The sequence below is a fragment of the Hylobates moloch genome, unplaced genomic scaffold (genome assembly GCF_009828535.3).
Source record: "Hylobates moloch isolate HMO894 unplaced genomic scaffold, HMol_V3 SCAFFOLD_1, whole genome shotgun sequence".
Taxonomy (NCBI): domain Eukaryota; kingdom Metazoa; phylum Chordata; class Mammalia; order Primates; family Hylobatidae; genus Hylobates; species Hylobates moloch.
Genome location: NW_026652276.1, coordinates 224,386,108 through 224,671,579, shown reverse-complemented (window position 1 = coordinate 224,671,579; position 285,472 = coordinate 224,386,108). Strand labels below are relative to the sequence as shown.

The 285,472-nt window shown below is 44.8% G+C and overlaps 13 protein-coding genes, 1 long non-coding RNA gene and 1 pseudogene across 31 annotated transcripts; 7 read left to right on the top strand and 8 right to left on the bottom strand.

Annotated features, from left to right (window-relative positions):
• Positions 1–1,376: 1,376 nt before the first annotated feature.
• On the top strand, positions 1,377–2,521 carry LOC116809708 (olfactory receptor 10AC1). The gene has a single exon (XM_032753574.2). The coding sequence runs from the start codon at positions 1,477–1,479 to the stop codon at positions 2,452–2,454; it is 978 nt and encodes a 325-aa protein (XP_032609465.1). The 5' UTR covers positions 1,377–1,476; the 3' UTR covers positions 2,455–2,521.
• A 26,337-nt stretch (positions 2,522–28,858) lies between these two features.
• On the top strand, positions 28,859–29,740 carry LOC116809707 (olfactory receptor-like protein OLF3). Its single transcript, XM_032753573.1, has one exon. It carries the CDS (start codon positions 28,859–28,861, stop codon positions 29,738–29,740), a length of 882 nt encoding a protein of 293 aa, XP_032609464.1.
• Positions 29,741–45,780: 16,040 nt separating this feature from the next.
• Positions 45,781–46,392, top strand: LOC116812800 (olfactory receptor 2F1-like; annotated as a pseudogene).
• A 9,661-nt stretch (positions 46,393–56,053) lies between these two features.
• On the bottom strand, positions 56,054–56,977 carry TAS2R41 (taste 2 receptor member 41). The gene has a single exon (XM_032753572.1). The coding sequence runs from the start codon at positions 56,975–56,977 to the stop codon at positions 56,054–56,056; it is 924 nt and encodes a 307-aa protein (XP_032609463.1).
• A 39,420-nt stretch (positions 56,978–96,397) lies between these two features.
• On the bottom strand, positions 96,398–97,354 carry TAS2R60 (taste 2 receptor member 60). The gene has a single exon (XM_032753571.1). It carries the CDS (start codon positions 97,352–97,354, stop codon positions 96,398–96,400), a length of 957 nt encoding a protein of 318 aa, XP_032609462.1.
• A 5,785-nt stretch (positions 97,355–103,139) lies between these two features.
• On the bottom strand, positions 103,140–104,078 carry LOC116809703 (taste receptor type 2 member 62). Its single transcript, XM_032753570.1, has one exon. The coding sequence runs from the start codon at positions 104,076–104,078 to the stop codon at positions 103,140–103,142; it is 939 nt and encodes a 312-aa protein (XP_032609461.1).
• Positions 104,079–130,016: 25,938 nt separating this feature from the next.
• EPHA1 (EPH receptor A1) lies at positions 130,017–147,879 on the top strand. 5 transcript variants are annotated; one of them, XR_009209659.1, is made up of 19 exons: positions 130,036–130,149; positions 131,209–131,276; positions 137,372–137,653; positions 138,928–139,330; positions 139,567–139,722; positions 140,035–140,379; positions 140,532–140,659; positions 140,910–141,060; positions 141,322–141,418; positions 141,634–141,692; positions 142,490–142,615; positions 143,499–143,684; positions 143,821–143,882; positions 143,989–144,195; positions 144,661–144,810; positions 145,144–145,337; positions 147,241–147,396; positions 147,481–147,614; positions 147,834–147,875. XR_009209659.1 is itself a non-coding variant. In XM_032762028.2 (18 exons), exons 1-18 carry the CDS (start codon positions 130,068–130,070, stop codon positions 147,557–147,559), a joined length of 2,931 nt encoding a protein of 976 aa, XP_032617919.2. In that variant the 5' UTR covers positions 130,017–130,067; the 3' UTR covers positions 147,560–147,879. The 5 variants fall into 5 exon arrangements, 4 of the variants coding, with proteins under 4 accessions (XP_032617919.2, XP_058283534.1, XP_058283535.1 ...); XM_032762028.2 differs by having other exon boundaries at positions 130,017–130,149; positions 147,481–147,879; XM_058427551.1 differs by lacking the exon at positions 130,036–130,149 and adding an exon at positions 130,308–130,366 and having other exon boundaries at positions 147,481–147,879.
• Positions 147,880–147,902: 23 nt separating this feature from the next.
• Positions 147,903–158,507, bottom strand: ZYX (zyxin). 2 transcript variants are annotated; one of them, XM_032762019.2, is made up of 10 exons: positions 157,593–158,507; positions 157,223–157,445; positions 156,564–156,763; positions 156,326–156,418; positions 155,679–156,212; positions 150,665–150,785; positions 150,338–150,507; positions 150,071–150,249; positions 149,039–149,159; positions 147,903–148,442 (listed from the first exon to the last, which is right to left on the bottom strand). In XM_032762019.2, the coding sequence occupies exons 1-10, from the start codon at positions 157,755–157,757 to the stop codon at positions 148,338–148,340; spliced, it is 1,911 nt and encodes a 636-aa protein (XP_032617910.1). In that variant the 5' UTR covers positions 157,758–158,507; the 3' UTR covers positions 147,903–148,337. The 2 variants fall into 2 exon arrangements, with proteins under 2 accessions (XP_032617910.1, XP_032617911.1); XM_032762020.2 differs by having other exon boundaries at positions 157,223–157,442.
• FAM131B (family with sequence similarity 131 member B) lies at positions 157,062–186,423 on the top strand. 5 transcript variants are annotated; one of them, XM_058427567.1, is made up of 7 exons: positions 157,062–157,083; positions 179,386–179,495; positions 179,768–179,803; positions 180,116–180,209; positions 180,511–180,708; positions 182,399–182,542; positions 182,800–186,265. In XM_058427567.1, exons 2-7 carry the CDS (start codon positions 179,442–179,444, stop codon positions 183,270–183,272), a joined length of 999 nt encoding a protein of 332 aa, XP_058283550.1. In that variant the 5' UTR covers positions 157,062–157,083; positions 179,386–179,441; the 3' UTR covers positions 183,273–186,265. The 5 variants fall into 5 exon arrangements, with proteins under 5 accessions (XP_058283550.1, XP_032617918.1, XP_032617914.1 ...); XM_032762027.2 differs by lacking the exon at positions 157,062–157,083 and adding an exon at positions 176,350–176,496; XM_032762023.2 differs by lacking the exon at positions 157,062–157,083 and adding an exon at positions 176,771–176,959 and having other exon boundaries at positions 182,800–186,423.
• Positions 186,424–187,761: 1,338 nt separating this feature from the next.
• CLCN1 (chloride voltage-gated channel 1) lies at positions 187,762–223,900 on the bottom strand. The gene is made up of 23 exons (XM_032753568.2): positions 223,620–223,900; positions 220,115–220,235; positions 219,266–219,397; positions 218,591–218,719; positions 218,236–218,369; positions 216,525–216,602; positions 215,419–215,497; positions 208,919–209,044; positions 208,500–208,584; positions 208,164–208,265; positions 207,317–207,401; positions 206,946–207,095; positions 200,514–200,583; positions 200,216–200,326; positions 197,737–197,950; positions 197,374–197,507; positions 194,149–194,390; positions 193,655–193,766; positions 193,248–193,327; positions 192,957–192,995; positions 189,397–189,501; positions 189,219–189,305; positions 187,762–188,248 (listed from the first exon to the last, which is right to left on the bottom strand). The coding sequence occupies exons 1-23, from the start codon at positions 223,797–223,799 to the stop codon at positions 187,880–187,882; spliced, it is 2,964 nt and encodes a 987-aa protein (XP_032609459.1). The 5' UTR covers positions 223,800–223,900; the 3' UTR covers positions 187,762–187,879.
• A 3,027-nt stretch (positions 223,901–226,927) lies between these two features.
• Positions 226,928–227,262, top strand: LOC116814470 (adenosine 5'-monophosphoramidase HINT1-like). Its single transcript, XM_032762018.2, has one exon. It carries the CDS (start codon positions 226,933–226,935, stop codon positions 227,260–227,262), a length of 330 nt encoding a protein of 109 aa, XP_032617909.1. The 5' UTR covers positions 226,928–226,932.
• Positions 227,263–232,564: 5,302 nt separating this feature from the next.
• On the bottom strand, positions 232,565–253,393 carry CASP2 (caspase 2). Of its 6 annotated transcripts, none has more exons than XM_058427482.1 (12): positions 251,705–251,859; positions 250,578–251,427; positions 248,546–248,696; positions 247,756–247,923; positions 247,525–247,606; positions 245,919–246,013; positions 245,470–245,646; positions 240,182–240,310; positions 239,939–240,029; positions 236,316–236,465; positions 235,461–235,570; positions 232,565–235,305 (listed from the first exon to the last, which is right to left on the bottom strand). In XM_058427482.1, the coding sequence occupies exons 3-12, from the start codon at positions 248,693–248,695 to the stop codon at positions 235,174–235,176; spliced, it is 1,284 nt and encodes a 427-aa protein (XP_058283465.1). In that variant the 5' UTR covers position 248,696; positions 250,578–251,427; positions 251,705–251,859; the 3' UTR covers positions 232,565–235,173. The 6 variants fall into 6 exon arrangements, with proteins under 6 accessions (XP_058283465.1, XP_058283464.1, XP_032617905.1 ...); XM_058427487.1 differs by lacking the exons at positions 232,565–235,305; positions 250,578–251,427 and adding exons at positions 237,376–237,472; positions 239,793–239,853 and having other exon boundaries at positions 235,476–235,570; positions 251,705–251,869; XM_058427481.1 differs by lacking the exons at positions 250,578–251,427; positions 251,705–251,859 and adding an exon at positions 253,257–253,393.
• TMEM139 (transmembrane protein 139) lies at positions 252,186–254,885 on the bottom strand. Of its 2 annotated transcripts, XR_009209650.1 has the most exons (4): positions 254,785–254,885; positions 254,028–254,289; positions 253,257–253,807; positions 252,936–253,078 (listed from the first exon to the last, which is right to left on the bottom strand). XR_009209650.1 is itself a non-coding variant. In XM_032762005.2 (3 exons), exons 2-3 carry the CDS (start codon positions 254,270–254,272, stop codon positions 253,402–253,404), a joined length of 651 nt encoding a protein of 216 aa, XP_032617896.1. In that variant the 5' UTR covers positions 254,273–254,289; positions 254,785–254,885; the 3' UTR covers positions 252,186–253,401. The 2 variants fall into 2 exon arrangements, 1 of the variants encoding a protein (XP_032617896.1); XM_032762005.2 differs by having other exon boundaries at positions 252,186–253,807.
• Positions 253,536–277,590, top strand: LOC116814468 (uncharacterized). The gene is made up of 4 exons (XR_009209654.1): positions 253,536–253,685; positions 254,099–254,253; positions 254,392–254,513; positions 277,428–277,590. It is a non-coding gene; the product is annotated as an uncharacterized LOC116814468 (long non-coding RNA).
• Positions 271,191–277,129, bottom strand: GSTK1 (glutathione S-transferase kappa 1). 3 transcript variants are annotated; one of them, XM_058427514.1, is made up of 8 exons: positions 277,095–277,129; positions 276,136–276,217; positions 275,634–275,762; positions 275,218–275,318; positions 275,013–275,048; positions 272,592–272,708; positions 272,141–272,234; positions 271,191–271,520 (listed from the first exon to the last, which is right to left on the bottom strand). In XM_058427514.1, exons 1-8 carry the CDS (start codon positions 277,101–277,103, stop codon positions 271,471–271,473), a joined length of 618 nt encoding a protein of 205 aa, XP_058283497.1. In that variant the 5' UTR covers positions 277,104–277,129; the 3' UTR covers positions 271,191–271,470. The 3 variants fall into 3 exon arrangements, with proteins under 3 accessions (XP_058283497.1, XP_032617895.1, XP_058283506.1); XM_032762004.2 differs by lacking the exon at positions 277,095–277,129 and adding an exon at positions 276,717–276,886; XM_058427523.1 differs by lacking the exons at positions 275,013–275,048; positions 277,095–277,129 and adding an exon at positions 276,717–276,886.
• Positions 277,591–285,472: the final 7,882 nt, after the last annotated feature.

Genomic DNA, 285,472 nt, shown 5'->3' with positions numbered 1-285,472 from the left:
CATGTTAGCTGGGCATAGTGGTGTGTGCCTGTAGTCCCAGCTGCTCAGGAGACTGGAGTGGGAAGATTTCTTTAGCCGGGGGATTGGAGGCTGCAGTGAGCCATCATGGTGCCATTGCACTCCAGCCTGGGCAGCAGTCTGAGACCTTGCCTCAAAAAAAAAAAAAAAAGTATTAGCAAAAGCCCAACTCTTTTCATTTCTTCCAGTTCTTTCATCTGATTTTCCTGTTGCCCTTTGACCCAGCTTTATTGCTCTTTTACTCTAGGATATAACAACTATGAAGAAATTCCACTTCCGACACTGATTAACAGTGATTTTAAGAGCAAATAGTTGAGCTTACACTTAAAATTAAAAATTAATAAAAGAGAGATCTCATTAATATCGATTGGAAAAATTAAACCTCCTCCTCCTCCAGCTTGCATGGCCTCAAATCTCTTTCCACCTCCTGGTTCTTCCATCCCAAAGGATTATGAGAAATGCAGCTGACCTGCACACTGTCACTGTTTTCCAAATGTTACTTGCAAATGAGTCACCGTATAATGCTCAGAATGAAACTGTGTTCTGATGGCAAATTTGGAATGTACTGCTAACTAAAAGTCAAGTTAGAACAAATACACGTCACCTTTTCTCATGTTGACAAAGCATTAATAAAAATGTTAGGCACATGCTGTTCCTGATGCACCCAGGGAAGCCCTCCCACAAGGCGTGTTCTGCTGCCTTAGTGCCTGCCCCAGAGCCTGGCACAGATCTGGGTCTCTACTTAAAACTAAATAAATGTGGATTGTCTTGACCTCAGTGACCTTTTTTCAGGACCTGGGTCATAGAAAGTTCTGGATTCAGCCTCAGAATGCAGATTCTGTTCCTAACTTCCTGTGAGCAATATGTCCTTCAACAATCCCCTTTCCCTCCAACCTGAACTTTATTTTCCTCCTTAAAATTGTGAAGTTACATGAGATGATCCCTAAGGCCCTCACCTGTATTATGTTTTTGTGATTCTGTGATACACCACAGAAGGCAACTTAGAAATGACAGGACAGGGCAGGCGGGAGAAGACAGAAGCGGGAACTAAAGACATTTCCTGCCATGGGGGTCTCAAGACTACAGCAGACACAATAATCACAGCCCTATAGGACCCACAAAATAATAACTGGACTACAGAGGCACATGAGCTAAAATCCAGGCTTCTTTTGAAAGAGCACGTTGAGAAGGCAGCTATAGGAATTCTTGTCCAGGAGGCAGCAAAAACTGCACTCTTTTTCTGAACAAGTCAGTAAGACTTCCTTGTGAGGAGGACTGGGGGTGGTGGGCTGGGAATGGACCCATGAACTGTTGCGACCTCTCTGCGGCCACCATTCCTGGTCCAGCCTCTACCTTCCACCCGCCTCCTCCTCCACGCGCAGGACCAGAGCATGCGTACCCAACAAGCTCTCCCCTCCTGTGCCTCTCTCCTACAGGTGCCTGTGGGCGGGCTCGTGCATGGACAGCCCCAGCAATGCCACCGTGCCCTGCGGCTTTCTCCTTCAAGGCTTCTCCGAGTTCCCACACCTGAGACCCGTGCTCTTCCTTTTGCTGCTGGGGGTGCACCTGGCCACCCTGGGCGGGAACCTGCTCATCCTGGTGGCCGTGGCCTCGATGCCCAGCCGGCAGCCCATGCTGCTCTTCCTGTGCCAGCTGTCAGCCATCGAGCTGTGCTACACGCTGGTGGTGGTTCCCCGCTCCCTGGTCGACCTGAGCACGCCGGGCCACCGCAGGGGCAGCCCTATCTCCTTCCTGAGCTGCGCCTTTCAGATGCAGATGTTTGTGGCTCTGGGCGGGGCCGAGTGCTTCCTGCTGGCCGCCATGGCCTATGACCGCTACGTGGCCATCTGCCACCCGCTGCGCTACGCGGCCGTGGTGACCCCCGGGCTGTGCGCGCGACTGGCTCTGGCCTGCTGCCTCGGGGGACTGGCGGTGTCCGTGGGGCTCACGGTGGCCATCTTCCACCTGCCTTTCTGCGGCTCCTGCCTGCTGCTGCACTTCTTCTGCGACATCACGGCGCTGCTGCACCTGGCCTGCACGCGGAGCTACGCCGACGAGTTGCCTCTGCTGGGCGCCTGCCTGGTGCTGCTGCTGCTGCCCTCGGTGCTCATCCTGGCCTCCTACGGCGCCATCGCCGCCGCCCTGCGCCGCCTGCGCTGCCCCAAAGGCCGGGGCAAGGCCGCCTCCACCTGCGCCTTGCACCTGGCAGTCACCTTCCTGCACTACGGCTGCGCCACCTTCATGTACGTGCGGCCCAGGGCCAGCTACTCCCCGCGCCTGGACCGCACCCTGGCGCTGGTCTACACCAACGTCACGCCGCTGCTGTACCCGCTCATCTACAGCCTGCGCAACAGCGAGATCACTGCCGCCCTGAGCAGGATGCTGAGGCGCCGGCGGCCAGGCCAAGCTCCAGGCGGGGATACGCGCGAGCTCTGATGGGCAGGCCCGGACCAGGCAGAGGGGGCCGCTCGGCTCCGTAGAGTTTTCCCCATCATGAGGGGTCTGCATGGGGAAAGCCAACCAGGGGACTCAAGGACTGCATCTAGGAAAGAGAAAGCCTCCCAGCGGTTGCCCCATCCTCCACTCTTCCCTTGAATTGCCAAGACGCTGTGGAATAGAGCCCTAGACCTGCGTTTAGTGGCTCCGTAAATACTTGTTGCGTTTCTTCCCGGGTGTGTTGGAGCCCGTGCAAGGTGCAGGGCTAGGGTTGATAAAGAAGGCACAGCTCATGGCCTCATGAGGCTCCTAGACCCATAGGTGAGAAAGCCAGATGTGAGGAGTAAACCACAGATGGTGGAGTGGCTCATAAGACTCGTTACCCATGCTAGACTTTTTGAGGGCTGAGGGGAGTCAGGGAAAGTATTTTGGGGAGAAAGACAGCTACACGGAGAACTGTAAGATAAGTAGGGGTTAACCAGGTGAAGAGAAGGACGCAGAATGCTCCAAGCAAAAGTGTTTTACAGGGGCTGGGGCACTTTGGCAAGGACCTTGGAAACAGCTGAGGAATCTGAGTTCAGGGAGGGCTGTGATGGCCTGCCTCCACTGCATGGTCACTGAGGCTGCAGGGTGGCACATGGACCGGAGAGGTGGAGACCTGTTTAGGAAACTGTTGGCATAGTCCGAGAGAGGTGGTGGAACCCGGACCAGGGTGTCAGCACAGGGAATCAAGCCACATGGAAAGAGTCCAGAGATGTGCTGGAAGTGGACGCTACAGGCCCTTGATTGGAATGGGGGTGGGGAAGAAAGAGGAGTTAAGGATCACTTCTAATATAGGTTATTTGGTGGATGATGGTGCCATTGCTGAGAATACAGGAGCAGGAGCAAGTGAGGAGAAAGGGGGTGGTGGTGGGGTTCTGTTTTGAACATGTCCAGTTGAAATGCTGCTAAGACAAAGCAGTAAAGACGCTGCCTGAGGAGGCAGATACACCCATCCAGAGCTCAGGAGAGAGACTAAAGAGGGGGGACAGATTTGGAATTATAGTTGGCTGCTGAGACCATAAAGGTGGGCAATATCACCTGGGAAATTGTATACAGGGACAAGAAAAGAGGTCCCAGCCAGAGCCCAGAGGAAGGCTAGCAGGAAAGGGAGTAGAGGAAAGGAGACTCCACGAGGCTTGAGAGCTGCTGAGGTCCATGGCCTTTGGCCATTCCTTCCTTCGCCTTTCCAGCCTCAGTGACCTCAATTGTAAAATGAGGGCAAGACTCCGTGTTCTGTAAGGTTCCTTCCTGCTCTCTGATCTCTTAAGATGGAGCATGCAAGGATACATAGGATCACCGAAAAGGGTACAAGAGGAAATAAGTGTGAATAATCTAGTGCCAACTGAATGCATGAGGAATGACAAATGGGGAATTGACACAGGTGGCATTAATCGGGAAGGTTTGCTGGAGGGGGCTAGGTTATCTGAAATGACTTGGAGACAGTGGTTGATTTGCCTTGACTTAAATCATCTGGAAGTCAACTGAAAGGCCTATTCACTAATTTGACTCTGGGTAATTAATGTCTGTGAATGCAGAAAGTCAGATGATAGAGGGTCTGGGCCACAGGCTTTTCTAGACCCTCTCTCCCATAAGGAGCCACTTTTCTCGGACGTGATGTGAAAGATGCTTTGTAGAGGTATTAAGCATATAAACTTGCTATTAGAATGACTGATGCTTTTTCTCAGGTAACTGCGATGGCAACACTAATGGACAGTGACTTTGGGAAAATAAGCAGGGGACCTTGAATTGCATTTTGGCTTTCTTTCTCTTGGTTTGGGGGAAAGAAGCATAATACTAACAGAGTGATACACTAGGAAAGTGAACTGACAATAACACTGGAAGACAGAGTAAAGATAATGGGGCTGGTAAGGGATTGTGGCAAAAGTCCACAGATGAGAATGCAAGGTTCTCAGCCACAGGTGTGTCTGGGATGCAGAAGGGAAAGGTGGAATGAGGCAGGATGTGATGAAGACATTAGCACAAACCAAGTGGGAAGGAAAAAAATCGTGATTTAGAATAAACTTGAGCATTCACCTCAAGATATGCACCAAAGTAAATGTCATATGCATCATTTAAATGTAAAATATAAAACCGTTTTTAAAATCTTGAAAAATATATATTAAAAATAAAAATATAACTTGTCTCCGAATGAGAAGAGATGATCTAAGCACAAAGGCAAAAGGAGTTACAGAAAAAAAATAGTCTCATGGGTTTTATGGCAGAAAAATTTAATTCTTGTGTTTATTAAAAATTGTACGTTGGCCAGACACGTTGGCTCATGCCTGTAATCCCAACACTTTGGGAGTCCAAGGCAGGCAGATCACGAGATCAGGAGTTCAAGACCAGCCTAGCCAACATTATGAAACCAGTCTCTACTAAAAATACAAAAATTAGCTGGGCGTGGTGGTGGGCACCTGTAATCCCAGCTACCTGGGAGGCTGAGGCAGGAGAATTGCTTGAACCCAGGAGACGGAGGTTGCAGTGAGCCAAGATCATGCCACTGCACTCCAGCCTAGGTGACAGAGCAAGACTCCATCTCAGAAAAAAAAAAAAAAAGGATATGTTTCCAGGTGTGATGGCACATGCCTGTAGTTCCAGCTACTCAGGAGGCTGTGTAAGATAATTGCACGAGGCCAGGAGTAACACCCTGTCTCAAAAAAAAAAGGATATATGATGTGTGTGTGTGTGTGTGTGTATGTGTGTGTGTGTGTGTGTATATATATACACACATATATATACATACACATACACATATATATATATACATACACACACACACATATATATATAATCAAGGTCCTGTAGTGTCTATATATATATATATATATATATATATAGTAAAGGCAAGTGACAAGCTAGAGATATGTAATTCCAACAAATATAACAACAAAATGGCTAATGTAATTATTCTTACCAAACAAAAGAAAAGAAAAACATGAACATCGCAATTTTAAAAACCGGTAACAGAGATGAACAAACAATTTACAGGATGACTTTATAAAATATTTTTTATTTCAACTTCATTAGTAACAAAAAATTCAGACAATAAAATATAATTTGGTTCCTATCCTATCAAACTTACAAAGAATTCCTCAAACAATTTCCAGTGTCAGCAAAGTTAGGATGTGAAGAGCACTCTTAGATGGCCAGTATAAGACAGTCTTTGAGGAGCTCCATTGCTTCTTTTAAATCATGGTCCTTACTAAGTATTGTCCTCTCAGACCCACTAATTCCATTCCTTGAAGCTTATACTGAGAAAATAATCAGAGATATGGATAAATATTTTTGTAAGGGACATGTATTAGTCTGTTCTCATGCTGCTAATAAAGTCATACCCAAGACTGGGTAATTTATAAAGGAAAGAGGTTTAATTAATTCACAGTTCCACATGGCTGGGGAGGCCTCACAGTCATGGCGGAAGGCAAATGAGGAGCAAAGTCACGTCTTACATAGCGACAGGCAAGAAGAATGAGAGCCAAGTGAAAGGGAAAACCCCTTATAAAACCATCGGAACTCATGAGACTTATTCACTACTATGAGAACAGTATGGGAGAAACTGCCCCCCTGATTCAATTATCTCCCACTTGGTCCCTCTCACAACACGTGGGAATTATGGGAGCTACAATGCAAGATCAGATCTGGGTGGGGACACAGCCTAACCATATCAGGACATTAATTACAGTATCCTAATATTAGTTGAAAATGCAAAGCAATGTACAGGTTCAATATTGGGGTAATAATTAAATAAATATAATGGAACACTTAAAATCTACGCAGAAAAGGTTTCTCATGATGTATTTTTCACCTGATAAAATACCCACGATGTAGTGCTGAATAAAATTTTCAAGAGGTAGAACTAATGACCCCCAAAAAACGAGTACATGTATGTACACATATACACAAATATATAAAAGACTGGATTTTTAAAAACACCAAAATGTTAATAATTTCCATCTCTCTGTGATAGGATTATGGGTAATTTTTATTTTCTTTAGTGTAAATTTTCCAAATTTCGCGTAATTATTTTCAAAGTATATTACTTTTATATATTTTAAAAAATTATTATTTTTCATTGGAGCCCTGTCAATGAATCAGAGACTTCTTATCACCAGGATACAGGTCTGAATCCCACTTTCCTGAAAACTGTCTTCTCACCAAAAGCTCTGGACTTATGTGAAGGGGAACTAGAGCGAGCTTTAGAGGAGTAGCTCAAGGGCTATATGTGGTATAAGAATAGCATTACACTGGCCGGGATCGGTGGCTCACGCCTGTAATCCCAGCACTTTGGGAGGCCAAGGTGGGTGGATCGCCTGAGGTCAGGAGTTCGAGACCAGCCTGACCAACATAATGAAACTCCATCTCTACTAAAAATACAAAAATTAGCTGGGCGTGGTGGCAGGTGCCTGTAATCCCAGCTACTCGGGAGACTGAGGCACAGGAATCGCTTGAATCCAGGAGACGGAGGTTGCAGTGAGCTGAGATTGCACCACTGCACACTTCAGCCCGGGCAACAAGAGAGAAACTCCCTCTCAAAAAAAGAAAACAAAGAATAGCATTACACAAAGTATTTTAATGCCCCACTAGCTTGAAGGAAACCTTACTGTCATTGATAAAGTAAATAGACACTAAGAGGAAGAATAACAATCCACAGTCTTGTAAAAAATTAATGAGCAAATAAATTCACTTGACAAAACTGTTTCTAAACAATGTTACACTAACATATGCTAGTATGTCAAAGAGCACAAATTGGCACAAAACTGAAGTACAAATGTAAGTTACACTAGGAAAATTCCAGAATTTATTTATTCATCCATATTTGCAATAAATACATGCTGATTGAATTCCATGCCAAGAGCTAGACAGTTAAGAATTCAACAGTGATGAAGATCCCACTGTGTTCCTAGCACCTGTGCAAATTATCAAAGAAATGAAAGTGAGGTTTGTATGGAGTTTGAAAATCTAGGAGATTCAGGCAAATAAATAGGCAATTGCATTGCTGTGAAATAAGTACTATGAAGGCAGGAAATATAAGATTATGCAGGAAAAACTAGGCAAAACTTGGGTAGTGGAAGCATCAGGAAAAGCTTATGGAATAAGTAAGGTGTAAGATCTAAAGTCAAGTGGGAATAACTAGAGCCAAAGAAAGCTGAAAGAGGAGCATCCAGGCAGGGGAACAGCATGTGCAAATGCCCCAAGGCAAAAGAGAACATGGAAACTTGTCAGTATGATTGGTTCTTATTATTAGTGATGAGGTGGTTGGGAGAGATGCTGTGTGTGTTGCAAATATGAAGTGGTTGTGCTAGAGGAACAAATGGAAACCAGATCTTGCAAGCCTTGTAAGGGATGACAGATAGGTTTCTGTCCTGGAAAAGATGACAGATTGGGCTCACTGAGATGGAGAGCACAAGGAAAGCAACCAGTGTGAGGGAAGGACAAGGTGGAGGTGATGAGTTCACCGTTGATCATGATGACAAGAGGTAGCACAGTCAGCAGTCTACGTGATGTGCGTCAGGAGAATCTGGGTAGAGAAATGCCCATGTTAGATACAGCATGGCTGATAGAATTCACCAGCATGTTAGAGATTGGCATGGCTGGTAGAAGTCACCAGCATGTTAAAAACTGGCATAGCTGGTAGAAGTCACCAGCATATCTGAGATTTGCATGGCTGAGATCTCCCAGAATGAGTAAGTGCAGTTAGAAGAGCAGTTTCAAGATAAGACCCTGAGGAGCATTAACACTAAAAAAATGAACTGGCTTTCCAAGCATAACACAAAACATGAAATTTATTATGTAAAAAATAACCCAAAGCTTTCTCCATGGGACGCCGCTTTAAGCAAACCAAAAAGAGAAAAGAGAAACTTGGAAATTCACATGTAATGAATGAAAGAGGCTCATTTCATTAATACATAAAGAGCTCTTACAAATTAATGAGAAAAAGGTAACTCCAAAAAATGGGCAAAGTTATGAATAGACTGTTTATAGAAAAGGAAATGTAAATAGCCCTTACACAGCAGAAAGGTTTCAATCTCATTCATAAGAGAAACGCAAAATAAAATTATGAAGTTGTCAAATTAACAACACTGAAAGATGACTAACACAGAGCAGGAAGGTGAAACAGACTCTCTTGCATGTCATTAATGAGAGTATAAATTTATACAATTTCTATACAGGGAAAGTGGACGATATTAATTAAAATACATGGCATGTATTATTTGCTTCAATTTATTTCCAGGGTTTGACTCTACAAATTTATTTGTTTTGTGGGAAAATATGAATGTTCAAAAATATTCATGTCAGCATTACTTGGATTATCAAAAATCTAGTAATTTCTTAAATATCAATCAATATGTGACCAATTAAATGCATTTTGGTTTATCCCTGTGATGAAATTCTATGCACCTGCTGAGAAGAATGAAACAGTTTTATCTATGGCGGGTGTGGAACCAGGTCTCATATAAGTTGTTAGATGAAAAAAGCAAAGCATGTGATTACATGTATTAAGGAGTCATCCCTCATTCTACTCTTTTCTTCTGGCACATCTCACCTTTTCCCTTGTTATTTCCACCCCTAGAATGCTCTTCCCCTAGATCTTCCCAATCTGGCTTTTTGTCATTCAGATGCTGTCTCAACTCAAATATTGACTCCTCAAAGAGGCCTTCGTTGAACACCCTATGTAATGTTGCCTCTCCACCCTCTCTCACATTATCGTGCTTTAATGTCTAATCATCTGTCATTATTGGAAATTATCTTACTTGCATTTATACTGCTTAATTGCCCATTCCTTCCAAAATAAACTCTGTGAAAGGCCATCTGCTTCACTCACCATGGCATTCTCAGTTCCTGTCAGTGTCTGGCATGGAATAGAGTCTTAAAAAATTGTTGAATGAATGAGTAAACAAATCAAGGTTTATGGTATGCTAGCATTTATGAGCAAAAATATTTAATTGTAGCTGGGTGCAGTGGCTCATGCCTGCAATCCCAGCACTTTGGGAGGCCATGGCAGGCCAATCACCTGAGGTCGGGAGTTCAAGACCAGCCTCACCAACATGGAGAAACCCCGTCTCTACTAAAAATACAAAATTAGCCAGGTGTGGTGGCACATGCCTGTAATCCCAGCTACTTGGGAGGCTGAGGCATGATAATCGCTTGAACCCGGGAGGTGGAGGTTGCAGTGAGCAGAGATTGCATCATTGCACTCCAGCCTGGGCAACAAGAGCAAAACTCCATCTCAAACAAATATATATCTATATACATATATATACACATGTATATATATAATTGTGCATGTATGTGTCTGTATATTTCCTGTGTTTTCTACGTGTGCATATACACACACAGATAAAGACACACATATTTCTGCCAAAGTAAAGTCTGGAGACTAGGGAATAGAGGTGGGATAAACCTATGTTTTTCATTGAATACCTTCCTTCCATACATGTATGTGTCAGTTATTCAATAAATGCTTTTCAAATAAAAATACAGGATAGGCAGAGAAGAGGAATACCCAACGGAGTTTTTTTAAAAGAGCAATCAGAGAAGTAGAAGAAAATCGAACATATTGTGGTGTCATGGAAACCAAGAAAGGGAATTTCAAGGATGGAGTAGTCAACAGTGCCAAAATGATACTATGATTTCTAGAATACCATGACTGGAGCCAAAGATGGCTTTTAAGATGCCTACTCCAACCCAGAAAGTACTGAATTCACCTGTACAAACCTCAATGGTGCATGTGCAAAGGTCTACTGACCAAACAACAAAACACACATACAGAAAAGCTGTCTAGCCAGAGATCATATAATGACTGCCATGCTCCATCCAGTGTTAAAAGAACACAGAGAACCCATTCTAATCTGTGTAATCAACTGCTGGAATGGCAAATAACATTGTCTTTCATTCTATTTTTTTTTTTTTTTTTTGAGACGGAGTCTCGCTCTGTCACCCAGGCTGGAGTGCAGTGGCACAGTCTTGGCTCACTGCAAGCTCTGCCTCCCGGGTTCATGCCATTCTTCTGCCTCAGCCTCTCGGAGTAGCTGGGACTACAGGCACCTGCCACCATGCCCGGCCAAGTTTTTGTATTTGTAGTAGAGACGGGGTTTCACCATGGTCTCGATCTCCTGACCTTGTGATCCACCCGCCTCAGCCTCCCAAAGTGCTGGGATTACAAGCGTGAGCCACCGCGCCTGGCCTGTCTTTCATTTTAAATGCTGAAATATTTAATACTGTTTCAAGATTTGTACCCAGATTTGTTTTAATTGGGTAAGGTAAAGTGACAGACACCGAAACAGCTGCCTTTGAAAGAAGAGTTTATTACTCACAGTTCCTTAGAGGGGGAGGCAAGCTGTGTCGTGCAGGGTCATGTGGAGAGGCACACTGTCTCTTTCTGTCAGGAGACAGAAAGACAAAGGGGAGACCTTGCCCGAGAGACTTGATTGTGGTTTCTATGGGAAGAAATGAGTAAGCAGAGTAGAAAGCTTAAGGAAGTCTAAGATAGGATAGTTTGAATAATTTCAGCAGGCTCTGGATGACATGGGTGGTATCTAGTAGTCCAAGACCTTACTCTGGGGTGATTAGGGTGGGGAAAATGTTGACTTGGCATGTGAGAGTTAGATAAAGGAGGTGACTGAGGATATGAGCTCTGCATTGGTTGGTTTGCATCTTAATGACATTCTCACAGGGGACACATTTGCCCCTTCTTCTAAATTTCCACTTGTCCAGTTACCCCAAAGCCTGGGAAAGTATTCATTTACCAAGAACTGCAAACTCTTGGTGATCTAGCCACTTCCCTTCAGGTGAAAGTTGCCACTTCATAGGGACAGAATCTATGCAATTAAAACAATGGGAACTTTCCCATCTTAAAGATGTTTGCATACCTAGGAACTAGTTAGCACTGAGAGGAGCAGTCTCTCCCAGGCCAACAAGGCCTCCAAGATGTTGAAGCATCATAAAACATAGAAAATAAAAAACATAATTAATACAAATACTCCCAAAATGATACCTAAGACAGTGTGCATGGAATAAAATTTTTCTGTAACCCTTCACTGGACCATCATTGATTCCAGCTGTCTTTCTATAACAAATCCCATCATGGGTCTGAAACCAATGCCTCACCAAATCCTCTCTCCACCACAGCCTCTTACTTCCCAGCTCTCATTTATTTGCTCTGAGACCATCCCTTGTCACCATCATCAACCATCAACAGCTTCAATCCTTTGGCCCAGATGTTCTCTCCACCAGTCTGCCACCAAAAGGAAGCTCCTTCACTTTCCTTCAAAATCAAGATCTCTTGGAATAACGTTTAATTATTTGAGTCAACACTCTCCATTGTCTGTGTTCTACACACCCCATTTACAAACCTCAATCCTATTTTCTGACATCTCTAATAAAAATCTGTGAGTGCTTAATACTACTGAAGACAAATCTCATTACTCTTTATAACAGGGCCACTATAATTCTGTAGGATTCAAACTCAGATGGGCCTTATCTTCTGCTGTCCTGCTATACTGCTATATCAGTGGGCTCCTTCCTTGGCTGCACACTGGAATCACCCAAAGACCTTTAAAAACACTAATGTCTGGGCCTGATACCAGAGATTCTGATTTGCTTGGTGTATTATTCCATTATCATACTGCTATAAAGAGCTGCCCAAGACTGGGTAATTTGCAAAAAAAAAAAAAAAAAAAAGAGGTTTAATTGACTCATAGTTCAGCATGGGTAAAGGGGCCTCAGGAAACTTGCAATCATGGTGGAAGGTGAAGGGGAAGCAGGCACCTTCTTCATAAGGTGGCAGGAAGAAGTGCCAAGAGAAGAGGAAAGAGCCCCTTATAAAATCATCAGATCTTGTGAGAACACACTCACTGTCATGAGAACAGCATGGGGGAATCCGCCCCCATGGTTCAATTATCTCCATCTGGTCTCTCCCTTGGAGAGATTATGCGGATTTGGGGGATTACAATTCAAGATGAGATTTGGGTGGGAACACAAAGCCTAATTATATCACTTGGTCTTGGTGTAAGTCAGGCATTGGGGTTTTCAACAACTCCCTTTAGGTGATTCTAAGGTGTAGTCAAGTTTGAGAGCCACTGCCCTCTAATCATTACTCCAGTCCTTCACAGTGGAAGAGGTTACCCTCCTTCTGCTTAAATTTAACCCTCCTTGAGTTCCAGATCTCATCTTCACCTACCTCCTCAGAGAGCTCATACATTACTTACTGCTACTATCTCCCATGCTTAGAACCCAGGTATATGAACATCTTTAAGGTAGGAAAGTTCCAATTATTCTAATTGCACAGGTTCTTTTTCTTGACATAGCAACTTTCAACTGAGGGGAAGTGGCTAGATCACCAAGTTTGCAGTTCCCAGTCAATGAATACTTCCTACAGAAGGTGGGTAAATGGACAAGTGGACAGTTAAAAGGGGGCTGTAGGGAGGGAACTAGAACACCACTATCCAGGAGGAAAAAAGAAAAGGTGAAGTAAATGTGGAAAAATACTTATTAAAACTTTAATGAAATTTCTCTGCATATAAGACCATTTCCCACATCTAAGCTAAGGCTCACTTAGAGAAGTAATATTTGTGTAGCCCTTTGGGGGGCAACATTTCTCCAAGATATTTGAGTTGTAGGTAACGGCTAAGCCTTTATATTAAGCATATTAATGACTTAAGTCTTTGCCTAGAGCTTCTGAAGTACCAGTCCCACAGAGTGGAGATTAAGATTTTCTATGATCCTCCTGACAATGGACAAATGTACCTCCTTCATCTTACAATGGGAGGGGAGGCCTCCTAACCACACAATCTCCCTTAATCCAGCAGTTGGCTCCCTCAGCTGCTCCTGGTGGCCATCTTCCCTGCAGTGTCTGCCTCCTCCCCTGGCTGTGCCTGATTGATGGGTCTTACTGACTCACCATGGAGGTCCACGTTATCTCCAGCCTTCAGCTGCTCCCTAAAGCAGTTGCTGCCTTCTGGGAAACAATCATGAAAGTGAATTTAATCCATCTTGCCTCATTACCATTAAAGCACACATCACAAAGGGAAAAGTACAGTGCTTCACCTGAATGTCGCTGGAGCACAGCACCTGTAGAGGCAGGGCTGGGCCTCGGAGAGAAAAGTGGCAGTGCCATAGCACAGGGGCATTGAGCCAGGCTACCTGGATCTGGATTCTGACCCCTCAAGTTCCTGACTGTGACCTTGGACAAGTTCCTCTAACCTCTCTGGGCCTCTGAGTCTTCAGTGGATAAGCTGGAGTTGACATTAGCACCTGCCTCACAGGGTTGTGATAATCACAGCTAATATGGGAAATATGCTTAGAACAGTGCCTGGCACTGTTAGCTGTTATTAATAGGGCATTATTAATGGCAGATGTTTTCTGGTAGGCAGGATCAGTGCAGAAGTCCCGGAGCTGTTCTAAGCAAAGAAAATCACTAGCTTTATACTGCAGGCCCCATACCTTGAAAGGACACACCTTGGAAGAATAATGGGTATATATTTGGTAGGGCCTGGGCAAGGGGCTTGCTGGTTGGAACAGCAGGAAAAGAAGAAACCAGGTTTCCAGTCTACCTTTTCCACCTCTGCTTGAGTGGGTGCTGGGCAGGTTTCTCTCCAAGATCTCGTATCTTTGCTACTGTTGTTGTCCCTGGACAAATTGGGGATCCCGAGGTGGTTGTGATTTTGTTTTGCTGAAGTGCCCTCTGGCTCTCTTTCCTGTACATAGGGAAATTCTGAGATGGGAAGACTAGTAAAGTACTTGGAAAGGCTAAGAACTGGCTTTGAAGTAAAGTTGAAGTTAACAGGGTAGACCAGTGTGAATTTTGGTGGCATTTTTAACACTTACTTCCCCTCAGAGTTCTTTAAACAGAAAAAATCATTTATTAGGGAAAGACCCTCAGAATCTGTAGGAGGGCAATAGAGTTGGGCAAGGAAGAAGCCGGGAACCAACGCACAGCCCATAGCGGGACTGCTCTAGTGAAGACGCCACAGTTCCGCTGCTAGTGACCAACCATCTATCATGTGGGGGAGTCGGATACCAGACCCTCAGCCCTGAGAAGCTGAGTGCTCCGTCACATCCTTCTCTCCATAAGATGCCTGCCTCAACACATGACCCTGTCCAGGAGCAGAATCATGCACGGGCATCTAAATGAGGAAGCCTGAGTTACCGGGAAGGAGTCAGCTGTAATGGGGAAAGGGATTTCAGGACATCAAAGACTTTTGGGTGATTTTTAGGAAGGCTTGCAATGTGGTGTGGGAAGAGCCCTCCCTCTCTCACCCCTCAACCTCCACATCACATCCAAATCAATTACCCCTCATTGCACTGGGACTTACAGCCCATGAAGGATGCAATTATATCCGGCCACAAGGCTAGAGAAGGAAGTCTAAGGAGGTTCAGTCATAATGTGATTACGTTTGCAAAATATAGGCCTATTTTCAGCTTTACCTAATGTCACTATTAAACTTGAAAGTCATTTGTCTTTGGCAAAATATTTTGCTGCATGAGTAGTTGAAATTGAATGCTTCAGCAAAAGAAATTTACTCCCAAATTATTTAAACCATTTTACCCAGAATATTCCTAGAAAACTATGTTATCAAAGAGTACAACAATGATATAGTTCATTGTATTTTCCTATAAGGACAATATGATAGAGGGTTAGTTTTCTGACTAAAACTTACCATTAAATTAATCCTCTATATTGCCAAAAATACACCAAAATAAAAGTATTATCAATCTTTGAAATAAAGAAGTGAAATAAGTCTAATTCTTTAATAAAATCTGTATAAGCGGTACTATTCTTAATGCAAGTGTCCCAATCATAAAAAGCACATATAGATCCTAAAAAATTTAACTTGATATTATAAACTTAACTATTTTTATAATAGGTTAGATTTAGTAATCTTTTATAAAGTCTAGATTGTTTTTCGTAGAGAGAACTTTAGAATAAATGTTTAGACAGCCTAGATATCTTAAAGTTGTTTGTTAAAGATGTTTGAAATAGGTATCTTCTTTTTCTTTTTTTTTTTTTTTTTTTTTTTTTTGAGATGGAGTCTCACTCTGTCAACCAGGCTGGGGTACAGTGGTGTGATCTCAGCTCACTGCAACCTCTGCCTCTTGTGTTCAAGTGATCCTCTTGCCTCAGGCTCCCAATCAGCTAGGACTACAGGTGTGTGCCACCACGCCTGGCTAATTTTTGTATTTTTAGTAGAGAGGGGATTTCACCACTTTGGCCAGGCTGGTCTCAAACGCCTGACCACAGGTGATCCACCTGCCTCAGCCTCCCAAAGTGCTGGGATTACAGGTGTGAGCCACCACACCCAGCCTTCTTCTTCTTTAAACATTTATTTGATAAGCAGAAACCTTCAAAATCATTCTACTGATCTTCATGCTACCTCAAACTAGCAGAGCGGAATTTTAAATCTATGTTTCATGGTGGCTATATTAATAATGATTATAGTGCTTCTCTCACCACAACTCAAAAAACTAGAAAACTCTAAAATCTAACCAGTATCATATACAAAGCTTAGAGTCAGACCTCTGGCTCCCTTTAGGAAATACTTGACATTGGGCCAGGCTTGTGTGGCCTAACCCAGCTCCAATTTTCTCCTTCCTCAAATGAAATAATATCTATGAAATTTCTTGAAATTAAGCACTGTACAAACATAAATTTTTCTTTTCGTGGAAAAAGAAGTGGAACACTCTCCCAGCAAGATGAGAGCTGGAGAGTCATCTTTATTAATGGAGCTGGGAGAATTTCACTGGATTCCTTTTCATTTGACTTAGAGGTAGATGGAGAGAGGAAGGAGGTCTGTAAGGCAGTTTCTCAGTCAGCACCCCTCACTTTCCTGCTCCATCTTCAAGACAGTTGCTGTATATTCACTATCAACAGGAACAAAGGCAAGATGAAAAAGGGCTCCTGTGCCTCTGAATAGCTTCTGGACCTCAATTTACTCTTGGATAATCATTTCCAGCCCCTATACTCACTACCCTCTTTTGGCCTCCCTCTGGCTCCAGTGTGCCCATGTCCACCCTACCTGGCCAGAAGACAGCTTCCTGAAATGGACTCTATGGTCACCTTTGTAGAGGGCTTAACCCAGTAGCCCTCTACAGGCTACCGTCGGCTTCCAGGATGCGAGGGAGCACTGAAACTTTCTGCATTTATTGCAAAGCTTGAGGAATAGTTTCAACTAATGGAGCTTCTAAAACGGTGCTTCCAAAATATCTCTCACAACCTACCAAGGATGGCAAGAAACACTTCAGGTTTGAGGCAGAGAATTGTTGGAACAGTTTATATTTTGCAAAGGAGAAAAATATGAAAATGTTCAGTTTACAAGGCACAGCAGGATAGAAGTAAATGTGTGAGGAAATAAAAATTAATCTCTGTTTCTAGCATTGGCTTGACTAGCACCTTTCTTCCAAACTCTTCAAAGCATTTCAACATAAAAATATCTACTATGCACTGAGGGCTTATCATGGAATGGACACTGTGCTAAGTGCTCTGCATGGGTCGTCTCATTTAATCTTCACAAAAGCCCATGAGTCAGGTATTACCATCCTCCCCATTTTACATCAGAAGAAACCGAGGCAGTAGAGACTTTAACTTGCCCATTGCTGCAAATGCACAAGGTAGAAACCAAGATTCAGACTTGCACATTCAGGGTCTAGAATCTACACCTTTAGCCACCAGGCTATGCAGCCTCCAGAGGGGTCTTGGTGGGCTAAGTAGATGAAACAACCTCCACTACACCGAGTGCATCTGATACTGAAAAAGATTTGAAAATCTTGCGAAAATGTCACAGCCAGGATGGAATTCCCAGGTCTCAGACCACAAGATCTCAAATCTATTGTAGAAACTAAGGGGAACTGGTTTATTGAACAAGCTGAATTCACAAACTGTAATCAGAAAAGAACTGTGTTCTTTCTCATCTCCATACACTTAAACCTGCACTATGGGCTAGTCCTTCTCCATGCCTTGGACTAAATCCATAACAAGTAGCATAAATGTTCTGGTTCCTCCCAAAATATCAAAACGTTTTCATTCACTTTAAGTCCCCAAAACATTCTCACTGCAGCCTTAAAAATATCCAGCCCAAGGTAAAATCAAAACTCTAAACCTTGTTTTAAGATAAAGCTTCTTCTGACTCCCAACCCCAAAAGCTTAAAGTGGGGAATGTTGCCTTCTTCTCTCTTCTCTAACCTTCCTAGCTGCCTCACCTCCCTCCCCTGCCTGGCCCCCATTAGACTGCTTGACTCCTCATGGGTTAGAGCAGGGGACAGAGATTAGGTAAGAAGCAGAAATGTTCTTGTTGATGTGCAGTAGGGGAAGCACTTGGAGAGCAAGAAGGAGATCAGACTCAAGAAGACAAGAGAAAGTATAGAGAACAAAGCTGGAGGATCTTTAATCATGAATTAACCCCAGAGCAACCTGGGATGGGAGTAAGAAAAGAGATTAGAATCTGTGTTAGTTTCCCATTGCTGCTATAACAAATTGCCATATATTTGTGGCTTAAAACAACGTAAATTTATTCTCTCACAGTTCTGGGAGTCAGAAGTTCAAAATCAATTTTACTGGGCTAGGGTCAAGGCATTGGCTGGGCTTTTTCCTTCTGGCAGCTTCAGAGGAAAACTCGTTTCCTTGCCTTTTTTCAGCTTTTAGTGGCTGCCAGCATTCCTGGGCTTGTGACCTCTTCCTCAGGTCATTCTAACTTCTTGCTTCTATCTTCACATCTCTTGGCCTTTGGCGTGGGCTGCCAGTCATCCTGTTCCATTCAGCTCTTTCATGGATACAGCCGACTGGGGCTGTGGATGTATGTGGGCAGGGGAGGGAATGAAGCAGGATAGGGCACACTGCAGCACCAAGCAGCTACAGCATAATTAGATTGTGAGCATTAAACAGAAGGCATGTGGAGTAGTTTTCTAAAGCAGCCTGTTTGATTCTTTGTAAAAGGCCCTTCACAGTTTCCCCAGCTTGATATGGGCTTGGCCCTAAAGAGGAGACGGATGCAGAAGGATCTGATGCTGATGTTTCTGCCTCTCTCTAAAGACCCTTGTGATTATATTGGGCAAACCTGACTAACCCAGGATAATCTCCCCATCTCAAAATACCTAATCACCCCTGCAAAAATCCCTTTTGCCATAGAAGATAACAGTCATAGACTTGGGAGATTAGGACAGAAGGTGGACACATGTGCAGGGCCATTATTCAGCCTATCACCAGGTCCAAAATGTTGGGGAAAAACTGAGGCAGATGCTTAGGCCTGGAGGGGAGCCAGAAGGCTCTAGAAATAAAAACGAATCAGCTTCCTTAACTCAAGGCCAGGAAGCAAACTCTATCTAAAGAGCAGGAAACACCCAGCCAGAACTCTTTTCTCTGTTCCTTTTGAGTATTAAGATATGTCATTTTGCTTAATTCAGTCATGGAAAAGATCTTGACAGCAGAAAGACACTGCTTCTGCTTTTGCAAACCTCTGTGTGGAATTCCACAATGCCAGAGCATGAAGAGACCTTTGCCTTCTTCCATTGCAACCATTTTTTTTTTTTTTTTTTTTTTTTTTGAGATGCAGTCTCACTCTGTCTCCCAGGCTGGAGTGCCGTGGCATGATCTCAGGTCACTGCAACCTCCACCTCCCAGGTTCAAGTGATTCTCCTGCTCAGCCTACCAAGTAGCTGAGACTACAGCAGGTTCGTGCCTCCACACCCAGCTAAATTTTTGTATTTTTAGTAGAGACGGGGTTTCACCATGTTAGCCAGGATGGTCTCCATCTCCTGACTTCGTGATCTGCCCACCTTGGCCTCCCAAAGTGCTGGGATTACAGGCATGAGCCACTGCACCTGGCCATTTGCAACCACTTTCTTTTAGAAAGCAATGTGAGAGGCAGTGTGGTCTAGTGAAAAATGCCCAATATTTGAAATTTGACATTGGGCATATTCCAATTTTCATCTTGGCTGGCTCTTTATCAGTTGTCTACCTCTGGCCCAGTCTGTGTCCACCTTGTAGAACTGTTCTGAATGTGACAGAATAACATTTCTTTTCCTCACTCCTGCGACATGACACAGATTCTGTCCCATCTTTACAGCCGAGCCCATATCAGGCTGGGGAAACTGAGAAGGGCCTTTCAAAAAGAATCAAATAGGCTGCTTTAGAAAAAGATTCCACATCAGCCAGGCGCTGTGGCTCAAGCCTGTAATCCTAGCACTTTGGGAGGCCAAGGGGGGCCCATCACCTGAGGTCAGGAGTTCAAGACCAGCATGGCCAACATGATGAAACCCCATCTCTACCAAATGTACAAAAATTATCCAGGCATGGTGGCGGGTGCCTGTAGTCCCAACTACTTGGGAGGCTGAGGCAGGAAAATCACTTGAACCCAGGAGGTGGAGGCTGCAGTGAGCCAAGATTGCATCACTGCATTCCAGCCTGGTTGACAGAGTGAGACTCTGTCTCAAAAAAAAAAAAAAAGAAAAGAAAAGGAAAATATTCCATGTGCCTTGTGTTTAGTGCTCAGAATCTGATTACCTCGTAGCTGCTTGGTGCTGCGGTGTGCCCTGTCCTGGCTGCGTTTCAGCAGGACGAGCTGAATAACGAAGAGAAGAGATGCCCAATTCTCTGTCCAAGATGGACACCATATGGAGAATTGCAGGCACAAGGATAACACTTAGAGAAAAACAGATCAATCTATATTTTCTTTATTAATTCCAAATTTCTGAAGCCCTGAGGCACCTACATCAAAACCCACAACGTTTGGATTTGAACACCGAGATTTTGATAAACTAGGGAACTCAGGATATGACATAAGGGAAATCTTCCATTTCATTAGGGGGCAAAACCTTCTCTTTCTGACACAGACTTGGGAATAAATAAAGGAAGAGAAAAGTAGAAGAAGCAGACAATCAAATATATGTGTTCTAACCAGCCCTCCAAGGGACTGAGGCCCTGAGGATGAAGAGATAGGATAAGAAGAGGCCAAAGGTGGAAATACTTTCCTGATCCCCATTCAGAGCCCTACCAAGAGACTGTTGTTCAGGGTGACCCAGAAACTCCGAAGATGTTGAGGGACGACAGAAAAGCAGCAGTGAAGGAGGGTAGCAGGAAGCCAATCTGAGCATGCTCCTGGCTCCCTAATATGGAATTCATGCCTCAAGTTCCTGTTTGTCTCGAATGTGAGGTGCAGATACAGGAAGCAGCTGGGAGCACAACCAAAGAACATGCCAGAGGGGATCAGCTTGGTGCAGAAAATGCGGCCATATCACTGAGGGCTACAGAATGGACTTCCCAACTCAGGGCTCCAGAAGAAATTAGTCACGGCTGGGAGGTGATGTGTGTGTGTTTGGGGGAATCACAGCAACGGAAAACCAGAAGTGGGACCATTTCAACAAGAAGATGGCCACCAAGCCTTGACAAAGCCAAAACAAACAGCCCGTCGGTTCCTTGGCTACAGCCTCCAACAGTAGATGACACAAGTTGGATCCACATAAACTATGTCTCAACAGAAACCTGCCACGTGAATATGCAAAGATAAGAGTGGTTGTCCAGCTGCAGAAGCCAGCACCAGGACCAGCACAAAACAAGAGTGATTCTACACATCCATTCAAAGCCCCATGAGTCAGTACTGTCAGGTTTTGTCTTATACCCAGAAGCCCTGTTGATACAGAAGAAAAAGAAATATACCACTCTGATATAAGGTAGAACTTCAAATTAATTAAATATTTACCTGGAAAGATCATTTTAAGTTAACAGAGACCATTTATACTGTAAAAAAAAACTAAGATACGTTTAATTGGTATATTATATTGTTTGCTTTTTGTCTTTCTACAGTACTCAACAGAATGGAGACTCAAGAAGATAAGATCACTATAGAAAACAAAATAGCTACGTCTTCAGGGAACATCAGTAAAAAGTATTCAAATTCATTATCCTAGCATATAGACAAGTTGATCTTGAAGTAAAAATTGTCCTGGACTTCATGTTTGCACTTGTAATTTATTAAGGAAAGACTTCTTTTCTAGAAATGGAATGTATAGTGCCCATTCAATGTTAATACATAATAAGGAAATTATGTAAAGTTTCAATGAGATGATTCTTATAAAGCTTTTAGTATTCATTGAATTTTAGTTACTCATCCCCATTAAGTGTTTTCCCCTAAGTCATTTATGAGAAAAGACCAAAGCATAGAAATGCCACTTTAAATTTTTCCTACATGTAGAGATAGGAAACAGAACAGTATTCTAACCCAGTCATGGCAGAGCTAATTCATGATGAGTTGTATCCAAGGCTGTTGGAGCTGCTGTCAAGCATAGCAGTCATCAGTTCCGGTAAAATGCTTCCCAGAAGGTACCTTTCACATTCACTGGGAAAGATGAAGAAACGTTAATTCTGGTAAAAATGGAATGGAAAGAACTGAATGGAAAGGTTAGTAACTAAGAACCAGATATAGTAGTTCCCTGGGAGTGAACTAAACTATTACTAGTAACAGGAAAGTCTTGTGGCAAGGAGATACTGGGATGGGGAAGGAGAGAGTAGGAAAGTGGGTAGTGGTGGGGCAGTTCCAAAGGAGTGAAAGAAGGGAAAGACCCAGGTGAGCAGCAGGCCTGGGCCCACACAGATATCACAGGAAATCAATTGTGTCCAAGGCTGTGGGTCTTTCATTGCCTCCTTCAATGAAACTCCTGGTATTGGTCAATCTCAAAAGAAATGATTCTTCCCATCTCTTTAAGCCCAGTTTGCAACTCATGATGGAACGACTTTAGTCTCAGACCTCAGAATCTAGTACCTAGAATGAAAGGAAAATGTTGTAATGCACACACTGAAAAACACAGACTTCCAAAACTGCAGGACCTTTAGGTCCAATCCAGCCATTTTGTTTTACAAACAAAGAAACTAAGACCCAGGGAGATTAGGGGACTTGTCAAAAGTCATAGAGCAATTTGTACCAAAGCCAGAGTAAAACCCATTGTCCTGCCTCTAGTCCAGGGTGTTTGCCACCATAGAATATTTCCAGATTTATCTTTTATGGTATAAATGGTCCAAAACCTATAGTTATATCTACTTTGCTGAGATACAATTTTAATTGTATCTTTCCTTGAACGCTCACTTATATTGCCCAAAGGCTATTCAGTAGTGCCAGGCATTAAGACAGCAAGTTGATTTCCTAATATCACTATCTCAATACAATGTGTCTATATCAGATATGTGAATTTTTAAAATTTCATTTGGATTCGTATGAGAGAAAAAATATGTGTTTATTATAAACATTTAAAAATATTTGTAATAGTTTGTTCTCTCATTGTTATAAAGAACTACCTGAGACTGGGTAATTTATTAAGGAAAGAGGTTTAATTGACTCACAGTTCCACAGACTGTTCAGGAAGCATGGAGAGGTGGCCTCAGGAAACTTACAATCATGGTGGAAGGCGAAGTGGAAGCAGGCACATCTTACATGGCCGGCGCAGGAGGAAAAGAGAGAGCGGGGAGGTGCCACACACTTTCAAATAACCAGATCTTGTGAGAACTTAACTCACTATTGGAAAACAACAAGAGGGAAATCTGCCCCCATGATCCAATCGCCTCCCACCAGGCCCCTCCTCCAACACTGGGGATTACAGATTGACATGAGATTTGGGCGGGGACACAAATTCAAGCCATATCAACATTGATAAGCTAAAAATAAGAAAACAAAAATATCTACAATCCTATCACCCAGAGATTAACCCACTGACATTTTATGGTCATCCTGCCTGTTCTTTTTCTACTTTTCAATCTTTATATACATCCAACTGTATATATATTATTTTTCCTACTATTTTCTAACCTACTTTGGAAAAAAAAATCTAGTTACATATTTTCTGTAACCTTAGTGCTTGGAAAAGTAAGAAGGATGCATTTTTCTTTTTTACCAGCAGGGAAACATTTTTATTAGATGAGAGTAGGAGGTAGTGCGGAGGATGGTTCCCAACAGTTCTTTTCCTTTACACTGGAGTCACCTGTGTCAGCTCATACCGAGTCTGCCTTTGAAGTGCATCAGGGGTCCCATCTTTCAGGTGTCATTCTCTTCTTCTTCTCCCTCATGGTGCCCTTGGTTTTCTTTTTACTGCTGCTCTCCTTCTTAACCTTTGGCTACAACTCTCAGTCAGAAGTTCTAGCAGTTTTCTCCATCCACAGACCCTGAGGTGGGGAAAGCTTCAGGCCCTGTGAGGTCCTGAGCTTACCTGGGCAGTGGAAGCAGCAGAGATAAACCTAAGATTCTTCAGGTCTTGCCCAAAAGGGAAGAGCATGAAGTTAAACGACAGTTCCCTAGTCCATTGTCATTACAATGACAAATCTTCCAGGTAAGTAAACCTTTATCTTGCAATATTGGCCAATTGTTATTAAAAAAATTTAGTGGGTTACACACTGATGTCTCTCTTTTTTCTCCCCATTTTACCAAAGACCCATGTTCTATTACTATAGAAATAAATAGTTAAATATTGGGAATAAAACATCATCCTGACCCATTGTTTCCTCTGCTCCTTCTAGTAATTCCAGTGAAGAGATTAAAACTTTGTGGAAGATGGCCAAGAACTGGGAGATCAGTATTAGGAAAGCTGATAAAGAAAAAACTAGTAATATGAAAATATGCAAGGGAAACACAACAGGAATGTGATGTGGGAGACCATCAAGGAACCTGCAGAACTATTTTAGTGACTGTGAACTTGAGACTTCTCAATGGCTCCCAGGCCATGGATGTGATGATTCTAATGTGTGATGTGTCCTCACCACTCTAAAACTAGATGTCACTGTCACTAAAACTAGGTGTGTGGGAGGAGGGGTGAAGGTGCTTTCATTTTCTTCCTTTGGGAAGGAGACCAGGTTCTAAAATTTTAGTTTCTCTCTCCTATCTCAATTACTTTCAGTCCCTTCCCACCAGGTCAGAAAAGTAAATGTTTCTGACTCCCAACTTCTACCAAAAGTCCTCAGTGACACCACAGCATTGAAGGGCAGTAAAAGATATAAAAGAGTCACAGAAGGGCTCGTTATGCTAGGAACTAGAAGGACAATTAAACGTTGAAATAAAATGTTTTTAGAATATGTATTCCACAGGGAACTTAGCAGAGGAGGGAGCTGTGGTTGCAGAGAAGTAGCTGTGGGAAAGAATGAGTAAGAAACACACCAAGAGCAAGTAATTGCCCTCTGGGGATGCCTAAATTCTCAAAAGTTATCAGCTAATACTGACAAAGTAAAACCTGCATCCCCAAGAAGAGGATGAACAACTGTATCAAGGACTTTCTAAGAGACGTACATCTCCACATTCAATATGTCCTGTGCATGAAGTGAGCACTCAGCCTTGGTGAGTCACCCACAAGGAAGGCTAAGAGGAGGCGGTAGGAGGATAAAGCCCAAATTCCTGGGAGCACCCGGGACTGTTTTGTGATACTCCACTGTGTTTTTCTCACTGGTTGTAGTTGGAGGCTCTTTGAATTCCTCCCATGACCTAGATGATGCAAATCAGTGTTTTCAAGCCACTTGATAGAATCCTAGTTCTTGTCAGTCACCAAATCAACAGCATAAACTGAAGTGCTCAGTATATGTAGATATACATTTTAAAAACTAAAGAATGGAAGTCAAAAGGGAGATGACTCTTTTCTTGGCCTTGAGGCATTTCTATTCTGTTGGAGATAAGAAGGAATGGAGAAGGGCTGGGATTGGTATAAGAACCAAAGATAGACACAGACCTTCATCTTTTCTTGATAAAGAAGATGGTGAGAAGTGTCTGTTCATATCCTTCGCCCACTTTTTGATGGGGTTGTTTGTTTTTTTCTTGTCAATTTGTTTGAGTTCATTATAGATTCTGGATATTAGCCCTTTGTCAGATGAGTAGATTGCAAAAACTTTCTCCCATTCTGTAGGTTGCCTGTTCACCCTGATGGTAGTTTCTTTTGCTGTGCTTTGGAAGGAGGATTACGTATCAGAAGGCTACTAGCCTTTCAGCCTTGGCCCAAGTAGTTTTGCCATTTCTACTGGTGTAGTCCTCTTCCCCGTTTCCTTAGTCTCTGGTTTTGAGTAAATTAGTCCCATTCATTGGCACCTCCCCAATCAGCTATGTGTGCAATCTGAATCCTTTGAACCCAAAACCCACTAACTCATATCTCATTGCCTACAGTCCCACTAGCTGTGCATGCTTAGAGCAATCAAAGACCAAAGGATCTATTTTTCCCTTCTATACTACTTTAAACCACAGATTATGTATATTTACTTATCACAAATATTTAGAGCTGGAAGAAATCTTAATGTACCTAATCTAACTTACTCATTCTGTAGATGAAGAAACTGTGGCTTTAAAATGTAGCAATGTACCCAATGGATATGTAGATGGTTTACTGATACAGCTTGAAGCCCAGGCCTCCTTATGTGAATCTTAACATACCTTAAACCTCATCTACTTTTTCAAGAGGCAAGAGCACTATTTCTTGTTTTTGTTTTTGTTTTGTTTTGTTTTTTGTTTCTACTTTATTATTTCTACAGATCTGCTGAGCTGATTACATAGCCAGACTCTATGTCTCCTCTTACCAGATGTCTTCATCAAGCTTCCTCTGAAAACTCCTCTGATAAGGTCATGATGACTCACTCTTTCTATTCTCCCTACAGGCTGAGTTCCTAAGCAGAAGACCAGACCAATTGATTTGTTATCCCAATACCTTCCACTCGACCAGGCGCTGATCAGTGCTCAGTACATGTTTACCAAGGTGAGAAAAGTGGAATAAAATTCTCTGTCCCAAAAAGCTAAGAACAAGGCCATCTATCAATAAAAATAGTTTTTCATCATCTAAAAACATCACCAAAATGTATTGGAATAAAATAGTACTAAGCTCACACTGTGTGCAGAGCATGTACTACCTACTCACCGAGTACAGGTGAACCCTCTACTTTGATTCTTCACTATATTAACAGGGTCTCTGTAATTAGGTGGTTTAAGCCATATAATTTATTTCAAGGGGCTTTATGACACACATTCTGTTAACTTTCTGATGTTTATAGCACATATTCTATTGTTTCTTGTCCCCATGGCACTGGGTAGACTTTACCTCCGTAATTTGGACTTGTTGAGCACAGTAACAGCCACTTATGTTTACTTATACTTTACAAAGCACATTCATATTCATTTGTTCATCTGATCTTACTTAAAATGTTGTGAGATAAGCATTATTACTATTCATGCATTTCAAGTGAAGAAACTGAGGCTCAGAGAGGTCTAGTAAGTTGCACATAGCAGACTAATGGAAGAGGCAAACTCAAACTCAGACCCCTTGACTTCTCATTTAAAGCTTTACCCCTACACCACATGTCTTTCTCTTCAAGGATAGATGGCTGTCCTGAGCTTCCCGTCTGAGGTTCCTCAGGTGCCTCCCTTCCTAGACTACAGCTTTTCAGAACTCCTTCCCACCCTTCACTCATGGGCTTGGGGAGAGCTAGATGTGCAGGGCAGCCCTGACCCTTGTTCCAACTTAGTCTCCAGGTAGATCTGAGACCTGGGCAAATCACCTTAGCCCTATTCCTTGGTTTCCTTGTTTATAAAATGAAAGGAATGAAACACTTAGCCTCTACATTTCTTTTCATTTTAAACAGTTGTGGTTACCTTCTGGAGGGTATCTCAATCCTTGAGGCCAACTCTGAAGGTGAAGATTCTGTCTATAGTAACAAGCAGCATACCGATCATAGTAGATCAGCATTGAGTTACTTCTGCTGATACAAGGGAACCATCTCCCTAGGGCAGTAGTCAAAATTCCAGCCCCTGGCTCTGACCCTAGAACCTGATCTCCAACCTTGAGAACCCAAGGCCAGCTTCTATTCTTAGCAGTTTCTACCGCGACACCTTCTGGCCACTGCAGGGCCAGGGCTGAATGGAGACAAGATGCCAGCTCCATCCAGGTCCTCTCTGCTCTCTCCCTCCACCAATGTTTCCAGCCAGAAGAAACATAAATTTAATTATGCATTTCAGCTTTCTTGCACTTTATTCTGTGTTTCTGCTCTCGTTTTCTTAATGCAGATGTATGGCATTTGTCCTCTGGCTGTAGTGGCTTGCACAAACATGCTCTCATTAGATTCTCAGATTTGACCAAAATCCATTTTTTTAATTTATTATTTGATCCTCTGGCACTGCTGATTTTCTAAACACAAATCCCTAACATTGAAAGGTGGAATTTCCTAGAGGTTGGTTGAAAGCATAGTGCCTGATATACTCAATAATGTTTTAATAAATGAATCAGTTTTTTAATTAAATTTTTAAGAGCAGGAAATACATCTGGAGGTTATATTTCTATTAAGAAAAAGTGATGGCACTTAATTTTATTTTTCAAGAGGACCAGTCAGAATGGTAGAAGGGAGATGACCTGGTACAACCTTGGCTGACAAGGGAGAATTCACTCTGTTTGAAAAGATTCAGTGGGTTTCCATCACCTCATACTCAGTAGTAATACATGAGTATCATTGGTTTTCAAACGCTTGCATCACAATATTACTTTGTTAATCATTTGTTTAAACATCTAAATAAATGCCTGAAACTCACTGTATAAATTGCATGTTATTAAGGAGTAAGGCATAACTACCGTCATAATTTAATTACAAAGCTCCAAATTTAATTAGCCAAATACTAACCTTGTTCTTCTCCTTCATAGCACTTAGCACAATTATACTTAATTAATTATTTGTAATTATTGATGTAATCTCTGTGTCCCTAGATAAATTATAAGAACCAAGAAAGCAAGGGCCCACGTTTCTATCTTTCTTACTTACAGGCAGGTAACCAATGCCTGGCACAGACCCTGGCACACCAGCAGGGGATTAGTAGATATTGGTTTCAAGGACTTCAGCTTTATCTGGACTCATGGGAGAAACGAAAAGGATGTGAGAGGATCCCTGTCTGGACTTGGTGGACCCTAGAAGAAGCATGAAGAGCAGTTCAATCCAGAGTTAAGAAATGAGCTGAGAAACCCCAAGACATCCCTATGGTTCTCAAGTGTCTGATTACAGTACTTTACCCCCTGCTACCCCACAGTGAAGATTCCTTCCTTTCTTTCCTATCTTCCACATTCCTTCCCTCTTTTTCCATTTTTCTATTGTCTTTCCTTAGTTTTTCTTTTCTTCTCTCATCCTTTCTTCTCTATCATTCCTTCTACCTTGATAGATTACCTCCTACACAACTATAACTGTGCTCGGTCCTAGACTTGAAAGGATGGCCAAAACAGGGACTTTGTCCTTCAGAACCTCTCAGAATTTGGTTTAGTGTCAGAAACCAAATGTCCTTTTCTCCAAGACCTTTGCATTCCCTCCTAACCACCTAGATTGAAGAAGTGAGGTTCAATGTCCCAGTTGGGAAGGGACAACGTAACCCGGGTGAGTGAGTTCATCCTAATGGGTCTCTCCAGTGACAGGCAGACCCAGGCTGGACACTTTGTCTTATTTGGGGCTGCCTACCTGCTGATCCTGCTGGTCAATGGGCTCATCCTGCTCCTGATCTGGCTGGACGTGAGACTCCACCTGCCCATGTATTTCTTCCTCTACAACCTCTCACTCGTGGACATCTGCTATACCTCCAGCGGGGTCCCTCAGATGCTGGTGCACTTCCTCATGGAGAAGAAGACCATCTCCTTTGCCCGATGTGGGACCCAGCTTTTTTTCTCCCTGGCCCTCAGAGGGACCGAGTTTTTGCTGCTGGCCGCAATGGCCTATGACCGCTACGTGGCTGTTTGCGACCCCCTGTGTTACATAGCGGTGATGAGCCCAAGGCTCTGCATGGCACTGGCAGCTGTCTCTTGGCTAGTGGGCCTGGCTAATTCTGCTATGGTGACAGCACTGACCATGTACCTGCCCACCTGTGGGCACAACGTGCTGAACCACGTGGCCTGTGAGACATTGGCACTCGTCAGGTTGGCCTGCGTGGACATCACCTTCAATCAGGTGGTCATAGTGGCCTCCAGTGTGGTGGTGCTGCTGGTGCCCTGCTGCCTGGTCTTACTGTGCTACACCTACATTGTAGTTGCCGTCCTGCGGATCCGCTCCACCCAGGGGCTCCGCAAGGCCTTCGGGACCTGTGCCTCCCACCTCACTGTGGTCTCCATATCCTATGGGATGGCCCTCTTTACCTACATGCAGCCTCGCTCCATGGCCTCAGCTGAGCAGGAAAAGATGGTGGTACTCTTTTATGCTGTGGTGACCCCCATGTTGAATCATCTACAGTCTGCGGAACAAGGATGTGAAGGCAGCTCTGAGTCGAGTTCTGATGAGGAGCTCTGAATTAAAACATTAGAGAGTGGTTTGAGTAATGAAAACGCCTCACTCTGAAAACAGTGGGCATTGGACTGTGCTCTCCAGTATAACGTGTGTAAGTATGTGTGTGTATGTGTGTGCATCTGTGTGTGTGTGCATGTGTATGTGTGTGTGTAAGAGAACAGGTGGGAGGACCACAATCTGTACTACTCTCTTTTGAAGTAATAGAAAAATGGATTTTATCCGGACTTTATCTTTGGCCCATGCCTTATTCCCAATGTGAATTATAACAACTTAAAAATTCATGCACCCTACAGAAGGTTAAATGAAATATATTCATTTTCTTAAATGAAAGAAAGGGAGAGGGAGGAGAAAAGATATACCAGTGTATATGAATTAGGAAGAAAGATTAAATTAGAAGTCAGGGCAGTGCACAAAATGTATTCCAAGAAAGTCTATTTCTTGGTAAAAATATTTAAATGTATGTTTTTGTAGTAAGTGAGAAAAGGAGGGAAAAAAGCTTTAAGTTACAAAATTCGCTGTGCCCATGGGATCAAACAGGCCTTAGGTCAGAGGTGCGAAGGTCACCCTAGTAACTCACACATGGTCCAGCCCGCTCACTAGGGTGGGGGATTCATCCATGGGTTTGGAGCCAAAGTCACAGTAATGATCTCTCAGCTCTGATGAGCGTGACTGGGCTGTGTGCCAGTCACATGAGCGTCCCTCTGCTTGTTTCCCTTTCAAATTTGCAGTGGTGGCAAATTGCTGGCCAGAAAGTCAGATATGTGGGACCTCAAACAAACATCTTATACACAATCAGGTCTAAGAATATCCTCTTGTGAACACTGAGGGCCGTGCTCAGAGCTCATCCTGACTGGGAGGCCATGCTATGCACAATTAGAGTGGGCCATGGGATTCAGCAAAGAAAGAATCCTGCTTCCTCATTGGGAGTAGTTTTGTTCCACTCTTTTAATACACAAATATTTTTGAGCTCTAAAATCCTAGGTCATAAAGCAAAGCAGGGATGATTTTATTCTGAAAAATGTTTAAAATAATCTTTTAAAAATCAAACTAAAACATCTCCTTAACTAAATATTATGAATCTCTGGTTTGTCTTGACCACAAAAGAAAACAAACAAACCAAAACAAGCAAAGAAACAACAACAACAAAAAAACATAAATTCAAAACAGTTCAAACTTTCACTCAATCTGTTGCAACAAAGCTAAAGGGTTGAAAAACAAGAAATGAAGAGCACCTTTTAAAACTGCTGTTAAAACTTTTTAATTGCGGTAAAGCTCACATATCACAATTCACTGTTTTTGCCATTTTAAAGCAGATAATTCATTGACATCTAGTCAATGACAACTAGAGATTCATCTAGTCAATGAATCCACAGTGTTGTGCAACCTCATCTCTATCTGCCCCAAAACACGTTCAACACCCCAAAAGGATACCCCACACTCAGTAAGCAGTCCTGACCACCACTAACCTGGTTTCTGTCTCTATGGATTTGCCAGTTTTGGACATTTCATGTAAAGGGAATCATGCAATATGTGGCTTTTTGTGTCTAACTTCTCACTTAGCATAATGTTTTTGAGGTCTTTCCATATTGTAGTATGTAGTAGTGCTTCGCTTCTTTTTATGGTTGAATAATATTCCATTGTACGGATATAACACATTTGTTTATTCAATCATCAGATAGTGGACATTTGAATTGTTTCTACCTTTTGCTATTGTGAATAGTGCTACTATGAACATTCATGTACAAATTTTTGTTTGAATACCTGTTTTCAATTCTTTTGAACATCTACCCAGGAGTGGAAGCACTGGGTCATATAATAATTGTATGTTCAGCTTTTTTAAGAAACTGCCAAACTGTTCTCTACCACAGCTGAACCATTCTACATTCCCACCAGCAAAGAACAAGCAACAAACAAGCATTCCAATTTCTTCACAGCCTCACCAATGCTTACTATTTCAGTTCTGTTGATTGTAGCTGGTCTTTCTCATGCTATTCTCATGGTAGTTAATAAGTCTCACAAGATCTGATGGGTTTATCAGGGGTTTCTGCTTTTACTTCTTCCTCATTTTTTGCTACTGCAATGTAAGAAGTGCCTTTCGCCTCTTGCCGTGATTCTGAGGCTTCCCCAGCCATGTGGAACTGTAGGTCCAATTAAACCTCTTTTTCTTCCCAGTCTCGGGTATGTCTTTATCAGCAGCGTGAAAATGAACTAATACACCCCAAAAAGTCAATTTCACTATATGTTAATTTAAGGGGCACTTACCAATCAATAGGAAAATGGTGAACATGCAAACAGAAAAATGGAGAAATAAAATAAATACAAAGGTAGAACTTGTTCTATAACATTTAGCATATGAAAAAATATTTAGTCTCAACAACACAGAAATACAAACTAAAATAATAAACTATATTAAGCTATTTAATTCACGAAGAAAATATTGACAGTGGATACTTTAATTATACTTATCAAAAGCCTTAGACTAGCTTGGACACTGTAGCACCATAGCAAGACCCTGTCTCTAAAAATAAAAATTTTAAAAATTAGCCAGTTGGGAGGCTGAGGTGGATGGATTATGAGGTCAAGAGATCGAGACCATCCTGGCCAACATGGTGAAGCTCTGTCTTTACTAAAAATACAAAAATTAGCTGGGCGTGGTGGCACGTGCCTGTGGTCCCAGCTCCTCAAGAGGCTGAAGCAGGAGAATGACTTGAACCCAGGAGGCAGAGATTGCAGTGACCTGAGATTGCTCATTGCACTCCAGCCTGGCGATAGAACGAGACCTGGTCAAAAAATAAAAAATTAGCCAGGTGTGGTAGTGCACTTGCAGTCTCAGCTACTCAGGAGACTGAGAAGAAGGACTGCCTGACTCGGGAGTTCAAACTACAGTCAGCTGCGGTCATGCCACTGAGCTCGAGCCAGGGCTGCATAGCTAGACCCTGACTCAAAAATATCTTAAAAAAAATTCATGCTCTGACTTTTAGTTAAAATGGCATCTGATCCCCCAGAAAGATCTTAACTCTAATACCAGCTATGTGATAATGCCAAGAAAGATAAACACTTGTAAAAATGTTTAAAATATAATCATCCAGTGAATTACTATATCCTGAGAAGACCTTTTCCTAATATCTAAATAATTCACGAGGGGTGATACTATAACATGGTGCATTTAATTATTCTGAGAAAGACCATACTACCAGAAGGTAGAAGAGGCAAGAGTTGGTCTTGGGTATTTCCTTTTTTTCTTTTTTTTTTTTTTGAGATACAGTCTCGCTCCATTGCCCAGGCTGGAGTGCAGTGGCGCCATCTCGGCTCACTGCAAGCTCCACCTCCCCGGTTCACGCCATTCTCCTGCCTCTCCCGAGTAGCTGGGACTACAGGCGCCTGCCACCACGCCCTGCTAATTTTTTGTATTTTTAGTAGAGACGGGGTTTCACCGTGTTGGCCAGGATGGTCTCAATCTCCTGACCTCATGATCCACCCACCTCAGCCTCCCAAAGTGTTGGGATTACAGGCGTGAGCCACCACGCCCGGTTAAACAGGACATTCTCATTGTTGAAATCTTTTTTAAAAAATCAGTAAGATGGTTGAAAGATAAAGTGAAAAAACTCTCTAAGAATACAGAATAATCGATTTTGAAAAATAATACAGGCCTTCTAAGACTCCCAGACATGAAGAAGTAACAGGACAGAATTACCCAGCTATCACAAGCAACTAGAAAACTGGAAAACAGTTTAAAAACATTGTTTTCAGATATTAAAAAAAACAGCACAAAACTGTGATTCCTGTGAGAAGGAAAAATAATGAGGTGATTCTTACAATCACCCAGACTTTCTGCCAAGAGGTAATATCCAGATTGTAGCACAAAGAGAGGGAATTTAAACGGACCTGGAAATCTTGCTCAGTGAAGGATGCGGAGATTAGAGGGGAAAATAAGCTACACAGGAAAATGGTTCCAGAAATCAGTCTTTGAGTCCTTGGCTAAACACCAATCCGTATGTCAGTAGTGTGAAACCCTGTAAGACTGAGAAAAAAACAACCTCCAAAGAAAGAAAAATTGCTGGAGTGCTATAAAACAAACAATTCCCAGAACTCCTACAGGGCCAGGTTTCATTTTAGCACTCTTTGGCCAGAGTGAAGAAATGTTACTGAATATACAAAGCACTCCATATGAGTTGCAAAGATGCTATGTCTTAGAAGTTGAGCAAAATTAGCCCTAGAAGAGACTACCATAGACCTACCCTAAGTTCGCTTTTAAAAAAATCAAAAGCATCAAACTAATTTACAAGTAACTGTCAGAAAGAGTCTAAAATGCTTCAATAGAATACAACAAAACCAAGTATTAAACAACTTGATTTCTAATTTACAACATTCAATAAAAAAATTACTAGACCTTAAAAAACAGGAAAATAAGATTCATAACCTGGAACAGATTGGTCAACAAACACAGGCCTAGAAACAGAAGAAACTAAATAAGACTTGTAAAGATGAAAAATAAAATATGTAAAATTTAAATTTCACTAGATGGAATTAACAATAGTTTGGGCACTGTGAAATAAAATAGTAGTAAGCTTGACCTCCTGAATGTATAAGCATCCAACAGCAGAGCTTCAAAATATATGCAGCAAAAAAAGGACAAAAATTTAAAAAGGTATCAGGCCAGGCGCAATGGCTCACACCTGTGATCCTAGCACTTTGGGAGGCCAAAGCAGGTGGACCTCTTGAGCTTAGGAGTTCGAAACCAGCCTGGGCAACATAATGAGACACTGCCTCTACAAAACATTTAAAAATTAGCCCGGCATGGTGGTGCGTGCCTGTGGTCCCAGCTACTCCAAAGGCTGAGGTGGGAGGATTGCTTGAGCCTGGGAGGCAGAGGTTGCAGTGAGCTGTGATTGCACCACTGCACTGTAGCCTGCATGTCAGAGCCAGAATCTGTCTAAAATTAAAAATAAAAAAATACACAATTCGAGTAGAATAATTCAACACTTGCCTCTCAGTAAATGAACAAGTAGACAGAAAATCCGTAAGGATACAGAGGATATAGAAGACTTGAACAATGCTATCAACCAACTGGACCTAGCTGACATTTATAAAACTCTCCATCCAACGTCAGCAGAATACACATCCATTTCAAGTGCACATGGAGCATTCATCAGGACTGATAATCCACTGGGCCATGAAGCAAATCTCAAGAAATTTTAAAAGACTGAAATCATGCAGACTATGCTCTCTAATCACAATAGAATTAAATTTGAAATTAATGCCAGAAAGATAACTGGAAGATCTCACAAATATTTAGATATTAAACACTACTTGTTTGGTTAACCCATTGGCCAAAGCAAAAATGAAAAGGGAAATTGGAAAATCGTTTGAACTAAATAAAAATGAAAACACAATACTGTCTATCAAAATTTGTCATATGTCTTTTCAACAAACAGTGCTAAAACATTTGTATATACATAAAGGAAAATGAACCTCAACCCTTACCTCACTTCATATACAAAATTAACATGAAATGGATAAGAAACCTAAATGTAAGAGGTAAAACCATAAAGCTGCTAGAAAAACAACAAGAAAATCTTTGTGATCTTAGGATGGCAAAGATTTCTTGAGGTAGACATAAAATCATGAACCATAAAAGAAAAAAATTGTATACAATCCCATAGACTATATTTCAATGTATGGATGATTGTACTATATATTACCAACCTAATATTAACATTGATTACTTCTGGTAAAATATATAATGGAGAGAAGAATGAAGAAGGATGGAGGCATTTTATTTTTGTTAAATTTTTGTGTACTGTTTATAATTTTTTTAAATAAGATTCTACTACTTTCATAAAAATAAGAATAAACTTTTAAAATATATGTTCTGTAGAATGTGCTAGCTGACACTTCTTTCAGAATGAGATCTCAGCACAAAGGAATACAAACCCTGGGAACAGATAAGGTGGAGGCCAATAAGGGAAAGGATTTTCTGAGGATTCCCACCCCTGTTTCCCTCACAAATTATAGTTCTTTGGCTTCCTCCACCACCTAGATGAGAGGATGAATTTTAAGAAGCCACTACTCAGTGTGATGTTCAGTCAGTCAGTTAGTCCCCCAACTCTAGATATCAGGCTCACTTTAGAAACTAGAAATGCATACAATAAAAAGAGAAAACGCCCTCTCTACCTTTCAGTTAGTTTGTTAGAAGTGAGAAAAGAGAAGCAAAGGAGTCTGGCTTGGTAGAGATTTTTTTCCAGCTCTATCTCCTGGCTGCAGAAAAAGTGGAAAGTCCAGGTGTGTGAGATTCATACCCTTACTAAAACTATGGGGTGGGTGTTTCCCTTTTGCAGATAAAACTAAAAGAGGAAAGCTGATTTGGTGAACTGGACTTCCAGGCCACTGGCCATTGCCAAGCACTCTTCAACCTGGTTTCCCATAAAGTCTGGTGTCAGTCCAAGGCCTCCCACTGGACCTCCTGGAATGACATCCCTAACACTAAGCCTTTGTTGACATCCTCCTCCCCACCCATAAGTTAAACCTGTCCTGTGCTGCCCTCACTAGCCACTGTGACACATTCCCCATGCCCAAGAGTGATCACCCAGTGGGATGTCGCAGGAAGAAAATGGGTCTTGTGATCCTCAGATTCCAGATCAGTTCCAGTCCTGCTCCTAACTAGCCAATAACCCTGAGTCAATCACCCTTGCTCTCTGAGCCTCAGTTTCCTCATTTCTTGAGGAAGATGACAAGGTTGAAATGATAATCCTAAAAGTTCCATCCAGGTTTTATTCTTTCCTATGATTCTCTTTTGCATTTTACTCCTTTCAGTTGTGAAAATATCAGGAGCACTCAGGAGTCACCAAAGCTTGGTTCTTGACAGTGCTGACAAAAGAAACAGGCTCTGTGGAAAGCCATGGGCTCCCAGGTGCAGAGCTCAGGAACTCAGCAGCTAGGCAGGTACCAGAGCCAGCTTCTGTTCTCGGCGATTTCTACAGTGACTTCTTCTGGCCACAGAAGAAATGAAAGAAAGAGTAGAGTAGGGTTCTAACCAGAGAGCCAGAGGATGGCATCCAACTGCTCTGCCCTGCAGTCACAATCTCCCAAACCTACTAGAAAGACTTGGGTTAAATTGTTGTCATGTGTGTTTCATTAGATTCTGTGTTCCATCTCTCGTATCCTTCATACAAAGCTTTTTCATGTAGATAATGTGTTTACGAAGGGTTTTTTTACACATTACCTCATTTGATACTCACTAATGTTTACAATGTTCTTACCTTTGGTCTAAGATATATTAAAACATCATTTTTGGACCAGACTGAAAATAACTGCCCACCACCAGCCAAGGGAATCAGTGAGTGATTGTGTGATTCCAGGAAACCACACTTCTCCCATGGATCTTTGCAACACATGGATCAGGAGGCCCCCTCATGGGCCCATGCCATCTGGGCCTTGGGTCCAAACACAGAGCTGTGTGAAGTCTCTGCAGAGCAGCTGCTCAGACACACACAGAGACCCAAGAGCTTTACATACTCTGGCCCTGGGATCCCAGACAAGGGTGTCTACAGCTCAGGCAAGGCCAGAGGCCGGTGCATACCCCTAGGAAGGGGGCTGAATCCAGGGAGATGAGCAGCATCAGTCTGTAGCCCTCACTTCCACAGCACCTCATAAGATAAGACCCATTGGCTTGGAATTCCAGCCAACCACCAGCAACAGGGTAGTGCCTTCCTGAGATGGGATGGAGGATCCAGAAGAGGGGTAAGCCATCATCTCTGCTGTTTGATCAACTCAGCCATTCCAGCCTGTGGGCTTTGGAGAGCCAAAATGATCTGGGAGGAAGGGTCCCCCCAGCACACACAGCTGCTTTGCCAGAAGGTGGCCAGGCTGCTTCTTTAGATGGGACCCTGATCCATTCCTCCATGCTGGGGAGGACTTCCCTGCTGGGGCCTCCAGCCACTCCCGCCTAGGACTCCTGCCAACCCTCCTACCCATATTCTATGGACAGAGCTCTGCTGTCTCCCTAAGACAGAGCCCCCGGGGGGAAGGGAGAGCCACCATCTTTGCTGTTTGGAAGACTCAGACTCCAGCCTGCAGGCTTTAGAGAGTCCAAGCTGACAGGGGTAGAGGTGGTTCTTCACACCACACACTGTTTTGTTGAGGTGTGGCCAGATTGTTTCTTTATGCAGAACCCCGATCCATTTCTCTCCACGGGGGGAGACCTTCTAGCTGAAGCCTCTAGCCACCCTCACCCATATTCTATAGCTGACAGAGTTCTAATTTCTCCCTGGGATGGAGTGCCCAGGAGTTGGGGCAGGCCTCCACCTTGGCTTTTGGGTGTCTCAACGAGTCCAGCCTGTGGGCCTTGGAGAGCCCAAACCAACTGGGGGTTGAAGGGATCCCCAACACAACACAGCTCCTGTACCAAAAAGCAGCCAGACTGCTTCTTTAAGTGGGTCCTTGGTCCTGTTCATCGTGACTGAGTGACACCTCCCAACTGCAATTTCCAGCCACCTTCTACAGGTGCGTTCAGGGCCTGCAACTGGTCAGTACTCCACTGGGATGGAGCTTCCGGAGAGGAGAGGGCAGGCTACCATATTTGATGTTTCACAGCTTTCACTGGTGATACCTCCAGGTACGGGAAAAGCTGAGGTGACTAGCAGCTGGAACAGACCCCCAGCAAACCACAGCACCCTTGCAGAAGAGTGGCCAAATTGTTAAAACAAGCAAACAGAAAGCAATAACAACAAAGAAAACCCACAAAAACCCATTCAAATGTCAGCAACCTCAAAGATTGAATGTAGATATGCCCAGCAAGATGAGAAATAATCAACACAAAAATGCTGAAAACTCAAAAAGCCACAGCAGCCCTTTTCCTCCAAATGACTGCAACACCTCTCCAGCAAGGGTTCAAAACTAGGCTGAGGCTGAGATGGCTGAAATGACAGAAGTAGGCTTCAGGATGTGGATAAAAATGAACTTCGCTGAGCTAAAGGAGCATGTTGTAACCCAATGCAAAGAAGCTGAGAACCATGATAAAACAATGCAGGAGCTGACAGTCAAAATAGCCAGTTTAGAGAGAATATAACTCACCTGTTAGAGCTGAAAAACACCCTACAATAACTTCACAATTCAATCACAAGTATTAATAGCAGAATAGACCAAGCAGAGGAAAGAATCTCAGAACTTGAAGACTGGCTTTCTGAATTAAGACAGGCAGACAAGAATAGAGAAAAAAGAATGAAAAGAAATGAATAAAACCTCCGAAAATATGAGATTATGTAAAGATACTGAATCTGTGACAGATTAGAGTACTTGAAAGAGATGGGAAGAACAGAAACATACTTCAGGATATCATCCAAGAGAACTTTTTCAACCTAGCAAGACAGGCCAACATTCAAATTCAGGAAATTCTGAGAACCCCAGTGAGACACTCCACAAAAAGATCATCCCCAAGACACATAATCATCATCAGATTCTCCAAGATCAAAATGAAAGAAAAAAATATATATATTAAGAGCAGACAGAGAGAAAAGCCAGGTCACCTACAAAGGAAAGCCCATCAGACTAACCATGGACCTCTCAGTGGAAGCCCTACTAGCAAGAAAATATTGGGGGCCAATATTCAATGTTATTAAAGAAAAGAATTTCCAATGCAGAATTTCGTATCTAATCAAACTAAGCCTCATAAGTGAAAGAGAAATAAGATCCTTTACAGACAAGCAAATGCTGAGGGAATTCATGACCACCAGACCTGCCTTACAAGAGCTCCTGAAAGAACCACTAAATATGGAGAGGAAACACCATTACCAGCCACTACAAAAAGACACTGAAGTATACAAACAAGTGGCACTATAAAGCAACCACATAAACAAGTCTACAAAATAACCATCTAGCATCATGATGACAGGATCAAATCCACACATAACAATACTAACTTTAAATGTAAATGGACCAAATGCTCCAAGTAAAAGACACAGAATAGCAAGCTGGATAAAGAATCAAGACCCATCAGTATGCTGTCCTCAAGAGATCCATTTCATATGCAAAGACACACATACGCTCAAAATAATGGGATGGAGGAAAATTTAACAAGCAAATGGGAAACAGAAAAAAGCTGAGGTTGCAATCGTAGTTTCTGATAAAACAGACTTTAAGTCAACAAAGATCAAAAAAGGCAAAGAAGGGCATTACATAATGGTAGAGAGTTCGATTCAACAAGAAGAGCTAACTATCCTAAATATATATGCCCCCAAAACATAAAGATTCATAAAGCAAGTTCCTAGAGACCTAAAAAGAGACTTATAAACTCCCACACAGTAATAGCAGGAGACCTTAACACCCCACAGACAATATTAGATAGATCATCAAGACAGAAAATTAGCAAAGATACTCAAGATCTGAACTCAGCTCTGGATCAAGTGGACCTGACAGATATCTACAAAGCTCTCTGCTGAAAAACTACAGAATATACATTCTCCTCATTGCCACATGCCACTTACTCTAAAATTGATCACATAGTTGGAAGTAAAACACTCCTCAAGCAAATGCAAAAGAACTGAGGTCATAACAAATATTCTCTCACACCACAATGCAATCAAATTAGAACTCAAGATTAAGAAATTCACTCAAAACCATACAACTACATGGAAATTGAACAACCTGCTCCTGAATGACTTTTGGGTAAATGATAAAATTAGGACAGAAATCAAGAAGTTTTTTGAAACAAATGGAAACAAAGATATAACATATCAGAATCTCTTGGATGCAGCTAAAGCAGTATTAAGAGGTGAATTTTAGCACTAAATGCCCACATCACAAAGCTAGAAAGATCTAAAGTTAACAACCTAACATCACAACTGAAATAACTAGAAAACCAAGAGCAAACAAACCCTAAAACTAACAGAAAACAAGAAATAACCAAGATCAGAGGTAAACTGAACGAGAGACACAAAAAGCCCTTCAAAAAATCAACTAATTCAGGAGTGGGTTTTCTTAAAAAAATAATAAAATAGACCACCAGGTAAACTAATAAAGAAGAAAAGAGAAAAGAATAAAATAGACCCAATCAGAAATGATAAGGAGGATATCACCTCTGACCCCACAGAAATACAAACAATCATCAGAGAATACTATAAACACCTCTATGCACATAAACTAGATAATCCAGAAGAAACTGATAAATTCCTGGACACATTCACCCTCTGAAGACTGAACCAGGAAGAAATTGAATTCCTAAATAGATCAATGAGTTCTGAAATTGAGGTTGTAATAAATAGCCTACCAACCAAAAAAAAGCCTAGAACCAGACAGAGTCACAGCTGAATTCTACCAGAGATACCAAGAAGACGTGGTGCCATTCCTACTGAAAGTATTCCAAAAAATTGAAAAGGAGGGACTCCTCCCTAACTCATCCTATGAGGCCAATATCATCCTCATACCAAAACCTGGCAGAGATTCAACAAAAAAAAGAAAACTTTAGGCCAATATACTTAATGAACATTGATGCAAAAATTCTCAACAAAATATTGGAAAACCAAATCCAGCAGCACATCAAAAAGCTTATCCACCATGATCAAGTAGGCTTCATCACCAGGATGCAAAGCTGGTTCAACATACCCAAATCAAGGAATGTGATTTATCACATAAACAGAACTAAAGACAAAAACCACATGATTATCTCAATAAATGCAAAAAAAAAGGCTTTGGTAAAATTCAGCATCCCTTCATGTTAAAAATTCTCAATAAACTAGGTATTGAAGGAACATACCTCAAAATAATAAGAGCCATAGATGACACACTCACAACCAATATCATACTGAATGAACAAAAACTGGAAGCATTCCCCTTGAAAACCAGTACAGGACGAGGCTGTCCTCTCTCACCATTCCTGTTCCATGTAGTATTGGAAGTTCTTGCCAGAGCAGTCAGGCAAGAGAAAGAAATAAAAGATATTTGTATTGGCCCCTCTTTACGCTGCTAATAAAGACATACCCAAGACTGGGTAATGTATACAGGAAAGAGGTTTAATGGACTCACAGTTCCATATGACTGGGGAGGTCTCACAATCATGGTGGAAGGCAAGGAGAAGCAAGTCATGTCTTACATGGATGGTAGCAGGCAAAAGAGAGCTTGTGCAGGGAAACTTCTGCTTATAAAACCATCAGATCTTGTAAGACTCGTTCCCTATCATAAGAGCAGCATGGGAAAGACCCACTCCCATGACTCAATTACCTCCCACCGGGTCCCTCCCACAACACATGAGAATTGTGGGAGCTATAATTCAAGATGAGATTTGGGTGGAGACACAGCCAAACCATATCAGTATTCAAATAGGAAGAGACCAAGTCAAACTATCCTTTTTTGCAGATGACATGGTCCTATATCTAGAAAATCCCCTTGTCTCAGCCCAAAAGCTTCTGAAAGGTAAATAACTTCAGCAAAGTCTCAAGATACAAAATCAACATGAAAAAATCACTAGCATTCCTACACACCAACAACAGGCAAGCTGAGAGCCAAATCATGAATGAACTCCCATTCACAATTGCCACAAAAAGAATAAAATACCTAGGAATGCAGCTAATAAGAGAAGCAAAGGACCTCTTAAAGAAGAACTACAAACCACTGCTCAAATAAATCATGAATGACCCAAACAAATAGAAAAACATTCCATTCTTATGGATAGGAAGAAGCAATATGGTGAAAATGGCCATACTTCCCAAAGCAATTTATAGATTCAATGCTACTCCCATTAAACTACCATTGACACTCTTCACAGAATTAGAAAAAAAATTTTAAATTCACATGGAACTAAAAAAATAGCCTGAATAGCCAAGGCAACTCTAAGCAAAAAGAACAAAGGTGAAGGCATCACGCTACCTGACCTCAAACTATACTACAGGGCTACAGTAACCAAAACAGCATGGTACTAGTACAAGAACAGACACATAGACCAATTAAGCAGAATAGAGAAACCAGAAATAAGGCCACATACCTACAACCATCTGATCTTTGACAAACCTAACAAAAATAAGCAATGGGGAAAGAATTCCCTATTTAATAAATGGCATGGGGAGAACTGGCTAGCCATATGTAGAAAATTGAAACTGGACTCCTTCCTTACACCATATACAAAAATCAACTCAAGATAGATTTAATACTTAAATGTAAAACCCAAAACTATACAAACCCTAGAAGAAAACCTAGGCAATGTCATTCAGGACATAGGCATGGGCAAAGATTTCATGACAAAGACACCAAAAGCAATCACAACAAAAGCAAAAATTGACAAATGGGATCTAACAAAACTAAAAAGCTTCTACACAGCAAAAGAAGCTATCAACAGAGTAAACAGACAACCTACAGAATGGGAGAAAATTTTTGCAATCTATCCATCTGACAAAGGTCTAATATCCAGCATCTATAAGGAACTTAAATTTACAAGAAAAAGAAACCAATTTAACTAAAAAGTGGGCAAAGGACACAAACACACACTTCTCAAAAGAAGACATACATCCAGCTAAAAAAAAAAAATATATATATATATACATATATATATATAAAAGCTCAACATCACTGATGATTACAGAAATGCAAATCAAAACCACAATGAGATATCATCTCATACCATTAAGAATGGCTATTACTAAAAAGCCAAAAAACAACAGATGCTGGTGAGGTTGTAGAGAAAAATGTATGATTTTACAATATTGATGGGAGTGTAAATTAGTTCAACCCTTGTGGAAGATAGTGTGGCAACTCCTCAAAGACCTAGAGGCAGAAATACCATTTGACCCAGCAATCCCATTACTGGGTATATACCCAAAGTATATAAATCATTTTATTATAAATATACATGCATGCACATGTTCATTGCAGCACTATTCACAATAGCGAAAACATGGAACCAATCTAAATGCCCATCAATGATAAACTGGATAAAGAAAATGTGGTACATATACACCATGGAATACCATGCAGCCGTAAAAAGGAATGCGATCATATCCTTTGCAGGGCACTATTCACAATAACAAAGACATGGAATCAATCTAAATGCCCATAAATGATAAACTGAATAAAGAAAATGTGGTATATATACACCATGGAATACTATACAGCCATAAAAAGGAACGCGATCATGTCCTTTGCAGGGACATGGATGGAGCTGGAGGCCATTATCCTTGGCAAACTAATGCAGGAGCAGAAAACCAAATACCACATGTTCTCACTTATAATTGGGAGTTGAATGATGAAAACACATGGACACATGGTAGGGAACACCACACGCTGGGGCCTGCTGGAGGGTGGAAGGTAGGAAGAGAGACAGCATTAGGAAGAATACCTAATGGATGCTGGGCTTAATACCTGGGTGATGGTATGACCTGTGTGGCAAGCCACCATGGCACACGTTTACCTGTGTAAGAAACCTGCACGTCCTGCACATGTCCCAATGAACTTAAAATAAAAGTTGGAAAAAAAAAACTTTTTTAAGTAACTAAGGCTAAGAGGTTCCCAGCACACAAAGGCAAGATAACCAGAATAATTTTTTCACCGATTCACAGCGTAATTTGAGGCAGATTATTTAAATTCTCTTGCCCTCAACTTTTTCAAATGAAGAATAAGGAGTTCAGTCAAAAAGATCATTCCTTCTCAAAGACTCTTCTAGCTTTATCTCAACACATATTCCTCTCTCAAAAAACCATGTCTTAAGTCTTCAAAAATAAGTTTAAGTGTTCCCTCAAAAGCAGTGATTCTCTCCACACCAGAAAGTGTGAGGCTGCTTAAAAAAATTGAAAGATTAAAATAAAGCAGTGATCCTCTAACTTGGCTTCACATTGTAATTGCCTGAGAAACATTAAAAGTTACGAATATACTAATATCTGGGTTTTACCCACCTGAGGATGGTGGCTTAATGTCTCTGGACTGTAATCTGGGCATCTAAAATTTTCAAAGCTTCCCAGGTGATTTTAACATGCAGCCAATGTTGAAAGCTCTGATCTGGTATCCATATTGGGTCCTGTGGGATTTTCAGAGGCAACCCTAATTCCTGGAGTTTTCTGTTTTTTTTTTTTCCTTCTCTCTCAATCCTCCTGTAATGGGCATCCAAATGGGCTGTTCCACCTGTCAGACTCTTCTCTGCATCACTGTGGTCTCTCTTTATTCTCATAATAATCATCAGCACTACCTTCTCACACCATGTTGCAAAGAAACAAGGTGAATACTGAAATGGGGCTAGAGGAATTTGCTATTCATAAAGAAATAAAAACTATAAAATTTCTTAGCACATGAAAAAAAATGACATCTTTATCTTTTGAGAGGAGCTACAGACAAGCAAAGTAAACAGGGAGGTGCTCCTAAGGCAAACATGTCTTTGCTGTGACAGAAGGGTTTACCCAGAACAAAGCTCAAAGGATTGTGCAGGCACTTTCTTACTGACTTCATCTGTGGGCACCATCAGTTTCCAAGTGTTGTCACTGCAAATAAGTGATGTGCGCATTCATCTTTTATTAATTACTTTAACATTCAAACAAATGCCAACATTTCCAACATTTCACCAAGGAAACAACATTATCTTAAGAAGTCAGGACATAATTATAGAAAATATAATGTTCTACAGTGAGGTCCTGATCTTATCAAACTAAAACTAAACCTGATTAATCAGTATACTGAGAACCAAGTGAGCAGTTCTCTCTATCACTGGCCCAACCTGGATTATGGGAGAAGCAGGAAGAGCCACTGGCCCCAGCCTGAGTAATAAGAACGAGGGTGAATCCCCAGACACACATTTATATATTGGGATCAGAGAATAATCCTCAAAAACACTTTAAACGTTTATATTTATGGACCCAACAAACATTATTTGTGAAACACTTGTTAGGCATCTTCATATTTTAAAAATCAGAAAAGATCTCTGACTTCAAGAAGCTCACAATCTAATGGAGAGAGTATACAAGTACTTGCAGTCCTCTTTACAAGTCCTTTGTTCAGTGCCAGACTGTGAATTCTGATTCTGATTAGGCCTCTCTAACCCACCTTTTTCCCTAGCAGCCTGATCCACCTGCTCCATGGGAAGAAATAAGGTGACGTGGGTAAATGAGTTCACACTAATGGGTCTCTCCAATGACAGGCAGACCCAAGCTGGACTCTGTCTTATCTGGAGCCACCTACCTGCTGACCCTACTGGGAAATGGGCTAATCTTGCTGCTGATCTGGCTGGATGTGCATCTCCACCTACACATGTACGTCTTCCCCTGCAACCTCTCACTCATGGACATCTGCTACACCTCCAGCAGGGTCCCTCAGAGTTGGTGTACTTCCTCCTAAAGAAGAAGACCATCTTTGCCCAATATGGGACCCAGCTCTTCTTCTCCTTGGCCTTTGGGGGCGCCGAGTTCCTGCTGCTTACATCAGTGGCCTATGACCACTACGTGGCCGTCTGTCACCGCCAGCGTTACTTGGCAGTGATGAGCCCAAGGTTACGCATGGCTCTGGCAGCTGTCTCTTGGCTAGTGAGCCTGGCTAATTCTGCTATAGAGACAGCAGTCACCATGCACCTGCCCACTTGCAGCCACAACCTGCAGAACTATATAGCCTGTGAGCATGTCATGCTCACAGGTTGTCATGGTGGGTTCCAGTGTAGTAGTGGCTGCTTGTGCCCTGAGCTGGATGCTGGGTAATAATTCAGTTTTAGAAGGAGAAAAATATATAAGAACTCAGAAGTGAAAAGAAAAGGTTTTCCCCTTATAGTACATAGCAGTACATTGAAAAACTTACTAAGAGATAAAGTGTTTGTGCAAGCGTATGTCTGTGTGTGTGTGTGTGTGTGTGTGTGTGTGTGTGTGTGTGTGTGTGTCTGTTTCTGTGTGCATGTTGGAAAGATGTACTCTTTGCTTTTGAAGGCATTAATAAATAATGTCTTAGACTTTGTTTTATGATTCTGGAATCTCCTTGGTAGCACCAGCCTTGTTCCAACAAGATTCAATAGCAATCTATACCTATCAGAAATTTTAAGTATTTGTTGACCGAGTGAACATAAGCATGTTTATCATAATCATTGTCATCATTGTCCTAAGTATTGATTTCATCATCTGAAATCAATCAAATACCACATTTAATGAACATTTTTTTCTATACTCAACCCCGTTTCCCATTATCTCCAGTGTCAACTTCCTTCTTCCTAAGTATTGAAAGCATCATAGAGGCTGGGACATCATGCGGATCTTGGAAAGAAGTAACAATCAGGAAACAAATTGTGTTGAGTCCCATGAAGCAACACACTGTGACAGGTGCTGCAAGAGACACAAGACATCTAATAGGAGATCCTTCCCCACAACCAAGAGATTATTTGGAAAGATAAGAGATAGATATCAAAAACTGAAAAAAAAATAAATTATGACATACTCCAACAATGCAAAACAGTAAAGTGTTTGCAAAATTTGATTAATCTCCAAATATGAAACAGATTAGAAGCCCTATTGAATTCATAGAATTATCCTACCAAGGGGAGAAATCAATATGGTTTGCAAAGGAATTAAAGAGGAAGAAAAAAGTTAAATCAGGTCTTTTAAAATGGTAAAATTTGGATAGGTGAGAGAGTAGAGAGAAATAATTCATTCTTGGTAAATGGGGGAATGACATAATCCAGGAGGAGGTAGAAAAAAAAGGAAAGTATGTTTGGGGAAGAGTAAGCAAACCAGCTTGGTCAGAGCAAAGATTTTATTTTGAGGCATTATGAAAATGAGCTGTCTGGAAAGAGGGCTTTGAACACAAAGCCAAGGAAGCTGCAATGGCAAGAGAGCAGGGTTTTTTATATGGGGAATAGCACACTGAATACAGTGTTCTAGAAGCTATCCTCTTTCTCTCTACCAGGCCTATTAGACTAATTGAGACGAAAATTAACTATTTCATGCTTAAGTGGAAGGAGTAAAGGAATCAACTATTTATAATGCAGCTTTCTGTAATTAAGGCAGACTTTGTAGACCTGGCAGAGTTTAAGGCAGGGTTCAAAGCCTAAAGAGCTGGAAGCCAGAGTATCTACAAGGGAAGTTATTTAGAACACGGAGAAATGTTAGAAGTAAAAATGAATGAACAAATATCGAGGTTGAGAATTGGACAAAGGGTGTAACTGTAGACAAAGTGCCTTTTACTTTCTCGTTTCATTTTTTGTTGCTGTCATTTTAAGGCAAGAGGATGCCGTGCCATCTGAGTAACACTCTGAAAACTCCTCAAAAATAAACTGAGTTTACTTGGTGTGTTCTGTAAGTGTCATCTATGATATCAACCCATGTCTGATCTCTTGCCACATCTGAAAAGGCAAACCCCTGGTTAGACAGGTCCCATCCTGGTTAGGGAGGGACTCTGAGTTGGCTTCTCTGATATTGAATCATAAAGTAAAGTCTAAACCTCACCAAAGGCACTAGCCTGGGAAAGACTTCAAACCTTTTTTATTTTTAAATGAAGACTAAATCAATGCATGATACCCCTGAGAGCAAAACTCAGGGTCCAAGTTCACACAGTGAGTAATAATGGCTCTGTCCTCTGAAGAATAAAGGAAGGGAAGGGAGGGAGTAGGAAGTAGAATTAGGAGAGTGGCTCTAGAATCTTAGAGATGAGGCAGAAAGCAAATCGGTATGACAAAACCGTGTCCCATGGCCATTCTGAACATGCCTGGGAACTCACATGTAGGGGCTCCCCGACAGCAGGACCCCGCTGCTCCTCCAGAAGAGCAGGACAGCATCAATCCAACCTCTTCTATCCAAAGCAAAATCTCCCCACACAGCACACGTTGTTCCACATAAATCACAGGACCAAAAAATGCCACTACAGAGAGCAGGGATTCTTGGCCTAGAGCTATTCATAGGTTTCAGCATATGGATTATGGGAATTATGTTTTAAAATATTACCTCATCTATAGTTTCACCACTTCCTAAGGGAATATGACTCTGACGTTGTCCTCACTCCAAGTTTCTGCCAAATAACGCCATTGCTCCCTGTTATATACACTGATAGACCCCGGTGTTTACCCTTCATAGACTTTTCCCAGTTTGCAACAATAGGCTTACTGGTATGACTAGATGCATTATCCCTGACTCCCCCACAAGACTGCAAACTCCAGGAGGGTCGAGGCTGTGCCTGTGATGCTCACCACTTTATTTCCAGTATAGAGAATTGCCCTCGCATAATCACTCAAAAACCCATCAGCAACCTGGATGGAGCTGGAGAGCATTATTCTAAATGAAGTAACTCAGGAATGGAAAATCAAATATTGTATGTTCTCACTCACAAGTGGGAGCTGAACTATAAGGATGCAAAGACATAAGAATGAGACAATGGACTTTGGGGACTTAAGGGGAAGGGTAGGAGGGAAGGCAGGGATAAAAGACTACACATTAGGTACAGCGTACACTGCTTTGCTGATGGGTGCACCAAAATCTCAGAAATCACCACTGAAGAACTTATCCATGTAACCAAACACTGCCTGTTCCCCAAAACCCTATTGAAATTCTTTTTTAAATGTATTATTAACTTAATCAATTTTCAATCTGTGGTGAACACCTTCTGATTTACAATTTGGTCTGTATGAATATGTTTTTTACATTGTATAACATGTCTTTTTGAAAATCTTTAGTAGTCAACTGTGATCTTTGGTGCTGATTGATTAGACAGGTGTTTTAGGTAAGCTTTCCAGACACCCAGGAACTGGACTTGCCATTAGGCAACTCTACCAGAAGAGGGCAGTGGAGCTTCTAGCCCATGATCAGGGGTCCATCAGTAAGCCTGATTTACCATTGATCTAATATGATTTCCAATGCATTCTTAGTCTTTTCATTTCTTTCCTAAATATAACCATTCAATATAGCAACCTCACACAACATGATAGAGAATAAAGTTTAAAGATAATAGCTAGGTGAAATTTAATAACTCTCATAATATTCTTATAATTTCCTCCTTTACCCTTCCTTCAAAGAAAAAAAAAACAAAAAAAACAAAAAACACCACCTTGGCTCTTTTCTCTCACAACCATCAGCCGATATAAAAATGTGACTTAAGTGAATTACTCTCTTAGAACCACACCCTTGAGTAAACCTCTAGTGAGCTTCGGGTTGATTTCAGTGTCAGAATTCCTGCCCAATGATTACTCATCCATCATGAGTGGTTTTTGTTTATTTATCTCAGTCACATATAGTATATTTGCCCTGTTTGACAACTGAAAAAAACTGGAAAATGCTGAAAAAATTGGGGAAAAAACATATCAGAGAAAGAAAAAGTAAAAGAATAACTAGTCTTTGCTAGCCTAGTCTAGAATAACTAGAAAAGTTATTGCCTAACTGTGGTTTCTTTGCTCCCTTCATACTGATGCAGATATGGAAAATAATAATAATAATTTTGAGTTATAATTACTATTAAAAGCTATAATGAATACTGCTTATGTGTCATGTACATATATTATTTATTTCATCCTCACAGCTGCTACTCCACTTAACATATCAGGAAACTAAGGCGTGATGTATACGTATAAGGATACATATTACATGATCTACATTTTTGAAGAATTAAAACCTACTGAAAGTAATAAAAAAAGAAATCTGAAAAAATGGAAAGGCAGACCAATTCTTACATAGGAAGAGTCAACATAATGGAGCTATACATCTCCTTATGTTAAATTGCACATTTAACAGGATCCCAATTAATTTTTTAAAAGAAATTTATGTTTGAGACCACACAAAATTATTCTAAAAATAATAACAAAGAAATTTCTGAAAAACATTAATAAAGAAGGACTAGTTTACCAGCTATCTCAAACATATTTTAAACCTGAAACAATTAAAATGCTGTAGTCAAAGCACATGCTTACACCAAGGCAGTGAAACAGAATAGACAGTCTAGAAATAAGCCAAAATACACAATAATTTAATAAATCATAAAAAGTAGCACTTTAAATCCGTGGAGAAAAAATATTCAATAAATAGTATTAAGACAACAAGCTAATAATCTGAAAAAAATAAAATTTATAAAAAATATGTACCTTATATCAGGATTTAAAATATTTAAGTGTAAGAATGAAAATGTAAAAGTACAAGAAGAAAATAAAAGAGAATATTTATGATAACAACATGAGGATTGCCTGCTAATTATGAGGCAAAATCCCAGAAGTCATTAAACTTTTTTGGATGAAATCAGCAAAAATTTCTGTATATCACAAGCCATTATTGTAAAAGTAAAAAACCAACAAAAATATAGATGGTGTATTAGTCTGTTTTCACACTACTATAAAGAACTACCTGACACTGGGTAATTTATAAAGGAAAGGGGTTTAATTCACTCACAGTTCTACATGGCTGGGAGGCCTCAGGAAACTTATACAATCATGGCAGAAGGTGAAGGGAAAGCAAGTACCTTCTTCACATGGTGGCAGGAAAGAGAGAGTGAGTGAATAAGGAAGTGCAACACTTTTAAACCATCAGATCTTATGAGAACTCACTCACTATTATGAGAACAGCATGGGGAAACCACCCCCATGATTCAATCACCTCCCACCAGGTCCCTTCCTTCGACATATGGGGATTACAATTTGAGATGAGATTTGGGTGGGAACACAGAGCCAAACCGTATCATTCCACTTCTGGCCCTTCCCAAATCTCATGTCCCTTTCACATTTCAAAACCAATCATGCCTTTGCAACAGTCCCCCAAAGTCTTAACTCATTACGGCATTAACTCAAAAGTCCAAGTCCAAAGTCTCATCTGAAATAAGGCAAGTCCCTTCTGCCTATGAGCCTGTAAATTCAAAAACAAGTGAGTTACTTCCAAGATACAGAGTGGGTACAGGCATTGGGTAAATGTTCCCATTCCAGGTGAAATTTTCCAAAACAAAGGAGCCACAGGCCCCATGCAAGTCCAAAGCACAGCAGGCAGTCACTAAATCTTAAAACTCCAAAATGATTTCCTTTGACTCCATGTCTCACATCCAGGCATGCTGATGCAAGGGGTGGGCTCCCATAGCCTTGGGCGGATCCATCCCTGTGGGCTCTGCAGGGTACAGGCCCTGTGGCTGATTTCACTGGCTGGCATCAAGTGCCTATAGCTTTTCCAGGCCCATAGCACAAGCTGTTGGTGGATCTACCATTCTGGAGTCTGGAGGACAGTGGCCCTCTTGTCACAGCTCCACTAGGCAGTGGCCCAGTGGGGACTCTCTGTGGGGGCTCCAACCCCACATTTCCCCTTTGCACTGCCCTAGTAGAGGTTCTCCACAAGGGCTCCATCCATGCAGCAGACCTATGCCTGGACATCCAGTTGTTTTCATACATCTTCTGAAATCTAGGCAAAGGTTCTCAATCCTCAATTCTTGCTTTCTGTGCACCTACAGACCCAACACCATGTGGAAGCTGCCAAGGTTTGGGGCTTGCACCCTGCGAAGTAACAGCCCAAGCTGTCCCTTGGCTCCTTTTAGCCATGGCTGGAACTGGGGCAGCTGGGAAGCAGGGCACCAAGTCCTGAGGCTACACAGAACAGCAGCAGGGCCCTAGGGCTGGCCCAAGAAACCATATCATCCTCCTAGGCCTCCAGGCCTACGATGGGAAGGGCTGCTGCAAAGATCTCTGACATGTCCTGGAGACATTTTCCCTATTGTTTTGGCTATTAACGTTCAGTTCCTCATTACTTATGCAAATTTCTGCAGCCAGCTTGAATTTCTTCCAGAAAATGGATTTTTCTTTTCTACCTCATGATCAGGCTGCAAATTTTCCAAATTTTTATGCTCTGTTTCCCTTTTAAATAAAAGTTTCAGTTTAAGATAATCTCCATGAATGCATATGACTAAACACTTTCAGAATCAGCCAGGTCACCTCTTGAATGCTTTGATGCTTAGAAGTTTCTTCCAGCATATACCCTAAATTATCTCCCTCAAGTTCAAAGTTCCACAGATCTCTAGGGCAGGGCCAAAATACAACCAGACTCTTTGCTAAAGCATAGCATGAGTGACCTTTACTCTACTTCCCAATAATTTCTTCATCTCCATCTGAGACCATCTCAGCCTGGACTTCATTGTCTATATCACTATTAGCATTTTAGTTAAGACCATTCAACAAGTCTCTAGGAAGTTCCAAACTCTCCCACATCTTCCTGTCTTCTTCCAAGCCCTCCAAACTGTTCCAGCCTCTGCCTGTTACCCAGCTCCAAAGTCATTTCCAAATTTTCAGGTTATCTTTAGAGCAATACCCCACTCCTGGTACCAATTATCTATATTAGTCCATCTTCACACTGCTATAAAGAACCACCTGAGACTGGGTAATTTATAAAGGAAAGAGGTTTAATTGATTCACAGTTCCATATGGCTGGGAAGCCTCAGGAAACTTACAGTCATGGCAGAAGGTGAAGGGGAGGAAAGTACCTTCTTCACATGGCAGCAGGAAGGGGTGAGCAAAGAAAGAAGTACCACAGTTTTAAACCATCAGATCTTGTGAGAATTCACTCAGTATCATGAGAACAGCATGGGGGAAACAACCCTCATGATTCAATCACCTTCCATCAGGTCCCTCTCTCAATGCATGGAGATGCAATTTGAGATGAAATTTGGGTGAGGACACAGAGCCAAACCATATCATATGGTAAAGGTAGTAGATACAAATGCAAAGAGGTAGCATGAAAGAGTTCTTTTATGTTGATGGAATAGTTCTGTATCTCGATTATAATTACACAAATCTCTAAGTAGGATAAAATTGAATAGAACTACACACACAAAGACACAAATGTAAGTTTTTAAAATAGTAAAAATTGAATAAGTTCTGTAGCCTAACAGTAATGTAGCAATGTCAATTTTCTAGTTTTGTTATCATACTACAGCTATATAAAATGTCACCACTGGGGAAAGCCGGATGAAGATTTATGCTATTTTTGCAACTTTATGTGAGTCTATCATTATTTCAAAATAAAAGAGCTTTTAAAACTAACATTAGAATTAAGAAAAAATAAAATTAAAAACACTGGGAGTAGGGAATTGCTTTGCTGCTCATATCACAAATAAAGAGCTAATTCCTCTAAGATATAAAGGGTTCCTCAAAACCAATAAGAAAAAGGCCAAAAGCCAAATCAAAAAAAGATATAGACTGCCCACAGTAAATAAACATAAATGGCTCTAAACATATAAAATAATTATAAACACTCACTCATAGTAAGAGTCATGCAAATGACAGCTAATTTTTTTTAACCTAACAGGTTGGCAAAAACAGAAAGTGTGAAAAAAGTTCTCTAATAAATTGCTGGTGGGAAAGTAAATTGATGCAAACCAATAAAGGGTGATATCTGTCAAAATTAGAAATGCACATTCCATTCAACTCAGTAATTCCATTTCTTGAGACTTATCCTATCGCTAGTTTGCACATGTGGAAAATTACATATGCAGAAGATTATTCATTATAGCATTACTATAACAACAAAAAACAGGAAGTAAACTAAATGACCACAAACACATGGCTAGTTAAAGAAATTGTGGTACATCAGTGCAAAAAAATTTACAAGTGAGGAAATACTATGCATATCCACATACATAGCTCACCAAGATATGTTATAAAGAGCAAGGGGCAGGACAATGTGTGTATTCTGCAACCATTGTATGGAAAGACGGAGACATTATAAGTCATTTGATTGGTAGCTAGTTAGGTACTAGTATAGAATATACCAGTGCATAAGTTAGTTGACTGGTTCATTAGGTGTTAGTGGCTTTCTGGTAGAATAAAATATCTCTACAAGGATAGACATAAAACTGGTAAGAATGCCTCAGGACGGAACAGATAAGAGGGAGATTTTCTATACATACTCTTCAATAGGTTTTGAATTTTCATCCATGAAAATATATTAGGTATTTTTAAAAATAAATGCTTAAATTAAAAATGTAGAGCCATGTGCCCAAAGATTATTGTTCATGAGTGTTCATCCACTCATTGGTACATCCCCTAATCAAAGTCTTCACTCTTAGAGGAAATTACAATTTCTCCCTATCAGGGATTCAGCTGCAAGCTAGTCTCTGAAATTTGCACATTGATGCCCTTTAGCAAAAAAGTTTAAGCTATCTTAGAGGCACTCATATCTCTAAATAAAATTTTTTCCAAAAGTATTTCTAAAATCATTTGCATAGTAATTGGAGCAAGTTATTTTAAAACAGTATTTAAATGTAAAATTTTGAACAGGATGGTTCTTTTTAACACAATATTTAAGTAGTTTTTAGATACAAATTAATGAGTTTTTTTTAAGACAGGGTCTCACTCTGTTACCCAGGCTGGAGTACAGTGGTGCGATCATAGCTCACTGCAGCCTCTATCTCCTGAGCTCAAGTGATCCTCCCACCTCAGACTCACAAGTAGCTGGGATCACAGGTGCACACCACCACACCTGGCTGATTTTTTTGAATTTTTAGCAGAGAGGAGGTCTCACTCTCTTGCCCAGGCTGCTCTTGAACTCCTGAGCTCGAGCAGTCTGCCTGCCTCAGCTTCCCAAAGTGTTGGGATTACGGACGTCACCACTCCCAGTCTAATGAAATTCCTGAGTCTGTTTTTCAGATTGGAAAGTACGTGTTTATTCAATGCAGATGTGACTCTGTGACATATGCTTGAGGAAGAAAAGAAAGTCACAATGTGTCTTTTTCTAAAGGAATGATAAACAAGAAAAAAGTCTGGCTACTACTCAGACTTCAGAGAACAGAAAATTGAAGTCAGAAATGTTAATGAGAAAACAGACTGGGTGGTGTAAAGAAACCTTCCAGTAAACTTAATAAAATTAAAACCAGATTATCTAAGTTTGTGTGGAGACAAAGTATCTTCATGCAGTAAAGGGCAATCAGAACTCACAGCCCAGGCCACTGCCTGCCACAACTGCCTGTCCCTTGGGGCTCTCGTAGTAACCATGACATTTGTCCTCAAGAAGGCTGTCGCTTCACTATCTACATCTCAGTTCAGCCATAGAGACAAGTATTTGCTCTTAACTTTCTGAAAGGCAGTGGAGATGCAATGGCACAGTTAATCAACACTTTTAACCGAAGCCTTCCAGATAACAAAGGGGTACAAACGTAAAGAGTAGCACGACATCGTATTACCATATTCTGAACTTCTGGGCCATACCGGCTCTCTGGGGTCCATGGGACTGCATCTCAATAATATTCCAAAGAAGGGAAGCATGCTCAGAGAGTTCCCAGATTTCCTTGTCTCCTCCACTTCCCAGACAAGGAACCCCATAGCAGGACCCAGTATTCATCTACCTACGAAAACACCTCCTCCATGTCGGTAGGCCACAGCTCTGCCATCCTCACCTTTCTTTTCCGGGGGTCTAGATAAGGAGACCATGCCATCTAGGCCACCCAGAAGCCCCTTGCCAACAGCAGGAGCTGCCAGAACACGCTTCGAAGCTTGAGGTTGCTGAAGATGAGGATGAAGGGATGGACAGATATGCACAGGTAGACTGCAGTTTGCCATGGCCAGTAAAAGTCGTTCTGCATGGAGATAAATTTTGCGGCATCAATGATCAGGGACAGAAAGGACAGAGCATAAAGAATGAGGAAGGAGATGAGGGACTTCAGAGCTCTGGTATGAGCCTGGGTGCTGGGGTCCTGCAGGCTGTGGCCATTGTGCTGCATTCTCCGAGTATGCCTCCTCAGAGAATTAATTAACAGCATAATTGAGACCAGAAAAACAGAACAAGGAATTGACCAGATGGCCAGTTTCAGGGACGGGAAATAGTACATTTCTATCCTTGTATTCCACTCGTAGGTCATGTTCCCAGAAAATTTTCTAATGAAAATTTCTTGATATACAGGGTAGTTCACCCAAAAAAACAGCAGGGTTATGATGAAGGAGATCAGGACAGAGCCCAACAGGAGCCAGGGCACCCACCCTGGGAACCTCCACTTCAGCCACAGGAAGGTAGGGTGTGTGATGTTAGCAATCTTCACACAGAACAGGACACTGAGCCAGCTGCAAAACCAGAAGGTGGTTGAGTTCAGGAAGTGCCACTGTAGATGGAAGAACTGGCGGCTGAGACCCCCAGAGTACTCGACCTTGTGGGCAGAGTAGTAGAAGTTGTGCACTGTCCCAACCAACTGCAGGCAGAAGCGGGAGGCACCCAAGCTAACGAGGATCATGTCCAAGGGCAGCAACCTGCCATATCGCAGCCACTCCCTGCCCAGCACCAGCACAATGAAGCCATTCGCTGCAATCCCCAGAAGACTCATCAGGCTAAAGAGTAACATGAAGAAGGCCGTCAGTGCTGCTTGCATTCTGACTCCTCCTGCAGTCCCCACTTGAGTGTCTTGGTCCCTGGCCTCCTCCCTGCCCCTAGCCACAGTCCTGCTTTTAATCTTTCCTAGGAGTGCTGAAGAGTGGTCAGGCTCTGCATCTGAACCAGAGCTCACTTAGAGAGGAGGATGCTCAGGCTAAAGAGGAGAGGTGTGCTCTTGGCTCAGACAGGATGCAAATTTATCCTAGTGTCAGTTACCACCAGGCCTGCAAACTACTCTAATTTGCCTTGTCCGGTTTTGCCTGCATGCTGCCATGGTTAGTATCAATGTCTATGATTTTTCCGGGTCTCTGTGACTGAGTTCCATCCTCAGGCCATACGAACACTCCTCTTCCCATCAGAACATTCTTAAGACTTTAAATATAGAGACAAGTATAGGAGATACGTAGGAAAAATAGTGACATCAAAGATTCTGTCTCAGTACTTCCCTGTTACACATCCACGCTTACCTTGCTGCCTGTGCACACAAATCCCTTCAAAATCAAATACCTCGTCTACCTCTCCATCCAAATCTCTACTTAGATCCTCCATGAATCCTGAGATGTAAATGGTAATGGTTTAAACGGGTTTTGTATTTCCAGTGAGAGAATTCATTATCATGTGGTTGAAGGGTCTTCCGAAGCAGGACTGAGAGCCCCTGTTTCTTGCTGGGTGTTGGTGGGAGGCTGCTCTCTGGTCCTAGAGGCCTCTCACAGTCTCTGCCAGGTAGGCTGTTTCAGCACGGCCACTCACTTCAAGTCAGCAGTCTCTAAAGGGAGTCTGCTAACAAGATGGGGTCTTAAATAACGTAACACAATCATTGGAGTGACAGCCTATCACCTTTGCCATATTCTATTGGCTAGAAGCAAGTCACAGTCACCAACAACACTCAAAAGAAGGAGGTTACACAAAGGCCCAATACCAGGGTTGAGGGACAGGCAGGGCCACTTTATAGTCTGTCTGCCACCCTGAGATACCCAAGGCATGTGTGAGTCCTGTCTAACACCAACATCGAAAAGAGGTCCCTATGAGACCATGTTGAAAGTAAAAATATTTTCTTTTAAAATATATCTATCACCTCACATAATTCCTGTTTTCAATTTCTTCATGTGTAGTGAGAACACTTAAGATCTACCCTCTGATGAAAGTTCAAGTATACAATGCCGTATTGTTTACTATACTCATACCACCATACCTTAGGTTTCCAAAGCATGTTCACTTAGCGTAACTGAAACTTCATACCCCTTGACCAATATCTCCCCATTTCCCCTTCCTGAACCCTGGCAACCACCAATCTACTCTCTACTTCTGTGGGTTTGTTTTTTCAGATTCCACATGTAAGTGAGATCATACAATATATGTATTTCTGTGTCTGGAGCATTTCACATAATGTCCTCCAGTTCCGTCTGTGTTGTTGCAAATGGCAGAATCGCCTTTTCTAAGACTGAATCGTATTCCATTGTGTATGCACACCACATTTTCTTTGTTCATTCATCTGTTAATGGGCTTTTAGATTGTTTTCATATCTTGGCTATTGTGAATAATTTTCAATAAACGTGGGAGTGCAGATATCTCTTCAAGATACTAATTTCATTTCCTTTGAATATACACCTAAAAGTGGAATTACTGGATCATACGGTAGGTCTGTTTTTAATTTTCTGAGAAATCTTCATAGTGTTTTCCATAATTTATATTCCTGTCAACAGAGTAAAAGAGTTGCTTTTCTCTGTATTTTTGCCAACACTTGTTATCCTTCATCTTTTTGGTAACAGCCATTCTAACACATGTAAGGTGATACCTCATTGTGGTGTTGATTTGCATTTCTCAGGTGATTTGTGATATTAAACATATTTTCATACGATTTTTGTCTTCTTTTGAGAGATGTTATTCAGGTCCTTTGCCCATTTTAAATCAGGTTATTTAGGTTTTTTGTTAATTTTTGCACTGCAGTTGAATAAGTTCCTTGTATTTTTATTATTTGTATTTGTTTATTTATCTATTTATTTCAGACAGGGTCTCACTCTGTCACCCAGGCTGGAGTGCAGTGGCACCATTACAGCTCACTGGAGCCTCAAGATAGGAAGGATGATCCAATCTTCCCCACCTCAGCCTTCCAGGTAGCTGGGACTAAAGGCATGCACTGCCACACCCAGTTAATTTTTTTTGTTTTTTGTACAGACAGAGTTTCACTATGTTGCCCAGGCTAGCCTCAAACTACTTGGCTCACGCAATCTTTCTGCCTTGGCCTCCCAAAATATCTAGATTACAGGCGTGAGCCAGGGCACCCAGCCAAAGTTCCTTATATATTTTGGAAATTAACACTTATTAGATATGTTGTTTACAAATATTTTCTCCCAATTCCCATTCTGCTGGTTGTTTTCTTTGCTTTGCAGCTTTTTATTTTGATGCAATCCCATTTGTCTATTTTTATTTAGCTGAATTTTTGCCTGTGCTTTAGGTGTAATTTTCTATAAGTCATTACCCAAACCAGTGTCAAGAAGCTCTTTTCCTATGTGTCCTTCTAAGAGTTTTATGATTTCAGGTCTTGCATTTAAATATTTAATCTATTTTGATTTAACTTTGCATGTGGTGTAAGAAGAGGATCAAATTTCATTCTTCTGCATGTGGATACCCAGTTTTCCCAACCTCATTTATTGAGGAGACTATTTTTTCCCCATTGTGTATTCTTGGCACTTTGTCAAAAATCAGTTGACCACAGATGTACAGTTTTATATACGGGCTTTCAATCCTACTCCATTGGTCAATGTGTCTGCTTTTTTGCAAGAACCATGCTGTTTTCATTGCTATCATTTTGTAATATATTTTGAAATACAGTAGTGTGATACATACAGCTGAGTTCTTTTTGGTCAAGATGGCTTTAGTTATTCAGGGTCCTTTGTGATTCCACATGAATTTTAGGACTTTCTTTCTATTTCTGTGAAGAGCGACATTGGAATTTTTATAGGAGTTACATGAAATCTGTAGATTACTTTGGATAGTTTGGATAATTTGACAATATTTATTTTTCTATTCCATGAACATAAGATATCTTTCCATTTATTTGTGTCCTCTTCAATTTCTTTCATCAGTGTTTTATGTTTCAGTACACAGATCTCTCACTTCCCTGGTTAACTTTACTCCTAAGTATTTTATTTTTTATGCTATTATAGATAGGATTTTTTCTTAATTTCTTTTTCAAACAGTTTATTGCTGGTGCATAGAAATGCTTCTGATTTTTGTAAGCTAATTTCATATCCTGCAACTTTACTAAATTCATTCCATTTTAATAGTTTTTGGTGGTGTCTGCAGGATTTTTAATATGTAAGATTATACCATCAGCAAACAGAGAAAATTTCACCTCATCCATTCCTATTTCAGTGCCTTTTATTTTTCTCTAGTCTAATTGATCTGGTTAGAGTATCCAGTATCATGTGGAATAAAAATGGTAAGAGAAGACATTCATGTCTTGTTCCTGATATGAGAAGAAAAGACTTCAACTTTTCACAGTTGAGTATGATGTTAGTAGTGGGCTTATCATATATGGCCTTTATTGTGTTGAGGAGCATTCCTTCTTTTTTTTTTTTTTTTTTGAGACGGAGTCTCACTCTGTTGCCCAGGCTGGAGGGCAGTGGTGCAATCTCTGCTCACTGCAAGCTCCACCCCCCAGGTTCATGCCATTCTCCTGCCTCAGCCTCCGGAGTAGCTGGGACTACTGGCACCCACCACCACACCCAGCTAACCAGCCGGGCATGGGAGCATTCCTTCTAAACCTAATTTGTTGACAGTTTTTACCATGAAAGAATGTTAAATTTTATCAAATGCTTCGTCTGACTCACTATTGAAATAATCATCAGGTTTTTATCCTTCATTGTATTAATATGGTGAATTACATGTATTGATTTCTGTATGTTGAACCAACCATACATCCCAAGGATAAATCCCACTTGATCATGGTGAATAATCCTTGGAATATGCTGTTGAATATGATTGGCTAGTATTTTTTGAGAATTTTTGCATCTATGTTCATTAGTGATATTGGACTGTAGTTTTTTTGTATTGTCTTGTCTAGTTTTGGTACTAGGGTAATGCTGGCCTTGCAAAGGGAATTTGGAAGTATTTCCTCCACTTCAATTGTTTAAATAAGCTTGAGAAGGATTGTTATTAGCTCTCCTTAAATGTCTGGTAGAATTCTGCTGTGAAGCCATATGGTCCTGGGCTTTTCTTTGACAGGACACTTTTAATAATGACTCAATCTTCTTACTCGTTATTGGCCTGTTCTAATTTCCAATTTATTTATGACTCAGTCTTGTTATGTTATATGTTTCTAGGAATTTATCCATTTCTTCTAGGTTGTTCAATTCATTGGCATACATTGTTCATAGTAGTCTTTTATGATCATTTGTATTTCTATGTTATTAATGGTGACGACTCTTATTCCTGCTTTTATTTATTTGACTCTTTTCTCCTTTTTTCTCAGTCTAGAGAAGGGTTTGTAATTTTTTTTTTTTTTTTTTTTTTTGAGATGAAGTCTCACTCTGTCGCCCAGGCTGCAGTGCCATGGTACAGTCTCGGTTCACTGCAACCTCTGTCTCCTGGGTTCAAGTGACTCTCCTGCCTCAGCCTCCCAAGTAGCTGAGACTACAGGCACATGCTGCCATGCCTAGCTAATTCTTGTACTTTTAGTAGAGACAGGGTTTCACCATGTTGGCCAGGCTGGTCTCAAACTCCTGACCTCAAGTAATCCGCCCACCTTGGCCTCCCAAAGTTCTGGGATTACAGGCATGAGCCACCACACCCAGCTGTTTACCTTTTTAAAAAAAAACAATTCTTAGTTCCATTGATCTTTCTATTCTCTGTTTATTTATTTCTGCTCTGGTCTTTGTTATTTTCTTTCCTTCATTCTGCTAACTTTAGGCTTTGTTTGTTATTCTTTTTTTAGTTCCTTGAGGTGTAACATTAGGTTGTGGATATGCTATGGCTCTGTGCCCCCACCCAAATCTCATCTCAAATTGTAATCCCCACATGTCAGGGGAGGGGCCTGATGGGAGGCGATTGAATCATCAACCCTGGACTCCCCACCTTGCTGTTCTCATGATAGTGAGTGAGTTCTTTTGATATCTAGTTGTTTGAAAGTGTGTGGCACTTCCTTCACTCTCTCTCTCCTACTCTATCATGGTAAGATGTGCTTGCTTCCCCTTCACCTTCTGCCATGATTGTAAGTTCCCTGAGGCTTCTCAGTCACATTTCCTGTTAAGCCTGTGGAAGTGTGAGTCAATTAAACCTCTTTTCTCCATAAATTACCCAGTCTCAGACAGTTCTTTATAGCAGTGTGAAAATGACTTAAAGTTGTTTATTTGACATCTTCTTTTTTTTTTTTTTTGAGATGGAGTCTGGCTATGTTGTTTATGCTAGTCTCAAACTCCTGGACTCAAGCAATGCTCCCACCCATGCCTCTACAGTGACTAGGATGATAAGCACACATCATCACCACCTGGCTCTTTTTTATTTTTTGATGTAGGCATTTATTGCTATAAACTTCCCTCTTAGAATTGCTTTTTCTGCATTCCATAAATTTTGGTATGTTGTGTTTCCATTTTTATTTCTCTCAAGTTATTTTTTAATTTCCCCTTTAATTTATTCTTTGACCCAATAATTATTCAGGAGCACAACGTTTTATTTCCACATATTTGTTAATTTTCCATGATTTTTCCTGTTATTGATTTCTAGCTTCATATCATTGTGGTAAGAAAAGATACCTGATATTTCAATCTTCTTAAGCGCTATTCTGCTGTTGAACTCCTCTATGGGAAATTTTCACTTTAGTTACACTGTTCTTCAGCTCTATGATTTCTGTTTGATTCTTTTTAATAATTTTTATCTCTTTGTTAAAATTCTCAGTTTGTTCTTATATTGCTTTCTTGATCTTGGTAAGTATTTTTGTGACAATTATTTTGAACTTCGTGTTGAGTAAATCACTTATTTCCCTTCACTCATTGTCAGTTTCTGGAGATTTATTTTTTTCTTTTATTTGGAATATATTTCCTTGTTTCTTCATTTTCTGCATTTTGATGCAATCCCATTTGTCTATTTTTATTTAGCTGAATTTTCAATGACTCTCTGTGTTGGTTTCTATGCATTAGATAAGACAACTACCTCTCCAAGTCTTGTCAGAAGTATCTTGTGTAGAAGTATCACAAAGGCCTTGTGTAGAAGTACCACACCAATCCAACTGGAGAAATATTTTAAGCTATTTCTTAAATCTTAGTGTTTGGTAGGCTCCTGGGGCTTAGAGTGAACCACATCCTGTTATACCCCGAGACCAGTAGAGTAGGAGCCAAACTCTCTAGATGTAGCTGGAAAAGTTGGGCTATTGGGTGTGTGTTTCAGTTCTTTCTATCTTCATGGTGAAGCTAAGCACAGGCATTTATCTCCCACTCTTTCTGCAGTAAGTCAAGGATAGAATCTGTGGCAAATGCCGGTACTCACATTCAAGCTGCACCCTCTGATCCTGGGAAGATAGCTGCTGAAAACAGGTCCATCATATGTATGTCCACTTCCTTGTTTTCTGTGGTCTGATGTCACTCAGAAATGCAAAGCTCCATCAAATTCCAAAGTGAGGTTGTTAAAAAGATAGTCCCTTAGGTGAGAACTATATAAGTTGTGGCACTCAGTGCAAGACCAAACTTCTTCCACGAAGAATGTGTAAGCCTGGATTTATTACTGGGGTGGGTGAGCCAGAGAGAAGCCTGTGAAGCTCTGGCTCCAGCTGCAGGAGGGCTATTTTTAGTGTTGCTTGTTACTTCCTCAATACAAATTTTTTAGAAGCTAGGCTATCATATAGCCACTGGAAATGTGTTTCATAAGCCCCTTCCGGGGAGAAAATGAAAGCTGTAAATTCCTGTTCCTTTTCTGCATTGTTCCAAGGGGGCATGCTTCTGGAAGTATTTGTATGTCTGTGTAAAGCCACCTCTGTTTTGTAATCTAGGGATACTCATATATGCCTCATCCCTTCTTCTCCCAGAGCTAAGAGGTTTAGGATGCAATCCCTTGGTTAGAAGCTGTAAAAGTTGGGGTGTTCAATGTATGGACAAACTCCTTCCAGAAGACATCAATAGACCTGGAGTTATCACTCAGATGACCTGTGGGAAGTACCAACCTGCTTCTCAGACTGCCAGAGGAATAAAATTTGGCTCCTCTTTAACTCCCCAGTGCAGGTTAGTTAGAAGCCAGGCCAGCAAGTAGCCACTGTAAGACTGTCATAAGCCCCTTCCAGGGAGAAATGGGGCTGCATTTTTCAAGCCTCTTCTCTGCACTGCTCCTGAGGAAAGAAGCGCCTGTAAGTCCTTGTGCACCCACATAAAATTACCACTTTTTTCCTGTGGTCTAGACAAACATGCATATGACCATCTCCTCTGCTCCCAGAGCTAGGAATGTAGTCCCTTGGATGGAATCTGTAAAACCTGGGACACTCAATGTGTGGACAGACTCCTTCCAGGAGGGACTAATAGACCTGGAGTTATCACTGATGTGAGCCAGGAGAGAAGACTCTGGAAGGAAGTACATATCTACTTCTCAGGTTGGCAGCAGTGGGTTAATATTTGTCTCCCTTTTTAACTCCCCAGGGCAAGTTAGTTAAGAGCCAGGCCAATAAGTAGCCACTGGAAGAATGTGTTGTAAACCACTTCCAACAAGAAACGGAGAACTGCATTTTTTAAAGCCCAGTCTGCGCACTGTTCCCAAGAAGTAAAGCCCCCGGAAAAGCTTGAGTACCCATATCAAATCAATGCGTGATTAGAGAGACTCACATGTGTCTAATCCCCTCTGCTCACAGAGTTGGTTAATTAAGAGTCAAACCACGGAGAACTTTAGAGTTAAGGTGTCATATATGAAGTCTAAACCCTTCTCTGCACAGAGAGTAGCTGGGTGTTGGGGATTCCTTTCTCGATTGTATGGCACAATGCCTGGTTGGGGTCCATGTTCAAATGTACCACAGCTTTTCTACCTGTTCAATATGAATGCTTTCTCAGTTGTCCAGTGGATAGAAGTCACTCAACTGGTGTCTGACTTTCTCTCAGAGGAAACTGATCTATGGATAGAGTGTATTTGGTGCATCCAGGGTGGAGGGAGAGTCAGGAGCTTTCTGTCCCACCACGATGGTAATGCAACTCCACCATCCTCTTCATTTCTGATGAATTGTAATGTCTCCTCCTTCATTTCTGATTTTATTCATTTGAATCCTCTCTCTTTTTTGAGGTAGTCCAGGTAAGGGCTTATCAGTTGTGTTTTTCTTTTTAAAACACCTGACACTCAGTTTTATTTAGTTTTTTTATTGTTTTTTATTGCTACATCATTTATTTATATTATAGTCTTTATTATTTCCTTCCTTCTGCTAAATTTGGGCTTAGTTTGTTCTTTTCCTAGTTCCTTGAGGGGTAAAATTAGGTTGTTTATTTGAGTTCTTTCTTTTTTTTTATGAAGTCCGCCTCCGGTTCCCATCCCCTGCCTCTACCTTCGATAGGGGGCTACAGGACCGCCACCATGCCGGTAAGACGGGGTTTCACCATGGTCTCGATCTCCTGACCTCGTGATCCGCCCGCCTCGGCCTCCCAAAGTGCTGGGATTACAAGCGTGAGCCACCGCGCCCGGCCTAGTTCTTTCTTCTTTTAATGTATTTATCACTATAAATTTCCCTCTAGTACTGCATTCCTATAAGTGTTGGTGTGTTGTGTTTTTGCTTTCATTTGTCTTGAAATACTTCTCAAATTACCTTTTGATTCTCTCTTTGACTCAGTGATTATTCAAAATGTATTTAGTTTTCATGTATTTCTGAATTTTTTTGTTGTCTTACTGTTAATGACTTCTAGTTTAATTTTTGTGGTCAGAACAGATAGTTGGAATAATTTCAATCTTCTTAAATGTGTTCAGGCTTATTTTGTGACTTAGGACAGGATCTATCCTGGAGAATGTTGCATGTGCCCTTGAGAAGAATGTGTGTTCTGCTGTTATTGGGTGAAACGGTCCACTTAGTCTGTAGTGTTGTTCAAGTAAACTGCTTGTTCATTTTTGTCTGAATGTTCTATTCATTATGTTAAGTCACTTATTGAAGTCTCCTACTATTATTGTATTGCTGTTAATATTGTCTTAACTGTCAATATTTGCTTTATATATTTATATATTCTGAAGCTGGGCACATATATTTTTATCATTGTCTTATCTTCCTGTTGAGTTGGCCCTTTTATTATTATATAATGACTTATTTGTCTCTAGAGACAGTTTTTTAGTTAAATTCTATTTGGTTGGATATAAGTATAACCACTCCTGATTTCTTTTGTACTATTTGCATGAAATATCTTTTATATCCCTTCAGTTTCATCTTATGTGTGTCTTAAAGTGATCTCTTATAGACAGCATATCTCTGGATCTTGTTGTTTTTAATTCATTTGCCACTCTTTGCCTTTTGATTGGGTAGTTTAATCCATTTTTATTTAAAGTAATTATTGACAGCTGAGGACCCTTTTGCAATAATATCAAATATAGCAATAATTGTTATCTGTTTTGCAGTTGTTTTGTTCCTCTCTTCCTCTTTTGCTGTCTTGCTTTGTCATTTGATGATTTTTGTAGTGATTTGCTTTAACTCTTCATTTTTTATGTTCCCTTTATATTTGTGTATCTTTTATAGGATTTTTTTTCTTTGTGGGTAACTTGAGGTTTACATAAAATACCTTGTAGTTATAATTATCGATTTTATGTTAACTTAACTTCAATTGCATATTAAAATTCTACATTTTTACTTTCCCCCACCCACACTTTGTGCTTTTGTAGTCAGTTTGCTTCTTTTTATATTGTGTCTCCATTAACAAATTTTTATCTTTTAACTATTATATTAGAATTAAAAGTAATTTCTATACCATTATTACAGTGTTACATTATTCTGTATTTGTCTACATATTTGCCCTTACTGGTGCTATCTATGCTTTCATATATTTTTTCATTGCTGTTTAGCACATTTTTATTTCAATTTGAAGAACTCCTTTAAGCATTTATTGAAAGGCAGATCTGGTGGTGATGAACCTTCGCAGTTTGTATTTGTCTGAGAAAGACTTTACCTCTTCTTCATTTAAAAAAAAAAACAAGATAGTCTTGTGGGATGTAGTACTCTTAATTGGAATTTCTCTCCAATATATGGAACATATCATCCAACTCTCTTCTGGCTTGCAAGACCTTTGCTAAGAAAATTGTTGATAGCCTTATGGGTGTACTGTTAAGTATGATAGCTTTTCTCTCGCTACTTTCAAAATTCTCTTTGTCCTTGACTTTTAACAATTTGATCATAATTTGTCTTCATGTAGTCTTCTTTGGGTGGAAATTTTTTGGTGTTCTTTGAGTTTTGTGAATCCAGATGTCTAGTTCCCTCCCAAGATTTGGGGTGTTTTCAGCCATTATTTACTTAAATATGTTTTCTATCACCTCGCTCTTTCTCTCTATTTTCCTACCGAGACTACCATTGTGTATATATTTGTTTACCTGATGGTGTTCCATAAATCTCATAGGTTTTCTTTACCCTTTTTCATTCCTTTTTTCTATTTTCTTCTATGATTGGATAATTTCAAATGATCTGTCTTCCAGTTTGCAGATTTCTGCTTGATTAAATGTTGGGGAAACCAGCCCCACACTACCCAGCGGGTACCCCGAGTCCAGCAGGGACAAAGGAGTTAGAAAGAGACAGAATAAGCATTTAAAAGGCGGGTCCAGGGGACTGGAGCGTTGGAGGCTTGCTCTTGGCCCAGAGCTCTTGGGCTCCACCCAATGTATTGGTTTACAAGCTCTTTGTTCTTAGGGCAGATGGGAGGGGGAGGAAGGGATGAGGAAAAGGATTAATCAGTGAAGGAGAACTTGTGAGTCATTCGATAAGATGTATAGCAGTGGCGGTTTCTGTGAATTTCCTTGAGCAAAGGCGTGTGTCTAAACTACTTAAGATCTTTAACTTATCAGGACTGAAACGGGTGGGAGCAGGTTTCAGGAGGAGCCAAGATGTTTGATTATACTCCACTGCTTCAAGGGAGTGTTATCTCCCTAAGCAACCTGTGGAATGCCGCTGAGCGGTTATGCTCTCGGGGCATAAAGACATGAAGGCAATAAGGAGACTTTTCTTGGGCAGCCCATGGGTGTCTCACACAGGGGAGACCAATTCAACTGGCACCCCAGAAACTCTCTTTCCCACAATTAAGTCTGCTGTTGAGGCTGTCCATTGCATTTTTCATTTCATTAATTATATTCTTCAGCTCTAGAATTCCTGTATGGTTCTTTTTTATGATTCCTGGATCTTTTTTTAACTTGTTTATGTGTCATTTTCCTGATATTGTTGCATTGTCTGTGTTATCTTGTGGCTCACCGAGCTTCTTTCAAATAATTATTTTGAATTCTCTGTCAGGTAAGTTGTATATATTCAATTATTTGAGGTTGGTTACTGGAAATTTATTGTGTTTCTTTTGTGATGTCATGTTTCCTTGGTTTTTTATGTTCCTTTTAGCCTCATGTTGATGACTGCACACTTGAAGGAGCAATAACCTTTTCTAAACTCTAAAAACTGGCTTTGGTGGAGAAAGAACTTTATACATGGGTGGGTTTGAGGGTGCTGGCAGGGTGGCATGCAGTGGCTCCCACATTGGGGTAGGAGAAATGGTAGCTCCAACTTCAAGGTAGTATGGTAAATTTGGGCCCAGTGTAAGAGAGGAGTATCACATGGTATGGACTCCAGATGGCTCCATCAGCTGGAGTCATCATTGGCAAAAACTGCAAGGGTCCTTAGTGGGAAAAGCTGCAGGTGTCTGTGGTTACAACAAAGGCTGCTGGAGTCCTCAGTGTTGAAGGTGCTGAGATCCTCCTTCCCTCCTTTACCCCAATGGGGAAAGATTGCAGCTAAATGTATCCCTTTTGGCACTGAGCCGTGCCAAGCAGTGGGAAGGATTGACAAGGTAAAATGATTCCTATGCTTTTCTATGTAGCCATCCTAGTCGATTATGCTCCATTGGGTTGCTGCATTTTCTTCATGGTATTCCAGAGCTCTCCTGTTTTCATCAGTGGATAGTTGTTAAATTGTTGTTTCGTGGGGAGACAAAAGTTGGGACTCCCGGTTGACCATCTTGCTCTAAAAATATTTTCTTGAATAAAAATACATTCAAGTTGATCCATGTTTAAATGTTTTCTATTTAATACTTCAAATATATTCTTTCTCCATATTTGTTCAAAACTATTTTAAGGTTAGTGTATCCTTTTGAACTGTGCCTTTGTTATAAAAGAGTCAACTGAGAAAACTAGTCATAAAAATAATATGAAAGTTGTTACCACCACAGCAGAAATGTATAGTCGTATTAAAATTAATAATACATAGTAAAAATAAAAAAGAGAGATCTCATTGATGTTGAGTGTATATGCATTTTTCTCACTTCAGGTGTATGTTTCTTTTACTATTTTCATTCATTCACTCATTCATTCATTCATCAAATATTTATTGAGCATTTATATTTGCTGGACACTATTCTAGTTACTAGGCAGACAGGATCCCAGCTTTTATGGAACTTGCAGTCCAATAGAAGGTAAGTGACAATAAGCAACAACAAAAGCAAGATACTTTCAGATAATAATCAATTCTATGAAGACAGTAGAAGGGTTAGATTTCTGGAGACTGGCTGGAGAAGAAAATGTTGCCCCCATACACCTGAGGGCTGAAAGCAGCTTTCTCAGGAGGTGACGTGTGGGTTGAGGAGCCCAAGCAGTTAGAGCCTTTGCCTTGTATGTATTTCCCTGATAATATTATCAAATCATAATTTTATTCATTCTCTTCCACCATTCCTTCAAACTTTATTCACAGGGGAAACTGCTCAGGCTAAAGAATAAGAATTCCAGCAGGATGGGTGACCTTTTTTCACTCTTATCAAATAGATTGTTACAAGATTACTTCAAGCCACAAGATCACTTCAAGTAACAAAACAGCCTCAAATCAGAAATTAGAGATTCCAGTCCAGTTTATGAATACAAAATAACAAGATAACAGTAGCTTCAACCACTCTGAGATTGGCTGATGCATAAGGAGATTGGGAAAGGGGCAGGAAAGGTCTCACTTGGACTCGTACAAAAAGAATCTGGCTTTGTGCTTTCTGGGCCTGGTAATTATTTAGTGCTGACTTTCTCCCTCATGTGAAATTTTCAGAGCTCTGGATGTTTCCTACTGGGCACTCTCTCCTGCAGTTCTATTCATTAGAGAGAAAGCATCTCTATTTGGGATGATACTTTGTGACTCCTTTCTCAGCCCTTAGGCATATGCCACGAAATTTTGGCTGCTGGAGCTTTCACAGTCCACTGGGCACTTCTATCAGTCAAGTCTCAAGACAGCCTCACACACATGCTCTCTCCCTGCCTTTGTCTATTTGTGCTTCTATGACAAAATATCTGAGACTGGGTAATTTATAAGGAACAGAAGTGTATTTTTCTCACAGTTCTGGAGGTTGGGGAATCCAAGATTATGGTGCCAACAGATTTGGCTTCTGTTGAGGGCTACTCTCTGCTTCAAAGATGATGCTCTTTGCTGCAGACTTACATTGTAGAAGGCAGAAGGGCAAAAAGGGTTCTATCTAGTTTTCTCCAGCCCTTTTATACATGATTAATGTCACCTAACAAGGTGGAGCCCTTGTGACCTAATCAACTCCTAAATGCCCCATCTCTTAGTACTATCACATTGATGATTAAGTTTCAGTACATGAATTTTGGTGGATATTCAGATCATAGCACCCTCTGATGGCCCACAGCTGGTCTCCTAGCCTTGCTCCAACAGTCCTAATGTAGCCACATTCTTTTGCCTCTTCCCAAAAGTTAGCTAGTCAGTCTTCCTTTCATCCTCTACATCTGCCAGGAAGAAGCAAGACCCCAGTTTACTATGCCTCTCAACTAAAGAAATAGCATGGTGAGCTTTGTGAGTGGCCTCATGGAAGCTCCTGAGGTGAGGGTAAAGAAATTTCTCATCCTTCTCAATGGAATATCAGATGGGACTCACAGCATGAATTTTTCTAAATATTTACTCTCATAAAATTCTCTTTCCTCAACTGTCTAAACTCTTTCATTTTATCAAAGAGTTTCAAAAGTTATATAACAGGTTTATGTCCATTTCCTTTGAAAATCTGAATATAGTGAACTGGCAGCTCACTTGGAAATCTCGTATCATTAAATAGCTGTACCTAGTTAAAAAAAAACTCAACTTTTACCACCTGTTACTTAAAGGGAACGATCAACAAAGTCATATTGGTCATAGTAAGAAATTTGGATATTCTGGGCTGGGCGTGGTGGCTCACGCCTGTAATCCCAGCACTTTGGGAGGCCGAGGCAGGTGGATAATGAGGTCAGGAGTTCAAAACTAGCCTGGCCAAGATGGTGAAACCCCATCTCTACTAAAAATACAAAAAAAAAAAAAAAATTAGCCAGGCGTGGTGGTGGGTCCAGCTACTTGGGAGGCTAAAGCAGAGAATTAATTGCTTGAACCTGGGAGGTGGAGTTTGCAGTGAGCCGAGATCGCACTGCTGCACTCTGGCATGGGCGACAGAGTAAGACTCCATCTCAAAAAAAAAAAAAAAAGAAACTTGGATATTATTCCAGTGTAATGGAAAGTATTGGAGGGTTTTTTGTTGTTGTTTTTGGGGTGTGTTGTTTAGTTTTATTTTGTTTGAAACAGAGTTTCACACTGTCACCTGGGCTGGAGCGCAATGGCGTGATCTCGGCTCACTGCAACCTCCACCTCCCAGGTTCACGCAATTCTCCTGCCTCAGCCTCCCGAGTAGCTGGGATTACAGGCACACACCACCACACCCGGCTAATTTTTTGTATTTTTAGTAGAGACAGGGTTTCACTATGTTAACCAGACTGGTCTCAAACTCCTGACCTCATGATCTGCTCATCTCAGCCTCCCAAAGTGCTAGGATTACAGGCATGAGCCACTGTAAGGGAGTAACATGGTCTCATTTATGGTTTTAAACAGATCTTCTATTGTCTGTATAGAGAATAGAACCGGGGAGAGGTAAAGGTGGAAGAGAACAGTAGAGTCTCCTGCATTAGACCATGTACAAGTAGATGGTAGCTTGTCCTCAGGTGGAAGCACTAGAGGTCAAGAAAAGTGTAAGATGCTGACATATTTTGAAGGTGAATTCAATAGAATTTGCACGATAAAGAGAGGTGAGAGAAAGAGGAATCAAGGACACATTCTACCTTTTTAATATCAGTAAACTGAAGAATTTTATGGAGCCATTTACTGAGATGAGGAAGACTGAGAGAGGAATATATTGATAGGCGGAAATCTGTTTTGGTCATATTAAGTTTGAGATATCTATCAGATTTCTAAGTTGAGACATGAGGTAGACAACTGAAATGTAAATCTGGATTCCAGTGAAGAGTTAAAGCTGGAGGAACAGGTTTGGGAGTCATCCACACTTACATGGTATTTAAAGCCATTAAACTAGATGAGATCATCTAGGGAAAGAATATAGATGGAGACTGCAAAAAGGCTGAGAACAAGTCTTGCACCTTCAATTTTTGGGGGGTTGAAAGCCAAGAGACCCACCCTGCAAAGGAGATTTGGCTGAGACTGATATTAGAGAGTAATTCCATTCCCTGAGCTCATCCTCAGGGACAAGGGGAAGAGGAAATAGAAAGGTCAGCATGGAAACACTGGAATGAAAAACACACTGAAAAAATTCTAGATCTCCAGGATGATCTGTACCCAGTAGTTGTGTGCTACGCTCACTGGGGAAATTAGACACTATTAACATGTTCTAATGTTTGAGAGATCCTTGGGTTGCAACCCAAATTTAGCACAGTAGCATATCAGCATTAAGATTGGCATCTGCCCTGTGCTTACCACTGCTTGCCTCAGCAAAGAAGGCCTATTCATCATCCAATCATTCAACAAAACCTACTTACCATATCTAATACTATCTGACAGACATTAGACCAAGCACATAGGTACAAAGATTAAAATAGTGTCTTGAGGAAGAAAGACAAGTAGACATATAATGACAACTTAGTGTAATAAATGATAAAATAATAACATATATACTCAGTGTTGCTATGCATCCTCATGTGTTATTCTAAGTGCTTTAAATGTGTTAATATTGTTATTCTCACAAAAAAATGAATTTCAAAGGTGATTCTGGGACAATTAGATATCCACATACAAAATAATGAAGTTGTTTCCTCACAACATACATAAAAATTAAAGTGGATCAAAAATCTAAATGTAAGAGCTAAAATTCTAAAACCCTTAGAATAAATCATAATAATAAATCTTCATAATCTTGGATTAGACAAAGCCTTCCTAGATATGATACCAAAAGTACAAGTTACTAAAGGAAAAAATAGACAAATTGGACTTCATAAAAATTAAAAATGTGCATCAAAGGACACTATTAATAAAGTGGAAAACAACCACATAGTGGGAGAAAATATTTACAAATTATGTATCTGATAAGGAATTTGCATCCAAAAATATAAAGAACACTTAACAATTCAAAACAAAAAGGAAAGTAACACAATTAAGAAATAGGCAAAGGATTTCAATAGACATTTCTCCAAAAATGCTACAAAAAACACCCAATAAGCACCTGAAAAAATGTTCCAGATTATTTGTCATTAGGAAAATGCAAATAAAAACCACAAGATACCATTTCATACCCACTATGGTAGTTAAAACCAAAAAGACAGATACTTACAAGAGTTGGGAAGGATGGGAGAAATCAGATCCCTAACAGACTGTTGGTGGGATTATGGAATGGTGCTGCTGCTCTGGAAAGCTGTTTGGGTGCAGCTCCTTCAAATGTCAAACAGAGTTACTACATGATTCAAAAATTCCATTTGTAGGTATACACATAAGAAAAATGAAAACATATGTCCACATAGAAACTTGTACATTGGGCCTGGTGCGGTGGCTCACACCTGTAATCCCAGCACTTTGGGAGGCCGAGGCAGGCGAATCATGAGGTCAAGAGATGGAGACCATCCTGGCTAACACGGTGAAACCCCGTCTCTACTAAAACATACAAAAAAAAAATTAGCCGGGCATGGTGGCAGGTGCCTGCAGTCCCAGATACTCAGGAGGCTGAGGCAGGAGAATGGCGTGAACCTGGGTGGCGGAGCTTGCAGTGAGCCAAGATTGTGCCACTGCGCTCCAGCCTGGGAGATAGAGTGAGACTCCGTCTCAAAAAAAAAAAAAGAAAAAAAGAAACTTGTACATTGATGTTCACAGAAGCATTATTCACAATATTCCCAAAGTGGAAACAATGCACACATTCATCAACTGACGAACAGACAAATAAAAGGTGATATATTCATGTAATAGAATATTATTTGGCAATAAAAAGAAATGAAATGCTGATGGATACATTGCATTACATGTAAGTTATATCTCAATAAAACTGTTTTGAAAAGCTGATGGGCATATTTCAAAGACACAGGGAGCCTGCCTACTGATCAAATTTGGGGAAAATTAGCATTGCAATTTAAAATAATGCATATAAAAGAAATCAAGTGGGGTAGGTACTGTTCCTGTCGTCATTTTACAAATAAGGAAACACAGGTGAGAAGTAACTTTTCATAGTCATACCTATAATAAATGGCAGAACTAGGATTTCAATTCAGGCAGTCTAGCTACAAAGCCTGTATGTTTCCACCATTGCAATATCCTGTCTTAGCTCTGAAAGCATTTAAAAAATGCACAAAATCTGGTAGGATGTGGAGGGGAAAGGGTAAGAGAAGGTGGATGTTGATGAGATCTTGCAGGAAAGTATAATGCTTGACGTGAATCTTGAATTTCACATATTTAGCAAGACAACTAAGGATGGAAAAGAAAGGAGGTAAGCTAAGGGAAAAGGATCATGAAAGGAAAAAGCACAGAGAGGGAGAGATATCAAGGTAGTTCAGAATGACAGGAGGTGAATTATATGAAAAAGAAGAAGAAGGGAGCAGATGTCAAGAGGTGATGCCAGAGAGGTAGGCAGGGGCCAGATGGCAAAGCTCCTGGCATGCTGTTACCACGTTTGAAGTTTACAGAAAATCATTTTTGGAAACATGATCAATCAAAGGAAGAAAATTTTGATTTGAAGCCAGCCAGCTCTTTGCATTTGTAACTCTCTCAGCACAGTCAAGAGAAGGGTGGTTTGGGGTCCAGTTGAACGGGGTCATTTTGCTACAGCTGCACAGAACCAGCATTGCTCTAGCATCCTGGGAACTGGTGATACAGGTACATTGCGACACAGCCCCTGTGATATGGATGCTGATGGTCTCACAAGTGGATGTCCCATAGGGACAGCTTCCCTTTAGGGAGCTCATGGACATGGATATCAACCAGAGAGACAGACTTGGAGAGGAAGAATATGCCATATGGTACCCGTTGCATGAAAACATGAAATATAGATGATTGGAACCACTTCTACCCACCACCATTACAAAAGTAACTGGGGAAATAGTTTACAGAAGAGAGAGGGCAGGAGCACTGAGGACCAGAAATTAAGGATGGCTGCATTAGCCATTATAATTTGGGCATTAATAGTTAATGACAGTTTATTTTATAGTCATACATTTGCCAACTCTAGACCTACCAGTTATGTTTATAATTTCCAAGACTATTCCAACCACGATGGATCCATCGTTTGTAGGAATGGAAATAATTTCTACTCCAGAAAGGCCACTATCATATTGATGGTTCTCACCCTGATAACCTCCTCACAACAACTACCCAATTTGAGTTCCAAGATTACAGCATTCTGCTTTGCCTTTGGGAAACTCACCTCCCCCCATCTGGTTTTGAGAATTCTACCACTACGCCCCACTCTCCAATCATAACTCTGGCTATGCAATGACCCAGGCTGGCCAATCAGAGTATTTTAGCCCCAGGGCAGAGATACTGGATCAGGAATGGGCATTTATTCCATACTGGGCCAATCTAGAGCTTCTGTATAATTTGCTATATTAGTCCTGCTGAGAGAGAAGGTTTCTCTCCCTTTGGGAATGTGAATTCTAGCTGCCAGCTACCATCTTCCCTAGCCCCATGGAAGAATGCATCTGTAAGATGCGTTTGACAAAAGCCAAACGCAAAGAAAAGGCAAAGGCAAAGCCCTGAAGACACTGTGTGAACCACTGGATACTGTCATGTTCATAACAGAATGACATGTCTAGATTTCCAATCTATGAATGTCCAAAAATTCCCTTGCTTTCTTGAGGTAAAATTCTTTTGCCACTTGTATCTAAAAGAGCCCTGGCTAATATTCAAGGGAAAAAAAATTTTTCTCTAAATTTACCCAGAGATAAACAGTAGAACACATAAAAAAAAAAAAAAAAGACTAAGATTATGCTTCTACAGTAAACAGAATTCTAAGATGATCCCAAGATTTCTGGCTCCTGGTTTGCACACATCTTCTCTGTTATTCAATCAAGCACAAATCTAGGTACTGCTGTGAAGGAATTTTGCAGATGTAATCAAATGTCCAAATCAATTGACCTTAAAATAGGATTATCAAAGTGGCATGGCTTAATCACACTTGCCTTTTAAAAGCAGAGAATCTTCTCCAACTGGTGGCAGAAGAGGAAGTAAGAAAGACACACTCAATCTGGCCTGGAATAAAGCAAGCATTTATGTTGTAACTTGCCCATGAGAGCCAAGTTACAGGGAATTGAGGGTGGCTTCTTAAAGCTTAGAGCAATTTCTGGCCAACAGCTACTCAAAAATGGGGACCTTGGTCTTACAACTGAGGAAATAAATTCTTCCAATAATCAGTGAGATTGGAAGAGGACCACAAGTCCCAAATAAGAATCAAATTCCCAGCCAATATTACTAATAAGTAAGAAAAAAAAAAATAGCAGATGTTGGCAAGGCTGTAAAGCCAAGGGAACACTCATGCATTGCTGGTGGGAATGTAAATTAGTTCAGCTGCCATGGGAGCAGTTTAGAGATTTCTCAAAGAACTTACGACAGACTACCATTCAACCTAGAAATCCCCTTGCTGGGTATATAACCAAAGGAATAAAAATTGTTCTACCATAAAGACACACGCATACATATGTTCATTACAGCACTTTTCACAATAGCAAATATATGAGATCAACCTGGATGCCCATCAATGGTGGATTGGATAAAGAAAATGCGGTACATATACACCATGGGATACTATGCAGCCATAAAACAGAATGCAGTTATGTTCTTTGCAACAACATGGATGCAGCTGGAGGCCATTATCCTTAGCAAATTAACACAGAACAGAAAACCAAATACCACATGTTATCACTTATAAGTGGGAGGTAAATATTGAGGGGAGCAATAGATCCTGGGGCTTACTTGAGGGTGGAGAGTGGGAGGAGGGTAAGGATTGAAAAAACTACCTATCAGGTACTATGCTCATTACCTGAGCAACAAAATCAATTGTACACCAAACCTCAGCAACACACAATTTATCCATGGAACAAACTTACACATGTGCCCCCAGAAACTAAAATAAAAGATGAAAAATAAAATAAAATTCCTTGGAAAAAGAACAAAAACGTAATTCCAGCCAACACTTTAATTTCAACCCAGAGAACCTACAGCAGGGCTTCTAGTCAAGCAGTACCTGAACTTCTGACCGACAGAAATATGAGCTAATAATATGAGTGCTATTTAAGCCATTAAATTGTAGAAATTTGTTATACAGCAATAGAAGACTAATACAGTCTCCTTACCAGGTTCTCTGAAGCCAGTTGAAACCACCCTTGCAAAGATTATGACAGAGACAGAAGTCTAGCATGGCTGACTCCATCTTGCTTCTAGCCTCACAAGCTGGCCGTCCTGGCTCATTCCTGAGTGTGGGCCAAGCTAACCATGGCAGGAATTTTGTTTATTGTTTAACTTTGAAGTAAGGATGATAATTGTCCCTCCCTAAAAAGTGGTGCCCTCCTTGCTCAGGGACCAAAACAACCTTTGTGAAACTAATTAAAGGCCATGAATTTAGAACTACAGGAGGGGACCTGAGTTCTGCTAAGATATAGGCATAGTTTTTATAATCCCTCACAGCTTGGGAGTCACGTGTCCAGAGGTTACAAGATTTGTGACTTGCCCAATTGCTGCTCTAGATGACATTGCTACTGTAGAGCCTAAGATTGGCCTTTTGAGATTGTTTTATTTTTTCAGACTTTTGCATTCTGGCAACTGACTGTCACCTCTAGGAATGACTCATGACTCAGCTGGTCCTGTGGCCCCTATCCAGAGGTGGGCTCAAGACATGAGGACTGTTTTCCACACCTCTATGATTTCATCTCTAACCAATCAGCAGCACCCATTCCCTAGCCCCCTGCCCACCAGATTATTCATAAATCCCCAGCCTCTGAGTTGTCAGTGAGGCTGATTTGAGTAACAAACTCCTGTCCTTTCATTTGGCTAGCTCTATGTTAATTAAACTTCCTCTACTGAAAAAAATGCACTGGCTTTTCTGGGAAGTGGGCAAGATTAACCCATTGCAGAATTACATTACAGTCCTTAATTTTATCCCTGATTGGTTCTAAGAATGTACCAAAAAAATAGAGTATATTGGTTGCCTGTATGTTGCCCCCAATATTTAGATTAAAATTTAAGTAAATTTTACAAATATTTTTATTTAGATGCTTTGGTAGGATATTGACACAGGTATACCTTAGTTTGGAAATCTCATCCTCTAGATTCTAATAATTCATAAAGTGCTTATCATATCAATCAAGCACTGTGCTAAGCATCTCATCTCCATCATCATATTTTATTCTCACAACCAAGAGCAAAACAAGAATTATCATAATTATGTAATAGAAAACATATGCTCAGAGTTCAAGTAACTTATTCAAGATTGCCTGAGGAAGATTTTCTGAATAAGATGTTATTCTGAGTCCTGTGCTTTGTCCTCTACACATCAATATTGATACAGGAGGTAGAAAGAAATTATCTAAGCAGATAGTGAGGGTAAAAGAGTCCTCAGCAGAGCTTCCCCTTTAACAAAAAGCAGCCCAAGAAATTATTTTTTTCCAACAAAGGGCAACCTGAAAAATTGAACTACAAATATAGATAAGCAAGCTGGAAGCTTGCATGGAGGAATGCCAGCAGCTATGCCCAGAGAAAAGGGCTACCTGGGGGCCAGGCCTGTCCAACATGGAGGCTCTATCTTCCCTTTTCTTTGTTACCACGTGTACAATAAAGAAACAGGCAACATGACGCCAGCCAGGCAGCCTTAACCCGTTTTTTGTGCCCTGTGAAAATGGCACATCAGGTCTGACCAATCTTTTGTGCCCTATGTAAATCAGACACCACCTCCTCAAGCTCATCTATAAAACCCCCTACATTTCACTGCGGAACTGACAACCCATTTTTTGGGACCCATCTCTGCAGCAGAGGGCACTTCTCTTTCTTTGGCCTATTAAATTTCCACTCTGAACCTCACTCTTTGTGTGTCCACGTCCTAGTTTTCCGTGGCTGTGAAACGAACCTCAGGTATTACCCCAGATGAATGATGCCATTTCAATCTCATGTAATCTGCCACCACAGTGTGTGTGTGTGTGTGTGTGTGTGTGTGTGTGTGTGTGTGTGTGTGAGAGAGAGAGAGAGAGAGAAACCACTGAAACTATGCAAAACCATGCAAAATAAAATGGTTATAATAAGTTTCCCCAAAGTGACTAAGAATCAACGAATATTGTGCCTGAGACAGTCTTACATAATATAAAATTTGTCCACAGTAGTTAAAAATAGTAAATGTAAAAAGTCAATACATTGAAAGCATGCTCCTTGGAAGATAATGTTATAATGCAGAATAGTATTGACTAAGAACCTTGGGTAGGACTGGCCTATGATTTCTGCCTTGAACAGAAAAAAATGGAATGTTTACAACAACAGTTGTCACGACATAGATAGGAAAATAACGAGCAAAGACATAAAGATTTTGCCAGAAATAAAATGTTCAGATTATATCCCTGTCCAGACTATCCTGCTGGACCTAGGAGAGGGGAACATCACCATGGTAGAATAATTCTGAAACAACATTACCAAATCTATTTTATCCTGGTCCATTTAAAATTGCTGTGAAGGACCTAGAATAAAATTCTGCTTAGTAACTAATTTAATCAAATATTTTACTCCTGAGGTTTATGGTTTTTTGTTCTATTTCATACTTTTCTATATTTGGGTATTCTAGAAGTTTGCAATCTGTGAAAACTAATGATGATTCCTCATGTGAAATGGTAAGAATTCCTTTGCTTCTTCATCATTTTATATTGTTCATGCTTTTTCACTTATTTTTATATTTCAAAGTCTCTTTTTATACTTTGGAAAGGCCTTGCGTCTGTCATTATAGATAGGGGAAATAGTCACAATATATGAAAAAAGCAATATAAATTTAGTATTCTAATTTTGTAAAAGTATATTTTTATGGTTGATATATTGGCATTGTATGTTTTTGTACAATGAACATAATTCAGGCTGAGAAACTACATCTGGAAGGAGTCATGAGTGCCAACTATGATTATCTCTGTATAGTGAACGTGAGGGATTTTTAACTTTTTAATAATAGTCTGTTTTCCATATTTTCTGCAATAAGCATGTATTATCAAAAATAATATTTAAGTTTTAAAACTAATGAATGCTTTGTGATATTGCTGTGGTTTATATGTGTCCCTCAAAATTCACATGTTGAAACCTAATTGCCAATGCAATCACATTAAGAGACTGGGCCTTTGGGGAAGTGATTAAGTCGATTTTATAAGAGCACTAATCCATTCTTGAGGGTGGAGCCTCATGAACAGATCAGTGCACTTACAAAAGAAATTGAAGGGAGTGCCCACATGCCTTTTGCCCTTTTGCCCTTCCATCGCTTCTGCCAGGTGAGAATGGCACCAAGAGAGGATGCCATTGATAGAGCAGTTCCTCACCAGACACTGAATCTGCCAGTGCCTTGATCCTGGACTTCTCAGCCTCAGAACTATGAAAAAATAAATTATTATTGTTTATAAGTAACTCAGTCTCAGGTATTTTGTCATAACAGCAAGAACGGACTAAGACAGATGTTTTTAAGGAACTCTAAATAACTCTATCTCCACATTAGCCTTAACCTACAAGACTAGATTTGAGGCTATTAAGAACTGATTTATCTGGCTTGGAGGATATCTGGATGGAGGAAGGGCAGAGCAAGACAGAACTGGTCACAGTATTTACAGTATTTAAAGTCTCACCATTACACAGAGTTGTATATTAATCTTCTAAAGACATAATTACTGCTGTCTTCTGGAGAATCGTCTATATAAATATTGAGTGTTTGACTAATTGATCCAATTAAACCTTTCAGCACGTCTGCCCTGCCTTTTCCTGCAAACACATGTTGCCACTACTAGTACCAGCAGGACCATCTTGCCACCACCATCATAACCTGAGGAATTCAGCCCCCATTCCCATCCTACAGACGTAAAAAATGAGGCCCTGTAAGGGTAATGACTTCCCAAAGCCACAAAATAAGAGGCAGAAGAGAATGAACACTTAAACTTAGGTCTTGACTCCAAGACACTAACACATTCTTTAAGAGTTGTTGTGTCATCTGGTTTAGCTCTTTTCATCACCAATTTCATGCCTTGGAAGCCTTTTAATTTTGGAGATAAAGGCCAAAATTAGAACCCTGATAGCCTCCCCTTCCCAAATCTCTGCTAGCATAGGACAAGGAGGAGGGTGTCTACAGTTGAATGCCAGGGGTGGTGCAAGAAAGTGTTTGACCCTCATTTGGTCTTGGGAATAAGTGATTAGAAGGGCATCTGGCTGTGATTAGGGCACTTGACTAACTTATTCCAAATTTCTAGGTTCTGACTCAGGATTCTCTAAGTTGAGGAAAGCCATTTACAAATTTCAAGTCAAGGCAAAAGAAAGGAAGTTTCTTTGAGGCTTTTGCAATTTTACTTCTCAGAGCTGGGTTACTACCAGTTGCTGCAGGACTGGGCTGGTCCGGAGAAACTGGAATCGAAACCATGCTAGTTCATAAAGTATGATGATGTCAAAAACAAGCACAGACCAATGTAGATCAATACTGCAAGTCAAGGAGGGAGTCAAAGACAACAATCATAGGGCTAGACCAAGCTGGAGCAAACAGGCCAGGAGCAGAGTCCTCCGTGGGAAACCACTTCACTTTTCTGATTACCTATAAGACAGTAGAACTTAAGCAGAATTTAGAATCCAAAGTTTAAACTCAGCAAAGAAATGTGAATGGAGAGCATAAGAAAGCAGAGGAAAATATCTCAAGGTTTAATTATTTTTTACTCAAATGAGAATGCTGTTGATTTTAGGACAGGGACTGCACTCTGTCACCCAGACTGGAGTGCAGTGGTGTGATCAAAGCTCACTGCAGCCTTGACCTCCCCGGGCTCAAGCAATTCTCCCATCTCAGCCTCCTGAGTAGCTGGGACCACAGGAACATGCGACCACACTTGGCTAATTGTACTTTTTGTAGAGACGGGGTTTTGCTATGTTGCCCAGACTAGCCTGGAACTCCTGGACTCAAGCAATCTGCCTGCATCAGCCTCTCAAAGTGCTGGGATTACAGGCATGAGCCATTGCTCCACAATTTAAGGTCCTTCTTGATGCGAGAGAGCCAGAGCTTCTGCCACGTGGACCCTCTGGAAGACAGCAGGGTTCACAGACATGCTGTTGAGTGCATGTACCTGTAACTGCAGCAAGGCACGTGGCTCTGCCTCTGGGTCATTCTGTAGTTCTAAAATGTTCCACAAACAACTGAGCTGCTCCTTGTATCTGAAGGACTATACATTCTTTATAGCCAAGACTATGCAATATTTCTCTCTTTCACTGCTCTAGTAAAAATGTTTAAGAATTTCTAAAGTTTATGATTCTTTCACTCATCAGCACCTGTGCCTCATTGATTCTTCCTCACGAAGTGTTCAAGATCATTCATCTTCTGATTCTCAAAAAAATTTGCTCAAAGAATGTTTGCTGAACACAGTATAAGGTCTTAATCATTTAAATACATGCTTTAATTTCAGACACTTCTCTTTGTTTTATAGGGAGACACACGTTGTTCTCTCAATGGACAAGGATCTTCTTCAAGCCCTGCATCCCCCACATAGTGGCACAAAGGAAATACTTGTTGAATGAATGAGGTTAGTTGCTTTTCCTTTTTAAAATAATCTTGATGTGTCACTACATATTTTGGTACAGATGCTTTCAATATTTGGTTATTCAAGGAGACTGAGTTGGCAAAACTTTAAATAGATGCTATGATAGAAGCAGTAAAGCTTGCATTTAGCTTGGAAATGTTGAGAAGAAACATGTATACATTTTCATCTTCATGATCCTCCTCACCTAAAGCCATGGGCTATTGGAACGTCTGCAGAGTACATTGTGCATACAAAGACATTTTCGCTCTTACTTGTTGGAACCCTTGAATATATCTGGTCCCATCACCACAGGTTGGTGGTGACGTTTTTCAAAACTAAAATTAAAAAATAATGGATCAGTAAAAATGCATCGTAAGAATACCTGTAATAAAAATTCCCAAACACAGATAATGGAAAATGTAATGTTATTGACTCGGATAAATATAAGCCATTGGCTTTAACTTGAGAAATGCAGCTTTTCCCCCAACTTTCTTACAGATTCCTCAATTATAGTACAGAGTAGTTTAAATTTAAATGCTTCCCAATTCTAAAGTAGCTGGTCCAATTTGGGCCAATTTGGATCAGCTACTTTTCTTCTCCATTTGAAACTTTCCAACAATAAAGACAATAGTCTTCTTGTACTTGATCCCTACAGAATTAAACAGATGCTGCTTTTGGTGTGGACCCAAATCATAGCCCCTCAAGGAGTTTGTCAGCAGAGTTGGAAGTCACCAACTTTTAAAAGTAAAGTCCTAATCCCTTATTTTATGAAAATTATAGTGCCACTGGAGGCAGAAATCTATCTTGTCCTCAAAAACTGTTGCACTTGGTTGTGCATGGTGGTTCATGCCTATTATCTCAGTACTTTGAGAGACTGAGGCAGGTGGATCACTTCAGACCAGGAGTTTGAGATAGCCTGTGCAACAGGGCAAAACTACATCTCTACAAAAAATAAAAAATAATTAGTAGGGCATGGTGGTACGCGCCTATAGTCTCAGCTACTCAAGGAGACTGAGGTGGGAGGATCCTTTGAGCCCAGGAGTTTGAAGCTGCAGTAAGCCACGATTGCACCACTATGCTCAGCCTGGGGAACAGAGACCTTGTCTCAAAACCAAACAAACAAACAAACTATTGCAATTTAGTTTTCATGTAAAAGGTATAACAATCTGAGGACATAGGAGCAGTTTCATATTAAAAGAAAATCACCTTGAGCAAAATAGATAATGAAAGTATTATGTAAATAGTGTATTTTAAATAGTTTATTCAACCACTTTTTAAAAATTGTTTGACTTACTGAAAGAAAAATAAAAGTTTTCAAAAAGAACTGTCCCCACACACAGTCCCCTACCCCCAACTAGCCTTCAATTTCCATCACTATAGTCCAGAACAAGCATTATTTATAGTTAAAAGATGCATCAGTCAGCTCAGCTAACTAAAGTTCCAAATGCATTCAGCCACCTACTGCTAAAGCCCGATTTCGAAAGCTTTTATCTGTCACCAAGGCCAGCCATCCAAACCACTGAAACTCAGATTCATTACAAGCCTGTGACAGAGGCCAACCCCATGAGCAGACGCTTCCTCTCTGCCTCACAATTCTGATTTCACTTCAAAGATCCAGTTTCCCTCACAACCCTCCTCCTACCTGAGGTCCTGTTCTTGTGACTTTTTTAATCTCAAGATTACCCCCATTCACCTGAGCGAATCACAATAGAGTGGCCAGTGATACGGGCCTAAGTACACAAGAGTTCAGAAAAGGAGGCCATGTGTGACTTTAAGAAATGTCAAACCTAATAGATTACTATCAAAGATAAACAGAAACCCCAATATTAAGTATTTGAAAAGTACAAAATTTGCAGCAAAATATTACAAATAAGTAACACTAAATAATGGACTGGATCCGATTAGTTTCCATTTTATAATTCTCTCGGTACTAGGGTCAAATATGAACTATTATACTTCATTAGTGGTCACTTTAGCTCTTCACTGCTTCGTACTCCTTTAACTGGTATATATATGTTGCATGGTAAATTTCTTGAATGTTAAGATCCTACTTTTATAACCCCATTGCACTTAGCAGGGATGTACACCTAGACCTCCATATCAAGGTGATCAATAAATGCTTGTTAAGATGTATATGAACATGGAAGCAATTACTCCTCTCCAACAACAACTGTAAAAAATGTGGAGGCTCAGTGTTGTATCAGTGAACTGGCAAAATCACCAAAGTTTCTGAATGTATAAGAGAATATCAATTGATGATCCAGCTTCTAGCAGCCACACCCATTTCTACAAGCATAGAAATGATGACCTGTTGCATAAAAATAGTAGTCTAATTATAATAAAATAATGTATGCATGTGTTCAGCAGATATTTATTGAGTGCTTACAATTTGCCAGTAAAAACAAAACAGACACAAATCCCTGTCTTCGAGAAGCTTAGAGTGGGGGAAATAAACCATAAAAAATATAAATAAGTAAAAGAGATAGTGGTAATACTAAGGAGAAAAAAACAGGACAGGGAATAGTAGCACGGGGTATTGCAATTTAGATACAATGACAATTCCTGAAATAAATGAGGGAGTGAGCCATGCTAATATCTGGGAATAGCATTCCAAGCACAGAGAATGCAAAGACTTTGGACAAATTCAAGGAACATCAAGAAAGCCAAAGGGATGAGCTCAGTGTGAGAGGAGGGTAGAACAGCAACAGATGACTTCAGAAACGTGAGATGGGAGACATAGATTATAGAGGGCATTTTAGTTCATTATGAAGACTTAAGCTTTTACTCTAGGATGAAAAGCAAATCCAGAATTATGGAAGAGATGTGACATGATATGATTTATATTTTTCAGGGATCCTGCTGGCTGTTGTATTGGAAATAGACCAAAGGCAAACAAGAGCAGAAGCTGCAAAACCAGTTAGGAAGCCATTGCAATAATCCAAGCTAGAGTTATAGTGGCTTGCACCAGAGCAGTAGCAATGGAGGTGGTGATAAGCAGTAGAGTTACAGATTCATTTTGAAGGTTGAGTTAACAACCTCAACTCCAACCCTGACTTTTTCAAACCCTTGTGTCAAGGTCTGGCTTTCAAAAGATTGGAGTGAAAGAACAGCTTTCTCCATATGAAACCACAACCCAGAAGCAGGTCATCTACCAGTGCTTTAGCTCTAGGTTAAATGGTCTAGCATCAGGGTTGCTGAATGATTGTACATGGAATGCAAAAGGTTTTGTCCAGAGAAACTAGAAGAATGGAGCAGAAACAGAAAAAATAGTGAGAGAAGCATGTTGGAGTGGGAGGTCAGAGAATATCAGGAGTTCAGTTTTAGATATAAGTTTTAAATCAGACATGTATGTACACATGTAAAAAGGGATATACAAGTGTGAATCACAGAGATATAGCCTGAAAATCAGACCACTTAGATCACACTTTTTATATTTTTTTAATTTAATTTTTAATTTTAATTTGTGTGTGTGTGAGTGCTCTTTTGCTTTCCATGCCTTTTAGCCTCCAGCAGGGTTTCAAGTGAGACTCTGTAAAGCTCTGTATGTGTCTCTTATTTTAATTTCAATTTTTATTTTAGATTCAGGGAGTAAATGTGCAGGTTTGTTATGAGGGTATAATGTATGACGCTGAGGTTTGGGCTCCTGTTGATTCTGTCACCCAGATAGTGAATATAGTACCCAACAGGAAGTTTTTCAGCCCTTGCCCCCACTCCTTCCCTCCTTTTGAAGTCCCTAGTGTCTACTGTTCCCATCTTTATGTCTGAGATCACACTTTTCAGAAGCGGAGTCTGAGATGGAGATTCTTGTGCAATTTATATTTTGAGTTGTTGCTTTCAGGAAAAAAAAAAAAAACTATAGGAAAATAAGATACACAGGATAGGAGAAGAGAAGAAACTAAATTTTTAAAGTAGATTCTAGATCAATACACAGTCACTTTGATCCCATGGGGAGATTTGGAGTGTAGTTTGACCCCAAAGTTTGCCCCATTTGAAGGCAAGGAAGTGGAGCTGTTATAAGCCTGCATTAGACAGTCATTAGCCAAGAACTGCAGAAAGAGGGGAATGGAACAATCAGACTTCTTTGGGTGGAGTGACTTCCATCAATCAAAGGCAATCCTTGGGAACCATTAGCAGTCATTAGCAGCCAACATCTGGCAGGTGACAATGGGTATATCAACCCTGTAAATTTGGTGGATTCAGTTAGAGGGAGGGTGCACCAACAGCATCTGTCGTAATCTACCCCTTGTACCACTCAGTTTTAGCATACACCAGTTAACGTAATATTAACTAACCTAACCTACTCTCACATTAGGTTCACTCCACCTGGTCAAAGCTTCTCCAGGATTCTGGCCAATTGAAATTTCTGGAGAAACTGACAGAGAGAGATTTAGTGATGCAAACTATATACAGCCCCAACTGCTGCAGCTGATCATGAGGCCATGACTAATACACATCACTGTCTTCATCTACTACCCACTCCAAATATCTTTTACTCTTGGCTAGCACGTAATGCAGTGTAGGTGGCTGTCCTGATAAGAAGTCCCAAACCCTCATCCCTGAGAGATCTAAGTCCTGACTGCCATGTCCTTATCAGCAGTGCTTGCTATACCTGCCTATTTGTAGTAGAATTGGCCATGGAGGCCGAGCACGGTGGCTCACGCCTGTAATCCCAGCACTTTGGGAGGCCGAGGTGGGCAGATCACGAGGTTAGGAGATCGAGACCATACTGGCTAACGTGGTGAAACCCCGTCTCTACTAAAAATACAAAACAAATTAGCCAGGCGAGGTGGCGGGCGCCTGTAGTCCCGGCTACTTGGGAGGCTGAGGCAGGAGAATGGTGTGAACCCGGGAGGCCGAGCTTGCAGTGAGCCAAGATCGCGCCACTGCACTCCAGCCTGGGTTACAGAGCAAGACTCCGTCTCAAAAAAAAAGAATTGGCCATGGAAGTGCTAAGAGATGACCTAATGGTCACATGAGTGCTTCACATACTCTTCCCAGCCCCTATTTCCACATTATGATTATAGTCAATTATTCCTGTGAGTTGGTAACTCTTTTCCTAGCCTCCTGGTCTTCTGGGATCAGGAGCTCAAAATGACCATGTGGCAGCTATAATTTTATTAGGACTTTTCTTGTGTCCCCTTTTGGAAATGCTCCCCACTCTGGGAACCAACCTCTATACATACAAAGCACAAAGCTAAAAGCATGGGAAGCACAAATCCTCCAAGAGGGTCTCCAAGAGATATGTGAGCAGGGCCTTCCACTCCTTAAGTCCTAGACCCATGTGGTCTGTGTGTTGGAGACACAGCACACAATAATGGCCATTCATTTACAGTATATTCCACATTTTAAGGGCAACAACTCACCTCCACAAAAAAATGTCATCTCGAAGTTGGTGCCTCAGCTGCACATTCCAAAGGTCATTCCAGCTCTTTCAGAACAGGCAGTTTCCAGCTGGTATGGCTGGTGCCTGCAAGTATGCTAGAGAATGTGGCAGAGAGAAAATGGTGGTGCAGGGCTTGGAATTCCCAGCTGAAGATCCAGCAAAGAACCAGAAAATTTCTATGACTGTGACAAAAAAATCCCTTTGCACTTCTGATTGTGGAGCTGAGATTTCTAAAAAACAAACCTAAAATCTGTTCTGTGGGTGGATGAATTACAATGTCACATGAGCTTCCAACCTTGCAGGGTCTCTTGAAAAAGTTATGATATTCATCAGCTAGGGGTCTGGCCCAGAAAACTGGGGTGGAGAGAAATGGGCAGATTCCAGTAAAACTAGAAACATGAACTCCTAAATTCTGCCAAATCTTCTTTACCAATAGAAGCAGCCCTTCCTACTTTATCTGAGGAGATAGATCATTCTTTCCTCCAGAAGGCCTGTAAGGGACTTACTTCAAGTAGTTTCTTTGCAAGGCACTGTGGATCCTGAAATGATCACACTCCCACCCCACCTTGTTTCTAGACCTATGACCAGTCTCATGTCCCAGCTGGTCCAAGAGAATGAGGCCAAATTGTGACCCACATGGAGGGTGTTCTATGCACCAAAATCCCAAGGAGGGTGGCTGGATCCAAAGGTGCATGCATTAGTAAATTTGATGTATATTGCTAAATTTCCCTCCAAAGAGAGTATACTAATTTATGCTTCCATCAGCATGTGGAAAAGAGCATGTTTCTCCAATAACTTGGCAAAAGAGCAGGTTTTCAAAGTTTTGCCAAGTGGATAGTTTAAACATTGTAGCCCAATATAGTTTTAATTTGTATATCTCTTATTATAAATCAAGTTGAGTATCTTTTCTGTGTTTAAGGAGCCGTTTGTATTTCCTTTTCTGTGAAGTTCATATTCATATTTATTGCCTTTTCTCTTTTTCTTTTGAATTGTTGATCCTTTACCTATCATTTCTAAGAGCTCTTAATATATTGGAAATTAAATTTTTATTATAATATGGGTTGCAAGTATTTTCCCAGCTTGTTTTTTTTTTGTAATTTTCTTATAAATTCTTGCCATGCAGAATTCTTAAAATTAAAATTAATATTTTTCTTTATGAGTTTAAAAGGCTTTCCACATCCCAAGATATTAAAAGAATCCCTCTCCTCCCATTTATTCCTAGCAATTGTATTGTTTCATTTTAACGCTTAATGTTGATATATTTGGACTTTATCCTGGCATAGGATTTGAGTTATGGCAACATTCTTTAGATGACTATTGTTATCTCAACATCATTTATTGAATTTTTCTCTGATATGAAATATTACTTTTATCTATAGTGAATTTATATTAAATTACCACATGTATATGAATTCCTTTTCTGGACTATCCATTCTACGGTGTATATTCACACACATATTTAAATTTTGAGGCTCATGCTATATTTTAAGACATAATAGAGGCTGCCTACCTTTTTTGACTTCTTTCAATTTCTATAAGCTTAAAATATGTTAGTCTTATTTTTATAGGTTTAAAAAGAGGAAAAGAGTACTTTGTAGGTCTTATACTAAATTAACAAATTAACTTAAGAATAATTAACATCTTTCCGGGCGCCATGGCTCACATCTGTAATCCCAGCACTTTGGGAGGCCAAGGCAGAGGGATCACTTGAGGCTAGGAGTTCAAGACCAGCCTGGCCAACATGGTGAAACCTTATCTCTATTAAAAATACAAAAATTAGCCGGGCATGGTGGTCCATGCCTGTAGTCCCAGCTACCTGGGACACTGAGACATGAAAATCACTTGAACCTGGAAGGCAGAGGTTGCAGTGAGCCAAGATCATGCCACTGCACTCCAGCCTAGGCAACAGAGAGAGAAAGAAAGGAAAGAAAGAAAGAAAGAAAGAAAGAAAGAAGGAAAGAAAGAAAGAAAGAGAGGGAAGGAAGGAAGGAAGGAAGGAAGGAAAGAAAGAAAGAAAGAAAGAAAGAAAGAAAGAAAGAAAGAAAGAAAGAAAGAAAGAAAGAAAGAAGAGAGAAAAGAAAAGGAAGGAAGGAAGGAGAAAAGAAAAGAAAAGGAAGGGAAGGCAAAGGAAGGCAAAGGAAAGGAAAGGAAAGGAAGAGAGAGAGAAAGGAAGGAAGGGAAGGAAGGGAAGGAAGGAAGGAAGGAAGGAAAGAAAGAAGGAAAGAAAGGAAGAAAGGAAGAGAGGAAAGAATACTTAACATCTTTATGGTACTAAATCTTCTTATCTAAGAAGACAATGTAGGATTCCATTAGTTCATGTCGACTTTCATGTCTTTCTGAGTATTTTTAAGTTTCCTTCAGGTCAGTCTTATACACTTTTTGTAAAATTTAATTCTAGTATTTTATCTTTTTGTTCTTATTGCAATAAAATCTTTTCTTTCATTCTATTCTAACTGGTGGTTTCTTTTGTATATTAGAAAATATTCATTTCTGTATCTTTGTTTTGCATCCCACCACCTTGCTAAGTTCATATCGGTCTGTAGTAGTTTTTATGTTGATATTAATTGTTTGGATTTTCCAACTATAAAGAATATATATAGCTCCCCTTTCCAATGTCTATAACTGTAATTTATTTCTCTTAATTAGATCAAATGTTTTCACCATTCAGATACAAATTGTGGTGATAATGCTCATTCCTTTCATATCTTGAGTTGTATAAGAATGTCTCTGGATACATTATATAGGCTGCAAGTTTTTGGGTAAGGTGGATATATTTTTTCGTGTTATTAAATATTTATATTATTGAGCATTTTATCAAAACTTAGTATTAAATTTTTTAATTGCCTTTTAGCATATTTGGAGGTGATTATGTTACATTTCTTTTACAAGTATTAATATGTTATGTTAATGACTTTTCTAATATTGAATCATCATTAAATTCCTAGATTAAATTCTACTTGGAAATGATATAATGTGTAATGCACTATTGGATTGTGTTTTCTAATATTTTATTTAGGATTTTCTGTGCCTAAGTGAGATTTGGTTGTAGTTTTCCCTTTTATGCAATTTTCATTTTCTCAGTTTTCATGACTATTTCATTGATACTTGCAAAGAAGTTGTATTTTCTGGACATGTGCAGAGTTTAATAACTATCAATAAGAGCTAACTTATTTGTCTATACAGCAGGTCCTTGAATAATGTCGTTTTGTTATAACACTGATGAGAAAAAAAAATATTGATCCCCGGCAGGGCCACCAGTCGTAGGGTTTGCAAGTTCTCCTAATGTCTGTGCGGGTGTTCTCTGGGTGCTCGGGTGGAAGTGATTCTCCTGCCTCAGCCTCTGGAGTAGCTGGGACTACAGGTGGGTGCCACCACGCCTGGCTAATTTTTGTGTTTTCTGTGGAGACGGGGTTTCACCGTGTTACCCAAGTGACGGGGTTTCAGGATGTTGCTCAAACTCCTGGGCTCAAGAGATCCACCCACGTTGGCCTCCCAGACTGCGGGGATTACAGGCGTGAGCTGCTCCCACCTTTTTTTTTTTTTTTTTTTTTTTTTTTTTATTGCTGGGTGTAGGAAGCCGTACATGTTAACTTTTGGTGGGTACTACCAAATTGTCCTCTGAAAAGATGTTGGTCCAGTTTATGCTGATGTCAGCAATATATGAGAATGAATGCTTATTTTCTCACCTCCTCCAGCTGGGAGACAGAGCAAGACCCTGTCTCAAAAAAATTTAAAAATAAGTCAATAAAATTTTTAAAAAAGATTATCTGTCTGGAATTTATGATTAAATGTTAGCTCTAACTTTATGGTTTTCCAGTTGGAGTACCAGTATACCACAACACTAAATGGCCATCTTTTCCTCACTGATTTAAAATGCTTTAGTTATCACATATATAATTTTTCATGTAACTATTGTCTGGGCTGTCTGTTGATGTGTTTGTCTATTCACTTCTTTTATTATATTCTATTACCTTATTGTCTACATCAGTACCACACCGTTTTAAATACTACAGCACTAAAGTATCCCAAATTCTACCACTCACTGACCATGAGACCTCAGTAAATCTCTCTCTCATTTTTTTTACTTGTTGCTTTAAGAAACAATACATAAAAGACTAAGTAAATTAGTGCTGTAGTCCTGTTCCTCACACAAAATAGACATTCAATAGATAATTGTTATTATAATTCATAATTATATAACGAAGGTAGTAATGAATTATATTATAATTCATAATTATATAATGAAGGTAATAATGAGTTATATTATAATTCATAATTTTTATTACAACTCATAATTCATGATGAGATTAGACTATGTACAAAAATTTATGATAATAAGTTACCAAATATTTTAAAAATACAACTACCCTTGCTTCTCTTTTACTTCTCCCTGTGTGTTCAAGCTCCAAGGGAACTTGTCCCTGTGGGGAGATCATTCAGATTCTGGAATATGCTCTGTTCTCCTAGGCTAATGGTGTGAACAGCAGAAGGAACAAAGAGTAGCTTATGTAGGACGCTATGGAAAGGGAGATTGGGTCAGTAACAAAGAGGAGAGCTGGCACTCCACTAAGTTTCCCATAGGAAGGACTGAAAGCCTGCTGTTCGCAGTTGCTTAGCAACAGGCAAATGTACAAGAAAGAAGTCAAAGACATCATAAAATCCGGCAAATTTTACTCTCTCACTCACCCATTTATTATTTCTACATTGTGCATAAGTCAAAGTGGGACTTCCAAAAAATAAGCCAGCCAGACAGTAAAGGGAATGCAGCTCAAACATAGGCATAAAAATGTAGTAGGTACCCCAGAGATAAATGTACAGATAAAAGTACATGTGCTTCTAGCTGGATTCCAGCTTATAGAACCATTCTGCTCAGCGCAAGTACTTGTAAGTGCTTCAGAGGATGCATGGAAGAGTATGAGGCAGCCCATGCCGTTAAGAAGTTTAAGATCTTCTAGGGTGGGAGAGACAACTATGCAAACAACAGCATCACAGGCAGGACTAATGTCACAACTGAGGAAGAGATAAAGGCTTGGGGGGCATCCAGAAAAGCTTCACTGAAGAGACACCATTTGAATTAATAAAAGTTAAACAGAAAAAAAATGTTAAGTAGGATTTTTGACAGCTACATGGGGGAATAGGGAGTGCTTTTCAGGATATCAGGGAGGAAGTTTTACGCATGCTCAGAACAATAATCCAAATTTGCTGCAAAATAGGACTCTACTAGAATGGCAGTGAAAGATAAAGTTGTTGCCAGACTGTGGAGGTTCTTGAATGCCACATTTAGGGGGCCTGTGCTTCATTTAATAGGCACTGAGAGGCTGGGTGTGGTGGCTCATGCCTGTAATCCCAGCACTTTGAGAGGCTGAGGCAGGCAGGTCACTTGAGGTCAGGAGTTCAAGACCAGCCTGATCAACATGGCAAAACCCTGTCTCTACTAAAAATACAAAAATTAGCTGGACATGGTGGTATGCACTATAATTCCAGATACTCAGGAGGCTGAGGCAAGAGAATCACTTGAACCTGGGACGTAGAGGTTGCAGTGAACCAAAATCAGGTTGCAGTGAGCCAAGATCACATCACTGCACTCCAGCCTGGGTGACAGAGCAAGACTCTGTCTTAAAAAAAAAAAAGGCACTGAGAGATGATTCGGGTGATAAACCTTCAGGAGATTAATCTGGAAATGATAGTTCTGACTGGGGTAGTAGCAAACCATGAAATGAAGCAAGTAGTGAAGAAGAAATCTCAGCAGTGCAGGTGGGAGAGGAAGATAGTCTAATCTCAACAAGGATCAGGAATGGGAAGAAGGAGACAGATGATGGGGACATCACAGGGGTAAAATTTGAAAATGGTTACCTATTAGGTACAAGGGCTCAGTTGAGAGAAGGGGGTGAAAATTAACTCAGAGGTTCATAGCCTGATTTATTGAATAGCTGTAATAGATGAATGGATTCATCTGAGTAGGGGACAAGCTGGTGGGAAGAGGAGGGAGGGAAAAGAAGAGGAGGAGAAGGAGGAAATAAAGAAGAAGGAAATACTTTGAACTTGCTAAATTTGCTCATGGTACTATCAGGTGGTAACGTCCAATAAGTGGAAGAAAATATAGGATTGGAGTTTAGAGAAAGGTCAAGGTTTTGGTAATTATTGACATGAAGGGCATAACTGAAGCTATGTGAGTAGATTTAAACACAAAGGAAAGAGATTAGATATCATCTCAAAGGAAGAAGAGGGCTGGCTAAGGACAGAACCAAGGGGCAGGAGGATGAGTGGCTAGTGAAGGGGACACAAAAAGAAGCGATGGGAACTGGAAGGAGATCCTAGCATCCATCGCCAAGAGAACAACTTTTAGAAAGATGTGCAGATGGGCAATTATGGGTGAGGTTTAGTTTCCCTTTTAAAAAAAAAATTTTCACCAAGATCAGTAGTACTTTTGTAAAAATATTTTTCATCAGTTTATTTTAAGGAAATCATTTGTTATCAACAGAGGCAAATACCACAGAGACATGGGAGGATAAGGGCTGGGGACAATATCACATTTAGTGACAAAGAGATCATGTGTGTCCCTGTAGAAACAAACACGTTTCAGCAGAACAGGGAAGCAGGAGAGGATTGGAAGGCACACAAGAGGACCCTGCAAGTGACTCATTGGCAGCACAGGGGTACAGGGAAGGGGAGGAGTGAGACAGATAAGGGGATTGTTTTCAGGAAAAACGTTTAGAGGCACATTTGTTGAAGAAGGGAAGGACAATAAAGAGGGAAAGTTGGAAGATTTGTGTAGAAGTAGAAATCCTTGACCTAGCAGCAGAGAGAAAACGGGCAGGAGCAGGTGGGCTAGAAGCACAGATGTCAGCCTTGAAAAGCCAAAAACAGAGACCCGTCCTCTAATGTAGAGGAGTGTGGTGGAGGTAAAAACTAGGAAAGGAGGCGGAGAGATTTTAAAGTGAATGGAGGAAAGTTGAGGGTTGTCCCCTTTGAATGATTCAAGGAGTAACTGAACTTAAAGAACGTTTGAGAGGAGCTGGGAAAAGCAGAAAGGCAGTCTGAACATGGTTCACCAAACACAAAGTCTTTTTCTTCTTAAATCTTAGGTCTTAGACAGATATAGATAAACTTCCCCATGTCAGTAGGGGAATTACAATAGGGCCCAATATCAATCAAAAGAAGTTACATCTGAACCCACAGACCTTAACAAATACAGAGGAGACTAACAGGCTGGGCTACTATAGAGAACATGAACCACATACAAATCATAGACCCCTAGCCCTCAGAGGGATCTCCAAAGGTCATCGGAGAATACACACATCCCTGACAACACACACTGCCACACACATGCACCAATTACACTATGCTCTGTGTAGAGAGTTTAGACACCAGAAACTCTGCCATGGAAAGAAGGAGAGACGCACCACATTAGATGGACAGAAAACTTTGAATTGATGAGAAGGGAAAGGCGGTTCACAGGACAAAGCCTGAGAAAACTGCAGTTCCAAAAACATGCCCCCGTTCGATTCAGCAGATAAAATATTGCATGAAGTTTGAGGATCTTTGCATCCAGTTCCCAGAACGATTATTTTAAACACCAAGAGATCGATCACAGGAAAAATAAAGGCTTCTGGATTCTTTGACCACATCAAGTCCCACAGGAACCATGGCGACATGAACTACGCACTTGCTGAGTACATAACGTGACACTAGCCCATATTTCAGGACCTTTACTCTCACCTTGTATCTTATTTCCTTGAAGTTATTGTTCTAATCATTAACTGTAGCAACAGGGAGAAAACATTCAATATGGCAGAGAGAGAAGCTATGTCCCTTTGAGTCCGTGCCTTCTCCACAAGAATCTCCTTGAAGTTTTTCATCAGCTGTGGCTCAAGCTGTCCCACACCTTGAGGAACGGCACCTCTTCAGCACAGCTCTCAGCCTGCGGTTGCTGAAGAGCAGAATGATGGGGTGAACTGCTGCACACAGATAAATCACTGACTCCCACACCCAGAATTTAAAGTCCAGAGGTGGAAAAATACCTGCAGCACTGAACACCAGTGACAGGAAATACGAGATGAAGAGCATGGCAAAAGAGAGGAGAGCCAGCAGAGCCTTTATGTGTGCCTGCACACTGGACTCTCCGAATCCCGAGGTTGTAAGGAGAGACTTCTTCATGTGTCTTCCTAGAGATGTGATGAGCAAAATCATGCAAATGAAAAAGACAGCAGTGGGCATTGTCCAAGTAATCATTTTTAAAGGGAAGAGATAGAATTTCTCACAGTAGCTCCGTATGCTATTGCCAGTGACATTCCAAGGTTGTAGATGGTTCCTTAAATAGTTCTGATATATTCTGTGGTTGCCTATGAAAAATAGAATGGTGGTGAAGCTGGAGAGCCCTACAGAGCTGAAGAGCATCCATGGTACCCACCCAGACAACTTGTGCTTTAGCCAGAGGAAGACGGGGTGGGTGAAGGTAGCAATTTTCACACAATAGAAGACACTAAGCCAGGTAGAGAACCATAAGGTGGCAGCATTCAGGAAGTCCCACTGGAAAGCTAGAAACTGCAGTACAGGGTTGTATGGGAAGGCCGTTGGATACAGGAAAACATAAATGGTCTTACCCATTACCACCCGCTGCAGACAAAAGCGAGAGGCCCCTAGGCTAACCAATAACTTATCACAAGGCAACAACATTCTCCGTAGCACCCACTCCATGCCCAGAGCCGCAGTGATGAAGCCATTGCCTGCTATTGCTACCAGGCATAAAAGGAGTAAAATGATAACCAAGATGATGGGCTTCTCGTCAGTCACCGAAGATCCTAGAACCATGTAGTCTCCATTCATCTCTCTGGTGGACAAGATGGGTCCCAAAGCTTCAAGGGTTATTTCTGTTGGGTTGCTTGGAAGGTCCTGTAGGATATGTTTGTCCCTCCAGCTGCCCGAAGTGCAGAGGCTAGGCCAGAGTAGAGGACGCAGGCTATCAGAGGAGGGTGAGAGGTTTTTTCTTCTCAGAGTAGATGCAAAGATTGTCAAGGCTCAATTTTCAAAGTCCCCATACCTGCCCCAAAATTTGCCTGCTCTTCTGCCTATTCTCTGCCCATGTCAACATCACAGTGGATAATATATCAGGCCCTCGCATTTAGTGTCCTTACACAGGAGGTTATACTTCTCTAAGCGGACACCTACAACAGGACCATGCACCTGCCGGCTCAGTAGTATCATCCGTGGGGCACACCCGCTACTGAGACAGCGCTCACATCCACAGAGGGGGGTGATCGTTATGTTGCAGGCATTGTTCTGAGTGCTCTCCTTAGGTCTCACAACAACTCTATGAGGGGAGTGGTATGGCAATACCCCTTTAAATGAGACAGAGAAAACTGAGCAAACCTTTACAGAGAAAGATTAATTCAAGTCTTATTACTCACAGTGACCATCATCATAAAAAAAGAACACAGGAGACAATTATACATAATGAGGCAGTCAATTTTTTTCAAACTTTAAAAATATATATTTTATAACTGGTGGCCTCTAAACTCACAGAGGAACCCCCAGTAGCGATAAGCCCATGGGATATGGCAGAATGAGCCCTGTGCTAGGAGTCGAGACAGCCTTTAGTCCAAGCTTCACCCCTTATTGTGAGTTGTTGGATATGTCAGCCCCTCTGTGCCTCATTTTGTCCATCTGTAAAATATGAAAAGTATCCTCTGTTCTAATTCACAAAGATGTCTTAGAATCTAGGCTTAGAATGAAAGAAGACATGAAAGATAATCTTACAGATAAAAGAAATAAGGCCCCAAATTATATATTAAGACTCCCACCTAAAGTCACAGTTATGCAGAGGAAAGACCAAGATCCAAACTGATTCCAGGGCCAGGAATCTCTGCCATGGTTAGCAATACATGTTACACCCTCCATCTTCTTCATCACTAGCTGAACTCAGAAGCCCAAGTTTTGAGTCTTGTCACAATCACTATGGATCTTCAAGCAATTAACCTCTCTGAACACCCCCTTTCTTCACCTATAAAAAATATGGATCACAAATAAATATGACCATAAATATGGTAAATATATTGGAAATTATAAACCTCTGCATAGGGACAAGCAGCAATGATGATGATGACAATGACTTTATTAGAATGGCTATCTTCTATTCCATCCATCCTGTGGCATAATAAGTAGCATAAGGAGAATTCAGGAGAGCATCAGGGATGCAACAGAAGTTCAGGGCACCAAATGTCAGACCATTGACATCAACCAGAGAAGGACAGAGCAAAAAAAAAGACCACATTCTTTATAGAAATGAGCTTCAAAGAGTCAAAAAAAATCAGCAATCAACACCCAGGTGAGTGTAAGTAGGTTAATGTGTCACAGGCAGATAGGAAAGCAGAAATTGTTCTGGGTCAAATATAGCAATATTGAAGGCTTAGGATCAAGTAACATGACAGTAAGGGGATTTGTAATAGAATACACATCTTCTGACACCACAACCTACCAGTTCCATGTATAGGACCCCCACAAAAAGGGAACAGAACGCATGTCAGCATCTCTTCCCAGTTCCCAGTCTACTTCCCAGTCCCCAGTCCACTTCCAGGTGGAATTGTTTCTTTAACACATAGGCCAACCATAGTGGACACAGTTCTTCTGAGTAAAGGAAAGAAGATGAACTACGGTAATTCACTCTGCCTTTCTGCGAAGATGCAAATTTCCAGGAGAGAGAGTTCCCAACTGCTCTCTTCCTTGCCCTTGTTCTTCTGGCTGACATTTGGCTGTTTTCTACTGGAACTTGGAGAAATGGGGCAAACTTCGGGCTTATAGCTCTGGAGTATGGCCACCTACAAACCGCCCAATATGGAAAACTTGAATCTTTTTCATCCACCTCCCACACCTTCAATGATAAAGATGTGCATTTGGCTGGGCGCGGTGGCTCACGCTTGTAATCCCAGCACTTTGGGAGGCCGAGGCGGGCGGATCATGAGGTCAGGAGATCGAGACCACGGTGAAACCCCGTCACTACTAAAAAAAAAATACAAAAAATTAGCCAGGCGTGGTGGCGGGCGCCTGTAGTCCCAGCTACTCGGAGAGGCTGAGGCAGGAGAATGGTGTGAACCCGGGAGGCGGAGCTTGCAGTGAGCCGAGGTTGCGCCACTGCACTCCAGCCTGGGTGACAGAACGAGACTCCGTCTCAAAAAAAAAAAAAAAAAAAAAGATGTGCATTTAACCTTCAATTCATTTAGTAATAATTTATTAAACATATCCTATATGCCATGATAACCCTTTGAAAGACATTGGGCTACAACAATGAATTAGATATCTGCCCTCAAAGCACTTTTATGGGCTAAACATAAACCCAAACATTTACTGGACATATACTATGTGCAGAGTAAGTTAATCCAAAAGAGGGAATGATCATTTGAATTTAAATATGCAATGTGTTTCGTGGTGATTTTTTTGTTGTTTGTTGTTTGTTTGTTTGTTGCATTTGGCTTTCTCATGTCTAGATTTATCTTCTTAGGTAAAAGCCAAGTCTGAGAGTTTTTAACTTTTCATAACCAGTCTTTATAAATGTAATCATGAGGGTAGTAGGATAGGGATCCTGAGTTAGCTCTCTATATGGAAAACCTTCAACTCAGTACTCTCAACAAGTGACTCCCAGTCTGTGGCTCTATGTGTTAGGGATCTTGCTATTCCTATCCCAAGATTTCTCAGAAAAGTTGAGCAGTAACAGCCCCATAATTGTGAGACAACAAAGATGCTGTCTTGCATGTTGGAAGGAAAAAGGTGAGGCATCAGTAAAGGAGGGGGATACATGATTATATCCAGAACAATTAGATACATTTAGCTACAACAGAGGACTTACATAGAGAAGATGGCATATCAAGCCAAAAAGGTAGGCTGGAGAGATCACAGAAAATTTTGGAAGCCTCGATGAGATATTAGATTGTATCTTTAGTCAAGACAGAGCCACCAAGTGTTTGGGGGCTTTTATGAGCTAGAGTTTTAAAAAGGAGATTGAGAACATCAATCAATTAGGAACTCCTGAGACAAGTCCACTTAACCTGGTATCACTCGAAGGGCTGTGAAGATGGAGCAGAACATGAGAGTTGAATCACCACCCACTCCCCACCCAAACACCTTCAGTAAACTTCTGGAGCTCTGCCCAAGGGAAGAACAGTCTTCCAGGTGCTCACAGTTGAGTAGAAGGGATAGAGGAGAAAGATCTCCCTGCTTCCGCCACGCTCCTGTCTTCCCTGCCTCCAACCAACTTGTGGCTTGAGCCCCAAGGCTCAGTCTCATAATTTATTATTAATCTACCTGTAGGAAGTCATTAGCTTGCTCATGTTGCTACAAAGAAAAAGAAAAATTCTTCGTGATTGATGATGAGGATAATACATGTTCTCTAGGTGGGATAATTCACAGACCTTAGGTGTCTATTTAATTTAAGGCCCGGCCACAGTGCCAGCTTCCCACAGGTTCCTCCATCCTGCCTCACCCTCGCTCTACCCTCTGGGGATATCCCCCTGGGTTCCTCACCAGCAACTTGAGAATCTCCTCTTTTAAACCTTTAATCATCCTCTTGCAAGAGAAAATTCCTGATCTTGTTATCTTGCCTCTGGTCATCCCTCGCTCTTCTCTTGCCATATCCTGGCCTCCAGCTAGCATTGTAGCATAATGTTTTGGGGCCTCAGCTTCCCAGTATTATTGGACATTTGACCTTACATTCATTTATCTATTTGAAAATTCTCTGTAACCTCTGTTCTGTCCTGTTATTTACTGCTTCTATTTTGACTAGTTCAAACATACGAATCTCTCTTAACCGTGCGCAGTGTTTTTCCCTATCTCTTTTAGTCTATCGGTCTCCATACTTTTTTTATCATGAATTCCATCAGTAAAATATATATATATGAACATGCAACCCACCAGCTGTGAATCGAATGTTTGTGTCCTCCCAAAATTCATACACTGAAACCTTAACCCTCAATGTGATAACATTTAGAGATAATGCTTTCAGGAGGTAATTAGTTCATAAGGGTGAAGCCCTCATGAATGGGATTAGTGTCCTTATAAGAAGAAACACAAGAAAGATAAATCTCTCTGCCACGTGAGAACACAGCAAGAAGGTATCTGTCTGCAACCCAGAAGAAGGCCCTCACCAGAACCCAACCATGCTGGCACCCTCAGTTTCAGGCTCCAGAACTGTGAGAAATAAATATCTGCTGCATAAACACCCAGTTTATGGTATTCTGTCACAGCAGCCTAGGCTGACTAAGATACTACCATATGCATATTTATTTTTAATTATATGCATGTACATTTTACTAATACGTTATATGCATCATAAAATACCCTCCAAAAAAGGGATTAAAAGGAAAAGATAAAAATAAATGGAAACTGAAATTGCTACAGGCCTAGTGGATCATCTTGCACAAGCTCTGGGATGCAGACATCCCAATCTGGAGATTCCCATCCTCAGCAGCAGCATCTGGGATCCACCTCCTGGGTGAGCAGACAGGAAGAGTAGTATCATCAAAATTAAGAAGTGTAGGACATTTCCTTTGTTTTCCATCTATCTTCTGTTGGCCAAAACCTAAAAGCATTTTTACATCAGACAATTCCTATTCATTCGACATGAGCACATGAAGTTATGGATGTGACACACAGTGGCACCAAACTCCTATGTGTCCTTAGCCTTCTGTGAGATCAGGCTGGAAAAGCTCCCTGGGTGGAATCAGTCTTAAGCAGAGCACAAAGGAAGGAAATGATGGAGATTGGCAGAGAAAGGAAAGAAGGAAGTATTGGGTGGACCCAAGAAGCACATGAAGAAGAAAAAGACTTGGGGGGAGAGGGGAAGAAGATTTATTGAGCTGAAGTGGAGAGACGAGGCCGAGAGCACAGGTGTGGAGCAGAAGGGCAGACGATGTCAAGTGGATGGTGCTGGACAATCTATGTCACTATAAAAAAATAAGCTTCAAGGTGGGGTGCGGTGGCTCACACCTGTAATCCCACAGGTGGGTGGATCACTTGAGGTGAGGAGATTGAGACCAGCCTGCCAACATGGTGAAACCCTGTCTCTACTAAAAATACAAAAATTAGCCAGGCATGGTGGCACACGCCTGTAGTCCCAGCTACTCGGGAGGCTGAGGCAGGAGAATTGCTTAAACACGGGAGGTGGAGGCTGCAGTGAACTGAGATCACGCCACTGCACTCCAGCCTGGGCAACAGAGCAAGACTCCATCTTAAAAGTAAAATAAAATATATAAAAAATAAGTTTCAGTTTGCCCACAGAGAAAACTGACGACAGTTACAGTTCTCTATAAAGGGCATACAGACTAAAATGATGCTTGGCAAATATTAGGGTTGCTTACCTATAGATTCTTGGGGCCCCATGAGGAAATGAGGCTACCAGCAAAGGTCAAGGTGATTGACAGCTAGTGCTAGAGACTCACAGCAGTGGAGGGGATGGTAAGAACACAGACAGCAAGATGGTAAAGGGATTCTGAGGCATGGACAGAGGGGGAGAGAAAGAAGAAACTGGAAAGAGAAAGATGGCACCGAAACCTTATACATTCCTGCCAGGATCATTCATCCCAGGACTGGTTATTGACATGGATAACTCAGGAGCAGAACCACCCTATGGCCAGCACCTTCCAAAGCCCTGTGAGCCAGCAGCACATGGGCACTGGAGCTGAAGCCATGTCTTCAGGCCCTTTTTCAGTTTGGGGCTCCTCAGCACCAGGACGGTAGAGTGTAGACAGATGCCGGCATAGATTAGCACTTCCCAGGCCCAGTGCCAGTGATTCTGAAGGTTTATGATTTTAAAAGCAGAAACAAACAAGGACAGGAAGTACAATGTACAGAAGATGAGGGAAAAGGCGAGTGACTTTAAAGCCATGGTGTAAGCCTGGGTGCTGGGATCACAGGCGCCGGGCCTGAGGTCCCTCAACTGCCCCAACTGCCAGCACAGTGAGACTATGAGCAAGACGGTGGACACTAGGAACAGGAGGAACGGAATCGACAACACAAACCCTTCATGAAAGAAAACGTAGAGCTGAAATGAAGCCTGCACTCTATAAACTAGAGTTTCGTTTTCGTAGGAACTCAGGGAGATCTTCCTCTGACCCAACAGTATGTTCCCAGTGGCTGATGAGATGACTTCCAGGCCACAGATGATCAGGGAGCCCTTGATCAGCTTGGGCACTAACCGAGAGATCCTCCACTTCAGCCAGGAGAAGGTGGGGTGGGAGAAAGATGAGATCTTCACACAGTAGAAAGCAGCAAGCAAGGCAGTAAACCACGAAGTGAGGGCATTGAAAAGGCCCCAGAAGATGTTCACATAGGGAACTGCACGCCAAAAATCTAGGGAGGCCAGGAGGTTGTTCGCCATGGCTACCCCATGCAGGCAGAACCGGGAGGCAGCAAGACAGGCCACAATCATGTCACTTGTGGACAGCGTCCGGCACCTTACCCACTCCCTGCCCAGCATTGTGACCAAGAAGCCATTCTGCAGCATTGCAGCCAACGACTCCAGGCAAAAGATGGCTATGAAGATCAACGTGGGCAAGGAAGGCATCTTCTCCAGGGAGGTTCTGCTAAGTCTCGGCTCCTACTGCAGAGGGCTGGGACACATCTGCAGGGAAAAACAGCCTCTCTGGCTGAGTCAAGCCACCCTGTTGACACCAGAGACTCAGAAGCCCTTGCCCCTGGATTCATAGAAAATCCCAGCCACCAGCAAACACCCCCAGTCCCCAGAATTTGAAAAGATAATTTCTGCAATCTCCTTTGGCATGCAAATCACTCCCAGCTCAATGACACCGTCTCTATTTGCATAACCTGTATTTGCCTATCCTTTCTCAGAGCCAGATGCAGGGAAATGTTAACAGAATAGAGGCTGCTGGGGTGACTGAAAATACCCACATTTTGTACATGATGCCTTAACTGTACTATTTCTTTCCTAACTCTTCTTTAAAAGACATTGTTACTCTTATTGGCCTCCCCAAACCACAAACCTTCCCTTCACGTCCTGCCTTAATATTTTATTCAGTAACCTCCATACATTGCCTTAGCTCACCTCCTGAATGTGTGGAACAGAAAAATCATTCGCATGCACAAGGCTTCACATTACCAAGAAAAGGCTCCCTAACCACTGACCTCTCACGCTGCCTAAAATTTCACTGTCAAGCTCCATATTGGAGTTCATGGAATCTCCAGTTAAAATGTGGATTTCTCTGATGTGTTACCATCAAATCTGTTAACCGTTATCCCCTTGGCTCCAGAGTGCTTGATCAACCAAAAGTAATCAGTTCCTAAGAAGCCTCTGAGGAAATGAGAGAGAGTAGATAAGTCATAATGAGAAGACGAGAAAGACAGAGAAGGGAAACTGACCCAGAGAGGACATCACCATAGGAGGTGGGGGAAGCAAGAGTTGGTGGAATGACAAGAAGAGCTCAGGGCAAAGCTGGGCCACAGGGAAGTTCTGCTTTATGTGGAGTGAGGCCTGTCCTATAACAATACTGAAGATATAACAGTAAAAACCACCCTGCTGGAACACCGTGTCTTTTTTTTTTTTTTTTTTTTTTTGACAGAGTCTCGCTCTGTCGCCAGGCTGGAGTGCAGTGACGTGATCTCGGCTCACTGAAACCTCCGCCTCCTGGGTTCAAGCAACTCTCCTGCCTCAGCCTCCCGAGTAACTGGGACTACAGGCATGCACCACCACTTCCGGCTAATTTTTGTATTTTTAGTAGAGACGAGGCTTCATCATGTTGGCCAGGATGGTCTCGATCTCTTGACCTTGTGATCTGCCCACCTTGGCCTCCCAAAGTGCTGGGATTACAGGTGTGAGCCACTGCACAGGGCCCCACCTTGTCATTTTTAAAGTGATTTCACACATGTTACATTTCACCTATGTTACATTTCACCTTTACCGCCAACCACACAAAATGACACTGGTTCAGATCAGCCACCCCAGGCCCAAGGAGCCATGAGGACAAGTTCAACTGAGGAAAGAATGCCTATGAATGTGGAAAAAGTGAAAACAAAAGGGTTAAGAGGGAAGAGAGAGAAGGAGGGTAGCAGAAAGCAGAGGTGTGGATAGATACAGGGAAGGGAATCCCCCAGCAAATGTCTCAGATCTTGGAGTCAGGGCTCTCCACCAAGATAAGTCATAGAAAAAATAGCCTTGCCTACTTCCCATGGTCTCACTCAAGATCCTACAGGTGAGAGAGGCCTGTGTGTGAAAGATTAAAGAGAAATAAAAACAATGACAAACATTTATGGTGGCGACTTCAAGAAAAAGAGGTTCAGCTCTCGAATACAGCAATTGCTTGAAGAGCTGCTTGTTTGTTTGTTTGTTTGTTTGTGTGTTTGTTTGTTTTGAGACGGAGTCTCACTCTGTCGCCCAGGCTGGAGTGCAGTGGTTCGATCTTGGCTCACTGCAAGCTCCACCTCCCGGGTTCATGCCATTCTCCTGCCTCAGCCTCCCGAGTAGCTGGGACTACAGGCGCCTGCCACCACGCCCGGCTAATTGAAGAGCTGCTAGTTTTTACTGAACTCTCAAAATATTGTTAGAGAGCGGATAATTCAACCTGATCAACTGTTTTGTAACACAGCTTCAGTGTCTTTATTTAATTCTTTGCATGTCTTCCTCTGGCTTCTTGAAGACAACAGCAATGAGTGGCTTCTGCATGCTCCACAGCATTTTGGCTCGTCTCAAAATCCTTTGGCCAGAGCCCAGATTCATGATGTCATCAAGAAGTGAGCTGAGGCCATGGTACACACGCCCTGTTACGGTCACGTGTAACCAAGTAGACATTCAATGTTTGCGGGCAACCTTCATGTTCTCTGCAGAGGTGCCAAAGCGTGCACTTTGCCAGAACAAGTCTTCCCCAGGACTTTTCTTTTTCTACAGTTGATAGCTCTAGAAAGTAAACATTTTCTCCTGTTTCAATACTCTTGTATAAGAAGGCTGAAAGAGTACCTTTCCCACAGGCACCTGTTTATCCATCTCTCAATGCTTCACTAGATATATCTTACGGGGGTCCCGTGTCCCATTCATAGTCTGCCACCAAAAGAGACCATAAGCAAGACGATGTTTTAGGTTTTTTCAATTTTTCAAGAGTCCTTTGAATATGAAATAGCAATCAAAATACAAGGTGTTTCTTACAAAAGTTTGGGTCATATTTCTCTTTTTTAAACGTGCCTCATTCCTGCAGCTGAAGCTAATGAATTCTTTTCTGCAGCATGATTGGAAACATTTTGGGGGGATGAAGTCTGACTCCTGTGAAATGGTAGTAATGGTAAATAAGTAACAGCAGAAGACTGGATTAAAATGGAAGATTCTGCAAAGAGCTACTCGCACTTCCCTCACGTTAGTCCTCTACACTAGTAAAGTGTTTTTTTGGTTTCTGTTGATTCTTTTTTTTTGTTTGTTTTTATTTTATTTTCCTTATCACATTCACGATTACATTGGTTCATCTTAGAGACATACAAAAATACATTTCATTTGACAAGGTTTCTCAATCTTGGTGCCCATTCTCAACTGGACCTTTGAGTGACGTGCATTGCATAAATACTTCCACATATTTCCATGGCTTTATCAGGTAACTGACGGCCCACTCCAGGGAAAGGTGGAGGAAGAAGGAAATAACAATGTTTTTAATGGCTATACTGTGCATAAATGTTAAGCTAAACTATGCATAAATTTAATAATGATTTCCCTGCAGGATAAGCCCTAAATGTTTTTTCTCACCCTGAAGACTTCCTCTGACTCTTATATTTAAGTAAGTAATTTAAAATAAACATTGGCTCTACTAGCAATCCAGCATAATAGAGAATTTTAGTTTTCTGAAAGTAAATTTGGGAATTTCTAACATCTTCCATTATCAAAATGTGAATGTACAGTTGAATATCGTTTAATATTCAGGTAAATCTACAGACTTTCCTCTCAAATAAAAAATAGCATTTGATTGTTATTTTTGTAATTATAAAGTTAGCCTGCAAGGAAGTTGAGTCCAATTCCATTTCAACTAAAAGATCTTTAGAATGAATCTTTCTCTTTGTCTTGCTCCATTCGAGCATTTAGAAGCAATAAAATTAATCTCTAAAGGAATAAATCAAATGTTCTTCCAATAATGCCATGAACTTCACTCAATGTCTAACATCTACTAGAGGGATAAGTTATGTTCAGTAATTTCTAAATCAGTGGTTTACAAATTATGCTTTCCAGGGAGTTCTCATGGTAGGGAAAGGGTAAGAGGCGAACTGAGAAAGTAGAACCATAAACCCTCATCTCCTTTTGAAACAGAGCAGTCCTGCTTATATGTATTTTATATACTGAGCTTCTACATACTATTTCAAAGAAAGAACTCCATTGCAAGAAACAAATTTAAACCGCTGCCACAGATAGATCCAAAGTCAACAAGTGGGGTAAGGACAGATTGCATCAACCCACCTTCTTTCCTTTGCTCCCCAAAACTCTTCTAAATTAACTGTGAAAGATTTTTGAGGCCAAGTGCAGTGGATCACCCCTGTAATCCCAACACTTTGGGAGGCCAAGGCGGGTGGATCACACGGTCAGGCGTTCAAGACCAGCCTGGCCAACATGGTGAAATCCCGTCTCTACTAAAAATACAAAAAAAAATCAGCTGGGCATGATGCCGTGTGCCTGTAATCCCAGCTACTCAGGAGGCTGAGGCAGGAGAATTGCTTGAACCAGAACCCAGGAGGCAGAGGTTGCAGTGAGCCGAGATTACACCACTGCATTCCAGCCTGGCCTACAGAGAGAGACTCCGTCTCAAAAAAAAAAAGGAAATTAAGGCATAAATCCAAATAAAATAGATGGAAGAGTGATCAAAGATACAACAGCCCTAAGAAAACAGAATCCTATCCAAGCAGAAGGAAAAGTCAAGAATGAACCTGACTTTTACCCAAGATTTGCCATACCAGGTTCCTCTAGAGAAAAATTAGTTAAAAGTCAGTTTAAGATTCAGATTCCCAAATCACTGTTCCCATTTTGTATACCTGGGCAACCACCACTCTCTCACCCTAGTGTTGTCTGGAAAGGATCAAACAGGATCACTGAGCTGGATATATCTATAGCACAGTTGAGACAAGGGTACTATACTGAAACAGGGACATTAGGTGAGCAAATGCTCTCCTCTCACATGGTTTTTAGAACTCCGGAACCCAGGCTTTTACCCTACAGGCAGATGAGTATCGTCTTTTCCAAGAACTCAAACATTCTAAAAGGAAGACATAAAGACAATATCAGATATTCCTCAAATAATTAGTCCAGCCAATCACTTTACAGTGAAGCCCATAATTAACAAGTCCCATTCATGAATTCAGAGTTTCCCATCAGCCTTTCCATCTCTTTTGCAACAGGAGCAGACAACGAGGAGCTTGGGACATCTGAGAATGGCACCTAGCATGGAAAATAAGACCAAAACAAAACAGGTATTTGGAGGAAGAAAACAATGCAAGGAGAAGAAAGCTTTCCCAAAATGATATCAGTATTCTCACAGTTATGAGAATATAATAATAACATACAAAACAACAGGTTACTGTTTAAAAGAAATACTCAAAATTTTTTAAAAGAAAGTTCTTGGAATTAAAATGACAATATCTGAGATTAAGTAGCAATAGAAGAGCTGAAAGCTAAAATTTATTAAATATCTCAGAAAAGAGACTAAATAAACCCATAGGTTAAAACAAAAGAGAATGCCAATCCGGGATGTCTAATAACCAAGAAATAGGAGTTCTAAACAGAGAGATGTCATAAATGGCGGGAAAAACATCAACAAAATAGAAGAAAAGTTCCCAAAGCTAAAGGACACGACTCTTCATATTAGAAAGACTCACCAAGTATCTGTCTCATTTCTTACACTTTTAGAAAACTCAGCACAAAGAGAAGTTCCTACAAGTTTTTAGAGAGGAAAAAGAGGAGAGGAAAAATACTAAATTCAAAATATAATATTAGGAATTTTATTTTAGACTTTTCCATAGTAATTTTGGAAGCTAGAAGGCAACAGAGCAATGTCTTCAATATACAGAAGGAAAATTATCTCTACCTTGGAATTCTCTATCTGGATACTCAAGTACAAGGACAAAATAAAGCCTTTTCAGACAAGCAAAGTCTCCAAATAAAGTTAATTTTGTATGTTCTCTTTTTGTGGAGGATACTGGAGAATATGTCCCTCCGAAGTGGGAGAGTAGGCATGATAAAGGAAGACATGAGTCCAGGCAACGTGAGGTTAAGGTGAGAGACAGGCGGAGGAGGCCACCAGGAGGACTGTAAAGGCAGACCCAGGATGGAGGGAGGTGCATCAGGCCTGAGCATAAGTCCAGACTGGAGCAGGATATGAAGCCCCAGGAGAAATTTTCTCAGGCAAATAAAATTTGAGGATACTTGATGATGAAATTGAGAATGAAAAGCAAACAAAACAAGGTAATTGTTAAATCAATGGAAACAAAAATGTGTACAGGAAAGAAAAACTAATTGCAGTTTAATACATGGTTTCACCATGAAGAGCATTTGCATTGGCCTAATATTTTAAACACTAAATATTGATTTTACCATTACAATAAAACTATATTGAAAAGTGGGAGGCAGAAGGGGTTTGCCAGGGGAATGAGGGTGAGGAAGAACTAAAGGTTCATATTCCATAGTGGAAAGCACACAGACGCACACATGCATACACACACCAGGTAAAACAGTTGAAAGTAGTTGCCTTGGGAAACAGGAATTGGAAGAGGATGGAAACGAAAGCCTCTATTTTTAAAAAAACAAACAGAGAAATGTCTGGCCCTTTAAGTAGAAATACCTGGCTCTTTAGTCTAGATGCATATATAACTTTGATAGAATCTTAAGAAAAAATGAGAAAAGTCAAGAAGGAGAGGCGTACAAGCAAAAACAGTCAAATTGGCCCTCTTTGGTTTTCATAACTGATGGTGCCTCCTAGAAGCAAAGATTCATTTTCCTCCCACAGTTAGGTACTGGACTGCTGTCCTCCGTAAACAGGAATTAAAGTGATCTAATACTACTCATAATTTTATTAAAATCTTCCAAGTATGTGTTCTTCATAATTACTTAGAGGAAGAAAGGGCAGAAGACAGTATGACTCATGTTTCTAAAATGGCTGAATCATCTTGCAAAAAAAAAATCCTAATCCAAGATTTCCATTTCTCAAATAATAATTTTTCTCCTGATTTTTTTTCTCTCCATCCTGTTCCATCTTATTTCTCCCTCCCATCCTCAGACAGCCCCCACTCACCGCTCAGCAGCCTAGCCCTTCCTTAAGGCACCAGGGGTGAGGGGAGTATTGGTGGTGTTAGATTGTGAAACACTTCTTAGGACAAGGCCAGAACGCAGCAACCTACATACTCACTCTTAGTGGTAGGACAGTACTGGGCATGGGAGGGTAAAATAAAGAGGTAAATGAAGAGGCATCTGCTATCCTCCCAAAATAATGGGAAAACTCACCCATTTCCTCTCAACCTCAATGGAGAAGGAGTTTCCAAACGCATTCCCAATCTTTCAGCTCCTGACAACACCCACAGAAATCCCTTTCATTTTACTTGCCTGCACGTGCAGAAATGAAGAATGTAGAGGAACTTCAGTGTGGCTAAGGTAAAACTAGGAAGGGATTTCTGAGTGGTTGCAGGAGCACTCAGGAGTGAATGTGGAACCAATAGGAAATGAGCACCAGGCTCCCAGGTAAGTCAGTTGATAGATGAGTTCATTTTTTTCCTCCATCAGATAATGGGAACAAAAGTAAGAAAAAAATGTTTTTTAAAAAAATCACAAGGCCAAGCACAGTGACTCAAGCCTGTAATCCCAGTAGCTTGGGAGGTGAGGCAGGTGGATCACCTGAGGTCAGGAGTTCAAGACCACCCTGGCCAACATGGTGAAACCCCGTCTCTACTAAAAATACAAAAAAATTAGCCGGGTGTGGTGGCGGGTGCCTGTAATCCCAGCTACTCAGGAGGCCGAGGCAGAGAATTAATTGCTTGAACCTGGGAGGCGGAGGTTGCAGTGAGCAGAGATTGCACCATTGCACTCCAGCCTGGACAACAGAGCAAGGCTCTGTCTCAAAAAAAAAAGAAAAAAAAGAAAGAAAAGAAAAGAAATCAAAAACCACAAGATATTAAGTAGTTCCAGAAAAGAGATACAACCTCAAATTAAACCAACATTAATTAAAAATCTAATATGAAGCTGACGTTGTGCTAAACACATTCACATCCATCATTTTTTCCTGTAATCTTATTTAAGGATGCCGTACGCACTCCAGGTTTTGCTCTTTTTTATGAGGTACACTGTCTATGCCTCTGTTTTTCTCAGAAAAGTGTAGTGAAGCTGCTGCCATTCTACATTTGCCCCGGATGGAACTCTGTGATACCACCTCACTTCACGATATTTCACATTGCCTGATGGAACCCAAAGAAACCAGCTTTATTTCTGTGCCATTTCTCAGTGATTAAACCTCAAACTTCGGAACCAAGATTGCTGTTTTGAATAACTAACAAGTGTTTTCTCACCTTCTCTGTTTCTCCTTTTTCCCATAATATTTCATATTTACATCACCAGGTGGCAATGAGTAAATATGCCCATGCAGGCAAATATTAAAAAGAATCAGAAAATAGGGTGACATTCCAAGGAAAGTTACAAAAATAAAATGTTCATCATGACATTCTACCATTTTAAATTAATTTAGCATTGGTCTGCTACAAAGTGCATATAATTTAGATTCAGAAGAATTGGGCTTCAGTTATACTTTTGTCACTTTCTCAATATGTAACCTAAGGTAAATCGCTCCCTCTTTTTCAAATTTGATGTGTACAAATGTAATAAGAAGTACTTGGCAACGTCAGGAACATTTGATAAGGCAAGATATATAAAGACATCTGTGTATCCAGGCATGGTGGCTCTTGTCTGTAATCCTAGCACTTTGGGAGGCCAAGGCGAGTGGATCACCTGAGCTCAGGAGTTCAAGACCAACCCGGCCAACATGGTGAAACCTTATCTCTACTAAAAATACAAAAAGTAGCCAGGAACCGGGTGCGGTGGCTCACGCCTGTAATCCCAGCACTTTGGGAGGCCGAGGCAGGCGGATCACGAGGTCAGGAGATCAAGACCACGGTGAAATCCCGTCTCTACTAAAAATACAAAAAATTAGCCCGGCGTGGTGGTGGGCGCCTGTAGTCCCAGCTACTCAGGAGGCAGAGGCAGGAGAATGGCGTGAACCCGGGAGGCGGAGCTTGCAGTGAGCCAAGGTCGCGCCACTGCACTCCAGCCTAGGCCACAGAGCGAGACTCCATCTCAAAAAAAAAGAAAAAGGTAGCCAGGCGTGGTGGCACGTGCTTGTAATCCCAGCTACTCGGGAGGCTGAGGCAGGAGAATCACTTGAACCTAGGAGGTGAAGGTTCCAGCGAGCCGAGATTGTGCCACTGCACTCCAGCCCGGGCGACAGAGTGAGAATCTGCCTCAAAAAATAAATAAATAAATAAAAAACAAAAATAATTTTTAAAAGGGGGCCCGGGCGCGGTGGCTCACGCCTGTAATCCCAGCACTTTGGGGGGCCAAGGCTGTGGGATAACTTGAAGTCAAAAGGAGTTCAAGGCCAGCCTGGCCAACGTGGCAAAACCCTGACCTTACTAAAAATAAAAATAAATAAAAATAAAAAATTAGCCAGTCGTGGTGATGTATGCCTAGAGTCCCAACTACTCGGGAGACTGAGAAGAATCGCTTGAACCCTGGAAGAAGAGGTTGCATGAGCTGAGATCGCACCACTGCACTCCAGCCTGGGTGACAGAGCAAGACTCCATCTCAAATAAAAATAAAAGTAATAAAGAAGGAGGTATTTTTATTTCTTACTAACAAACATATCTCAAATCTCATAACAGCATCATCTTAATATTTTAAATCCTGCAATGGGCATCAAAGACCTTGAACTAGATATCTTCAAAGTTCCCTGCCAGCCTAAGATTCCAGGATTCTGACTTTCTCTCTCTTTCCTTTTCATCAGTCTCTCTGGGACGAAGTCCAACTTTACCATCTCTTCAAGAAATGCCTTCAAGCTACTGACAATTTTAAATTAAGATACCTTGCTAATCAATGAATCTAATAATAATAGCTTCTGCTTATTTTGTTCCTATTCTGAATCTGATATTTGTCTAAGTAGTGGCATCCCCACCAAAGGGCTGTCTTACCAGAGATTAAATCTCACAATGTGTTTAGTTTACAAACAAGTCGGACTAGCTGAGGAGGGCCTTCTTGGAAGAGTAGCGCGAGCTCTTTGAAATCATGAGTGAAACACTCTTCTGAGAAGGCCCAGTAAGCGTTACCTCCCCTAAGGAAGGCTGGATTCCCGGAGATAAAAGAAAGCATAGCTCTGGGTTTTCTGAGTGAACTGGAATTTGCTCCAACCCAGGTCTGGAGGTCACATAGAGAAGAGAAACAGAAAATGAAACAGCCATCCTCTGGAGAAGTCACGCTTCATGCCCCCACCTAGTGAGAGCACCTAAGTTGAAACAATATTCTTCCCTGAGGAATTGTTCCGACATGCACACAAAAAGGCTTAGAGAAAAGTGTTCCTTGTGAAAACATCTAGAGGGGGAAAAAGCGTAAGCATTATCATTAAATCATTGGTTCTTAATGTGAATAGTGCCCCCCTCTAAAAGGTATTTAGGAAATTTATGTGAGTGTTTTTGGTGGTCACCAACTTCGGGATTACTATTGACATTTATTGGTTTCAGCCAGGATGCACCCCAAAAAATGAAGAATTTTCCCCCATCCAGCAAGGACTTTGGGTGTCCTGCCAGGCATTCATGTGGGCGAAAAACATCTGAGCCAAGAATTTAACTACACTATATATAAAGTAATTTTTGCACACTTTTAATATACAGTGACTTTTCTAAAAATGAAACCATCAAATAAATTGAAAGACTCTGGAGCTTTGTTTAATTTGAATCTTTACCATGAGTTATTTATCATCTCAGAAAAATCATGAAGTTGATGGCAACATCACACACATTATTTAAATCAATAACAAAACACACCTAAATCTGTCTGGATTTGGATCTGTCACACTCCCTTGTGTCTCCATATAGGGGCAAGCACCTGTCTATGTCATTATGTTATCTACTACAGTGTACCACTTACCTATCAAATGTGAACTATTTATATATCAAAATGCAAATTATTTTTATTATAAATTGCTTTCCTTTATATTCTTATATTCAATTAGGACATCATATTGATTTTTAGTCATTTTAGGTATATTAATATAGTTTATGAATTTCAGTTCACCGTATTATGGGGGTCATTCCCCCAATATTTTTGTAAAAGGAGGCATTGGTCCAGACACAGTGTCTTTTTTTTTTTTTTTGAGATGGAGTCTTGATTTGTCACCCAGGCTGGAGTACAGTGGCACCATCTCGGCTCACTGCAACCTCTGCCTCCCGGGTTCAAGCAATTCTCAAGCCTCCGCCTCCTGAGTAGCTGGGACTAGAGGTGCCCACCACCATGCCCAGCTAATTTTTGTATTTTTAGTAGAGATGGGGTTTCGCTGTGTTGGCCAGGCTGGTCTCGAACTCCTGACCTCAAGCCATCCACCCACCTCCGCCTCCCAAAGTGCTAGGATTACAGGTGTGAGCCAGCACACCCGGCCCAGACACATTACGTTTAATTACATAAAATATGATACATTATACTGTGGAATACCCTGCCACAGTTAGAAGGATTAGCTAAATCTATATATACTGATATGGAGAAAGCTCCAAGACAGCTGAGTGAAGAAAGTTGTTTCAGAAAAATGTATATGGCGTGGACAGCTGATATCAATTATATAAAAATCTATACATATAAAAACACGCTATGTCGCTATGTGTAATTAGAGAGAGAGAGAGAGAGAAAGAAAAAGCATAGGGGGAGGTCTGAAAGTTTAAAAATAAACTGATACCCAGGGGACTGAATCAGGAATGGTAGTCAAGGTGAATTTCTGCTTTATATGTAATGCTGGAATGTGTACAAAGAGAACATATGCAGGTATTCATTACATAATTGAAAAAAAATACTGGTAAAACAGAAATGTTGAAAAGAATTGCCAGGAAAAAAAGCTGTGCCCAAGCTTTCGTGGTTGTCACCCAGTATTCCTGGGTGACGGGAACAGTTCCACTGCAGAGTCAGCTTTCTATAGGAACAGCCTCTTGGCACAGTGTCCACCAGGAGATGCTGGGCTCAGCATCTCCTGGTTACTGGAGGGAGCTCACCGAGCCTGGCATTCTTGAGCCTCTCTGAGCCCAGCCCACAGCACCCTGATGCCCCACAGCACTAGGCAGCCATATCAGACCCCTGCATCCTTCTGCACACTGCACTTTGACTTAAAACCCAGCCTAGTCCAGGTGGCACCCTCCACTGAGTACAACCTTGGGGAAAGGGGGCAGTCCAGTGCTAAGGTTAGCCAGGCCAGTGAGCAGCATGCATTATCATCATTAGCCATAAAGGAGGCATGAAGCTTCACCTGGCTTTTGGGTTTTAAGGCAATTACTTTGCAGCCGTCGAACTGGGCTCCCACCCACTTCCAGACCAAGACTCTAATAAGCATTAGGAGACCCAGAGACATAACAGGACCGGGCAGGGAGTACCAGAGGAGGGTTAGAGTGAACTCCTGGGTCTCCTGTCATCGCTGTAAGGTGGAGGGCTTGACGCACTCTGAGGAAGGAGGCACCTCATCCTACGTGACTACGTCATGGCCATCTCAGGGGTTATGGTCAACAAAAAGCACCCCCGTACAATAGCTCATGGGGCTCATTGTCAATATCAAGTATAACAGAAGAACTAGAACTCACCTTTTGGTAAGGCAGCTACAGCAACAGACCAGCACATTTCTCAAGTCCAGTTTGGAGGAAGAGGTTTTATACATAAAAGATCAATTTGTACAATCATTTCCCCAGGTCCCCCTAGCCTGGGGGACAAATGACACATCGCAATGGCACTAGGCCCTGTGCGCCCGGCCAGCTTGGTCTGTGAGTCTCCAGACCCAGCCCTCTCATGGGCATCCAGCCCCTGCACAGCTGTCCTGGACTCTGTTCCCACAGCGGCTCTGCTGCCTGCTGTTGCTGTCCATCTCCACCGCTGCTCGGCCTGCCCATGACCTGCCACCAGCCTCCTGCAGCTCCCAGCCTTAGGGGAGAGGTCTTACCTCTGAGAACTGTGCTCTTTCCATCAGCTTTAGATAGTCGAGTCTTTAAGGGATCACACAGACCTTTTTTCCCCACAGAAGACACACTTTCATTGGGTATCTCGGAAAGCAGACACCCTGAGAAAACTTCCTGGATGGCAAGGCCAGTGTCCCATTTTTAGCTCGAATATCTGCATTCTCTCCAACTCTGGATGCAAGTTCCCTGCCTTCCAGGTATCCAATGAGGCAACATTCTTTAATGCTCCTTTACTTTGTATACCATCTAAATCCCAGAGTCTTCAGAACCTAGCCATCGCTACCAAGGCCTTTGCATAAATAAGATTCCTCGTGTCTACACAGAGTGATAAGAGTTAAATGCAGCAATTGAGTGTGAGTTCTGGTGTCAGACCTTCTGGGTTTGAAGGTCACCTTGACTATTGCTAGCTGAATAACCTTGATTTCAGTTTATTTATCAGTAAAATGAGCAAACCACATAATTTCTTATAAGATTGAATGGCAATGTATATGAAGGGCATGACACAATGCTGGTTCATGTAAGAACTGCAAAACAGCTATCAATGTTCTGTCCCAGAGCCACCTATAGATGCGTGCAGATAAAAGCCCTGTTCTAACTTTTCCACATAGCAATGTGCATCTTAAAGGTTGTATTATGCCTTATATACTGCTTCATTTTAGTATTGCCTTCTTATCTCTGAACTCTTCTTCAGAGTAAGAATTCTAAAATTATATTGGATCTGGCCAGGCTTGGTGGCTCATGCCTGTAATCCCAGCAGTTTAGGAGGCTAAGGCGGGTGGATCACCTGAGGTCAGGAGTTCAAGACCAGGCTGACCAACATGGAGAAACCCCATCTCTGCTAAAAATACAAAATTAGCTGGGTGTGGTGGTGCACGCCTGTAATCCCAACTACTCAGGAGGCTGAGGCAGGCAGGATAATCACTTGAACCCAGGAGGCAGAAGTTGCAGTGAACCAAGATTGCACCATTGCACTCCAGCCTGGGCAACAAGAGTGAAACTCCATCTCAAAAAAAAGAAAATTATATTGGATCAGTTGCAACTTTGTTTCTGAGAACTTCAAGTAAATAGCTGATATGGTTTGGCTGTGTCCCCACCCAAATCTCATCTTGAATTTCCATGTGTTGTGGGAGAGACCCACTGGGAGGTAATTGAATCATGGGGGCAGGTCTGTCTTTCCCATGCTGTTCTCATGATAGCAAATAAGTCTCACAAGATCTGACAGTATTATAAGGGGGAGTTTCCCTGCAAAAGCTCTCTGTGCCTGCTGCCATCCATGTAAGATGTGACTTGCTCCTCCTTGCCTTTCACCTCCCACCATGACTGTGAGGCCTCCCCAGCCATGAGGAACTGTAAGTCCAATAAACCTCTTTCTTTTGTAAATTGCCCAGTCTCGGGTATGTCTTTATCAGCAGCATGAAAACAGACTAATACAATAACATTCACAAAATTTTAGATCTTAATTCTAAATGGCCCTTGGGAGATTATGTAGTCCTGCCCCTGACTTTAGATAAGATCTTATTATCCCCATTCAAAGCCAAATGAAATCAACAGAATTGCCTAAGATTGCATGGCTAGTAAAAGATGAGGGATCAAAGCCAAAAGGCTTTGATTTACCTAAGAATATTGAGACATTTGGTCATTTCCATTGCATGTGAGTGTCCATGGTTCTTGATGGCGGACTCTTAACTCCTTAAGTGCCATGAGGGTTTCTTAAAGTAGTTATGTTTGTCCATTGCTCTACTCACCAGCCACTTACAATTGGGTGCTTCATAAAGACTTGGTGATAAAGGTAACACTAATTATGATAATAACAAGGGCCATCTTTCTATTATCCTCTTGTTTGTTTTATTTATGTATTTTAGTTCTGAAAGTTGCAAAAAGGCAGTGAGGGATGCATTTCAAGCTGGAAGAAGAGCAATGAAGAAAAACAGAACAAATCCTCACGAGGAAATAAAAGACCAGTAAAGAACTGAGTAAAGAACTGAGTGAACTTCAGAGCCCCTTCTGAACAAATACAACCTTTTGGCAGAAGGCCAGACCTTCAGGGAGGACAGCGGGAGGTGTCGGTGCTGCTGCAGAGAACTGGAGAGCAAAGGCACCATCAGAAAGTGACTTTTATTTTTAATCCCGCTAGACTATTGGGAGATAAAAAGTGAAATTCATGTCACAGAGCAGAAGCATAGAGCAAAATAGGAGGATTAGAAGAGCAGATAGCAGGAAGAGAACATATCAAACAGAAGAAAGGAAAGAAAAATACCAGGACTTAACTAAAATTTTCATTCATTTTGTTCTCCTACCAGGTGACAAGCAGCAGAGGAAAACAAAAAGACTGCCTTAGTCATGGGTAACTGTCCTTAGTCTTTGGTATCCCACCCTTCCAAGAAAATCAAGACTCTAAATCCAAAAGCACCACATGATGATATAGTTTTTACAGAAGGCATTGCTGGGGGACAGAGATGGAGGATGCATTCCATCCCACAGCCCACTGCAAATCTTCATAAATGCCCCTTCCATATCTTGGCTGTTTTTAACCAATGCTCTCCTCCTGAGCATCTGAATGTCTCTGCCTGCATCTTGACCTTTTCTCAACAATCCTCATCCAGGCTTTTCTGGTTCCCTGCCTCTCAGTCTCCATTGCCAACCCCATCACTCAAAGTCTCCCATCGGCCAAACAAAATCCTAATTCGTCACCATTGTCTCTAAAGCATTTTCCCAGAGGTCAGAAATTTATTTTCAGCACCCCTACCTACTTTCACACTGAGATAAGGTTTTTTTGAACCAAAAATATAACTACCAATCTGAATATGGGTATTGGTTAATTTCCCTCACCTCCATGTCTAAGCAGCCAACATACCCTGTCATACTACAAGTGAAATGTCACTCATCCCCTCCCTCTATCCACTCATTGCCTAAGTTTGAGCCCTTCCTGTTTCTTCCCTGGATCATTGTCTCTCTGATTCCAGTCGCTGCCTCTTCCAGCTCTTCCCCCGTTCAGCCACCAGAGCCCAAAATGCTCCTCTGAGCACGTGTCTCCCATATTCAAAACTTCTACTGGTTCCAGGTTAGATAGGTAAGAAAGTTCAGAGTCTAGTCTGGTCACTGAGGCTGACTCCAGCCTTAGCCCATCTCCCAGTTCCCCCTCTTTAGCCCAGTTCAGCCAGTCACACCACCCTGCACACCATTCCTTGGACAAAAACCATTTTCCCATTTCGTACAGGTATCAAGCTGATGTTTGTGTGGGCCTGAAACATTTGCCACACAGCTGACTCTCCCCAGCCCCTGCACAGTCCTGGACACCCCACTTCAAGCCCTCTCATCTCTTATTTAGACCAAGACAACAGCCTCCTAACCTACCCATGCTTCTGCCCTCAGCCCTCCCCTGCCTTGCCCTATCTGTGTTCTGCACGCTGGGCAGGTTGATCTCTTCAAAGGTAAGTCAGAGAATATGCATCTCCTTTTACTGGGCTCCCTCTAATGGTTTCCATCTCACTCAAAGTCAAAGCAAAAATCTGTGAAATAGCCTGGGAGGCCTTAGGTGTGCTGCTCCCATCCAACACCTATCACCATCTCCCTCCTAAAGCTCTGGCCTCTCTGTCCTTCCATTAACCCCATGCATGCCTGCCCTGGGCTTTAGGGCTGTTTCCTTGGCCTGTATTGCTCTTCCCTCCGATGACTTTGTAGCTCATTCTTTCCTTCCTTCAATTCTTTGCTCAAAAGTTACCATATCTGTATAATAGAGCCCTCCTCATGTGATTCCTATTCCCCTAACCCTGTTTTAATTTTTCTCCCAGTATGTCTCACTATCTGAAGAATGCATTTTGTTATTTTTTTATGTACTGTCTGGCTCCTCCCCCTAGAATGTACACTCAGGGAGGGTGGGGTTTGGGTTTTTTTTTTTTTTTTCTATTTTGTTGTTTGCTGGTATATCCCCAGCACTTAGAACAGTGCTTGACTCATAATAGGATCTCAATAAATTTTTGTTGAATGAATGAATAAAAACTGCCTATTGAAGTCATTCTACTAGGCTCAACACAAAGGCCACCTTTTCCCATACTGTTCCTGTGAAAATTAGCCTCCTGTATTCCCTTGGCCACTTGCTTCTGCCTCCACCTTAGGGCTTACCCCTTTCACATGGTGCATCCTCCTCCCAAAGAGGTGCTCCTGGAAGGTAAATGAGTCCATTTGCATGTGAAGAAGCTCAGTCTCAGACAGGTTAAGAGAAATGTCCAAGGCCTTACACATAGGAGGCAGAAAGCTAGGAGTCTGCAGAATCCAAAAGCTACTAAATATCCATTCCATTAACTCCTAGTGCTTCTCAAAAACCAACAAGAACTTTCTAAGCAAACACTCAGTACAGTGGGTATCAGGTTTTAATTTTGGTCTAATATTTAGTACTTCCCCAGAACTGTTGAAACAAAGAAGAAAGGAAGGAAGAAAGGAAGGGAGGGAGGGAAGGGAAAAGCTTCAGTCACTTCTTAATTGAGGCTCTGTTCAGACAACACAGCAGCTTCAGTGTAAGAAGACTTAATCAGAGCCAGGTGCGGTGGATCACACCTGTAATCCCAGCACTTTGGGAGGCCGAGGCAGGTGGATCACCTGAGGTCGGGAGTTCATAGACCAGCCTGACCAGACCAGCCTGACCAACATGGAGAAACCCTGTCTCTACTAAAAATACAAAAAGGTAGCCAGGCATGGTGGCACATGCCTGTAATCCCAGCTACTTGGGAGGCTGAGGCAGGAGAATCGCTTGAACCTGGGAGGTGGAGGTTTCGGTGAGCCGAGATGGTGCCATTGCACTCCAGCCTGGGCAACAAGAGTGAAACTCCGTCTCAAAAAAACAAAAACAAAAACAAAAAAAGGATTGCTTAAAGCCAGGAGTTCAAGACCAGTCTGCCAACATAGTGAGAGCTCATCTCTTAAGAAAAAAAAAAAAAAAAAGTTAATCAGAGTGTAAGCATCTCTCTCTAGCTTACAACCTAACAGACATACTACAAACAGTAGGCACCATTTTTTCCCAGCCAACGCCTCCTAGGTGACTTGGTTTCTGGTTTTTTTGTACGTATCCAAAGCAGAAAGCCCAAAAGTGAGACAACATGGTGGCACACCCCTCCCTCCCTTCCTCACCTGGTCAAAAGTCTATCATTACTGTGATGACTAGGTCAAGTTAAGAAAGCTACTTCCTAGCCTAAGAGCCTACCATCTTTATAATAGTAGGAATATCTAAAAATCGCTGTCACTTTCATATCATGTTGATAAATATTCCCATGGTATTCTAAGATTTTATAAACAGAAATTATCTGTGTCTCTCAAACCAGGAATTTGAAGATATAGGTGCAATTATCAAATTTTCCCACTAGGTGGCTCTCATATTTTATGACCCATGGCCCGGGTCTCCTAAACTCAGGGATAGATTTGGAAATGTGTACATTACTTTCTTAACAGAGGTGGTTGTTATCTATATGTTCAAATGTGTCTGTGTCTGGGTAAGTAGATTTATAATACATTCTAACTAGAACTTGTTAGAAAAAGATATAAATTACCCTATTACGATCCCTTTATAAATAACTTCTTCAAAGCAAAATGTAAAAGAAATCCAATCTGTGCCCAATTTAGAGGTCCCATACTTATCAAATACTTTTTTATAAGACAACAATATAATATTACCTCCTGACAACAGAACCTGTAACTTCAAATAGTAAGCATGGGTTATGCCGATCTTCTTCCCAACCCTCTGTAGAAGTTACAAGAACTCCTAGCCTAGCTAGAAATAAAACTGAATGTTTTTCAAATAAATTATGCTTGCTTAAGGCAGAAGACAAAGCTGATAGTTTATTTCAGCCCTCTCTTCTTGCAGGCTAACTAAACTAAAATGGACTTCAAGACATGGCTGATTTATCACTTTCTCTTTCCCTCCTGGGCTCCAACCAGTACACTTTTTGACAAGGACCAAGCTATCGCTGTGCTCCCGGGGGATTCCGGTATTTAACACTTGTCTCAACCTGTTCTTATTAAATTTCTGACATGCCCCAGTTCACTGAGACACATTTGTTCTCTTCCTTTCCCTCTCTCACTTCTACCTGCCCAAGCACTAAGGCAGCGTATTAACTTCTCAGGTTAGCAACACTATCTTCTCAGGCAGTCAAGCAAACAAGTCCAGGTGGAAACACAATGATTTCTCATGAGACACGCACAAATATCATCGTAAGATATTTGAGTCACAGCCACTTCACATGACTAACCCCTCCACATTTTCATTTCATGACTCAAGAAATCAAATGAAATATTAGGACAATTGGGAATGGTTTTATTTGTACTTTGGTATGAGATATGTCCAGAATGAGGGTAAGGAAGGTATTGAGATAAAGGCTTGTATCTGCATACACACTTGGATATAATGCACAACCCTGTGTGATTCCCATTTGACTCCCTTTTACTCTCCTATCAGCTCCAGAAACAAGCCCATCTCACTCCCTGTGGCTGCTATCATCCACCCTTCAACTTCAGCTTCCCCTTCTGTGTGTCCCACTGCTAGAATGCAATGCAGGTTCACAGCTTCTCAACTACCTTCTTGTCTCTAAAACAAAGAGAATGATTTAGAGGATGTTAATATTGCAGAGATAGATTTTTAAAAAAAAAATCAGCACAGGGAGAATTGCCATATGTCCTGAAAGTGTTAGAGTGGTATTTATTTTCATATTGCATCATAATGTAAATGGGTCGAAAGTGATCTCTCTCAGCATATTTTTTTCTTTTTTTCTTTTTTTTTTTTTTTTTTTTGAGATGGAGTTTTGCTCTTATTACCCAGGCTGGAGTTCAGTGGCACGATCTCGGCTCACTGCAACCTCCGCCTCCCAGGTTCAAGCAATTCTCCTGCCTCAGCCTCCTGAGTAGCTGGGATTATAGGCACCCGCCACCACACCCGGCTCTCTTACCTTTTTCTTTAGTTTTCTCTTGCCTCTTCTTCAGATTGAAGCTTCATCCAAACATCCCTTTTAATCCAGGGGCTGGTGCTACTTTCAGCAGACTTTATCCTTAATTCCCTCAAACGCATCTTGCAAATAAACCTGTACAGGAGGACACAAAAATAAAAAACATGCATCCTTAAATTGCATGGTGCCACCAGAAGCTTTTGCTTATACACTTTCTCATATTTGTACTTTCCTCATATACTATGACCAACAACATTATCATCATTTCCCCCATTTTGCAGATGAGGAAGCAGAGGCTCAAAACAGCTAGGTGATTTGCCGAAGATCACTTGGCTATGAAGTGACAATATTAAAATCTTCTAAAATATAACTTTGCTTTTGCCACTTCAGAGAAAACTTCCAACTGCCTCTATCTCAAAACAGTTCTATTTCTAGCAAGAAGACAGCTTCCTAAACAATATTGGGAATGTCTTCCTCTTAGCAAACTGACTGGAAGAAGGGAGGACATGCAGGGTTTAAGGGTGAGGGTGTATAATTGGGACCTATGGCACTGCTCACAGACCGCCTCTGCATACTTTTAATCAATTAGAGAGTTGTTAGGAGGCTGTGTGTCATGGCTCACTCCTGTAATTTCAGCACTTTGGGAGGCTAAGGTGGGCAGATTACTTGAGATCAGGAGTTTGAGACCAGCCTGGCCAACATGGTGAAACCCCGTCTCTACTAAAAATACAAAAATTAGCCGGGCGTGGTGGCAGGTACCTGTAATCCCAGCTACTCAGGAGGCTGAAGCAGGAGAATCGCTTGAACCTGGGAGGCAGAGGTTGCAGTGAGCCGAGATCATGCCACTGCACTTCAGCCTGGGCAGCAGAGTGAGACTCCATCTCAAAAAAGAAAAAAAAAAAAAAAGAGAGTCGTTTAGGTTAGCAAAAGTCTACTTTAAAAAAGGAAGTACGGCCAGGCGCGGTGGCTCACGCCTGTAATCCCAGCACTTTGGGAGGCCAAGGTGGGTGGATCACGAGGTCAGGAAATCGAGACAATCCTGGCTAACACGGTGAAACCCCGTCTCCACTAAAAATACAAAAAATTAGCCGGGCGTGGTGGCGGGCGCCTGTAGTCCCAGCTACTCAGGAGGCTGAGGCAGGAAAATGGCGTGAACCCGGGAGGCGGAGCTTGCAGTGAGCCGAGATCGCGCCACTGCACTCCAGCCTGGGCGACAGAGCGAGACTCCGCCCCCCCCAAAAAAAAAAAAAAAAGGAAGTAAAGGAAGTACGCGTTTTGTTTGGAAAGATTAAACTTCTCAGAGACACACAGATAAGCCGGATAAACCATGGAAGTCGCCCAATGTAGCAATTCAAAGGTAGAACCTGAACCTCTTTAACCACACACAGGTCAAGAGGTTTTTAAAACTAAGGTGTTCTTTATAAAGTGGGATACCATACAGCAGTGAGAATGAATCCACACACAACCAAGGAATACATCTTCCAAACGTTATGGTAAATGAAAGAACTCGGACACCAAAGAATGCATATCAGATGATTCCATTTTATAAAGTTTAAAAACAGGCAAATCCACTCCATGGTGTTTTAAATCAGGATATTACTCTCAGGTGGGGGGCGGGGTAGTAAAACAAAAGTGAGGTGTTTGCTAACATCTCTGCTTCTTGAAACCCCGAATAGAGGTTAGGCCACAGGACTGGGAGTCAGACAGAACTAGGTTTAAATCCTGGTTCTGCAGTTGAGTGACTTTGAACTACTTTAATTCCTGGTGTCTCAGATTTTTCCACCTATAAAATGAGACTAATGATACCTTCCTCCGAGGGCTGGTGTGAGAAGTCAATGAAACGATGTATGTGAAGCGCGGCAGCCTGCGTAGGTGCTGTAATAAGTGGTAACTATTATTATCCCCGCCCCTGTTGCCTGGTGGTAAACGGGGATCAGAGAACAGATAGGTAAGAGCACAGACAAGAAGGAAAGGGAAGGACCTAACTAGGCTTATGATTAAAGATGTGCAGAATCCACCAGAAGGCTGTACTGGCAAGTGCCATTTCCTCCCTCCCACAGCCCACACAGTCTCCTGGATTTTGCTGCCTGCAAGTTTGGGCTGGTCTGACACAGCCAACCAAAGTCGTTTGGGTCCCATCCATGTGGGCCCTTGCTAGGGGACCTGATACTGTTACAGGAAAGGGGTCTGGATCCAGATCCCAAGAGAGGGTTCTTGGATCTCATGCAAGAAAGAATTCAGGGTGAGTCCATAGAGTAAAGTAAAAGCAAGTTTATTAGGAAAATAAAGGAATAAAGAATGGCTGCTCCACAAACAGAGCAGCCCTGAGGGCTGCTGGTTGCCCATTTTTATGGTTATTTATTGATTATATGCTAAACAAGGGGTGGATTATTCACGTCTCTCTTTTTTAGACCATATAGGGTAACTTCCTCGCGTTGCCATGGCATTTGTAAAATTATCATCGGTGCTGGGGGGAGTGTAGCAGTGAAGACGACCCCAGGACCCTCTCGTGGCCATCTTGGTTTTGGTGGGTTTTGGCCGGCTTCTTTACCGCAATCTGTTTTATCAGCAAGGTTTTTATGACCTGTATCTTGTGCCGACCTCTTATCTCATCCTGTGACTTAGAATGCCTTAACTGTCTGGGAATGCAGCCCAGTAGATCTCAGCCTCATTTCACCCAGCCCCTACTCAAGATGGAGTTGCTCTGGTTCACATGCCTCTGACAATACCAGTGCAAAAAATTAATTTGTACTAATTTTCTCATAGTAGTTGCTAGCAACATACTGGGTTACCCGGCTGGTGATGTTAGTTGCATTTTGACCAGAGCCTATGGGCATACAGACTATGACCTAGGCTGGGTGTCATTTCACCTTATCCTCAGTCAGAAAGGAGCTGGGTAGGGAGTAGAAGGGGAATAATATGAACAGGGTAGTGTTAAGGTCAAGTTTGCGAGAACAAGCCACAGCCTGGGCTGCAGGGACTCTGCAGGCTTTCCTTTCTGACTGCAGAATGAGAACAGGGCCAGACGTCAGAAGGGGAAAGAGGTGTCCCTCTGGGAGGCCCCGTCTGCTACGAGGCCTATGGTTCCTAGGGGACCAGAAAAAAGGAGGAGTTTTGGGGTTTGATTTTGTACTTTTAAATGATGTCTTAGGGCATCTCTATAGGGAATACTGCCTAGCACTGAAAAAGGGAAACTGCTGATGGAGGCAACAAGAAAGATGGATCTTAGAAGCGTGAGTCTTAGAAGGATGGATCTTGGGAGCATCATGCTAAAGAGAAAGACCCAGAGTCCAGAGACCGCATAAAATTCTGGAAAGGATAAAACTTACCGAAATGGACAGAAACCCTAAGGCTGGAGGTGGGATTAATTCACAGGAGCACCAGGGAATGTTTTGAGATGATGAAAGTGCTCTGCATCTTGACTGAGGTGGTGGTGCATATACATTTGTGAGAGCCCATTGAACCATACACTTGGAATGGCTGCAATTTATTTTATGCAAGTTATCCCTCAATAAAGTTGATTTTGGAATGGAAAACTAATGATGTCTTAGTCATTGAGGTTGTTCTGCTCTGGGAGCAAGCTGGGAGGCCTGCAGGAGAACTCCAGCAATTCCTAGCTTCCACCATTCTCCTAGCCAATTAACATTTGCTCAGTACCTTACAGTTCATAAAGCACTTTCTCCTCTTTTGATCCTTACACCGACTCTGTGGGGTGGACATGATCAATCTCATTTTATAGCTAAGGAAACTGAGGCACATTATGGCTAAGGGAACTGGCCAAAGTCTCCTGACGCAAAATCCTGCTAGCTTTTTATTTTCTGAGACCATCCCTGAATATAGCCTCAGAAATCATCCAGGTCTAGGGAAACTGAAACCATGGTCCAGAGAACATAAATAATTTGAGAAAAGTTGTACTGCTAGTTAAGAACAGAGACTAAACTTGAAGATGTGCCTCCTCTCATGACAAACTAACCAGAAAATATCAAATCAAGATAATCCTGAAAGGAGACAGAAAGCGGACATTCATTCCCCATATGCAGAGACTTTCAGACCAGGATAAAGAGCCTATCCTAAAACAAAAAGCAAGACTTTTTTTCCAGGGCTCTAGACTCCATGTCTCACTGCATGGAGCAGTCTCCCCCACTCCACCCACCCACTCCCCACCCACCCCACCCCCCACCCCCTGGAGTCCCAAGCGTCTTGTAACTTTAACAAACTGCAGCAGCAAACACACGCATTACCTCACCACAGTCTGGCTTATGTCCTAGCAGCAATTGTCCAAAGCTTGCTCCATTTCCCCCCTTCTGTTGGCTTTGCACCCTTCGCCCATTCCTCCCTGCTGAAATCACAAAGCTCTGACCCCCGCCAGCCAGAGTGAGCCTCCTCCTCCTTCCTGGAGTCCTTAACATTAGAAAAGAGGCCTCTGGTGCAGAGCAATGTGTGTCAGATGGCCCCTCTGTATACACATTTTAAAAGCATGTAAGTGTGGGAGTAGAGGGAGAGAGGGAGGGAAAAATACACGATGGTGTGTACACAGTGAGGAAGCAATCCTGGGAGGACTTACAAGAAACGGTTGATGGTGGTTAACTTGGGGAACAGAAAGTAGAGTGTTGGAGGGCAGAGGGTTCTACTTTCCATTTTGTTTCTGTATGTTCAACATGAATTTCCTAACCACTGTACATGAATTACATTTATTTATGCAAATAAGGATAGTCTGAGCCAAGAACTGATGGGCCGTGTTTGTCATATACGTATCTGCATAAGAAAGCAAAAAAAAAAAAAAAACCTGAGAAGCATTAAATTTTGAAAATGAGAAAAAGCACCTATAATCCACCACCTCCCTTCATTCACAGTACCAAAATGTGCAACAATGTAAATGATAGAAAAATTATGAACCATTTACCCAAATGGGATGGAGCCAAGGAGGGGTGAAAGAAGGAGGGGCCAGGAGTGGACCCCCAGCCTCTTTAGTAAATGCATCACTTCCCTTTGAGCCACTGTGAACCCTGTGTGTACCTTGCCTGGGGTCCACTCCTGCCTGCCATTTCAATCATCTGTGCATTTATGTCTCAACCCCCAGCATCCCCAAAGTGATAGCTTATATAGGGCAAGACATTGTCCTTTTGTTCTCAGGTGCTTCTGGAGCTTCCTGCATGCATAGTAGAAACTGAACAAACATTTACTAAATAGAATATAAGAAAGTCTCGGCAGAGCACAGTAACTCAGGCCTGTAATTCCAGGACTTTGGGAGGCAGAGGCAGGGAGATCACTTGAGATCAGGAGGGATCACTTGAGGTCAGGAGTTCGAGACCAGCCTGGCTAACGTGGTGAAACCCCGTCTCTACTAAAAATAGAAAAATTAGCTGGGTGTGGTGGTGCACGCTTGACGCTTGTAATCCCAGTTACTCGGGAGGCTGAGGCAGGAGGATCGTTTGAACCTGGGAGGCGGAGGTTGCAGTGAGCCAAGATTGCACCACTGCACTCCAGCCTGGGCCACAGAGCGAGACTCCTTCTCAAAAAAGAAAAAGAATATAAGGAAGTCTGCAAGAAAGTGAGAGGGCACGTGGCTTGACACCACTAAGATGGGTTAAAATATCCTTCCCTGCCACCTGTGGCTGGAACCTTAACCAGATATTCATGTCTGCTGTGTAAGTGCATGTCAAGGTTCAAACTCCTTTTCTTGTTTACCCAGCCCTGGCCCGCACCTGCCTTTCTGCCCTGATTCCCAAGACAAATCCTGCGCCCCAGCAGTCAAACTGGTCCATTCACCACTCCCTGGGCGCATCTTGAGGCTCCCTGCCTTCAGGCCCTTGCTGGTGCCTTTCCCAATCTCTGCCACTGAAAACCCAGGTCACACCAGCTCTCCCTGAAGACTCAACTAATGTGCCCCGATAACTGGGCTTGCTTCCTCTTCTAACCTCCAGATGCTTCACTGCGGGTTGTACCCCACCTTGCATTGTAGTCATCTAAGCCTCCCCTGCTAGAGGGTGAAGATATGACTCTTACCCCTGCCTTTCCTGGTCCTATTACCCAGCTCTGGGGCCTGCACAAAGAGAGAAAGAGGAATATGGGAGTGTAATTCAAGTCAGAGGTAGAATTAGGTTAAAAGCTGAATCAAGATTGGGTTGAGTTTAGGATCAGAATTGGGAAAAGGTTCGTCAATTCTTAATCCCACCTACTAGGCGGCGCCCGCAGTCTCATTAGGGTCAAGACGTCTCCGGTTCTTGAATTTGATTACCAGTCTAGCAAGTTTCTTTCCTGCCCTACTGTCCCTTTAAGAAGGTGAACCAGGTGAGGCCGGGACTCCGCCCCCGGCGCTGGCCCCGCCCCCCGCCCCCGCCCGGCCCGCCCGGCTCGCCCAGTGCCTTGCAACCTGGCCCTGCCATCCGGGCCACTGTCCCAGGTCCCGGCCCGCAGCCATGGAGCGGCGCTGGCCCCTGGGGTTAGGGCTGGTGCTGCTGCTCTGCGCCCCGCTGCCCCCGGGGGCGCGCGCCAAAGAAGGTACCGACCCCCGCCCCCGCGCGCCCAACCCCCGCGCCCGCGCCCCCTCCCCCGCCCCTTCCCGGGGCCGGGCCAGCACCCCCCTGCAGAAGCCGGCATTCCTCGGGAGGCCATGTTCCCCGCGACCCTCGCCAGCTCTCTCGCTGTGCCCGACCGCCAGGCTATCGACTGTCCAGGCCCATCTTTGGTCTTTAACCCCAAGCGGCTGCTCTCCCGGGTCAGTCACCCCCACTCCCGCAGGCCAGCAATCTGCGCCTGGGAGTGGGGAGGGAATTCCGGACCCTTGCCAGGAAGCAGCACCTGCACCCGCACCCCTGCCTGCATTCCCAGACAGTCCCAGCTTCAGGTGCCCGCCCCAGAGATCTGAGCCCTTGGAAGTTGAAGGTGGGAAGTCGCCTCCTGCCAACCTAGGCCAGGGACAGAGGGACCTGCCTCCGGGAGAAGGGTTAGGACTGACGCCACAGGGGTTCCCAGTTGTACGAGTCGAATATTCCATGTGAAAGTTGGAACACCCTCTCCGGCCCTACTCCCCACCACTTCCCAGGCAAGCAGCTGTGCCTCTTATCCCCACTTCACGGCTCTGATCACTGGCCAGGTCAGGCCAAAGCAGGCTTCGGATAGTGGAGGTGAGCCTCCCTACCACGAAACCCCTTCCGAGGTCCCCGGTCCACCCTGCCCACTCCTGGCTAGCGGAGGTGAGCTCCTCTTGCCCTCCACCCGTTCCAATCCTGCAGCTGATGGGTGTCCCAGGCCGCAGCAGCCTGGGTAACTGAGCGTCTTGTGGGGCTGCTCTTCTTGCATTGACTTTGGTCAAAGACCCAGCGCTCCAACCCTTGTCCCACTCTGCCTGCCTTCCTTCACACACAGAAAGAAGAGTTGAAATCCCTGGAGCTCTTCACTCCTCAGTCCTGAGCCATTTTTCTCCCCTAAGCCTCAGGAAGTTACAGCTTTTAGGAACAGGATGTTGCAGCCTGGGGCTGGGGCCCCAGAATGAGGAATGTGGGCTGCAGGGGCACCTCCTCCCCAGAGGTAACAGACTTCTTTTCTCCCCACTCTCAGTTACTCTGATGGACACAAGCAAGGCACAGGGAGAGCTGGGCTGGCTGCTGGATCCCCCAAAAGATGGGGTAAGTGTCAGAAGAGGGAAGGATCTTGGAAGACTCCTGAAGGCCAGTGGGAAATGGGGTGGAGAGGTGGGTGGAGGAACAGAGAAAAGAGCAGGAAAAACTGGAAGTGTCTCCTCAGGGAGGGGGAGAGGAGGCTGAGTCAGAGCCTCCTCAATGGGACAAGGGGTGGGGGAGTCAGACTTCACCCCAAGATGAACGCTTGAATGGCCTGGCTCCTCCAGTGAATACTTGGGAATATTGTGAATACAAGCTGATACTTATGAGGGGGAGAGGAGCTCACATACCCGGGGAGAGAATGCACCATGCTGGGGATGGTTGAAGGCTGAGACCACTGCTTTGCTTGGGGAGAGATAGAAAAGGCAGAAAAGCATCCTCAATCTGAGATCTATTCATCCCAGTGAAGTTGCATTGATAGGTTTCAGGGGGTGGGGAAACCCCATGAATGTGTACTCTAAATTCTGTATACGTAAGCGGGCTTTTTTTTTTCTAGAGAGACCAGCCAAAGCTTTCATCAAATTCTTCAAAGGGTCTTTGACTCCTCCAAAGTTAAAAGCTGCTCCCCTAAAGGTTTCTGAGCCCTTAGCTCATCCTCCAAACCTCCTCAGGCTGACTGCATGCACACCATGCATTCCAGCTGTTTGAAAGTGTCAGAGCTTGTTCCGATTCCCTTCCTTCCTTGGATGTTCCTAAGACTCAGTGAACAGGTTGTGAGTGAGTCTGAGAGAGCATATTCAGACTCAAATGCAAAGAGCACCTCTGATGATGTACAAAAAACCAAACTCAGTTTATTCCTACTGCACTCTCAACACAAATCACTTCGGTGACCTGTGGTCACCAAAATGCGTGTAGGAATTCCTCTCATCTACAGTCAGTTCTCTGGCAGATTCTTCAGTGGACAGTAGCTGAGTGTCCTCTAATCTTACTCAGTTCTTACACTATCTACCTGGAGATAGCCTCAAGTTGAGGGCCCAGCCCCACAAGACTGCCCCCCTCTAGACACTGATCACAAGTAACAGGTTGTCTCCTATACTTCTGTTCCATAGGCTGTAATCATGTTTACCTGACCCTTCTCGGGTTCAATTAGTTTGCTAGGATGGCTCACAGAACTCAGGGAAACATTGACTTACATTTACTGGCTTATTATAACAGATATTACAAATGATACCATGAACACCAGATGCATGGGGCAAGGTATATGTGAAGGAGGCAAGCCACCCTGCAGGGACCTAATCATGTTTGGCTGTCCAGAAGCCCTCCAAACCCCGTCCTTCTGGGCTTTTATGGAGGCTTCATTACATAGGCGTCATTGATTAGATCATTGTCCATTGGTTATCAGCTCAACCTTCAACCTCTCTACCTTCCCTGGAAGTTGGGGGTGGGGCCGAAAGTCCCAACTCCAATCACAAGGTTGCCTTCTGCCACCCAGGCCTCCCCCACCCCAGTCTAGTTCCCATCCTCGTCAGCCAGCTCATTAGCATATAAAAAGACATTTGTCACTTCGGGGATTTTGAGGGCTTCAGGGGTTGTTTGCCAGGAAATGAGGACAAAGACCAAATATATATTTTACAATTCACAGCACCCTTTCTGCCAGCAGCACAGCTGGCCACAGAACCACAGGAGGCTGCCTAAGTTACTGGTGCATCTACAACTCTGGCTCTGGAACCCCTTCTCTCAGGGTTTCCTTCCTTACCCCAGTACTTGAGACTTCAATCCAGCCTCTGTGTCTGGGGTCAGGGTTACTTGCTTTCTTCCCCTCTGGGTCCTACAGTCCTGGCTCCGTTCTCTGTTCTCCTACAGAGTAGCCTGTAATTAGAGCTAATAGACTAAACCATAGTGGATCCTCCAGGAGGGGCCGTTTGGAAGATCCAGCCCTAATAGGTAACTTATCTCATAAACCAGCTAATCACCCACAGTGATAGCTGCAGGTCAGTCTTCTGGCTCCCATGGGCCTTCCTTGGGCCCTTGACACCTTCACCCAAATAACTCCTCCCTAATTTGACTGGAATGGCAGCAAGGCCCCTTTCTCAGCTCAGGCAAAACAGTCCTGCATGCTAGGAGGGCAAGGAGACAGCCAGCAGTCATACACTCCCACTATCTGCCTTGTCCCCCTCCTTCTCCCCATCTTTTCAAAACACACACACACACACACACACACACACGCACATGCAGGCATTCAGGTCCAGAATGCACCCATGTGGCAGCCAGCAGCGCCTGAGTGATAAGCAAAAGGATCCTTACTGCTGATCCTGGACAGCAGGCGTTCAGGTCCAGAATGCACCCATGTGGCAGCCAGCAGCGCCTGAGTGATAAGCAAAAGGATCCTTACTGCTGACCCTGGACAGCTGGCTCTCGCCCATCTGTCACTGCTGGAACTGGGAGAGGCAAGTCACAGCTGGGAACATCTGCTTCTCCTGGCTCCAGCTGCAGCCATGGCAATCTGGCTAATGAGCTGCACGTTAACCACCCACCACCCTGCCCACCTGACCCCCGCCAGTGCCTTCCACTTGGGCTTCCCCAGCACAGCCTTCCTTAAGAGCAGACTCTTGGTGCCTTTTTCATTCCAGCTTCCTTGCCTTTTAGACATCCCTTACCCAATCTTTGAACTCCCTAACATAATGCAGAAATAAGTGCCTCATAGCAGCTTCTATTTCTGCCCCACCTCACCCCAAATTTTTGATTAATGATTTTTTTTGCCTTTTCTCAGAGCTGAGGGTAGGGATGAGGGCCCCTGCATTATAATGGTGTAAAAACCTCAGGAAAGTGAACTTTTTAAGGGCCTCAATATATTCTGCATTAAATTATGGGGTTGCAACAAAAATATCAATAGAATACTTTATAGAATTTGAGAGCTTTTGAAAATTCATCTGACAGAGGAAATAAGAATGGTTGAGAAGAGTTTTTGAAGAATGAAATGGGAGACTTGTCTGACAAGCAGATATCAGAACCACAGCTATAACTAAAACATATGTCTTGCACAAGATCTCTCAGGTTAATGGGACAGGATAGAAAGTCCAAAAACGAGCCTACATATATGAGATTTTAGTATGTGATAGCATCGGAATTGCAAATCAATATGGAAAGTAAAAACTAGTCAATAAACTGACGGTTAGATATTCATAATTTTTTAATAAAAATATAAAGATATATCTCTCCATAGCCAGGTGCGGTGGCTCACGCCTGTAATCCCAGTACTTTGGGAGGCCGAGGCGGGTGGATCATGAGATCAGGAGATAGAGACCATCCTGGCTAATACAGTGAAACCCCGTCTCTACTAAAATTACAAACAAATTAGCCGGCCATGGTGGTGGGTGCCTGTAGTCCCAGCTACTTGGGAGGCTGAGGCAGGAGAATGGCGTGAACCCGGGGAGAGGTGGAGCTTGCAGTGAGCCAAGATCGTGCCACTGCACTCCAGCCTGGGCAACAGAGCAAGACTCCGTCTCAAAAAAAAAAAAAAAAAGAAAAAAGAAAAAAAAAGATATATCTCTCCATTATACACAAAATTCATTCTAAGAAAACTAAAATCTAAACCTAAAAGCCAACCTACACAAATTTTAGGAGAAAATATAGATCATTATAATCTTGAGATAGGAAAAGTTCCCAAGCCAAATATACAACGCAGAAATCATGAAGGGAAATACTGTAGATGTTATTATGTAAGAAATTTACAATGTATGTCCACATCAAAACATCATTAGCAAAGCTAAGTGGTATGGCAGACAGGGAGAAAATATTTGAAACATACATTTGAAGGAAATGATTCGTGTCTATAATATGTTTAAAAAAGAAACTCATCCAACTGAATAAACAAAAGATAATAGAATGTCATGCAAAGGTTATAGACAGATAATTGCATAAACATACAAATAGCCAATGAACAAAAGAGAAATATACAACTTCCTCCTCTAAGAAATGTAAATTAAAATGCTAAGAAGCTGTGTTTTGACCCTAGGATTGGCAAAAAAGCAAAAAGGTTATTAGTATTCTATGCTCATGAAGTTTTGAGAAAATGAGCCATCTTGTGTTGCTGGTGGAAGTATAAATTGATAAACCTTTTTTGGAAGACAATTTGACAGTATCTTATAAAACTTGTAGTATGTCTACCCTTTGATATGGCAGTTCCATGGAAACCTTACATCAATCTGTACATTTCTTTAAAAAGAAAAAAAAGAACTAGAAGCTGTCTAAATGTCCAACAATAGGTGAATGACTAAATAAACTATGGCCTTCTTTACAATGGAGTATTACTTATGGATTGCTTTAAAAAAAAAGAAAAGTAAGAAAGCTCTATATACACTTTTGTGGCTATCTTTCAAAGACATTTTTGAGAGGGAGTCTCGCTTTGTCGCCCATGCTGGAGTGCAGTGGCGAGATCTTGGCTCACTGCAACCTCCACCTCCTGGGTTCAAGCGATTCTCCTGCCTCAGCCTCCCAAGTAGCTGGGATTACAGGCATGTGCCACCACACCCAGCTAATTTTTTTGTATTTTTAGTAGAGACGGGAGGTTTTGCCTTGTTGGCCAGGCTGGTCTTGAACTCCTGACCTCAGGGAATCTGCCTGCCTTGGCCTCCGAAAGTGCTAGGATTACAGGCGTGGGCCACCACTCCCGGCCCTCAAATACTTATTATTTGTGAAAACAGAAAGTAGGTTACAAAATAACACTTGTATGATCCCGTGTTGAAAGCAAAACTCAGAAACATTCAAGCAGTTCTCTGGAGGCGTTGAAAATGGTCTGGAAAGTTTTGCTAAAAATTGCTGAGAGTGGCTGCCTCTGAGAATGAGAGTGGAAGGATGAGGGTGAGGGAATTAAACTTTATTCTGTGTAAGTCTTTACTTTTTGACTTTTCACAATAAGCACACAGAGGTATAATGATTAAGAGCATGAATTCTGGAGCCTGGAGTGTCTGGCTCATTTCCCAGTTCTGCCTCTCATAGCTGAGTACCTTGGCAAGTTACTCGACCTCCCCGTGCCTCAGTTTCCTCATGGAAAGTGCTTAAACCGGTGACTGGGCCACGGTAAGCACTATGTTAGTGCTAGCCATTAATATTACTAAGTTTAAAAGTTCTTTTCAGATAAAAGAAGCTAACATCCTGGCCAACGTGGCAAAACCTTGTATCTACTAAAAATACAAATAATTAGCCAGGCGTGGTGGTGCATGCCAGTAATCCCAACTACTCAGGAGGCTGAAGTGGAAGAATCGCTTGAACCTGGGTGGCGGAGGTTATAGTGAGCCAAGATTGTGCCACTGCACTCCAGCTCCAGCCTGGGCGACAGAGCGAGACCTTTGCCTCAGACAAACAAACAAAAAGTTAAGGGGAGTAGATAGTATCTAGATAGTATCAAGAAGTCCAGCCAAATCTGTCAATTGTTGATTTTGATGATGGCTATAATTGAAATATTGGAGAGGGTGGGAATCCCCTGTACAGTTCTGTGCTTGTTCTTACCCTCCAAATCTAAGGGGCTTTAATAATTAAAAATAAATCTTGCACTGGGTGTTGTGGCTCACATGCTTTGGGAGGCCAAGCAGGAGGATCATCTGAGTCCAGGTGTTTGAGATCAGCCTGGACAGCATAGCAAGACCTCATCTCTACCAAAAAAAAAAAAGAAAAAAGAAAAAATAGCTCAGTGTGTTGGCAGGCACCTGTAGTCCCAGCTACTTGGGAGACTGAGCCCAGGGGTTTGAGGCTATAGTGAGCTTTGATTATACCACTGTGCTGCAGACAGAACGAGACCCTGTCTCTGAAAAACAAAAAAATTCATCAATATCCTCTTGAACAAAGAGAAGGGTTTTGTAAATGAGCTTTGCCTTGGGGGTACCTGACTGTTCTGCTGATGAAATAAATGGACTAGCCTAACTGAAGGGACCAGGATCAACTAGGGATGTTAAGAGACTATTGTCTTGCCCATCTTATATCCAGGTAAATCCCCAACCCTAAACACTCAGTCTACTGTCCTGGAACTGAGGGGTGGGGAGAGGCGGGACAAGTAGCATAAACCTGAGGGGCTATGACACAGCTGCTTCTCCATCAGCTCTAAAAACCAAGGGTTTGGGGAGCAGGTGATGATCTGGTCCCTGACTCTGATTCCCTCCTTGCAGTGGAGTGAACGGCAACAGATACTGAATGGGACACCCCTGTACATGTACCAGGACTGCCCAATGCAAGGACGCAGAGACACTGACCACTGGCTTCGCTCCAATTGGATCTACCGTGGGGAGGAGGCTTCCCGTGTCCACGTGGAGCTGCAGTTCACCGTGCGAGACTGCAAGAGTTTTCCTGGGGGAGCCGGGCCTCTGGGCTGCAAGGAGACCTTCAACCTTCTGTACATGGAGAGTGACCAGGATGTGGGCATTCAGCTGCGACGGCCCTTGTTCCAGAAGGTGCTGCTTCCCTCCATGCCATCTGGGTCCTGGTGCAGATCCCTGCCTGGCTCCTTATCGGGTGCCAGAGAAGGTTGCAGAGATAGGAACAGGGTGCAGAGGTAGAATCATGAAAAGAATTTGGCACTTGAAGGCTGGGCATGGTGGCTCGTGCCTGTAATTCCAGTGCTTTGGGAAACCGATGTGGGAAGATCACTTGAGGCCAGGAGCTTGAGACCAGCCTGGGCAACATAGCAAAACTTCATCTCTGTGCAAAAAATTAAACATCACCTGGGTATGGTGGCCCATACCTGTAGTCCCAGCTACTCAGGAGGCTGAGGCAGGAGGATCGCTTGAGCCCAGGAGTTTGAGGCTGCAGTGATCTATGATTGGGCCACTGCACTCCAGCCTGGGCAGCAGAGCAAGATCCTGTCTCTAACGAAAAAAAGAACAATGTGGCTTTGGAAACCAGAAGGGCTGGATTTGAGTACCTTTTCTGCTGTGCCGTGACTTTGGGGGTGTCATTTAACCTCTCCAGCTTTTGTTGCCCAGTCATAAAATAGTGACAATAATAGGGCCAGCTATATCTATTTTATAGGCTTTTATAAGCATCCACTGAGATCACAGGAAACCATGGTGGAGGAGGGAAGTGTAGCACAGAGTTATCTAGACTTTTCCTATTGATACCCACGATGTTCATAAGCAACCCACTCCCATAGTATCGCTGGAGTCATATGGCAAGACAATTCCCTGCAGGCCAGTACTCTCCAACACATCCCTTTCTTTCCTTCTCAAAAAAACATCCTGGGATGCAGAAGAGTAAGGAGCATTTTATGATAGGATATGCTCTTGTTTCTTCCCAAAGAGAAAATGTTGTAAAATTTGTTACTAGTAATAAATTGATAATGATATGCTCTATAACTCATTATGTTATTGGCACTGGGTTTGGGAATGCCTCTGAATAGTAGAAATTTGATGGACTGTAGAGTCCCAATGCCTGGATTCCAGTCCTAGCCCCGTGATGTGGTAGCTGTGTGATCTCATACAAGGTCTTTAACTTCTATTAGCCTTGGTTTCCTCATTTATTAAATAGAGACAATAAGCCATCCCACCTCATAAGAGGATTGCATGAGCTAAATAGCATAATGCACATAAAATGCTTAGCCTGGCACCTCACACATACAAGGCTCATTGTTCATGATTGTGGAAAGTATTAAGCAAACAATTGTTTCTGTTATGTGGGAAAGAAGCAGGACTTTGCCATTGCTCCCTTTTCTTCCCCATCCTCTGCCCAGGTAACCACGGTGGCTGCAGACCAGAGCTTCACCATTCGAGACCTTGCATCTGGCTCCATGAAGCTGAATGTGGAGCGCTGCTCTCTGGGCCGCCTGACCCGCCGTGGCCTCTACCTCGCTTTCCACAACCCGGGTGCATGTGTGGCCCTGGTGTCTGTCCGGGTCTTCTACCAGCGCTGTCCTGAAACCTTGAATGGTTTGGCCCAATTCCCTGACACTCTGCCTGGCCCCGCTGGGTTGGTGGAAGTGGCAGGGACCTGCTTGCCCCACGCGCGGGCCAGCCCCAGGCCCTCAGGTGCACCCCGCATGCACTGCAGCCCTGATGGCGAGTGGCTGGTGCCTGTAGGACGGTGCCACTGTGAGCCTGGCTATGAGGAAGGTGGCAGTGGCGAGGAATGTATTGGTAAGAATGGAGGCGGTGAGAATCTGAGGAACCACTCGGGAGGATTGCAGGAGCACCCGGCAGAGAAGGAGGCCAGTGCTTCGCCTCAGTGGGTTTTTAACCTGAGTGTCCCAGAGCAGCGGACACACACATGCAGAGATGTTTCCAGTAGAAGGGATTGGGGCAGGAAGGGGTGGTGGTCGTTCTGCCTATAAAAACATTTACAGAACCACTGCTCTGTTGCGTTCTCTCTCCAGCCTGCCCTAGCGGCTCCTACCGGACGGACATGGACACACCCCATTGTCTCACGTGCCCCCAGCACAGCACTGCTGAGTCTGAGGGGGCCACCATCTGTACCTGTGAGAGCGGCCATTATAGAGCTCCCGGGGAGGGCCCCCAGGTGGCATGCACAGGTGAGTCCAGGGGGTGGGGTGTGGCCATCTGGAGGGAAGGGCTGGATCTTTGCTGAGACTTTGTCAGGGTTGGATTTTTCCAGAGCTTGTCAGATATTGGAGATGGTCCAGGGTGTCAGGCACTTTTAGCCCCTGCCCTGGCACCCTGCTCTCCCTAGAAGAATGCAGAGATGTAGTCAAACCCAGTAGAAATCAAATCTCCCCAAGAGGACTTCAGAGGACATTGAGAATTGGGTGGTGGTGGAGGCCGGGGATCAGCAGCTCGGGTGACAGCGAGGTCGGCTTCTACTGATGGCTCCTCTTCTCCCACAGGTCCCCCCTCGGCCCCCCGAAACCTGAGCTTCTCTGCCTCAGGGACTCAGCTCTCCCTGCATTGGGAACCCCCAGCAGATACGGGGGGACGCCAGGATGTCAGATACAATGTGAGGTGTTCCCAGTGTCAGGGCACAGCACAGGACGGAGGGCCCTGCCAGCCCTGTGGGGTGGGCGTGCACTTCTCGCCGGGGGTCCGGGGGCTCACCACACCTGCAGTGCATGTCAATGGCCTTGAACCTTATGCCAACTACACCTTTAACGTGGAAGCCCAAAATGGAGTGTCAGGGCTGGGCAGCTCTGGCCATGCGAGCACCTCAGTCAGCATCAGCATGGGGCATGCAGGTGAGAGGCTGAGGGGGGCTGGGACAGGGACCTGGTGGAGACAGAAGGGCTTAAGACCACAGGACAAATTGATGGGCAGGAAGCCACAGAAAAGTTACTAAGGTTGTTTCCTTTTTCCTTACCTACCCAACCTTATCCCTCTGGACCCCCAGAGTCACTGTCAGGCCTGTCTCTGAGACTGGTGAAGAAAGAACCGAGGCAACTAGAGCTGACCTGGGCGGGGTCCCGGCCCCGAAGCCCTGGAGCAAACCTGAGCTATGAGCTGCACGTGCTGAACCAGGTCAGGATGCTACTGAGAGATGGTCTTCAGTGTCCATGCCCGGGCACACCCCAGCATTCCTAGCTGGGGGTGTGGGGTGGGAGGAATCCACCCAAAGTCCACTGTGTGGCTTTCTCAGGACAAATGTCTATGAAGAACCCTGTCCTAACCATTCTGCTTTCCAGCCTCTCCCCATGTGCTCTGATGCTGTCCATCACATCCACCCGGCTCCGGCTCAGCACTGCCCGCTTAATGCAACTCCAACCCACAGGATGAAGAACGGTACCAGATGGTTCTAGAACCCAGGGTCTTACTGACAGAGCTGCAGCCTGACACCACATACATCGTCAGAGTCCGAATGCTGACCCCACTGGGTCCTGGCCCTTTCTCCCCTGATCATGAGTTTCGGACCAGCCCACCAGGTGGGGTATCTTGTGCTCTGCCCCAACACACATACACCTGTTGCCCCACTGAGGCAACTCAGCTCCTGTTCCACGTAGCAACCCTTCCTCTTCCTCTACACACATGCACACACACTCCCTTCTTCCGGGGGTAGGGGACAGACGCCGACCTGATGCACACTGAAAGATCTGACCCTAGGTGTACCCAGGGCCCTGCCCTTTAACCCCCTCATTCCTACGGACTGTGAGTCCCAACACTTCCTCATCCCTTTGTGCCTACAGTGTCCAGGGGCCTGACTGGAGGAGAGATCGTGGCCGTCATCTTTGGGCTGCTGCTTGGTGCAGCCTTGCTGCTTGGGATTCTCGTTTTCCGATCCAGGTGCCAGCTCCTGCCCCGTCCCCAACCACCAGCCCTGGGTCAGAAGCCCCTGACTGCAGCCCCAACGACCTTCCCATCCCCTAGTACCAAAGCTCAGTGAGTCCTCACACCCATCCTGCACTCCCATCCCGTTTCTGGGGAAGATTCAGCCAGAGTCCCTCGGCCCCCTGAGGTGGTCCTGGGGCCCTGAAGGAGCTGGTCCCCAATCCCCGCAGGAGAGCCCAGCGGCAGAGGCAGCAGAGGCAGCGTGACCGCACCACCGATGTGGATCGAGGTGAGTCGGGTGCACCTGCATGTGTCCCCACATGCGTGCGCACACCTGTGTGTGTGCGTGTGTGTGTGTGTGTTGGGAGGTGCCACTGGGAAGGGATCAAGGGACACATTTGCTAGGCTAACTCTGGGGGCACATGTGGGGTTTGTTGTCCCCAGAGCTCTTGTGTTTTGCTACCTAATTAACTTTGGTTAATTAACTTTGTACTGATAGCCCTCCAGTGGCTCTGATGCAATTATCTGTTAGTGTCCATCCGCTGCTGGTGCCGCTGTCTTGTCACCTTGGGCTCTGGACAGCCCTCCCCATCCTGGAGGCCAGGCCTGTGGGCCGAGGCCAGGTGGGAGGAGGATTGACGTCTTCCGAGGCTTATGAGCTTCTTGCTTGTCACCTCATTAGGTGACCCACAAAGAGGAGAGTGAGTGGTCCATCCGGGCAACCGGGGTGGGAGCCATGCGCGGCTCTGTCTGGGAATGTGAATGAGGTGCTACTGACCAGAGCAGTGTGGGGACTGGCCACTGAGAAGATTGGGCAACTCAGGCAGCAAATATGCTCTTCGGGTGTGGATCCTGGCCACCGCCCTGGACCTTGTGGAGTGAGGACAGCAGAGCTTGGAGCATAGACAGGGAGAAGAAAGGCTTAGTTGCTAAATGGAGACTTTCTCCCACCTCAGCCCAAACAGGAGTCACCTTGGGAAACAGGGAAGTGTGGAGAAGTGTGGGGTCCGCTGCTGGCCCTTCTCCTGACCCCCATACTCCTAAGCCCTGATGTTGCTGCTCCCCAACCCCATGTTCTGCCCATAGAGGACAAGCTGTGGCTGAAGCCCTATGTGGACCTCCAGGCATATGAGGACCCTGCACAGGGAGCCTTGGACTTTACCCGGGAGCTCGATCCAGCGTGGCTGATGGTAGACACTGTCATAGGAGAAGGTGGGTCCTGCTGTGCACCGCAGCAGGCCCCCCCGTGTGGGGCAGCACAGAGCCACCAGCAGGCCCCTTCCTTCCAGCGCTTCCCTGGGGAGCCCAGCTGGCTTCTCTGGTCCAAGAGTTTCCAGATGTACTCACTCTCTGCTCTGCTCTGTATCCTCTTTGAACCATTGTGTTCTTGTTAAAAACCCCTCATCAGGTGCCCTGGAGCAACCCCTGTCTCCTACGCACTTGCTTCTGTGGTTTTGGAGTTTCTGATAAAGGGCATTAAACACATTGTTTTCATCCACAGAGGTGTTGCTGTGCTGAGGGTCCGGATGTTCTCTGATGATGCCCAAATGTAGGAGTCATTCCCTCCCTAGCCTGGCATTCCACCCCATCAGAGGCCCAGTGTCCTTGGGCTGCCCTGTTCCCTTGGGTCACCAGAGGAAATGGATCTCAGTGGAGAACAAAGCTTGGTGGTGTCCTTGCCAATTGTGCAGTTGAGCCAGGCAAGCTGGGACCAGCGGAGCTCACAGAAGAGAGGCGGCCATAGCCAGCGTCCCTGCCACTTGGGTACTAGCCCCGCACTGGCTTGCTCTTCATGAGCACGGCCCAGTCCCGCTCCACAGGGTTCATTCACCCTGCAGTTGCCGAGCCCGCCTATTGTGAGCCAAGAACTGTGCAAACACTGGGAGACAGTGGTGAATAGGTCACGACATTGCACTCCAGCTCCAGACTCTGACCTTCCCCAGGAAGGACAGCCCACGCCCTGTCCCAGGAAGGGACAGTCCACGCTTGTGATTCTCCAGAAAAGAAAAGGGCCGGAGGACTGGAGGGGTTGCTGCCTGTCCCCCGGAGGAGCCCTGCAGTGCATCGGGCCACAGCCTGTTTTCTTTCTACCCAGGAGAGTTTGGGGAAGTGTATCGAGGGACCCTGAGGCTCCCCAGCCAGGACTGCAAGACTGTGGCCATTAAGACTTTAAAAGACACATCCCCAGGTGGCCAGTGGTGGAACTTCCTTCGAGAGGCAACTATCATGGGCCAGTTTAGCCACCCGCACATTCTGCATCTGGAAGGCGTTGTCACAAAGAGTATGAGGAGTGGTCTCCCTCAGCTGGGGGCGGGAAATGCAGGAAGGAGGGGTGAAACCACTGGAAGTGGAGGGAGGATGTGTGGCCAAGGGCAGGAAGCCTGGTTCTGAGTGTGATATGTGTGTCTGGGTCTCAGGAAAGCCAATCATGATCATCACAGAATTTATGGAGAATGGAGCCCTGGATGCCTTCCTGAGGGTGAGGAGGGCAGAGGACTAGCTGGGGAGGGGCATGCACCATGGTGCCCTGGGCACTGGGAGGAGACCTGGCCCATCCCCTGACTCACCCACTCACCCTGCTGTAGGAGCGGGAGGACCAGCTGGTCCCTGGGCAGCTAGTGGCCATGCTGCAGGGCATAGCATCTGGCATGAACTACCTCAGTAATCACAATTATGTCCACCGGGACCTGGCTGCCAGAAACATCTTGGTGAATCAAAACCTGTGCTGCAAGGTATCTGACTTTGGCCTGACTCGCCTCCTGGATGACTTTGATGGCACATACGAAACCCAGGTTAGAGCCCGGTACAAACCCAGTGCACATTCACATTGCCCCATAACATGCCATTCATACAGTCACGTGTATATAAGCACAAAGACTTGGCCAGGCACGGTGGCTCACACCTGTAATCCCAGTACTTTGGGAGGCCAAAGCAGGTGGATCAGGAGGTTAGGAGATCGAGACCAGCCTGGCCAATATGATGAAACCCTGTCTCTACTAAAAATACAAAAAAATTAGCTGGGCATGGTGGCGGGCACCTGTAGTCCCAGCTACTCAGGAAGCTGAGGCAGGAGAATCACTTGAACCCGGGAGGTGGAGGGTGCAGTGAGCCGAGATCATGCCACTGCACTGCAGCCTAGCAACAGAGCGAGACTCCGTCTCAAAAAAAATAAAATAAAAATACAGTAAAAGAAGCACAAAGACTCGTGCTCAGGTGGACACCATAATTTTCCGTCCCTGACCCATGTGCCTTCTTAGGGAGGAAAGATCCCTATCCGTTGGACAGCCCCTGAAGCCATTGCCCATCGGATCTTCACCACGGCCAGCGATGTGTGGAGCTTTGGGATTGTGATGTGGGAGGTGCTGAGCTTTGGGGACAAGCCTTATGGGGAGATGAGCAATCAGGAGGTGAGCCCAGAATATTCTTCCTCATCTCATCTCCAACTCACACCTCTTATTCCCTCCCAAGGTCCTCCCGTGGCCTTTTCCTGCAAATATCTTTATTTATTCATGACCTTCAGTTTTTCTGTACTCCTGGCTCCTCTGGTCCTTCACCTCATGCCCTGCTCTCTTTACTCCTCCCACCCTGATCCTCCCACTGTGATCCTCCCACCCTGGTCCTCCCACCTCCTCCCATCCTGCCTAGGATCTCCACTGCAACTATCTTGTGTGACTGTCGGTTTCTCATGGGCCTCCGGGTTAGCTTGCTACTCTAGAGCATCCTCCTGTCCCGCCGTGCAGGTTATGAAGAGCATTGAGGATGGGTACCGGTTGCCCCCTCCTGTGGACTGCCCTGCCCCTCTGTATGAGCTCATGAAGAACTGCTGGGCATATGACCATGCCCGCCGGCCACACTTCCAGAAGCTTCAGGCACATTTGGAGCAACTGCTTGCCAACCCCCACTCCCTGCGGACCATTGCCAACTTTGACCCCAGGTAACCATGCGGGGGAAGTCACTAGGGAACCCAGAGGCAGTGCTAGGAGAGTAGAAATGGGCATTCAGCCACATCCTCTGAGTGCTGGGCCTGGGGAGCTCTGGACCAAGTCCACGGTATGAGGCAAGACGTGCCCTTGGGGAGAGTCCAAGAGGTCAGCTTTAGATAATGCATTATTTGCAGAAAATCAGTTACAGCTGGGCCCCAGTTCCCTCACTTCACCTGGGCTCAGGGGTGGGGGGGGCCCATCTTTTCCCTTCTCAGGCTGCCTCACCTAGGACACTCCTGGAGCCATCGTTGCCAATCCCACTGCGTTGTACTGTGGCCCATTCTTGGGATGCATCCCCTTCCCCACAGAAATATTTCTACATGTGAAGGAAAGGGTCATCCATTCATGAAGTTTTGGAGGACCTACTGGTGCAAGCTGTTTGCTGGACATTGGAGATACAGCTGCACTTATTACCTGGTACCTGCTCCAGGGAGCTTGGGCAGCCAGGCTGGGGTGGGGTAGGCAGGAGCAGCCTTGCAGGGTTTGGGAAGGCTCCTGGATCACATGGCTAGTCTGGGGGGAGCTGAGGGCTGGTAGGTTGCAGATAGTGCAGGATGACTGCGGCATCGTGCTTAGAAATAGCAGCCATGAGGCTGGAGAGACAACCAGTCAACACAAAGAGAACCAGCCCTGTTGAGAAGTTTGGACTTTACGCTGAGTGCAGAGAACTTTTTTTTTTTCTCCACCCCGAGACGGAGTCTTGCTCTGTCGCCCAGGCTGCAGTAACGTGGCGCAATGTCAGCTCACTGCAACCTCCACCTCCAGGGTTCAAGTGATTCTCCTGTCTCGGCCTCCTGAGTAGCTGGGATTACACACACATACCACCATGGCCGGCTAATTTTTGTATTTTTAGTAGAAATGGGGTTTCACCATGTTGGCCAGGCTGATCTCGAACTCCTGACCTCATGATCTGCCCACCTTGGCCTCCCAAAGTGCTGGGATTACAGGCGTGGGCCACCTTGCCTGGCCTGGAGAACCAATTCTTAAAAACTGTCCACAGGAGCAGGGGACATGGTCAGAGCTGCATTTTACCAGAAGTATGGCCTGAGTGTAGAGAATGAACTGATGGGGGCGGGGTGGGGGAGTGCTCACGCTGGGGAAGCAGGCAAGGCTGTTCTTCAAGTGCTTTATTGGGTAGCCAGCCTGGCCAACTGGCCTCTGTATCCAACCACCATATATAACCTTGTTTCTGGGAGAAAACATGCTCTAAGTTCCAACTTTTGAAACTATCTTTTGGAGCGCAACTCCCCCATACACTGGAGACTGCATGTGCTAATCTTTCTGGAATGCTGGATATTTTTTCCCCCAGCAGATTTACTTTGCTAATGGTTTTTGGCTCTGGCGAGCTTTAGTACAGGAACACTCATTGTATTGTGGGTGTCAGAGTGCAAGAATAACAGCCAAAGTTGAAGGTGGTGAGGAAGGACTGCTCCCAGAACTCAAGCAGCCACTATGGAAAAAGGCAGGACCACGCCCTGGTGCCAGGCCCCTGTTCTCCTACTTTCAGCTTCCTCTCAGACAGGAGACTTCCATGTCTTAACCAGCCCTCAGTCAGGTGCCCAGAACCGGCCACTCCAGCAGACCGGCTGGTGATCCCCTTCTGTTGGGGCTTCCCAGGACAGTCCCTTTCTCTAGGCCTGTCAACACAGCAGGACTGTCAGCCAGTCCACTGTTGTGAGCACACCAGGAAACAGGCCAGGAAGTGGGCTCAGAGATAATGGTGGGTCAGTCCACAGTCTAGATGATCTCTGTGCCCAGACACCGAACTTCACTGCTGGCTGCTGATGCTCGGAGGCTAAGGCCAGCCACATCAGCCCGTGTACCCGCTGTGACTGACGTGCCCATATCCCACAGGGTGACTCTTCGCCTGCCTAGCCTGAGCGGCTCAGATGGGATCCCGTATCGAAGCGTCTCTGAGTGGCTCGAGTCCATACGCATGAAACGCTACATCCTGCACTTCCACTCGGCCGGGCTGGACACCATGGAGTGTGTGCTGGAGCTGACCGCTGAGTAAGGAGCTGGAGCTGTCCGGGCAGGGGAGGGCTGCGGAGGCGGAGCCTCCGGACTCATGCCCCCACCCTTCCTTGCCCACAGGGACCTGACTCAGATGGGAATCACACTGCCCGGGCACCAGAAGCGCATTCTTTGCAGTATTCAGGGATTCAAGGACTGAGCCCTCCTCTCACCCCATGCCCAATCAGGGAGCAAGGAGCAAGGACGGGGCCAAGGTCGCTCACGGTCACTCCCTGTGCCTCTTCCCACAACCTGCCAGACTAGGCTATCGGTGCTGCTCCTGCCCACTTTCAGGAGAACCCTGCTCTGCACCCCAGAAAACCTCTTTGTTTGAAAAGGGAGGTGGGGGTAGAAGTGAAAGGATGATCATGGGAGGGAGTTGAGGGGTTAATATATATACATACATACACATATATATTTTTGTAAATAAACAGGAACTGATTTTCTGCCTCCATCCCACCCATGAGGGCTGTAGGCACTACAAAAGAGCTGACTACTGAGAATTCTGGAAAACAAGGTTTTTTTTATTTGTAGCTATAGCTACAACCTGGCAGCATGGGGGAGGGTGGGAATGTCCTGGAGGGTCAGGGCGTCTCCCAGCCCTCCGCAAGCAGAGTACAAAGGCTGCTCGGGGGGCCGGCCGAGGGCGCGGGTGCAGCAGTGAAAGCAGCAGCACTAAACCTGGTGCCCCCCTCAGGTGGGGTGTCTGGAGGACGGTGGGCAATCCCTGCAGGATGGGTGAGGACTAGACCCCAGGATGGGGACCCTGCATCCCTAGACCATGTTGGGTCCTGGGTCAGGGCACCTGGGATGCTAGGGAGGGGTTGGGAATGGGAGGGGCTAGACATCAAAATAATAACTGAGGTGGGGCAGGTGGTCTCAGTGTGGGTGGTCCACAATGGGGCACGGACTGCGGTCTGAAGAGGGCCTGTCCTCACTCAGGTCTGGGCTCTAGCAGTGTGGCACTTCCGACACAGCACATGACCATCCAGGGGGAAGCAGCCATTGTCATCTGCCTCAATCGACAGGGGCTTCCCGCAGTCCTGGGAAGAAGGAAGGGTGAGGGGCACTGGACCGGAAGGCCCCTGCTCTGCTCCATCCTACCCCACCCCATGCAGCTCCATCTTGGAATTAGAAAGATGCTTCATGGCTCAGAGCTGGTGTCATCGCATTTTCCAGCCACACCCAACTTCCCATCCCTATCCTACTTCCAGTCACCCACTAGGACCTTCCTGCAAGAGGGCAAGCAGTGGTAGAGCTGCTTCCGAGGTGCTTGCTCCCCTGCCCACCACCACCCTAATAAAATAGAGGTTGGCTCACCTCCATTCGAAGACCTCTTCTCTCAGCTCCTGTATCCCCATCCCCTACCACAGTAAAACACCATGCCCTTCCCTCCTATTGGCTTGTCCCCTTTCTTGGCTTATCCACGACTCAAAGTGACCTCAGAAGCCCCACAGCCCCATTTCCTGCAGTGGCAGGAAGTATTCAGGCAGGGCAGATGGGGTGCCACCATAAGCCACCCTCAAAATCACAGCCCTGTTTCCTGAATGCTGGTGCTTTCCACCACCCAATTAGTGAGCAGCATCTCCCACAACCTCCTGGTCGGAACCTGCCCAAGGAGTCCAGAAGGATGGCTGACCTCACACTTGTAACACTTCATGTGGAAGTTCTTGTCCAGGGCGACCACTCGCACGGTCTCATCTCGGCCAGGCTCAGGCATGATGGGCTCAGAGCAGACGGAGCACCTCGGGGCGTACTGCCTGGAAGGGGCAGAAAGGGCCAGCAGAGTTAGCCAGGGCTTTCATCCCCGGTGTGTGCACGCATAAGCCAGGTTGTGCAGCAAGGGAGCAGACTTCCCTGCCCTGCATCTCTAGGTGGAGGAAGCTCACCAGAAGGGCCTAAGACTGAGCCACCATGACTGGCCCTCATCGAAGGGAATTTCCTGCCTCACCAGTCACTCTCCCAAAGCAAGGGAGCCTCCCACACACCTGCCACGGTGTTCTCTCCCACTTGACCCTTACCATCCCATTCACACTGTAGCTCCTGCAGAAAGCCAGCCCTGACATACCCCTCCCATCCCATCCTGGGTCCCTGACCCTCACCTTCCCCCAATCCTCCCACCCCCGCGCACGTTGCCACTGCCCTGACTGCCTGTCACTGTGGAGGGATGTGAAGTTGTGGCCACCCCAGATGGAATCCTTAAAGTGTTTACCCAAACACTCTGTCAGAGGTGGGGGTCAGATTCTGCACTGTTCCCACAGTTGCACTGAGGTTCTGCGGGTCAGCCTGAGAAAGTAGCCACCTTCTAAACACTATTTCTGGGGAGAAACCAGAAATCCGAACAGCTGATCTCCAAGAGAACTTTTAGAACCCAGCTTGTGTGTGAGATGAAGTCACCCCAGCACACTTCACGAAATGCTGACATACACCCACAATAAGTTTCAGTGATCAAGGGCGAGGGAGGGACCAGCCAGCAGCGGGACTCGATGCCCAGGCCTACAGCCCCTGGCCAGCTACATCCAGATGACTTGGTCCCTGCTGTCTACAGACAGGACATGGGACCAGAAAACAACACCAGGGGTTTGGGGCTGTCCTGAGGCTAGGGTAGCAAGCAGCTGGGCTACCAGACCAAGCACGGCAGGAACCCAGAAGGCAGGTGGCAGGTCCTCACTTGTGGTAGTCGGGGACACAGTGGGGCCGGTTCGCCTGGTCCACAATGAAGGAGGTGCCCTCCAGGGGGCGGGCGCAGACCACGCAGGTGAAGCAGTGCGGGTGATAGGCCTTGCCGGTGGCCCTCAGCATGCGGTCGGTGATGGGCTCCCCGCAGGTGTTGCACTTCTCCAGGGTGTCCTGAGGAGGCAGCAGGAGGAGGTTGGCAGGGAACCAGCACCCCACAGCAAGCTTCCAGGGCCCGACTGCCCAGCACAGCCCGACTCACAGTGTAGCAGCCCTCGCAGTACGGCGCCCCCTCCAGGCTGTAGAACTGCTGGCCCTGGAGCTGCTGCGCGCACTGGTGGCAGGTGAAGCAGGCGATGTGGAACAGCTGCCCCAGAGCACGGACGGCTGGCTGCGCTCGGGCCAGGGGTTGATGGCATCGGCCGCAGAGTTCTGGGAAGGCCGGAGAAGACAGCAGTAAATAGAAGGAAGTATGTAGGGCTGCGAGGGATCAGCCAGCTCGGATAAGGAGTTAGGGAGTGGAGCCACAGCCCTGGCCCCCACCGTGATGTCGGGGCGGGGTGGTGGTGTCCCGGTTGGGTGGGCTCACCGTTGACGGCCACGTTCTGCCTCTGAGGATGCTCCATGTCCTGCATTAGCTGCTGGGTCAGCTGCTCCAGCTCTTCCACCTCCTTCAGAGTCAGGGGCCCTGGGGCCCCAGGGGAGCGCACCTGCAATCCCAACACTTTCCTCACACTCTAGAGGGCTGCTGCCTCCAAGAACCCTCCCAGGCCAGCCTACCCGGCTTCTTCCGATGAGGACTTAGCTCCCAGCTCGTGTCCCAGATGCTCAGGGTTGACCCTTAAAGCTTCTCCCTCGTCCCCCTACCCCCACCATCCCCAGCACCACACAAATAACATGGGAAGGGGACCTAAGCCTGGATCTCATACAGCAAGACATTTCCACCCGCTTTGCCCAAACCCCCTGAGCAGTCACAGACAGGCCAGAATGACTGGGAGGACGGAGGCCACGCACACAGCAGCTCGGGTCACTGAAGCACCGGACACTCCAGGGCCACGCATCAACTCCACAGAGCATGCTCGGACACCGCCCCCATGGGACAGGGGCACGCAACGGCGTGCACACACGCGCACACACACCTACCCGGCCTGCCTGCTGCAGAGCAGCCCCTGTCAGCGTGAGGATACAACACAGGCAGGAAGTGCAGGTTAAACCCACAGAGCTGTCTGCAAGAACCCAGCCCCACCCCCACACGGAGACCCTGTCCCTCGAGTGAGGGGCTTCTGAACTACCTCACTCAGGTCCCTCCCCAGCAGCCTCAGAGAAGGTCCAAAGGCCACCCCCTAGGCCAGCCCAACCTTCCCACTTAGGGGATCCTGGGTACTGGGGTGGGGGGTGGATGTTAAGGACAGCGCTGCCAGTAACCCTGAGAGGTAACCCTAAGAACTCGGGGAAGGGCTGTCTGACCTGCATCAGCACTGCCAGGAGACATGCCCACAGGAGCAAGTACACTGGGTGGGTCTTTTCTACGGCTGGAAAGGCCTACCCAGGACCGTGGCCCCATCACTGAGTGTGCTACCCGCAGACGCCTTCATCCCCATAACACCTGGAACCTCCGAAGCCCCCCTGCTACCTCCTCCCATAGCCCCTCTCCCCTCAGCCCTGGCTTCACTGCTCCTCACCCCGACCCCCATCTGTACCCAGAGTTGCGTCCTTTCTGCCCAGTGAAGCATACGTCCATATAAGTCCAACTCTTCAGATCTTACCCATCTTCCCTTAAGAACCTACCACCTCTTAACTGACTCGTTCCCTGGAACACTCACTTCAACTTTGTCTCCTCCAATCTTCCCTTCCTGGCATCTTGGGGACAGAGTGAAGAGGCTCAGTCAGTCCTTGCTCTCCAGTGCCACTGGAAATGCCTGCCTCCTCCTTCAGAAGCCCAGAATCCTCATCTCCATCACCTCCCATGGGTATCCCCGTTCATCAGGACACTCTATCCAGAACTGTCCCCTCAGCCAGCCTGCACCAATGCCACCGCTTCAAACCAAACTTCCGTCCATCTCAGTCATCGTCCATCATGGGACATCCTTGACCTCAGATTTACCTCCAAGTCTCTTGCCAGCCATTATCTGCCTCTTCTCTTCCCTATCCACACCTACTGTGTGAACCCAGAAAAGCCTTAGTTCCCCCGCCCGCAACCCACCCCTGGACTTTGCCCACCATGCCCCAGCCTGGTCCCACGACCATCTAACTCCTACAAGGTTCACTGTCCCTCCGGGCGCCTGCAGCCACCCGCAGCTATCCGGCCCAGTCTCCAACCCCAAGTCACACCACCACCCGCTTCCTGTTTCTGCTTCCAAGCTGCAGAAAGCAGCGGAGAGATCGCTGAACACTGCAGAGTGAGCTCACAACACTGCAGCACCCGTGCGACCTCTAGCCCGGCCTTCCCCACAGCAGCTGTTCCAGACCTCTCCATCTCCTGAGCCCCCACCTGCTTCGTCCCCTTGCTCGCACCGTGACCTCACCTCCCACATGGCTGAGGACATGGAAGCCAGCCAGCTTAAGCTCCCTCATCGTCCTTCCTATCCACGCTGCAACCACTCTGTCCTTGCTGTCTGGGATGCCTCTGGGGGAGGAAACATCACCAAGATCTCCTCCAGGGACCCAAGCAGCCTGCTCCTGCTCTCCCACGACACTCACCCTCCATCACCTGCTTCCCTGGGTTACACACGTACCTGAGCCCTTCTCCCCTAACTTGCAAAAACCACATACGCTACACCACAGACTCAAACACACACACCCTCACACATACCCACATACCACTCACATGCACACACACATACCAGACCACACACATACACCACTCACACACATATACCACACCACACACACACACTCACACAGATACCATACCGCACACACACACCACTCACATTCAGATAATACCACACCAGGCCAGGCACAGTGGCTCACGCCTGTAATCCCAACACTTTGGGAGGCTGAGGCAGGCAGATCACTTGAGGTCAGGAGTTCGAGACCAGCCTAGCCAACATGGTGAAACCCCATCTCTACTAAAAAATACAAAACTTAGCCAGGTGTGGTGGCACGTGCCTGTAATCCCAGCTACTTGGGAGGCTGAGACAGGAGAATCGCTTGAGCCAGGGAGGCCGAGGTTGTAGTGAGCATGGGCGACAGCCTGCACTCCGTCTCCAAAAAAAAAAAAAAAAAAGATATGCCACACTACACGCTCACACACACCACTCACATATATACACATATGCCACTTGTGTGTATATGTGTGAAAGTATGTATGTGCACATTCACTTGCGCATACTTTCACTCATATACCCACAATCACACACCATACACATCACAGACACACCACTCACACATGCACACACCTTCACACTCACACATGCACACATGTACTCATATACACATACTTTCACACAATCACACTACACACATCACACACCACTCATACATTCGTGCTCGCACATGCACATACACTCACATACACATACACCATACCCACACCCACACATTAACACACACACACGCCCCTCATATATCCACCTATGTATACACACACACACACACACACACCACACTCATACCACTGACACACAATCCTTCCCTTAGTCCTTTAAGACCAGGCTACGCCAGCAGCCCCACTTCTCACCACCCACTCTCCTCAACTCCTCACATTGTGTTCCCACCACAGGGCACAAACAGGCCATCCCAAGACCGTTGACGACTTCCCAACAGTCTAATCTCTAGCCTTGAGCCCTCACTCCCTCCAACACCCCGCTGAGGAGCTCAGCTCTCTTCTCTAAGTGCGCCCTGACTCTCCTCCTGACTCTTCTTCCTGCACCTCCTGGTCCCCGCTGTCTGCACTCCCTGGGAAGCTCCTCAGCTCCGACACTGACCCTCTGGTGTCACAGTGTCACTGTGCCCCACTACCATGCTAGACCTCTCTGGCCCTCTCCTGAAACCTGGCCCTGAATTTCTAGCTGAATGACGGCCCCAGCTGAAAGTCCTCCTGGGACCTGTTGCTCAAAACATTGACAGCTGGACCCCTCCTCTTCCGGTCCAAACCATTTCCCCTCTGGACTTCCCTATTTTGTCAGCAATCCTGTCGTCCGCCCACACCCCATCTCCAAATCGCCTTGGAGACTTTTTCCTCTTCCCCTCACCCTTGTCTTCCAATTGCTCATCCTTGCTAAGTCCTGAGGCTGTGCCTTTCCAACAGCTCTAGCACACAGCTCTCACATGCGGGGCTTAATTTTTCATTGCAGCTAATATTACTATTGCCCAAGAGTGAACTCACACCCATCACTGATCTCCCTCGAATACACATCTCTGCTAGTGAAACTTTCCAGAAAGCTTCCAAAAACACTGATTTCACCAGCCCTCCTGACCCACCCCACACCTACTCAAAAATCATGAATGCCTCTCCAGTGCTCAAGAGCTCCTTGGGTGAGCCACTCCACCTCCTACGCCCTCCAGCCCCGCTTGCCTCTCCAAGTATAGCTCTGTCATTTTCCTACAGGAACCTTCCACTTTCTGTTCTCCAAACATCCCTCTCCTCTCTGGATTCTTACGTCCTGCCCATACTTCGAAGCCTTTCCTAATTTGCCAGACCCCGAGTTGACTCCCAGGTCTGAGTGCCTGTGACTCACAGGATTCTGCAAAGCTCATTGGCCCTTGGCATTTCTTCCTATGCTGTGTCTGAGTGTAGGTAGACATCAACACTATCAGTGGACTCCATGGATGCTTGGACTAGATGACCATCAGGGTCATCTTCGTCACCAGAAATTGGACCATCTTATTTCCTGAACTAGAAGGCAAGAACCATTTTGTAATTATAGCTTTTCTATTTTGAGCGTTCCTGTGCTAGATACAGAACCCAACACTCTCTAGGTATTAGCTCACCTAATCTTCACAACCACTGTATGGAGGAGAGAATGTTAAGGATTGAGAAACTGAGGCTCAGGGTTCACCTAACTTGCCCAGTCTAAGGACTTGGGAGAAGCTGAGCCAAGAATTCCATTCCAGGTCCATCTGACACCTGAAGGCTGAGCTGCTTGCAGAGATCTCTTCCCTCCCATGTCCTACCCTCCTGGGCACAGAGCACAGTGCCTGGCACGTGGTGGCTGCTGGCTCAACCAGTGTTTACTGGGGCTGTCTCTTATCTCCAAGCCCTCAGGCAGAAAGAGTGCTCAGAGGAACAGGGAAATTAACTCAAGACCCAAGAATGGGAAAAACCAAGGTGGAACTGGTGATCTCATCCCTCCCTTTAACTTTCTGGGGTAAAGGCACAAGGAAAGGTCCACCAGATCCTCCAAATTCAGAGCCCCGTGCTCTCCACGCCGTCCCAGCCAGGCCCCAGCCAGCCCCACACCCAGCCAGGCCTCTCCTCCAGAGGAGCATTTTCGTACCATTGTTCCACCAGGCTAACCCCAGAGGATGAAAATTCCTATCCCGCCGCCGCCCCTGTGTCCACCCTGACTCTCCAATCACCTTATGCTTATGCTCTGGCTCCGGACTCAGCCCCGCCCCAGTGCCCTGGTCCCAAGCCTTGTCCTATCACCATCCCTCACCTGGTTTTGGTTCTGAGCCGGTGGGGGCACGGGGTGCTGCTTCTCCTGCACTCGGGGCTTCTCCCTCTGCTGAGCATAGGTGAAGCTGGGAGGCTGAGGAGAGCCTGTGCCAGCGGAAAGAGCTTCAGGGTCCCCCAATTTTTGATTTGGCTGTGACCCGGATCCACCTGGGGCTCCAGGACTGAACTTGGAAGCCACAGGAGTAAACTTAGGAGTCACTGGAGAAAACTTAGGGGCTGGAGCCGGAGATGAGGCTGGGGGCCCTCGGGGCTGGGTGTTAGCCAAAGACACAGGCTGGGGCTGGGACTGGACATGGAGTTGGACCTGAGGCTTGGGCTGGGGCTGGGGCTGAACATGGAACTGTGTCTGGCTCTGAGCCTGAGCCGGAGCCGGAGCCGGAACCTGGGGTAGAGGCTGGGAGCTGGAAGGGGACTTCCAAGGAGGCAGGGGTGCTGTGCCCCCGGCTGCAGACTTAGTACTGGACTTGGAACTGAATGGAGTGGCCACTGGTGGGGGTACATATCCAGATGACACCTGCAAGGGGTGGGAGAGGAAAGAGAGATGCAGTCAGGAGGACACCATCCTCCTTAGCTCTATCCCCAGTCTCTGGCCCTGGGCCCTGCTTTTCCTACTCTCCGGTCCCTTACCCGGGCTTTGAAAGGATCATTCTTGGTCATGTCATCCAGCAGTGAGGACAGAGAGTCGATCTCCAAATCAATACTGCTCACCTTCTCCCTGGGCTAGAGGATCAGAGGTCAGAGCACCTATTCCATGCCTCTATCCCCCCACCCACAAGGCAGAGGTGCAGGGAAGGTAAGAAGAAAGGGCCCTCTTCTCCTCTCCTTGGGGGTGTCCAGTGCAGCCGCCCCTCCCAGGCCTCCATACCTGTAGTGGGGGCGGTATGGGGGCCTCAGGCCCTCCCTCCTCCTCCAGAGGAGGCGGCGGGGAAGGGAAGATCTCCTCCTCCAGAGGCGCGGGGGGAAATGATTCCTCGATCGGGGGAGGGGGCGGCGGGAAGGCACCTCCCAGAGCGCCCTCCGCATCGTCACCATCTCCAGCAAGGGGAGGTGGAGGCAGGGGAAAGTCTGGGGTAGGAGGGAGAAAGACGTCGGCCGGGGTCCCTCTACCCCTCACCCTCGGTTTACCGCTCTAACCCCTAACCCAAGAACTCTCTCAGGGGTCCCAGAGCGTGTGGGGAAGCAAAGGAGGGGCGCAGGGCGCCCTGGGAGTACCAGGTCAGGAAAGGTCGGGGGCACTGCCGAGGAGTGGTGCAGCTCCCGTTACACTTCGGAAAACGGACCCGGAGGGGAAGACTTGTGCCCCACATTCCCGCCTCCCACCCCCAGGCGGGGGACTTGGAACGGTCCCAGGAGCCCTGGCTCCCAGCCACGAGCTCCACGATGAGGTAAGAACATCTGCTCGGGACAGGGTGGCTGCGCCCAGCCCCCTCGGCAACAACCTTTCCAGACATCCCCAAATTCCCGAAACCACTGCCCCCCACCCCGGCGCCTGCCGGGGTCCATTCCCCAAGCCCCGCCGCATACCTTCCGGGGGCGGCGGGGGAATCTCGCCCACCCGGCCCATCTGTGCGCGCTGGGCCCCGGGTGCCGGGAGAGGCTCGCTGTCTCCGGGCCGGAAGGGATTCACTTTGGGCTTTGGGGCCACCACAGGGCCGAACTTCTTCTGCGGGGCGTAAAAAGCCGGAGCCGAGACCGAAACGGAGATCGCGGGAGACGGGCGGGGGGCCGCCATGGCCGGGCCGGGCTGCTGGGGTGGGTCGCCGGGTTACGCAGCGCGGAGCCGGGCTCAGGAGCCCCGGGAGGTCCCAGCTCCCCTTGGCGACCCCCACTCGCCCCCTCCCGGCGCCCCGCGCCCCCTCCCCGTGGGGCCGCCCTGCAGCTCCCCGCGCCTCACCGCGGGCCGGAGCGTGCGCGCCGCGTCTCGGGTGGCCGCCTCGGCGCCGGGTCCGCGGACTCTGCGTCCCGGTCCGGAGCAGCCTCCAGCCGGACGGGGAGGGACACACGGAAGGAGGAGGGAGGGAGAAGAGAGGGGGCGGGGAGAGAGCGGCGCCCAGACCATACAAGGAGCGGCCCGGAGAGGGGGCGGGGAGAGCGGGGAAGGGCGGACCAGGCAGGAAACTCCCCCAGGAAGGGGCCCTGATCCTGCCTCAGGCCGGAGGCTCCGCCGAGGTCCGCCCGCCCCCACTCCACTCACTGCCGCCCCCGCCGCCCCAGTCCGGCTCAGACCCCTGCTCCCTGAGCACAGGCCTCTGATGTCATTTCCTGACCTGCCTCCCCCTCCCCGCCCGACCAGCGGGTGCCCGAGATCTGACTCACCGTCCCCCTCCGGGCTTAGCCGGCGGAGGTGGGGCGGGTGCCGCCGAGGTAGCCACGCAGCCACTGTGCGCCTCCGGCCCGGCCCAGCGACCTCCTCTCGGGCCTGCCGTTACCCGGTCCCCTTCCGCCAACACCTGCTACCCAGCCACCTCCGAGTCCGCCTGGGGTGGCCAAACGTATGGAGCTGGGCTCCAGGGTGCACGGGGATGGGGGATGAGGAGCGGGGCGTTCTCCCTCCCAGCACCCCCCAGCTGACTGTGCCGGAGGGAGTGTGTGAGCCGGAACCTCCAGCATTCTCGGGGATACGAACTTCCAACGCTGGGCAGCCTCTTAAGGCTTCTAGGAATTCGCATCCCCCGCGCCCCAGCCAGCAGATCAGTTGCGAGAGGGACTGTTCGGGCCCGCGGGGCCGGGAATGGAGGTGGGAGGGCGGGGCCGAGGCGGCGGCCGCCTCTGGACTGGAGACCCGGGAGGACGGACGCGGACGCGGGCTGCTCGTCTTTTACGGCTCTTCAGCGCCCACCACGACCCACTCCTCTAGGAGACCCCGGGCGACGGTGGGGCTCTTGGGCATTCTGAGACTGCGCTTAGTGGAGCCCCCTACTGGCCCGACCGGATTTCTCAGCCTGCGACTCAGCCCCAGGCTACACGAAAGAAGCCGGACCTGGGTAATTCCTCTAGTTCTTTTTTTTTTTTTTTTTTTAATTGCACTGGGAAACCCAATCTCGGCCCCAGTTCTTTCCCACTCACTATCTTCAAACTAAGGAGTCATGGCCTTTCGCCCGCTAGTCCAATATGCACCCCTAGGCGCTTCATTTTCTCTCGTCAGCTTTTACTGCCTCCTGAGGCCTTCCTCTTGTTCACACTGAGTGTCCAGTCCCTCCAAATCCTGCTACACTCCACTGGCAAGGAGCACCTGGGCCATGTTTTAGAGATCATCCGAGGACTAACCCCAAAAGTTTATGAAGTGAAAGCAGAGGCCGAGCTGAAGAGATGGACCCGGGTCACACCCATTTAAAGGCAGGATCTAAACTGAAACTGGTGTCAGATCTAGTTGCCTTGCACCCCTGATATCAGGTGAAGCAACACTGGGCAGGATAGAGCAGAGTGAGGTCAGAGTGTGAAGATCCAGCCTGATGCCCAAACTTACGCCTCTTCATTCTCCCCTGCTCCATCTGTAAAAGTCATAGTTAATCCATCTACTTTATTGCATTATATGGAGAAGTAAATGAGATGTCATAGCTGTATGCTCTATGTGACTCAGTATTATTATTCAAATTCCAGTTCTGCCCAGAATGAAAATTCTGACCCAGTTACACTAAGGCGTTTTCCCCCATATGTCCCTTTCTGGGCCTCGGTATGTGCAATGTCCTCTCTTTCCTTCAACCTTATTAAGTCCTTAATTATGCCTAGGATGACATCTTAATCACTTTTGCAAACCCCACTGATCTTTTTCTCTGTCATCTCATTGTCTTTGCCACCACCAGTATTTCTCACAGCCACAGGCATGTGTGGCCATGTATGATGCGAAGTACGCAGTGCACACCTCTCTGACACACTCAAGCCAGCCCTGGGCCTGTCTCTGAAGACCTGTTAGAAATTTGATACTGGATTTTTTGTGCATGTTGGAGATTGTGTCTTGGGCTTCACAGACCAAAAGTCTCATCACAAATCCTTCAAAATATGGCTCCTTTGGGGAAAAAAAGATAGTTAAGATGATTTCCAGATAACTTCATAGGAATAAAAGCCATCTACCCTCTAAATGTCTCCTTAAGTGCGTGTGCAAAATAGAGTATGTGTAATTGTTAGGCAGCTGAACCTATTTATAAATCAGAAATAGAAGAGTGCGTAGGCAGGCATAGTTTTACTGACAACTAAGAGCATTCGGGATGCAGAATATTCAAACGAAGACTTTTAAGCCAGCCATTCTAAATACAAGTAGAAACACCCAGAGTATCCCAGAAGAACAGAATCACTGCCCAAGGTGTCTCAAGAGGAGCAGCAGAGTCAATGCTCTTAAAATGAAGACAATGGGCTGGGCACAGTGGCTCATGCCTGTAATCCCAGCACTTTGGGAGGCCAAGGCAGGCAGATCACTTGAGGTCGGAAGTTTGAGACCAGCCTGACGAACATGGTGAAACCCAGTCTCTACTAAAAATACAAAAATTAGCCTGGTGAGGTGGCGAGAGCCTGTAGTCCCAGCTACTGGGGAGGCTGAGGCAGGAGAATCGCTTGAACCCAGGAGGCGGAGGTTGCAGTGAGCCGAGATCGCGCCACTGAAACCCTCTCTACTAAAAAACAAAAAAATTACCAGGTGTGGTGGCAGGCCTGTATCCCAGTACTCGAGAGGCTGAGGCAAAGAAGGCTGCAGTGAGCCGAGATTGCGCCACTGCACTCCAGCCTGGGCGACAGAGCCAGACTCCGACTCAAAACAAAACAAACAAACAAACAAAATGCGGGAAATGAACAAGAGTGGTCTTAATGATTGTTGGGCATTTTTCTTAAGTAAGCAATTCTAACTGATATCCTTAGACAGTATGTGCAAAGTACAGCAAATAAGTAGATGTTCCTGACTGAAGAGTGCCCAACAGCTTAAGACCAGGCCAGGGAGACAAAGTGAAAAAATGACCACTGCCCTTTACTACCTAAAACATCTCCACGCGCCTCCAAGGATTTATAACCATCAGGTACCAGAAAGTTTTCTTCAAGAGTGCGCAGCATAAAGTAGGAAGGTAAGAGCAGTCAGGGAAGGAAAAGGAAAAGACAGTGTCACAACAAAAGAATGATTTCTAAAATGCAAAGAGAAATGTGACCAGGAGTTTCTTTCCATATGCCAACTGCAGATAGATAGAGGTTCACTCACAGGCCAGGCACCATGCGAAGCATTCTGAAAACAGCAACAATAGTAGCACCCTAATAACATCAACAACTATAATAGCAGCACACGCTGAGAGAATGCTTAGAATATTGTTTGAGGTGCAATGCTAAGCACTTTAAATATATTAGCCCTGGCCAGGCACAGTGGCTCACGCCTGTAATCCCAGCACTTTAGGAGGCTGAGGTGGGTGGATCACCTGAGGTCAGGAGTTCGAGACCAGCCTGGCCGACATACAGTGAAACCCCTTCTCTACTAAAAATACAAAAATTAGCTGGGCCTGGTGGCACGTGCCTGTAGTCTCAGCTACTCAGGAGGCTAAGATGGGAGAATCACTTGAACCTGGGTGGCGGAGGTTGCATTGAGCCAAAATCGCACCACTGCACACCAGCCTGGGTGACAAATCGAGACTCTGTCCAAAAAACATATGTATGTTTGTTTATATATATATTAGCCCCTTCTAATCATCACTATAAACCTGTGAGGAATATACATCATTATCCCAGTTTTTAGTTAAGGAAACTGAGGCTAACTGGATGTTGAATTTTTCACCTCCTAAACCGCAAAATTTTTTTGCAACACAAATATTAAGACTCCTGTCCCATCCTTGCTTCCATCCTTGTATTCCATCACTTCTCAGGCCCTCCTACCTGGTCCATCAACAGCCCATTTCAAGTCTGCCTTCACCCCAACACCCCTACTTTATACCTGTGGGCCACCATTTTCTCTTTCTGTCTCATGACACCATCAAATTCTGTCTGTTTACGTATCTGTCTATCTGCATGTGAACACATACACACATTTTGTATATGCAAGCTATATGTATACGTGCTTTTGTAAAATAGCACATTTCCAGAAGACGTCAAGAATTGTTAACAGTACAGCCAGGCCCAGTGGCTCATGCCTGTAATCTCATCACCTTGGGAGGCTGAGGTAGGTGGATCACTTGAGGCCGGGAGTTCAAGACCAGGCTTGGCCAACATGGAGAAACCCCGTCTCTAGAAAAAATACAAACATAAGCTGGGTTGGTGGTGTGCGCCTGTAATCCCAGCTACGAGAATTGCTTGAACCAGGAGGCAGAGGTTGCAGTGAGCCAAGATCGTGCCACTGCACTCCATCCTGGGCGAAGGAATGAGACTGTGTGTCAAATAAATAAATAAGAAAGAATTGTTAACAGTAGTTAATGTTAGGGAGTAGATTGAAGAGGACAGAAGGCTTTTATACTGTTGTAGTTTGTCCCTGTGGACATGTATTACTTTATAATCTGAAAAAAGAAAGGAGAGAAATGAAAGAGCTGTTGTGTCTTTTTCCTGATATCGGAGCACCTCCCTTGCACTGCGTACTGTGTGCACTTGGCCTGCAGCTACCCACTTGCTCCCAGATTTACTGCCCCCCTCATCCCACTGGCCTGAGAATCTCTCCCTGGGGGGACTGCAGACACGGTGGATGATGAACCATGGATGGGTTGGGCGGGCATCAGGATGAGGTCAGGGTGAAGCACACAGCAAGACCCAGAGACCTTTGCAGTCAAGGCCAAGGTCGAGCAGCCTCCTGCCCTGTCCAAGGGCCACTCCCCCAAGAGAGGGGTGGGACTGACAACCACAAATGCCCATGTTTCCTTCTTTCTTCAGGGTCAGCCCAGGAGGCTGACATCAGAGCATCATCCCCTATACACTTTCCCTCCCTTTCCCAACCTCAGTTCAGCCAACATTAACCAATTAATTTCTATATTCTAGGCACTCTTGATATACAGAAAAATAAATTCAGTTCTTGCCCTCAAGGAACTCTCCATCTAGGGGGAAAAATACTTAAGTGGATAGTTTTAGTATAATAAGTGTTAAGATTAGAAAAAAATTTTTTCTAATCACCCACCCAATAGAGCTTGCTTGGTGTGGCTACTAATTACAATACCTGGGTGGCCTTCTCACCATGTAACCTCATTATTATCCTACCAGATCAGAAGCAGCAGTGAGGATTCCAGGACCAGGGAACCAGGATCTACATAAGGCATCCAGGGAGCAGAGGTCAGAGAAGCAGGAGAAGGCAGGAGTCTCCTCATCCCAAGGGCTGGGCCAGATGGGCACCCAAAGGCACTGCAAGTGTCAGCAGCCAGAAATGTGTGGTGGGTGGAAGGGGCAGAGTGAGGCAGATGGTCAGATGGCGAGTAGTCAGCAACCGAGGGAGCTGAGAAGGGCAAACAGGAAAAGAGACCCAAGGCACCGACAGCAGCACAGCCAGGTTGCTGGCACCAAGGCAGCCACTAGTGGAGCATCAGCTGCCTTCATTCTCTGTGCACCCCGTGGAAGCCAAAATCAGAGAGCCTGGCCTAGAAGCTGGAGTGTTTGTCACTGAAAATAGCCGACTAAGTCACTGGCAGGAGTAAACATTGCAGAGAGTGGAGGCTGAATGTAGGTAGATAACTCATCTTGCTTGAGGTGACAAGTACTAGTTGTCTCTAGTTGCTCCCCCACCTCCACTTCCTTTAATAAGGTGGGCTTCATATGAAGAAACCCACTAGGCTGAACTGACACAGGAAGTGGGTGCTTCTGAGCCACCCTCAGAGCTTGCTCAAACTTCTTTAGGCTGCCTTTCCTGCCACCCGGTCTGTAGTTATTTATGCCACCCCCAGAGATGTGACCCATGCAGCCAAGGACACTGTCTCAGAAAAAGGGAACAGGTGGACCCATTCAGGTCGACCAACAGCAGACTCAGACTCTCAACATGCCTGAGCAAGCCAGTAGACAGGCCTTTGTACCCAAGCATGAGATGCTACCAGAAGACACTTGTGCCATTCAACTAGCTCCCTGGTTCCAGCAAAGTCATTCCAGTGTGCCTAAGAATAGTGGAGTAGGGCAGGCCCAGCACAGTGCATTTGCTCTATACATTTGCTGACTGAAACTGAGTTCCGGAACCGTTGAGAGCTCACTCTAGATCAAGGCAGGCCCTGTATTTGGTAAAGCTTAAGGACTTTTATTGCGTCACTAATTATTCATTCATTTATTCAGCAAACATTTACTGGGCACCTACTATGTGCAGGACACTTTGTTAGGTGCTGGGGACAAAATAATGAGCAAAGACAGGCATGATCTCAGGCCTTGGTGAGTTCAGGCCTTTGGAGGGTCTCCTAGGGGAGATAAACACTAATTAAATAATGACAGACAAATGCGAAACTGCAACTGTTACACGAACCTCAAGAGAAAGGAACAGGATGCATCCGGTAGAGCCTGTGTGTGGGAGATGTGACCTGGTTGGGGAGCTCCAAGAGGGAAGTCCAAGCAGAGATCTGAATGGTAAGCGGAAGTTAAGTACGCAAAGTGGAAGGAGAGAAATATTCCATGCAAAAGGAGAAGTGTTTGCAAAGCCCTGTGACAGCTGTGGGCTCACTAGAGACCCCAAGGCAGGTAGGTGTGGCTGGAGTGTCGAGAGGGAGATTCCTCACCGGAGGCACAAGGTGAGGAAAGGCTGGACAGGTGGGTGCAGAGAGGTTGCAGAGCATGTGAAAGGGTTTCAACTTGATCCTGAGAGCAATGGGGAGCTGCTGCAGGGTTTTCGATTGAAAAGAGGGGCATGAAGAGACTTGGGAATTTTGAAAGTGTCACCCTAGGGGCAGTGTGGAGAGTCACAGGAGGGGCCAGTGCAGATGTGTGAAGGACAGTTAAGAGGTTCTGGTAGAGCTCGAGGTGAAAGGGAGGAGATTTGTGGAAAAGGACAAAAGTGGATAGATTAGAGAGCTTTTTAGGACATGAACTCATCCACAGAAAGAATGGGACACAGGGAGAAAGAGACATCGCAGGCCCATCCCAGCTTCTGGTTGGTACCTATGTGGAGCATGGAACTCTCCACTGAAAAGTACAGGTCTGGGAGTGAAATTGTGTGTTTCATTCTGGACGTCCTGAGAACGAGTAGGCGCACAGTGGGCGGTAGGATATCCAGGTCCAAGGCAGAGAAAAGAAAATTATACTGAAAATCCACATTTATAAGTCATCTGCCTCCAAATAGCAATTTGAAGCTGTTATTGGCTGAAAAAAAAATCACCTATCAAATATTGTATGAACAATCGAGAGGGCTAGGATATGGGCTTTGCTGGGTTCTAGCATTTTATGGATAGGTGGAACAGGGAGGTATGCACTTTCTGAGTAAAAGTCACCCTTACTCAGATGCAAGGCACATCTGCTCTTCCCCAGGCCTCCGTGTCTCTGCCAGCGGTGAAGAAAGGATGCTTACTCCTCCCACTTCTACACTGTGAGCGCAGGAGTGCCTTGCCCACAATTGCTCGCCTGGAGACCACCAGAGCTAATTTTATTAAGTCCCGTATTAAGTCCCTTTTATTAACCCCAGAATGTCACTTATGGAAAGAAGCCCTAAATTCCTAGCTCCCGCTACACCTTGGTCCCTGGCTCGACTCCTGAAACCTGTCCAGGGTGCCTTCAGAGCATGTAGGCGCTTTTCAGCAAGCATTCCTCTTTTTTGAGCGTCCTCTTTCCTTACTCTAACCTGGATCATCCCTGAGGACACACCTCCTTGGCACCCTCCACCAAGTGGCAGACAATGTTTTCCCCATAGTCCTGAATGTGTAACAGATATCTCTTTGAACTCTCATTGCTATATCCAGACAATTCTCCCTCCCTCCTTCCTAAAATCCCCCAGTTTTGAATGTCACGTGATTAAACTACACAACTACTGCCCATCCTATATAGTCATCTGTTGCCCTGGGTCACACACCCTCATTTCTTTCTCTCGCTCCGTCACCCAGGCTGGAGTGCAGTGGTGTGATCTCGGCTCACTACAACCTCTGCCTCCCAGTTCAAGCTATTCTCCTGCCTCAGCCTCCTGAGTAGCTGGGATTACAGGTGTGCACCACCACACCTGACTAATTTTTGTATTTTTAGTAGAGACAGGGTTTCACCATGTTGGTCAGAGTAGTCTCAAACTCCTGACCTCAAGTGATCCGCCTGCCTCAGCTTCCCAAAGTGCTGACATTACAGGCGTGAGCCACGGTGCCTGGCCAAGAGTAAAAATAAATGAATAAAAAGAAAAAAAAAATAAATGAGTAAGCCTATATACCCAAACATGTAACCACTAGCGGTGTAACCACTGTTTTTAAAATTATTTATTTATTTATTATTATTTTTTAATGTTTTTGAGATGGAGTTTTACTCTTATTGCCCAGGCTGGAGTGCAGTGGCACGATCTCGGCTCAACTGCAAAACTCCGCCTCCCGGGTTCAAGCAATTCTCCTGCCTCAGCCTCCTGAGTAGCTGGGATTACAGGCGCCCACCACGATGCCTGGTTAATTTTTGTACTGTTAGTAGAGATGAGGTTTTACCATGTCGGTGAGGCTGGTCTCGAACTACTGATCTCAGATGATCCACCTGTCTCAGCCTCCCAAAATGCTGGGATTACAGGCATGAGCCACTGTGCCCGGCCTTAAAAATTATTAATGAGATGTTTTACTTTTTTGGCACTAAGTCACGGGAATTTGGTGTATATTTTACACTTACAGCATGTCTCAATTCACACTAGTCCCACTGCAGGTGCTCAAAGGTTACACATTGCTGGTGGCTCCCACATTGCATAGCAAGTTCTAAATAGACCCTGAGCCATCTCTGTACAATCCTAATTTTAAGCCACACTTTCTCCAACCAGCTTTTTCTATTTTTCTAGTCATTCTCTTTTTGTGCTTCGACAATCCCTTGGCCCACTGGGACCTGCCATTCATATCCATACCAGCTCACATTTCCTGGACAATCATTAGCGTCACTCCCTTACATCTGTCTCAACTTCCTGTGCCTCTTTCTCACCCTGTGGTGCTCACTTGGCAAAACCCCAGCCTGGGCTGAGTCCAATTCTACCAACTCCATGCCTGCACCCACGCAGCTGGGTGGCGCTACAGAAAAACACACAGCCCTTCTGACAGATCTCATTGCAAACTCCATGGCTGTGTGCTGCAGATGCCATCTGATCATTCTACGTCCTGATAAACATACCAGTCTCGTTTTTCCATCCACTCTCCCACTGACACTCTCTCAGAAGGCTTCTAGACCTTCTCCTCTCTCTCCATGTCTCCTTCCACATCCTCATGCATAGCTGATGCCTTGCTTCCTGTTGCAAGGAGAAAATTAAACAAATTGAAAAAGAACCTTTCCTAGGCTCTACCTCCATCGAATCAAACTAATCCCACATGCTCTCTGGCCTCATCTCCCAGCAATCATTTTGCCTTAGCCACAATGGCCTTGTTACTGTTCCTCCAATGTGTAAGGCACATTCCCATCTCAGGGCCTTGCATTTGCTAGTTTCTCTGCTGGGAAGGTTCTTCCACAGACATCTGTATGGATCACCCTGTTATCTCCATCACAGCCTTCCTCACATGCTGACCTCTCAGTGAGGCCTCCCATGACCATCCAGTTTAGAATGACATATACCAGCCCTTTCATTATTATCCACCTCTCCTTTTTTTTCTTTCTTTCTTTTTTTTTTTTTTTGAGACAGGGTCTTGCTGTGTTGCCCAGGCTGGAGTGCAGCGGCATAAGCATGGCCCACTGCAGCCTCTACCTCCCAGGCCCAAGCGATCCTCCCATCTCAGCTTCTCAAGTAGCTGGGACCACAGGCATGTGCCACCACGCCTGGCTAATTTTCTTTTTCTTTTTGTAAAGACAAGGTCTCCGTATGTTGCCCAGGCTGGTCTTGAACACCTGAGCTCAAGCAATACTCTCACGTCAGCCTACCAAAGTGCTGAGATTACAGGCATGAGCCACTGTGCCTGGCCCTTCCTTAATTTTTCTTCATAGCAATTATCACCTTAAATATATCATTCCATCCTGGGTTTTGGCACCCCCTCCAAAAAAATTCAGTCTCTTAATTGTTGAATTGCTGTTTCTTCCCCACCACTTCTCACTAGACTATAAGCCCCATGACAGCAGGAGTTTTGGATCATAGCACCTAGAGAAGTACTGACATAGAGTAGGTGCTCCTTAAATACTTGTAATATGGAAAGAATGAATGAATAATGGAAAAAACTAGCAAAAAAAGACAAAGAGCAGCCAGAAAGTCAAGAGGAGAACCAGGAAAGAGTGTTTGGGAATGAGGGAGTAACCATGAGTCCCTCACGAGGATATGAAATGCCCCTGATGTGCCACTTAAGGTTAGAAATGAACAAAATCTGTTAACCTGGAGGCTAAGGGTGTCACAGGAAAGAGGTCCCAATCCAGACCCGAAGAGAGGGTTCTTGGATCTTGCACAAGAAAGAACTCAGGGCGAGTCCATAGAGGAAAGTAAAAGCAAGTTTATTAGGAAAATAAAGGAATAAAGAATGGCTACTACACACAGAGCAGCCCTGAGGGCTGCTGGTTGCCCATTTTCATGTGTGTGTGTTTTTTTTTAATTATATGCTACACAAAGGGTAGGTTATTCATACCTTCCCGTTTTAGACCGTAAGGTAACTTCCGGATGTTGCCATGGCATTTGTAAGTTATCATGGCGCTGGTGGGAGGGTAGCGGTGAAGACCAGAGGTTACTCTAGTGGCCATTTCAGTTTTGGCAGGTTTTAGTCAGCTTCTACTGCAACCTGTTTTATCAGCAAGATCTTTATGACCTATGTCTTGTGCTAACTTTTTATCTCATCCTGTGACTTAGAATGCCATAACCATCTGGGAACACAGCCCAGCAGGTCGTAGCCTTATTTTACCCAGCTCCTATTCAAGATGGAGTTGCTCTGGATCAATTGCCTCTGACAGGGGAGTTCCCCGTGTGAGCTGCTTCAGTAGAGTGAAGATGCCAGACTGGGTGGGTTGAGGAGTGCAGAGAAGTAAGGAAAAGGAGAAGATGAGTGCCGGCAGCTCTTTCAAAAATGCTGGCTGTGAGAGAAACTAGAGATCCAGGAAGAAAAAGATCAAGGGGCAAATTCCAGCTCCCACCTTAGAAGGAAGATATTGCTTGCATTCCTTGGCCCTGCCCCCAACCCAGTTTTCCACCATCAGTAATAAAATTCAGCCTTGACTACCACGAGCCACCTCATGCATATACATGAGCAAAGAGGTTGGAAAGGAAATTCTTCTTTAAGTTAAAGAGAGAAACACACCCACCACCTGGCGTTCAAACTTTCCAGTGTCCTTTGGACCTTCCTGCCCGTGTGGGTGCCCTGGCAGGATAATTGTGATTGATTGACTCAGTGAGTGAACAGCTTTCAAGTGGACCCCCACCCAGAAGAGTAATGCCTTGTCCCTGTTAGCTTATCACCATCACAAAACCTTAACCAAACAGTGGTCTGAACCTATACACTAGGATTAAGTACCCATTCTTAAATGAGCTCTGAACTCCTAAGTTAGAAAGAACAATGGTCTTTTTTTTTTTCTTTTAATTTTATTGTGGTTGGTAAGAATGCTTATGAGGAGATCTACTCTCTTAAAACTTTCTTCTTTTTTTTTTTTCTGAGACGGAGTCTCGCTCTGTCGCCCAGGCTGTAGTGCAGTGGTGCGATCTCAGCTCACGCAACCTCCGCCTCCTGGGTTCAAGCAATTCTCCTGCCTCAGCCTCCCGAGTAGCTAGGACTACAGGTGCCCACCACCATTTCCGGCTAATTTTTGTATTTTTAGTAGAGACAGGGTCTCACCATGTTGGCCAGGCGGGTCTCGAACTCCTGACCTCAGGTGATTCACCCTCCTCGGCCTCCCAAAGTGCTAGGATTACAGGCGTGAGCCACCGCGCCTGGCCAAAACATTTTTTTAACGTGTTTTATTTACAAGGAGTTGAACAGTCTCCATGAGCAAAAAGATTATGATGCCTGAGCTTATTTCAACAGGGCTTAATGTTATAATAAAAGTCATAGAAAAATAATATAACCTAGCTTTAGGGGTGCATCTTAGGATAGGGAAAAGAATGTTAGACTAAGAATTAGAGGGCCTGCCGGGCACGGTGGCTCACGCCTGTAATCCCAGCACTTTGGGAGGCCGAGGCAGGCAGATCACGAGGTCAGGAGATGGAGACCATCCTGGCTAACACTGTGAAACCCTGTCTCTACTAACAATACAAAAAATTAGCCGGGCATGGTGGCACATGCCTGTAGTCCCAGCTACTCGGGAGGCTGAGGCAGGAGAATGGCGTGAACCCAGGAGGTGGAGGTTGCAGTGAGCTGAGACTATGCCACTGCACACCAGCCTGGGTGACAGAGCGAGACTCTGTCTCAAAAAAAAAAAAAAAAAAAGAATTAGAGGACCTGAATTTTGGTTGCAGTTCAGGCACTTACTGTGTGACTGTAAAAATCTAAGAGGTGGATTTTCCTTGTCTGTGGAAGTACAGCAAGGAACTTGATTTCTAAGTACTCACCCAGTTTTAACACTCAGTCATCTGTAACTAACGCCCTATACATCCACTACTCTTTCATTGTCGGGAAAATGCCTTCACTGTTTTTTTCTCTGGACTTGATTGGCTCACTTAAATAAAGACATAGCCAACTGGAGCTACATCTACCCATTATGTATTAAACACATCATTTAGGAACAGGATCAGTTGCAGGAAAGGATAAAAGGTTTCAGGTAGTTAGACTTTGTAGCTGAAACAGATCTCCGCCCAAACAAGTATTTGTAAGAGGAATCCAAGCTGAAGTTGCAGGATATCCCAAAAGCTAGCGAAGGAAAAGAATTGGGGAACTCAGAAGGAAAATATATCCAGGAATCTGAGAGGTAGGCTGTCAGCTGTGCCTGGTGATACAGAAGTCTGACAGGTAGTAATAGAGCCTCAACCATCAGGCTGTGGTTCAGAGGCAGAAGCTGGGGAGGATGGCTTGTAAGCACCAGGCAGGAGCTCTCTCCTAGAGGAGTGTGCAGACAGGTTAGGGCTAAGGGGTCCCAGCAGGAGAGACAGGGAGGCTCCGGAGGTGTGATATGACATCTGCTGCCCCTCTCCCCTGAGTTCATAAATACTAGACAGGCAGCCATCGGAGACAGTCAGGACAAGCCTTCCAGTTCCCAGTTCTCATTGGTTCTCCATGGAGGACAGAATATAAAACTAGCAGATAGGCCTACTGAGGCTGGAACAAACAACTGCCTTGTATTCTTTATTTGATCTTTCCCGCTCTTTGTCAGTGCTCTGGGATTTGCTTGACCTTTAAAAATCCCATCTGGTTCCTCTCTCTGGGACTTATGAACTCCATTTTTTACTGCCCACCTGGCCTCTGACTCATGGTTGCCCAGACTCTATGCCCTGCCTCCTTAGTCCTGGCATCCTGCCTGGTCACTGCTGCTTGTGGCCTGGTCATGGTGAGGACACCCTGAGGTGCTGTGTGTGCTTGGGGCCTGACCAGGAAGCAGCAGGAAAGCGCTGACATTCTTCCAGGCTCTCTGGCAGATATGCAGGATCCCTGGCTTGGCCTTTCTCATCAGAATGTTTGGATGGAACCCCTAAATCTGCAGTAGGGGTTGCAGGCTTTCCCACAAATGTGCTTCCCAAAGAAAACACAGGGCAAATGCATCCCCTTGGTCATCTGAAGCATAGGCTCTATGACAGTCACCAAAGAAGCAGTTGTCTGGGCACTCTCTTCTGCTGAATCCTATGGAAAGTGATTTGGGGACGTTGACCTGCCCATGCAGGAGGGCTTTGGCTCATGGAGGTGTGCGCCTGGGGACTACACTAAGGAGAATGTGCCTGCCATGTTTGCCCATGCTGATAAGCTTGCTTGCTTTCTTTCTTTCTTTCTTTCTTTCTTTCTTTCTTTCTTTCTTTCTTTCTTTCTTTCTTCTTTCTTTCTTTCTTTCTTTCTTTCTCTTTCTTTCTTTTTCTTTCTTTCTCTTTCTCTCTTTCTTTCTTTCTTTCTTTTTTTCTTTCTTTCTTTCTTTCTCTTTCTTTCTTTTTCTTTCTTTCTCTTTCTCTCTCTTTCTTTCTTTCTTTCTTTCTTTCTTTCTTTCTTTCTTTCTTTCTTTCTTTCTTTCTTTCTTCTTTCTTTTCGAGATGGAGTCTTGCTCTGTTACCCAGGCTACAGTGTAGTGGCGTGATATTGGCTCACTGCACCCTCCGCCTCCCGGGTTCAAGCGATTCTGCTACCTCAGCCTCCTGAGTAGCTGGGATTACAGGTGTGCACCACCACGCTCGGCTAATTTTTGTATTTTTAGTAGAGACAGGGTTTCACCATATTGGTCAGGCTGGTCTCAAACTCCTGACCTCATGATCTGCCCACCTTGGCCTCCCAAAGTACTGGAATTACAGGCGTGAGCCACCGCGCCCAGAGATAAGCTTTCTTATCTAACTAAAAGTGGGAGTGAGCTCACCTTAGATCCCCAATATTTTACAAGATTTCAAACCTTGTCTAAAAGTCAAATGAGCATGTCCTGTGCTGGTCTATCTTTCATAGTGTCCAACAGATCAGAGATTGGTAATGTGAGGCCTTTTTGTCCCCCCCACCAACACTGAAACCACAGAACTGTCATGGACCCTCTCATCCTCTATAACTAACTGGCTGAGCCATCCTTCCTCAGCAAACTTGCTGTGCCCCAGCACAATGGCCAGGACCCTCATCTGTTGATTACTCTGGGAAACCAGCTGGGGATGGCAGGTAGGGGTCGGGCAGAGAACTATATCAACCACTAGGACAGATTCTATGGCCACTTCCTACTCTGTGGGAATACAACTTACACACTACGAACACCTGCACTCATCCATGACTTGCCTCTGAATCTGCCCCTGTGTATGAATGAGGTCCCTTGTCAGCAACTTAATGCCCCTAAACCCCACTCTTGGTCCTCCTGTTGACTGAGTATTTAGGCAATCACTCTCATTTTAAAGAAAATAGACCGCAGGCTGGGTGCAGTGGCTCACGCCTGTAATCCCAGTACTTTGGGAGGCCAAGGCGGGCGGATCACCTGAGGTCAGGAGTTCGACACCAGCCTGGTCAACATGGTGAAACCCCATCTGTACTAAAAATACAAAAATTAGCCAGTCATGGTGGCAGGTGCCTGTAGTCCCAGCTACTCTAGAGACTAAGGCAGTAGAATTGCTTGAACTTGGGAGGTGGAGATTGCAGTGAGCCGAGATCTCACCACTGTACTCCAGCCTGGGCGATAGAGCGAGGTTCCGTCTCAAAAAAAAAAAAAAAAAAAAAGAATATAGACCTCTGTTACCGACCCTCATGATTTCCACCTACTCCTCAAGACTATTCTTACCAATGTTTTCCAGCATCAGCACTCTCACTTCTGGCCTTTAGCAAATAGGGTATTTGAGAACCACTAGGAGTGCCCCAAAGCTGACTGATCTTCAGGGCTGCCTGAAGATAGAGACTCTGACACCATACAAGGACGTTGATAAGTAGGGACTAAGACACTTATCATCAGTATTTTATGAAAGCACCAAAGACTTATTGCTACAAATCACTCGGAAGAAAGATCATTGCTTTTCCATTTCAAAAGTTAGAAATGTAGATAGATGTATTCCTCTCTTCAGCTTATGGTCCCACCTTAATTAAAGAAAGACAAGCGTGAAAGAATGTGTATCCATTCAAATGTCCTGAGCTCAGTAACTTTAATTTTTTTAAGTGAACAAATAAAGCACTTTCTACAACATCCGGAATAGATTTTCCATCTGAGGAGCTGAGTTTAAATGCTGGCTTTTTTGGCCAGGTGCGGTGGCTCACGCCTGTAATTCAAGGACTTTGGGATCCTGCAGCAGGAAGATTGCTTGAGGCCAGGAATTCAAGATCAGCCTGGGAAATATAGTGAGACCCCCATCTACAAAAATAAAAATTAAAAAATTAGTAAGCCAGGCGTGATGGCTCACGCCTGTAATCCCAACCTTTTGGGAGACCAAGGCAGGTGGATCGCTTGCGGCCAGGAGTTCTAGACCAGCCTGGGCAACATGGTGAAATCCCACCACTACTAAAATAGGCACATACAAAAAATTAGCCAAGTGTTGGGGCACATGCCTGTAGTCCCATCTGTTTGGAAGGCAGAGGCAGGAGGATCACTTGAGCCCACGAGCTCGAGGCTGCAGTGAGCTTTGATCATACCATTGCTCTCCGGCCTGGTGAGCATGAGACCCTGTCTCAAAAACAAAACAAAACAAAATGCCAAACAAAAAAGTGCTAGCTCTTTCTTTTTCCAACTGGGAAATCTTAGGGAAAAGGAAGTTAATTGAATTCTCAGCCCCAGTTCTCTCAACTGCAATGCAAAAAGAATATCTTTCTTAGAGGTTTGTAAGAACAGACTGAAAACTCTATTCTTTAAATTGATTTTATATTGATATTTGCACTTTAAAGTGAGTTTTATTTTTTTCTCTATCTCTCTCACTCTGACTCTCAATAAATGATCTCGCCTCCTACTTGTCAGAGAAAGTAGATGCCGTCAGACAGGAATCCCTCATTCTCCTGACACCAAACATGCAGCCCACTGGCATCTGCCCCGTCTTTCCTGCTGCTGGAAGAAGAGCTGGGCTCCTCCTGTACAGTCTCATCCCCCTCCCTGAGCTCTGCTCCCATCCCTCCAGGTGGTTTTAGGAATTTACATTCAATATTAATTAATCTTCCCCTCTCTTGCACTTTGACTTTCCCTCCTCAATGGAATCTTTTCATAGACCTTTAACTTTGATCTAACATATCCCAATAAAATAAAAGGAACACTTGATTAAGTTGTGTTTTGGAGCCATCTCTCCATTTGTTGGGATGGGTGTGAAGCTTTGGTACCTTCTTTCAATCCTGCAGGTACCACCGAAGTACCTACAGTTATTCCTGGGGACCCCAGCTTCAAAATGGGATAAGTGTCTTGCCTGATCATTTTATTTGGGGGTTAAGCTCCTGCAGAATTAGAGAACCCCCCCCCCCACCCCCCGAGTATGTATTTAAAGTCCAGAGGTTCTTAAACTTTTTTTGTGCCCTGGACCTCTTTGGCAAGGAGACTGGGACAATGGCCCTAACTAGTGAGAAGTAGCAGAATCCTTGTATAAGAAGACCTGTAGGGAGCAGGAAGGAAGCTGGCCAGGAATATGCCTAGAATATTTTACTTTTTTTGTGTGGGTAGTGGGGAGGGACTGGAAATACCTTCAAGACAGAATGTGAGATGGAACTGAGTCTCCAAGACCTGGAATCCCTCATGTTAAATCGTTTGGATAAATGCAGCCTTATATAGTTGTGTTAAGGAGACCAAGGGGAGGGGTTTGCATCCAAGTTGGAACCACAGTAAGAGATATGTAGTCATATATAAATACATGTATTACTCAGGGAGAGCCATAAGGAGACAGAAGTTTCAGGTGAGAAGGCAAGAACATGACGGCCACGTGGTCCGTTCCTCCTTACCTGGCCAGTCCCCTGTCAAGATTTTCTCTGCTCAAATGATAGGGGTGTGTGGGCATTGCTAGAATAATGGAGACTCTTTGTTCTTTTTTTTTTTTTAATCATCTCTCCATCTTCTTTCCTTTGCAACTGGACAGTAGATTCCATGAAAGCAGAAACCATTTGATACTTCTTTTATATAACCAATAATAGTAGATATGAAAAAAGGAAATGCTTTCTAATTATCTCCACTATTGAAATAAGGTATCAGATCCTGCGATGAACTACACTAAACGATTAAAATCTAAGCAGACCTGCAAATGATTATCTCTTTCCTTCCTGCGGTTTTATAGATGTAGATTTGGCTTATTTCTTCATGCACACACACTGAAGATGGATTCTCTCACCATAATCCCATCTCCCCAGTCTGCAATTCAATTGTTAGTGTCTTCTTCTCGCACATCTTCATCTGCCACCCCATGGGATGTAGCTCTCCATTCATAATCTAAAGGTTAGAAAGTTGCATCCGTAAGACTTAGTTTCCCTGTTAGGAGCCCACACTAGGGACCCCTGGCCCATTGCCTTCTCTCTCTGCAACCTCGGAGGGCGAGGTGCAGTCAGAGCCTGGATGGGCACTTGCTTCTGTGAATGCCCGCCTGCCCACTCTCTCACACTCTGGGCTTTCTGGGTACAGCTTAGACAAAAGGATCTCCCTGCCCTTTCTCATGCATCTCTTCTGGACTCCACTTCTTACCTGCTGTAACCACAGTGCTCATTTAACCCTTGCAACTTAGACCTTTATCTCCTCCCCACGGGGCTTGAGGTATCTACCTGGCCCAGTCCCATTAGCCAGAGGCCAATCTTTCTCTCTCTTTGCTGCTTCGGGACCGCCTTGCTCTCATTTGTCCGAGAAGACCACGTCTCAGAAAAGTTAAATCGGATTCAAGACGATGTCTTCTAGCCAGCCTCGGGTCCTGACATTGTTGTTAGTCTACTGCGAATGAACTGTCCTCCTCATACTCTCCCATCCCCAACCAGGCCTGGAGGTCGACTATCTGCACATCCCCACACCCACCCCTGAGTGTCCAGCGAGCACAGAGAAGTGGACTACACGATTCACTTGCAAAGACTTCACATTCTGTTTGGATGGACAAAATAGCGCACTCGAAACGCAGAGCCCAAAGCTGTGTCCAATCACGTTCCTGTGTGTGTCCCAGATGCGGCCCCAGGAAGAAAACAAGTGTTTGCGGAATTTGGTGGCCAAAGGCCCTTTGGCCCGGCTTTATTCTCACCACTACCCCACTTTCTCTCAGGGCATCCCCTGACCCCCGGCCCGCAAAATCCATCAACCAGAACCTCGGGGTAGGCCCTGGGTTTGTGCCTCGGCTCCTGAAACCCAAGCCAGGGTTCTCTAGGCGAGAGCCTCTGGAGCGGGGCTGGGCACGGGGTGGGCGGGCGGGGGGGCGCGGCTACGGGGGCCCCAGATCCCCGAGGGAGCGCCGCGGCACCGCCGGGGCAGGAGCGGAGAGGCGCGGGGCGCAGCCAATCCCCGGGCCGCCCCCTCCCCGGCCGCGGCGAGCTGAGCCGGGGCGGGGGAGCCAGGCGGTGGCGGCGGCGGCGGCGGCGGCGGTGGCGACGGAGCTGCCGTGGGGAGGGATGGAGAGGGGAGGGGGGAGCGGAGCCGAGCGGAGACAGCCGCGGCGCTGCAGAGCGGCTGGGGCGGCGGCGCGGCTCCCGGTGCTCCCCCCGGCGCGCGCCCCGAGTCGGTGAGGGCCCGGCCCGGCGGCCCCCGGAGCCATGGGCTGCATCGGCTCCCGGACTGTGGGTGGGTACCGCGGCCGGGCGGGGGCAGGGCTGGGCCCCCCGGGCCGCCCTCCGACCCCCTCCCCCATCCCTCTCCTCGCGCCTCCGGGCGCCCCGCTCCGCACCCGCCTTGCCCTGCTAGCTCCTTCACTTTCCCTCCGTCCGCCCGCGGTCCCTCTGTCCCTCCCTCCTGCCCGCTCTCCTCTCGCGCCTCCGGGGCTGCCATCCCGCTCGGCTCGGTTCCTTCTCCCCGTCGCCCTCCCGCAGGCGCTGTCCTCTCCATCCTCTCCATCGCCCTCCTCTCCTCTCCTCTGCCGCTCGGCCCGACGCTCGGTCCCCTCATCCCTGCCCCTCCAGGCCATCCGCCTCTGCTCTGCCGTCCCCAGCGCCTCCTCGCATCCCCCACTCCGGAGCAGCCCCCCGCGAAGGACCCTCGGCCTCCGCGCCAGCCCTGAGTCTCTTTCGCACGCCCCCCACGCCACCCCCCGCCGCCGCCTCCATCTGGCTCGGGTGCTTTGCCCCATCTCTCTCTCCCTCTCCGTTGCCTTTTACTGTCGTTCCTGCCTCCTGCGATTCGCTTTGTTCACGTGCGTTTTCCCTCTGGGGCGGGGGCGGGATGAGCCCGGGTTCCACGCCCGGAGGGACAGGGCCAGGGCCGGGTGGAAGGAAGGGGCTAGGGGACGCAGGGAGGAGATGGAGGCTTCGAGGCGCTGAGAGGGGTCGGGAGCCCGCGGCCCGGGAGGGTGGGGCCGGCCCTGCCTAGGCGGCCGGGGACCCGCCTGCACCTGTCAGCGGGGGCCGGCGGGGCGGGGCCGGCTCTTTATTTACCTTTGACGCGGGGAGGGAAGAGAGGCGCCTCCTAATCCATCTTCTCCCTCCAGCTTCTGCCTAGCTACCGCCCCCGACCCCCACCCAGGCACCTACTCCACTCTCGCGGCTCAGCGAATTCATCCGGCCCTCTCCCACCCCCTCCCCCATTCTTCCCCTTTCCAACTCCCAATTTCTCCCGCCTACACCTCCCGGTGACCTCAGGCTGAGAGAATAATTCGTATTATTATTACAAACAAACTCATTCTCCAGAAGCCTGATTTCCCTGAGACCCGGTTTATTTCCATAGATACCCCCTCCTCCTCTGCTTTCACCCCTTCTCCGCGGCTCTCTCCCTCCCCGCTGCCCCCCACAGCTCTGACTCAGCTCTCCGTCTCCCACAAAGGCCACCTCCCGCTCCCCTCTCCCCCCGCGCCGCCCTCCCCTGTCTCCCTTCTCCTCAGGCTCTTCTCCGCCTGCCCCATTCCTGCTGTGTCCCGAGGGCCATCTTTCCTCTTTTCCCCCAGTCACCACCCCGCGGAGCCCCAGGGGACAGCAGGCCAAGTTTGGAGGGTCCTCCCTCCTCAGTCCGGTTCACCACAAGCCCCTTCCTTTCCCCCAGCCCTGCTGATGTGCTGACCGCCTCCTCGTGCCCAGCCCCATTCAATGCTCCCCTTCCCAAAAATGGAGCCGACCCCTAAACTCACAACTGTAAAACCTCATGAGTATAAAGGGTCTGTATGGTCAGATGGTTCAGGCAGCCATCTGCTGCTTGAATAGTCTCTTTATGAAGACCCAAGCAGTTCTTCCCCAAGACTTCCCGGAGCACCATCCTGCCCTCAGTCCAGGAGTCTCCCTCCACCAGGAGCTCTGGCCCAGCTCTAACAAGGACCCTCCTTCCCCTGAGTCCTGCAGTTTCCTACTCAGCCCTCAGACCCTGTCTACCGCTCCCACCATCTTCTGTCTTCTCTCTGACTTGAATTCCTATTTCCTTAATTCCTATTTTAAAAAGTTCTCTTTTCTCCTTCTGCTCCCCACCTTCCCTCCACTTTAATCCACCACTTGTCTCCCCACAGTCAGGTGAAATGCCTCCAGCTCACCCTTGGTTTCTCTGCTCACTGTTTTCGGGAGGACACACCCAACCCCTTGCTATCCAACTCCTGCCTCAATTCCCAGAAAGTCCTCTTCCAGTCAGTCAGACTCACAGACTCTTAGGAAGGGCCCACGGGGGGAGAAATATCCCTTCCACCCTAAGCATAGAGAAAAGTTCCTCACTAGAGCAGTTCTGCCCTTATCTGTAGACTTGTAATAGAGAAAAAGCCCAGCTCCCACACAGAAATCCTCCAAGAGTCCTCAGGACGGAATAATTGGTTTTCTGATAAAACCCAACCTCTGACCCCTCCACATAAACAACAACAAATAAGGCCATATATCACTTTTTCTGGGTGTACTATTCTTGGTTGAGCTATGAATATTTGGGCTCAGCATTACTACTTATCTCCCCTAGAATTTGGAGAGTGCAGGGATATAAGAGGAAATGGGCAGCTGAGGTAAGGGAGGGGTGTGAAGGGCTGGCCCCAGGGTGTCGCCTTGGCTGCACAGGGAGGTGAGGGCGGGAAGCTAACCTTCTGGCTCCCTCAGGGAACGAGGTGATTGCAGTGGATTGGAAGGGCCTGAAGGATGTCGATCAAATCAACATGGACAGCACCAGCTCACTGCACGGGAGCAGCCTCCATCGGCCATCGACTGAGGTGAGACCTCACTCAGCCAGCCCAAGTCTCTGGCTGCCTGCACTTCCTCAATTCCAAGGCAACAACCCAAACACTCCTTCAGACTGACACTTCTACAGAACACTTCTCACAACACATGCCAAGCAGTCCACATGGAGAACCCAGTCAGCGGCGTCAACCTCAGGAAAGCCCTCCCCACATCCCGCACTCCTGGAAGGCCCTCTGAGGAAGGGGGCTTCCTTGCATTCTTGCGAGTGACTGGGATGCCCATTCCCTTTCCTCTCTCCTCACAGCAAACTCGAACTGATTTCTCCTGGGACGGCATCAACGTGAGTGCAGCTGCCCTCAGACCTCCCCATCCTCCCGAACTCCTCCTCCTCATCTTCTCCCTTGCACCTTCCAACCAGCACAGTATTCCCTGGCTCCAACAGGCACTGTGAGCCCTCACGTTCTCAACCTGTGCCCCTGCTTTCCAGGGCACTGGGGGTATATCCCTCCTTGGGACTCTTGGGTATAGTAGCTTTCCTTATCATCTGCCCTAGCTCGAATGCTTTTTCCTGGAAACCATGAACCTCCTCTATGTATAAAGCACGCCCGTACCTTCTTATTCCTCTGCCCCTCCTCCCACATTCCCATCCCAGCTCTCCATGGAGGACACCACTTCCATTCTTCCGAAGCTTAAGCGAAACTCTAACGCCTATGGCATTGGGGCCCTGGCCAAGTCATCATTCTCAGGTGAGACTCCTGATGTAGGAATACTTTCAGACAAAATAATGCTGACAGACTCCTTGGCTCAGTCTCCCCGCTCCTTCGAGGTTGACGAAGACACTCATCCCCACACCCTGACCTATTCACCCTTCTGTCAAGCCTCCCATCCACCAGGCCATTCCCCCCACCACCCCATCTATGGAGTCCTTAGGGGAGCCTGGCCCAGTGGGATGGAGTCTCATGGGTCTGGGGTGGGAGGAACGGGGAGGGTCTGGTTATGGGTATTGTGTGATATTCTGGAGGATGTGGGAAATGTCTGGCCCCATAGGGATCTCACGGAGCATGAAGGACCACGTGACAAAGCCAACAGCCATAGGGCAAGGCCGGGTGGCCCACATGATTGAATGGCAGGGCTGGGGGAAGACACCAGCTGTTCAGCCACAACACAGCCATGAGGCCGTGCGCAGGGATACAGATGCCTACTCCGACCTCAGCGATGGCGAGAAGGAGGCACGTTTTCTAGCAGGTACATGTACCCTAAAGCCTCAAGAGACACACTTGCAGGACGGCCAGGGACCGACCCTCCAGTGTGATCCCCTATGGCAGGATTAGCTCCATCCATATTTTGACCATAGATTCACATTTCCCAAACAGCTCTAAGTATTTTGATGTGCTAATTCAAATAAGTGCCCTCAAACATATTTTTATAATCATCTCAGAAAATGAGTGGAATTAGATGGGATTTGTGGGTCCACCCATCCCAGATGCCTTCTCTCCTCATCAAACCTGAACTCCCTCAAGTGCAGGAAAAAAAAATGGGCAGGCCTTGGTCTTTGAAAGAAAGAAAGGCCTTGGGGATCTCTTTTAGCCTTTGCCCTTTAGCATTTCGAGTCATGAATTCGCCTACTAGACTCATTACTTGTGACAACCACTAGAAGATTAAGGGAACTGTGTGAGGAGACGGGAGGCCTACAGAAGAGGTTTAGTTCCAGGAAAGTAGTGTAGGTCTGATAGCAGGCATGCAGTGTGCCTACAACAGTGGCCAAGCTGTAGTGCGGGTCTAAATAAGATGCCTAGAAAGGGATAGGTCTGGAAGAGAAAGGAAGTATCGTGTTGGTGGTATGGGTGGGAGGAGAAATATCAGTGAAGAGGGTGACAAACATGTAGGGCGGGGGGCAGGAGCAGTACCAGCTTCAACATGCTCATGGATTTGACTAGAATAGGGATCCCCAAGTCTACCCATCCCCTTTTCCTTCCAATCCCTTGAACTTTCAGTTTCATATCATGGTGGACCCACAAGCCCACGATGCTCTCTTGGGGGTTCTCTGTTGATCTTGAAATCTACTCTCTAGACTGCAATTCCTAAAAACCACCAAAGATAAATATCTGGAAATCTCGAATTTGAATCTCTTAGGATATCTCACCAGAAGACCCCTAACTCTTTCCCCTAGGAATCCCAAATCTGATTTTTTAGGAAATCCCCCACAATTCTCCCTTCTCTGGGGACATACACAAAGGCTGTGCTGTCCAGTACATTAGCCACTGGCCTCATGTGGTTATTGAGAACTTGAAATGTGGCTCTTCTGAATAGAGATGTGCTTGTAAGTGTAAAATACCAGCTGGACCTCAAAGGCTTCATATAAATAAAAGAATGTAAAATATCTCATTAATAACTTTTATTTTGATTATATGTTGAGATGAAAATCTTTTTTTTTTTTTTTTTTGAGACGGAGTCTCGCTCTGTCGCCCAGGCTGGAGTGCGGTGGCGCAATCTCGGCTCACTGCAAGCTCCGCCTCCCGGGTTCACGCCACTCTCCTGCCTCAGCCTCTCCGAGTAGCTGGGACTACAGGCGCCCGCCACCACGCCCGGCTAATTTTTTTGTATTTTTAGTAGAGACGGGGTTTCACCGTGGTCTGGATCTCCTGACCTCGTGATCCGCCCGCCTCGGCCTCCCAAAGTGCTGGGATTACAAGCGTGAGCCACCGCGCCCGGCCCAAAAATCTTTTTATATATCGAATTAAATAAGATCTATTTTTCAATTGATTTAACCTGTTTCTTTTTAATTTTAAATGTGGCTACTAGAAAATTTAAAATGATATAAGTGGCTTGCATTATATTTCTACTGAACAGTGATGCACTAAGATGTCTTCCTACCCCACGCACATGTCTAAGGATTCCCTGAGGTATTTTGTGGTCGTTGCATTTCTTCCCGCAGGCGTCATGGAGCAGTTTGCTATCTCTGAGGCCACACTCATGGCCTGGTCTTCCATGGATGGTGAGGACATGAGTGTGAACTCCACCCAGGAGCCATTGGGCTGCAACTACAGTGACAACTACCAGGAATTGATGGAGAGTCAGGGTGAGACATGTTCCAGAATCCAAACTCTGGAGCCTGTGAGGCCTCCCCAACTATCTCGGTTGCCTCCAGTCAGCTCCATTCTTTTAAGACCTCCTTGTCCATCTCAGCTTTCCCATTGTCCTCCCTACTCCCTGTGCGCTCTGTGTCTTACTCCCGGTTCTCTGTGCTGTCTCTTAGCTGTCTCTTGTGCTGTCTGTGCTGTCGTTCCTGCCCTTGACGTTCTGTGGCCCCACTGACCTCCACGATTCTTTTTCCAGATGCCCTGGCTCAAGCACCCATGGATGGATGGCCTCACTCTTACGTGTCCCAGGGTATGTACTGTCTGGGGTCGTCAGATGCCTGGGAAGCCAGCGACCAGTCCCTCATTGCCTCTCCGGCCACAGGATCCTATCTTGGGCCAGCATTTGATGACTCACAACCCAGCTTGCATGAAATGGGACCTTCCCAACCAGCTTCAGGATACTCTGCTCCGGAGCCTCCACCTTTGCTGGGGGGAGACACTGACTGGGCTCCGGGGGTAGGTGCAGTGGACCCGGCAAGGGGCCCTGCTGAGGAGGAGAAGAGGCCATTGGCCCCTGAGGAGGAAGAGGATGCGGGATGCCGGGACCTGGAGTCACTTTCCCCACGAGAAGACCCTGAGATGTCTACCGCTCTCAGCCGGAAGGTGTCTGACGTCACATCCTCAGGTGTGCAGTCCTTTGACGAGGAGGAAGGCGAGGCCAACAACTAGTTTCCTCCCCCAATGCCCTGCCTTCCACTCCCACCTGAGGGCCATGGCTGTGACCCATACACTCCCTCCCCCCAGCAGTACAGCTGAAACTGGGCAGAAAACATTGGGGAACCCAGGAGCTTCCAGTCCCCTCCCAGAAATGGAGGACCAGGATGGGATTTTATCCAGGCTTACACTCTAGAAACCCACAGGCCTGGGAACTGAGACCCGGGCAACTAGATGGCCGTGAGCTTGGTGTGGCTGTGGAGAAGGACCTAGGCTGTGGGCTTCTGGGTCTGTGCTGACAAAGCCTCCAGTGTGTGCACCCTGAGGACGGGGGCAGCGCAGCTGTGCTCAAGACTAGATCTCAGTTCTTCACGCCCCGATTTCGTCTTCCAGGAGCCGTAACTGTGCTGTCTGAATGCCTCCTTTCTCCATTTCACTCTTGCTTTTCCCAACTCTGTTTTCTCTGGCTGTGGCCCCAGCTCATCCCTACTGAGAGAACAGACCTCAGGGGCTGTTGGACATGGCTGGACAGGCGCAGGGGAGGCTGCCTGAAAGGCACGTCCATGTGAAGAGTGGAGAGGCTGCCTCAGCAGGTCATTTGGCTTCTGAGATCAGGAGTCGAGGAGGAGGTGGATGTGGCAGCTGAGATCTACAGGGGGCACGGACGTGGTTCTTTCTATCAAGGCCTGCCCGGAGACAAGAGAGTCACTGAGGAGACCAAGAACAAACACAGCCCCTTGCTCTGGGATCTTGAATATCCCATGGCTGAAAGGAAGATCCTAAGGATCTGGGAAAAGACCCAGCCAGGGCTGGCTGCTCCAGCTCTTGCTTCCCTCTCAGCTTTCTTCCATCCCTGCTCCGGGAGCCTGGCCTGAGGAGGGTGTGGGGACACCCGTCTTGGATACACCGACGCAGGATGCAGGTGTCGCCAACAGCAGGGGGAGCATGAGGGCTGTCTCCCCATCCACCCCTGTCCACTGAAGCTGTTTACACTTTTCTCTTTGCCTTTTCTACATTTTTATAACTTCTTGGGCACTCAGGGTTGAGTGGGGTGGAGGGAGGAGTCCGGTGCTGTCACTCCCTCAGCCAGGCAGGGTTGCAGCTGAGGGCCAGGGTGGGCACTCGGCACCTTCTGCCCCTTCTTCAGCTCCTCCCAGGACTCCTAAACAGCCTCACAGCCGTCCTCCCTGCCTCCCCAGGCCTCCTACCGGAGGAAGAGAGGAAAATCAGCAGATTCTTCCTTCCAGGATAGTGTATGGTGAGGCACAAACTTGCCCTCCCACACTTGGCATCCATGCTGGTGGGGACTGAGCAGCATATGCGCCCCAGCACTACCGTAAGAGCACAGGCAGAGGATGCGTGGAGCAAAGAAGTGGCTCTGTGGGGTTGGAGAGCATTTGGCCCTGCCACTGCCCAGGTAGCTCCTCCCCAGCCCTTGGCACAAGCAGAGTTTGGGTAGGAGAGAGAGGCCTAAGAGGCTCACTGCCCTATCTCCTTTCCTCACGCCCTTCCAAGGCTCCAGCTCCCAGGCCTGTGTCCTACCCACACGCTGTCGGGAGTCCTACCACTTGCATCCTCTGCTGGAAGGGAGCACTGTCGTCCTCTCCTGGCCCTGGGCACAAACTTTGCCCTCACCCACAGGCCCCAGAACTTATTATTTTGGAATGAGAAGGTTGAGAGTTGGGGTGTTCCTGTCCATCTATGATCCTGTCCCGCCATCAAGTTCATACTCTCTTACTCACACTTCTGGGATGCAAGCAGGGCAGGGGGTTCCGTGTCTTCCATGGAAGGGGGACAATGGTTATCCTGAGGTTGGCTTTTGGAGGAAACACGGGCGTAGGCAAGGTGAGCCAAGGCAGGTGCAGTCACCTAACCGAATGCTGCCTGTACAGGGGAAGAGTCCTCTTGTGCTTGCTAACGTGTGCTGACTCCGTGTCCCAGGACCTCATTTCCAGGAGCTCTGAGAGGTGGTCTAGCATGCCCGCCCTGGCAGCTGTTCCCCACCCATCTCCTGCTGCAGGCTCCGGGGTTTTGCATGTTCATGTGACTTTCCTTCCATGGGGTCCCTGGTTCCTCACCTTTTCCAATCTGCGCTATTCCCACATCACCTCTTCCTGTCGTCTCATCCTCTCAGTGCCCACATTATCCCCCCAGACCACGGTGGACATCTCACCCAGTGAGTGCGTTCATTCATGACAGTTCCTTTTTGCTCAGGCCCGGGGGAGTTAGGAAAGGTAGACCACAGCAGCTTTCGTTCCTCCTTCCCTTTCCCAAGGAAGCCAAATGGTCCCTGACAAAAGATGACTGAAGGTCTGAAGGACTCTAGCAGGGTTCATCCACAAACCTGGTTTCCCCAGGGAGCTGGCATATTGCTGCAGACGGAAGTCAGGTGGGGGTCTGTCTTCTGCAAGGAGCTCCCACCCGCTCTGAAGAGGCAGACTGAGGAGCTGGCCTGGGACCATCTTAGGACTCTTCTGGTGCTGGGGGCAGGGTGCATGGGGGTTGCTTATCGTCTATTTCAGGGGGTGGGGAGGGGCATGTGCAGGAAGAGGCTGTTTCGGGGTGGGAAAGGGTTGCTTTTCCTTTGGGGTTAAGGCTGTGCAGCACGTTTTACAGCAGTCCTGGAACAGGGCTGTTTTTATATTCTTGTGAATGAAACTGCTCTTGCTAAATGATTTTCTTTTTTTGGAGGGGGGGGTGCACTTTCATTTTCAATTGACTTTATTAAATGAAAATCCAAATCTTCCATTCCTCCCCCTCCATTGTCCCCTCCCCCACCACACACCTTCCTTCTTGTCCTTGTGTTGAAGAGGGGATCTTGGGGAATGAGTTTATTATCTTCTCCTCGACCTCACCTATACATCCCACACACCATCCTCCAGGTCTGGGAAATATCCATTTTTATGGCCAGTCTTAGCATGTTTTCTTAATGTGACATTCCCACCCCAGGCCCAAGAGAGATTCTATGACATATATTACAGAGAGAATTCTATATCAATATATATAAATATTATAGATTACGTACACAAGGGCATGGGCTCAAATGCCCACTGCCAGTCCCCCACCCAGGCTTCAGCATCTCTCTTGGCCTGGGGAAGTGGGAGGGATGTGATGCTGGAGAAGGCTACAGGCTGTGTTCAATGACACTAAACAGAATGTGGTGGCATCCTCTGACTGTGAGTGTCTTATTTGGGGGATGGAGGAGACTGGGAACAGGGGAGGCAAAGGAGGAGAATGTTGGAGCGGGGGCGCAATGGCAGAATTAAGCGAGGCATACGGGCTGGCAGGGTTGGGGACAAAAACCTTGGGTACGGAGCAAGGGTTTGGGGATGCTCACAGCACGCACCTGGCCTCTCTTTGTAGAGAAAGCACGCTAATGGAGTGCATAGCCAGGCTTTCTGCTGCTGATCTGGGGAGGGTGAAGATGTGACTCTCCCAAGTGAGGGCAGCACTCAAGAGCCCTGCCTTCTTGATGCTCAGCTCCCAACTCTCCACCCCTAGGAGAGGCATCTGAAGAACCAGTCTAAGAGGGGGCTGGTGTCTGAGTGACCCAGTGACCTAGCTGCTCTGAGCCCTGATTCTTGGCAGGAGAGGCCCTGGCTAGAGCAGCTCCAGGGTAGAGCTGACCTTTGGCAGGACAAGTCAATAACTATAGTGGAGAGAGGGAGGATGTGTTTCCTAGGGAGTAACCTGAACACTGGAGGGCGAGGAAGCTGTGCTGTGGAATAGAAGGTTTTCTGCCAGAGGGAGTTGGCGGACACCATGGGGGCATGATTGTTGAGCAACAGGGCACCTGCGTCTTTTGCATAGAGCCTTTTGCGACCTTTTCTTCCAGGCCGCTGCCCCTGACAGTTTTTTTTTTTTTTTCATCTCACTGCTTGAAGCAGGGGACAACGGAGGGGGGACTGTGGGAGGCCTCTCACTGCGCTAGTCACGGCCTGGCCTGGAGACAGGCAATGGGGTCAGAGGCAGATTGCAGGGGCAGACATGGGCCAGTGCAGGGCTCCAAGAGAAGCAGCTGTGGCTGGCCTCGAGACAGGCAGTGGGGTCACAGGCAGACTGCAGGAGTGGACGTGGGCCAGCACAGGGCTCCAAGAGAAGAGGCTGTGGCTGGCCTGGAGGCACATTCTGGGGTAGTCAGTGCCCGAGGTCATAGGATGGTCCCATCCCCTCCTCCAACATGGCACTTGCAGGGCCACAGTCATTCTGGGCCTCCCCTCACCCCACCTCTTGTAGACACTGAGGCACAGATAGCACAGTGCTGGGACAAGAGCACTGGAGAATTGTTGGGTGGGGAGGGGGAGGCAGAGAGAGGCAGGGATTCCCTTCCTGCACACCAGGAACACTCAAGAAGCCCCATGGAATATCAGGGGCCATTCACTAGGGTTAGGGCCACCTGCCTGGCTGGGAATGGGGAGAACAGTCAAAATAATTGACCAAGGCTCCTCCCTGCCTAAATGCTGATTCCTCCTTTAAGACTATCACTATCACATTAAACAATTCCTGGAAGAGGCCACGACATTGGCATGACCTTGCCACATTCAGGACGCACCCTGCCCCACACAAGTTCACCCTCAGGCTGGGCCTCTCGACAGTCTTTATGAGGAGGTCGTGGGAGGGGGTCAAAGGATCAGTTCATCCTCATCCTCCTCGTCTGTGGATCGCAGGCTGGGGCCCTGCAAGATGTCGGCCAGCTCCTCTTCCAGCCCTGGACTCTCCACGAGCTCCAGCTCCTCCAGCTCGCCCTCTACCTTGCCTGGGGCCAGGGAGAGAGGGGGCTCTGGGGAAGGGGATGGCACAGGGGTCTCTGGGGAGGCAGCAATCACATCCCCTGCTCCAGTGGCCCCAGGCCTGTCCTCAGGCAGGTTCCAGTTCTCTGCAGAAGATGGGAGTGCCCCGGTACTCTTTCGAGTTGTCGTGTTCCGGAAGCTGGCAAGGGGAGGGCGGAGCTGCACTCCAGACTTGGTGTGCCCCTCAATGGCCTTCTGTAGCTGAAGAGCAGTGGGAAAGGAAAAGAGGGTAAAAAGTTGGAAAAAGAAAAAAGACGGGGGCAGTGAGAGACAAACAGAAAAGAACAGGTACAATGAAAGGAAAAAAGAACAGGAAAGATATAGAGTGGCAAAGGGGGGAGAAAGAGAAACAGACAACAAGGAACAATCAGAGAAAGAAAACAGAAAAAGGACAAGAAAAGGGGCATGACAAAAGACCCACCTGCCCAGACTCAGACCCTTGGGTGACCTCTTCCTTCCTGGTGACCACCAGCAGCCACATCCCCCCACTGCCCTGTTTCCACAGCTTTCCTCAAAGCGCATCCCCGAGCAACTGTGACTCATGCCTGGAACCCCCATCTCAAACCCACACTATCTATGGAAGATCACATGGGCCCCATCTGGGGTGGAGAATTCCATTCCCTTCAGGACTGTGGCCATAACAGGCTTTGTAGTCTCCTCTACCTCAGCTGGCTGCTTGCTCTACCCCCTCCAATCTCTGCATAAGAAATAGAGAGGGGAGCCGGGCATGGTGGCTCATGCCTAGAATCGCAGCATTTTGGGAAGCCGAGGCGGGCGGATCACCTGAGGTCAGGAGTTTGAGACCAGCCTGCCCAACATGACAAAACCCCGTCTCTACTAAAAATACAAAAAAATAGCAGGTGTGGTTGCGGGCGCCTGTAATCCCAGCTACTTGGGAGGCTGAGACAGGAGAATCACTTGAACCCGGGAGGTGGAGGTTGCAGTGAGCTGAGATCATGCCACTGCACTCCAGCACTCCAGCCTGGGTGACAAGAGTGAAACTCTGTCTCAAAAAAAAAAAAAAAAAAGAAAAGAAAAGAAAAAAGAAAGAAATAGAGAAGGGAATCTGAGGGGACTTCTGAGATGCTAATATTCCCTCTGTCCCTGCTGCATCCCCTTATCCTATGCCCAGCGTCCCTCCTGCTGCTCAAATGGGACACATCGTGATTACCTCCTCCAGGGCCAGGACGCCCCTGAGCTTCCCCATGCTGGTCACATAAGCGAGGTGGAGGCCGAGGAGTGAGAACAGGGTGTGAGTCTGAGGACGAAGGGCACAGGTCAGTGCATGTTCCTTGCCCCACAGCTCTCCTGCCTTCCCCGCAGCCCTGAGCAGTCAGCAAAGGACTCACCTTGTGCAGGGTTGTCTGCTCCACCAGCTGGAAGGGAGACTGGTCAATACAGCAGGAATCAAAACAGACAGGCTGGCTTAGCTGCTCCTGCTCCCAGGCCTCAATCTGTCAGCCAGAGGAGTAAAGTCACGAAAATCACGGAGCCTCCTTTCACCCCAGATACCTGATTTTGACCCCAAACGGCCCTCCTAGCCTCTGTCCAGAATCTGGAAACATGCAAGAACTGATCATAGAACCCCCAGGTCAGAGGCCCTCCTCCTTCTTCCCAGGGGACAGAGCCTCTCTGTCCTTCCTCATCAGTCCCCCAACCTACCCTGCAACCCCCAGGTACCCAGAACATCCCTCCCTCTTCTAGGCCCCAACTCTCCTATCCCCTGGCATCCCAAACATTTGTTATTCCCAACCTATCTTTCCCACCTATCTTCCACTACTACTATAAGACGTGGGGCCCCAATCAAACCAGACTGCTTTCTGCTCTTCAGACATGCCTTCCCCTTTGTCTTTGCTGTTCTGACCATCTGGAGTTCCTTTACCTGCCCTACCCTGTCCCTGCAGTGTACGTATTTCCTGACTCTCCCAATCAGGCATGCTTCTCCCCCTTTTTAATTCCCATAGTATTAGCTGGTCTCACCTTTTCAGAAATGACATTGGCCATACTTCCTGCTGTATTGGCATTTGTCTTACCTTTGCATTTGTCTTGAGTGTTACATGGTATCGGCTGCTATATATTGTGAAGAAACTAGCACATCACCTCTCATGCAGGGAACCATGGTGAGTACTTGTTGAAATTGAAGAGCTATACTGGACCTCATGGCACTTAGTTGACTTGAGCAAAGCCAGTTTTTGTTTGTTTGTTTTTGTCTATGACGGAAGCATTAAGGCACAAAGGCCAACCATCCTCTTGACTTTAGATACGTACACCAAAATTCCCAAGAGTCCAAATAATCCATTACATCTCTGGCTCTCATACATTTTTCTAAAATTTCTAAAATCTCTTTTCAGTCAGTATCCTCTGAATGATCTAGAACTCTATTTTCCTATTTGTCCAAATCTACACCTCTCAAACTTCAGAGAATATCACCAAAGGGCATTATATAGATTTAGGATCTAGTGTGTAGCCCGTACTGATGCTCACTCCACCTGTCCTGTCCTGATATTTCTGGATTGCAATCATGACTCCTCTATACTCTCATCTTCCAGACTAATGGATTACACAGGTTACATAGCATAGGATGGATGACCACTTAGTAGGTGTGTTGTAGAGAAGATTTAGGTATAGGATGGGGGCTAGACCTTGCCAACCATGGTTTGGTCCATCCCGTCCTCTTGGTCTTTTCTATGACAATCTGTGGCCTTATGTTCCATTTCTGCCTTTCCTTAACAATAATGCAGCAACATTTTCAGTGAGTGATTATCAAGTACATCCTCTTTGCCAAGCATTATTCTAATTGCCTTACCCGTCTTAGCTCATTTAATCTTCTCCAATAACTCTATCATTATCTTCACTTTATAGATGAGGAAACAGAGGCACAGCATGTTGAAGTCATTTGCCCAGGATTACACAGTCAGTAACTGGTGGAGCTGGGCTTCTAACCTTGACTGCTGTTTGTATTCCAGGTACATCTCCAGCTTTTGCGCAAGGGTTGCAGGACGTTGCTGTTGAGGCTGATGTATTCCACTACTTGAATAAGCTCGGTACCAGTTAGAAACAGAGCTCTGTGTGTACTCCAGAGTATGCAGAATTAAACAAATCCTAGTAGGGACTTCTGGCAACATATAATTGAAACTTTCAATATTCTCATACTGCCCCCATATTGTTTTTTTGGTCAATATCAACATCTTGATATTGTCAAGGGTATCATCTGGTCTGAAAATTATGTTCAAAACATCCTGAATTTCAACTCCTGTTGGATCTTATCCCTCTAAAATGTCTCAGTGGGTCACACGGGAGTTGGTAGCTCCTTAAAGTCTTTCCTGGGAAAAACATAAGCTAGAAATGATAGTCTGTCTTATTTTTAATCCCTGGCTTCACTTTATTTCCAGTGGTCATTCAATAGCCACACTGATCAACTAGCTGGTTTTCTCTCTTTGGTGCACTAAATTTAAAAAAAGAAAAAAAGAAAAACTTATTATTATTGGTTTTAGCAACCTAACAAAGTACTCCTTAATTGCAATTAAAGAGTACTTAAAAGTTTTTCTCTTCTTAATTGCAATTAATTGCCTTTCTGATTCCTGCTTGTGGGCAGAAGGAATAGTTTTTCCTTTCCCTCTGTGATCATCGATTTGACTTTTCCACAAGTCATTTATCAGAAGTGTGTGTGTTTTGAGGGGGTGGGGAAGGTTTCCCTTCTCTCTTGTCACTCACAACATCCTCCTCCAACCCTGTAATGCTTTTCACTGTCAGCACATATTTATTCTGTATATCCAATAAGATGTTCATTTAAAAATAATATCTGCTGTGTTTTTTTGTCAGCTTCATACTTTACAAGCTTTACGTTTTCAGCGTTTGCAGCAAACTGTGCATTCTTTTACCATATGGAATAGTTGCCAATGGATTTTTTGTTGATGTTCCTCCACAACCCCTTGGTATGTTCTGATACGGCCTGCTTCTAATCACTATTCCACATTCTGTTCCCTCTTGACAACCAAGCACATTCAGAATGCTTGATTTTTCTCTCTTGAAGATTTGATAACCACCTCGTTTAGGAAAATAGGCATTTGTTTGTCCCCAGGAGGCACCATGGTCATTATTTTCTTCCTTTTTCAGTTCTTCCCAGTAGCAATGCCTAGCATTTTCCAGTCGTTCACTGTCTTAGGGCCCTGATCAATCCAGCACAGTAATCTCCACCAGGGGCAGATTTCTCCATTTTAGTTTTTTTTTTTTTTTTCTTTGAGGCAGAGTCTGGATCTGTCACCCAGACTGGAGTGCAGTGGTGCGATCTCCTCTCACTGCAACCCCCGCCTCCCAGGTTCAAGTGATTTTCATGCCTCAGCCTTCCAAGTATCTGGGATTACAGGTGCGTGCCACCATGCCTGGCTTTTTGTATTTTTAGTAGAAATGGGGTTTCACCACGTTGGCCAGGCTGGTCTCAAACTCCTGACCTCAGGTGATCTGCCTGCCTTGGCCTCCCAAAGTGCTGGGATTACAGGCATGAGCCACCATGCCCGGCTTCCCATTTTAGTTTTGATGTTCTTCTTCCATGTTACTGTTTTAGTGCCAGCCTCCTGGTGCCATTTTACCTCCATTAAAGCTTTGCCTGATCCAGAAAGCCCATAATCTCTGAAAGATCTGGGGCTCATCTTAGCACCATGGCCCCATTTACTCATGGAGGCTCAAAGTTTTTCTCTTCTGAAATGACGTGTCCTTCTGAGAACACCTCCATGTCCCATCACACACTCATTCCTCTCTCCATAATCATCCTTATTTCCATCCTCTCAAAACACTTCCCATCCAGACCACATTCTATTTCATGACAACACAATAAAGAAGGTAGAAACAAATTAGCAATATCTTCATTTGACAGAACAATCCACCCCAGGTTTCAGTTTCCCTTACTCACCTCTTCAGGTGACATGTTATCCACTAAATCTGTGGAATCCTAGAGAAGAAAGACATAGGTCCAAGTTCTTTCCCTTTTCTTCCCATGGTAGCTATGGTTCCCAGTGAAACAACAGCCATCCCTCCCTGGCCAGGACCACCTATGCCTCCTTTTCATTCATCATCCCTTCCATATGATTAAACTCCTCCTCCTTGGTGGGGTCTCTGCCTTCCTGATTTAAGAACCACGGGTTTCTCACTCTTCAAGGGCAGGCTCCCTTTCCCCTGTATCCCCAAACACATCTCCTCTTACCTGGGTTGTTTTCTTCTTTGTGAGGCGAGCTCTGCCCAGAAAGCAGTGAAGCAGGGACTGGAAGATGGAGGGTCTTTGACCTGAGAGGAGAGGTGAGTGGATGGAAATGGACACAAAGCAACAGGAAACGGCCAGGGGCCCCACGCAGTGCCTAACATTTGCTTCCAAAGAGCTGCACTTCCCAGGCACCTCACCCTCTCTTCTACCCTCCTAAATCACCCTCTGCTCCCACTCCCTGGGACAGTAACAAGAAGAATTGATGAATAAGAACCCTGTCCTCCCTCAATCCCCCAGCCTCACCCCCCACCCCACACCGCATAGGAGTTGCATGCAGGTCAAGGTCAGGTCCAAGTGAACAGAGAGAACCCACAAGGCGTGAATTGGGGTGCATGAGGGAAGAGCGTCACCTGCAGGCTCTGGTGCTTCCGGCTGCTGTTTGTGGCCAGGCAGAGGCCCATTGGGCTCTTCTGGGGACAGAGGGGCAGTAGTAGAGGGGTGGAGAGGAAGGGAAGGAGGAAGCTGTGAGGAAGAGTAAGAAGTCTCAGCCTGGGAGCAGAGACTGCCTGGGCCTTCACTGCCTTTACCAGTAGGTGGATGTTCTGGGAAAGCGAACTCTATTCTTCCCCCCAGTTCAGAAATTCCTATATCCCTTTGAATTGTCGAGGATACCATCATCTGCAACCTTATCTTCTTTAGTCCCTGGACCCAGAGGCACTGGTCTCTTTGGTACCTGATCCAGAATTTCTGGCTTTCTCAGTTACCAGACTCTCCCCTCCCTCTTCCCACTATTTTCAGGGAAACTACGCCTGTCCCAGCCCAGCCCAGCCCAGCCCAGCCCAGACGTCGCTTTTCCCTTTGCTCCTGATCTATCCCACTCCCTAGCCCTTCCCGGCGCGGTCACCTCGCTCTTCCCAGAGAGGTCTTCGTCTTCATCCTCATCCACAAAGGCGAAGGACTCGGGCCGGCCTGGAGGCGCGCCGGGGAGCCTCTCCCCAGCCAGCCGCGCCTTCCCGTCGTAAGGCAGCTCCGACAACTTCCGCGCCATCTCCTGGGCGGCGCGCAGCCTGCGCTCAGGACACAGGTGGCGCTGTAGGAGAGCCTGCAGTTCCGACCGCTCCACCGAGCCCAGCAGAATCATTGAATCTGAGGGAAATCCACGCCCTGCCTGAGCGCCCCCTCCAAGCCTTCCCGCACCCCTGAGAAGGAACAGGAGAGGCGCCACCCCGCCCTCCGTCCCCACATCTTTCTCAGCTTCCTACAAACTCATTTTAAGAATCCTCCAAGATTAACCTCACTCAATCCCTTTTATTTCATCCATTTAGCAAGTACGGGGCCAATTGGTAGAGCACTAATTGGGCTAATTTGTACTTATTTTGATGAGGCCTTATATAGACTTCAGATAGGTGAGCTGATAATTAAGTAGGCTAATCAATGCTGTCCAAATAAAAGGAAACATGAGAAGCCATTCAAATAAGCTGAGACGTGAACACGCTTTGAAAGAGGTCTATAAGCAATACAAACATTATATCTCTCCCTGGAAGAAGGCAAACAAGGGAACTCTTTCTTTTGTATCTGACATTTCATCATTTAAAAAACCTGGGCCGGGCGCGGTGGCTCACACCTGTAATCCCAGCACTTTGGAAGTCCGAGGCAGGCGGATCGCCTGAGGTCAGGAGTTCGAGACCAGCCTTGGCCAACATGGTGAAACCCCCGTCTCTACTAAAAATACAAAAATTAGCCGGGCGTGGTGGCAGGGGCCTGTAATCCCAGCTACTGGGGAGGCTGAGGCAGAAGAATCGCTTGAACCCGGGAGGCAGAGGTTGCAGTGAGCCGAGATCATGCCACTGCACTCCAGCCTGGGCGACAAGAGTGAGATTTCATCTAAAAAAAAAAAAAAACCCTGCTAGGATAAATCAAAATGCCTACTTTTCCTGAGAAGGTCTTTTATATGATTATAGAAATTCTGCTACTATAGTTAATATTTTTATTAAGTTTTAAGGCCATGACATTGCAGCAGTGTTATGGAGATGAATTTTACTGTTAGGTCTCAGTCATTATTATGAAAATCTTGCCCCTCATTTGTTGGCTGTACCCCTCCTCTAATAAAGAGCCTCTGCTGTAGAACGTGGAATGTATCTGAGATTTGGGAAAATGTTTGAATTAATCTAATTTGAGCAATTTGGATATTCTGATTATTGGAAATCATAACTAACAGTCTTAATGGCTCCAAATGGCCCTACATAATTTTTCTTTATTACACTAATCCAAACACTAGGAAAGTATTCATTTAATATCTAGTAGATACCTATAACAAGGCACTCTGGGTATGTAGAATTCATAGCCTCTATTCTCAAGGAATGCCCACCTAGTGAGGAAGACAAGATATAGATATATAAACCACAATAAGAAATCATACAAAGCAGGATGAAGTGTCAAAGGATGGTGAAGGCAGAGAAATGTGAAATTATCGCTTACTAAAAACCATTCACTCCTCCATATGAAACAGTTCCAGCCGGGCGCAGTGGGTCATGCCTGTAATCCCAGCACTTTGGGAGGCGGAGGTGGGTGGATCGCCTGAGGTCAGGAGTTCGAGACCAGCCTGGCCAACATGGTGAAACCCTGTCTCTACTAAAAATATAAAATTAGCCAGGCATGGTGGTGCATTCCTATAATCCCAGCTACTCAGGAGACTGAGGCAGGAGAATCGCTTAGAACCCAGGAGACAGAGGTTGCAATGAGCCTAGATGGCACCATTGCACTCCTGCCTGGGCAACAGAGTGAGGCTCTGTCAAAAAAAAGAAGGAAAGAGAGAGAGAGAGAAAGAAAGAAAGGAAGGGAGGGAGGGAGGGAGGAAGGAAGGAAGGAAGGAAGGAAGGAAGGAAAGAAGGAAGAGAGAAAGAGAGAGAGAGGGAGGGAGGGAGAGAGGGAGGGAAAGAAAGAAAGAAAGGAAGAAAACAGTTCCAACTCTTCCATAAGTTGGGCATTAAAGAACAAGCATGAGTTACATAAGCATCAAATGGAACCATGTAAGAAGCTATGGGATTTACATTAATTGTCATTATTCATGGATTCCCTATTTGTGAATTCAGCTACTCATTAAAATATATTTGTAATACAAAACCAATACTAGAGGTGCTTTCACTGTAATTCGCAGACATGCATAGAGCAAAGAAGATTTTTAGTTGCCTGATGCCCCAGTTCCCAGCTGAAGCTGAACAAAGCAGTGCTGTACCTTCCTGTTTCAGCTTTCACATTGTAAACAGGTGTTCATTTTGTAGTCTATTTAGTGCCATCCTTTTTGCATTTTTGTGCTTTGTGTTGGTGATTTTGCTGCTAAAAATGACCACCAAATATAATGTCAAAGTGCTGTTTACTGTTCCTAGTGCAAGAAGGCTGTGATGAGCTTTATTGAGAAAATATGTGTGTTAAGTAAGCTTAATTCAGGCAAGGGTTATAGTGCTGTTGGCACAAGTTCAATATTAATTAATCAACAATATCTATGAAATAAGGTGTCTTTACCAGAAACACACATACAACAAGGTTACATATTGATTGGTTGATGGAAATGTGACCAGAGACTCACAGGAACACAGTCCTGTATTTTTCCTAGGAGCAATTGTTCAAGATAGTATTGGAACTTAATTGAACATAACTACCATGAATTATGAGAATTGAGTGTATTTAGTGGGATTTTTTTTTTTTTAGAGTTTTGTTCTTGTTGCTCAGGCTGCAGTGCAATGACGCGATCTCGGCTCATCACAGCCTTGTCTCCCAGGTTCTAATTACAGGCATGCGCCACCACGCTGAGCTAATTTTGTATTTTTAGTAGAGACAGAGTTTCTCCATGTTGGTCAGGCTGGTCTTGAACTCCTGACCTCGGTTGATCTGCCCACCTCGGCCTCCCAAAGTGTTGGGATTATAGGCATGAGCCACCACGCCAGGACCTTTTAATTGGATTTTTAACTGTCTTTTTATGCTTGTGTTATGGCTTAATTTTTCTTTCCTTGTACATAGCACATTGGATGGCCCCTAAAGACAAAGCCCCCACCACGGCGCCTCCTCTACCTCTATGTGACCCTTATTCAGGTCACTAGCTCTGGAGTCTGCTTCCTTCCTTCCCACTGACCTTTTGAGTCAACCAGTGGTAAAGTCTTGACTGTGGTGGTCTGGAGCAGGGTTTGCAACTCCCCATATGTGTAGGAAGCTGAAACAAACTTCACATCACGTACCATGATGTCCTCAACAAAGATGGTATATTTGCTATGGAGGGAGAAAGCATGGTGGGTTAGCCCCACCGTATACCTATCCCTTCCATTCCTCCCATAAGATTTGCCATACTTTCAGTCACTCACAATATCTACTAGATGCATGAGAATATAATAATAATTTAAAACAGTGTTTCCAAACATTAAGCCTAAGCTCAGTCTCAACCTCAGAACCTCCCACTCTCCCCACCAGATCTGAACTAATTCCATCTAGTGCCCCTGACCTGAGCTGGTTCCAGCCAAGGTCAGGCAAGTAGGGTAGCTTCTTGACCTGGATGATGCTGTCATAGAGAGAGGGCTGCAGGCTCTGGGCCACCATGTTGGCCAAGATAACAGCCACCATCATGGGCAGGATGTGAGCAATCTGACCCGTTAATTCGAAGCAAATCACAGCTGTGGAAACTGTGTGGGACACGGCACCAGTCAGCGCTGCTGCTCCTAGAATGACACAGGAATACACCTGTAGGTTAGGACTACCGTTCTTAGCATGAAGAACATATGGGGATGGGATGGGAATAACACGGAATGAGAGACATGACCCTGGTCAGCGCCAACACTTATAATGATTTGTCAAGAGTAGAGAATAGAATACTGAACTCTTAGAAAATCATCATTTTCATCTCATTCTATAAACTTCACCAAGTTACAAAATCTTTGTGTGTGCCAAAATTTTCATTTATAACATGAAGATAGGGATGTCCTATCCATTCCTTGCTTTTAAGTTTGGATGATTATTCACTGAGCATTTTATTATTTTTAAAATTATTATTATTATTATTAGAGACAGAGTCTCACTCTGTCACCCAGGCTGGAGTGCAGTGGTGTATCACGGGAACCTCCACCTCCCAGGTTCAAGTGATTCTCCTGCCTTGGTCTTCTGACTAGCCAGGACTACAGGCACGCACCACCACACACGTCTAATTTTTGTATTTTTAGTAGAAACAGGGTTTTGCCCTGTTGGCCAGGCTGGTCTCGAATTCCTGGCCTCAAGTGATCCGCCCACCTCAGCCTCCCAAAGTGCTGAGATTACAGGTGTGAGACACTGTATCAGGCCTCTTCACTGAGCATTTTACAACTCAGTTATGACATTTTTTTTTTGCCTTGGGCTTTAGGTATTAATGCCAACAATTAGTGAGTAAATAGAGTGAAAACCCAAGAATTGTACTGTGGACTTGGGGCAATGAGACCTTTGTCAGATCCTGCTCTTACTATTTCTCAATGGAATGAGTAGAGCTTAATTCCTCTGGAATCCCATGCTCTCAATTATAAAGTGAAAGGGGTCATTTAGGTGATTCTAAGGCCCTTGTAGATCTGAAACTTTATAATTCTATAAGCTCCCTGAAGATAGAATCTATCTTGTTAATTTTTGGTTGTTTCTCCACTAACCAAAATAGTCCTTTGTGCTTTAACTATATTTCTTATTTAAATATGGAAGAGATATCCTATGGGGAAAGTGTAGAGGAAGGCACATATGAAAATGTAACAAGAAAAAGTTAGCTGGGTGTGGTGGCTTATGCCTGTAATCTTAGCACTCTGGGAGGCCGAGATGGGTGGATGACTTGAGGCCAGGTGTTTGAGACCAGCCTGGCCAATGTGGTGAAACCCCATCTCTACTAAAATTACAAAAATTAGCCAGGTGTGGTGGCATGTGCCTGTAATCCCAGCTACTTGGGAGGCTGAGGCAGGAGAATCACTTGAGCCCAGAAGGCAGAGGTTGCAGTGAACCCAGATTGCGCCACTGCACTCCTGGGCAACAGAGCAAGACTCTGGAAATAAAAGAAGAGAAGAGAAGGAGAAGGAGAAGAGAGAAAAGAAGGAAGGAAGGAAGGGAGAAAGAAAGGGAGAGAGCAACCAAGAAAGCGTCACAAAAGGGAAATATAGGGAGGAATGACACTATTGGATATTGCATACAACATGCTTCAGAATACAATCACAGGACGTGCATACAAGGAAATGTTCACAAGGGAGGCATGTGTACCAGGGAGTCATGAAGATGGAGAACAAGAGTCGATGACCTCATTGATGAAAGAGGCTTTTATAAAGAAACTATGTCGGGGGAGCAGGGTACCAAGTGAGCTAGAAAGCTGGTCAGCACTTGTCTATGTAGGGAAGGATGGCCTTAGATGCTATGGGATTTTGGTGAGGAAGGGAGGAAGCATAATAATGCCAGGATTCTATTGGTGTTAGGCATAGGTCTATCTCAGAAGTCATTTTAGAATAAAGAAACTAGGGCTCAGAAGCAGCTATCTTGCTTCGTGGTCACTGGTAACAAGTGACAGGAGAAGTCTAGAGCCATGTTTCTTAGCTCTTAGTCCTGTGCCCTTAACTCCCCATCAATATCAACACGTCTCAGGTTGAGTCAATCACCTGCAACTTGAGCCAATCACCTGAATTGTTGGTTCCATGATTCTTAGGAAGGAAAGACAGAACCCTTATCAAACATCCAGACACAATCTAGAATCTTACGATCTTATTTGATACCTATGATCCTTCTCTACATGAGGAAACTAAGGCTCACAGAAGTTCAATAAGAAATAATGAGAGTCAGAGCCATGGATATGTTATCTGAGTAAAAGTTGAGTTAAGTAGCACTAAATTAAAATCGTATTGTGTAGCCTAGAATGAAGATCCAATGGGAGAGTTTAAGTGTGGGGATCTGGAGTATTCAATGTTTGATTACAGGGAAGTGGGAATGTTTCTCACCAATTACTGCATAGCCCCCAGGTAGGATCTTGTAGATGATGTCATCAAATAAAATACCATCAGGAAACAGCATGGCCATGATCTCTCCTACCAGCCTTCCAAATGCAGCTCCTAGAGGGAAGATAAAAGGAAGGAAGGTGTACGAGATCCAAGTTCCTTGCTCTCTGTTTTCAGAACCAATCTCTCCTTGGGCGTTAAGACCAAATACAAACTCCCAGCATCCCAGGCCTTTCCTTTTGTTTCCTGTATCCTGGATTGCAACTCTCAGTCAGACCCCAGGCTTCCCATCAGAACTTACCTAGCACAAACACAGGCATGAAGCCTCCGCAGGGTATGGGCATAGTGGTGGCCACGATGGACATCCAGAACTGGAGTAAAAAGAAGCGTTGGAATACTCTTTCAACTCTGCCCAATAGACATGCACACACACAATTCCCTTCCCACTGTCCTCCTTTCTGCAGAAATCCTGGGATAGCTGATCCTACTGAGAGCCACTTTGTCTGTCACCCTTCTTCCAGAAACAAAAACCATAGAGCTCTCAGGCTAAGAGATCACCAAAGGACAATACTATCAGAAGGTTCTGCTAGATGGCTGAAATCCCTCCTACTTTGAGTGCCTGTATTTGCCTTTCAGCAATCTAGAACAAGGAATGGAGCCCCAGAGTACTTATTTTTCTCTGCCCCAAAAGAGCCCCAGCCCATTGTCCCCATTTAGTCCAGAAAGTTTGCCTCAGCAAAGTAGCCTGAAACTCTTGAAGACTTTTCCTACTCAGGTCATATTTCTGAAAAGGCGCTCCATTTTTTTTTTTTTTTTTTTTTTTGAGACAGAGTCTCTCTCTGCTACCCTGCACCCAAACTGGAGTGCAGTACCATGATCTCGGCTCACTGCAACCTCCGCCTCCGAGGTCCAAGCTATTTTCCTGCCTCAGCCTCCTGAGTAGCTCGGACTATAGGTGCACGCCACCACGCCCAGCTAATTTTTTGTATTTTTAGTAGAGACGGGGTTCTGCCATGTTGTCCAGGCTGGTCTTGAACTCCTGACCTCAGGCAATCTGCCCGCCTCTGCCTCCCAAAGTGCTGGGATTACAAGGTGTGAGCCGATGCGCCCGGCCAAGGAGCTCCAGTTCTAAGTGTCAGACATTTAAAGTCTGAGTGACTTATTGTGTGATTAACTGAGCTTCAATGTGGTCACAGAACCATCTATATGGTGAAACTCACAGTAGAACCTGGAGAGAAGACTTACCTGACTGAGCCACTTGCTTTAATCATCAGATCACCTTAAACAAGGATCAAAATTTAGATCTGTCCTGGCTATCTACTGGAAGGGTAAATTGAGAAAGCCTGATAAGTCAGCCAATGTAATAGAAAAAAAATCTCTAAGGCCAATTTTGTAAGCTAGAACTCCAATAGAAATTGAGACAATTTTATGAAAAGCAATATGTACATTTTGAGGCAAAGAGTACAAAAGAATTGTCTGGGTGCAGTGGCTCACGCCTGTAATCTCAGCACTTTGGAAGACCGAGGTGGGCGCATCATGAGGTCAGGAGATCGAGACCATTCTGGCTAACACGGTGAAACCCCGTCTCTACTAAAAAATAAAAAAAACAAAAAATAAAAAAAATTAGCCAGGCATGGTGGCAGGCACCCGTAGTCCCAGCTACTTGGGAGGCTGAGGCAGGAGAATGGCGCGAACCCGGGAGTTGGAGCTTGCAGTGAGCTGAGATCGTGCCACTGCACTCCAGCCTGGGCGACAGAGCGAGACTCTGTCGCAAAAAAAAGAAAAAAAAAGAATTGAGAAATAGAATGGAAAAAAGGCTAGTTGTTGAACTTTTAAAATATCTGTAAAAGAAATAAAAGTATGAGATGTAATATGTAAGCAAAGCAACAGGTTTATATATCGCTTCCAAAATAAGTAAACCAATTTCAGAAAAGGATCTCAAACTCATTAGGTATAAGAGGGTAGCAGCTAAAGCTCAGGACAAACTGCCAAGATGAAAGTATTCACAATTTTAGAGCTGTGTGCAATTGCACCGTAAGCTAAAGAGAAATATATTTCTTAATTTTCAGAACCGTAGAAAGAAAGAACTTCCCTCATCCAGGGCTGACCTCAGGAGACAGTGACAAAGCCTCTGAGAAAGTCTCACCCCAGAAGATCTGAGATAAGGCAAAACACACACTCCTTCCTGTCAGAATATGACTATTCAAAAACAGTTGAGAATTCTAAAAATAAATGGGCAAAATGAAGAGAATAGAGACTGAGAATCCCCTGAGGACAGAGAGTGCATCTTGCCCTTTCTGCCTTCTCTCTGCACTGGCACAGTGCTCAGTAAATGTAGGAAGGATGTAGCTGGGTGAGTAGGTAGAAAGGAAGGAAGGAAAGAACGAAGATGGGCTGAACAAATAGTATACATGCAAAGGAGGAAAAGCTTCTCAGAGCTAATATTTGCTGAAACACTAAAGAGTAATGCTCATCCAGGGGAACTTGTTTTAAAATGCAGATGACCAGACCCCACTGGAAGCTACCACATCAGGTTGTCTGCAGATAGGGCTATAGGCACTTGTAATTTAAGCTTCTTAAGTGATTCTGACATTTAACAGTTGGATACCCCTTGAACTATCCTGTACCATCTCTTTGAAATAAGTACATAAGAGCCATAAGAGATTTTGTAGGCTCAGGTTAATCTGAAAGCTCTAGCAATTCATATAACAGGTGACCAATAGGTCTGATTTCAGAAGATGTACTTTAGATTACCCTCCAAGATATGTGTAAGAACAGTATTACGATCAGAGGACATTGAAGTTATCAACTCCTATAGCACAAAGGATGACACATGAGATTAACAAACTTTTTTAGCTATTGGCACATGAAAGAAAAGATCCAGAAGTAATGTGAAACACAAATAACTCCCAAGACTTTCTTCTTTCTTTTTCTTTATTTCTTTCTTTCCCTTCCTTCCTTCCTTTTTTCTTCTTCTTCTTCTTTTTTTTTTTTTTTTGACAGAGTCTCATTCTGTCACCCAGGCTGGAGTGCAATGGTGTGTCAACTCACTGCCACCTCTGGCTCCTGTGTTCAAGCAATTCTCCTACCTCAGCCTCCCAAGGAGCCGGGATTACAGGCGCCTGCCACCATGCTCAGGTAATTTTTGTATTTTTAGTAGAGACGGGGTTTTGCCATGTTGGCCAGGCTGGTCTCAAACTCCTGACCTCAGGTGATCCGCCTGCCTCGGCCTCCCAAAGTGCTGGGATTACGCCCAGCTTTTTTTTTTTTTTTCTTTCAGATCTAGACCTACAGAACTCCCAAGATTTTAAACATTCAATTCCAGGGAACTGGAAAACTGGAAACCCATTATGCGTTTCCACCATATTTAGATCCTACGTTAGAAGGAATAAAATGAAGAATTCACTTCGGGAGAATGAAGTGAAAGGAGTGAAAAAAAAATTCGACAGAGCCTCAGGCTGTGCAGAGAACTTAGTGATACTAGGTAACAATGTTAGACTTATTAAAAGCAAACTGAGAATTTGGAATGGTATTCATACTCATTGTAAAAGCTCTTCTTTTGATGTATAATGTAATGACACTTTCCATGTCATGAGACTGAGGAAGATGGAAGTTCCCTTCATTAATATTATAAAACAGCTGAATTGGCCGGGTGCGGTGGCTCACGCCTGTAATCCCAGCACTTTGTGAGCCGAGGCGGGCAGATCACGAGGCCAGGATATCAAGACCGTCCTGGCTAACAAGGTGAAACACCGTCTCTATGAAAAATACAAAAAATTACCCAAGCATAGTGGCAGGCACCTGTAGTCCCAGCTACTCGGGAGGCTGAGGCAGGAGAATGGCGTGAACCCGGGAGCCGGAGCTTGCAGTGAGCCAAGATCGCACCACTGCACTCCAGCCTGGGCTACAGAGTGAGACTCCAAATCAAAAAAAAAAAAAAAAAAAACAAAACCAGCTGAATTGAGAATCTTACCTGCCTGTACAGATGCTACTAGAAGACCACATAGACTACATTTCAAATTAGACACTGGAAAAATTGTTTCAGTCATGTTTATATTTTAATTTAGCTATGTATCCTACCTAGCTAAAAAATAAGAGTATGGTTATTGTGTCCAATGATTAGACAGTGAAAATGCTGGGAAGTGGTGATAACCAGGGAATATCATAGATTTGTAGCAGTGAATGGTTTTATGTTTATAAGTATTATAGGATATTATAGGCCTGCTACAAACTGTTGGGCTTGAAATATAGCCCAGGAAGTATATGCTTCTTTTCCTGATACATGTATGATGTAACATTATCAAGGATATAATCTAGTGAGAAATTAATAATTGTGGCATACAGGTGAGTCCTCTATATCATCTAAGTAGGTTTCTCAAAATAAGCTTGAATTTGTGAAGTGGAATCCAGACATGTACTTGGGAATCTGGAGAGCTGGGATGAGGTTTGGTGGAAATGTTGAAAAATGTACAGTATTTTGTTTCTACAGAACTTTTCAAAATCTTGATATTTTAAAGGTACATATAATGCCAGTGTTGCCGTATAGTTCAGTCTAGAGGAATCTCAGAAAAATACAGTTATCATCATTGGACTACCGTCCAATTCTGAGATCCACCAAAATTTGTACTTGGTTACTGTAGATGGGTTTGTGTACTCAACAACTAATTATAGGAGGTTGGGATTTATAAATTAGAGAAGATGAACTCTATAATGAAAATCTAAAAATCAAATCCCTAACAAGACACTGAGAACTTCTTTTATGATAAAAACGTAAAATCTTTTGAAGAAAGACATTTTAAAGGAATTAAATTAATAAAGTGGATGTGCAAAATATGAATGCTATAGATCCAACTAAACCACCTAAAGTGGAATGGGGAAGATCATTTGCAAATACAGTTTCTAGAAACCCTGGGAATATGTTACAGAGTTGAAATCTGGTGTTTCAAGTATCTGCTGTCTCTAATCTTAACATCACTAAAAAATTAAATTAAATAAACAGCAAAAAATAGAACATTTTAAAATATTTTAAAATATTTTTTTTCTGTTGCAAGCATAAGATATAGCTAAAGGTTAATGATGAAATATTATGTACTTGGCACATAATAAATGCTTAATAACATTTATTGAACAAATGAATACATGAACCCACTGTAGCTATTGCAATATAAATATAACTTAGTGACTCATATCCTGGGAAAACATAGATTTATAAAAGGTATCATAAGTTAATAGCAAGGTATTCAAAAGCTTGAAAGTTCAGTATGGAGAGACTTATAAATGAGAACTCTAATATACAGAGGAAAGTATTGTGTTATTTAGGCAAGACATACTATTAGTAAAAAAGATAATCATCACAAAAGAAAAAAAGGGCAATCGATAATTTTTTTTTTTTTTTCTTGAGGAGTGTCACCCTTGTTGCCCAGGCTGGAGTGCAATGGCACAATCTTGGCTCACTGCAACCTCCGCCTCCTGGGTTCAAACAATTCTCCTGCCTCAGCCTCCCAGGTAACTGGGATTACAGGCACGTGCCGCCACACCTGGTTAATTTTGTGTTTTTAGTAGAGACAGGGTTTCACCATGTTGGTCAGGCTAGTCTCGAACTCCTGACCTCAGATGATCCACCTCTCTCGGCTTCCCAAAGTGCTGGGAATATAGGCATCAGCCACTGCGCCTGGCCAGCAATCAGCAATTGTAATAGATGTCACAACCAGGGGTAGAAATAGAAATATCTTATTACAAGGCAGTAATGGAGAAATCTATAAATACATAATCCTTGATGGGCAGATATGAAAAAGAAGTGATGTAAAAGAGATCATCTTTTGTTGCCCAGTTGAAGCTAGAAGAATATGGTTTGGGAATGGCAAAATCCTCACAGCTTCATCACCTAAATAGAGAATAATAACGTTTATAAAAATTATGTGTAGTCATAATACAATTAATTTAAATATTTTATCCCTTTTGAAGCTCTACAAAAGAGACTATCTACAAGACTGGGGAAAAAAGATGCTCAAATCACCTAAAAAATGGATCATCAGATACATGGAGAATGAAATACTTAATTATCTAATAAGTGGGGGGATTTGGTTAATTAATCCAAGGCTTTTGCAGTTATTTATAATGCTTAACTCTATCTTGTACTTTTTTACTTAGCTATTGTGACGGCTTAGTAATTTAACAAGAATAACAATTAGAAGGGTTAGATAACTATGCCAGACAACACTAAGTTGATGTGAATAGAGCAATTAACTCAGATACTAGTTTACTTCTACAGCAACTGACTACTCTATAATTTTTTTTTTTTTTTTTGAGACAGAATCACACTCTGTCACCCAGGCTGGAGTGCAATGGCACGATCTTGGCTCACTACAACTTCCACTTCCCAGGTTCAAGTGATTCTCCTGCAACAGCCTCCCCAGTAGCTGGGATTATAGGCATGCGCCACCACGACTGGCTGATTTTTTTGAATTTTTGGTAGAGATGGGGTTTCGCTATGTTGGCTATGTTGGTCTCCAACTCCTGGCATCAAGTGATCCCCCTGCCTCAGCCTGCCAAAGTGGTGGGATTACAGGCGTGAGCCACCGTGCCCGACCAACTCTATGGTTTTCAAATGACTTATTTTTAGGTTGGATGAAGACCAAATGAAGTTCTGCCCCTTCCTACCCTATGCAAACCCTGGGTTCATAGATTGAAAACAGATGGAGGTTTAGGGTGTTGCTAGTGTCAGAAGCAGTACCTTCATGATGAAGAAGAGAAAGATGATGATGACAACGTTGACCCGGGGGTGAATCCACACGGCTGACTGGCCCAGGCTCTCAGGATCACCCACGTGTTTCACCCATGTATTGTTGTCAAACAAAGTACTGATGGCTTCGCGGGGCATCAACTGGGAGAGGAAGAAGCAGAAAGGGTGGGTTCTCCAGGGATCTCCTGTGCTTCCTTTTTTGGAGAACTTATTCCCCAGCCTCATTATTCAAGGGTCTCTTTTGCCCTTTTCTCAGGGAGAGTCTAGAAAGTCTATCCTTGGACAAAACTACTTATGCTCTGAAGCCTGAGGTATTATCTGTGCTGTTTCCTCTTTACCATGTGGCCCCACCAAAAGCTGACCTCTCCAGCCATGAATTGACCCATTCCTGGTGGGAAGGTGAATGAGGCAATGACAAAGGTAACGATTCCAGGATACAGCAGGCGGCTGAAAAAGAAACAGAGTTAACCCCCACAATTCAGCCAACTCACAGTAAATACCATACTGAACGTTGGCAAGCTGAAGTTTCCTTTAGTCCACCGTAGTCTCATTTCTTTAAATGAAAAAGATTCTCTTCACACACAAAAATAATATTTGAGGCCGAATGCGGTGGCTCATGCTTCTAATACCAGCACTTTGGGAGGCCAAGGTGGGCAGATCACCTTAGGTCACAAGTTCAAGACCAGCCTGGCCAACATGGTGAACCCCCGTCTCTACTAAAAATACAAAAATTAGCCAGGCACGGTGGTGCATGCCTGTAATCCCAGCACTTTGGGAGGCCAAGGAGGGTAGATTCCCTGAGGTCACAAGTTTGAGACCAGCCTGGGCAACATGGTGAAACTCCATCTCTACTAAAAATACAAAAATTAGCTGGGCGTGTTGGTGCATGTCTGTAATCCCAACTACTCAGAAAGCTGAGGCATGAGAATCGCTTGAACCCAGGAGGCACAGGTTACAGTGAGCCGAGATTGCACCACTGCACTCCAGCCTGGGTGACGGAGTGAGACTCTGTCTCGAAAAACAAAAACAAAAATAATCTTTAAATGGGAGACCACACAATTCACCCCCTAACCACAATATCAGGGCTTCCTTATATTTTAATGCAAGCCACCCAGAGGCATTTAATGCCTTCCCCAAAGATAAAAAGGGAGGAGCTCTTGGAGAAACCAGAAAGTAAATGGGTAGGGCAAGAGAAGGGCAGTGACTCACTGCTTAGCAAGAAACTGGCTGAGGGCCCTGTGCTTTCGGACACCGAGCATGACTTGGCGATGCAGATACACAAATACAGCTCCCAGGAGCCCACAGCAAATCCTGAGGGTGTAATTTATAGAGTTGGAATCTTACAGACATGAAATCCTCATCTCTTGGACATAACTACTGCAGGGAAACAAATACCAGGCTTCCACCTTTCCTATCTGCCCACATCCCCCCAGCAATGTACTCTATCTGTGCCAACCCCACCTTCTTTCTAGCTTGGGTCCCTCCCAATCTACAGCCTCACCCCACACCCTGCTCACCACACACAGAGCAGGTAACCCCACTGACCCGATGGCAGCAAAAGCTGGTAGTTCCTTCAGGTCAAAGGGGAAATCCATTCGGAAATTGGTTCTGAACAGAGCAGTGATGGTGACTGTAGGATGGAAAGGCCAGGATTATGGTGGGAGCTTCGTAGAAACCCAACAGGGAAACAGAGGTGGGCAGTTTTCAGGATTAATTCCTTCCTTCCTCCGATCCCAGTTTCTCCTCTTGAATGTATTTTCCTTTTTTCTACGCACACTCCTCCACGGATACACTCTCCCACTCCATGACCTATATCTTTGTCATACACCCTTGGGCCTTGGTCCCACCCCACAAATGATGCCGCCCATTATTCCTTTTCTGAACTGCCCCACAGAGTTCTCCTCTGCACCCCATTCCCAGCTTTTCTATTCCACACGGCCTCCACCCCAGGCCTCCTTGGTTACCAGCATCCTTGTTCCACACTGCCAGCACTCGAAACACGAAGGCGCTGAACGTGGCTGCAAAGAATCCTCGCCAGTAGTTCCGAACAGCAAAGTAGGTGGAGGTGACCTCGATGCTAAATAGCACTCCTGCAGGGGCACAGAAGTGTGGTTGGGGGCAGACAGCAGTGAAAGGGCTCCCCCACACTCCCCACTGCTTGGACCTAAGGAGCTTTTGCGGAAACATGAATCTGGGTGGAAGCAGTAGTGGAAAGGAATGATCTCTCGGATTCCCATGCTCAAAACCACACAACTCTCAGGCTAGGAGTTTTTTATTTTTATTTTTATTTCAGACAAGGGATGGGTCCAACAAGACACAGAGAAGATTGAAAACGAATGGGCCTTCAACCTCCAAAACATGAGGACCAAGTGTCCATGCCCTCTGCATCCCTTAGAATGTAGGGTTGAATGGGGTTCACAACTGTCAGATACCCACAGGGACTAAAAGGTAGTTGAAAAAAATCTGCAGAGAAGTTAAGAGAGAGAAAGTTCCAGAGCAGTTCCTCAGTAGAGTTGCCAAGCAGAGCTCAGGATTTACAGGGACTCTCCTTAACACCCTCCTCTGGACTTTCCTACTGTTCTACATATACCACGTACCCTGGGGCAACCTTATAAGGAAGACAGAACAAAAATAGGAGGGGGCTTTGCAGGAGCTGACAATCCTTGATAGTTCAAGAAAAGAAGGTATAGGAGTCATACAAATAATAATAATAAAAAACTAATACTAAAAACCTGACTTAAAAGGACCAACGCAAGGGGAAAAGCCAAGAGGCTAGAAGAAGATAAAAACAATCATGCTTAAGAAAGGTGGGTGAGGCAAAAGGAAAGCTAAGTAGTAGTTCTAAGTAGTACTGTTTCTGAGCGTAGGTGCTGGAGCAGAAATTGAGGGGGTAGATCTACAGAAAAAGAACAAGGGTTGGTAGGGACAAAGTAAGGAATGCGAGTGAGGGCATAAAAAGCAACACTCAAGAGAGGCAAAGAAAAAAATATTTCAACATATTAAGAATAAGGGGGGTGGACTTTAATTTGATGCAAAGTAAAAATTGATGACAAAATTACCTAAAACCTGGCTAAGCCTCATCTTTATCAAAAATGAGGAAAAAGAACCAGGGAAATGCAACCACGCACATAATTGGATGAATGGAGATGAGGCCTGGCCTCAGGAAACCTTGAACTAGGCAGGTTTGTCCCCTTTCTCTCCATGTGAACAGTGTGAACGCCCTCTTCAGGCAGCATCTCACATCCTAGTAATTTTCTTCTCCCTGTGCTATATTCAAAAGTCACATCTCTTGAATCCCCCAGGACCACCACCTTCTCTTAGGTGACAGTCGACTAGTTACATCAGGTCATTTGCACCAAGGGCAGGGTGACCTAATGGTTACATCAAGTCATTTGCACCAAGGGCAGGGTGGCCTAATGGTTACTCCCAAACGCAGCAGCTGCTGCAGTTTGGCAGAGGATTTCCAGTGATCAGTCCCAAGTCCCCTTCCCTGGGAAGCCATCCCCAATCCTCCTCTTCAAGTCAAAACCATCCGTCCTTCAGCCTGAGCTCTCAGAATTTTGGGTTATTATGCACTACCACTTTCAGATCCAGATATTTCTTTACATTTCTGAGATCCCCTAGGATTGAAAATTCCTGGGAGGCCAGGCGTGGTGGCTCACGCCTGTAATCCCAGCACTTTGGGAGGCCGAGGCAGATGGATCACGAAGTCAGGAGTTCGAGGCCAGCCTGGCCAACATGGTGAAACCCTAACTCTACTAAAAATACAAAAATTAGTCAGGCGCGGTGGCAGGCGCCTGTAATCCCAGCTACTTGGGAGGCTAAGGCAGGAGAATTGCTTGAACCCGGGAGATGCAGGTTGCAGTGAGCCGAGATCGCACCTCTATACTCCAGCCTGGGTGACAGAGCAAGACTCCATCTTGAAAAAAAAAAATTCCTTGGAAACCAGTACCTAGTACGGTGCCTGGTGAATAATCAGGGCTGAAAGTCTATTCTCGGGATGAGCAGGGGAGGAGAGGAAAGGACAGGATGAGGAAAGAAGAGAACAGAAGAGAACAGAATTTCAGGAAACAGAGAAAGGCAATGGGCAATGTGGGGCAGACAGAGCTTTGCCAATCACCCCTTCTGCCCTGCTCTTCACATCACATCAGGTGAGCAGCTGCCTCTGGGGCCTAAAAGGAGGATTTGACACAGCAGGAACCAGGTAGAGTGAGTCTCTCTCCTTTTCTATACCAGTAACAAAAGCAGTCAGCTTTGATTTGCCTGGGTGTAAACTATCCAACTGATGAATATTTTACAACAATTTTTTGAAATCCTGGGCTAGGTTTTCTTTCCCACGACGCGGTTCTGGGACACTTTCCCTAGCAGTCTGTCACTGTATGCTCTGGAATGAGAGCTAATTTTAATATTAGCCTGAGCCAAACATAAAATGTGCAGTTAAAAGGAAACAAAGCATTAAAAACAAAAACAGCTTTTGGAAGCTCTCTGCTCAGGTTCTGGAACATTGCTCTCTTCTCCCACCCTGGATTCCCTCTCTACCTTCTCTGCTGCTCCTGTGCCTCTGCCCAACCCCAGCCTTTGTCCTTGGTCTCCTGCTCCTCCTACTCATAGACACACTTTCTCTCTCAATTTCATGTATGCTCATGCCATCAACTACACCTATACGCTGCTGATTAGCAAAGCCATGTTCCTGAGCTTCAGACTCGTCAACCCCGCTGCAAAAATGGTATCACCTAGATATGTCACAGGAACATCAAATTCAATACACTCAAAGTGAAATGTATCAGCTAGCTCCCCCCACCAGATCTGTTTCACTTCCCATATACCCAATCTTGGTTACTAACACCACTATCCACCCACTTGCCCTTGTAGGAAATCTGGGTGTTAGCCTAGATCTCTCCTCTCAATCCCTCCTCTCAAATACCCCACACAAAATTAATCACCGGGATGTCAGGCAGGTGGCCCATGTCTGTAACCCCAGCACTTTGGGAGGCCGAGGTGGGTGGATCACTTGAGGCCGGGAGTTTGAGACCAGCCTGGCCAACATGGAAAAACCTCGCTTCTGCTAAAAAATACAAAAATTAGCCAGGCATAGTGGCATGCACATGTCGTCCCAGCTACTGGGAGGCTGAGGTGGGAGAATCGCTTGAACCCAGGAGACAGAGGTTGCAGTGAGCCAAGATTGCGCCACTGCACTCCAGCCTGGGCCACAGAGCAAGACCCTCTCTCAAAAAGAAAAAATAAAATTAATCACCAAGTTGTATCAATTTTACTTTCTATCATTCTTCTCTTTCTCTTCTGCCTCTGTCCAGTGCCGTCTCTTACTACCTAGCATCAGGACTATGACAATTGTCTTCTTGTTAATCTCGGATTAATCCTGTTAATCCCCAGGCCAATTTTGTCCTGCACACATCTGACAAAGGGATTGGGTGGACACTCAAAGCTGGCCATATCACTTCCTTGTGCACAAGTATTTCATGGCTTTAATTCACCCCGACAGTATTTCCCAAAGTCAGGTCTGTGAGATACTACAAATCCCATGCCCACGAGACAGGGTTCTGTGCAAAATGCTGCATTAGAGCCACATTTTGGATATTCCCAATGCATGTCAGCATATCAAATGTTCTGGTAACTTTTCTTTTTCTTTCTTTCTTTCTTTCTTTCTTTTTTTTTTTTTTGAGATGGAGTCTCACTCTATTGCCCGGGCTGGAGTGCAGTGGCACGCAATCTCGGCTCACTACAACCTCCGCCTCCCAGGTTCAAGTGATTCTTCTGCCTTAGCCTCCCAAGTAGCTAGGACTACAGGTGCCTGCCACCACACCCAGCTAATTTTTGTATTCTTAATAGAGATGGGGTTTCACCATATTGGCTAGGCTGTTCTTGAACTCCTGACTTCATGATCCACCCGCCTCGGCCTCCCAAAGTGCTGGGATTACGGGCATGAGCCACCGTGCCTGGCCACTGATAACTTTTCTAGTTTCAAAAAAAACTCTCTCTTTAACCAAGCTTTTTCCAGCTGATTTATAGAAGCACTTTTACACATTAGATCTACTAAACCATGAAACACATTTGTGCAAATCCTAGTCTAGAGAATAAATTCCATATTCTTATACATAGCCACGAGGGTCTTCATAATTCAGCCCCCCTTTACTTGTCCAGCCTCATTTGCTATTATTCCTTCCTCTGTATCCCCTGGTAATACTCAGCTACTGCCCCCATCTTAACTTTGCAATGCTGTTTCCTCTGTCCAGAATACCCTGCACCCACCATCCTCCTTGCCAGTCCTACTTATTATTCAAGCCTCATATCAAACACCACCTCTTTTGTGACACTTCATGGGCTCTCGTAGGCAGGTTAGCATAAGGTCCCCACTGCACTTTACCCCAGCTGCCACTGGGCCACTTTTTCAAGTGGGCTGTGATGATAGGTTTGCCTGCCTGTCCAGCCTCTCAACTAGGAGCACCTGAGTGTGCAAGATCCCGCACAGGGCCTGGTACAGAATGGGAGCAAGATGCTTGTCATTTTAGTAGAATGCTGAATTCTATTTATTTCATTAGTGTAAGAAATTAGGAGCTGACTCCATAATGAATACATCATTTTGATACTAATTTTCCTTTCAGAATTATTCGGTATTCTTTTTTAAAAATCAAGTAATAGGCCAGGCATGGTGGCTCACACCTGTAATCCCAGCAGTTTGGGAGGCCAAGGTGGGCGGATCACTTGAGGTCAAGAGTTTGAGAGCAGCCTGGCCAACATGGTGAAACCCCATCTCTACTAAAAATACAAAAAATTAGCCAGGCATGATAGCGCAGGCCTGTAATCTCAGCTACTTGGGAGACTGAGGCATGAGAATTGCTTGAACCCAGGAGACAGAGGTTGCAGTGAGCCAAGATGGTGCCACTGCACTCCAGCCTGGGTGACAGAGCAAGACTCCATCTAAACAAACAAACAAACAAACAAACAATGCCACCTGCAAATACCTTTGTCATTTACCACATAACACAGCCTAAACATGGCACCTTAATTTTTAAGTACTTAACAATTTCTTGTGTCAATAGCAATGCTTTATCTGTGAATTTTTTCTTCCTTTTTCTACCACAGTGGTTTCAGAACTGTTGCCTGTAACTTCTCTGTGATCTTTACCTCTCCCATACTTGACACAGGACCAAGAAGAACCTTTCTGATTCTTCTCAGAAATTCCAATTTTACGAGGAAAATGCAAATTCTCTTCACGTTAAGAGAATCTGGCTGATTAAAACAAAACAACAGAAGTCTCTCAGTCTAAAAATATTATTTAAACCTCCTGGATTTGAAAGGCTAAAGAGTAAATAAAGGCAAAAGTGGGTATAAATGTAAGTGTGAACGTTTAACATGTGCAAAATTCCAAATACACTATCCTCCACTGACAAGGATTAGTGATTTTCATGAGTAGAGCTGAGGACAGAAATGTAAACAGGATGCTAGCTGATGTGCTTGCTAACTTGGGTTCCTTAGTCTGTGTGCTTTGCCACAGTGTTTGCATAAGTTAGATCATGCATTTGCATTAACTTTAAACTCTTCTCCACTTATCATTCCTGTGCCAAGTCATTTTAGTTCCCTGGAAGATTCTATGAAAAGATTGCTTAACATTTCCATAACTGAAAAGAAACCTCTAACAGTGTGTCATTTAAGAAGCATATGCCCTTCCTGCAATTTTGTTTCTTCACATATCAACTTGGTGTCCTTTTTATCATCAATGAATCCAGTGAATGCTCTATAGAATCCTGCCCTGCTAATCTAGCTATAATTGATTTTGATGAGTCAATAAAAAGATACGACTGCTTTCTCCGACTACATCCATTTGTTAATCATCCATGATAAGGAAAATAATCTGAGAGATCACTATTTGCCTTATACTTGGAGAAAGAGCTAAACTTAACTTTAAATTGCTATCAAAGGACATTTATCCTTTGAAACTCTCCTAACTATTCCACACTAAAAGCTTACCATTAATCTAAATAAGGTCTACCTGAATTCCCATGCAATTAATAAAGCACAACAAAATGTGGATTTTTCCCTTGAAGGAGGAAGTTCCTAGAGTCCCCTGTTAGAGACGTCATCAGTGTAGGGCAAAAACATCCAACAATACAAACAGGTTTTAAAATAAGTAGGGGCGCCACGGAGACTGCCTTGGTTTTAATTCCTGGCTTGTACCTTACTAACAGAATGAACTTGCTCAAGTCACTCTCCCTCTCTGTAATTCAGTTCTCTCCTCTTCCTCCTCTGTAATATCTGTCTGATATGGCTTTGGCCAGGAATAAAAGTAAGTGCTTAGAACATTGCCTGGCACATAGCAAACGCTTACTAAAAGTCAGCTATTCTTGTAAGTAACCTGGTAATACCAGCACTTGTGGATACTGATTAAAACTGTTTTGGGAGCCAGGCCAGGCAAGCCGATTGATAGGGGAGGGGGTCAATCACTTGCCTCCAAGTGGTGTCCCAAAACAACAGCCGACTCCCACAGCACAGCCCACCGTCAGGATATCAGAGTAGTAGTATGGCTGCTACTAGGGGAGAGACAGACAGAGAGACAGGTGGAAGAGAGGGAGGTGGGCAGGCGGAGGACAGAACAAGCAGGGATGGGGAATAAGGCAGAATGAGAGGCCTAAGTCACAAGGAGTCCTTGTGGTCCCATGTCCTCTGTGATTCCCAGGCCAAGAGAAACTCAGTGAGTTTGGCAAAAAGGAATTAACCTCATAGCACAGTGCCAAAATGAAATAGAAAGTAGAAAATGAAATAAAAGTTAGGCAAATGTATGCCAGGCATGTAAATCAACAAATGATAAGCAGAAAAGAGACAGCAAGAACTCCAGAAAGCAGTACTAATAAATCCTGCACCAAACAGCAAGCAGTCTCAAAAGAATACACAGCCGTTTGCTGAAAAAATATAGGTATCTGGACCGCAGGGGCTGTGATCCACAGTCATTCCCTGGATGCCCACTCCAAAGCTTGTGGCAGCCACCCAAAACCCCCTTCTAAGTCTTGCTTAGGCAACCGGGATAGGGAGGAAGTGCAACTTGCCTCCAACAGGGGCTGCAAAGCAGCATCCCACGCCCACTGCACAGGCCGACACCAGGAGGTCAAGCTGCCCAGGCACGGTCTGCAACAGAGAAGCACGCGGGACAAGGGGGTGGAGGGGTGGGGCAGGCAGGACGTATGTAAGAGGTAGGGTGAGGGACTGGAAGCTACAAAAGGATGGGGGAGCAAAGGAGGGAAACGTGGAGGGAAACTGACACAGAGGGGGTGGTATGGACTAGCAGGGAGAGCATGGGAGCAGACCACAGGCCAGACCTCCATGTGGGGGCACAGGTCAAAGAGGCGAGGACATTCGGAGGACAGGCACAGGCTAAACAGAGGCATTATGTGACCAGGGTAGGCAGACAGGGGGACGAGGAAGGGAGCGTGGATTAGTGCGATGCTCCTTCAGCACCACAGCCAGCCCAGAGCAGAGGCAGCCCTCCCAACACCCTGGACACACAGCCGGACTCCTTCTACCACCTGGCCCCAGCTCATTTCACTGTCTCAACCTTACCTCATACACCCCGCAGAACACAGACATGAACTTGCTGAGGACAGCAGCACAGATGCTGGCAATGTGGACGAAGGGGCCCTGGGAGAGGGGGAGCGAGGGGGCGGGGGTCAGAGGCCAGATGGAGGCTCTGCGGCACTCACTGGACTAATATTCCTTACTCCAGGCACTGTGCCAGGGGCTGGAAATACAGGAGTTACACACAGGTCCTGCCCTCACGAGGCCTCATCCCAGAGAGGAAAAAGAGGAGAAACCAGTGTGTTTCTCCTCTCCAGAGAGCCAGGGTGGAGGAGGGTGGGAGGGCACGTGTTTAGAGGAAAGGGCCTGAGGAGCCTCCCTCAAGTAGAGCTTTGAATGATGGGAGGGAGGGAGCTGCGCAGATGTCAGGAGGAAGAATGTTCCAGGCTGAGAAAACAGCACGCAGGGGCCCTGAGGGGCCCAGGGCAGAGTGACTGAGGGACAGAAAGGAAACCTGTGAGCCAAACACAGGGAAGTGGTGACAGAGGCCTGCAGAGAGGAGGAGCCGGAGTCCACGGTCTCGAAGGCCACGGCTGGCGGGCGCCTGTAGTCTCAGCTACTCGGAGAGGCTGAGGCAGGAGAATGGCGTGAACCCGGGAGGCGGAGCTTGCAGTGAGTTGAGATGGCGCCACTGCACTCCAGCCTGGGCGACAGAGCGAGACTCCGTCTCAAAAAAAAAAAAAAAAAGAAGAAGAAGTTCCAATTGGGCCGGGCGCGGTAGCGCAGGCCTGTAATCCCAGCACTTTGCAAGGCCAAGGCAGGTGATCACCTGAGGTAAGGAGTTCGAGACCAGCCTGACCAATATGGTGAAACCCTATCTCTACTAAAAATACAAAAATTAGCCGGACGTGGTGGCGTGTGCCTGTAGTCCCAGCTACTCGGGAAGCTGAGGTGGGAGAATTGCTTGAACCTGGGAGGTGGAGGTTGCAGTGAGCTGAGATTGCACCACTGCACTCCAGCTTGGGCAAGCAAGCTAGACACTGTCTCAACAACAACAACAACAACAACAACAACAACAAAACTTTCAATTTTATTTTAAGAGGCATGGAAAGCCTTAAGAAGTTTTTGACCAGGGGTCAGATGAGACTGATTCCATTTTTAAAAGATGCCTCTGGCTGCTGGGTGGAATATGGCAGTAGGGGGCAAAGATGCACACCAGCAGAGAACAGAAGGAGGCTGCACCCCACCGAGCAACCTTGAAAACAGCACAGCCTCTTTCTCAGTCCTAGTTTTCTCAGATTCAAGCAAGGGAATTGGTCTGGATGATCTCTAAGACAGTGTTCTCAACCAGGGGAGATTTTGTCCCCCAGAGGGTCCATATGGCAATGTCTGAGGACATGCTGGTGTCACAACTGGGCGATGCTGCTGGGCATCTAGGAAGGGTCAGAGGCCAGCGATGCTGCTAAGTCCCCACCACTGCACAGAACAGCCTCCCCACAGCACAGAGTTTTCTAGCCCCAAATGTCAGGGGTGTCCAGGCTAAGAGCCTGCTCCAAGCTCCGCAAGCTGTGCAGTTTTTGTCATTGGATCCCAGGTGGAGGAACTTCCAAAGCTTTTCCCCTTCCTAGTGTCCCCTGGCCCTGACCTTGGTCCTGTCTCCTGATCCACTTCCACTCCCAGAGCTCCCTCTAGAGTTGGTGCCACCCTGGCTCCTGAGGGCCCTTCCCAGCTCTTGCTTCAGTCATTCCAGGCCTACCTCTTTTCCCACGGGGATGCCACTGCCCAGACCCGCAGTCAGGGCGACAACCTTGGCCACAAAGGCTTTCATCGTGAGGTATTCCTTCAGGACAACCCCACGAAGTATTGTCTTCATTTCGGGGATTCCAGAGCCTAAAAGCATGGAAAGATTATGTGCAGGGTCAAGGTGGAGGTTAAAAGGGAGATGAATGTCCGGAATGTGGGAATGGGAATTAAAGAGGGCTGAAGAGGCAGTGGTGGGGAGGATGGGGCAAGGCAGCACAGGGCTGTGGGTGGGGCTGGATGATGGGGGAGACAGACAGGGCCCCTCTCAGGCCACCCAGCTCAGGCTGAGTCTGGTGGCAAGTTCTCACCAACAGCCTGGGGAGAGATGAGGTGGCAGAAGAGGGCGCTGAAGAGGATGAGGACTAGTGGGAAGGTGACCCAGACCAGGAACTGCAGAGGAAGGCTGGGCCGCATCTGCGCGTAGGACCACTTGTAGGCTGCGGAGACACATGCCTGGGGTTAGGCAGAACGTGGCTGAGCAGCCGTGTCCACGGCACCAGGAAGTGTACCCGGCGTGTTCTCAGGCCGTGCTCCTTCTGTGTGCCCCTCCTGAGATGGTGCTGCTCTCATTTGACACATGGAAGCCTGAGTTATGGGAGGTGATGTGGCCTGTTCCAGTTGGTAGTTGGAGGCTGTGTCACGAATCCCACTGGAGTACCGGGGCTGGAGGCCTGGGTGTGACCAACCACCCGGTGTGCCCAGAACCAAGGGATTTCCTGGGATTCGGGATGTTCAGTGCTGAAACTGGGAAAGTCCCTGGGAAACTGGGGCAAGTTGGCCACCCTATTAGAGGGGCATCCACTGCTTGGGCGGCAGTGAGTGGAGGGGCGTGAGAAGTGGAGCAGGCCTGGGTCTGGTCTTTTCTGGGCCTGGAGTCCCACCTGATCCCTCTCTGCGCAACATTCGCTTCCCATAACACACCCTGCTTACCCTAGGTAGAAACTCCAGGAACAGCTGTGGGCAAAGGTCCAGGTTAAACCTACCCTGAAGGCTTTTGGCACTGACGTAGTCCATGCTCCAGCTGACCAGAGCCATCAGCAGTCCCAGAAGCACCAGAAAGATCCAGTCTTCCCCTAATTTTCTTCTCACCACCTGTCCCAGGCGGCGGACACAATCTAGGAAGAGATGAAGGGAAAAAAAAAAAAAAAAGAGAGAGAGAGAGAGAGAGAGAGAAGCAGCTAATGAGTCACTACTTTACTTTGGGTGCTATACCCAAGATGGGAGGGGAAGCCTTGGGCCCCCAGGGTCCGTACGTCTTATGCACTGAGTTTCTCATTACCCCTCTGCTGATTGCTGCTCCAGCCCCTGCAAAAGGCACCAAAGCCCAGTTCCCCATGAATACTTGAATTCCTTTGTAAAACTCATTTCTTGGAGTTGTGGGAGGCAAAGTGCGAAGGAGGTGAAGAGAGGTGCCTTTTCCTTAATACTTAAGAGGCCAAGCATGGTGGCTCACGCCTCTAATCCCAGGAATTTTGGAGGCTAAGGTGGGAGGATTGCTTGATGCCAGGAGTTCAAGACCAGCCTCAGCATCCTTACAAAAAAAGTTTTAAAATTAGCTGAGCATGGTTGCATGTGCCTATAGTCTTAGCTACTGGAGAGGCTGAGGCAGAAGGATCACTTGAGCCCAGGAGTTCTAGGCTGCAGTGAGCTGTGATCACTCCACTGCACTTCAGTCTGAATGACAGAGTGAAACCCTGTCTCTTAAAAACAATTAGAGGAGAGTTTTTGTAGCAGGGCAGGGAGTACGTACGTGCAATGGGATGTCCAAGTTATTCTCCTAATCCCTGTACCTCTTTCTACTCCAGATTTCTTTATTCCTCAGTCCCCATCACCTTGACATTTAGAATAGTGATCCTCATCCTTGCTGTCCACGGTAGAACTGGAGCCTGTCTTCTTGGGCATCCCTATGTCCCGCTCCCTGTCTGAGAATTGTTCTTTGTGATGGCCATAAATCTGGACAGAGAGAGAATGATCAGTGTCTGCCTTGTGGAAGAGTAAAAAAATAATAGACAGAGGGCAGCAAACAGACTCATAGAAGAAAAGAGCAACAGCTTTTTGAATTCTGGGTGTTGACTGCATGCAGGGTGACTTTGTGGTCATCCCTGCCCTCTACTCTTCACCCTCCATTCCCACACTTCCCACCCTTTCCCTTGTCCATTCATCCTACCTTCTCTCCACCCATTCTCCAACCTGTACTCACCTTGATCCAGGGCAGCCTTTATCAAGGAGGCCAGTTTTTGCTTTGAAGCAGAGGTACAGAACTGTGCTGAACCCAGGCGGCCATATCAATCAGGTGTTTTGTGTCACTGTGCTTTCTGTATGTGCCACCATTTCCCCAGACCACCTGCATTGACTTTCCTCCTAACATGAACAGGGTGGGGACAGACTGGGCTAACTAGCAGGGCAGTCTTCGTTGCACTTTGCCTTGGTGTGTCTAGCCTTACCTGAGGCACTTCAGGTCCTCTATCAAGCTTCAAGACCATCCACCTCATCTCCCAGTGCTTGTATGCACACACAAGAACTAGCCCGAAAAGGCAGGTCAATCTACTTTTTCCCACAGCCAGATAATTAGACCCCTACCTGCCCCACATGTGAAGAGGGCAGAGCAGCTCCCCCAGGTCTGGTGGCCTTCCACTTCCATCCTGAGGCAGAGCACGTGTGTCTGCGTGGGGTATACGAGAGCTCCAACCACTTTTAGCCTGCCCCACTCCCACTACACTAACTGTCCTCTGGGGCCAGGGTCAGGCCAGGCCATGTTGCTGGATTCTGGGACAGCCTGAGTAGAAGAGATCTGATTTCACAATATGAGCAGCATTTTACGCCACAGTCCTGAACAAGCACACACATGAATTGCCCTGCTCATGGCTGTTTGTCTTCTGGGTCAGTGACTGAGGGAGGCAGTGTTTCCTTCCAAACCCTACCTGGGACCCAGAGAGAGAACATACTTCCCAGTGGAAGTCAGACAGCTGAGGCTGTCTCAGCTCCTCGAGGCCCCAGGCTGGTGGAGACGAGGAAGGGGTTTGCTTCATATCATCATACCTGGGCTGGGAAAACACTTAAAGGGCCAGATCTGTTCTGGCTGGTCCCATGCTAACCACCACACCAGGGCAGGGTGAGGGGAGGGCAAGGGAGAAGTCAAAACTCAAGTCTACAAGTGATACAATGTCTGGGATTTGTTAAAAAGTATTCCACGGTGTAAGCCAGGCTCAGTGGCTCACCCCTGTAATCCCAGCACTTTAGGAGCCTGAGGTGGGCAGGTCACCTGAGGTCAGGAGTTCGAGACCTGCCTGACCAACATGGAGAAACCCCGTCTCTACTAAAAATACAAAAATTAGCCAGGCGTGGTGGCGCATGCCTGTAATCTCAGCTACTCGGGAGGAGGAGGCAGGAGAATCACTTGAACCTGGGAGGTGGAGATTGCGGTGAGCTGAGATCGTGCCATTGCATTCCAGCCTGGGCAACAAGAGTGAAACTCCGTCTCAAAAACAAAAAACAAAAAACAACAAAAAAAGTATTCCATGGTGTGTAGAAGGGTGAGGGTGGGGAAGGGAAGAATAGATGGAACAATAGTGACAAAATATTGATAACTGGTGGGTACTTGGGGGCTTCACTATACCATTCCATTTTTGTGTAAGTCTTCCATAACAAAAATTAAACAAAGAAAAACTAATCCAAACTCTTGTTTGCTTTTAAGACCTGTAGAAAACAGGCCAATTCTACTCCCCAAACTAACCATAGCTTCCCAATATGAGGCTTCATGCTCACCTGGCCAGTCTCCTCACTGTTGTCAGGAAGTGCCATAATGGCACTGTTACTCAAGTTGTCATCCCACCCAGATACGACCATGTATATGAGTGACAGCACGGGGCCAGGGGGAAGGGTCTTCCCTCCTGCTGATCCCAAATGGTGTTCAAAGGCCTAGTCAGACCCCGCTGTCTCCAGGAAACCTTCCCAATGCTCGATTCCAGCCTACATTGACCTGTATGTCCCTGTTCCCTACTGGGTCCCTGGCGCTGCCTTTGCAAATACTCCTGGGGGTTGGTCAGGGACTGACAGCAGATCTTTTTGACCCCCAATGCTGAGATCCCCTGCACAGCTCATGCCTCAGCTTCCCAGCCCTAAACCTAAAGGAACTGTAGGCTCCCTGTTAAAAAAAGAAAAAGAAAGAAAGAAAAAAGGCTTTTAAGTTCTGACCAGACCGGGTGCAGTGGTTTACACCTGTAATTCCAGCACTTTGGGAGGCCAAGGCGGGTGAATTACCTGAGGTCAGGAGTTCGAGACCAGCCTGGCCAACATGGCAAAACCCTGTCTCTACTAAAAGTACAAAAATTTGCCAAGCATGGTGGCAGGTGCCTGTAATCTCAGCTACTCAGGAGGCCAAGGAAAGAGAATTGCTTCAACCCAGGAGGCGGAGGTTGCAGTGAGCCAAGATAGCACCACTGTACCCCAGCCTGGGAGACACAGCGAGACTCCATCTCAAAACAAACAAACAAAAAAAAGTTCTGGCCAACTGTCCTCCAGACAAATTCTATCCTCTGCTGTTCTCTGCATTCTTTGGAGGGACACTTACTTATTAACCATGACCTATCTTTTTCCATGACAATTTCACAGCCTTTCCTTTCATTGTGCCCATCCCCATTCCCCCTTTCCTAGGTGTTCATATCCCACCAATCCCACCGCAGGAGGCTGCTCATCCCTAGACACTCCTAATTAGTCTGCATGCTTCTGTTGCTGGGATCACATCTCTGCCCTTTTCCAGGTGCCTAACACTTAGTAGGTTCTTACTTGATCATCTTGCCACCTAAAAGCTCGTACATCTCTGCTCATTTTGACACTGGTAGATCTTTGATCACTGATAAGCAATTCAGTCTGTTTTCTACACTTGCCCAATTCCTTTCTTCTGCTTTCTGCAGGAAGATTCATGTGTGTGTGTATGTTGCTGAGGGTCACAGAGGCAGAAATCTGGCAGTGTCTACCTGTGGGTGAGGGTGTGGGAGACAGCTCCCAGCACACTGCAGTGTGGGCTCCTACGCAATCCACTCCACGTAGGTTATGTAAGCACGAGCTATTCATGCACATGAGGCTCTGCTGTTTCCCCATATGATTCGGGTACTCTGTTGGTAAAGGTTGTATGAAAGTGCCTGCATATCTCTCTAAGTGCATACTTAAGGGAGCCCAGACTTTCAAAGATTTTCATATTTTGAACACATTACCACGTACTTGTTTTTTAAGTTAAAAAAATGCTGCTCCCTCTTTTCACCCAATTCCTAATTTTCACCAGTCTCTGGCACCGTCTCCCCTCATCCATGGCTCCCCTCTCCCCTTATAGCACTTTACCTGTGTGGGGTGGACGTTGTGGCGGGGGCCTGCATCCTTCCGGAGTCTGTGCTGGAGGCCCCCGTTCTCAGAGGGCAGTCCGTAGCTGGTGCAGTGTTCAAAGGGCATGTACTGGTACTGGGGGTCACTACCCCACCAGCTTTGTTCACCCCCACGCTGCTGTGACCGGGATTGCTCCATGTTCCCTCCCCCCTCCCCCCGGCCAGGCCTTGGCCTGCTTGCCCCGTCCTTCCCCCAGTGTAGCTCCTTAAGCCTCTGCTCTTGCTGTCCCCAAGGCGTCTGGGGCAGCATGCCCACCTCCAGCTATTTATAGCCCCCTCTCCGTCACATGACCCCCCACTGCCACATCTGATCTGCTTGGGGTCGAAGCAGGTGTGAGTGCAGTGTGGGGGTGGGGGTTGGGATGAGAACCTGAGGGACAGCCCCACAGGGAATTCCCTCTGCTGAGCCAGTGGCATTGTCCCCCTCCTTAGTCAGCTCCATGTCACTGGTCCCTCTATAAATATCGCCTGGACCAGGATGAGAAACTGCTGAGTATGCTCTCAAACCTATGTGTAGAGCCGGATCTGCATGGAAGCCCTCCAGTTGCCCATTTCTCTTCTTCAGGATGCGGAAGGTGAGGGGTGGGTGCTGGATAAAGATGAAGCGACTTGAAGTTCTGGAAACACTAGTGCGTTAACTCACCTGGGAGAGTAACTGGTGCCTCTCTGCCACATCTCCTGGCCGGCTTGTTCCCACCTCTGTGTCTGCCCAGGGTTCTGTCTGGCCAGCTCTGCCAGCCCATCCCATGTCCAGCGTTCTTCTCCAGCTCTTTGCCCTCCTGTCTGCCAGAGGCTGCTAATAACAGCTTGGGGGCATCCCCTGATCCCATCCTTATCACCCGCTGGGTGTGGAACACTTATGGGAAGTGGGAAGTTGGGGGTCGGTAATAGTCTTGGGTTCTAGAATTTCTCCCACTTCCCAGATAGTTAGGTGTCAGCCACACTGCCAACTTGGAGGGACTGAGCTTCCATTTGGACTGTGGAGTGCCCACACTGGCTCCATCAGATAGATAACAGGGGAGATAACAGGGGAGATAACAGGGGAGAATCGAAAGTAGAAAGAGGCACAGGGAAGGGAGAGGTGGGAAAGGAGTGAGGGCTTCTCATGACAAGCCCGACAAACATGAAAGATGATGGGGAAGTGCTCTCTGCTATTCTTCCCTTTTCAGGTCAATAAATACTTTTTGGCCAAGGACAAACTTTTCTTCCTGGCATCACATTATAAAACCAATTTTCCTATGACATTTCTTCCCTATGAACTCCTCACTATAGGAGAAAAGATATGAACTGAGCTAAAGTAAAGTTTAGGATCCATTACCAAATGGGGTCTGTCCCAGGACAGTCCAAGTTCAGGGACTGCAGGGTAGGGACACCAAACATCTGGTCTACAATGTGATTTTGACCTAGGCTAAATGGAACCACCCAAAGCAAGAGGGAAGCCAATATCATTAAAAGTACTTTTTCTTGGGCTTCAACATCATTAATCATCAGGAAACCAAAATCATAATGCAATATCACCTCATACCTGTTAGGATGGCTATTATCAAAAAAGCAAGAGATAGCCATTATTATGGCTATGGATATTATGGTTCATGCTTATAATCCCAGCAATGTGGGTGACCAAGGCGGGTGGAATGCTTGAGCCCAGCAGTTCGAGACCAGCCTGGCAACATGGGGAGACCCCGTCTCTATTAAAAATTAGCCATGTGTGGTGGTGCACGCCTGTAGTCCCAGCTACTTGGGAGGCTGAGACAGGAGGATCACTCAAGCCCAGGAGGTGGAGGCTGCAGTGAGCTGGGAAGGCACCACTGCAATCCATCTTGGTCTACGGAGTGAGATTATGTCTCAAAAACAAATTAAATAAAAAGATGAGATAAATGTTAGAATGCAGAGAAAAGGGAACCCTTGTGCACCATTGGTGGGAAGGTAAAACGGTATAGTCATTATGAAAAACAGTACAAAAGTTCCTCAAAAGGTAAAAACAGAACTGCCATATGACTCAGCAACTCCCATACATCCAAGGGAAAGGAAATCAGTATCTCAAAGAGGTATGTGCACTTCCAAGTTCATTACAGCATTATTTACAATGGCCTAGAAATGGAAACAACCTAAGTGTCCACTAACAGATGAATAAAGAAAATGTCATGTGTATATAAATACATATAATGGAATACTATTTAGCCCTGACAAAGAAGAAAATCCTGCCATTTGTGACAACATGGATGAACTTGGAGGACATCATGCTAAGTCAAACATTGCAGACACAGAAAGAAAAATCTGCACGATTGCACTTGTATGTGGAATCTAAAATAGTCAAACTCATAGAAGCAGAAAGTAGAGGGTAGTCGCCAGGGGCTGGGCTGGAGTAAGGAGTGGGAGAATGGGGAAATTTGGTCAAAGGATACAAAGGTTCACTTATACAAGATGAGAAAGTCCTGGAGATCTAATGTACATGGTAACTATAGGTAGGAATACCACATACTTGAAATTTGCTAAGAGGGTAGATCTTGAATGCTCTCACCTCCCTGCACCCCCAAAGCAACTACGTGAGGTGATGGACATGTTAACCGGCTTGATTGTGATGATCATTTCACAATGTACACATATATCAACACATCAAGTCGTACATTGTTGGAGGCCACACAAATATTTCTTATGATTAGGCACAATTGAAGCCTGTCAGGAACAATATGAACCTGTGATCAATTCAGCAGCTGACCAATTGTTATCTCCTTCTCCTTGTTCTTGTTACCCAGTAAATATGAAGGGCTGAGAAGCTCGGCGGGGGTGTGGGGGGCGGGGCTGCCTTTGCTCACTAGAAGCAGGGAGCTCTCTTCTTCATGTTGCCTTTCCTTAAAACAGTTTCTTTTGTCTTAAGTTTTCATTTCTACATTTGTCCCTTTGTTCAGTCATAATGATGGTCTCAAGTGGTAACAGTAGTAACTGCTGTAATGACGGTCTCAAGTAGTAGTGTAATTAAATATGTCAATTATACACCAATGTAGCTAAAAAATAAAAACACCTGCTCTAACAACAATCCTACAACCCTCAAGGCCTATAATCTCTCCAAAAAATTACAAATGTGTGATGAATTGAGAGACTAAAGATTCTGTGATGATACCCACCTTTTCTGCAGGCAGAAAATAAGGATAGACATCTACGGGATAGGTATGAGCAGAAAGGATTACTTTCTCAATAAAGAAAATAGAACCCGTGGGTTCCTCCCTCCTTTCGAGCCTCTATCCTGGCTGCTGCATGGGAGAGAGGCCGAGATGGCAGGTGAGATCACCAAGGCTCAGGTTGCTCGGCCTGGTGGCAACACGATCTTCGGGAAGATCATCTGCAAGGAAATCCCAGCCAAAATCATTTTTGAGGATGACTGGTGCCTTGCTTTCCACGACACCTCCCCTCAAGCACCAACACATTTTCTGTTGATATCGAAAAAACATATATCCCAGATTTCTGCAGCAGAAGATGATGACAAAAGTCTTCTTGGACACTTAATGATTGTTGGCAAGAAATGTGCTGCTGATTTGGGCCTGAATAAGGGTTATCAAATGGTGGTGAACAAAGGTTCAGATGGTGGACAGTCTGCCTATTAAGTTCATCCCCATGTTCTTGGAGGTTGGCAGATGCATTGGCCTCCTGGTTAAGCACGTTTTGGTGATAATTTTCCCTTCTCTGGGCAATGATTAAGTTAGGCAATTTCCAGTATGTTAAGTAGCACACTTATTTTTGGCTGTGTATGGAGAGATTCAAGAAATAATTTTAAAACTGCATACATAATAAAAGACACTGTTGCATGAAAAAAAAAATAGAGTGCCAAGGTAACACTGCATTCCTTGGAGGGCTTCAGAAACAAGATTCTCCCATTTGAGGAGTATAGCTCTCCTAAAGGTGATCAGTTGCTGTAGGAACTTGATAAATATAAGCAGCAAATACGAGATGCAATTATGACTTTCTTACTATTTCTGAGAAAGACAGGTCCCTAAAACAGAGCAGCCTAGTCATGGACTCTGAGATTTGAAGGCAGAGACCAGTGGAGTGAGGGAAGCGCTCACATCCAGCCAAGCTGAGTGGAAGCGTGCGGTCTAGAAGGAAAGCACCAACGGTGATTCTTAAAACCAGATTCTGAAATTAGGAGGGTCAAAGACATGTACAGGCTGCCAGTGCTGGAGGGCAAGGGTTTGAGAGTAAATATCCTGTGTTTGAAATTAGGAATAGTTTAAATCCCATGGGTTTAAATCCCTGCAAGAGAACAAGAAAAGAAAATGTAAACCATGCCCACTCCACTCCATCATCCCGCTGGGCTTAGTAGCTTAGGTTCTTATTTGGAGGCACAAAGATGGGCTTCTGGGGATTCCTGTGAAGCTCCTGAATGTGAAAGCAAATTCATAAGCATGCATAAATGATATATATTCTTTCGAGGTTTATTTTTTGAGATGGCGTCTCACTCTGTCACCCAGGCTGGAGTGCAATGGCGCGATCTCTGCTCACTGCAACCTCCGTCTCCCGGGTTTGAGCGATTCTGTCACCTCAGCCTCCTGAGTAGTTGGGATTACAGGCACTCACGGTCATGCCCAGCTAATTTTTGTATTTTTGTAGAGATGGGTTTCTCAATATGTTGGCCAGGCTGGTCTTGAACTCCTGACCTCAGGTGATCTGCCCGCCTTGGCCTCCCAAAGTGTTGGGATTACAGGCGTGAGCCACCGTACCCGGCCTCTTTTGGGGTTTTAAATAGATCATCCTAGGGTCCATTATACAAAAAGTTTAAAAGCCCATAAGCTTATGGAATTGCTATTTGAAGGAAAACTGTAAAAAGTTGCCATGCAGGATACATGGAGGAGAAGTTTTGTGTTGGGTATAGGTGAAAGAATTTTCTTTCTGGGTTACACCCTTGTTTTCAGACTCTCACGTCTTCCAGTCTGGCCTCTCCAACATACTGGGCAGTAAAACCCTTATGTTCTTTAAAGGTTTTTTCAGTCATCACTTTCCTTCTGCATATCTAGGCAGCCATGGAACCCATGGCCACCTACTTTCTGAAATTTCAGCTAAGCTACAACTTCCTCTGAAGACACTTTGTAGTGCACGCCACTGGCGGTCATGTCTCCTCTCCTCTTTATTGTGCCTTGCCTCCTTATGCTTTTTTTTTTTTTTTTTTGAGATGGAGTCTCGCTCTGTCGCCCAGGCTGGAGTGCAGTGGTGCGATCTCAGCTCACTGCAAGCTCCGCCTCCCGGGTTCACGCCATTCTCCTGCCTCAGCCTCCCGAGTAGCTGGGACTACAGGCACCTGCCACCACACCCAGCTAATTTTTTGTATGTTTTAGTAGAGACGGGGTTTCACCCTGTTAGCCAGGATGGTCTCGATCTCCTGACCTCATGATCCGCCCACCTCAGCCTCCCAAAGTGCTGGGATTACAGGCGTGAGCCACCGCGCCTGGTCAGCTTCCTTATTCTTTAAGCATCCTTAGTCCTGTCCCATCCCCTGCACGTCAGCTTTCCCTGTAGTATCCGACGGGTCTCTTTCTCCCCCTTCTGGCTTTTCAAACATGATACATTTTTCCCCAAACTCCTACCTGATTAGGACTTAAGATGGAATAAGGTTTGGGTCTCAGTTTCATTCCCCCAGCCTAATGGAGGGAATCTTACAGCCCAAAAGAAGTCAGGAGGAAAAAAATCCTTCATGCCAGAATAAGTCACAGAAGCAAGGCTGTTAGCATACGCTCAAACTGACAGCTTTGGTTTCACATCTTGACCTGTTTTCTCAGAAAGGCAGTAACTAGAGGGTTAAGAAGATAAAATAACACATGCAAAAAAACGTGCTATAGGCCGGGCGCGGTGGCTCATACCTGTAATCCCAGCACTTTGGGACGCCAAGGTGGGCGGTAACGAGGTCAAGAGATCGAGACCATCCTGGCCAACATGGTGAAACCCCATCTCTGCTAAAAATACAAAAATTAGCTGGACATGGTGGTGTGCGCCTGTAATCCTAGCTACTCGGGAGGCTGAGGTAGGAGAATCACTTGAACCTGGGAGGCGGAGATTGCAGTGAGCCGAGATCACACCACTGCACTCCAGCCTCAAGACAGAGTGACACTCCGTCTCAAAAAAAAAAAAACAAAAATGTGCTATAATGTTTGATTCATAGTAAGAACTGTTCACTCATATTAAACTGAAGCTCATTCTGTGAGTTAACATTTATCAAGCATTTTTTATGCATTAACACCATATGACTTACATGCATCATCACATTTAATCCTCATAGGGACATTGGAAGGTAGACACAATTTTCCTCATTTTTAAATAAGGGAAATTGGGGCTGTGTTAGCTACCTTGATCAAGGTCTCCAATATCTTCAAAGGCAGAGCCAGCATTCAAAATCAGATCTACTGAATTCTAGAGTCCATATCATTAAAGCTACATTTGTGGCCAGGCATGGTGGCTCACTCATGCCTATAATCCCAGCATTTTGGGAGGCTGAGGTGGGTGAATCACCTGAGCTCAGGAGCTCAAGACCAGCCTGGGCAACATGGTGAAACCCCATCTCTACTAAAAATACAAAAATTAGCTGAGTGTGGTGGCGTGTGCCTGTAATCACAGCTACTCGGGAGGCTGAGACAGGAGAATTGCTTGAACCTGGGAGGCAGAGGTTGCAGTGAGCTGAGATCACGCCATTGTATGTACTCCAGCCTGGGCAACAGCAGCAAAATTGTTTCAAAAACAAAAGGGAAAATGACTCCTTCACAGAAGCATGGGGAAGATGAAATGGAAAGCTCCTCTCAATGCCTGCAACATACCAAGGACTCAAACAGTTGTAGCTACTATTAATGTCTTCCTCCTTCTCAGATTAGACCTTTCCTCCTGCCCGTTTTTATTTTTTTTAAAGATGGGGGTCTCACTATGTTGCCCAGGCTGGTTTTCAACTCCTGGGCTCAAGCAATCCTCTCTCCTTAGCCTCTTGAGTAGCTGGACTATAGGTGTGTGTTACTGTACCTGGCCCCATTCTTTATTTTTCAGAGACGGGGTTTTGCCATGTTGCCCAGGCTGGTCTCGAACTCTTGAGCCCAGGTGATCCACTTGCCTCAGCTTCCCAAAGTGCTGGGGTTACAGGCATGAGCCACTGCGCCCAGCCAGCCTGGCACCATTCTTAATATCACAGCTTTGGTTGGGTGTGGTGGCTCATGTCTGCGATCCCAGTACTCCGGGAGGCCGAAGCAGGAGGATGACTTGAATCCAGATGTTTGAGACCAGCGTGGACAACATAGTGAGACCTCATCTCTATTTTTTTTTTTTTTGAGACGGAGTCTCGCTCTGTCGCCCAGGCTGGAGTGCAGTGGCGCAATCTTGGCTCACTGCAAGCTCCACCTCCCGGGTTCACGCCATTCTCCGCCTCAGCCTCTCCAAGTAGAGTAGCTGGGACTACAGGCGCCCGCCACCACGCCCGGCTCATTTTTTTGTATTTTTAGTAGAGACGGGGTTTCACCGTGGTCTCGATCTCCTGACCTCGTGATCTGCCTGCCTCGGCCTCCCAAAGTGCTGGGATTACAAGCGTGAGCCAGTGTGCCCGGCCCTCATCTCTATTTTATAGAATAAAATTAAAATTATTTTTTAAAAAAATCAGCTTTGGTCTGATATTAGTTTTTCCTTCTTCCTGTTTTCCTTTTCCCCATTAGAGGAAACAGGATGGATGAGGGCAGCAGAGGGCAGCCCCCAGCTCTGGGAGGGGGATAATTTTAGAAGAGAATCCTCTGGCAGAGGTAAGCAGAAGGGAGCAGAGCTGTGAAATTCAACCTCATACCCTTATTCAAGGGCAAGGGGGTTGGGGGGCAGGGAGGACATGGAATCCAGTTCAGAGATACTGCTCTGTAATTCTCAAACATATCACACCTCTGAAAAGCCTTCCTATCCTGAAAATGGGTATTTATCTTACTCCCACTATTTCCATAATTTCTTCGCCTGTCCTAGATTTTGTATCCCTCCCTTGAGGTTATCCCACGGTTGTTCTTCGTGCAGTATAACCAACCAGTTTCAGTCCATTTTTCATGCCCTTTTGTCTCCAGTGTTCTGTACCAAATTCTGCTCTATCTGCTGAGGTGCTTCAGCTCACCTCAATCCCCTTCTGCTCTTCCTAGACAGCCATTCCCTTCTCTGTATGACTCAACAATGTTTCCAGCTCCCACAGCTGTTTCCTACCAAACAAAAAAGTTTTGTTTCTGGCTGGGCGTGGTAGCTCATACCTATAATCCTAGCACTTTGGGAGGCCAAAGCAGGCTGATCACTTGAGGCCAGGAGTTAAGAGACCAGCCTGGCCAACATGGTGAAACCCCGTATTTAAAAAAAAGTTTTGTTTCCTACCAAAACTTCTGTAGAAAGTTCCTACAGAACATTCCATCTCTTGCCAAATTCCATGGCCCATCTGCACCTGCACTTACCTCTCAGGCATATCCTTTAGATACAATGCACCCCCCAAATATCCCAACTTACACAAATCCATTGCTTTGATCTCTTCTATGCTGCACTAGAATTCTCTTACAATCTATGCCCACTCTAGAAGACCTTAAATGCAACCAGGTAAGAAATGGAATTTTACTATCTTCACTCTCCCATCCTTCTATTCCAGCCCAATCTGTTATGGCAGCCTACATCTCATAGTCTAAATAACCAAGAACCAGCACTGTTTGCTAATGACTTCCATTTCATCTGTGAGAAATCCCAGGACTATGCAAACCGAGATGGGCCCACACCTGCATATATTCACAGGATCATGGCAGCAAAATAAGGGGTTTTCAGGTCTGGGTATGCCTTGTGAGGTGGTGAGGAATGCTGCAGTGTAAGGGGCTAAGGAAACGAAATCTATGGGCTTCAGAGGACTGAGTATCTACAGAAACAGATATTGAGCACATATCAGTAATAAATATGAGCATTTATTTGGCACCCGATGGCAATACAAAATCCTGGCAGTGGGAGTGGAAAGGTTCTCTCTCTCAAATACTTCCATACTATGTCGACCCAAAGGCAGGACTTGGCAGCAAGGCTTCAAACCACCCAGCTCACAGAACAAATATTTATTGAGCACCTTGACTACTACAGGCCTAGCATTTTGCTAGGGACCATGGGAGATGTGAAGGAAGTTATCTCACACATGATATGTCTTCAAGGAGCTAAAAATGCCAGCAGATAAAAGCAAAACACATGGAAAAACAAAGTACAAATAATAATCTGTGTATATTGTCAAAAGGAACATTTTATCAAAAGGTAGGATTGTAGCTAAGGTTGGCTTGCCTTCTTCCCTCTTTTATTCAACAAACATTTACTGAAGACCCACTATGTGCCAAGCACTTGGTACATGATGGTGAATAAAACAAACAAGGTTTCTGCCCTTATTTACAGCCTGGTAGGGGAGACAGAAATGAACAAGTAAAAGTAGCATACATATAAACTGCAATAAATGCAATGAGGGGAAAAGACAAGATGTGGTGATAGACACAGAAGTAGACTGCTCAGGGACTGAAGGGTCCAGGAATGGTCAAGACTTGAGGAATAAGGACACCACCTGAGTCAAGAGTGGTGGGGGTGGAGAGCTGAGAAGGCCCAGGAAGAGGGCAGGAAAGAGCACAAAATTAGAAGCTGAGAGGAGACCACTCAGGCTGGAGCATAGCAAGAAATCACCATTTAATGAGGTTCAAGGGGAAGGCAAGAACCAGTTCTCATAAACCAAGGTGAGGAGTTTAAATTTTAAATGAGGTGTAATAGAAAGCAGAAGGGTTCTAAGCAGGGGGGTGATCAGATTTATATTTAAACAACCAAAACCTGGCCAGGCGTGGTGGCTCATGCCTGTAGTCCCAGCTATTTGAGAGGCTAAGGCAGGAGGATGGCTTGAGGCCAGGAGTTCGAGACCAGTCTGAGAAACATAGTGAGAACTCGCCTTAAAAAACAAAAAACACCAAACAACCAAAAAAAAAAAATTAAAAACCAAAACTACTCTGTTATGTGGAGAACGGACTGGAGGAAGAAAGAATGGAAGTTTTTTTTTTTTTTAAAAAGGTCTTGGCTGGGCGCAGTGGCTCACGCCTGTAATCCCAACACTTTGGGAGGCTGAGGTGGGTGGATCATGAGGTCAGGAGATCAAGGCCATCCTGGCTAACATGGTGAAACCCTGTCTCTACTAAAAATACAAAAAAATTAGCCGGGCGTGGTGGCGGGCGCCTGTAGTCTCGGCTACTCGGGAGGCTAAGGCAGGAGAATGGTGTGAACCTGGGAGGTGGATGTTGCAGTGAGCCACGATAGCGCCACTGCACTCCAGCCTGGGCAACAGAGCGAGACTCTGTCTCAAAAAACAGACAGAAAAAGTCTTAAAGAACAGGGAAGTTTCAGATAAGTAGGGATAAAGGTTTCTAGGTTGAAAAAAATAACATGTATGGCACTGAAATAAAGGCCACATAATATCAAAGGAGAGTTTAATACTGAAGCAGAAAGCAGGAAAAAAGAACTACATTACATCTTTGAGTGTTTATATGATCCAGTAAAGCAGGATTCTAGACAGATTTGGTGGCAGCAGCCAACAGGATGAAATGAAGGTAAAGAGGGGAGAGATATGAAGCAGGGAGATAGCTAGGAAGCTTTTCTAGAAATCTAGATATGAAGTGCAGGTTGACTGAATGAAAGTGGAAATAGTAAGGGAGATGGACATTTCTCAGGAAGAAAAAAGATACAGAGGTGGCTACAGAGTCTAGGGAAACACACCATTCTTCCTGGCCTTCTCTGATGCTCCCCACGAGGCTCATTTCAGTAACAAAGCTCAGAGAAACAACCAACAAAGATCTTTGAGACTTCCATGGGCAAAGATCAATAAGGTACAAATGGAAGGCAACGTTGGCTGACAGGCTGCAGTGCCTTGAGTCCAAACGAGCCAAGAGTGTCCTTCCACTGGGTGGCCCTGCAGTACTGAAGGGAACGCACAGGCCGCTTCCCGACACTGCAGCAAGGTGTGTCTCTAGTCATGTTTGCCTCTTCAGAGCCAAAAGATAATGTCTACATTAAATTTGGACACCTTCCAAACTCTCACTCTAGGACAAAAAGGGCGGGGGATATGAATGAAATAAAAGATAGGAGATGATCTCTCAGACATCTTAACTAATGTAATAAAAGCAATTACTAAAGTGCCATCTACAAAAGCTGGAACTGAACACAAATATGGGGAACTTATATGCCCTCTCCCTATAACCACACTGTGTTTACAACTTCACTTGTCAGGCTCTTCAACTGCAGCTGAAACATTCCTGGCAATAGGTCCGACCAAGGCTGGCTCTACGGGCAGAGGGCTTCACAGAAGAGGAGCTGGCCTGGAGTCCCACACTCAAAGGCAGAGATGATGGGTACAGGAAACAAGTCTGGGAGATTCCCGCATCCCTGAGGGGGCAGAACAGAAACCGTGCATCCTGAAGATCAAAGGCTCTATCACACCTCCTGTGGTCCAGTGGCTTCCACTTGGCGTGGATGATGGCGAGGTGACATCATGTGGGAGGGTGTCCTGGGAACAGGTAGAGGTGGCGGCACAGAGTGCTGCAGTATTCAGACATCTCCTTGCACCGGTGGAACTCTGTGCCAGGAGCATAACCTTCCCGATCCTTGATAAGTGCGTTCACCTGGAGGGGCAGAACCAATAGGCCCAAGTCAGAATCTTGGGCTTCAGGAGAGCAGCACAACGGGAAGGGGAGACGGACTATGAAAGAGCATTCAAGGGAGGAGGAAAGTAGAGCACTGTGGAGATGCACAGGGGTCACGGAGCCCACCGGCTCACCTTAACCAGCATGTCGGCCACATGCATATCACAAGCCCGCTCAGAGAACACTTGAGCAAGAGCCTCGATGTACCAGGAACCTCGTTTGGTGTTCCGCATGGCGGCAGTCCCTGCAACGAAAAGGGCATTCATCACAGTGTGAATGCCATCACACAGCTGGACTTCCCAAACTAGACCCGGCCATGGCACCTGCACCCTCCCCAGTCAGAGAACCCAGCATGAAGAATCTAAGTCTAGGAGGGTACACTCTTGGATTATTGGCATACTTTGGAGATACCGCAGGTCTGTTTCCAGACCAGCTTAAGAAAGTGAATATGGCAATAAAGCAAGTCATACAAATTTTCAGGTCTCTCAGTGTGTATGGAAGTTATGGTTACTATCCTACAGTCTATTAATAAAGTGTGCAACAACATTATGTCTAAAAAATGCATATGCTGTAATTAAAACATACTTTATTGCTGAAAAATGCTAACAGAGGCATGCCAATGGAAAAATGGTGCTGATGGATGCTCAAAGGATTGCCACAAACCTTCAGTTTGTAAAAAGCAGCTGAGCATCCCAAATCCAAAAATCTGAAATGCTTCAAAATCTGAAACTTTCCAAGTGCCAATATGATGCTCAAAGAAGGTGCTCACTGGAGCGTTTTAAATTTAGAATATTTGGATATGGGACACTCAACTAGTAAGTATAACGCAAATATTCCAAAATCCAAAAAAAACAAAAAAATCCAGAATCTGAAACACTTCTGGTCCCAACACTTCAGATAAGGGATACTCAATCTGTACCTGCAAAGCACAATAAAGCAAAGTGCAATAAAATGAGGCATGACTCAACTCTTTTGGAACTCAAAAGTACCTCTGAGGCAGGCATAGCCGCATATCATGTCTGAGCGTGTGGGCAGTCTCATCTTCGGCAACTTTTCTTTACCGGCATCACTCTCCTCGCACCCGGGGGATCCTGCGTGGTTCTTTCCATCTTGTTGGTCAACCCCACGATCAGTCTCATCTGTAACAAAGGCAGACAGAATGGACAATGATGTTACTTCTTCCTGTCTCTCTTGGGCCTGTCACAGACAAGCCCACATTCCCTACAACCTTGAAGGGGAAGAGCCATTTCCAGCTGTTGCCTCCAACCTATGGCTGATAAACTTAAAAAAAAAAAAAAAAAAAAATTATTACTCTCCCAGCTGTTACTCAGGGGATGCCTCATACAGACCGGGCACCACGCTCAAGCACATGCACATCTATGTGGTTGGAGCAGTTCCCATTCTGTATAAGACAGGGAAAATGCCAAATCAAATACTCCTTGTAAATGGAACTAAAAATCATCTAAGTCCACAACTCACTTGTTCAATTAACAGTATGCCTGGGAGTCACAGTGCTTTTTATTGCAATACATAATAAAATGTTGATATATTTAATTATGTAAACAAGAAAAAACAAGGTAATAAATAACAAATATGATTACCATATCTATGCTACATAAAAATCACAACCTCAAACTATGTATCAAAAAAATAATAAAACTAAGTATGATCAGTTGTTTCCAAGGTGGTTTTGCTATCTTTGAAGCACTATTTGTTTATTAATTTCATAAGATAAATTAGAGCAAGCATCCAAGATTTCAGAAAAAAACTTTTTAATTTATTTTTTAAAATAACTTTTTAAATCTTTTTTTTTTTTTAATAGAGATGGGCTCTTGCTACGTTGACCAGGCTTGTCTTGAACTCCCGGCCTCAAGTGATCCTTCTGCCTCGGCCTCCCAAAGTGTTGGGATTATAGGCATGAGTCACCGCACCTGGCATTATGAAAATTTTAAGAGGAAAAACCTAAAATGGGGAGAATTTGACTATTTTCTCCAAGAAAATTTAAAAAGATCATCCTTATTCAGTTTTAGCAGTAATTTCTCAACATACCCTGAGCAGATCCTTGCTCTTGATACAAGCCTTATGTGTCCCAAGACAGACTCTTATTTTTGATGATGATGTTTTATTTCGGGTGTGGGCAGGGGTGCTGTCAGTAGGAAAGACAGATAGGGAGGACTCTCAGGTCAACACATCAAAAGTAACAGTATGCTCTTTTATAGTACTTCCTGATCCATGCAACATCAAGGGAGCCTAGGAAAGAAGGGAAGCTTCAAGAATTGGGGGGGAAAGGACCAAAGCACAGATTTAATAAAAATGTGTCAAGCAACTGCCATGTGTTGGGCACTGTCTTACTTTAAGGCCTAGGGATAGAGTGAAGAGAAAATTCCTGCCATCATGGAGCTTACACTCCAGTTTAGACGCTGACTGGGGCAGGGGGGTGGAGCTTTTTCTAGACATTAATTATATTAACCAAATACAGCAGGAAGACAGGTTAACTCAAATTTTCAATGAACAATTGGCTACTGGTCATTCCTTGAAGGATTTAATTTCAGAAAAGTTAGACAGAGCAAAAGATCAGATTACTCCAGAAAAGAGCAATTACTCCTTATCCAGATCCAATAGTGTATTAAATCCCTAGATATAGGAGGAGAAAATCACAATTTAACTGTCATTTTGTTAGTAAAGACGCCTAAAGGAAACAGTCCAAGCTAAAGAGAAAGGAGAATTCCTCTCTCACCTTTACATCACAAATCCATCAATCAATAAATGCCACTGGTTCTTTTGTCACAATATCCTCATATTTGTTTTTTACATAATACCTACAGTTTTTCAGGCAGATTAATTTTCATCCATTCATTCAACATTTATAAGTGCTACCATGTGTCAGGCAGTGCCCTGAGCCTGGGGATAGAGCAGGGAATGAAAAGTAAAGTTCCTGACCCATAACCTCTTTCCTTAGTGCAGCCCCCTCCACGGCAACCTTGCTGGAAAAACAATTCATGACATTATTTCTTACTTAAGCTCCCAACTGTTCCTTACTTTTACCTGCTGACGTCCAAAATCTCAGTTATGACTAAAGGTTTGTAATGAGGTGAACCCACTTCATTGTGACCAGCCACATCTCACATACTCACACAGATGCTGTTTTAAAATCAGATCCGAGTATTTGTTTGGGAGGAGGGGAGACACAACATGCCCTCTGAATCTCAGTGTGCTTATCATATTGTATTGTTTCTTTCCTACAACAGACTCTAGATAGTACTCTATAACTATGTAAATCAAATTACTCTGGGTACAAATTAAGCCTTATCTCATCCACAAAATCTCTTTAAACTACCCTCACTTAAAATGATCTACTCTTACTGCATACTCCTTCCTAAGTACAGTTTGTACCTTGCTAATTTCACCTTTGCTTACATGAGGCCTGTGAACTAGTCTTAAGCTGCTTCATTTATATTTACTTTATTTTCCTGAGTAACTGGTCTGCTCCTTAGAGAGGCCACATTTCCTTCTGCTTTTGTGGTAGTAACTGCCGTAGTCTGAGTCACGTTGCAGGACCTCAGCAGACTATATTCTGCGGTAATATTAGATCAGGATGACAATAATATTAGCTATTTACATTTGGCTACATGAGAGATTAAAAAAGTAATTATTTGAATGTTTGGACAGTGACCTTTAAAGCAAACTATAAGCCCTTTACGGCACTGATCGTGTTTTAAGAGTTACAGCTGGCATATTTTGTGGATGTGCTGTGAGCCAGGTACTGAGCTATGTAAGCCCTTAAATGCATGATCTCATTTAACCATCACAAGCACCTTATGAAGTAGGTACAAGGACTATTTTCATTTTATATTGAGGAAACTGAGATGGACGGATGCCGTTTAACTTCTTTAACTTCACGTTACTAGTAAATGGTGAAGTCAGAATTTGACTCCAAAGTTAGGGCTCTTAATTACTATTATTTTCCTCCAGGATGAGAAGCATGCCTATGTGTCTTTTAATCCTTGTCCTGCAGTCCTGGCTCTTAAAGGAGTAAAACAGAGTGCATGAGCGAAAGAGGGGCAGCAGCAGCTCAAGGAAAAGGAAGAGTCAAAGGCCAACACAGATTCAGTTCTGCTATCCTGCATGACCCACGAATGTGAAGAAGAAAGGAGGCAAGCGTGGAAGTGTCTGTAAACGGGGAAGTATATGGAACAAGTGAAAAGGAGAAAGAGTGAAAGAAAGGAGATAAAATAAGAAGGACAGGAAAAAGACAGATCAAAAATCCATAACTGGAATGAGTAACCAAAAAAAGGGCACCAGAGTTAATGAAGCACAGAAAAGAGTAAGAGTTCTCAGAAAGGAAGGCAAAGACACTGATAAAAGAGACCTGAGAACAGGAGATGGTGGTGCACAGAGAGCTGACCAGCCTGAGAGCCATGGGCTGCCCAAGTCCCAGCACACCCCATGCATTGGGAGACACTTACAGAGCAAGAGAGGCGGTGGCAGCAGTGAACAGAAGGAGGTGCCCAAGGGATCCAATAGCACCTGAGAGGAGCAAACAGGAAAGTGAGAGCTGGTGGGAGGCCGCCCAGGAGCCACCACCCAGGTGCTGGTCTGCCAGGGCACTCACCTCCACGGCAGGCCTGGATGAAGAACATTTTCGGTTTGTTCTGTAGGCTTGGGCAGTTGGCATTGTCAAAGAGCTGAAAAACCTCTTGTAGCTGCCAGAAAGAAAGAAGGAAGAAGGGAGGTTAAGCACTCGGCGGGGCATCCTAAGTCCTACACATGCAACAGCAGCCATCACTCAACAGACAGCAGGCAGGAGGTAAAGCAGCCTGCTTTCAACAGTTGGCTTCCACCAGCGTATCCGCACCTGGAGCAGTTTCCCATCCACACCATAGATGGCGCCCTCCACACCATGCGAGAGGAGTGCCACGATGCAGGAGTCCGTGACTCGGTGTGCAGGTAACTGTGCAAAATTCTGGAGTTTCTCTTGCATTTCCTAAAAGAAAGGAATGTTTAGTGTTGTGCACTAAAGTCAGCACCAATATAAGCATCAAAGTTTGGCTTCTTTTTGAAACCCTAAGCTATTAGAAGATAAAATGCTTTCTGTATATTCCTGTGGTCAATGATAAGAGACCTTTTGAGAGACTAAAGCAAGCTATGGACTCACCAGAAAAATGCATATGAGTTCAGACACAATATTCTGAATACAGATTCAGACTCACTGAGATAGGCAAAGAGCTAGGCAAAGAGCTCCTGGATTAAAGCAAGTTACTAAAGAAGCTAATCATGAGCTGGTCAACTCTAATTCCCTGTTCATAACCAGATCCTTCATTAGAGCAAGTGCCCTTGTATATAAATGGCACAAGGGTGACTCAAAGTGTAGCTATGAATAAATAACATGCACATTCAGCTACAAGAAAATAAACTGTTCTGTGACAGCATCATGATAGTAGAGAATAGCAATACTTGTATGTTGTCTTCTAAGATTCTAAGTATCCGAGAGATAGTGACGATGTCTGTATAAAATGCTTTGTTTCAGAAAGAGCGCACTATGAAGGAGGATTCTGTACAGGGCAGTAATTACATACACAGGCCCTGGGTTCAGATTAATCTAGGTTTGAACCTTGGCTTCATGAGCTGGAACAATTTACTCAGACCCTTGAGACCCCAATTTTCACTTTATAAAAAAAAAATTATGAGGGTATTTTCTCTAAGTTTGTGAAGATAAAAATGAGATATTATGACAAAGGCCTTGGCCTGGGCAACCTAGCAAGACTCCATCTTTAAAAAAAAAAATTAGCCAGGCATGGTGGCACATGCTTACAGTCCCAGCTACTCTAAAGGCTACGGTGGAGGGATCGCTTGAGCCTAGGAAGTTGAGGCTGCAGTGAGCTGTGACTGCACCACTGCACTGTAGCCTGGGTGACAGAGAAAGACCCTGTCTCAAAAAAAAAAAACAAACAAACAAAAAAACCCGATCATTGTGTCTGGGACACATTGCAAAAAATGTGCCGTTATTACAATGTGCATGTCTAATAAAGAGTATTTTTCTCAAAGAAATCTATTACTGGTCAATGTTGTAGTCCGACTTAAGAACCCTGTTCCTGTTCATCTTTTTTTTTTGAAGACAGGATCTTGCTATGTTGCCCAGGCTTGAGTGCAGTGGCTATTCACAGGTGCAAGATCATTACTGATCAGCACAGGAGTTTTCACCTGCTCCATTTCTGACCTGGGCTGGTACACACCTCCTTAGGCAACCTGGTGGTCCCCCACTCCCAGGAGGTTACCATATTGATGATGAACTTAGTTTGGACACCTGATCAGCATAGCACACTACAGCCTGGAACTCCTGGGCTCAAGGAATCTTCTTGCCTCAGCCTCTAGAGTAGCTGGGACCATAGGCATGTGCCACCATGCCTGGAGAATCTTGTTTATCTTGCACTAAGTTGCGATACATGAAGAGCACTACCTTAAGCATTTGGTCCATCCATCAGAAAGTTATACTGTGTACCTAAAGAGCACAATAATCGGGCACATGTTTAAACCTATGCCTCCCTCTATAATTCATGATGTCTGGGTCTTCTGAGCTGGGCAGAGAGAAAAGTTCATTTTATTATAAACTTGAACAAAATGTAATGAAAATAAGTAAGTTATCTGGGTGGAAGAGTTAAAACACACATATATTCAATCACACACACTGCCAAAACAAAAAGCACACTTCTATAACATATTGCAGTAGTTCTCAAAGTGTGGCCCCTAAAGCAGCAACAGCAGCATCACCCAGGAACTTGGAAGAAACGTGAAATCTTGGGCTCCAGCAAAATGTGTTTTAACAAGCCCTCCAGGAGACTCTGATATGTTAAAGTTTGAGAGCTACTAATTTATCTGTTCGGAATACTTCTGTTTGTAGATAATTGAGATGCAACTACAGAAAATATTTGAAAGTCTGCAATATAACTAGAAATAAAGAGATTGGTGTTGTTGAAAAGTATGTGTATTTTCTAAGTAGAAGCCAACCATAATAATAGAAATCTTAAGGTAATGACAGATAATCAAAAAATTCTTTCAAGAATATATAATTTCAAGAGAATACGTAACTGTGAATGTTCCTCTGGAGCTGACGCTAATAGAATTTAACATTTAATAGTTAAAGAAGTTAATTTTGCTCAAAGAAGAAAACAAAGGCCGGGCGCGGTGGCTCACACCTGTAATCCCAGCACTTTGGGAGGCCGAGGCGGGTGGATCACCTGAGGTCAGGAGTTCGAGACCAAACTGACCAATGTGATGAAACCCTGTCTCTACTAAAAATACAACAATTAGCCGGGCGTGGTGGCACGCGCCTGTAATCCCAGCTACTCAGGAGGCTGAGACAGGAGAATTACCTGAACCCGGGAGGCAGAGGTTGCAATGAGCCCAGATCGCACCACTGCACTCTAGCCCGGGCAACAAAAGTGAAACTCCATCTCAAAATAAAAAAAAAGAAAACAAAAATTACATACCTGGGCACCGAATCACGAGCATTTTGAATTTAGTGAGATTAGGTCAGTAAATAGAAAACAATGTCCAAAAAAAGAATACAAGCACTTTGTAACCAAACTTAGTAAGACTAAACCATTCAATAAATGGGGATTAGACATTTGGAGGAATTTTTCCACAAGTAGCATAGCTTAAAATAGGATCTGCAGATTTGTTTTCGATAAAATTACAGTACTTCTATAAATAGCAGGGTTCTTAACTCCTAAGTGTATTTTTGGCTAGGGGTTGGGGGACATGTGAAGGGAGTAACTTGTGAAACCTCTGAAATTACATGCTAAATTATATGGGCAGCTGCATTTTCCAGGGATAACCCATAGCTTGTCCCTACATTTTCAAAGCAGTTTGTGACCCAAATGCAAGCTAAAAAAACAATACCACATGGTAAAAGGAAATTTCCACTTTGAAGAGTACGTTTCCTAACATAGGGTAAATCAAAATTCTAGAACTAGTAACCTCATGAAGTAGCTGCAATAAAAACTTAAAGAGAAAAGTGAAAACATCTGGGCAGTGAGAATACCCATGTTCACTGAAGCACTATCAGGGTAAGAGGAGTCTCTAAGACTAATTATACTATTTCCTGTTTTTAAATGGAATTCCTCTCTTAAGTAAGAAAGATTTGATAGGAAAAGAAAAGAGGATCTTTTTTTTTTTGTTCTGTTTCTTTGCTTGCCAAATAGCTAGCTATATGATAAACGAGTTGAGTCTCTAGGGAGATCCCACCAGGAAGGGAGTATTCTGTGCAGATGCCCAGTGCACCAAATTATGACACCCATTGCAACTACCTGGTTTATAACACACACATTTCTTGTCCACATACTGTTCTCCCTGCCTAGGGTGGCTTCACCACTCCTCTCTGCTTCAGTAACTTCTATCCTTCAAGGCCAGCTTAAGTTCTGCCTCCTCCATTTATCCTTCTGATCATATCTACCTAGGCACTTCCTCTTCTTAGCTCTGACAGAAGATTTTTTCTCTAATCTTGTTTAGTCCTTAGGAATATAAGAGGACACACTGCCTTTTATGCTCATGTCAAAACTCTCTCATCTGATCTTTAAAAAAATCTGTGGCAGCTCACACAGTCCCCCATCATACGGTGCTCGAAGTTCAACTCTACTGAAATTCCAGTTACAGAGCAATTCAACCAAAGAATTAGAATCCAATAGGTCACTGAATATGCATCAGGCTTAGCATAAATGGAAATGTTATTTATGAAGTGAGCTCATAAACTCACCAAATCTGACGGTCTCTGAGAAAACAGCAGTCAGTATATAGCTAACTTAGTGACTCAGTATTGTATCTTTAACTAGTAGACATGTAAGATCCTTTATCAGCTGCAAACAACTTGAAAAACCATGACATAATAGATTTCTAGTAAAAGAAATGGCTGGACCAAAACCTCTAAGAAAACACACACAGTGCACATTTTGTTAAGTGACCTTCTGTAGGAATTATGGCTGGTATCCTACCCTTTGTCCCTTTATGCCCAGCAGACTTCTCAGGAAAGCATATAAACTACCTGAATACTTGATGACTGAAGCAGCTGTTCCTGCCGTGGCTTTGAAGCAAGGGTGGATTTCACTACATTGCATATGCTACAACGGGGAAGCTGGCAAAAATAGCATGTAAAGGACAACACCCAGGTACCTGTGGAGGAAACTGGCCTTGCCAAAAATATAGTAAATACATAATTACTCTCACACAAGGAGGGCAGCTGAGAAAGAGAAATGAAGACTACAGACAATGCTGAATGGAAAACAAAGACCCTCTATCCCAACAGATCAAAGTGAATCTCCTAGAAATTTTAATTTCACCACTGACAACCTCAAAGCAAGTTTAAGAAAGTTCTATTATTCTGGAATCAAAATAGTGAATATGAATCTACAAATAGGCCATTACTGATTGCAAAATAGAAACCCTAAAGGTCACAAAGTCAGTTGTGCAGTACAGTAACTGAGGTTAATGACGAACAGCCCATAATGAAAATGTTTACAATTTCTAGCAATCTGGTCCACAAACAATCTACCCTATGATATGACTTGTGATTACATAACTGTTAGGAATACTTTCCCAGCCAGGTGCCGTAGCTCATGCCTATAATCCCAGCACTTTGGGAGGCCGAGGGGGACGGATCACCTGAGGTCAGGAGTTTGAGACCAGCCTGGCCAACATGGCAAAACCCCATCTCTACTAAAAATACGACAATCAGCCAGGTATGGTGGTGCGCGCCTGCAGTTCCAGCTACTCAGGAAGCCGAGGCAGGAGAATCACTTGAACCTGGGAGGCAGAGGTTGCAGTGAGCCAAGATCGCACTATTGCACTCCAGCCTGGGTGACAGAGCTAAATTCTGTCTTAAAAAAAAAAAAAAAAGTGAGAACCCAACCGTGGACTATTATTACTTTATGAAACCACAACCTGAGATGTCAACACTAAAATGGCTGGCTGGCCCTAATTCTTTCTTACTAGATTGCAAGGTGAGAGGCAGAACAGAGTGAGTAAAAATGTAAGTAGAGTAAACCAACTTTTAAGACATATGCCAGCAGGCACAGGAGCAAAAGATGTCTCTGGTCCCAAAGTGTTGTTCAGTCCTCTAATTTACATGTCAATTTTTCCCGCCTCAGGTACCTGTGCAGTCTGGTCACACAGAACATGGACGTCATAGCCCAAAAGCTTGAAGAGGGTGACTAGAGTATTGTGGTCCACATCCCCTCCAGAGCGAAATTCCAGTTCTTTCTCTCCAGTGAAGTGCACATTGCTCAACACCAGTGCTAGGCCACGAGGCCGAGACTGCAACCTATACGCCTGTGGAGGAGAGGCCAGTTAGACCATGAGCGTCCTGATAACAGATGATTCCTCGGCTAGATTAGACATTTCAAGAAAACAAAGACATCGTATTTTTCTTCTTAACCCCCAGCAGGTAAAAATAGACAAATGCTCACAGAAGGCATTTAACCAGTAATAACTTTCTGACTAATAAGGCAGAAAGGAAATGTACATGCAAACTAAGTTCTGGTTCCCAGGAAGGGTGTCTAATTTCCCAACTCTCTTCCTCTTGTCATTATGCAAAAACTCACCAGCTGGAAGTGTGTTTGATAAAATTCAGGAGTGCAAGGCTTCACCTGAAGGCAGACAGGACCATCTTTATTGTCTAGGGAGTGTTCCACAGTATCTATGGTATAGACAGAAAACCAAAAAACTAGTATATAACTTAACCATCAATCTTAATATGTCCTTGTAACTTCAGACATCTCTTGCAACTAGGTTTTGATAAATATTGGTCTCACTCACTCCCCAAACCTGTAAGCTTCATGAGGGCAGAGACTCTTAGTTTTAGCTCACTAAAGGATTCTCTGCACATAGCCTACATGTAGCAGATGCTCAACTGGCTGAATGACTGATGGGCTAGCTGATAAAAGCCTTGTTCCAATCACTAGGCTGCTCCATCAGCAGGCTGGTGGCCCCAAATGCAGTCTTTTCTCATTCAGCTTTTTAGAGGCCAATCGAGCACGAACTTCCTGCCCATACATGCTACTCAAAGGGCCAATTATCATAAAAACTGTTATCTGGGGTGGAAGGGAAATGGATCAACTATTAATAACACCCTGCCTGGGCTGGGCGCCGTGAGTCACGCCTGTAATTCCAACACTTTGGGAGGCCGAGGCAGGCAGATCACGAGGTCAGGAGATGGTGAAACCCCATCTCTTACTAAAAATACAAAAAATTAGCTGGGCATGGTGGCACACACCTGTAATCCCAGCTACTCAGGAGGCTGAGGCAGGAGAATCACTTGAACCTAGGAGGCAGAGTTTGCAGTGAGCCGAGATCGCGCCATTGCACTCCAGCCTGGGCGACAGAGCAAGACTCCGTCACAAGAAGAAAAAAAAAACAATCCACAAATTCCTGCCTAAACTGTCTTACTAGTCCTTAACAAATTCACTGACAACTGTTCCCAATATAAACTATGTCTCAGCTGGGCATGGTGGCTGACACCTATAATCCCAGCACTTTGGGAGGCCAAGGCGGGAGGATCACTTGAGGCCAGAAGTTTGACACCAGCCTGGGTAACAAAGTGAGACTCCTTCTCTACAAAAAATTTAAAAATGAGCTAGGTGTGGTGGCATGCACCTGTAATCCCAGGTACTTGGGAGGCTGAGGCAGGAGGAGCCCTTCAACCCAGGAGTTCGAGGCTGCAGTGAGCTATGATGGTGTCACTGCATTCCAGCCTGGGTGACAAAACAAGACCCTATTTCTAAAAGAAAAAAAAAAAAAAAGGCTCATGTTAGGGCAAAGCCACATACCAGACAAGAAAGGAGAAGTCAATCTGGGACACCTCCCTCCTTGTTTTTTTTTGTTTGTTTGTTTGTTTTTGAGACTGAGTCTCACTCTGTCGCCAAGGCTAGAGTGCTGTGGCACCGCGTTGGCTCACTGCAACCTCCGTCTCCTGGGTTCAAGCAATTCTCCTGCCTCAGCCTCCCGAGTAGCTGGGATTACAGGCACGCACCACCACGCACAGCTAGTTTTTATATTTTTAGTAGAGACAGGGTTTCACCATGTTAGCCAGGCTGGTGTCGAACTCCTGACCTCAGGTGATCCACCCGCCTCGGCCCCATAAAGTGCTGGGATTATAGGCGTAAGCCACGGCGCCCGGCCTGGGACCCCTTTTAGTCCATCAATTCTCACCTGTCGACAGGCGGAGCTTCTTGTGAAGGGGACAGGACTCACACACCGGAAAAGGGAGACTCAAGTCGTAGTCACAGCTCAACTGTAAGAAATCAAAACTCATGATGACAGACCTTAGGGAAGTGGTCTGGTCCAAATACAGCAAAATCTAGTCTCCCTCCCTCTGACTTACAAATTCTTTTCCAGTCAAACTAACCCTTCCCAACACCCCATATTACTAAAGCTTCATACCGGTGGGAGTACATGCTGAAGCCCAGAAAGGGTGGTGAGCAACACATCCTCCAGGTGGCCTTGCTTGGTCTCCCTCAGTGCTTCACAGAAGGCATCAAAAGCTTGGGGACCCCTCTTAGGCAGCAGGTTGAGGAGTTCCACATTCTGGCTGAAACTGCCCACTTTGGCCTAAGACACAAGAATAAAACATGAAATCATATTTACTTCTCTAGCTATAATTCTGTTTCTCCACATGAGCTTCCTAGTAGTGTCCTCATCCATCTCAAGAATTCTTTTTACAGGAAAAGTATATGTTTGGGTGAAGTCCTTCCTGTTATTCTTGAGTTATATATCATTTCTCTCAAATGCTCTATGGTAGAAGGGCATTTCCATTTCTTTAGAAAGGTACGACATCCAGCTGAGTACGGTGGCTCACACCTGTAATCCCGCACTTTGGGAGGCTGAGGCAGGTGGATCATGAGGTCAGGAGATCGACACCATCCTGGCTAACACAGTGAAACCCCGTCTCTACTAAAAATACAAAAAATTAGCCAGGTGGTGGCACCTGCCCGTAGTCCCAGCTACTTGGGAGGCTGAGGTAGGAGAATTGCTTGAACCTGGGAGGCAGAGGCTGCAGTGAACCAAGATTGCACCATTGCACTCCAGCCTGGGAGAGACTGACTCTGTCTCAAAAAAAAAAAAAAAAAAAAAAAGGAAGAAAGATACGACATACGACATCCTTTCCATATTTTGTCATGCTCTGTTCCCACCCCTATGATCAATTTATCTTCTCTCTTTTGCCTCCAGATACCTGGATGAGCTCCCTCATTTCCAAGGTGATGATGTCCTTCTCCAGAAGATGTTCTAACAATTCACTCAACAACAGCTGTTTGGCTAGCACCACTCGGTTCTTTTTTAGAGTTTCCTGATGGTGAGGATGCATGCCACACACTCCCAACATCCTACGGATAAAAGGTAGAGGGAAAGGCTGTCAAGTCACAATTTGGCACAGAAGAGTGGAGTGGAAGAGGCATGAATAGGAAGAACAAAAAGAATAAGACTTATAATAACCAAGATTATGCATATTTCTTGAATCTGGTTAAATCAAAGATATACTAAGCAGGAACACATTGATCATAAGAAAATAATGTCTAATTCCTTATGGTTTATGTTCAGCTGAGATCATCTGAGATGAATGGTCTGACTAGGGGAGGGAAATATCTATCTTAAGCAAAATAGTACCCCCAAGCACACATATTTATGAGAAGGAATACTTCTCTGATAGACCAATTTTAATGAAGAGAATTATTTCAGAAAACATCTCACATTATCTAAGCTGGTGAAAGTGATGTAAGTTGGATGAGGGCTAAAATAACACTATGGCAAAAACTCAAGCCAATGGTTTTAACAGAAAATAAATGAGGCAGACACTAACTCTCTTTCTCTAGTGATATTAACATATAATTACATGTTTTTTTAAACTTTAAGTTCCAGTGACAAAATGGCTCTAGAAATTATCAGAATCCTGTTAAGATGTGGATAAGCAGAAAGTATGACAGAAAGTCACAGTGGATAGTTATTATCTATTTACTTTAAAAGAGTCTCACTATGCCACCCAGGCTGGAGTGCAGTGGCTATTCACAGGTATGATCCCATTACAGAGCAGCACAGGAGTTTTGACTTGCTTCATTTTTGACCCGGGCTGGTTCACCCTTCCTTAGGCAACCTGGTGGACCCTGGCTCCCAGGACGTCACCACACTGATGCTGAACTTAGTGTGGACACGTGACTGGCATAGCACACTATAGCCCAGAACTCCTGGACTCAAGCGATCCACCTGCCTCAGCCTCCCAAATAGTTGGGACTATAGGCATGTGCTGTCACCTCCAGCTAATTTTGCTACGGGCTTGCAAAGAGATCAGCTTCTGCTTATAAACTAAAATAATCCTATTGCCAATATATGTCATCTACATGCCTAGTTTACATAAATCCAGAGTTCTCTAGCCTGCCCAGTCACATTTTCCAAATATGTTAATAACAGGAAGGGTGGCACCTGATAGCAGTGAAGATATAATAACTTCCGTTTATAACTTAAAAACCTACTCTAAAATGCATCCTGATTTCTAAGGTGTTAAAACATGAGGGGAGGCCGGGCACGGTGGCTCATGCCTGTAATCCCTGCACTTTGGGAGGCTAAGGTGGGCAGATCACCTGAGGTCAGGAGTTCGAGCCCAGCCTGGCCAACATGGTGAAACCCTGTCTCTACTAAAAATACAAAAAATTAGCCGAGTGTGGTGCTGCATGCCTGCAGTCCTAGCTACTTTGGAGGCTGAGGCAGGAGAATTGCTTGAACCTGGGAGATGGAGGTTGCAGTGAGCTGAGATCATTCCACTGCACTCCAGCCTGGGTGACAGAGCAGACTCCGTCTAAAAAAAAAAAAAAAAAAAAAAAAGTAGGGAAAAAATGTGTATCTTAGAATCAGTGAAATACCACACATCTATGGAATGGATGCACTTGGCTTGGAGATGTTATTGGGTGAGAGATTTATAGTTACAAGAGGGAAGAGCAGGGTCCTGGAGGAACTGGGAGACCTAAGATAGCAGGTGGGATCCTAAAACAGACGAAGTGGGTTGGAAGCAGCCAACGAATCTGAGGTTTGGAAAAGTGAGTCTGAAACTCCATTTTTCCTTCTTTTTACTATAATATTTCCATTACCCCAGACTTTCAGTAAAAACCGGCTACAAGAGCTATACAAATAAAAAAACCTATTTAAGAATGAATCACTTTCGAATACATCAAAGCAGTAATAACGATCACATATAACACTGCAGCTGGGATACCAACCAGTGGTGCAGCAGATTTCTTCCATTAGTTTACCAGCAGTATTCACTCCTTAAATCGTTCTCTTCCTCTGGTTTCCTTGACAGCATTCTTTGGGAGTCTTCTCTCTGCCTATCCAGTTCCTGTTTTCTTTAGAGGGCCTCTGGCCTGCCCTTAATATTGATATTCCATTAGGGACGCCCCTTCGAAGAGCCTTTCCCTAGGCAATCTCACCCATACCTGCAACTTACTGACTTATAGTTCTTAACTCTCTCGAGTTCCAGACTTGAATTTTCAATCAACTCTTTAGTTTTAATCTGTAGCATCACCCACTCTGCACACCCGCTCCTTCCTCTACTCCGTAGTATGAGAGTCTTAAACGTGAACATTATAGAAGTTTCCAATCATTTAGAATTTCAGGACACAACTGGAAGGGGAGGAGGGGCGAAGGGCACCACGGAGTTCCTACGTCTTAATTCTGTGTCCTTCTGCAGGTTCCCTTTGCGAAGACCTTAATCTTCAGTCTCGAGCAGGAGGCATTACAATGTTCTCCTGGGTGATGCCTGCCATGAAATGGAATGACCGGGGCAGAGGCATGGACACTTGGAGCCACAGGAACCCACTTGTTCTGCCAAAAGTACTCAATTTCCAAACCATGTATTGACTTCTTTGAAAATCTGGTCATTCTATGCAAAGCCATGCAAATCATGACACAGTCGATACAAATCAAATGCACATCAGGCAGAGCACCGAGGTCTGCAGAAGATCTCGTCGATTTGTAAGGGGACAGAGTATGGTCTTTTTATAGTCTCCCTCATAAGGGAGCCAGAGGAAAGGATGAAGAATCTTCAACAGAAGCCAAGAGCAGGCAGGACTGCAAAGAGCTCCCCTTTAGAACCCTCGTGGGTTGAACAAAGGGAGGCTGGGGCAGTCTTTTCCCACGAGAGACAAGGCCAAGAGGTCCGCCCGCGGGCCCCTGCGCGGAGTCAGGCTCGGAGCGGCTCGGGGCGGGCCTCCCACCCTCGGATGCAAGCGCGGACACGGCTGCTTTCCGGGGCTCCGAGGGGAGGGGGTTGCAGGGCGGCACGCCTGGGGGCCACGCTCCCCTTCCCTGGGCTCCCCTAACGAGCCCTAAGACCTTCCCTACTTACCTGCGTCCCCTGTCAGCGGCCATCAGCTCCTTGTGCTGGAAGGTGGACCAAGACCCCGCGCTCGGCGCCGCCATTTCCCGCTTTTCCCGGGCTCTGCGCTGCGCACCGCCCACAGCCCAAACAAACCGGGGGCCGTCGCTTCCCCCACATCCCTCCCTGCCAGACGCGGACGCACACTGCGCCTGCGCCAGCGCCCTGCCGCGCCCACACACCAGGCCACCCCGTCCCCGGCCCGGTGCGTGCGCAGGCGCAGAGCTCTAGCGGCGGCCGCGCGGTCCAATGGGGTGAAGTCGGGTGCTCGGCGGATAGACAAAAGGAGGGGAAGGAGCGGGGCGGGGCAAAGGGCGGGGAAAGAGCGAGGGCGGGCGGGTGTGCTCCGTTCGGCCTGGGAATCCGATTGGTTATCGATTCCCGCGGAAATCACCCCGGTGCCTCTCGCGCCCCCTGGCCGGCCTATGGCGATAACTTCACGGAGACGGGCGTGGCTGGAGTTTTGCTTTATTGAAGTTGAACGGTCGGGGCCAGGCTGCGAAGGAGACTGAGAGCGCGACAAGGCCCTGGACAGATGCCCGCGCGGGGAAGGAAGGCTGGCATAGGAGGGGGCGTCAGCTATGGTTTAGCAGCTTCCAGCGGCCGAAACCTACATCACAGCCGCAGCACACAATTCCAGGAAACCTGGTGCCCAATATTGGGATCTCAGGAATCAGGACCGGCGGCTGGGGTGAAAGCCTAACGGTCAGAGCGCAGGAGTGAGGCAGAAGCTGTTAGAGACTCTTCGCAAGTGGCCCCGGGGCTACATATGGATGATTCAAGAGGGAGTCTCCTCGCCAGAAAGCTGACGGTTCACTCCTTCTGGCCTTCATACCAACCCATTGTTAAAACTGGAAGTCCCTCCACCTGTGGCCACTGACTCCACTGTTTTCAGATAGGATGGGGACCCTGCACTGGAGACTGCTCTCTAGCCCCTGGGCAGGAGAGGCACAGACACTGCTACGCACGCGGAGCAGGGATCGCCAGAGCTTTGACTGACTTTGCTCGTCCAGGAGGCTGGGGACATGGTGCCCATGCTCAGCCCACCCCCTCTGTAGACACAATTGGTCGCCCATTCTGTTTATAGGAAGTCTTCCATCCTGCACCAGCAGCTGTCCCTAGACAGGGATTGGGAGACATGCAAGTGGCTTGGCTTCCTATTACCTTGTGTTGAAAACACAATAGGCTTTGGAATCAGGAGTTCATTCCAGTTATTTTAATGTTATTTACTAGCAGTGTGCCCTCGTGCACGTTATCAAACTCCTCTGACTCTTGAAATCCTCATTTTTCAATAATAACTCACAAAGCTGGCAAGCCTAAGGGATCTAACAGCTCGAACAGCACCTGGAACAGAAGCAATAGCCGCCACTCAGAGGTTACTTCTTCTTTCTCCACCTTCTCTGGATCACCTCCCTACCTCATCCTCAATCTAACGCTGGGAATATTGCATATGGGGTAGGTCACCAAATGTTGCCAGAAGACTCAAATTATGCCACCCATATCTCAGCTGGGAAGGGCTTACCGTAGCCTGACTCTCCTCAGGGTCCAAGTCCCCATTTATGATGTCCAGGCAGAAACACTGTTTGTGACACATAGTAGGCACTGGAAAATGTTAGTCAAATGAACGAGGTCTGGTGTGGAGAGAAGAGAAATCTTGGGAGAGTCATTTAAGGGGGTGCCCAGTTGTCTTCATAAAAAACACTATCATCATCAGGGTGACCAAAGCAGACATCATAGGCAGGGGGTGGAGTCAGAGGCTCTAATCTGGGGAGTGCCCCCAAGCTCTGCAGATCAGGAGCAGTGGACACAGCCCGTGGTCCCCGAAGCCGAAGGTTGATTGGAGCTCTTCCAGGGCTTCCTTCCTGGGCCATAGACCCCTCTGAGGCCATTCGCCTCTGTTCCAGTTCGGCTCTCCTGGACCCCTCTGGATGGCTAGGTTGTTCCTCCTCAGGTGCTGGGGGTATCACAACAGTGCTGTATGGGGGTGGTTGGTCCAAGTCTTGGGGGCGGCACTGGGATTGTAGTCCCACCACAGCCTCTTCATAGACTGGCACTTCAAAGGCTTCATTGTCCCTGAGGGAAGAGAAATAAGGCCATTGGTGGCTTCCATGAAAGAAGCCCTTTTTCCCTTTTTTTGTCTGCTATGGGCAAAAGATCCTCTGTTGGCCTCTGACCCCTCCTCCCGCTGATGCCAATGACAGGAAACCAGAGACTCTATGCCTCAGAGACTATAGGGAGAGAGGGAGGATGGGCCCAAGGTGTATTCCTCTTATGATGCCCACCCTTAACTCACCGTGCATTGCCTGAGGGCCCTGGGCTCTCAGTCTGCATTGATTGGAGCTGGGACCGAAGCCCCCATTCCAGAAACCGGACCAGGAGATAGGTAAACAAGAAGAAGCCACCCAATGTGAGAAAGAAATAAGCAACAGGGGTGATGTCCGTCTTTATGCCCAGCAAAGCCAGCCCCAGTAGGAAGGAGGCGCAGCACAGGAGGAGAAGCGGCTTCTCCAGTCTCCCCAGTAAGTGCATTGGCACCATGGCCCCTCCCCAGGCTCCTGCAAAAAGACACACAGCTATTGTGTCTACACTAGCAATTGGTGTCATGGCTGTGTCAGATACCAAAGTAACCATATGATATTTCTTTGTTTGGTTTCTAGGTTCTTTAATCTCAAATCAAATAATCTGTAGAGTCCCCTCCAGCTCCGAAATTCTCTCTATGTCTTGGAGTGTGTGGAATAGCCAGGAAACCAGCCCAGGAGCTTTGACTCCCAGCCATTCTGTAAGTTGACTGTGTCACGGCTCTGCCTTCTTTCCTTTCTCCTTCCCTGTAGTCTCCCTTCCAGCTCTGTCCCTTACCACCATCCAGGATCCGGTCCTGGGCACGCCCTGCCTGGGGCTTCAGTGCACACTGGCATCTCTGGAATTCAGGTGATGGGGCAGGCCCTGCCCTTCCTCTGTTATTGCTCCTACTGGATCTCCAACCCCCACCTCCCCAGCCAGAGGCCCTCAATCCAGCCCTGTTAGAGAAGAGGGGAGGGAGCCCCACTTACCCTGTCTGACTCTGTCTTTTCCTTTCTTCCGGTGTCAGCCCATGCTCCAGGTGGAGGGAGAAAGTGCACACAGGCGCACCAAAGCCACAGGGACACAACTGCTTGAGAAACAATTGTACAGGCAAAGGCCCAGCACAATGGCCGGAGGCCCTGATAACTCCTGTCCTCTTCTAGACCCCACATCTGCCAGGGCCCTCCTCTACCCTCTGCTGATCCTAACTCGTTAAACTCGGTTTGCAAGTTTCCTGCCACGAGTTAGCCCAGTGGCTGGGAGGTGGCGAGCAGGGGAACCCTTTTCTTTCCTTGTAACAGCAACAATCCGAGGCAGCCCATACCCCAAAAACAGCCTGTCAGAAGTTGCCAGCGCTTTGTGTAGCAAGGAATTGCAGATTCCCTCCTCACACCTCCGTCCCAATCCCATGACCCTCCCGATCCTCGCACCCACATCTGTCTCAGGAGTTCGTTGCTCACCTGTCTCCACAGACTGCAGAAAGTAGACGGGGTGGGGGGTGGGGGGAAGGGCCTGAGCGGGTAGGTGGAGCCCACTGGCCCCACCCTCTTTTTCTGTCCCAATCCCTCTGTTCTGGCCCAGTCAGTCTCCACCCCTTTTCTCCCTAAGGCTGACTTCCAACTGCTGAACCTTGATTTGTTCTGGTTTTTACTCTCTCCACCCACCCATACTGTACCCTAATGAGAGTGCACCCCTGACTGCCAATGATCTTTGTACTTAGGACCAGAGTTAGCATTAACCTTTCCCTCTCGGCGCATATTGTATGTTAATTACAGCCCTGGGCAGTTTGCCTTCTATTTGGGTAATTTACCTTGTGCGTCTCTCCCAAGTGACTGGAAGCAGAGACCTCGGCTTATTTAATCTCTGCAGATCATCACACAGTGCACTGCACACAGAAAGTAATGCTGTGGGCCTGGAATGGTGTGTCTTGCTTCCATTGCCCAAGTGCTATTTTTATGGACTCCCTGTTTTCTGCAGACCTGTCAGAAGTGTTTGTGTGTATACTTCTTGACCCTGTTAACTCTTGAGTCTTCAAGATCCTCCTCCGAGGTGATGCTGCTTTGGAGCCTGCTCCAGTGTATCCACACCGTTCCTTCCTAAATCTGTCCCAGCATTTACCTGGTTATGTAGCATTTTTCTGCTTACTGATTTTCCTTCCACTGTGAGTTTCTCAAGGTGCGTGATTAGTTTTAATCATCTCTGAATCCTGGAAACTAACATGGTTCCTGACACGTGGTAGGTCACTAACTAGAAGGCTCCCCTCTCACCAGGCCTCACCACACCTGTGAAGATCCAAGAGCCGTTCTTTTTAGTTGTGCGTCAGGCAGTTAAGTCGGAGTAGGGTAGGTGCTTGGAGGTAGAGAGTGAGTAGAAGCATACTTTGTCCTTGAGCCAGAGGGTGAACAACACTGGGCCCCGTTCCTTGAGAGGATGACCAGCAGACAGGCCGAGGGAAGCTGCAGACCATGGGCACAAATCCAATCCAGGCTCCCCAGGGACAGCTAGGGTGGGGAAGCATAGCAGAGGGTGTGTGTGTGTGTGTGTGTGTGTGTGTGTGTGTGTGTGAGAGAGAGAGAGAGAATGAGAATAACTGTGTCTGTAGTGGTATATAAGTGTGGGCACTGGTGGGATATTGAAGATTCTCTGTCCCAGAGCCCCAGATCGATAGCGGAGACAGGGAGACATAACAGGAAGGCTGTGGGAGTCTAAATGAGGTGTGTCTCTATGCAAAGTAGGCACAGGAGTGAGAGGGAGCTGATTGTTGTTCTGTTGCAGCCAGTCATAAGGGGAAAGTACAGCTGGAATCAGGACTGCAGTCTACAGTTAACATATGAATAGAAGGAAACTGGCCAAGGGTCATTGGTGGGTGTGATAGGAAAGGGGGTTTGTTAAGGAGTGAGTTGTGGGGATGGGAAGGTGTAGGCTAAGAGGCACGGGGCCAAAAGGTATGGGCCTGAGGTGTAAGGGGAGAGTCTGGGAGAGGTGGACCTTTGCATCTTAAGCCTCTTGGTTGCCTGAAAGAGAGTGCAGTAGACAAGAACTGGATCCCAACTGGAGAGGCTAGACTGCTGGCTGGCTGTGCCCATTCATACATTCTCAATTCCAGTAATGTAAAATCAATTTTTTAAAATTGCATTTGTTAAAAAAAAATGACAATATTTAAAAGCTAAAGAAAAACAATTGTCTACCGTCTCATTATCCTAACACAGCCATTTAAAACGTTTATATATTTCTTCCAGACTGTCCACATGCAAACCAGAATATACTAACCACTTTGTATCTTTAAAAAGTTTTATACTTTATATTGTATATATTTCACCTTGATAAAGACCTTACTGCAGTAATTTCAAACAGCCATGTAATTTTTTATTGAATCGATATGCCATAATTTGATTAATATACCCTCATGATAATAATGCAGGCTGTGCGCAGTGGCTCATGCCTGTAATCCCAACACTTTGGGAGGCCGAGATGGGCGGATTGCTTGAGCACAAACAGGAGTTTGAGACCGGCCTGGGCAACATGACAAAACCATGTCTCTTAAAAAAAAAATACAAAAATTAGCTGGGTGTGGTGGCGCGCGCCTATAGTTCCAGCTACTTCAGGAGGCTGAAGTGGGAGGACTGCTTGAGCCCTGGAGGTTGAGGCTGCAGTGAGCTGTGATCATGCCAAAAAAATACAAAAATTAGCTGGAGGTGGTGGCACACGCCTATAGTTCCAGCTACACAGGAGGCTGAGGTGGGTGGATTGCTTGAGTCATGGAGGTCGAGGCTTCAGTGAGCCGTGATCATGCCACTGCATTTCCAGCCTGTCTGCATTCTAGACCCTGTCTCAAAAATTAACATAATAATAATAATAATACAAGAGACAGAAAGTAGATTAGAATTTGCTAGGGGTGGGGAGGCAGAGGGAGAAACGGAGAGTAACTGCAAATGAGTTTCATATTGGGGTAGTGAAAATTTCTAAAATTATATAATGGTGATGCCTACACAACTCTGAATAATTCTTAAAAAAACCCCATTGCATTGTACACTTTAAAAGGATGAATTATACCTTTGTCAATCAAGGAAAATGACTGAGGCAAGTCTCAATCATTTTAGGAAGTTTATTTGCCAAAGTTAAGGAAGTGCACCCAGGAGACAAGTCTATGCCTTTTTTTAAAGATGATTTTGGTGGCTTCAATATTTAATGCCTTTGTCTGGCTCAGTGAATCTGCATTTTTACATAAGATAATGTAGATAATAGGGTAGAGGAAACAATCAGATATGCATTTGTCTCAGTAGGCAGAGGGATGACTTTCATTTCTGTCCTGTGTTCCCCCACCTGTGAAGATAAGCTATCAATTTACATTGCCATGGTGAACTTTACCTAAAATGCTTTAGGGTAAAGATCTCGGGTACCATAAAGAATTTCCTTGTGGGCAAAATGTGAGGGAGGTGTGTAGCTTTTCATCTTTGTAGCCATCTTATTTGGAAACCAAAATGGGGCTGGGTGCAGTGGCTCATGCCTGTAATCCCAGCACTTTGGGAGGCCAAGGTGGGCGGATCAGGATCATGAGGTCAGGAGTTTGAGACTGGCCTGGCTAACATGGTGAAACCCCATCTCTACTAAAAATATAAAAATTAGCCAGCGTGGTGGCGTGTGCCTGTAATCCCAGCTACTCGGGAGGCTGAGGCAGGAGAATTGCTTGAACCGGGGAGACAGAGGTTGCAGTGAGCCGAGATCGCGCCACTGTACTCCAGCCTGGGTGACAGAGTGAGACTTGGTCCCAAAAAACAAAAACAAAACAAACCAAACAAAAAACCAAAGAAACCAAAATGGGAGGCAGGTTTGCATGACCCAGTTCCCAGCTTGACTTTTCCCTCTGGCTTAGTAAGTTTGGGATCCCAAGATTTATTTTCCTTTCACACCTTAAGAAAACTGTTTAAAAACTAATGCAATGAACATCTTATGTATAGTTTTCCTTTTGTTTTGGATTATTTCCTCAGGATGAATTTTAAGAAATGTCATTATCGAGAGACAAGCAATAGGAAAGTTTTTATTGTCCCGAATGCATATGGCCAAATTGCTTCCCAAAAGTTTTGCTTTCCTTTATTTCTTCATCAACTTAATATCCTTAGCAAAACAGGAATGCATCACTTAATTCAATTGTCATCCACTTTCTACTTGCCTGCCTTTGACAAACCCTACTGGAGATGGAATTACTTCTTCTTGCCCACTGTTCCCAGCTCATTTGGGTGGATGATGGTGAAGGGAAGTGGAAGGGCAAGGAGAACAAGGGAGAAGTCAAGCTTATTGCCTCCCACTGTGTGCTTGTCTCTGTGGCTTTGTATTTCTGTGATTTTGTGTTTCAGAATCTGGGAGTGCTTTATAGTATCAACATGTGTAGAATGTTTTGTGCATACTCCTCACTCTGTTAAATACTTTACACAAATTAAGTGATTTAAAATACGTATGCTATACTAAGAGGTAGTTACTGTGATTATGTCCATTTTATAGATGAGGTCAGAAACTTGAGGTATGTGGGTAGCTAATTAAGGGTGGGGTCAGGATTTGAACCCATGGTCTGAACCCAGAATCCTGGCTCTTAAGCACTACGCCATCCCACTCTAAATGCTCTCTTGGGCTGCTCTCAAATGATAATTTAACAAAACACTAGAGGCATTCTGAATCATTATTCTGCTGTTCTCTGGAGGAATGGTTAGATGCTACTTTTCCCCACTATTTGTCATTTTAAGAAAAGGCTGATTTTCAGACAGCAAGGGCAGCCAACGAGATGATCAGAAGGTAAATTAAGGTTATTGACATATAAGGCAGATAAGGAAATAAAGATTGCAAGCTCTGTATTGGAAGGCTTACCTTTTATCATCTGATTAAGACAACCAAAAAATAGATCAGTTTAAACTGAATAAGCATACAACCCACTGCTGGTGACTTCTAAAAAGATATCAGTGACAATAGATACATACCTTTGTGTAGAATCAATTGATTGGACCCACATACACGATCTCATTTGATCCTTATTAACAATCATTTGGGCTGCCTGATTATCACTTTCATTTTACAGAGGAGGAAACAAGCTCAGAGAAAGTACACGATTTCTTTAGTTAGAAGGAAACTCAGAACCTTGACCTTTTAATTCAGCTGGGTGTGTTTTCCCCTTCAGAAATTGCCTTAGTCACAGCTTCTCCAAAATGTGTAAGGAAGGTGGATAAATGGTTTATCACGACATAGGTGAGCAACACTGATATTTTCTAGATGGAAATGCTTTCAACAAATAATAAATCCTCCAGTATGTAAGGATAAATACATGCGGTCACCCCATCAAGTAGTTTTAATATTGTACAAAGCTCACTAAACAAGAACTGAGTGAACAATGGGGTTGAGGCAGTCAGTCTAGCTCAGATATTCGGCATTAAGCCACAAAAAGCTTCTGGAATTTGAGAAATTGAGTGTGGTTGTTGCTAAGTAACAACAACAAAAAGAGCATTGTGTTTGTTAGAAATGTCTACAGATAGTGACAGCAGAGTCCCACATGGATATGCCTGTAAATACTAGCAAACAGGAGGCTGTGCAGTTAAGCACATGTGTTTTGGCCAACCCTGGTTTTCAAGTCTCATTTCCACCACTTACTAGCAGTGTGACCTTGGGCAAGTTACTTAACCTTTCTGCGCTTCGGTTACTAATCTGTAAATTGGTGAAAATAAACCCAAGTATATCACCCCTTTCCCACCCTGCTCCTCCAGCTTGGGGAACTACAGCCAAAGTGAGTCTGGGTCTGACTGTAATGCACACAACTGTGTATGGGACCAGCGAGGGGCACCATCCTGTCACTGGGACCTGATTTCACCACAGAGCATTTGTTTGTAACTACATTGTACCTAGCCCTGTGCTAACTTCTAAGGGCATCTACCCAGGAGAGGTAACATATTTGATTGTGGTCTCCAGGATTTTCTGATATGGATAGAGAGATAAGACATGCATATGAAATAATTAAATAACGATTAAAGACAGTATCTGACAGCCTGGGCAACATAGTGAGACCCTGTCTCTACACACAAAAAACATTAAAAACTAGGCAGGTGCAGTGTTATCTGCCTGTAATCCTAGCTCTTTGGGAGGATTGTCTAAGCCCAAGAGTTCGAGGTTGCAGAAAACTATGACTACACTCCAGCCTGGGTGACAAGGCAAGATCCTGTCTTTAAAAAAAAAAAAAAAAAAAGAAGACAGTATCTGAAAAAGTACTAATGTATGTGCTGGGCACAGTGGCTCATGCCCAACACTTTGGGAGCCCAAGGCAGGTGGATCACGAGGTCAGGAGTTTCGAGACCAGCCTGGCCAACATAGTGAAACCCTGTCTCTACTAAAAATACAAAAATTAGCTAGGCATGGTGGCACGCGCCTGTAGTCCCAGCTACTTGGGAGGCTGAGGCAGCAGAATCACTTGAACCCAGGAGGCAGAGGTCGCAGTGAGCTGAGATCGTGCCACTGTACTCCAGCCTGGGTAACAGAGTGAGACTTCGTCAAAAAACAAACAAACAAACAAAAAAACATATTAAATATATGGATTACTAAAATATGGTTATTTTAGTTAATTAAAAAATGATCTACACTTTTGGTATAAAATTCAACAGGGAAAAAAATTATAATAAAGAGTAAGTCTTTTTTATATCCCCAAACCTCAGTCTCTCAGTCCCCTTCCCACGAGGCAATCTCTTTCCCAACTATTTCTGTGTACCCCCTCCCCAGAGAGAGACCATAAATATGCAAACATAATAAATACAGGTTGTCTTTCTTTATACATGTGGGAGCATGCCATAGATAATGCTTTATATTTTGCTTTTTCCACCTAACAATATATGTTGGAGATTTTGCCTTATCAACTTATGTAGATCAATATGTATAGACCATTTTATTATGAATTACTAAAAGCATGCAGAAAAGGGGCCGGGCATGGTGGTTCATGCCTGTAATCCCAGCATTTTGGGAGACTGAGGTGGGCAGATCGCTTTGAGCTCAGGAGTTCGAGACCAGCCTGGGCAACATGGTGAAATCCTGTCTCTACAAAAAATACAAAAATTAGCCAGGTGTTGGTGGCTCATGCCTTTAGTCCCAGCTACATGGGAGGCCGAGGCTGGAGAATCGCTTGAGCTCAGATAGCAGAGGTTGCAGTGAGCCAAGACTGGGCCACTGTACACCAGCCTGAGTGACAGAGTGAGACCCTGTCTCTCTCTCTCTCCATCTATCTATCTATCTATATATATATATAAAATGTATATAGGTATATGTATATGTATATACATATAACTATACATATATATAAGAATTTTACAGTGAACACGCATGTACTCACCACTTAGATTTTACAATTAACATTATACTATATTTGTTTTCTATCTACTCACCCCTTTATCCATCCATCAATGCATCTTATTTTTTGATGCATTTTAAAGTAAGTTGCAGACATCAGTACTCTTCTGATGTCTGCAACTTATTTTAGAAGTAATGAGTTCAATATTTGTTTATAGCTATTTTTTTTCCCTTGAAGTAAAATTTGCCTACAGTGAAAAACACAGATTTTTAGGTAGGTCATTCCATGAGTTTTGGTATATACATACATTTGTGTAACTCAAACTCCAATCAGGATACAAAACATTACTATCACGCAGAAAGTTCCCTCATATATCTTCCTAGTCAATCCCATAGGCAAGAATTTTTTTTTCCGTCTATTATATATATTTTTTGAGATGGAGTCTCACTCTGTCTCCTAGGTTGGAGTGCAGTGGTGCGACCTTGGCCCACTGCAACCTCCACCTCCCGGGTTCAAGCGATTCTCATGCCTTGGCCTCCCAAGTAGCTGGGATTACAGGTGCTTGCCACCACACCCCATTAATTTTCTAATTTTTGTATTTTTAGTAGAGGCGAGCTTTTGCCATGTTGGCCTGGCTGGTCTCAAACTCCTGACTTCATCTAATCTGCCTGCCTTAACCTCCCAAAGTGCTAGGATTACAGGTGTGAGCCACTGCAACTGGCTCGGCTCACTGCAACCTCTGCCTCCTGGGTTCAAGTGATTCTTCTGCCTCAGCCTTCTAAGTAGCTGGGATTACAGGCATGCGCCACGACACCCGGTTAATTTTTGTAGTTTTAGTAGAGGTGGGGTTTCATCATGATGGCCAGGCTGGTCTCAACCTCCTGACCTCAAGTGATCTACCTGCCTCAGCCTCCCAAACTGCTGGGATTACATGCATGAGCCATTGCACCCGGCCTAAAGTATATTGTAAAGCTATAGCTGCCATAGATGGTGATTCCTCTGATGGATCTGGGCACAGTAAATTGAAAACCTTCCAAAAAGGATTCACTTTTCTAGATGCCATTAAGACATTTGTGCCAGGCATGGTGACTCACGCCTGTAATCCCAGGACTTTGGGAGGCCAAGGTGGGAGGATCACTTGAGCCCAAGAGTTGGAGACCAGCATGGGCAACATCGTAAAGCTCTTTTTTTACAAAAAATACAAAAATCAGCTGGGCATGGTGGTAAGCACCTGTAGTCCCAGCTACTTGGGAGGCTGAGGTGGGAGGATTGCTTGAGCCCGAGAGGTTGAGGCCGCAGTGAGCTGTGATTGGGCCACTGAACTCCCACCTGGGTGACAGAGTGAGACCCTGTGAACAAACTGCCACAGCTATTTCATCCTTCAGCATCCACCACACTGATCAGTCAGCAGCCATCCACACTGAGGCAAGACCCTCCACTAGCAAAGAGATTGGGATTCACTGAAGGCTCAGATGATAATCAGCATTTTTTAGCAACTAAATATTTTTAAACTAAGAAATGTGCATTTTTTAGACATACTGTTTTACACTTAATAAACATTAGTATTGTATAAATATAACTTTTATATGCACCAAAACATTGTGTGACTCACTTTATTGTGATCGATATTCACTTTTCACTTTATTGTAGTGGTCTGGAACCAAACCCACAATATCTCTGAGTTGCTTTTTTTTTTTTTTTTTTTTGAGACGGAGTCTCGCCCTGTCGCCCAGGCTGGAATGCAGTGGTGCAATCTTGGCTCATTGCAATCTCCGCTTCCCGGGTTCAAGCGATTCTCCTGCCCCAGCCTCTCAAGTAGCTGGGATTACAGGCGCACGCCACTATGCCCAGCTAATTTTTGTATTTTTAGTAGAGACGGGGTTTCACTATGTTGGTCAGGCTTGTCTCAAACTCTTGACCTCGTGATCCGCCCGCCTCGGCCTCCCAAAGTGCTGGGATTAGAGGCGTGAACCACCGCGCCCAGCCTCTGAGTTGCTCTTTTATTTTAGAGGCATTTAATCAGCATATATTATATGCTTACAGGATAAGCTATAGCCACATAATTTATGAAAAGCCAATATGCAGGGCTGTGTATTTAGAAATTATTAAGAATTTCAAGACAATGACAGCAGAACATTAAACCATTTTGAGGCCCTGTGTGAATGCATAGGTTTCAAGCCCATGAAACCAGCCTTGTGTGCTTAGAACTGTGGGGATAGGATGAAACATGGAGTATCACAGAATTATTATCTCAATACACTCTCTCTCTCTTTTTTTACAGCATTTATGTAATACTTTTAAAAATTTTAAATTTTATTTTAAATTGACAATAATTGTATATGTATACGGGATACGGTGTGATGTTTTGATATCTATATATACATTGTGGAATATTACATCAAGCTAATTAACATATCTCCTCATTTACTGGTCATTTTTATATAGTGAGAACATTTAACATCTATTCTTGTAGCAATTTTGAAATATGCAATACATGATTATTAATCATGGTCACCATACTGTACAGTATATATTAAGAATTGATTCCTCCTAACTGAAACTTTGTACTCTTTGGTCAACATCTCCCCAGTGCCCACCCCGCACCCCCGGCCTCTGGTAATCACTGTTCTACTCTCTACTTCTGTTAAGTTCAACTTTTTTAGATTTCACGTGTAAGTGAGATCATGCAGTATTTGTCTTTCCATGCCTGGCTTATTTTATTTCAGATTCCTCTATGTAGCAGCAAATGACAGAATTTCTTCCTTTTTTAAGACGAAATAATATTCCATTTTGTGTGTGTGTGTGTGTGTGTGTGTGTGTGTGTGTGTGTGTGTTTCTGTGCATAGTCATGCGCCACATAACGATGTTTCCACCAGACTACATATAGGACGGTGGTCCCATAAGATTATAATGGAGCTGAAAAATTCGTATTGCCTAATGATTTGTGTTACAATTGCCTACAGTACTCAGTGCAGTAACAGGCTGTACAGGTTTATAGCCCAGGAGCAACAGGCAATACCACATAGCCTATTTGTGTAGTAGGCTATACCTTCTAGGTTTCTGTATGTTCTGTATATTCCATGATGTTCACACAATTACAAAATTACCTAATAATGCATTTCTCAGAACACATCCCCATCATTAAGCAATGCATGACTGTGTATTATACATATCACATTTTTTAACCATTCATTTGGGTTATTTATTTAAAATTTAATTAAAATAAAATAGAGATGAGGTTTTGACTTGTTGCCCAGGCTGGTCTCGAACTCCTGGGCTCAAGCAATCCACCCACCTAGGCTTCCCAAAGTGTTGGGATTATAGGCCTGAGCCACCATGCCCAGCCTAACCATTCATTTGTTGATGGACGCTTAGGTTGACTTCATATTTTCGCTATCGTGAATAAGAGCAAGATATCTCTTTGATATACTGATTTCATTTCTTTTGGATATATACTCAGAAGTGGGATTGCTGGATCATATGGTAGATCCCTTTTTAGCTTTTAGAGAAACCTCCATACTATTGTCCACAATGGCTGTACTAATTCCTATTCCTGCCAACCTTTTTCTCCACATCGTCACTAACAGTTATCATTCAGCTTTTTAATAATAGTCATTATAACAAGATGTGAGGTGCTATCTCATTGTAATTTTGATTTGCATTTCTCTGATGATTAGTTGGTGAACATTTTTCATAAACCTGTTGGCCACTTGTATGTCTTCATTTGAGAAATGTCTGTTCACTTCCTGTAATCATTTTTCAGTTGGGTGATTTGTTTTCTTGCTATTGAGTTTCTTTTATATTTTGGATATTAACCTCTTATCAGATGTATGGTTTAAAAATATTTTCTCCCAATCTGTGGGTTTACATTCTTTTTTAAAAACATTTTTATTATGGAAATATCTCAGTACACATAATAGAGGATAGTATAAATAACTCCCCATGTATCCATCACTCAGCTTGAATGATAATTAACATCTTGTCACTCTTGTTTCATCTATTCCTTCTGACCTCCCACATTTTAAAAAGCATCATGTCATTTCTATCCTAAATTTTTTTTTTTTTTGAGACGGAGTCTTGCTCTGTTGCCAGGCTGGAGTGCAGTGCTGCAATCTCGGCTCACTGCAACCTCCACCTCCTGAGTTCAAGCGATTCTCCTGCCTCAGCCTCCCAAGTAGCTGGGACTACAGGTGTGTGCCACCATGCCCAGCTAACTTTTGTATTTTTAGTAGAAATGAGGTTTCACCATGTTGGCCAGGATGGTCTCAATCTCTTGACCTCGTGATCTGTCTACGTCAGCCTCCCAGAGTGCTGGGATTACAGGTATGAGCAGGCATGCCTGGCCTTATCTTAAATATTTCAAAATGAATTACGACCAATGAAAAGTTTTTTTTTGTGCACAGCCACTCAGCTATTATCACATAATGAAATTACCATTAATTCTTTAATATCACCGTATCATTTTCCCCATTGTCTCAAAAATGTATTCTTAGTCTGTAAATTCTTTTAAAATCTATTGTTAAAAACAATATGAGAAATTTTCAAAGGAGTCTAGTTAGAAAATAGGCAAAAGTCATACACAGACATTTTACTGACGACCATGTACAGATGGCAAGTGGCACTTGAAAAGATGTTCGTTAGTCATTGGGGAGATGCAAATTAAAAATCACAGTGAGCTATCACTACCCACCTATCAGAATGATTAAAGTAAGAAACAGTAGTAATACTAAATGCTGGTGAGGCTGTGGACAAACTGGATCACTCATGCATTGCTGGTGGAAAAGTGAAACCAGCTACTCTGGAAAACAGTATGGCAGTTTCTTTTCTTCTCTTTTCCCTTCCTCCCTCCCTCCCTTCCTTCCTTCCCTCCCTCTTTCCTTTCTTTCCCTTTCCTTCCTCCCTTCCTTCCTTCCTTCCTTCCTTCCTTCCTTCCTTCCTTCCTTCCTTCCTTCCTTCCTTCCTTTCCTTTCCTTTCCTTTCCTTCCTTCTTCTTTCCTTTCTTTTTTTTGTTTGTTTTTGTTTTTTTGAGACAGGGTCTGGCTCTGTCGCCCAAGCTGGAGTGCAGTGGTGTGATCATAGCTGACTTCAACCTCCGCCTCACAGGCTCAAGCGATCCTCCCACTGTAGCCTCCCAATTAGCTGGGACTGCAGGCACACATCACCATGTCTGGCTTTTTTTCTTTTTTTTGGAGATGGGGTTTTGCCATGTTGCCGAGGCTGGTCTTGAACTCCTGGGCTCAAGTCATCCTTCTGCCTTGGCCTCCCAAAGTGCTGGGATTACAGATGGGAGCCATCATGCACCCAGCCTTGACAGTTTCTTCTAAAACTAAATATGGACTTACCATGGGACCCAGTGGTTGTGCTCCTAAGCATTTACCCAGAGAAATGAAAATAAAAACCTGTACATGAACGCACAGAGTAGCTTTATTTGTAAGAACCTGAAACTGGAAACAATCCAAGTGTCCTTCAACAGGTGAATGTTTAAACACACTATGTTACATCCATACTATAGAATATTAATACTATTCAGCAATAAAAAGGAATAAACTCTCGATACATGTCAAAACCTTGGATAGATCTCAAAGGGATTGTGCTGAATGAAAACAATCAAATCTGATTCTATTTATATAGCATTTTTGAAATGACAAGATATAAAGATCAGGTTAGTGATTGCCAAGGATTAGGGAAGTACAGGGAGGGAGGGAGGTAGCTGTGGCTATAAAAGGGTAGTATGAGAAATCTTTATGCTGAAAATGTTTTGTATCTTGGCTGTGGTGGTGGTCATCAGCATACATGTGATAAAATTATATAGAACTAAGTACAGACACACAATAAGCATGTGTTAAACTGGTGAAATCTGAATAAGGTGGATGGATTGTATCAGTGTCAATTTCTTGATTTTTGTCCTATAGTGTGTTATTGTCCTATAGTTATGCAAGAGGTTACCACCGGGGAAAGTGTGTGAAGAGTATATGGAATCTCTGCATTATAGCTTACAAAATGGATATATAAAAATTAGAGAGTAGGAATGAGAATGAGAAAGGGAGGACTCTTCACTTTTTACTTGATACCTTGCTTTTACTGTTTTTACCACATGCATGCATTATTTTTTTAAATTACCATGTGTGTTTGGCTCTGTAAAAAAAAAATCATTTCTGGAAACTTCACCTAAGAAAATACATATACAATAAGATTGTTTTGGAAACATAAAGCTAGTTGTTAACCTTGGAATTTGAATTACAATGGAAGAAAGTAGTTCAGCATTGAATCTGAGTATTGGCACAATTGCAAATTTCCTATTACATTACAATTATTGATCAGAAGGGAAGATGGCAAGAAACTAAGAAAAAGTATGAAACCCTCCTTGGATTAGAAAAAAAGAGTGTTTCATTATTAACATACAGTTGCTTTGAGAGGCTTTCCCCTTTCTTGTTTTGATTCTATTTGGAAGAAGGAGTTCAGAAATTACAATCTGGATCCTGAGTGTAAGCATTAGTCTAGAAATTGTCTAGTTCCTCCAGAGAAGATTAAAGTCAGCCACTGGATTCAGAAAATAGGATGATAAAGTCTTCAAAGAAAGACTGGGTAGAGCCAGGAAATACGCATCTGCAATAAAACATTATCCCACTTAAGCCTGGGAAAAGATTCAAGATTAATTTAAGTAGTTAATACATTTAGAAATCAATGGGCAAGATCCACAGTTGTACTGCACTGTGAATCCACAGTTATTACTATTATTTTTTTTGGAGATGGAGTCTCACTCTGTCGCCCAGGCTGGAGTGCAGTAACCCCGATCTCGGCTCACTGCAACCTCCGCCTCCCAGGTTGAAGCGATTCTCCTAAGCCTCCTGAGTACCTGGGATTGCAGGTGTGCACCACTACATGCAGCTTAATTTTTGTATTTTTAGTAGAGATGGGGTTTCACCATGTTGGTCAGGCTGACCTCAAGTGATCCGCCTGCCTCTGTCTCCCAAAGTGCTGGGATTAGAGGCATGAGCCACTGTGCACGGCCAAATTTTTTATTTTTCATTTTTATTATTTTGTATATCAGAATACATTTTAAAAAATGAAAAATTTTAAAAGTATACAAATAAAATGGAAATATTTTGATATATTTTATCTCAGAATAATGTCCTCTGTATTATTATTATTATTATTTATTTATTTTTTGAGACAGAGTCGCACACTATTGCCGGGGCTGGAGTGCAATGGCATAATCTTAGCTCACTGCAACCTCTGCCTCCCGGGTTCAGGCAATTCTCCTGCCTCAGCCTCCCGAGTAGCTGGGATTACAGGTGCCCCGCCACCACACCTGGCTTATTTTTTGTATTTTTTAGTAGAGACGGGATTTCACTCTGTTGGCCAGCTGGTCTTGAACTCCTGACCCTGTGATCCGCCCACCTCAGCCTCCCAAAGTGCTGGGATTACAGGCGTGAGCCACCGCGCCTGGCCTGTATTGTTTTTATTTATCAAGACATATTGAGATAATACTATATAGTTTCATCTTTTTCCAATAAGTATTATATCTCAAGAATTTCCAATGTTCTTAATAATTTTTCACAAATACAATTTTTTTTTTGAGACAGAGTTTCGCACTTGTTGCCCAAGCTGGAGTGCAATGGCGCGATCTCAGCTCACTATAACCTCTGCCTCCCAGGTTCAAGCGATTCTCCTGCCTCAGCCTCTCGAGTAGCTGGGATTACAGGCACGTGCCACCACGCCTGGTTAATTTTTTGTATTTTTAGTAGAAACAGGGTTTTACCACGTTAGCCAGGCTGGTCTCGAACTCCTGACCTCAGGTGATCTGCCTGCCTTGGCCTCCCAAAGTGCTGGGATTACAGGTGTGAGCCACCATGCTGGCCCTCATATACAATTTTTGATGACTGTAAAACATTATCTCCTGAATGTGCCATAATTGATTAAAGTATTCTCTTCTTGATAGGTGTTTAAGTTGTTCACAATTTTTGATATCCACAAATAGTGCTGAGACAAGCATCTTTATTCATAAAACTGGTTCCACTCACCCTGCTCTGGGCAGCTTAGTTTTGTCTTAATTTGCCCTTATGATTTTTAAGATTGGACATCTTCCCATATTTTTATTTTATACTAGCTGTACATCCCATGAAATTCCTTTGAATAAAAGGAGTACTTAATTTGGAGATGTTCTTTTGCCATTACTTCACAGATAAGCTAGGTAAAGATGATTTTAAATCCTGGAGGATGCTAGAGACATGGAAAAGGTGAGAGAGGAAGACAGAAATTAATGGGAGATAAAAGGGGAAAATGGACTATGGGAAGAGCCAGACACAGAGGGAGGGATGGAAGGGAAAGTGGCTTTGCTCCTGAAACTCCTCTGGGCTATGGAAGGCTCTGTACTTGGTTCCCAACAATGGATCCAAGTGAGTTTTCAGCTTCCAAATACAGAGTATTCTTAAAGAAGTCAAAATACTGTTGAAACAAAGGATTCTGATCATTGCACAATGGGCACAGCTAGAGGTAGGGACTTTGGGTCAATTACTGGGGGAATGGAAAAGTTTTATGTATGTAGTAGGGTACAGGGGTTATACTAGGTTAGGCAGAGAAGCCTTGGAGTTTTCTCAGAATCTGCACTGAGGGTTAAGGGAGGTATCTATGAAAGAGTGTGCAACTTCTCCAAACCACAGCAACTCCAGCCAGTTTCCCTGTACTGCCTTGCCCTGGTTCTGCAGGTGTGGTTGGACCCAGTTTAAATATCTGGGCACAAGCTCAGCCAGACTCTGGTTCCCTCTGCTGTTCACTCCCACTGGGCTTCTGGTCCCAGCCCCATCTCAGTCACTGTGGTTGGTCAGAAGACAGTAAATCCCGAACTGGTTAGTTGCAAAGTCCATCTGGCTTGGTTTTCTGTTGCTGATAGAGAGACCAGGGGAGTTTCTGTGTGACAGAACGGGGGACTATTCTCACTTCTTCCACTGCACAAGCTGCTCAAGGTGGGCTGCATGGCTGGTCTGGCTGGAAGTACCGAAACAGCTCTCCTTCACCTACCCCTAGAGTAGGCAGGATGTAACCCCAGGAATGAGAATATATCAGGGCAGATACAGACACAGAAATGTTTTGCCTCATGGCATTAGGTTTATTTTGTGGGAAAGCAGAATTGGGGCTCTCTGAAAGGCACTTGTGAGGCACAGAAGTAAAGGTTGCCACATGGCTAATGGTGGATCTCTTCCTGGCATCCTTGGGGGTAGGGGAAAGAGAGACAGCTCCCAGGGCCACAGAAAATACCTCTATCAGATAGAGAAATCCAAGTCCCAGTGCCTTATGGTGGAGCCAGGGGTTAAGCAGATGGCCTGCTTTTTTTATACGAAGAGTTTGCTTCCTCCGGGCAATCTTAAAGTCTGGCATTCATGGCTGGAGGTACAGGGCCCATCCACTTCTCTCCTGGATGAAGAAAACAACAGACTCTACACACTGTTCTCAGGTGTGTTGGCAGCAGGAGTTGGTCCCACAAGGTCCCAGGGGTTTTCTAGAAAGACCTTTGCTTGGCTTCAAGGTATAGAAGGCTTCCTTTTCTTTTATGGGGATGAAGACAGCCCCTGCCCACTCAACCTTGAACAGCACTGACTGCATAACACTTTGTTACTGGAAGCGCCAAGAATATTTTTTTGCTCTGAGCCCCTCCTTCTGGTCAACTGATAATAGTGGGTGTGGAGCTGGGGTCAAAGGCAGCTCAGGGTTGAATCTTTTTATTTTTTGAGACGGAGTCTTGCTTTGTCACCCAGGCTGGAGTGCAGTGGCGCAATCTTGGCTCACTGCAACCTCCGCCTCCCAGGTTCAAGTGATTCTCCTGCCTCAGCCTCCCGAGTAGCTGGGACTACAGGTGTGCGCCACCACGTCCAGCTAATTTTTATATTTTTAGTAGAGACAGGGTTTCACCATGTTGGCCAGGATGGTCTTAATCTCCTGACCTTGTGCTCCACTCGCCTCAGCCTACCAAAGTGCTGGGATTACAGGCGTGAGCCACTGCACCTGGCTCAGTGTTGAATCTTTTACTTACTTACCCAGCAGGTGTGCCAGCAGCTCCATCCGGTCAGAGCCAAATAACATGTGGGTTTGGCCATCCACATGGGCCACGGTGATGGGCAGCCCAAAGGCCTGGAGAAAGCAGTAACAATGCAAGGAGGAAGGCAAAGGAGCAGGTATTAGGCAGGGGTTGAAACCTTTGAGTCAGTACTTTTCTGAGTTTACGGAAGCAAAGAGGTCTAAGAGGCTCTGTGGCCCCAGGTGCCTTCCTGTTTCTAAGATGCTGTCTTTTCTCTCACTATGCATCTCCTTCCCTTCCTTTCCCTGAGCCCAAGGAAAAGAAGGAAGAAGATGAGGGTTGTTTAAGAGCACTGAGGAGAACAATTGGAAAGGGGGCTTTTGCACAGGAGCATAAGGACTCACACTTAGAGATTCTCAAGTCTCCATCTTCAGGATGGGGGCTGGGAACACACATAAAGAGCTGCTCACCCCATATCTGCAGGCTGCCTCGGTGGTCTCCTTGAGCTGGGTCTTCACCTTTGGCATTGAGATCTTTTCCAGAAGTCCCCGGGCTTGTTCTGCAGACATACCAGCCTTCTCTGCAGCCTAAGGGAATGTAGTAGGGAATACAACTGTGGCTACATGATATTGGATGGGGATCTCAGAGGAAAACTCTGGTCTTTTTATTTTCTGCCCCCAAGTTTTCCTGGCAATGCCCTTACCCACCCACAAGTGGAGATCTGTCCTTGCCAAGAGGAACTATTTCCTTTATCCCAAATCTTGAGATGGGTGGAAAAGGAGAAAAGGTAGATGGCACAGAGTCAGTCACAGAAATTAACACCAGGGGACATCTTAGAGACCAGCTAGATAGACCTCTTTATTTCACAAAGAAGAGCCTGAATCCGGAGGTGATACATTACTAGCTCAGTTACAGAGCATGTTGGTAGCAGAGCCAACACTAGAATCCAGGTCTCTAGAATTCAAGTCCAGGGCTCTTTCCTTCCTACCTCTCAGAGTTCATGAGTATCTCATGCTTTTTTTGAATCAACAGCTAGGCTGTAATTCCACTGGAACTTCCTGAGAACTTTGTAACAAGGCACATGGCTGCAGCCACCTACCTGGCTTCAAGACAAAGATAAAGGCTTCAGTTTGTGGTTTGTTGGTATAGTTTGGGATAGGTGGTTCTTAACTTTGGCTGCCCATTTGAAACTCCTGAGGAGCTTTAAAAAATCTCCACGTGAGGTCATCCCTTAGAACTAGAGCCAAGCACTGTGGCTCATGCCTGTAATTCCAGCACTTTGGGAGACTGAGGCAGGAGATTGCTTCAGCCCAGGAGTTTCGAGACCAGCCTGGGCAACAAAGTGAAACCCCCATCTCTACAAAAAAACTTAAAAAAAAATTAGGCATGGTGGCACATGCTTGAAGTCCCAGCTACTCGTAAGGCTGAGATGCGAGATCACTTGAGCCCAAGAGTTGAGTCTGCAGTGAGCCATGATCATGCCACTGCACCCCAGCCTGGGTGACAAAGCAAGACACTGTCTCAAAAAAAAAAAAAAAAAGAAAGAAAGAAAGAAAAAAAAAGAACAAGAACAAGAACAATTACATCATAATTCCAGGGGAAAGGGTTAGCACCAAGGTGCTCCAGGTGGTTTTAATTCACAGCCAAGCTTGAGAACCACTGCAGCTTGACTTCCTAGATCAGAAGTGGGACCCAGGAATTCATGTAGCCTGTCCTAATGAGACACTATCTTTGACTTGGTTAAATTAGAGAATTATGCCCCACACAGAATGTTTAACCACAGAAAAATGATTAAGCAAAACAAAAATAAGTCCACTCAATGGAACCTCTATAGAAACAAAGAACTATACTTTCAGAGTTAAGAATTCCATGGAGGCTGGGCACAGTGGCTCATTCCTGTAAACACAGCACTTTGGGAGGTAAAGGCAGACAGATCTCTTGAGTGCAGGAGTTCGAGACCAGCCTGGGCAACACAGTAAAACCCCTTCTCTACAAAAAATAAAAAAGTTAGCCGGACATGGTAGTGTGTGCCTGTAGTCCCAGCTACTTGGGAGGCTGAGGTGGGAAGCCAGGAGGCAAAGGTTGCAGTGAGTCGAGGTCGTGCCACTGCACTCCAGCCTGGACGACAGAGTCAGACCCTGTCTCAAAAAAAAAAAAAAAAAAGCATGGAAAATGATTAAATATGAAGTAAAAAAGCAAGCTAAAAATTACACACATACTTCGCAGAAGTATAGACTGTAGAAGATATATTTGCCATTCCTTATACATTTAACTTTTGTGTGATTTGCCACTTCATATATTAAATTTGAATAGGTCTCAACTATTTTTTTTGTAAACCAGAGGAATAATACTGTTTTGAATTTCCTAATTTAATCCTGAAGACAAACTTACTTTTATATCCCCATCTATGGCTCACTGGTCAATGTTTTGAGCTATTTCCGTTTGTTCTCACTCAGGCTCCTATATAACCCTGGCATTAGTCAGTTATCTCTTTTCGTCTTTTTAAAGCCTCTTGGAACAAGTCTCCTGCCTTCCACTTGGATGTGTTGGTGAGGTTTGTGTTGGAGTCTGTGGAGACTTGTGAATACTATATCCCTCCCCATCCAGGGGTTCCAACACTGAGCATCTTTCTCTCAGTGACATCTTTCAGCAAATAAATTCTACCCATATATTGTCCCTTTTGCACTTCCCCTTTCAACCTTGAGATATCCTTTTGAGGATCCTTAGTTCCAACTTTTCAGTAGTTTGTGCCCTGAATCACAGACATCCTTTCTTCCCCAGTAATTATAACCTTTTCCATGCAATAAGAGACCTTTTGTCTTCTTTACCCCCAAACGCCAACTGTTCTCAGATTCTCTATGAGTGCAGTTGGGGTGGACCAGGACACTCACCGCCAGGATGCTCTGGGGCTCGGTGATGTCTTCATTCTGGGAAGAAGAGAAGACTCAGCAGGAAGGTGGTGCGGGGAGAGGGGTGTGACTGGAGGACAGTAGATCCTCCGGGTGGGGGCAGGATCATGACCCTGAAAACGTGCCTGGGGAAGGTCAGAAAGTTATCCAAGGTCCTCCCAGAGGATCCCCAGGGCCCCACACTCACCCTTGACCAGAGGCGCATCCACAGCTCCCGGGACGCTTTCTCCAGCATCTCTGGATGCTCCAAGTTCACGGCAGTGAGGAAACGCATGGCAGACAAACTTCCTGTGGGGCAGAGGCACCCAGAGGCAGGGCTCCTCTTGCTGCTTTCCTGGTGGAGGATTAGCTCTTCCTTGCTTCTGACATCCCCCAGAGCTCCTCCGCCCTCAGCCTCTCACCCAAGGTTCCCATGACCTATTTGCCCGCTCTTCTTCCCTTTCATGCCCGGCAACCTTCAGCTCCCTCAATGCTGATCCTGAGGTTTCCCAAGGCAGGCTTCACTTGCTTTAGTCTCCTGCAGCCCCTCCATCCTATCAATCCCTCAATCTCCAACTTCTCTGTTCTTCACTGGATACCCTGTCTACATCCCACTCCCTTCACCTTTTTCAAGCATCACAGACAAGAAATCCTTGGGGAGCTGGATGGGAATCTGGAGATGGTGTCTCAGGAGCTTTAAGTCATTTGCCATGTATTGTCCTTTACGGGGAAGCAGACCTGGAGGCTTGTTTCCTGCCAGGAGAAGGTTGGGCACGCTAAGTGAGAAAAGACCTAAGGGTCCCAGGTTTGGGGACCTCGACGTGGGTTTTGGGCAGAGGGCAGCTATTTTTTCTCTTGTTTCGCTCTTGTTGCCCAGGCTGGAGTGCAATGGCGCGATCTCAGCTCACCGCAACCTCCGCCTCCTGGGTTCAAGCGATTCTCCCGCCTCAGCCTCCCGAGTAGCTGTGGTTTACAGGCATGCGCCACCACGCCCGGCTAATTTTGTATTTTTAGTAGAGATGGGGCAGAGGGCAGCTTTCTAGCTGCCAGTGCCAATATAAGGACCTGCTGGGGTCGGCTCTCTTGGGCCACTGAAATCACCCCTGCCCCGACCCTCCCTTCCTACCACTGTCTTTCATGATCCCTGCTATGAGGCTGGGCCGCAACTGCAGGTTGATGTTCCAGATATTCTGATATCGGCACAGGATCTGCGGGCAGAGGTCAAGAACGATTGCCAGTGTGCAAGATGGAAAACTGAAAGAGCCGAGGGAAAGGGAAGGGAGGCGCTAAGTGCAGAGCAGGGGTTATGAGGACACCCTACATTGTTTGGTTTGAAATTGGCAAAACTCTCCTCACTACTAGAAATCTATTCCAGGATCTTCGCTCCTGTGGCCAGTTTTCCCCAAAACTGCCATGGTTGGGCTAAGAGGTGGCCGTGTTCTGCATTTCTCCCTGAATGATTCGAGCCGCCCCTCTTTCCACCACCGTGGGAAACTGCAGTCGGGATATAAAGGCTCGGGTTGGAGCCAGCGACTCTATTCCGTTTAAAAGCACAAAGTGACCTTCGGCGCCGGAGCTCTCCCTGCTTGCCCTAGCCCTGTGGGCGGCGCCGGGAGTTTCACGAGACCTCTGTCCCGGAGCCCTGGCTCACTCTTCCCTCCGCCCTCACGTCCCAGACCCCGCCGAGGCGGCCCCACCCAGCGTCACCTCGAAGCCCAGCCAGGAGTAGGGGGACAGCACGTCATAGAAGAGCTCCACGGTGCGCGGCAGGGGCCCCATGCTGCAGACTCCAGAAGAGCAGTGGCAGCAGGAGATCCTTTCCCCGGAACTCAGCAGAGGCTGCCCCGCATGTGGGCCTGTCCGGGACCGCCCACCGCCTTAGCGCGCAGCCTCAGAGAGAAACTGCCCTGGCAGAGGTCCCCCTCCGGCGCAGCGGGGCGGGGCCAGCCTACGGCCCCCAGCCATGGGCGGGGTGGGTAGGGACCCCTTGGAGAGCGCGCAGGTGTGGACAAGGGGCGCTGCAACCGCCTTTGCAAAAATTTTAACAGTGAGAAAATTACGAAGGTGAAACAGATCTGAACTCACCAACTCCATCGTGCCTTTAACCTCCAAACTGCCCTTGGTCATTCCTGAGCATGGGACGAGCTAATATAGGGAGATATTTAGTTTATAGTTTAAATGATAATAGCCCTTCCCCAAACTAAACCAGTTTTATAAAACTAATAAAAGTCCACAAGTTTAGGATTATGAGAGGGGCCTGAATTCTGCTAAGATGTAGGCATTAACAATTACCAGACATTGTTCCAGAGGTCACAAGCTCTGCAACTTCCCCAATTATTCCTGTAAATAACCACTTTTGTAGAACCTAAGACTGGCCTTTGAAGATACCTTCTCAGACTTTTCCATTTCTGATGACAGGATGACTCCACCTGGACCAGTGACTCCTCTGTGGCCCTCATCCAGATGCAACTCAGTGCACTGAGGACAGTTTTCCACACCCCTGTGATTGCATCCCCAGCCAATCAGCAGCACCCATTCTCTAGCCCCTTGCCCACCAAACTATCATTAAAAAAGCTCTAGCTGGCGGGCATGGTGGCTCATTCCTGTAATCCCAGCACTTTGGAAGGCTGAGGCGGGTGGATCACTTGAGGTCAGGAGTTCAAGACCATTCTGGCCCACACGGTGAAACCCTGTCTCTACTAAAAATGCAAAAACTAGCCAGGCATGGTGGCATGTGCCTGTAATCCCATTTACTCAGGGGGCTGAGTCAGGAGAATTGCTTGAATCCGGGAGGCAGAGGTTGCAGTGAGCCGAGATCATGCCACTGCACTCCAGCCTGGGTGACAGAGCAAGACTCCCTCTCAAAAGAAAAAAAAACAGAAAAACAAACAAACACAAAGCCCCCCTAGCCTCTGCCTCCGAATTTTGAGAGGCTAATTTGAGTAATAATAAAACTCTGGTCTCCTGTTTAGCTGACTGTATGTGTATTAAACTCTTTCTCTTTGCAATTCTCGTCTTGATAAATCAGCCCCATCTGGGTAATGGGCAAGATGAACCCATTGGGCTGGTGTCAGGGTGACTGTCCTGCTCTGCAGTGGAGTCTTGTGGGAAGGAAGTAGTTTGAGATGCCTGTAGTGCCTTTCACTTAGCTGTGCCCCTTGGGTGAGCCACTTGACCCCTCTGAACCTATTTCCTCATCCTGCATACACATGGGGAATATCTAATAATAACACCTGCTTTATGGTGAGTTACGAGGAATGAGGTACTCCAATAACTGCTAGCTCTTATTGTTGTTACTTGGCAGTTGCATGAATCTCCTAAACTGGGGCAGAATAAGAAGTTCTCAGAGTACACATTTTCTTGTGTTACCTTTGTCAGAGATTTGCACAATGTCTGGGACACATTTGACCATCGATACATATATTTTGAGTGAGTGAAAAAAAGAGGGACTGTTAGAAGATGGAGAGGCCTCACCATAGATAATTGCAGTGATAATGGGAACAATTGGCACTATTCGTTTTCACAAATTTGTGAGTCATGTTGTCTTATATTGGGATTACATTTACTGCAAAGAAACAGAATTTTAAAATAATTCCATTTAACCTTGTTAAAATTATTTTTAACATTACTAATTTAATAAATTGGAAAACATATAAAGATTCCACTTTTCATTTGTATCAATAAGGAAAACAACTCCAGGCTATCAGAATACAGAGATACAAGGTAAACCCCTACATGGAGAAGAGCATGCAAAATGGAATGAAAAATGATGTTATCGTTACCTACTTGCAGAGTAAACTAATTGTTTGACAACCACTGAAACGAAACTTTTTTTTTTCTTTTTTTTTTTGAGATGGAGTCTTGCTCTATTGCCTAGGCTGGAGTGCAGTAGCACAATTTCAGCTCACTGCAACCTCTGCCTCCTGGGTTCAAGCAATTCTCTCTGCCTCAGCCTCCCAAGTAGCTGGGATTACAGGTGCCCACCACCATGCCCAGCTAATTTTTTGTGTGTTTTTGGTAGAGATGGGCTTCCACTATGTTGGCCAGTCTGGTCTTGAATTCCTGGGCTCAAGTGATCCTCCCACCTCAGCCTCCCAAAGTGCTGGGATTACAGATGTGAGCCACCACAGCCCATCTTTTTTTTTTTTTTTTTGAGACATGATCTCACTCTGTTGCTCAGACTGAAGTGCAATGGTGCAATTCTGGCTCACTGCAACCTCTGCCCCCCAAGCTCAAGCAATTCTCCCACCTCGGCCTCCTGAGTAGCAGGGACTACAGGTGTCTGTCACTACACCCAGCTAATTTTTGTGTTTTTTGTAGAGATGGGGTTTCACCATGCTTCCCAGTCTGGGCTTGAATTCCTGGGCTCAAGTGATCCTCCCACCTTGGCCTCCCAAAGTGCTGGGATTACAGGCATGAGCCACCATACCCAGCTACATTTTTGTTTTTCTCCAGTAATCATAATTTTAAAGTGTCCAAGAGCTAATTCAGCATGGTAATTTAAGGTTTCATTTCAAAGGTAGATCAATCACTTATTTTAAAAAGCTTTTTATATTTGGAAATAGTTTAGATTTATAGAAGACTTGTAAAGATAGTACAAGGTTTCTGAATACCCCTTATCCAGCTTTACCTAATGTGAAAATCTTACATAAGTATGGTAATGATAAAAACCAATACATTAACATTGGTACATTACTTTTTTTTTTTCTTTTTTTGAGACGGAGTCTCACTCTGTTACCCAGGCTGGAGTGCAGTGGCGCAATCTTGGCTCACTGCAACCTCCGGCTCCCAGGTTCAAGCGATTCTCCTGCCTCAGTCTCCTGAGTAGCGGGACTACAGGCGCGTGCCACCACGCTCAGCTATTTTTTTGTATTTTTTAGTAGAGACGGGGTTTCACCATATTGGACAGGCTGGTTTCCAACTCCTGACCTCATGATCCCCCTGCCTCAGCCTCCCAAAGTGCTGGGATTATAGGCATGAGCCACTGCGCCCAGCCTGGTACGTTACTATTAACTGAAGTACAGATTTTACTCAGATTTCACCAGTTTTTTCACTAATGTTCTTTTTCTGTTCCAGGATCCAGTCCAGCATACACACAGAATTTTGTTGTCATGTCTCTTTATTCTTCTCATATCTATGAAAGTTTCTTGGCCTTTTCTAGTGTTTCATGACTTTGACACTTGTGAAGAGTATTGATCAGCTATTTTGTAGCATGTCCCTTCATTTGGGTTTGTCTGATATTTCCTCAGAATAAGACTAAGGTTGTAGACTTTTGGGAAGATTACCACAGAGGTAAGGTGCCCTTCTTGAATCATGTCATGAGGTACAGGGATATCAACATGACTCATCACTGGTGATGTTTACCTTGGTCACCTGGTTAAGGTGGAGCAACTGGCAAATTTCTGCACCATAAAGTCACCATTTTTCCCTATCCAAACCCTAGTTTTTGGAAAGGAGTCAGGAAGTGCAGCCCACCCTGGGAGTGAGGGTTGAGTAGATTAAGTCCATCCACTGGAGGGAAGAATATTAAAGAAGTTGTGGATATACGTTAACACCACCATGGTAACTAATAAATATTTGGGGGAGATACTTTGAGGCTATGCAAATATCCAGTTGCTCCCTAAACTGTCACCCATCAGTTTTATTATTCATCGGTGGATCTTGCCTGCAGCAGTTGTTACTGTGGTGTTCTAATGGTGATTCTCTATTTCCTTAGTTTTTTTCATTTATTAATTGGAGTTCTTCTGACAGGAGAATTGTCCCTTCTTTCTATTTATTTATTTATTTATTTATTTAGTCAGTTATTTATACCAGTGTGGACTCATATATATTTACTTTAAGAATCACAGAATAGTAAAACATTGGCCTGAGTCCTTACAGTCTATCTCCACATACTATTACTGTTGTTATTATTATTATTTTTAGGTTGGGCCCTGTTGTGGATAATACAGAGTAGAGACAACAAAAAGAAAAATATATTCACTTCTATGGGCTATCATCTTCCTATTGCTGAGAGGGGTATTTAATGTTAAAAGAAAAACCTCAGACAATTTAAATTTAATGGAGTTTATTTGAGTAAAGAATGATTCATGAATCAGGCAGTACTCAGAACCAGAAGAGGTTCTGAGAGCTCTGCAACTGTAAGCAATGAGTATTTATAAGCAGAACAGGAAAGTAAATTACAGAAATAGTTTGATTTGTTGCAGCTAAGTGTTTTGCTTGATTTAGACATGAGCCAGTCCGTTGGCTGCTTGCACTTAGCTGAAGCTTGGCTGCTTGTGATTGGCAAAGACCTGGTTATCTTTATAAAAATGAAACTCCTAAGTTAAGTTTCAGTTTGTTTACATACTAAGTTAGGTTGCATTTTGTTTCATAGGAATTCAAAGCATGGAGACTGTCTCAGGCTAATAGCCTCCTGCTTACTTAATTTTCCTCTAGATACTGATTAGAGCTATTGAAACAAGAAATAGTGGTATAAGTAAATTATCTGAAGTGGGAAAAGCACTAAGTAGAGGAACAAAACATGATATAATTATCAAAATTGGAGGAGGCAGAGGAGAGGTGGTGTATGAGATCCAAATTCTCATCTTTCATAGATGAGCCAATGGTATTATCTACATTTGAAAGCTCAGTAAATAGTGCTTTAATCATGTCATTTGGAATTAAATAATTGATACTGGAAATACTTTAAATAAGTTGCCTTTTCAAATAAATAAAAAATTGACTATTCAATAAATGATATTGGGACAACTGAGAGGTTTTTTTTTTTGTTTTTGTTTGTTTGTTTTTGTTTTTTGTGGGGAGTCTTGCTCTGTCACCCAGTCTGGAGTTCAGTGGTGCGTCTTGGCTCACTGCAACCTCTGCCTCCAGGGTTCAAGAGATTCTCCTGCCTTAGCCTCCTGAGTAGCTGGGATTACAGGCGTATGCCACCATGCCCAGCTAATTTTTGTGTTTTTTAGTAAAGACAGGGTTTCACCATGGTAGTCAGGTTGGTCTCGAACTCCTGACCTCATGCTCCACCCGCCTTGGCCTCCCAAAATGCTGGGATTACAGGCATGAGCCACCGTGCCTGGCCCAAAAATGTATTTGCATCCACACCTCACACCTTACACATGGAACACCTCTAAATGGATCAAATATCTAAATGTTATAAAGAAGAAGCCAATAAAGTGCCTCAAGAACTTATGGAAAAACTTTAAAAAAATCTGAGAATAGAGATAGCTTTGCTAACTGTAATACCAATGCAGAAACCTTAAAAGATCGATACATTTAATTACATCAAATTTTAAAAAATCTGCTTGGCAAAATCCAATGAGTCAAAAACATAACTGGGAAAAATACCTGTGCTTGTTTCGTAGTCAAAAAGCTAATTTTAATTATTCTACTGTAGAAAAAGCTAAAAATCAATACATTAAAAAAACAGAAGCCCAATGGAAAAAATGGGAAGATGAAGAGAACATACATGAAAATGGACATATAGATGGCTTGTAAATACTAAAAATTTTAAGACACTTTATATACTTATGATAATTGTCAGTTAAAACTACCCTGTGATATGCTTTTGTCTATCAAGTTGACAAAACTCAAAAAGTTTGATGACTCAGTGTTGGCAGGGAGTCATGGAAAACCATTCTTTTATTTAACCGGTGGGAGTGTAAATTGGTACAGCATCTGCAGAGGGCAGTTTAATGATGTCTTCTGTTTTACAGATGTACCCTTTGATCCAGCAGTTTTAAGAATTTAGATGTAAACATGGTTGCCACCTGTGACATGATATACTATGAAGTTATTATTATTTTTAATTGACAAATTATAATTATATATATTTATGGGGTACAAGATGATGTTTTGATGTAGGTATAAATGTATAAGTCAAGCTAATTAACATATCCACCACCTCACTTATTATTTTTTGTGATGAGACATTTGAAATTTACTCTGAGCAATTTTGAAATATACATTATTATTAACTGTAGTCACCATGCTGAGCAATAGATCTCAAAAACATATTCCTTTTTTTCTAATAGAAACCTTGTACTCTTTCTACAGTATCTTCTCATTTCCCCTCCTGCAGTGAATTCTATTTTATGTTGCCTTGGCATCGATTTTGAATACAAGTTTAACTTTCTCTCACCAGAAGCAGAACTCAGTCACCCTTGACAGGGTTTCTAGTTCTACCTCATATCCAAATGGCTCAAGCCGGTGGCCAGAGATGAGAATTCAGAGACATCTCTCCGGCCTAGAAGACTGGGCTCTCTCGTTTCCCACTGCTTCCTTTAAATGGGCCATTCAGGCATTTTCCAGTGAATTTAAAGTACCCCCAATCCTAGTCCTCATATATACAGCTAGTTGCCATGGGCTTCTCTCTCTCTGCCTAACTCTTCCTTCCTGCCTCTCATGACCCAGGGATGGAGGATTGCCCTCTTCATTCATTACATCTCCTTGCCCAATATCTGTAAGCAAAAATTGCCGAACTTGTCTCCTATTTTGGTGGTGCATTGAATTTGTGCCTCCCCTCTGAAGGACTAGGAGATGCCCCAAGTTGGGTTTTCCCTGAGATGCTAAGGAGAACATAAGGTCAGGCGCCCAGCACCAGAGTGATCGCCAGGCAGTCATAAACTGGGCACGGGTCAGACAAGGGTCACAAGAGTGTCTGCCAGTATAAAAGAGTGTTCTGTGTGAGGGATCCCCTGAACCCAGGCTGAAAACTAGGCATTAGTCCACCCCCTGATTAAAAAAAGTATCCTGTGAAAGGACATGGTAAACATCCCTATCCAGTTCCCCTTCATTTCCTGTTAGGGGCAGTGTTACTAGCCACTCTGGTACTGGAACCCCAATTTGGCTGGGGCTCTCAAAACACCTCCATGCTGTTTTCTATAATGGCTGTACTAATTGACATTCCCACCAATAGTGTACAAGGGTCCCCTCTTCTCCACATCCGCGCCAACACTTGTTTTTCATCTTTTTGATAATAGCTATTCTAACAGTGTGAGGTACTGTCTCATTGTGGTTTTAATTTGCATTTCGCTAATAATCAATGATGTTGAGCATTTATTTATTTATTTTTATTTTTATTTTTATTTTTTTGAGACAGAGTCTTGCTCTTTCGCCAGGCTGGAGTGCAGTGGTGCGATTTCAGCTCACTGCAACCTCCGCCTCCTAGATTCAAGCAATTCTCCTGCCTCAGCCTCCCGAGTAGTTGGGACTACAGGCGCATGCCACCATGCCCAGCTAATTTTCATATTTTTAGTAGAGATGGGGTTTCACCATGTTGGCCAGGATGGCCTCTATCTCTTGACCGCGTGATCCGCCCGCCTCGGCCTCCCAAAGTGCTGGGATTACAGGTGTGAGCCACCACACCCGACCACATTTATTTTATACATATTTGTATGTCTTCTTTTGAGAAATATCTACGCAGGTTCTTTGCCCAGCTTTAAATCATGTTATTTGTTTTCCTGCTTTTGAGTTGTGTGAGTTCCTTATATAGCCTGAATATTAACCCCTTATCAGATGTGTGGTTTGCAAGTATTTCCTCCCACGACGTGAGTTGTCTCTTCACTCTGTTGTTTTCTTTGCTGTTCGAAAGCTATTTAGTTTGATGCAATCCCATTTGTCTATTTTTGCTTGTGTTGCCTGTGCTTTTGGGGTCATATCTAAAAAATCGTTGCTCAGACTGATGTTGTGGAGGTTTTTCCTCTATGTTTTCTTCTAGTAGTTTTATAGTTTCAGGCCCTATATTTAAGTCTTTAATATATTTTGTATTGATTTTTGTATATGGTATAAGATAATAATCCAATTTTATTTTTCTGCTTGTGAATATCCAGTGTCCCAACACCATCTTTTGAAGAGCTTATCTTTTCTCCCTTGTTTGTTCTAGGCATCTTAAGCAAAAAGGAAGTTAGCCACACATGGTGGCTCATGACTATGGTCTCAGCTACATGGGAGGCAAGGCGAGAGGATCTCTTGAGCCCAGGAGTTCGAGGCCAGCCTAGGCAATGTAGTAAGACCCTGTTCTTAAATTTTTTTAAAAAGCAATTGTCTATAAATGTGTGTGTTTATTTCTGAGCTCTGAATCCTGCTGTGTTGGTCAATGTGTCTGTTTTTATATTATGCTCTTTTGATTACTATAGCTTTCTAGTATATATTTTGATGTCAAGAAGTGTGATACCTCCAGCTTTGTTCTTTTTGTTCAAGATTGTTTTGCTATCTGGGTGTGTTTTAATGGTTCCATACAAATTTAGGGATTTTTTTTTCTATTTCTGTGAAAAATGACACTGGAATTTTGATAGAGATTGCATTGAATTTGTAAATTGCTTTGGGTAGTATGGACATTTTAATGATATTAATTCTTTCGTGGGACAACTTTCCATTTAGTTGTGTCATTTTCAATTTCCTTTATTAGTGTTTTACAGTTTTCAGTACACAGATCTTTTACCTCATTTAACCAATTTTTAAAAATTTAC

Coding starts and splice junctions, on each gene's coding strand:
- GSTK1 (XM_032762004.2), bottom strand. CDS start 276,788: ATGGGGCCCCTGCCGCGCACCGTGGAGCTCTTCTATGACGTGCTGTCC. Junction 276,218..276,716: donor ACTCCTGGCTGGGCTTCGAG/GTGACGCTGGGT, acceptor CTCTGCCCGCAG/ATCCTGTGCCGATATCAGAA. Junction 275,763..276,135: donor AGGGATCATGAAAGACAGTG/GTAGGAAGGGAG, acceptor TTCTCCTGGCAG/GAAACAAGCCTCCAGGTCTG.
- TAS2R60 (XM_032753571.1), bottom strand. CDS start 97,354: ATGAATGGAGACTACATGGTTCTAGGATCTTCGGTGACTGACGAGAAG.
- TAS2R41 (XM_032753572.1), bottom strand. CDS start 56,977: ATGCAAGCAGCACTGACGGCCTTCTTCATGTTACTCTTTAGCCTGATG.
- LOC116814470 (XM_032762018.2), top strand. CDS start 226,933: ATGGCAGGTGAGATCACCAAGGCTCAGGTTGCTCGGCCTGGTGGCAAC.
- LOC116809708 (XM_032753574.2), top strand. CDS start 1,477: ATGGACAGCCCCAGCAATGCCACCGTGCCCTGCGGCTTTCTCCTTCAA.
- EPHA1 (XM_032762028.2), top strand. CDS start 130,068: ATGGAGCGGCGCTGGCCCCTGGGGTTAGGGCTGGTGCTGCTGCTCTGC. Junction 131,277..137,371: donor TGGATCCCCCAAAAGATGGG/GTAAGTGTCAGA, acceptor CCCTCCTTGCAG/TGGAGTGAACGGCAACAGAT. Junction 137,654..138,927: donor GACGGCCCTTGTTCCAGAAG/GTGCTGCTTCCC, acceptor TCCTCTGCCCAG/GTAACCACGGTGGCTGCAGA.
- CASP2 (XM_032762014.2), bottom strand. CDS start 251,778: ATGGCGGCGCCGAGCGCGGGGTCTTGGTCCACCTTCCAGCACAAGGAG. Junction 240,311..245,469: donor TGTGTGACCAGACTGCACAG/GTACCTGAGGCG, acceptor CCTTTCTTTTAG/GAAATGCAAGAGAAACTCCA. Junction 235,571..236,315: donor CGGCTATGCCTGCCTCAGAG/GTACTTTTGAGT, acceptor TTTTCGTTGCAG/GGACTGCCGCCATGCGGAAC.
- LOC116809703 (XM_032753570.1), bottom strand. CDS start 104,078: ATGCCTTCCTTGCCCACGTTGATCTTCATAGCCATCTTTTGCCTGGAG.
- ZYX (XM_032762019.2), bottom strand. CDS start 157,757: ATGGTCTGGGCGCCGCTCTCTCCCCGCCCCCTCTCTTCTCCCTCCCTC. Junction 156,419..156,563: donor CCATACCGCCCCCACTACAG/GTATGGAGGCCT, acceptor CTGATCCTCTAG/CCCAGGGAGAAGGTGAGCAG. Junction 150,508..150,664: donor GCAGAACGTGGCCGTCAACG/GTGAGCCCACCC, acceptor CGGCCTTCCCAG/AACTCTGCGGCCGATGCCAT.
- LOC116809707 (XM_032753573.1), top strand. CDS start 28,859: ATGGGTCTCTCCAGTGACAGGCAGACCCAGGCTGGACACTTTGTCTTA.
- CLCN1 (XM_032753568.2), bottom strand. CDS start 223,799: ATGGAGCAATCCCGGTCACAGCAGCGTGGGGGTGAACAAAGCTGGTGG. Junction 194,391..197,373: donor ACCACTGGTTGACTCAAAAG/GTCAGTGGGAAG, acceptor GATTTCCCTCAG/ATTCAATGATTCTGCTGGGC. Junction 192,996..193,247: donor CAAAGAAGAAAACAACCCAG/GTAAGAGGAGAT, acceptor TTTCTTCTCTAG/GATTCCACAGATTTAGTGGA.
- TMEM139 (XM_032762005.2), bottom strand. CDS start 254,272: ATGGTGCCAATGCACTTACTGGGGAGACTGGAGAAGCCGCTTCTCCTC. Junction 253,808..254,027: donor GGGCCCTCAGGCAATGCACG/GTGAGTTAAGGG, acceptor CTCTTCCCTCAG/GGACAATGAAGCCTTTGAAG.
- FAM131B (XM_032762023.2), top strand. CDS start 176,932: ATGGGCTGCATCGGCTCCCGGACTGTGG. Junction 179,804..180,115: donor TCTCCTGGGACGGCATCAAC/GTGAGTGCAGCT, acceptor TTCCCATCCCAG/CTCTCCATGGAGGACACCAC. Junction 180,210..180,510: donor GGCCAAGTCATCATTCTCAG/GTGAGACTCCTG, acceptor CTGGCCCCATAG/GGATCTCACGGAGCATGAAG.